The sequence below is a fragment of the Uloborus diversus genome, chromosome 3 (assembly GCF_026930045.1).
Source record: "Uloborus diversus isolate 005 chromosome 3, Udiv.v.3.1, whole genome shotgun sequence".
NCBI classification, from domain to species: domain Eukaryota; kingdom Metazoa; phylum Arthropoda; class Arachnida; order Araneae; family Uloboridae; genus Uloborus; species Uloborus diversus.
The window spans coordinates 63,403,964-63,665,271 of NC_072733.1; the positions used below are offsets into that span (position 1 = coordinate 63,403,964).

The following is a 261,308-nucleotide window of genomic DNA, read 5'->3' on the forward strand; positions in this document are numbered from 1 at the left end:
ACATGCTTTTATAGAAAAAAATACTTTTAAAATTTCAGAAGCAACCCCATTGGCACATTTACTCATGATCCATTCATGTTGTGGGCATTTGTTTTCAGACATTGTCCAACTTTGACGCTGGGTTCCAACATAAATATAATATGAACTTACCAAAAAGTCCGGAGAAAGGTGTTAAGAGGACAATTTTACACATCATCAACATCGATAAAATCTAAAACAGATTATCAATTAATATGTAAATAAGCAATAAGAAACTATCAAAAACTATTTTTTAGCACAAATAGTTTTTGATAGTTTCATTTTAATATGAAATTGTATAAAAAATAACTCATTTTTTCAAGAAAATTATGAGTTTTTAATAGAGATGTACAAAGTACTTGGTCAATTCGCCAAATACTCATACTTGGGCCAAATTTTGGTGAGGTACTCAGCTCAGTATAATACATAGATTTCTTTGCCTCCCCCCCCACGCTTCTGTATGTATTTTTAAAAATTTTAACATAGTGTTATTTTATTTTAAAGCGTGCACCCTCCCTTCGGGAGGATGCTATGTATGCTACTGACTCGGCCAATACCAAGTAGTTGTAAAAAATTAAATATTGTTCAATACACATTTTTCAATTAATAAAGAAGTACAAGTATTTGTAATGACAAAAAGAAAAAGATGTCTACATCCATAAGCTTACATTTTATGAATTGAAAAAGCATTCTTTGTAACGTCAAAACATGTGTCAGGAGTGCTCCTGAACATCTGTTTTTAACATTGCTTTATTGCTTAAAAACATTATTCATGTTTGGCGGATGATTAGAACTATAATTGATTCATATAATTCATATTAATTCCAACTTGATTAATCATATTTTTTATTTATTTATTTATTTTTAATTAAAAAAAACTTTTTTGTTAAGTTTTTGACATAAACATAATATTTTAAATAAAATTGAATTTTAGCTGGAACTTGTTTTGAAAACTATTACATGGAGGTCTATATAGCTATTCAATATGAGTTCAAAATTTATCACATGTATGTCATTCGTTCATTTAAAGCATAATTAGTACTTGGCGGAGTACTCTGTACTCTACCAAAACGGTATTTGGTACATCTTTATTTAATATTTCCTATGACTGTAAAACTTCAAAAATTAAAATGCTGCAAAATTTAATTCATACTAAGTGTTTCCTTCCATATATTATTGATCACCTTTTCTATTATTTACAAAATGAAGATATGTTTTCAGGAGCTTATTTTATAGACAAAATGAGCAGTTAAATCAACTTTTGAACACTTGATAGGATAATATGAACTTATATTTTTCTGGTTAATGTTTCATACTTAAATGAATTAGTTACAGTAAGGTTAATATATCAGTTGTAAGACTAAAATCGAGTATTCAGTGCGTCCATGGTTAAAAATCTATAATGATGCTAAAATTATATATATTCAGTTGATGTTGTGTCAACATTACATTACATGGCTTTTTCATAAATTTGAATATTAAAAAAAGCTAGCAAAGAACTTCAATGCAAAACGGAATAATCAACACATGCCCTAATGGGGCTGGATATTAAACCCATAAAAATGTTTCCTTAACATTCTGAAAAAATATCACTGACACAAATAGTAAATATTTTATAACAGTGGAATTGTTGGCTGAAATGGATCTTTTCTTAGTGTTTTAGCTACATTTTGATTTTTATTTAAAATGCTATATAACTTTATAATTAGTATTTCTATTCCAATTATCACTTCATTCGTTTACATAAACAATTATCGTTAATTTGAGCTTTCACCTACATATATGCATTATTCGTTTTACATGCAAATTTCTGAAACCAAGTTTTGAAACCAAAAATAATGCTAAATGAAATTTAATTCATTTGGACTGAATTCATTTCAGATTAATATCCTGTTTGATTTCCAACTGCAATTTTACTATGACAAGAAAAATCTTTAGTTGTTATTGAGGAAAAGATATTAAGTGTTGATGGCTTCCAGCTGCGAAAGCGCACCGAAACAAGAATTATATTAATTCTATCTTCCATGAAAAATTTAAAAAACAGAAAGTTTCTCTTGTTAAAGCCTTAATCACAAAACGGTAAAAAGACATTTGTATCAGCTATTCATTTTCAGCAAGTCTAGAAATATTATAGTTAAACACCCTCGCTTGAATTACCTTGCCTACCCTCGCTTGTTAAGGGGGGGGAGGCAACACCGGGGGGGGGCACATCCCAAGAAACCAAATAAATAAAAACAAAATAAATTATTAAAAACTGTGATCAAGTCTTTTAACAGTTCAATATATTTTTGCAATATTTTGGTACAAATGTGAGAAAAATTTAAAATCATCACATATTACTAAAGCACATAAGCAAGGAATGGGGTGGGGGGGGGGGGCGGACTCAATGTAAAAAATGTAAAGTTATGAGACACAGGGCCGTAGATAGGGTGGGGACCATCGGGACAAATCCTCCCCCGAAATTCTTGGATAAATATTTTTTTAGATTCTGAATTCCAACTATGCTGCCGTTTGAAAATTAGTCACTAAAACTTTCCTTTGCTTAAGTTTATTTTTCCCATTATGTTTTCGTCCTATAGGGTCTGGTGGGGGAAAGTGGTCAATGGGGTAAAGTGGTCATAATTCAAATAAATAGCTATAGTTTGGAAATTAATGTTCGAATAAATGTGAAAATTTTATTTTAGGGTAGTGCATTTATAAACTATATTTTGAATACAAAATTTTACAACTGGCAAAATTTTACTTGGTAAAAAAAAATATTTTGTGTAAATATGAAAATTCTTAAAATCTAAACACCTTTTTTAACTTCCTTGGGAAATTTTGTTTGTTAGAATTATGAACAGATTGACTGCACAGGAAGCTTCCTACATGTCTCAAGAACTCTTACTCATTAGCAGTTAGCTGAATCTATTTTGAATAATTTGTTAGAACAATTTAAGTAAGATGGGGTAAAGTGGTCATAATATTAGGCTTAACGAATATTGTTCTTCTAAAGTCACTAAATCTTTAAGTATAAGGCAGATATGTATTAAATATTAATTTCATTTAATATGTATTGTTTTTACAATAAACAGGGTTAAATATACGAGTATATGCGTATGTATACGCAAATACACGTGTAGGCACGTATATATACGTATTCACATAAATGCACCAATAAGCACGTATTTGGGTATCTGCAAGTTTTTTTTATCTATACAGATATACATTCGACTATACACGTATATTCCCGCTTAATATGCTCGTATATATACGAACAATTATATACTCAGGGAGACACGTATATACGCGTACGTACTCGAGTAGACACTTGCATATAAGCATATGATATACATGTATACAGGGTGAGTCTAAACTCTTGGTCAAATTATTAAAAGGTGTTAGACGGGAGGATAAGAAGCAAGAATCATAAGGAACATCCAGGATCAAACTCAAGGCTGACGCGCTACATGCACGCAAAGCCAGAAACTGATGGATGCAAAACATGTCACAAATTTATTACACAAAGACAATTTTACATAACATTTTAGGTTTTAAGAAAATTTTAAAGTTATTGATGAAATTTGTGGCAGCTGTAATACATGCATCGCAATCACTCTGTTGCAACTACGAGACTTTTGAAAAACTTTCATCAGTCGCTGCACCTTTGTTGCGATGCGTGTATTAGAACTACTACAGGCCGTAACTTTTAACAACTGCTCTAAATATGTCTTAAAAACTAAAATGTCGGGTGAAATCATCTTTGTCTAACAAATTTGTGACCTGTTTTGCTAAAGTCAATTTCTGACCTTTTGTGCATGTAGCGCGTCAGCGAGCATAAGTTCCTTATGATTCTTTGCTTCTTATCCTCCCCTTTCACACCACTTAGATATTGCAAAAAATCTTGGATTCATTCTGTAAGCATACATGTATATTGGAGGATATACTCGTGGATATACGTGGATACATGTACTGGTGTATACACGTAAATGCACGTATATACGTCTAACAGGTATAGAATCGTGTTTACACGTAAATATACGAATATACTCGTGCTTTCATATATATTTACGTGAATAGACACGTACAAACACGCACTGGATATATCCACGAATTAACTCGTGTATACTCGTATAAGTATGTATGTACACTTATATATGCGTATATGCGTCGACTGTACGCGTATATACTCAGGTATGCACGCATATACTCGAGATAAAAGCGCAAAATACGCATATGATGTTCTTTTCTACGCTTTACTCGCATATACACGTGATACGTATATACTCGTGTAGACACGTATACACTCCTATATGTAATCACGTATACATGCGTGAGTATGTACGTGTATACACTCGTGTATGCACGTATATACTTGAGTAGGCATGTGCATGCATCTGATGTATACAAGTATCTACTCATATATGAACATGTTTACTCATGTCTACAGGACACGTATAGTAGACTCGTGTATACCCGTATATACTCGTACATATACTTGTGACTATAAAAATAACCGAAATATACAAAAATTAGGGTATTTGTAACGGTTTTGCAGTTTTTTTAAACTATGACCACTTTACCCCATGCTATGACCACTTTCCCCCATCCCATGGGGTAAAGTGGTCATAAATACAAAGGGAAATGAAAGTGTCATAAAACTACTTAAATTCAATATTTTTTTCCTGAAATGCAATGTACCGTGTTCTTTAATAATGCAATGTAAAATAACAACAAAAAAAGTTGAAGTGTTTAAAGAATTTATTGCTTTTATTATCCACCTAAGTTGAAAACCTACGATTTTATGACCACTTTACCCCACCAGACCCTACATTTTATGTCCATACGTTTTTATCCTCACTTAACCATTTCCATCTATTCAAATACTCTCTTACTCAGCCTGAAAATAATTTTTAATTAGCCGCCTGTAAGGCGGCTGGAGCATCAAAGAAGTGGGAGATCAAAGCAGCTATTTTGTCTTTTTTTTTTAAATCAAAGCATTCGACCTAAATAAAAGATGTCTATATCTGATCTATTTATTTTTTGGATCATTTTTTAAATTTTTTTCCAAAGAAGTCTTTATTTTTTTAACAACTTGGTCCATCACAGAATGTTAATGACTCTTATTACGAATAAGACTTTTAAAAGAGGGGAAAAGGACATTTTTAAAACATCAATAAGAAACGTAACAAATTTACATGATCAAAACTCATTTTTAACCCAATAATATTTTTGATTAAATGCTTGATTTTAGTCGATTTTAATAAATTAACAAGTAAAGGATTTATGTTTTTTGATGCAAAAAATTTTACCTTCTAGTTGACGCATTTGTATCCTTTAAGTTTTTTTTTTTTGATTGCTTATTGCTTTCATTTGACTGTTTTTGGCGTGCTATCATTTTTCCCACCGGCGCGGCGCCACCCTCTGCCAGCACCACCCGTCGCGTCGGCCGGCCTCACGATGCTGCTCCTCTAGCGAAAACCGTCTCCAGGTTGCGTCCATATCCTACACACACACGCATACACACGCACCAACACACACACAAACACATACATACACACCTACACACAAACACATACACACATACACAAACACATACACACACGCATGCATACAGACACCTACACATACACACAAATACACACAACTGCCATTCATGCCTGCACACAGACAAACACATATGCTTACACACACATACACATACCCCGTCCCCACGCACACAAACACTCATACACACAACTACCCACACACTCATGACTGCACACAGACACAAACACACATGCCTACACACATACACATACCCCCCCCACACACACACACACATACAAACACACACTCGTGATTGCGAAAAACATAATTTGAATTCAAGATGACAGAATTCAAATAAATTTTTTTTTATTAATTTATTTTAATTTCTACGAATAACAACTATGTCTGTATAAACTTGCTTCTTGCAATTGATTAGATTTCAATTAACAAGTTGAAGAATCTAGTTTTAGTTAACTACTTGGGTTTTCAAGAAAACAATTTTAAGTATTCTCCCCCCCCCCCCCTCTTTCAAACTTTTAAATACTTGTTATCTACACTAATGAATTTAATACATAATTTTTTAAGGAAATGAATATAAAAAAATGTGTATCAATCATTAAAAAAAAGCATTCTTTTGAGGAATTTGAATCATTATTCTAAGCACTTTTTTTTTTTTTTGAAGTGTCAATTGTAGATTACTTTTTAATTGTGACTTTTTATTTTTTTGCCCGAAAGTTCTTCTAAGAGGCCCCTTGCAAGCATTTGTAATAGCGAACATGTAATAAACACTGTATGATGCATTATAGACCGTATGTGTTTACATCCGTATTTAAGTCTTATTTTGCTGAGTTGGGCAGTCATCAGATAGTGGCCTGGCAGTGAGAGATCTTATGCAAAAATATCATTTTTATCTGATGAATAATTCTGGTGTAATATAAATTATTAGACATTTATCAACTAAGTTGTTAATTAAAATAATTATTTGATAATATTTTTTTATTGAGCAATCAAAATTGCTAATTATTTTCATTTCACCGTCCGTGATGTTGTGGTTCATTTTTCAACCCCACCGTCCTCTGCAGACGTAACTGGCCCCCGGTAGATGCTTCTCCTGATTGGTGGCGTCCATGTCCTAGACACACACACGCTCATACACATACACACACGCAAACGTGCATACACACAGGTCTATACACACACACAAGCCTACACATATTATACACTCGTAACCGTCTAAGAGGAGGGACAGGCTTGGGGGGCCAGGAACCGTATCTAGAAACAAGCGAGTGGGATAGTAACCAATGAGTAGGGTCCTATCGCAACTCGTGATTGCGAAAAACATAATTTGAATTTAAAATTTCAGAATTCAAATTAATTTTATTTTAGTTTAATTTTTGCAAACAACATAATAAACATATTTTTTTAAAAGCTATTTTTCTCCTGCATTACATGTCTCGAACCACATTTGCCCCCGACCATGTCCCTCCCCGAAAACATATCCTGGCTACGGCCTTGAGACTTGTTTCCTTGCTGATATAACTTATTAGTAAAATGAGTTTCTAAAAATCAGGATAAAAACTCCACACAGCTACCCAGAAGCGTTTAAACACAAGTTAAAAACTGTTAAACAATAATAATAAGTAAATAAAACATTGAAATAAATGAATTCAAAATTTAAGTAGAAACATTGAAGCAGTTAAAAACATAAAACAATCACTCTTTGAGGGGCGGGCAGAGCAACTTAGTGGGCGTTTAGGGGCCCGACTGATTTTTAGCAGGGGGACCCAAAATTTATAGAGCTGGAGCTGTGAATTTAAAATGAAAATAAGAATCAAATTCTATGATAACAGAATATTTTCAATTTCATAACACAAGCAAAATATTTTACATCGATAGAGAAATTTAAAAGGTTCGTTCAAACTACTTATTTATTAATTATTTCAAGTAATATAAACGAAGATTTATTCTTTCATATAGTTAAAGTTTCATAGTCCAGGTTAAAAAGAACATCACTCGACTAGCATACGAATCTGTATTATCATTTTCAACAAAAGCAACTTTGTAATAAAACGAAATTACACTGCTTAATTGAAATTTTTCAACAAAAACCTTTCTCAAGGCTTAATGGAAAGTTTACAAAATGAACATTGTCTCGCTACTGTAAAATCAATTTACGTAAATACTATTAATATTGAAATATCGTTCTCTCAACCACAATTTGACTTCCAAACAAGTCCCAAGGTTTATTTCTAACCTTTTTCAGTAAACTCAAATAAAAGTACATTTGTTGGCTTTGCATAAGCCCTGTTATGTTCCTGCTCAATATAAATGGAAGCTTTGTTTTGTATACAAATTTAAATATGGCGGCGTTTACTCATCTGCGAAATTAACTTTTTTTCTTTCAAGCTATATTACGTACTGCTTTCCAGTAAAAAGGAACAATACATATTTTTGGAATCAAACTCTAAAATAAGTACTCACCCAATAACTAGATTATTCATATTGAAGGTACTTCTTGAGGTCACAGGACTTCCATTCACTTTTACACATGGCCGTTGTCAGGTCTTGGTTTTGGCGGGCAGTCGGCACGGCAAGTGTAGAATTTAGAATGGTAAAAATGTCAACTGCGCATGCGCGCGCCCATTTCACAGAAAGTTTTCGTTTCACCGGAAGAGGATAATTTTTCGTCGAAAAATTAAGGAAAATGTAGCGTAAAAAGACGGATTTTTTTGACAGTGTAGTAGTGGCCCATTCTGAAGCCCTGAATTCACAGCTGAATGCAGAGCAGTATACAGGGCTTTAGAGCTCATTCAACCTCATTGTCCTATTCATTTAAGTATCCCCTACATTGTTTCTTAAATAATTTTGATGCGTGTTCATTTTTCGTTTTTGAAAAGTTTATAATTTACACAGCAATCAGAGCTGTGAAGTCGAACCAATACTGGGGTATACTGCCATTGGCAGGTAAATGGCAGTATCTGCAGAAAGGAGTTTTCGAGATATTTGAGGAAATGTGTTTGGATTCAATACTAACAACAGAACAACGTTGTAATTAACCGGTTTTTTCTTTCGATTTTTTTTTTCTACGGAAACCAAATAAGCAGGCTTGTACGAAAAGCTAGCGTACAATAAATGATAAAAATGCAAAAAAAAATTCAGTTACTGCCCTTTATTTGCTCACGGCAGCATGGGAGTCGGAGGCTGCAAAATTCTAAGAGTCGGGGTCGCTCATTTTTTCTTCGAGTTCATAGTAGAGTGAGAGACAAATTGATTTTGGGTTAAAAGAATCGGAGTCTGAGCCTTTGAAAGGAGCCTTGAGGAGTCGGAGTCGTTCTTTTTTTTTTTTTTCGTCTCCGCGACCGTAACTATATTTAATAAACTTACATGCAACACATATGAAGTAACATAGTAAAGAACATGTTTCAGTGTGTGCGAGAGAGAGAAAGAGAGAGAAAACACTTAGAAAACATTTATTTACATCAATCCAAACGCACTTATTCTATCAAATACATTTTCGCAAGATTTATTAATAAAGTTACTTCATTTGCTTCGTGATTCATCGCTTATACATGCACAATCGATTTTCATTGATGTTTTCGCTTTAGCGACAATCGTAGTTTAAGGCATCAATTCAAAATGTTTGTTTACGTTTCTCAGAATAACTTATTTAGATTTTTATGGCTCATTTAGATAGTTCTTTAAATGGATGCATTGCTCAAAAGTGTTTTCCTTCTATCATTCATAATTCATTAGACTTTTTTATCTGATTTAATTGTGTTTACTCACATTAATTGAAAAACATGTCACTAAGTACAGATGTAAAACGAAACAGGTTTTCATATGGACGGGTTAGAATCATTAGTAGCATAAGTCACAAATTTTAAACTGGGTAATCATGGATTTGGGACCGAACTTAAATTTTTGAGAGAGAGAGAGAGAGGACATTCTCAGTTTGACAAATAGAACTCCAAATTTCGCCAAATGATGATAATTTTGCAAGAATAAGGATTAATAATTTTGCTAAATCGTCAAACAAAAATAGCCAAATAAGGTAATTTTCGGGTGGTCACAGAGACCCCCCGTCACCTTCCATCGGGACAACCGGGATTTGGGTTCCCCTTTAGTTCTACTAAGCCCAACTGTGGGGAAGGGATGCTGACAGAGACTGCATCATTAAACATTTTAAAAGGGTAAGGAGTATTTTCTCCCTCGGCGGGGGGGGGGGGGGAGAGGCTCTTGTTCTTCGGGAGCTCCTCGCTGTAGTTGGGAGGGTGCAACATTGGCTCTGGGGGAGGGGGAAACCCCTGCGTTAATTGCATAAATCAGGCAAAAAATACTAATATATATTGCCCATTAGAAGCACATGAATATTGTCCACTTACCGAAACTGCTGATGTCGTGAGAAGTAGCATAAGACAGTTTTCAAGACGCTGATTGGACCAGGAGCTAGATTTTCTGATTGAGAGAGCATCCCTCATTTTATAGCAGTATTTGTATGTATTTTTTTTTTTCGTAAACCCATCGTAAATTTTGGAATGACAATGGTGGAAGTCATTTAAAATTAGTTTAAAATTCGTTTCAACTAACTTTTCATTAAAAATAAAGCATAATTATATGCATAAAAAAGTATCTAATTTTAAATGCAAATCCTTCTTTTGAAATTAAAATTTATTTTTGCAGACATTTTTACAAAACCAATTGAAGATTTGTTTTTGCACCAAAACCTTCAATAACTTGAAAATATGTTAGGATGACTCATGCCACTATCATTCTATCCTTTACAATGTTTTTTATGTAATGCAAATAATCGCACACGACAAAAACTCGAGGCTGATTGAGATCAAGCCCACGCTGATCAAATCAATCTTGTTTATTTTAATGGAAGTAACTACTAAAACCCAGCAAATGAAAAGGTTTTTTACTTATTTACTTATTTATTTTTTAAGATTAAGGTTTGTTTAACAACGTAGTTTGATTTTGTTTTCTCTAATATGAAGGGTAAATTGATACAGAACCAAATCTAAGCGCTCGAATCCTCTCGAATTCCAAAGGCGGGGGAGGAGAGATTTAAGAAATAGAATTATCGCTTGAATAATGCAAATTATTACAGAAAACGATGCATTTAATTACATAAAGGGAGATCTTTAAAAGAAACGTTGAGTTGTAGTGAAAAAATCCACTCCCCCCCCACCTCCCCAGCCAGAGTAAAATACAAGAACAGATTTTCTCCCGTTAAAATAAAAACACTTGGACCGTGCAGTTCTTTTGTTGGAATATGAATTACAATATTTTAAGAAACATGGACAACACTTCTCTAACCGCCGTAAACTGTTTCTTATATCTTGTTCTTTTACTAATTTCTTCAGAACTGTTCTCATTTCGATAACTGAGAAGGGTTACAAATCACATTTAATGACAATACAAAAATGCATTTTCAGAATTTCACTTTTCAGCACCTTGTGTAGTTCTTTAAAATTATCAATTCAATTCGGAAATAGCAGTCTTGAGTCACTTACGACAACGAAACAAAAGAAGTATTCAGCTCAGAGCTTAATTGCAAGGAAGTTTACGGGAGCTTAGCTTCTGCACTTGCTCTTTTTTTTTTCTTTTTGGAGCAATCACGAATTACATAGTGTTCTCTCTCGGCCGTTTTAGGCGTCCGTTCGTCCGTCCTTTGATTTTATTTTTGCCACCGTTGGTGAACTTTTGGAGGGATACCACATCGGTGGTCCGCTCTTGATGCTGCTCCTCCGGCGAACATCATCTCCAGGTTCCGTCCATATCCTACACACACACACACACGTACACGCGCGCGCACTTGCACGTACACACACACACATACTCGTGATTGCGAAAAACATAACTTGAATTCAAGATGTCAAGAATTCATTTTTTTCAACTAATACCATGAATTCAGACTGTTTACGCATTAAAATGCTCTCTAAAAACTAAAGGGGGTTCACACTTCTTTTGTTTGAAATTGAGCCCAGATTCAACTTCAAAATTTAGGTATTAGAAGCAGCGGCGAATTTAGACAAGCATTTGGGACTGATGTATTATATGGGGGCACAGTAATTTACGCAAGCAAATCAAAAGAAAACACGTTTTAAGAAATGAACCGTACCTCTCTTTTAATCAAATCTCCCCCTTTAATTAAATGGAATTGCGCCGGCGCCGGCACACAGACGTAAAAAGTCCTTGGATCCAAGTTCTCCAAGACATGAGCGGGTACTTTCAAATTTGTTTTTTTTTTTTTTTTTTCTCATATTCCAGATGAATCGAGAAATTTAATTTCTCTTTGCATAAAAAAAGGACCACCATGAAGCAAAAAACTCCTTCGAGGACATTTGTATTGAATACTTGTTGCGCTGTGAGAGATTCCTTCGTTACCTCACCCTCACCCAGTCCATCTACGAATCTTTTCTTTATATCCGGAGTACGGGAGTTGGGGGCGTATTCTGCGTTGATGAACGGTCAACGGTTCTCACGAAATTTAATTTCTTAGGACCCAGTCATTAATGCTACCGGTAGAAATTAAATTACAGATGATAGTAAAAGTTGTTAAGGAAAAAGCCGACAAGAACTGTGCACCTGCGCAGGCTTTCCGCGCGGTCAAAAAGCAATCAGAATATTCAAAAAATGAACGGGTGGGGTGCGAGTTCCGACGAGAGCTTCGACTGTTTCCATGATTACTGTTATTACTCATTTCATTTCATTTCATTTTAGTTTTCCATGCCTAAGATGAAAGATTTTGGTTTCGAATACACGACCAACTCTTTATCTGTTCTCTCCTATACTTTCTATAAAAAGCAAAAATAAATAGTCAAACATGAGTAAAATAATTGATACATTGAAAATTAAAAAGTTTAAATTTATCAATCGTAACGTAGAATTTTGCGATTGGGAATGTGTATCTTTTGCTTCACCTACCTGCAGGGGCGTACACAGGGGGGGGGGGGGTGGAGGGACACTTGTCGTCCCGAGCTGGAGCCTGAAGGGGGCCCAATGTTTTTAAAACCAGGCGTGAGATATAGGAGTAAAAAATATGGAGGGGGGCGGAAAGTCATTTGTGACGGACCCCAAAACTTCTGTGCATCACACCCCTGCCTACCTGCCCCCTCCCCCCGTCATTCAAAGACTTACTAGAGTCAATAAATGGGCAGTAAAAATACATATCCATGATGATATGCATAGTGAATCTGAAAAAAAAAACAATGTGTTCACAACACTTGATCAATGTACACAGGTGTTGGTGACTCGGATAATTTTCATTCCGAAACTTGCATGTCATTATGCATTGATAAAAGGGTTCTTTGTAACTCCGAAACAAGTGAGTGAATTATTTTTGCAATTTTGTACTTAAATCAATTCGTTATAGGCTAATTCCATACGTGACATACTCTACTAGTGAGCTAAACCTGAATCTTAAGATGACCATTAAAATACTGACATGACAAAAAATTGTGATTTACCAGTTGTTTTACATTGATTGACTTTTGATTTATACATCCTATTCCTAGCCATTAAGTTTCATCCCCTTCATTGTATATTCTGTGTATATGGATAAAGCTCAAATGTGACTCACACAACACAAAAAGGAAGTGATAGATTGTATTAAGTACAAAAACGCCTGTTTTTTTTCTCTGCTGAGATTTTTTTTTAGGTGGTTGTGTGTAACTTGTAATGATATTACTTTAATTTTATATTGTTCCTAGATTAGTGAAATAAATAATTAGTTATTAGTTTGTAACATGACATTTTATATGTGACTCACACTACGTGACCAATGTGACTCCCTCTACAATTTCCCTTAATATTTTTACTGACAATAAAAATATGTACAAAATCTGTATAAAAAACTAATTGTTCTTATTTTTACATAAAGATTAAAGTTGAATCTGTTATGTCTATAATTCTTTTTACAAAAAATGAAGAGTAAGTTTTACTTTAACTTTGTGAATCACTTCTGTGGCAACAATTGCTTTATTTTTTTATGTGTACAAAATGACACATTATTCAGATAAAATACTGCATTTATAAACATGTAAATAAATTCTTTTTTCAATGTTTTGTTTGCAATGTGCAAATAATTATGCATTATTCTGCTCAAAAACTTATTCGTTAATGTGTCAGTTAATCAATATATACAGATGTGACTCGGATGATTTTTTCCCGAAGCTCACATAACTTCACTCATTGATAAAACTGTTCCTTGTAACTCCGAAACAAGTGTGAATTATTTTTTGCAATTATATTTCGTGCAAATTTTTTAACAATTACATTTAACTTTGTGAATTATTTTTGCAAAAAAAAATGTTTTCTTTGTATTTTGAATTAATCATATCAACCTTAAAAATATTATCTTTAAGGGGAAAAAATGTACGTGTATTTAAAAACAAGTACTAGTGGTTCTAAAAAAGAACGTCTCCACAATACATGCTTGTCACTGTGTGTCGGTCAAGAAACATGTAAAAAGAAAGAAAGAGACATACGGAGCTGTGTCACTGGGAAAGTATCGAATGAATGCAGACTTGAATGCGTCGCCCCCGGGCCGATTTTCGAAAATTTTCGAATATCGGGTAGAGAAAGGAAGTGTTCGGTTTTGGAGCTCGAAAACTCGATTAGCTTCATGCCGGTAGCGATCCACCTGTTCAATCTTCTCGGTTTTGTCTGTTCTTTGAAAAAGTAATTTTTGCTTCGTAAAAGCAAAGATTTTAGATGGAGTATGGATCAAAAGGTTCCAATTGATGGAGTTAGTCTCCCCAAAAAGATTGAATCTCCTGAATTTTTTTTTTTTTACCGGAATTGGAGTTTGTCTTTTGAGAGCGTATAAGTCAAACATAGGGGTACTTTTTCGATAATCTTGGTAGAAAGAATTTATTATTGTATTTACATAAGTTTTTCCTTAAACTATTATAGATAAGCTTTTGAGTGAGGTAACGTTTTCTCTGTTTGTAAATACATAAATTGAAATAATACATAGGGACGTTAAAAACTTTTACTACCTATTTTTTTAAAGAAGAAGGCCTATTTACAAAAAAAAGAAAGAAAAAAACGCCAAAATATTTGTACTCGAGTGTTAAAAAGTTTAAGTTGGCTGATAAAAATATACAACATAAATTTTACATGGTCATATGATCATATACCAAAACCAACCTAAGTTTTTATATCTTAGACGCCAGCAGATTAGTCTTCCGAATTTTTGGAAAATGCAGTTTAACATGCATTCTGAAAGATTTTTGTGGTGAAACAACTATTCGCTAAGTTCTTATTTAGTCACCTGGTGCCCGGTATTTGCCGTACCTCGATCATATAGTTTAGAATGGCAGCGCAACTTTTATGAAGATGAAAAAAAATAAATAAATAAATAAAAAAAAATGCAAATTTGCGTGAAGAATAAATACTAAAGATGCTATTTTCTCTCAAGCTGCTTTTTTATTAACGGCACAAGCGGCATTTTAATACTTCAAAAATTTCTTTAGTATATAGTACATACGTGCTTATAAAATATAAGCAATGTATAAATGTACACAAGTTTCACACTTCTAATGTTTATGGATTACAATACATTTTTAAAAGTTCTCAATGATAGATCATTTTTTGCACTTCTTTTTTTGTTTTGAAACATCGCCTATGACGATAAAATGAATATGTTCTCACCGGCTACTCGTCAAACATTTATCTATTTTCCAATCATTTTTTGTCCATATAGTATAGTTTTCAAAAAAAAAAAAAAAAATCCTGTTCTTTTTCTTCACGTGTTGTTGCAAAAAAAAAAAAAAAAAAAAACCTTCCTTCCGTGTTTATGTAATTCTCTGGGCATCCATTTCACTTTCAGGAACATAAAACTTTGCATATGACCACAGCCGTATAATTTTGACATTAATCAGACCTAAAAATATGTGTCTCCAAGGCGAAAAAATGAAAATGGACTGTCAACACTTTCACTTATGGAGAATAATTGGACTTTCACGCTTCCCTTGAAGTTGAAAAATACCCCGACCATATCCACAGTAGGCATCTTCTGTACCAAAAGCTCATTTGATTTCGTAGCAATCCTTTAGTCGCGGTCTGTAAGCTAAGCTCTATCCGAATCAATCTCCTTTAGCCTAGCGATTATTCTCCTAAGCACAAAGCTGGGTGGCGCACAAAGGCACTCGAACTCCTTTCATCTGAAAACCGCACATTCCCATTCGAGGAGGTCCACTTTTTTCTTTCTTTTTTTCAAGTCCTCCATCCTTTGTTGGCCTTGTTGGAAGTGGCGGTCTGAGCTCGATGGCCCGTCCCCGTGTCCTCTACGATGTCCCACGTCTTTGGGTGCTGTCGTCGCCCATCTTTGTCAACTGACCCTCTCTGGACGGCTGGAAGAGATTCGATAAGGTTACGCAGGTCCATAGTGTCCATAGGAAGCGGTTGACTCATGTGGGATTTGTGGATGTTGTTTGTCGGAAAAGCAGATTTTTCTCCGATAACCCCAAAACTAAGTTACCGTATCAGACAAATTACGATCTAGATAGCAATTTATCAGTGCTATGGAAGAATTGTAGTCAACACAACCCCGGAGATATATTCTTCCCTTTTAACATTGTCTCCTTCCCACAAAGAGAATTGAAATGAAAATAAATATTATCGTGTGTGATCGTATTACCCTGTGAGTTAAAAGCGTAACAATTTTCAATTTTTCAATATTTTTTTTCTTTATTTCTCTGTTTTAATTTCTAAAAAATAAGAATTCCGTTACAATTCACCCTAACTGTTACCAACATTTCACGTTTATTGTTATCAGGTTAATTTATGTTAAATGTCTAAGATTTAAAATAATAATAATAATAATTTATTTAAAAAAGGAAATAACTACAAAAATACTTCAGCTATTGAGTAACTCTGATATTTTAAAATTACAAATGCAGAAATGAAGTGTAATTGCACAACACAACTTGCACTACATTAAAAATAAAAGTTGAGAATTTTTGAGAACGCTCCAAAACAGGGGCGGCATTTCAGCATTTCGTTTGGGGAGTCGAGTTTCTTGAACATGAATTTCCTCAGTACGGTATAAAATACATATTGGTTAAAAAGAACTGATGATTAAATGGTTTTAATGTTAAGAATAATTAGGTTTGTAAAGAACAATTAAAGATTTGGTACCGAAGCTTTAAATTAATTTTGTTATAAGTTATCTCACAAAATATCTCTGTACTAGTTTTTATTTTTTAGTAAAGTTTTGATCTGCTATTTTTGGAGTCAGGAAGCACAAAAAATTTTGTAACTATAGTTAATACCCAATGACTTAATTTATTGCCAATACAGCTAAAGAGGAAGGTCTTGCTTTGCCTCATTGAGCTTCCAAGGCAATTCTCTCACCTCCTGAGGCACAAAAGTAAAAATTGGTTGACGTTCAGTTCTCCTACAACGTTCTAGTTGTATGCGGAGTTTTTTACATCGATGAAGAGGCTTCATTATTTTAGCCTTGAAATAGCTATATGCTGTATTTTTGTGTAAATTTACTGTATTTACGTTGGTTTTTCAATTTAATCACGAAAGTCATCTTTCAAATGACTGACCTGATTGAAACAGTCAAAAAACAATGGAAGCAACAAAGTTATGTCAAGAAGCACGTTTCCTTTAGATTCCTCTCTTTAAAATAACCAAGAAAGCTTGTTAAATGGGCTAGTATTTATTTTGTGTCATTAAAAAGTATAGTCACAATTCACAGTACAATTCCTCTTCCTTCATGCTATTACTTATAAGTGTAATATTTTCTTTTTCGCTTTCTATAACCGACCTACATAATATTGAACTTAAGACCAATAATAAATATATCTCATTAAATCCTGTCTCAATTTCTTGAGAAAATGAATTGATCAGTTTATTCAGAATATTGATTTAATATTTTGACTAAAATTTCATCTGGGATTTGTCACCTCTTCTACATTGGCATACAGTAAAAGCTGTTATTAGTTCTGTCACAAAGTTCTACACCTGGTTCAAGTATGCATTAGTGCGAAAATTGCTAAGAGTTTCAATTGTCAATCCAAGAACTAAGATTAGTGAATAAAAATTTTTATGATAGAGTGTAGCATTTATCAAAAAAACGCTCCACAGTATAAATAAAATAAACAAAAAATTCAAACAAAGGCATACATATTAAAATGACATCAAATTTTTATCAATGAAAAGGTTGCTTTCCAGTAATTCTTCCAGGGGGCTTTTATAACTCTTGAAGACCATCTTGTGTCACTCAGAGATGGTCAAGTAAAGAGCCTCAAGATGCATTTGTTGATGTTAAAGTATTTTTTGATGTGGGATGTTTTTCAAAAATAACATATCTTTACAAAAAGTTTCCATTAAAGCATATGATACACCGAGTTGCTAAAATGTGTTTCTAGTACATGGCATCAATGAACACTTACCAGCTAAACATTCAGTTATAATATGAGCATAAAAATTTATGTAAAATGACATGGAATTTACGCGTAAAAATTGCGCAGTCTCTACACTGTACGGGCAAGATGCACCATCATTACATAGATTACTCAATTTTGAAATATTTAGCCCATATGAAGAGATTACTTCTTTAGTTAAGGCAAACACTTATCCTACATCAGTTTTTTCTGTTCTGAAAATTCAGGCAAATGATTTTCTAAGTTATCTAAATTGAATTTTCCCATTTTTTACTATTCTTAGTGAAAAATTTGGGGGTGCAACCGCCCCCTCTCGCACCCCCTATTTGCCGCCCCTGCTCCAAAAGCGTCCGAAAGCGAATATCTATATTGCAAATGGCTTAAATACATTTTTCAAGCACATGAATGATTAATTAGTTAGTTAAAAATGAAATTATCCTTAACACTAGGGGAAAATTTTAATTTTAATTTTTGCTCCTTTCTTTTTTCGTTTCTTTTCTTTTTATGTCTTTTGCAAAAAAATTATAAATAATTTCTCAGATGTTTACTCCCTAAAATACTGTAGCACATTTTTTTTTTCATTTGAAGGAAACCTTTCTTTCATTTATAATGCGATTAAAAAAATAATAAAATAAAAATTGTAATACAGAGTTAGGAAATGCTTAATTTGAGGACGCAACATTTAAAGGTTTCTAAAATATAGTACTCGAAACTTCATCATGGTATAAAAAAGTCACGGAAGCTGTTTCAATTAAGCTAGTAATCAAATTTTCGTTCATTAAAAGCAAAGCTAAATAAGTTTTAAAGCTCAAGAGCTTAAAATTGCGCTTAATTGTTTTGGTTAATTTATCCATTAAAGCGAGTCGTTTTTTATTTTTCTTATTTAATTTAAATATTAAATGTCCTTAGTTGAACCCCAAGAGTCTTTATATGACATTGAATAATTAACTAACCAGGGTTGCGGAGTCGAGCGGAAAACGACCGACCCCGATTCTGACTCAGAATCCGACTCTTTTATCCAAAAATCAGTCCGAATTCGACTCCGCAAGCATTGGCAGAGTTGCAGTTTTTGAGGGAATATGACCGAATCCGACTCGGACTCTTGGAACTTAAAAAACTTTCGATCCTCAACTCCGACTCGTTTACTACGACTCCGCAACCCTGTAACAACTCGGTGGTTTTGGAGCAGAGAAAAAAGGAACTGGTGTCTCACTACTGTCCAGTCCACTTTAAAACTATTACTTCTTTACTTCGATCTTCGTCGGGGTTAACACTTTGCTCCTGAAACCGAACAAATTTCACATTTATCTGAAAAGCTTTTTTGTAAGTTTACCCTTGCCTAAATCATCCAAGTTATTAGATTGATGTTAAAATTCGCTTGGAATTTGTAAATAATTTAATCCAGTACTTTCAATAACGCCATGGCAAGTGATTTGTCTTTATAGCAGACTGAGCAAAATTTCGCAAAGATCGGAACTGAGCAAATTTCGCATTTATTTATAGTTAAAAATTGGACAGACATTTGTTTTTATAGCTGTCTGAACAAATTTTGCAAATGTCGAAACTGAGCAGATTTCGCATTTATCAGTCGTTTAAAGCTTATTTCGTCAGTTCAGTTTTGCCTAAATTATCTAGGATCGGCAAAATAATTAGCTTTGATTTTGTGATTAATATAATCCAATGCTTTCAATAACGTCATAGAAAGTGATTTGTATTTATTGCCCCCCTTGTTTCCGTTTCTGCTTTGTTCCCGAAACTGAGTAAATTTTCCATTTATCAATAGTTAAAAGTTTTTTGTAAGCTTACTTTTGCTAAACTTATCTCAGTTATTTTGATCGGTGTAGCAATTGATCGGCTTTGCTTTTGCTATTAATATAATCCTATACTTTCAATAGCGTCATGGAGAGTGATTTGCCTCTGAAAAAAATGTCTTATATCCGTTTCGGCTCTGTTCTATAGCATCAACTTCCACTGCAACGCAGACACAGGTGAACAAATTTATGTAACTTCCTCGTAGCCAAGGTGTTTTCGCATCTGATATGGGTGTCCAGAAACTATCAGACTGTATGATTGCGTCCTCACTTACAGCACGATGATGCCGAACATAAAACAGGAAAAAATCGCGCTGTCTCACGATCAAAGACCCGGTTCCGCTGAACTTAGTACTAAGTGATTTGTTTCATCTTTCTCTCTCGTTTCAAGCTCAGTTTTAGTTTTAAAAAACTGAGTTTTAGATGAAAATAACTTAATTTCTCAAACTGTGAGTCACCAAAAAGCCACACGGGAAGTTAAAATATTGTAATGAAAATTGCGTTCACTCAAGGGCGGATTTAGGGGACAGTCAAAGGGCCAGCTGTCTCTACCCCTCCTGTGAGAAGAATTTCACTATGATTATTATTAAATTTCAATTTTTTAGAGCCGAAAAGGTTATATGGGCCCAATGTTAACTTTGTTTTGCTTGGTTCTTATAAGGTATTTCTTTTCAAAGCGTCATAATTCAAAATAAAAGATTGACCGTGGGTTTGTTTACAGGGCTTTTACTGTTTTGAGTTTATTGTTCATTTTTAAAAGAACATTCTTCTCTAATAAGCTTGACGTTTTTTCAGAGCACGCTTCCACCTCAAACCACATATTTCATGTGTGTGTTGTGTGTGCTTTTTCTATCTCTTTTATAGCTGCAATTTCATATAGGCATAGCTTACGGTAACGTGACTAGCGTGTCTGTCTAAAGAAACATGATTTTGATGAAAATTTGAGGGAATAGAATAGGATACATAGAAAAATGTAAGGGGTAGGGGGGATGCTCCATAGCAAATGAGGGGGTGCGCCAGCACCCTTGGGTGGGGATAAGCACCCCTGCTTAACTAATATTCTTTATATAGGAGGTATAACGCTGGCCATTGAAACTTGACCCCACTTACAAAAATTTCTGGATCCGCCCCTGCACACTTGTGCTACGGTTTTGGAAATTGTTCTGTTTTAAGGATGAAAAATTGGAAAAAAGTTTCCCTGGTCTTAAGTGGCGAGTAAGAGCATATTAATTAGTCGCCTCTTTATGTTTCTAGTCTGCCCCTTTTCGGGGGAAAAATATATAAATAAATAAATAAATAAAAATAAATAAAGAAAGAAAAAAAATAATAAAAATAACTGAACAACAATTTGTATTTTAAACTGCTAATAAAAGATGAAAATTTCAGTTTGAATAAAATGCCGCTGAAATATTCAATGTAAAACAATAAATAAATAAATAGATAAACAAATAAAATAAATAAAAATAATAATATTGTAATGGCAAACAAATTAAATTGGAACGAGACCAATTATGTTGTTTTTAAAAGTGATTTTAGACTCTGATCACACGACAGTTTAACTAACGAAAATTCTCCCCTTCAATTTTAAAGGTAGCTTTCTTCAGCGGATTTCTGATTCAATTCTGATTCTCCAGTTATAGGGAGAAAGTTATGACACATTTATGAAAAGTCTACCTTATTCGCTACAAATGAGATAAAGGAAACCTGTGAGTGACGACGCACCTTACTAGTCAATTGTCCCGAAAATATTAATATATTGGATTACAAGATTCATCTTAAACGTTTAGGTTACCAATCAGAGACCATGGTCCAGTATCAGGTCGTCTGTTGCCCACTTGTGGATCGCTGCCCATGGGTGGGCAATCGCTTAGAACATCGCAATGGAAGTACTCTGGATTTAGTTTGTTCATTTTACAAGCTATACAAAACAAGTGAATACATTGGTAGTTTTGTTTCTCCTTTCGACTCCTTGTCAAATTCAATAATTTTCGATGGTTTAATCGATTTATTAGCAATGTCTTATTGAAAGGGCGGCAAATAGAGGAGCCGCCCCGGGCGGCAGAAACAGTAGCTACGCCACTGATTTCACGTCGAGTTTTTTTCTCTGATGTTTGTTTTTGTACACTTTTTTGTGTAGAGCAGTTAAAAGCTATAATCCTGAAATTAAGAAACAAATAGAAAGTTCTGAAAGTCGAATTTTAATGACGCAAATAGATCGACCTCAGCAATTCGTTCAGAAGAGAAACGCTCTACTACTCAAAATTATTTAGTTTTCCATAAAGTGCAAAAATACTTTCCTTCAAAAATTTAATATTAAAAAAGAATTCTTTGCTCAAATGAAAATGTAAATAAGATTCCACGTAATTTTCCCAGTATCGGATATTACAAAATTCTTGGGAAAAAGGCGAAATCGAAATCCCCAACTTCGGTACGCTTTTCAAACAGCCTGCGAAACGCCGCTTGTCAATAACTTAATTTCTTCATCCCGCATTGTCAGTTTCTACCCTGTTGTGCTACATTGCCGCTAGGTGGCGTTCAACCGCGAACACCCCTTCCCGCAATTCATCCCAGGCCACAGTTACAGACGAGCATTGCTAAGTAGTGGAAGTAGAAAAGTTGTGTTCCAGCTGTGTACTATGCGTGAAAAGTTTTGTGCCGTGTTGCGATCTGTGGTGCCGCCGCCGCGCGTTTTGTGCTTGTAGCGGTATTTTGCGAACTTGACATTTTGGTTTCGGACCAAACGTTGAATGATTTTAACTGCTGTTTTCTATGTGCTGTAAATTAGATCTTGCTTCAGAAAACTGTGGGACAGCGAGCGAATATTGCTCACTGCGGCCGTTTTACGGTAAGTTATGATTGTTAGTTAATTTTTTAGAAAATGTCAGTTGATCGTTCTTTTTAAAGAGTAGTGAAAACAGAAGCAACTAGTTTCGGGAAAACATTTATTTTAAACTAGTTCATTTAAATTGCTATTTGACTAAAAATTGTTTGTGTTATTTATTTATTTGCTATGTATATAGCGAAAGACCGAATATTTCTGGTGAATCAGCGGAAAGTGTTGACATTCTCTAATTTCGATCTTTAGCTGTAACAGATGCTGTATATATTGTTAAATGTAATCCTGCGAGAGTTTTTTTTCTGAATAAAACGGATTTTTACACTTCGATTTTCTTAAAACATTGCTAGTGATCTTACATGTAAATTTAGACTTAATTTTTAGTATTTTGTCTAGAATTTTCATTTAAGCTCTTACGCTTTTGGCTAAAATTACTCCACATGCAAGAAAGAAAAAATATATGTTCATCGAAATTTTATATTTTGTTCCATGGAAATCTAAAAGATCGTTTTCGAACTATGTTTTGACCCAATAATCCTTTTTAACTAAATGCTAAAAAGTTAAATCTATAGACATACGTGCTTACGTGTTTCAATCTTTTGTATTAATAATTTAATTTTGATTCACTGCTCTTTAAAAATTAATAAAAGCAATGGTAATTCATCTGTCCATTTTTAATCATGAAATATTTTGATTTTTGACAGAGGAGTTATATGTTTTTAAATCTTAAACTTAGTTGTTTATCCAATTGGATCCAGCAAAGCGCATTTGTCAAAATTGCTAAACAAATAGACATTTTTAATTTAATCAAAGTAATTACGTTAATTCTATTTTTCTGAATAAATATTTTATTTCGATTTCGCGCTTTTTTAAAGAAGTTACTGACGTTAGTGCGTCAGTATTGGTTGTTCTTTGTACTTCTGCGAGTTACCTAAATTTCTATTTGTTTTTCTTTAATTGAGGACTAATAACTTATTTTTATTTAAAATCCATGACATTTTTAGTTGTTCAATATTAATGTCACGTCTAATGTACTACCGTAAAAGATCGAATTGGAGTAGCAATAATGTTAAATTGGAAAATATTAGAAGCACATTTCTTCTCGCTGTATGTTCAAATTTAATTACAAGATAAAAAAAAAAATCTTTTATTATGTATGACGATGAGAAAAACAACTTGTTTTATGCATAAACTGAGCATGTAGTTTTTAGGCAGCTTGTCCCGTTGCTTCTATGCTACGAATACAAATAATACGAACTTTCGCACTGTCAGTTTTGTGTTCAGATTTAAATCACTCATTTGATATTATTGTCCGAAAAAGTACAATTTCGTGAGATATTGATCTTTCGGAATATTACCACATTCTGAGGAATCGGTCTAATTTAGTTAACGATCGTTAACCGATTCCGTATTTTTCTTTAGTTTCGCTTTCATTTTTTGTAATGTTCTCTAGTTTTTGTGAACTGTTATTACTTTTTAGTGATCTGCGTAAATGTTTTGTTCGTTTATCAACTAATTTCAATTGTTTTTTTTCTTCATTCGGTTCTGTTTCTGTCTTTTTCTGAATCTTACGATTGATTCGCTAAATAAATTTTAAGATTTACTGCTTTTTTGTAGTCAGCGGTTTCATTTACAATGAAGAAATTTATTGCTTTTAGATTTTTTTTTTTGGAACTGATGTGATATACCCCACCCTTGGCGACTTTTTCCTGTTGGCGCCAAGAAAGCGTCGCCAAGAAAACGATGTATGACGACATATGTCATACATCGTTCTTAGCGATGCTTTTTTTAGCGCCAACAGGAAAAAATCAGATAAAAAAACATGATCAAAGCACTTCAGAACACAATATATATAAAAAACAACATAAAAAGCACAACAAAAAACATCACGAATATATGCTTCAAAAATGTACAGGGCCGGGGTTTTTTGTAAACATATTAAAATACAATGAAATAAATTATTGTATTAATTACAAGTCGAAATTAATGCATTAATTTTTTTTTTCATCATTTCTCCGGGATACGAGCCCTTGGTCTCATAGTACTTTCGTAATGAGACCTCGGCTCGCCGGCCCTGCCTCGGTCTCATTACGAAAGTATTATGAGACCTCTGGCTCGCCAGGACCTCGCTCCGCTCGGTCCGTTATCCCTCCGACTGTTAATATACATTACAGTTGGAGTATGGTCACAGTTATGTATATTTTCATGGAGACACCCAAGGGTGGCTCCTTCCGTTCAGTGTACAATAATGACACAGTTTTAAGTGTGAAATATGCACCATTATTGTGCAGATTTATTAATAAAATTCAGCATTTTTAAGAGTACAACCGAAAGAACTTTCAATTGTTAACATAAAATTCAGTACCTAAAGGAGGCACGTTAATAGAATGTCTAAATAATTCGTGGCATCGATAAGAATTAACTTTTAGAACAAAATAACTGTACTATTTCTGTAAAATTAATTTACATACAGTAAAAATAAAGTTAAAAACTACAAGAACCCCTCAAGGATTTGTAAAAACAAAGAATTTCGGAAGTAAGAGGTTTTTTTTGAATTCTAAAATAAAGAACTTACCTTTTTATGTGGTATGAATATTCACACTCAGTCTAAAACAATACATCATATGACAATGGCACGTTACAGATACACACCACGTTGGAGTTAGCTTTTAATTAACCTTCAAGTTTGAAGAAACTGGCATTTTCTAATGTTTTTACTTCAAAACACAACTACTGAATCTAAACTAACACAAAATAAGCATTCCTGTAAGGTATATTGCACAAAACAACACGTATCTCTCCTGCGTAAAACCAAGTAAAGAACCCAAGTAAACAAGTTCGAACAAGTTTGCCTTCGCGTTGCCAACCACAGGTTAGTTTCACCAGGGATGCCATGCTTAAAACTTTATCGCCTCATTGGCGAGAAAAATATTTCAATTTTGTGCAAAAAATCGGCTGTCGCCAAATGGGGGGGGGGGGGGGGGCATATCACATCTGTACCTTTTTTTTTTTGAGGAATTTTTTTTCTAAACTTTTTTCTTCTTGATCGGAACTATAATAAATTTCTGCTCTAGGTCACAATTTTTTTTGGTTGGTTGTGTTAATCTCTTATTTTTACTACATCAGCTGTCTATCGCTCCACCTCGTTGCTTTTGTCGAATGTCTTCACATCCAAAAGCTGACCTGTTTTCTGCGTTGAAAAAAGGGTTCTTAGAATCCTCGAAACACGTATATGCAATCAGTAGCTAATTTGTGCATTTGAAAAGTTGTTTTCCTACAGTTACTCACTGACAGGGTCTTTTCTCTTACGAATGAGTTACGGACTGACGAAATTACAATTATTTGTACGCAACTTCTCCAATTAGAGTCAAATGCTCCTCTTGTGCTTTGAACAATATAATAAATTCATGTTTTCGTCTGTATTTTGTCTTTTCTTAACGTAAACATGAATTTATGCCTCCCCCCCTGAAATTTTCGGCGTGACATGCTTTAAACTATATGATTATCCATGTAAATCGCAAAGTTCACCAACTCTTATTTTCAAGTGATTATTCTTGTTCTACTCATTAATGAGAATAATTTTTAAAAAAGCAAGTGCTTTTTTGTTTAGTACACATTGTACTACTGCCAACACTTTATGGTCAATTTGTTAAAACAGAAAATATATCAAAACCTTTGAAATTTATTGAATTGTATCATTAGTCTGTTTTAAGAAAATATATCTAAAAGCTTAACCCATAACGCTGTAATTTATAATGCAAAAAAATGTTTTTCTAATTGATTCAGTTATGAAATTATGCCATATTTAATGGTATACTTTTAACCGATTTTAAGCATTTTGTTATGTTGAAAATAAAAATTAGGATCTAAATTGTTTTGAAAACTTGTTATCCTTCTGCTGTATAGCATGTTGTCAGAGCTCTCCTCTTACCATTTCGTCAGAAAAACTCAGGTTAAAAAAACGCGTGTTGTTTGTGCGCAACTTTCTTGACAGTTGAAAGATACGGTCAACTTCCGAAAACAGAGCATTTAATTCTTAAAACTATGTTATAATGCTGTCAGAACAATCACTCCCACATTAAAGCTTACTGAGAAAATGTAGTTCTTAATCATTTTTGAATGATTTTTAACTCAATTATTAGTCTAGGGCAAATTATATGGCTCACCATTGTATACATATTCTAAGTTATGTATTTACTGTAAAATCCCGTTATAACAAACTTCAAGGGACCGTAAATTTTGTTCGTTGGTTAACGGAAATTTCGTTGTATTGAAGCAATGTAATGGCAATTGAACTGACTGAACCTTTATTTCGTTGAAACAGATACTGTAAAATCCCTCTAAAATGCGGACTAAAAGGGCTGTCAGTCGCTAAAACTTATATACAGAAAAAATAAATAACATATTGATTATTTTGGCAATGTAATGTGTTTTAGCAAATTAAGACAATGTACCATCAAAATTAATTTTTAAGTGCAAAAGGAACTGGAAGAAATCCAACTGATTCTATAAAGATTATATGTTACGTCCCATTTCTTCAATCATGTGCTAATTGGAAGTCATTTCTTCTATAATTAAAAACACTGTGAGAGTTTATAAGCCTTTTTTCATCTAAATCATTTATCATCAAATTAGCTCTGGTCAATGTTTTTCTCTCACGTATGTCGAATCGAATTATTATTAATGCACAAAAAAAACTTCGACTAGACAATAAAGACTACGTTTTAAATTCGGGCTCTTGTGAGCAGTGAAAAAGTAAAAAAAAATATGTATAAACCAAAATCTTTAAAACAACACAATAACTCCATTTTCATTTGTTAATTAAAGCCATTTGATGTTAATATTCCCAAAATATACATGTTACTTATTTACGCTTTACTGCATGTAAAACTCAGCTGTTTGTGTTTAACGAGAAGAGAGTTAAAGAGAAATGGATTAAGTTTTAAATTAACATATAATTGGAGATACCAAGAAATTATTTCCATTTAGCTTCAAGCAAGTTTAGTTTTTGATATCGATATTTTTTTATAGGCAGCGGCTTAGTTTTCGACTTTTAAGTTCTAAAGAAACAAACATATTTTTCTTTGTTTTGCAAGACTTCTCCGATAAGTCAGTCGCATGACCTAGTCTCAAATAAAACGCAGAAAAATGTGTCACACTTTCTCCAAAATCATCTTATGAATTGTCACTCTTCTGTTGCTTCATATAAGGTTTTCCTATTCTTAAAGTATGTTGGCGAATTGTATCACGTGTATAGTTTTCTCATTTCGTTTCTATTTGGTCCCAATTTTAATGTTTTTTCCTTGACACATTCGATTGCTGATTGTTTGTTTTTATGCAACTTAAGTCGCCAAAAAAACATTTACAATCAAACTTTAGCTTCGTATTCGTATGCATTTAGCACTGGACGCAAATGTCCCGTCGTTTTACTTTAACGTATTTATAAAATAGTAAAAACATAAAGTAAAGTAAAAATAAAAACATTTACATTCAGAAAAGAAAAGAAACAATAACTAAAAATAATTTTCTCTCTTTTGCCCTAGTCTATAATATAATTTCATTCGGATGATTCAGTGATTGCATTGTTTTCGGTTTACTATATTATCAGGGGTGCCTCTTCTAAGTGCAAGGTTGTACCCCCTCCCACTGATTATCGCGAAGACACCCCCAAAAAAAGTAAAAAATACCCGTCCAAAACACCCCTCAGCCTAAAAATTTCAATGGCGCCGTAGACCCCCTCTCCCTAGGTGATCACCCCTGAAATTATTGTAACGAAAGGTATTACACTTTACCTACATGGTGATTAAACGGGGCATTTCAATTTGCTTTTAATGTTAAATAATTTTATTTCTCATTGTTCTAAACTGAAAGATTAAGAAAAAATAAATGTACAAAAGTCGTGAATTTTTGTGCTAGAATACTAAAAAAACTGTTATAATCTAAAAAACTGATTCAGATAGTTTCTTCATAAGTTCGAAATCTTAGTGAAATTACACCAATGTGTACTTGCTTCTAATGGAGTCCTATAGCTTGAATATGTATTATTTTCCCAACTAAACTAGAAGTCTTCAATTTTCAGGGATTATTGTTTGATGGACATTATATACGCTGGTGGAAATAGTGAATACTTGGAGTATTGTCTATTTAAAATAATTGTCTATTTAATAATTACTTAAATTTTTACTACTGTTCAATGAGATTATCAAAAACATTCTGAAAGATTTCCTGGTATACAAATTTCAAAATTGCTTTTTGTACGAAATTTTCTGTTGTTAGTACTTCGATTCACGAATATTTTTCCCAATTCCAAAGAGTGTTTGAAAATGAAATTACTGTAGATAAGTGTAATTTGGGATACGAACTTTTATCTGTGAATCATTGTCCTATAAAAACATTTTGTTTCATATTCTTTGCTGTATCTCAGAGTGAAAACCTTAGTACCTAAAGAACAACTTTTGCACCAAACATATGTTACACGAAACATGTTATAATGTGTTATGATGTTTCAAATATTAATCTACGCAAAAGGCCTATTCCGCGGAAAACTCATTTTGTCCCGCACGTGACGCCTCACATGTTTCATTAAAAATAATACATACTTTAAAATATTAATGTACATTTTTTTTTCTGCTTAACAAATTACAAACTTATGTGTGATTTCTTTGGCAAAAAATGTCGCCATTACCCTTTAAAATTATATCTTTTTAATGAAATGTGAACCATCATGTACGGGACAAAGGGTTGACTTTTTCGTAAAATAGCCCAAAACAACTTTTGGAAAGAAACCGACTTGGTATTGTTATACTAATGGATTTAAAATGGTTGTCATTATGTCCATTGGTTGAAAAATGAAAATGATGGCTCTGATATTGATTTAATTATCATTTTACTGTAAACCAAATTCACCATTTCAATTCGAATCTCTTCTGTATGCCTCACAGAAACTGATGCTTCACGAACTTCATACAGGCCCGGATCTATAAATTTTGGGCCCCCCTGCAACAAAATCTGTAGAGTCCCTCCCAGCAGTGTATATTTGCAAGGTTACTAGCAAAGCTCTTAGTGCTAGCTTTTTTCAATTACAGCAAAACCCCGATTTAGCGATTGTCAAGGGACTGGGAAAAGTTATCGTTAAATCAAGGATATCGTTAAATCAAGGATATCGTTAAATCAAAGATATCGTTAAATAAAGGGGCATAGACATTCAATGCAGGCATATCCGGACCAGTGAAATATATCGTTATATTGAGGAAACCGTTAAATTGGGTGTCGTTAAATCGAAATTATACTGTTTTTGTTTCAATTTCATGGGCCGTTAAGCCGCTTAAGGACGTAGCCCCCCCCCCCCCCCCTGCACTGCGGGGTCTGCAGGTACGCAGACCCCGTCCTAATCTTCAGACAATGAATCTTTAACATACTATCTACACATTTAATTGGATAAAAATCATAACTGCTTAGATATTTTAACTTTGGACTTTATGTTACATAAATTCTCTTCCCCGTAATCATAATTATCTAGATACCTTAAGACCTTCTGCTTGAATCATTTTCTGATTTCTCAGTTCTTAGGCATCACACATCAGCATCAAAAGTTGCAATTAAATCAATATTTGAGCCATCATATTTTTTCTTCTTCCAAGGTGGACAAATAACATCCGTTATATCCATTAATACCTACTCAAGTTTCTTCCCAAAAGTTATTTTAAGTAGATTAGTAGTTGAAACATCAGTTTTCAAAACTCCGGTGAACGCTTTAGTTCCTACGTTGAATAAAGAATCGATAATTTCTTTGCGGTTTAATTAAGATGTTGAAGATGCCACATGGATGTTCAATCTTTAATTGGATCCCCTGTGTTATTTTAGAATCATAATGCGATAAAGCTATTTCATAACAATGCCTCTTGCAGCTAGAATGAATTTTTCTTCCCATAAATTGAGTAAATTCTTTATTTTAATTATATTTGTTGCACGAAGTTGAATTTGAATATTTTCTTTTTGAAAACTGAAACATTTGGTGTTTTTTGTTGTAGTAAATTCATATTTAAGGATAACGATGTACGAAAAGAAAACAAAGCGATTGTCGTTTAACTTGAATACACACAGAAATATTTTTGATGAAGTTAGTAGGATGACTTCTTGTTAATAATCCATGAAAATTTTCATTAGTGATTTCTCGCTTTTGTCCTTGTTTGCGACCGAATTCTGACGATGTTTGAAAAGTGTCATAACCAGGCTTCAAGTTGATAAACGATGATTTTCATCGATTGAAATTTTGGCTAGTCGAAAAGTCGATGTCGTAACTCTATTGATATCAGTTTCTGGGTATCTATTTAGACCACAATAAAATCCCTAAAAAAAGATCGGGTGCAAGATCTTCCGTCCCAGGACGGATTTCCGTCTTGGACAAAATTTCCGAGACGGAGGTCGGGACGGAAAGAAATTCGATGACTTCCTTTCAGTTTTTACTTAAAAAAGAAAATTTCAGTGTTTGAAAAATATGCTTCATTTACTGAACCGTTCCATAACCACGAATTTACATCGACGTTCTCTCGGTTTTCCGCCATATGCTTGTTTTGTTTGCAACGTGGTTTTAGAGGAGTGGCTTTTAGACTCGCGATAATTGACTTTTTTTTTTAGATGTAGCTCTGTTATTTCCAACTCACTGCATTGCATACCTAGTCCAGGATCTGAAGGGGGTTGAGCATGCATGGAAAGGCTGACGCAATATTATTTCTGATTATTGTTACAGGCACGATGGTGAGTATGAAACCACATGTCGTCGCCCCCCTGGGTGGTCGACAACCCCGGGGGGGGGGGAAGCACTGGGGGAGCCGTTTTCTAAAACATTCATAACTCGCAAACTATTTGAGATAAAACATTGAAAAAAGTGGCAATCGACGCAACAAAACAAGGGCTTCATAAAAGCTAAATATGATTATGGACTTATCTTTGTTGGTTTCTGAGTAAAATTCCATTTTTCGCAAACAAGCAAAATTTTTAAATAAAATGCGCAAAACAAACTTTTTTTGACCGAAATAAATTTTAAATCAAAATTGTTTGATTTTTTTAAAAATAAAGTCCTAAATATCATTATTCAGTTTGTTAAAACTATTTAAGTACTGTTAACGCGTTGAAAAACAAAATGACAGTAGCAAGCTCGAACACTTTTCGTAGTATAGTTCAGGATCTGAAGGGGGGTTTTGAGCTTGCATGGAAGACCTGACGCAAAATTATTTCTGATTATTGTTACAGGCACTATAGTGATTATGAAAACACATGTCCCCCCCCTCGGCGGTCGACATCCCCGGGGGAGGGGGAAAGCAGTAGGGGAACCAGGGGCGCCGACTTGGAAAAATTATTGGGGGGGGGGGGGCGGATGTCACCGGGGTCTAGGGAGTATGTTAAAGCACGGACCCCCCCCCCCTCTCGAAAAAAATTCAGATTTTTGTGCTTTGAAAATGCCAACTTACATATTTTCTGGTGTGTATAATTTATACAAACAATGTGTGACATGGCGTTTTCAAAGTGAAAATAAAGTAAAGTAAGTCTAAAAATTGGTACACAAATTTTCTGCTTTAATTAGATCATGTCTCTTACCTTAAGTGAGGGATAATTTTACAGTTCCATTTTGTGGGGAGCCGTGCAGTGCCATAGCTAGGCTACGTCACTATACAAAGTAGTGTACTTGACTTGCATGGAAAGGCACTCCCAGTGACACCTATTTATAACAACTATTGGGGGGGGGGGGGCGGGTGCCATAACGGGGGCCTTGCCAGGGGAAATTTTCTAAATTTGAAATAAAAAATAGTGAGTTTTAAAGTTTTTTAAGCATTTTAGAATCATATGATCAACATTTTAGAACCCCAAAATCTCGACTCTCGGTAAATCAACATTCTGAGAAACTCGACAAGCTGACACATTTTTTGGCTTTGAAAAAAAAAAAAATCATGCATGGTATTTTCGTAAAGAGCTAATTTAATTTACAGTAATAATTATGCTTTTAGTCTATTACAGAGCAGATAATATATATAGCTCTGAAAAGATTGAAATGATATTTAAAGAAATCTAAACTATCATTAAAAGAATAAAGCATAAAAGATTGCTGTCGCACTTTGATTACTATAAGTAATATAACTATTTTAAGCTTGCTTTGAATAAGGCTCAGAGTTCATTAAATAAAAATAATGTCTCAAAATTAATGCTTTAATAGAGTTAAAAAAGTTAATACAGATTATTTTATTAACTCTAATAATTGAAGAAAACTATCACTCCTTCCATTTAACATACAAATCAAACCCTGATATATTTTTTCCAGATCAGCAACACTTAGATGAGAGCGCCGCCGGCAACAGACTTCACTCGAAGGTTCGCGCACTTGGACAAATTCTATGAGTGCTCTCAGCACCATAACACTATCATTATTTACAACACACGTTTTCAATGAACCTGCTTACTACCGCAATAGTTATTTGTTTTAATTCATTACTGAAGGTATTTTACAATGTAACTATCTTCAAACAAGGAAAGTAAAAAATACCAACATAATTTTGTGATTTTAGAAACCATAATATGACAAATGATGTTCTTAAATTATTGAGGGGCTCTGCCCCCCAAAACAAACTATTGAGGGGGCTTGGGCCCCCTCAAACCCTATGGAGTCGGCGCCACTGAGGGGAACGTCGTTTACTAAAACACTCATAACTCGCGAACCGTAGGAGCTAAAGCACTAAAAATGTGGCAAAAGATGTAACAGAACAAGGGCTTGAAAAACCTAAATATGTTTATGGTCCTATCTTTGTTGGTTTTTAATTAAAATTCCTTTTTTAGCAGCCATGCAAAAATTTTGAATAAAATACGAAAAGCTTTTTTTTTTCAAATATAAGTTTTTTTTTTAAATTATTTAACCGTTTAGGAAATCAATAAAATCTGAAACTTCATCATTCAGTTTGTTTAAAACTACTTAATTATTACCAACGTGAGCGTTAAAAAGCGAAACAGAAAATGCAAGCACTGCCTAAGTTAGCGCATTGAATAAAACGGCAGTATGCTAAGGAGAAAAAAATAGCGTTAATATCCTTATGACGAACTATTCATTCTTCAGTTTACAAACTTATTCTAGTTGCAAAGTATTCAACTATGGCTTTAATTTTGTTATATACTGCTTTAAATTTGAGAGGAACTAGGGAACCAGGCCCTGAGTAGTTTCAATTCAAATATAATTTTAATTTATTTCTATTAATTTATGTTTTCAAATTGCACAAAAGAATACTGCGGGTATTGTTTGGCGGATATTGTTTTTTATAATTTACTCAACAAAGAACAATGATACAAGAAATAATCTACTCGTATACTAAATAAATATAAAAAATGAGAAGCATGAGCTTTTATGAAAACGAATATAAATATAAAATTATACACTACAGTTCTAAAAAAACTAATTAAATACAATTAGTAAAATAATGCGTATTAAAAAATAATTGTAGAATATCAATATGCATACATAAAGCATTAATATATCAGAAATTCTGAAAGCTGGATCATACTCCTTTTTGTTGACTTGTAATTGTTCTATTGAATTGTTCTCTTCTGAGTATTTTGTAGTTTATGGGTTTTTGCTTTAGCCTTAAAAGCACAGTATTTACAGAAAGATGAATTATTAATAAAACAATTACAAGATTATTTACAGTTCTTGCCTGCGCAGGGTGGAATTAAACTCTGATAACACTAGCTGCATCATAAGGTGTCGGGCTTTATTGTTTTATTTTCATTCAAGTGAAACGCAAACTTGGTTACATCTAAAAGGCACTGCTAAGGTACAGGGGAATCGATTCAGTAGTACAGTTGAGTAATACTTCTTAGCACATGTTGGAAAGAATTGCAGGAGCATGGTAAAGAGCTGATATTATATTTATTTCTGATGGAAATGACAAGAAATTATTGTAATGTACTTTCCGAAACTTCTGGTTTTCAAGTTATGAAAACGACAGTGAGATGTACCGATCGTGTTTAAGGTCCAATCGTGTAGTTTGACTTGGGGAGAAAATTTTATTAATTTTTATTTGGAGACCTGCAAAATCTTTGCTGCATTTGAAAGTGTTTGGGACATCATGGACCAGAGTCATTTCATCGATAACTTGAACTTGTTCTTAAAATAGGGTGCTTCTTCCAGAGTTTTGCTGCAAGAAGTATCATTTTCAATTATATTCACGAAATCGGACCTCGCGCTTTGCTTCAGTGAACCATTCTGATGCTATTGAAGACATTGCCATTGCAGGACTTCTCTGGATAAGAGACTATTCACATTTTCTTTAACGTTCCACTGAAATTTTGATGCTTGCTTATGTGGCAATAGCCTCGCTCACTGTGTTTCATAACTCAGGTGTGAAATCTGCAAAAGGGTTATCCTGATGATCATTTATCCTTTCCGTAATTACTTCGTACTTGCAAACTTGCATGTTTTAATTTTTTTAAAAGTGCCATTGTGACCCATACTAAGCAGCTATAATGCGTTAAATGTTAAGTAATTAAGTAATTACTTAACTGGGACATTGTTTTGATAATATTACGAAATAAAACCGCCAAAACAAGAGAGCCACAAAATTTACTTTGGTTTATGTCGAGTCTTCAAGGTACATTCCGCAAACTTGTTTTTTTTTTTTTTCCTTTTGTGAATTACTTCAAATGCTTTTTGAGCTTGCTTTCATTTCACTTTTCAACGCTTTGATAATATTTAAGTAATTTTAAACAAACTGGATAATGATCTTTCAGATTTTATTGGTTCCTTAAAGAATTAAATAATTTTGATAATTTGAAAAAAAAAACTGCGTATTTTATTCAAATTTTTTGCTTGTTTGCGAAAAATAGAATTTTACTCAGAAATTAACAAAGATTTGATAATAGTTACATTAAGCTTTTATAAAGCCCTTGTTTTGTTACGTCGATTGCCACTTTTTTCAGTGTTTTATTTCAAATAGTTCGCGATTTATGAGTGTTTTAGCAAACGGCTCCCCCCACTGCTTTCCCCTCTCCCCTGGGGTTGTCGACCACCCAGGGGGTGAAGACACGTGGTTTCATAATCACTATAGTGCCTGTGACATTAATCAGAAATTATTTTGCGTAAGGTCTTCCATGCATGCTCAAAATACCCCTTCAGATCCTGAACTATAATGCAAATCGTGTTCGAGCTTGCTACTGTCATTTTGTTTTTCAACCCGTTAACAGTACTTAAATAGTTTTAACAAACTGAATAATGATATTTAGGACTTTATTTTTTAAAAAATCAAACAATTTTGATTTAAAATTTATTTTGGTTAAGAAAAGTTTGTTTTGCGCATTTTATTCAAAAATTTTGCTTGTTTGCGAAAAATGGAATTTTACTCAGAAACCAACAAAGATAGGTCCATAATCATATTTAGCTTTTATAAAGCCCTTGTTTTGTTGCGTCGATTGCCACTTTTTTCAATGTTTTATCTCAAATAGTTCGCTAGTTATGAGTGTTTTAGAAAACGGCTCCCCCACTGCTTTTCCCCCTCCCCCGGGGTTGTCGACCACCCAGGGGGGCGACGACATGTGGTTTCATAATCACCATCGTACCTGTAACAATAATCAGAAATAATATTGCGTCAGCCTTTCCATGCATGCTCAACCCCCTTCAGATCCCGGTCTAACCGCGCAGTTGCTCACTATTCTCCCTGATTTTTCGATATAATCGGCTCTAACTGATCATCCTTTCGTTTTTTTCATTTGCGGGTTTTTTTTTTTTTTTTTGCAAACTTTACACGCATAAATGAAAATAATGTACGCTCTTAAAATGTCTTAAGAGTTGAATCTGAATCACTGGTTGAGAGTGATTGCTGACAAGATGAAATGTTTTCACCACAGCAAAGGGCGTCCACATACCAGGTAAAACGGAAACTATCAGGGATTTTGAAGATTTTAATGAAAATGGGAATTTTTGAAATAATCGGGGGGGAAATTTCAAGCTGGTTGGAAACACCGATGGGCAACCGTTCCTGCATTTTTGACAAAGACTTGAGGAATCACTAAAGTCCAATATCATTGAATCAAGAATGGAATATGGGGAGGAGGGAGCAGAGAGAGAAAGGAAAGGGAAAAAAGAACGGGAGCACAAGTTTGCGAAAAAACGCTGCTCTTGCAAAGATTAGTCCGCAAATTAACCCACGATACTGAGGTCTTAAAACGTTTATATTTTAGACAATCTAAGATGGGGGAGGGGGGACTACTAAAGGACTCCAATATAAAATATCGAAAAACTGAATTTAAAGCCATTTTTGAAGCTAGGAGTGGTTCGATATTTCTCCTCTGCAAACTCTTAAAAATTTAAAAGTCAAAGTTTTAAGCCGTCTTTAATGATGTAAAAGTGACGAGGGAGAGGTTTTAAATAAAAATCGAAAACTGGAGTCTAAAAACACTAATTTAGGCAATCTTTGATGACTTTATGAGAGATGGTTTCGGTGTTCTAACATGAAAATGTTTTGTAGCTGATGTATTAAAAACTATTTGAGGCTATACTTAAATGACTTAAGTGAAAGGGCATTTGGAACCCTTTCCCGAAAAATGTTTGTAATTGAAGTCTTAAACCTTTAGGCTCTCTTTGGCAATGTTTAGAGGGCGGGGCTCTCTTTAGGCGAAATTCCGAAACTGGATTTTTAAAAGCTCAACATTAGACCGTCTTGGGGTTCGGGGTTCCCCTTTTCCAAAAAATATTCAAAGCTGAAGTATTCAGAACTCAGCTTTAGGTAATCTTTGGAAGACTTAAGAAGAGGAAATTCGAAGACTTTCTCTCAATAAGTTTTAAAATTTAAATTCTTAAATCTTCGGTGATGAAAAGAGGAAACCACAAATTTAAGTCAAATTTAGTGAACTTAGGGGAAGGAGTTCGGGAAGGGGAGTCTCTCTCCCCAAAAATTTCTCCGTGCTGAAGTATTGAAATAGTATTTTGGCTATTTTTGAGTGAGATAAGAGTTAGGGAATTCAGGGGTCTTTCTCGAAACATTTTAGAAATTGAAGTCTTAAAACTTTGGGTTGTCTTTGGCGATGTGTGGAGGGGAGTTGCTCTCTGAATAGAAAAATAAATCTTAAACAAAAAATTACACTGCGTTTAGTAAACTCAATGAGAGGGGAGAGGGTATTCCGCACCCCAGCCCGAAATATTTCCGTTTCTGAAATTTTAAGAGCTTTGTTTTGGGTTATCTTTGGATGACTTACGGGGGAAGGGTGTAGGAAGATTCTTTCAAAAAGTTTCCAAAATTAAAGTATTAAAATTTTTAGGCGGTCATAAGTCATGTTTATAGGTAAGAGGGGTATTATTCCTACAAAAAAATTTCGAAACTGAAGCCTTAAAAATTGAATTGACATTTGTGTGAACTCAGAGTTCTCTTCCAAAAATTTTTTGATGCTGAAATATTTAAAACGCCACTTTAGGCTATATTTGAGTGCCTTAAGAGGGATGTCATTCGGGGACCCTGCCTGGGGTTAGTATTCAGTTCCAGTATTTCTTTTTTTAATTAATGAATATTGTAAAGGGTACCTTCTTTAAAAAATATATCTACTTCACTCTGAAGCGATTTTTTATTGCTAACTAGCCGCCTTCGGCGACCAGCTGGTCCGCCTTTTTACGACATTCGCCATTTTGCGCCAGGGTTGCCGCCTTCGGCGGCTGCTTAGACATTTTAGCGACGGTATTAATGTTTTTCTTTATGTATCGATATTATCATTCGCCTTTTTACGCCAATATTGCCGCCTTCGGCGGCTGCTTAGATACATTTCGTGGCGCTATCAATCAATCTATATCTGTCTATATCATTGGTAGTTTGAATAAAATATTTTCTAGACCTATCTCCAGTTCCGTCGTTTGGAATACTTTTAAAGGAGGGGAGGGGAGACACAAACGGCGTACTCTTCATGCAAATTTTGTCGAAAAATAACAAAAAGCACTCCCACTTTTATGTGAAAGCATTGTTTTTTCAAAGTCATTGTGTGTGGGCGAGGGGGCATTGACACCCCGTTGAAGTTTTTTAAATGACGGGCATGTCTCTTTCTTGCTGTCCATCTCTATATCGACCTCTATATTTGTCTATCTAGCTATCTATACGATTTATGCATATCTACCTCTGACAGTAATTAACTATCTTTTTTTATTTATATAAGTATTAGTTCGAAAAAAAAGCATTTTTTGTCCACTCAATCTCTATCTCTGTATCTACCTAACATAACCGCCAATCCGTAACAAAAACACAGATCATGTAAAAAATCGCGGACTTTATTTATTTAATCAAAATAGCCCGCAAAAAAAAAAAAAAAAAACGGCTCTATGTTTCCCGTAGTGTGGCAAAAAGTAACGCTTGCAAAAAGATTTTTTAAAAAAAGGTGAAGAAAAGGAGATCAGTTGGATCACCTGATGAGGTAAATTCGGAACTCAGCCGGCAAGCGAACAGCTCGCGTTGCGTTCTGCATTAAAAAAATTGTAAAAAAAAAACTATTGCGTATTTTTAAAAACTTTTTTCTTCTGAAGGGGGCAGAGTGTTTTTATTATTACCAAATAAAATTTTAGAATTGAGGGATGGATTTCGAAAAAAACTAAACCCAGAAAAAAATGCAAATTAAAGGTTTTTTCAAAAATCTATAAAAAATACAAAACTTGCTCTGCCTTCAAAATTTTTTCATTTATCATATTTAAAATTAAATTTCCTACACTATAGTACAAAAAATATTCGTCTGGCGTGGTTTTTTCGGGGTCTGTGAGGTTAAAAGTGCTAAAAAGTGCTAAAAATCACATAAAACATTAAATAACTTTTTTTCTAATTAAAATATCAAAAATTGAAGCCCGAGGTGCATACTTCAGCAAAAACTGCACCTGTATACCAAATTTCATCTTTCTAGGCCTTACCGTTTTCCCAAGATGCGCGCCACACACACACACACAAACATCTTATTTTATTATATGTATAGATAGATTTCACCACCAGCTATCTTATAAAAGAATTTCTTTTTCAAATGAAGACTGAGGGGTAATGGTGCGAGTTCATTATCATTATTCGGCCATACCCTTCCCCCACCTTTCCTTCTTTTCTGGTTTGTTGGCGCTACATTGGGTAGACTTTCCGATCAGAACTGATTTATATTGCAAAAATGAAAATCCTATGTCCTAAGCGATTTTATTGCTACATTAAAAATATTTACGATCGGCAAAAACTTATGGTGGGGAGCTGCGAATGTTTGTACCCCTAATATTATCCAACATTGTCTAAAATTGCGTTTTTAGAACTTCAATTCGGAAATATTGCCGAAGGAAAGTTCCTGAACTCCATCCCTTCAAGTGCATTCAAAAAGCGTATAAACGTTATGAAAGATGGAGTACAATTTCGTTTTGAAAGCTTTAATTTCTGGGAGCGCCCTCCCCCCTCTCTAATATTTTTGAAGGTTGCCCAATATTGAGAGTTTGGGACTCTCAGTTTGAATAATTGATGTAAGAGTCCCTGAACCCCTCCTTTCCCTAAACTTTACCAAAATGGCCTGCCATAACGTTTTTTAGACTTCAATATGAAAAAATTTCTGGAGGAGAGCCCCCAAACTCCCCCCTTATTGCCGGATTTTAGGTTTTTTGGAATCATGATGTCAATACGCTTAAATAATACAATTTAAAGGCTTAAAATTTAAATCAAACACAGATTTCAAAACTGGCATTGTTAAAATCTACAACATTTATGCATATAAATTTCTCCGTAAGCCCGCATGCGGGGGGGGGGGGACTGAAAATATTTTCCGTCTTGACCACATCACCAAACTTGCACCCATATGCAATGTTTTAGATTATAGTCAAAGTCATAGTTTTTTTTTCCCTGTTGGTTTCTCCCACTTCAGCATGTGTTGAATTACTCTTGCTGAAAAACTAACAAATAATAATTGTTATTTATACCGATTATTTGTGATAAAATTTAGAAGCAAAAAAAAAAAAAAAAAAGATGTATTCAAGTCAATCTAAAATTTGAAAATAGTTGACACGTCTATACAATCATTACTTTTAAATTAAAATCCAATCTTCCAAAACAAGGATAAAAGTCTATACTTTTATCCTTGTTAAGCAAATTTTATACATCAAACGTGTTCTCGTCTAGTTTTATTTTGAAATAATTTGCTTGATTTTATTTTAAATATTAGTAAAATATTGTAATCTTGAAGTACGTTAGCATCAACATCAAAAATTCCCGCATTTTTAATTAAATATTCCTAATTAGCATTAAAATATAATCTTGTTTACCAGTTTTCGTGTAATCTGGTTGAGTCGCTGCTTCACAATTAAGGATAGGAAAATGTACCTCGTAATGTTAAAACGTTTTTGATTTCTTTGTTTGTAATATCTACATTTTTTTTCTAAACTTTATCAAATTGTAATTTGAGTAATTTAAAAGAATTTTATCGATTTCAACTGGCCCTTTACATGTTTTTCTAGTGTGCATTATGCCAAAATATTAATTTGCTGGGCATTAGGTTTTTCCCCTTTCTTTTCTTTTTTCTTTCTTTTTCTTTTCTTCCTTTTTTTTTTTTTTTTGCACGTTGGCACATTTAATATTTTTAATTCTCAAAGTTGAAATTTAAAAGAAGTACATATTTACGTTATGTTTAGCTTCGACTTTAGTAGTTGTGTTGTAGTTACATTAGTATTCTGTATGAATGTTTAGCAGTTTAAAGACATGTATCATTCGGTGCAGTTTTCCCAAGAAAATCACAACTTATTTGTGCACGAGCTTTTGCCCCGTAATTCAGTTCTTTTGTACTTAATCACTTTGTGCTTTTTCGTTTTCTAGTAAACATTTAGCGTATTTTATGAGCGTCTAAACCGTTGCTTATATCTTGCATATTATGACTTTTTTCCGCACACTTACTGAACAACAGTTCGTGGTGTAAAGTCCGCCAATCCGTCTTTCTAGTACGCCTTGCACTGGGAAAAGTGCGATTAATTGAAAAAGATATGGTAAAGAGTTCAAAATCTTGCACGCATAAAATCGCTTCATCACCGCTCATTTTTTTTTTTTTTTTTACTACAAGTATCCGTGATTTTTTTTATTTTTTTTTTTTAATTTCTTTTATGATTGTAACGCTATCTATGTTTAATTATTTAAATTTGTTTTAGGAGTAACTTTTTGTTAAAATAAAACGCACACACATACACACAAAAGCGAAATCCAGCTATTTTGAAAAGGCATAAAAAACACTCTAAGCTTAGATAAAACACTCTGTAATTCACTAGTCTCCTAAAACTATATATCAACAGCAGAAATGAAAGTTATTTTTTACGCAAAAATCCAGGGTTACCCCGATATCGTGACCTCCCAAAAATTTCCATATTCGGCAAATTTTGTCTGACGATTCGGCAAAATTATCATCATTCTGCAAAAATTGGGGTTCCACTTGGCAAATTCAGAATTTCCGCCATCCCAAAAATTTGGGCGCCCCTGCAAGAATCAAATGCAAAGTTTGTAACTGCAAATCACGCGTGCGAATGAAAATCATACTCTTGTCTCAGGGTTACTTTCTCCCCAGTATTAAGCTAAAATAACCATAAAGCAACAAGACGGGATCTCTTTGCAGAACTGCTTCAAAGAGGCCACTAACGCTTTGAAGCAATTGATTTTAGAATAAACACTCAACTTCACATATTTTTCTCTGGAAATATCTCACAGCTTTGATTTTTAAAATATTACCATCACTTATCATCCGAGTTTTACCGAAAATAAAACAACAACATTGGAAAAAGAGAGTACTGGTTTTTCCATCAAAATTTATTTTTCCGGAATCACTCTTTGAGATAAAACTGATAAGAAAGCAGTTCTCAACATCTTTCTCTCATCACTGTCTTCTGCAGTTCTTCCTGTCAGGGTCCCCTCCCTCTAATTTATTTCTGTCTCATAACGATTTACGCCAACCTGCTTTTGAGCAGATAAACTATATCGTTGTACCTACGCACAAATTTCGTCCGGAGGAAAAAGTGAAGAAATGTCTTTATATCGATTATTTTTAAGATCAAAACACTGATTGTGTTATTAGAACGCTTATCGTGTCTATCAAACGTATTCTGCTCTAGACCGTATATTATGATATTGACTCCTGTGTCTTAAATTAGTTATTAGCAATGGAATTTAAAACGTGTTATAGTTTAATTAGTTTCTTTTTCTAAAGTTATCTAAAAGGTCACTATTCGTATAAATGTTACAATTTCTTGATGTATTACTACTCTATATACATATATATCGTTTAATAATGTCATGAGAACATCTATTTACCAGGGCTGCAGAGTCGGAGGAAAAATTAACGACTCCGAATCCGAGAATTTCAGAGACCCCGACTCATTTATTTCAAAAGCAAGCTGACTCCTGGCTCCGACTCTGGAGGAAATTGAGTTGGAGTCCGCAAGCACTGGCAGAGTTGTGGATAATTTGGGACCGACTTTGACTGTTGAAAGTTTACACCTTCAACTCCGACTCCTTTACCCCAAAACCAGTCTGACTCCGACTCCGCAGCTCTGCTGTTTACAATCTCTTAAAAACAGTTTCGCAGCGATCGGCAGAAAGTTCAACCACGCTGACCCCTTTATTTTGACATGTATTGAGTTTTTAAAATTGCAATATGGCAGTTTATAATTTTTTGTAAGGATTGTCATGACGTATAGTACATATGTACATACTCAGTATACATGTATATACAGAGACCGTCGAAAGTTGTAAAATCTTAGGAGCCAGAGAAACATTTTAGGTTCCAGGCAAATGATTTCTCAGTGTTTATGTGAAAATTTTGTGCAACATTGCTTTTGAAAGAACTAATCGCCAAAGTATTTGTTTTAGTCGACCTGGCATCCAAAATTTCTCGACCCTATATTGTAGGAAAGTTAAGCTTGACATTTTAACTAAAAAATAAACATTTGTTTGGCGTTTTCTAGATAATAATATGAAGCTATGATAGTATGAAGCTCTTAAATGATCAAGCACTATCTTTAATAGTTTAAAATCATTGACATCTTCTGTTAATAAAAAAAGAAGCCTAGGGTTACGACACATAAGGTCTGCCGAACCTTATCCATCACAAGTTTTGAAAAATCGTAAGTTGTTAAAATATTACTGACAATTGTAAACGGCTTTCTCAAAGTAGAATGCACGACAATGTAATTTTAAACAATCAAAGAGCGAACTTCCTTCTTGGGCTCATTTTTTTACACGATTTTTAATGTACGTTTAATGAAAACAAAAAGGTTCTGTTAAGCGAAAAATTAATGATGACTCAGAAGTTTCCGGTTGGTAATGGCAGTCGGAGAACGTTGTCCCCCCCGTGGGATGTAGTTGCGACCAAATCTTTCGTTTTTGTCTCCGATTTACACCCTCGTGAGATATTAGAGATGTCATGAAGATAAGGCCACGAGGGTATTTCTGGGTCAGATTTTAATTGTAAGTCATTGGCAATTTTCATTAATTTCCTTGTCTGGCAAATAATAGGTCATCTCTTAATTGCGGGTTTAGAAAAGCATGCTTATGGTTTTGATGTTAGCGGCTCCTTGAAACTTATGTTAGCAGTGAAGCAGGGGGGCCCACCTTGGGGAGGGGGGTGGATCCTGGCCTGAAATCTTTAGGAGGGGATGTTTAGAAGAGTAGTTTTCTCTTTTTTTTGCGGAGGAGGGGGGGGGGGGCTCTTGCTCTGTGAGGGCTTCGTTTTATTAGAGGGGGGGGGAGGGAGGTGAGGTAGGTATCCCTGAGTAAAAATAGCATAACTTTTCAAATGGCAAAACGAAATTTTTTCTTAAATGTAATTTGCTATGTAATGATTTTAAATGAAACTATTTGCTACCATACACAAGAAACAAAAAGAGAAATAAGAAAATTTCAAAAGAAAGAAATTAAACAACTTCTTCATGTCAATATTTTTTTTAACAGAAAAAAAAAGAAAAGAATAATTTTTTTCCGAATTAATCACACTGAATTTTGCTACGCTTTTATTAGAAGAGTTCCTCTTCTTAAACATATAATTGCCAAACAGACATCAAATCTTACTCATAGAAATAAGAAATGTTACGAAAATGATGAATGAATGTTATGAAAACATGAATAGAAGTTTATCTTTTAACTAGGATAAACATTTTGACCAATATGAAACGCTAAAAAGTAGCAGAAATTGGCTGCTGTACATCTTTGTTGAAAATAAAAACATGAAAAGAAGTTTATCTTCTAACGAGGATAAACATTTTGACCAATATGAAACGCTAAGTAGCAGAAATTGGCTGCTGTGCTTCTTTGTTTCAACTGCAACTGACCTTTTCACCCTTTTCATCAATCTCCTGAAGGTTTTTCTCAATGCTGCCTAACAATTTATCTTTTCTAATTTTAAATGCAATACATAAATTGAGGAAAAGGAATTGGAAATTAATTTTTGATTGCTAAGAGGGGAAAAATTATGAAAGATACTCGGAACAAGGAAAATGTAAGGAAAAAAATGTAACAAGTTGAAGGTTAATTGAGTGAGCAATAATTAGGTTAAGAAATAAGCAATTACAAATACACTCTACTATAACAAAAAAAAAATCGACGCACCAAGAAGCAATCATTCGATTGCTTTGAAATTTTGTATGCATGAGTGTTTTAACCAGATATGCTAATGATTAAAATTTGGTGTCCAATTAATGAATAGTTTGAATGAATAGCGCATCGAAACTGCGCATCAGCAGATGTATATAAAGAACAGTTCTTCAACAGTTGTTAAAACTTTCGGTTTGATTGCGATTCAGATTACCTTTCAACAACTTAAAAATGCCTCCCCGCATGGTTCGTGCTCATTAAGAGCAACTGTCAGAGTTTAAAAGAGGTCGTATCATTGGACTAAAAGAGGCCGGTTGGTCAAATCGGAGAATCGCTCGTCATTTGAGTCGAAGCGACGCGGCGATTCGAAGATGCTGGCAAGGATGGGTTTAAAATGGCAGAGTTCAGCGTCCGGATGGTAGCGGTTGACATAGGTCAAAACAGATCGTGATGACAGAGTGATTGTCCGATCAGCTGTCACAGCGCTTTCTTCATCTCTATGAACCATCAGACATTCAACCCAAACACCAGTGTCCATCATGACCATTTACAGACGGTTGGGACAACGAAATCTACATTGGCGTCTACCGTTACGCCACCTGCCACTAACACCTACATACTGGCGAGCCAGATTACAGTGGTGCATAGCTCGATCAGGTTGGAATGGTGCCGACTGGGGACGTATAGTCTTTAGCGACGAATCCCGCTTCCAACTGTGTCATAACGATTATCGAAGAAGTGTTTGGAGACACCCCAGGGCAGAGGGGGATCCTGGTTTCTCTTTTGCCCGCCACACTGGCTCTCAACAAGGCATTATGGTCTGAGGTGCCATTTCCTTGGATAACTGGACCCTTTGGTCGTAACTAGAGGTACACTTACCACACAGTGGTACGTCAAACATCCTAAGACCTGTCTTGCTGCCGTTCTTTTTGCAGTAATGTCGGCTGGTTTTTTATCAGGACAATGCCAGATAACATACGGCACGTGTTGCTATGAACTGTCTGAAAGCTTGTTAAACTCTTCTGTGGCCTACCAGATCGCCAGATCTCTCTCCCATCGAGCATGTCTGGGATATGATGGGATGGCGATTGCATCTGGCAAGGAATGTTGATAGCCTCGTCCGACAATTGGTGCAAATTTGGCTGGAAATACCGCAGGACACTCTCCGGGAGCTTTATCGGTGTTTGCCACGCCGTGCTTCAGCTTGTATCTAGGCTAAAGGCAGGTCAATACCTTATTGAACTTGTTACTGTAACTCTGACAGAAAGTATTCGATTGTTCTGAGAATTTAAACGTTTACTGTTATGTGCATTGTCTTCCTATCCACCAATTTTCGTCTCAATCGGATCACTCTTTCTTGGTGCATCGATTTTTTTGTTATAGAGTGGAATTACTAACTTCGGAAACATTTAGAGCTTAAAAAAGAAATCTACGATTTCTTCTGTTTTGAAATCGAAAAAGTCCTACACATCATTTCTCACTTGTGAACTCAAAAAAAAAAAAAAAAAAGTTACGTTAATTATATACATATCTTAATTGAGCTCAATTGATCATTTATAGTTTCGTACTCATCCAATTTTGAGTCTTACTTGTAATTTGACATTTAAAGTATTTCTTCTCCCCTTTTTTTTATTCTCAGTACTTAATATCGGATATAATTGTTTGGTTTTATCTTCCTCTTATTATAGAACTAGCCGCCTTCGGCGACCAGCTGGTCCGCCTTTTTACGACATTCACCATTTTGCGCCAGGGTTGCCGCCTTCGGCGGCTGCTTAGACATTTTAGCGACGGTATTAATGTTTTTCTTTATGTATCGATATTATCATTCGCCTTTTTACGCCAATATTCAGTGGCGGATTGGTTCAAGAAATCGGCCCTGGCATAAAGGATGTCGCGGCCCCATAGCTCTTAAAATAATAATTTTTACCAAACAATTGGGAAACGATATCCCATAAATATGAAGAAATCATTCTTAAAAATTAAATACTTTTTCAAAAAAAAATCAACGGAACGGATCCTTTCTGTGTTTTAATGGTGAACAATTGATACAAGATAAGCTAAATCTTGGTTTGTAGGAATAAAGGAGGGGGGGGGGGTAAAATAAACTATTTAAATATTTTTAAATGATTGGAGCTTCATTGATTATTTCCGTAATAATAACTTCTAACATAACTTTTGTTAGAATAGAAAGGTTATAAGGGAGGCGGGTTGCCCCCTGAATTTTCTCAAACACATGCAGCAATACACAGAGAGGAAGAGAGTCGATTTATTTTCTTGCTTATGGGAGTCATTACATTAAATAATAGCAATATAAATCTAATTTTTTAAGTTTAACATTCGAACAGAAATAAGGGGTCCGGGGGTTTCTCCCCCGGAAATTTTTTTAAATTGTAGTCTTAAAAACGCAATTTTAGATGATCTCTGCTGATGTAGGGAGAGCGGAAGTTCAAAGGCAGTTCTCTGGCAATTTTTTAGAAGTGAAACTCTAAAATTGGATTTTTATATTATTCTTAATTATGTTAGGAAGATGGCGTCCAGGAAATTTTCAAAATCTTAGCTCTGAAAACGCGGTTTTAGAAGATTTTGAGCGATGTTAGTGAAAGGAGAGATTCGAGCAGCATCCACCAAGAATTTGCTTAAAATGAAGTCTTAAAAACTGGGTTCTAAGCTTTCTTTGATAAAAACTAGGGTATAGAAAGTTGTTCAAAAGTTAAGTTCCAAAAACGAAACTTTAAATGACCTCTTATGATTTTAGAAGGAGGAGTAATGGCTCTCCCTATTTTGTTTCTAAAATTGAACCATTAAAACCGAGATTTCTGACGTGTTTTACTGATGATGACGAGGGGAGGGGGGGGGGGGCGGGAGCTTTTTTTCAAATTTTTCGATGCTGTAGATTCGGAAACGGTGTTTTAAATATCTTTCGTAACGTTAATAAAAAGAGAAGATCGATGGTAAACTTTCGAAACTAAATCCTAGCAACGCAACTGTAGACGGTACTTTGGTTTTGTTATGCATATACATACATCTTAGAGACTCCCGTTACCTATCACAGTTCGAATTTGAATGTTACAAAACACAATAAGAAGTACAATACAATACATTAAAAATGCAGAATGATTATAATTATAAAGCTGCGTGATAAATGGCATAAAAACCAAAAATTGGCACTAAATGAAAATAACTCTGTGAAACCAAACATAGACAATGTGAATTACTATGTTCTCGGGGTAAGGGGGAGGGGGGAGGACTGAAAACAAAACAGTTTATTAAATTTTAGAAGCAGCAGTAATTTTTTATTACATGAGTTCATAATTTAAATTTAAGAACCCTAAACAAGATAACCCCCTTTGGATAAGAATGAAAAGAGGGTGTGTATTAATTTATTCTCATGAGGATGAAAGAAAGCTGTGCGAAGATTTTCGGAAGGAAAAAGAGAGGGGTTATATTCAATGTGAAAAGATGAGGTTAGTGGAAGATATAAAGGTCTGGGTGTGTACCTGGGAGTCCATGACACCATGACATGAACTTTTACTTGATACAGAATCTGAAAGTGAGAAACGAAGTACGTAGATAGGGAAATGATTATGGCCAGTTACAAAAATTGTTTGGTGTCTAGATCTAATTTGAGGTTTTAATTTAATTTTAGGGAATAGGTCAAAAACTCTTCTTCCATGATGTTGTTTTGAGGGAAAGGGAGATTCGGAGGTTCTCCTCTTTTTTTTTTTTTAGATTGTCTAAAATTGCCTTTCTTGAGCTTCAATCTTCGATGATGTTATGGGAAAATGTTCAAGAGATTTCCGAAGTTTTTTCGACCCTGATTTCTGACGCTGCTCAATGATAGGGAGGGGAAGTTTCAAGGTAGGTTGCACCGGAAACGTTCTCCTCGAAGTTTTTCGAAGCTGAAATCCCAATTACGCTGTTGTGGGCGATCTTTTATAACGTTAAACTAAGGACGTTTTTCCGAGAATTCCTAAAAAGCAAAGTTTTAAAAACGCACTTTAGGCTAGCTGTGGTGACTAAAAAAGGAAAATATAAGCTTTTGGATCCCTCTCCTCCCCCCCCCCTTTTGGCTACGTCCCAATCTTTATTTATATATTTATTTTAGTTACTGTTAAAAAAGAATCCCCATCCTACAGTTTTCTCTTTCAAACCATTTAGACTTAAATTTTCCATAGTAAAATTTTGAATTTGCTTGAAATGCAAGCCATCTGCGGCCGCAGGTAAAAAAGAACTTTTTTTGAACTGACCTGATGCTTTGGTGATCTTAAATAACCTTAATGATCTTAGGCCTTTTTTTCCACTCTACATTTTATTTTAATTTCATAATCTTCTTCACCTCTTGATAAAGTTTTGTTTCACATTCAAACACTTAGAACACTGGCGTGACTATTTATTTCAATATTTTCAATCTCTCTCGCTGTATTTTAATTTTTCTCCTAGATAAACCATTTTTCGGGGGCCTGTGTATTTTTCTCCACTTGAACTCTGATTTTCAGGATGATATTTTTTATTAAAAAAACAGGAAAGGTGAATGGTAGAAAGGGTAGGTTTGTCGGCGAGCCCTGAGATCCATGTTTTTATTATTTTTTTTTAATGTAATCACTTTCAAATTTAACTGTCTTAACTAAGGGTCTCTAACTGTGGATTTGAACCCTTCGAGGGATACTGAATTTTTTTTTTTAGTAAAAAGTGTTAGAAACGCACATTTCGGAGGTCTTTACTTGAATAGTCTTAATAATATAGTATTTTGGATGCTCTAAATTGTATTTTAAGATTGCATTTTATGTTAAAAATTTATTGAAAAATGTCACTTTCATTGCAGTTGTTATGAAATACAATTCATAACAATTGTTAATTGTCATTCATAAGTATAAAGTAAATGTGAATTGTCATTCGCAACTGAAACTGACAATTGGGCAAAAGTATTTTAACTTTTTAATACTGCCAAAGTTTTCCTGTTTTTTATTGCATTACTAAAATGAAATTTTCGGCCCCATTTCTGAAAAACTGAAGTGGTGTAGCATCCCCCTCGGCGTAGCGGTATTTACATTTTGTTGTTTATAGACAGGGCAACTGAGCGGCCCAAACATGAACGGCCCACCGGGCAAATGCCCGGTTGCCCGACGGCTGTATCCGCCACTGCCAATATTGCCGCCTTCGGCGGCTGCTTAAATAAATTTCGCGGCGCTATCAATCAATCTATATCTGTCTATATCATTGGTAGTTTGAATAAAATATTTTCTAGACCTATCTCCAGTTCCGTCGTTTGGAATACTTTTAAAAGAGGGGAGGGGAGACACAAACGGCGTACTCTTCATGCAAATTTTGTCGAAAAATAACAAAAAGCACTCCCACTTTTATGTGAAAGCATTGTTTTTTCAAAGTCATGGTGTGTGGGCGAGGGGGCATTGACACCCCGTTGAAGTTTTTTAAATGACGGGCATGTCTCTTTCTTGCTGTCCATCTCTATATCGACCTCTATATTTGTCTATCTATCTATCTATACGATTTATGCATATCTACCTCTGACAGTAATTAACTATCTTTTTTTATTTATATAAGTATTAGTTCGAAAAAAAAGCATTTTTTGTCCACTCAATCTCTATCTCTGTATCTACCTAACATAACCGCCAATCCGTAACAAAAACACAGATCATGCAAAAAATCGCGGACTTTATTTATTTAATCAAAATAGCCCGCAAAAAAAAAAAAAAAAAAAAAAAAAAAAAAGGCTCTATGTTTCTCGTAGTGTGGCAAAAAGTAACGCTTGCAAAAAAATTTTTTAAAAAAAGGTGAAGAAAAGGCAAACTATTTCAGTTGGATCACCTGATGAGGTAAATTCGGAACTCAGCCGGCAAGCGAACAGCTCGCGTTGCGTTCTGCATTAAAAAAATTGTAAAAAAAAAACTATTGCGTATTTTTAAAAACTTTTTTCGTCTGAAGGGGGCAGAGTGTTTTTATTATTACCAAATAAAATTTTAGAATTGAGGGTTCAATACTATTCGCAGGATGGGTTTCGAAAAAAACTAAACCCAGAAAAAAATGCAAATTAAAGGTTTTTTCAAAAATCTATAAAAAATACAAAACTTGCTCTGCCTTCAAAATTTTTTCATTTATCATATTTAAAATTAAATTTCCTACACTATAGTACAAAAAATATTCGTCTGGCGTGGTTTTTTCGGGGTCTGTGAAGTTAAAAGTGCTAAAAAGTGCTAAAAATCACATAAAACGTTAAATAACTTTTTTTCTAATTAAAATATCAAAAATCGAAGCCCGAGGTGTACATCTTCAGCAAAAACTGCACCTGTATACCAAATTTCATCTTTCTAGGCCTTACCGTTTTCCCAAGATGCGCGCCACACACACACACACACAAACATCTTATTTTATTATATGTATAGATACATTTCTGGTTAAATAGTAATATATTAGCCATAGAATTAAATGTCCGATACATTTAGAAGTAATTATTTTCAAGATTGTGTTCACTTTATTTTAGTTGTTCAGTTAGGAACAAGTTTTCTATGACCCATCGCGATGAAATTTTTCTCTAACTGCCTTTAGGAACGAAATCAAAAGTTATCTCTAATAGGATTTCATTAATAAATATTTCCATTGTTTCAGTATATAAGCTCATTGCAAGTTCACTAATGATTTAATTAAGAAGACATTAAATTTACACACCAAATTAAAGAAATAAAACGCATGCTTTATTATTTTATATGATAATATGACGACAAATAGGCTGTCGTGGGCTGGTAAGGGGCAGTAACTGCAAATTTTCCATTTTTCATGTGTTTTGCATTTTTTCATTTATTTCACGTTGTCTTTATTGCACATCTTGCTTATTTGTAAAATTTGAAATAGCAACGTCAAAAGGCACAAATTGCAGATTATTGCAGACACGTGTTCCGGCGTTACAAGGAACGCCAACTTTCTTGCTTATTTAGTTTCCGCAGAAAAAAAAAATAGCGTAAAAAAGTGACTAGTTCCAACTTTTCCCTATCTTTAGTTTCGAATCCAGAACACGATTCTTCAAACATCTTGAAAACTCATTTCTGCAGATACTGCTGTTTACCTGTCTCCAGCAGCAACATTTTCCGAAGTCCAGCATGACGTTGTAATAAGAAATAATATAAATGCAAACAATGTTGTAGGTGTTTGATTTTTGAAAAACTTCATATTAAAGTGAAAACTATTGCAAACTGTTGAGAAATCATAGACTAAAAGTAGATTAGATGGATTAAATTAAATGTCGGATACACATATTTACTTCAAATTACATTGCTAGAGTTATTTGAATCGCTCGCTTCTTTTTTAAAAGGAAGTAATTTTTTTTGGAGAAAAATATAAACTAAAATCTTTATAACTTTATACTCATGAAAGTATATTCATGAAAACTAATGATACGAATCACTTGTGTTGGAAGCAGTTACACTTTTATATAATAACGTACCGTTTAATGTTTTCATCTCTGAATGTTTTTAAAAATTATTATTACTAATTCATTTGCCTTGTTCAGTAAGTTACCGCTCTATAGCCAGAGCTAAGGCAGAAATACATGAAATACACCGCCAGCTCAGTCAATTCCAGCCGAGGACTGCAGTTTCGTGTTTATTAGCACTCATCAGCCCGGCATAGGAGTAATTGAGCTGGAGGTGGAAAACTTCTTAAGGAAGTCAAGAGTGCCAAACAAACTTAGTACCTGAATTAGCTACCTGTTTGTTTGGCCCTCTTGGCTTCCTTAAGAGGTTTTCCACCTCCAGCTCAGTTACTCCTATGCCGGGCTGATGAATGCTAATAAGCACGAAACTGCAGTCCTCGGCTGGAATTGACTGAGCTGGTGGTGTATTTCATGTCATTTTGTCTTGTATTTAGGCGGTGAAAAGGAAAGAAATGCAACTCACTTGAAAAAAAAATGTTCGGTTGAGTTCATGTCTAAATTCTTCGCATTTGAATCTGTTAGATATCATAGTGGTGTGTGACAGTTTTGACTCATTTAATTACTAATATTATATGATTTTTTGCAGTACTTTTAGTTAAACACTTAATTTCTCAAAGTGACATAAACTTGACTTACACCACTTTTTCTTTCACTACATCATATTTATAAACTACTTTACGCTGCATAATTGAATGCTAGTACTTCACGGTTAAATGTCTTTGTTGTTGATTGTGAAGCAATTGAAAATAAGTGAAAGTTTGGTTAATATAGAATTGAACAATCCTTTCTACTGATGTAAGGTTTTCCTCACTAATTGGCTGATGAATTATCATTATTTATGAAATTCCTGCCATTTCGCCGAAATCATTGGTTTCGAAACAGTTTTGCACTGTTAGGAGGACGTCTTTTATTCAAAAATAGTAGAAGAGCATATGATTGCTTCAATTTCTTTTATTTTTATTTTCGATTTTCCCTTTTTGAAATTCAAAGAGAAAGAAAGTAATTTTACTGGTTCAATAACTTCAGCGAAGATAAATAAATTCTACTAATAAATTGCAATAATATACATAATAATACATTGCATTAAAATTAAACTTTTTACTCTCGACAAAAACGAAGAAAAAATATATTTATCATTTGCAGTGCAGAAAATTCATTACCTTAGAAGTCCATGCAACTAAATCAGAAACTCAATAAAACAACAGCTTATTATTTAAATATAATATTTCTCCTGCGAAAGATAGAGAGTTTGCAATTCCCACTGTTTTACGCTGTAATATTAATATAATGAGAACGAAAATGAACTCAATTATGTATTGAAATACATTGTAATTATTTATATAGTTATATTAAAAGTAGCGTGTATAGTTAAATTACTCGCTCTGAAAAGAAAACCTTATTTACATTCTACTATGAAATATTAAAAATGAAGAAGCAGTAAACAAATTGAAATGTATGTGCAACATGTTTTAGGCCAAACAAAAGAGACAAGGAATATTTACACATGAAATTACTTAGAAAGGTTTCGTTTGAAATAAGATTTGGAACGCACATAACCAAGCTTCACGCTAGGTAGTTTTCTTTTTCTTTTTGTAAATATGAAAGCTGTTATTTCACTCTTGCTGCTGAGTGTTACATTTTCCTAGCCGAGGGAAGATAAAATCCAGATTTAAACATAACCGCCACTGGCTGTCGTCCAGAATGCTTCAGCAGTAATGAATGTTTTAGATAAAATGGCGGTGACGGAACTTTCCCCCAATTTTTGACTTCATATTTAGAAAATTGGTTCATTAGTTGATTGCACTGAAAGAAGTGCAATGTGCGTATTATGTAAGCAAAAATAATATCCTAACGATGGTGATATGTTAATTTTGGCGCTTCATTTTCACCTAATAATTTATCATCATTAGTCGTTCTTCATAATTATGTCTGAAACAAAAACGCGATTCCTAGTTTTTTCCATTAGGTGTTAGACAATTTTGTTCTTGTAAAAGTCGTAATGTGTTAACATGAGCTTTTTAAGCGTTGCAAGACTCGATGAGAATATGGATTTTCTTGTTTTCAAATGATATTATATGAGGCAGTGAGAAGCAAAGGGATGCAAGCGGAAGCCCTGGATGCAAGTGGCAAAATTAAAAATTTGGAGATAACCAGTACAAATGGTAGGTGAACCCTCCTCTATCTTGGGGCAAGATATAGTACTAGTAGCCTTGGTAGGTTCCAGTATACAGCTTGATTTAGAAAAAAAAAATCAATGATGCCTACCTAGGATCTGATCTTTAAACGCTTTTTACTCAAAACTTCAAAATGTCCACTTGCATCCCTTTGCTTCTTACTTCCTCATATCATGTCATAATTTCTGACTTGGGGCTGTTTAGGAGAAAAAAAGTAAAATAATTTGTAAATTGTCGTTTTTAAATCTTCTATCACACACTGTATTATAAAAATACAAGTGTCTCTCGTATAACACCGTTAATTCGTACCGTGTAGAATCGAAATTTAGCCGTTAGTATCAATAATACCGAAACAGAAAACAAGTTGTTCCTGATGATTTTTTGCGCATTTGCTTTGACATTCTCTGGGTTGTCATGCACATTGATACAGGATCTTAAGGGCAAAAGCTAAGTTAAATTATGAAGAAAGTGAAAGGTTTAACTCTAATAGAAAATAAAATATGAGGTTCAATTAATGTATTAAAATGATTTTGAAAAAACTGAAATTTTAATCATTTTTAGCACAATCATATTTAAAAATTAACCCCTTTTGAAGAGAACTGCAGTTGTACTGACTGCTTGTAAAATTTTTGGACTTCTGGCTCTGGCCCAGTACAGTATCTTAATTTTAATTACTTTCTTGCACTATTTCTATAACCAGATACCGACAAAAAGTGTAAAATCTTCGGAGCCAGTAAAAATAATTACGCACCAGACAACTTATTTCTCAGCTTATGGGAAAATGCAGTGCAATTTATTTTCTGAAATAACTAGTCGGCAAGGGATTCTTTTAGTCGCAAGAGTAACTTGGTGCCCAGAATTTGTCAGAAGTTGTCGATAACCAAATTTGCGCAGCGTTTAGGGACAAAACCTGACTAAATACCTATTGAAATACAGTACAGTTCCGCCTTGTATATAAGGAAGACGTGGCAACTCTAATGTTATCAGTCTTTCTTCCTCATATTTTAAAGTAGTACACATATAAGTTATAGTCAAAATTACTCTGTTTCATTGGATGCTGAGCTTTGTTCAATAAATTATTTGTGGTTGAGAATAAATGAAGGTTTCAATACTTTTCTTTGCTACTAACTTAAATTTTATTAATATTTTATCCTTTTGCTTCGAGCAGCTCAATTTCAAATCGATATCTTGAAGAAAATAGTATGGTTAAAATCTTCCTAGAAGTCCATTTTCGGTCTGTCTACTGCAGGATCTTTAATTTTTAAGAGCCTTCGTGTCTAAGGTTGATATTCAAGAAATAATATTGACAAAGCATCAACAGAGGCAAAATAGAGAGGTTGAAGAAGCTTCTGCCATCTAAAGAAGAGACTTGGGGAATTCAATCTTGCGGCTCCGAGCTTTAGGCAAACTTCCAATCATGATCACTTCAGATGAAATTCTTGTTAAAATATATAGGTCAATAGAATCTCGTTTTGGTTGTTGTGTACTCAAAGATTCGTCAGAACTTCAGGGCTATCACTACAGCCGCCCACGGCTCATATCTGCCGATCTTCATTGATGTTATTTCTCGATATTTAATTAAATGCGAAGCCTTTATTGCATGTTTTATGATCAGTGCTGCTGCTTTGGAATGTGTTAAGATGTCGATGAATAAAATTTTAAGAATTTTCAGTTAATTATGTACTTTTCTGGGAACGCATATTTAAAGGTAGATATTTTTGTTGTAAAAAATTGGAATCACCATAAAATAACTAAATAACAATGCGAAGGAGGTTTGATACAATAGAAGGTTTGTTTCTGACACAATGCACATGAGGCAAAATTAAAATTTGAAAATCTGCAGAGTTTTGTTGGATTCAGTTTGCACTGTTTGGGCTTTTGAAAACGAAATTAATGTTTCGAGTTCTATACTATTGTAATTATTAAAAATGTTTTAACTTATCTACCATTTTCTGTATAGATTTAGAAATGAGTAGTTTAATAGTAACAGTAAAAGTTTCGAAGTAACTGTAAAAGAAAACAAAATCATTTGAGACATAAATGAATGAAAACACTTGTAATGTTTTAATTATGTTTTAAATACATTTTACAAAAACGGATTTGTACGTAAATGAATCGGAGTCGGATGCTCCAAAATTCCCGCAGTTGGTTATTTTTCCTCCGAGTCCGAGTTTTTTACAATTATATATATACGTGAATTTTCAAATTTTTAGAAACTAGAGTTTCATGTTTGCAATATCCACTTGTAAAAAAAGAAAAAAATAACAATAAATGAAATAAATAAAAAGAAAGCGTTTATCCATACTTTCATCTCTTTGTGGATATAGCTAAGCAATATTTGTTCATTGTTAATCAATGCAGAATAAATAAATAAATAAATAAAATACGATTATAAATCTACTTTTTCTTTTAGCAAGAAGTAACGTGTGTTTTACATTGTATAGTTTTTTTAAGAACAATTAGAAAAGTTCATTTATATTGAAACAATTCTTTCAAATCATCTCAAGACACAAACCATTTCAAAAATCTTCCAGAAAAGAACCTTTACATTCGCCTTTGTTCTAACATCCACTTTTGCGATTAACATTGAAAAGACACAAATTTTTATGCACTTTTTCCATTGTCATCATCACACACATGCCCAAGTTGTAAGACCACCAACTGAGCAGCGTAGGAGCTATTGTCTATTAAAACGATTTGGGATCTCAGATCATATCTCTCAATGTATGCCTCATTAGTCAGCGCGTCAGATATGCATCCCATGACGTAACAAGTGATGCATCTTACAAGTTGAGAAGTTGCTCAAGTGCTTGAGAGCAGGATTTTTCAAATAATTGCTTCCCAGTTTCAAGCAGAAGTGAAAGTACTGGTAGTTCTTTTTCGGAATGAAAGTTGATGATTAGGTCTGGTGATGTATGGTGATTGGGAAAATTTAAATGGTGGAACAAAGTTTTAATGAAACTTATTATGGACCTGTCTTAAAGGGTAAAATTATGGCTGCGTTTTGTGGAGAATATTTAAAGGTATACATTAGAAAGTTAACTAATGTTAACATTTTTTATTGCAATGGTTTCAGGAGTTATGTATAGAGCTATGACTTAAAAAAATGATGTAAGAAATGTTAAGCATTTTTTTGAAGGTAAGATACAAGTTTTTAAATAGATTCAAAAAACGTGGTTTTCTTTTCTTCGGCTGATTTTTAACAACAATTTTCGTGCTAAAAAATGGTAGTAATAATAATTAATAGCCTTGAGAAAATAAATATATTATTTATTTGCTTTTCCAATGATTTATAAATTCGTGACACAGGTTTTGGGGGAGTAGAACTGAATTCTAAAGTTAGTAAGTTTTGAAATATTTTTAAAGGAAAAGGATAAACTTGTTAACATGTAGAAACTAGATATTATAAAAACTAGAGATTTTTTCCTTTCGAATTTTCTGAGGAACTTTTCTCTGAAATATCTTGAAATATCTTTTTTCTGACATCAAAGCAGCTGCGTGGTTGGACGCCTTTTCTAACACTTATTGTTTTGTTTATTTATCTATAAAGGAGTGTTAAAAATATTAGCTTGTTTGGATTTTGCTATGTTTTTGGATTTATTTATCCCCCCTCCCCCCAGTGACAAACATTTTAATGATTTTTTTGTGCTTATTTTTCTAATTATCATGGCAAAATTTTTACTATTTAGGAATAATATGATGTTTTTACAAATCCTCAAAGCCGACGAAGTTGATTTCAAAGAGTTAGCTTGACCCGGTGTAAAAATTAGGTTGTGATAAGTTTTTTTTTAATTTTCGTTTTTTGCTCAGTTTGAAGTTTTTTCGATTTTAAATTCGAAATTAAATTTTTATTTAGGGTCTCTGATTTTTGAATTCGTGTGACTTCGAGCAGAAACTTTCAAACACATCTTAAAGATAGGGCTAAGAAGTCGGAGGGAAAATAACCGACTCCTATTTCGTCTCTTGGAGTTTTACAGCATTCGACTGCGACCCCCTTTACGAAATCAGTCCAATTCCGACTCCGCAGCACTGGCAGAGTTAGGAACTCGGAGGGGAAAACGACCGACTCCTACCAGGGTTGGCAAAAACCCGGGTTTTTTAAAAAAAGCTCATGGACCCAGGGTTTTTTGGGTTTTTTTAAATAAAACCCAAAAAAACCCAACTAAAGCTGGGTTTTTTAAAAGAAATGTGGGTTTTTTTGTCTTTTTTTTAGGGAAAATGGGGTGCTTGTAGCATATTGTAGTGTAAGCACAAAAATTGTCTTGGGGTAAAAATACTGGAAAATTCAGCGTTTTCTGAAGAAAAGTAAAAAAGACCACGAAACCCAAGAATGGTGAAGTTTAAGATCTTTTAGTTTCCATGATTACCAACAGTTAGGGCAAAGTTACTTCTCGAGTGATAAAATCTATTGTTCGTTTTTAATTACTACATTTTTTTTTTTTTTTGCATTTTACTTTATTGTATTTCATTTTGTTATGCAAAACTAATGTAGAACGTCAAAGTAGTTTAAATCCTTTTTTACTGAATCTCAGCTTAATCAAGAAATTTCTTTAAATTTTATGTTGACTGTTTTTCTATTTCTGTGTACAGAGTAACAAATATTAAATTTTTTGTAAGATAATGAAAATACTGTACCTGTTCTGTTTTCTGTCCGACCGTTTAACACCTGTTGATTTCTAAAAAATATACCTTGTTTATTCGAGATTTGTGACGCGTTGGATTGCAGGAAATAATTCACATGAAAGCCTTTTGGCTAGAGTAGTTTCCTCTTTACAATCTACAAATATTGAGAAAATCAGACGAGACAGGACTCAGTCAAGATAATTTGAGTTATTTATTGACCAGTAAAAGAAAAAAGATAAATATATTTATATAAAATCTTTGAAGTATTTTTTTAATGCCGTCAAGAGTTAAGAAATACAATTAAAGTTCAAATTTCCTTTTTCATGTCCATTGTCTGTGGTGAAGAACAAATAAAAAAGAAGTTTAAATTGTGAAAGTATTTGAATTAATTATTGTTTTAAAAAACTTCTCAGAAAATTTTAAAAAACCCAAAAGTGGGTTAAATAATGGGTTTTTTTAAATGGGTTTTTTCCAAAAAACCCATTGGGTCCAACCCAGTTGGGTCCAATCTGGCCAACCCTGACTCCTACCCTTAGAATTTTTAAGCCTTTGATGTCCGACTCCGACTCCTTTTCCCAAAAATCAGTCCGACTCCTACTCCTTTTCCTTAAAATCAGTTGGACTCTTACTCTTTTACCCTAAAATCAGCCCGTCTCCTACTCAATTGCCCTAAAATCAGTCTGGCTCCTACTCCATTACCCTAAAATCAGTCCGACTCTACTCCTTTACCCTAAAATCAGTCCGACTCCTACTCCTTTGCCCTAAAATCTGTCCCACTCCGCAACCCTACTTAAAATTACAAAAGATGAAAATCTCCACAACATTAAAATTACTACCACTGTCTAAAAAAACCTTAATGCGTTACAACACATGATTATTAATCTTAATGAATAATATGTTGCTCCGACAGAGATCTTCAAATCCAAAGAAGTTGACATGAAAGTTAGCAACGCTGATAATCTAACAGCTGTCTGGCAATTATCGGGCCTCAGTTGTTCAGAAATTGATATTCACGATTTTACTTTCCATTTTAGCTAATTCGTATGCGAAGTCAGAAGTTGTAAAATCCACGATGACCGGCGAAAAGCCTGAAAAGGTAGTGCGTATTTATAGAGCTTGTTTATCTTCTCTCTCAAATTATGAGGAAGAAGAAAATACGCAGATGGCCCTCCAACTTTTGTGCCTAATGAGATGGGTGAAATTCTCATAAATTTAGGTCCCTACAGAGTTATGATTAGCTCTATCCGCCTTGCATTTTCTGAGCATGCATTAAAAATAAGATAACTTCTACTTTATCTTAGTCGGCTACTGTAAATTTATGTGCTTTTAACATTGATTACTGAAATGGTCACCCTTGCGTGAAGGATGCAAACAACCGCTGTTTTGAATTGCTGTAAATGATTTGAGTGAGATGGTGTTTTTTCCCCCTTCTTTTTTGTATTTTAAATCTTATTTGAACTCTGGGGGGTACAGATAATATATTTCCACTTATTAACGCGTACGGTTTGTTTCTCATTTTCCAGATAAAGCGAAAGTGTGGGCTGTTTATTGATGCTGTGATTTTTTTTTTTTTTTATAGTTAATGTTTTTATCACAATGATTGTAATTGCATTTTGATAATTTATATTCTGGAGATTAATGTTTTCGATACTTTTGGATGTAATACTTTGGATGTACTGTGTTTTTGGTTTCGGACCAAGTCGAAGTTGGCATGTTTGTTCATACTAATGTTATGCTTATTAGTCATTTTCATAAGTAACAAAAAGTCTGAAAGCATAATAATATCAATAAGGTAAAGGTCACAGAGCTCTGCACTGAGGAGCGTGAAAACCAAAAATTTTCTTTGAGTGTTAATTAGTGTTTTTAAAATATTTGTCTCATAGTCTAGAGACATATTTTTTAATGTATTGAAATTCTTTGCAACGTCTTAGAACTGATTGTCTTTCAACTCTTTTTATGAAATTATTTCAGAAATCAAAAGCAGTCAGTAGTTGTGTTAACGCGGGTATTCTTTAGCTCTCTTGCTTCTGAAATTAATAAGAGCTATTTTCATGGAAACTACGTCTTACTAGTCGAAATTTTCCAAATGTTGCATTCAGTTCATTTCCAGATAATTGAGCTTTTCCGATGATTTACAGTTAAAAATGTTTTATTTTGTCCTGATACTGATATTTATGAATTTAGGTGATTAATTAATGTTTGTCTTTATTTTTTCTTTATTTTATTCTGACTGGTAAATAAGCAGTTCTAGTTATATATGTATGAACTTGTGATAAGTAAACTCATTCACGTAGTCATTTCTATCCTTTCATTCTACCAACAAAGCTTCTCTTCTAATAATAAGTATTTCAATGTATTATTGTTGCCAAGTGTGCTTTAAAATTGATAAGCGTGAAACAGTTTCATGCTGTTTTTGTTAAACTACTGTTTAATAAGAAGAAAACACCCGAAAAAAGTTGCCGAGGGACGAATTCAGTGTCAACAGAAAAGTTCATGGAAAATTATTGTCTCTTTCCATAGAATGGGAGGCGTGTTAAGAACATGAAAGTGGTTAGCAAACTAAGAGAGATTGAACGCAGGAATAAAAGGTTTGGGCTACAAGGTTAAGGTTTCTTTCGGTTCTTCGATAGGAGAGAAAATTTTAAATTCGGAAGTGGAAATGTATTCATGTCTCTCAAAATCCGATCTACATCTATTTCTTCATATATAGTAGAACTCCAATTATCCGAATCCAGTGACCGAATCCATTCAAAAAATCAAAAATTTGGATACAGTAATAACTTTGACTCAACGATACTCGATTTTAAGATTTCCTCAATTTAATGATACATTTAACTGGTCCGCATTTGATTGCATTGAAGTTCTATGTTCCTCGATTTAAAGATGTTCTTGATTTAACGGTAACTTTTTCTAGTCCCTTGTCAATCGTTAAATCAAGGTTATACTGTAGTTGAGGGTTTTTTTTCTGAGAAAATGTTGTATTTTCATTAATTACTGTATGCATGCTAATAGGAGAAAAAACTTTTTTGAAAGAAAAAGAGCTTTTAACTAATCAAATGAAACTTGTTCAACACTTTTACTAACTTGTTTAGCATACTGTATAATCTCGATTTAACGATTGTCAAGGAACAGGAAAAAGTTTAAATCAAGGAAATCGTTAAATCGAGGAGCATCGACATTCAATGCAGTCAAATCCGGACCAGTGAAATGTATCCTTCAATTGAGGAAATCGTTAAATAGAAGTTATACTGTACTTATAAGTGCTGTACATAAGTACTCTCTTAAAAAATTCCAGCGATTTTAACTCAGACTGAGTAAACTTTCACTCCTTTCCAGTGTCGAAAACGCACTTTCCTTATAGGAGTGAATTTCATTCCTTTTGCGGAGCGGTTATTTTCACTCCTTTTGGATAAGCTAATTTCACTCCCTTTTGATAAGTGTTTTCCACTCTTTTTAAGACTAAATTAATATCCTAAATGAGTGGTTGCTTTCCGTTTTGGAAAGCCGCTATTTCACTCTTTTTTTAGAATAAAATAGGTAAAATCATTTCACTCTCCTTTGGTGAAATTGTTTTTTAAACGTGTTTTCATGTGCTTATGCTGTGTATTTGAATTTAAAACTTTTTAAAACTTATTTCATTTGAAAAAAAATTAGTTTTTTAATTTAAAAAATGAAAAAAAAAAATGTTTTTAGTGTTTCCGAAGAGGATGCACAAGAACTGTATGGTAAGTACGAAGAACTTTCTTTTTTATTAAAACTTTAACTGGTAATATTTCTTGAACTACTCGTATATCGTTACAAATCACCCACGTGCAATATTACGTAGATTTCCGAATCTAAAGATTGAAATAAAACTAAAAAACCCACACAGTTCCAAATAAATAGATTTAAAATTTTGAAATTCTATATTGATATTCTCGGTGTGCCTTTTAACATTAATAATGTTTTAAAAGTTACATCAGTTCAAATTAATTTAAAAAGTCACTCATAAATTGTGACAAGATACGTTTGAATTCAATTTTGTTTCTTCGAGGCCATTCATTAATTACGTAAGGACAATTTTGGCAATTTTTGACCTTCCCTTCCCCCTATGTAATGGTATGTAAGACTCCCCCCCCCCATCTTACGTAAGATTCTTTTTTTTCTTCACAATAATAAAATAACAAATATTACATCACTGGGATCGTTCTTAAATTAACTATCATTTTTTTTTTTTTTTAAATTTTTTCAAAAACATTTTTGAGTAAAGAAATGTTTACTGTAAGGAATCTAGACCGAATGTTTTTCGACAAATAATTTTTGTATATGATGCGAAAATAATTAAAAATAAGACATGCAAAACACAGTGCGATTCTTTTATTATATTTTACACGTTTCATTCTTTGAAACACAAGTAAAAAACAGCTCATCCTATAATATATACTTTTACCTTCCTGAAGCAAATGAAATATAATATTTGCCAAACCACTTGACCGCGGATTTCTAATATAAAATATCGGCTTGGAAAATATTACGTAAGAATGGATCCACCAACCATCCTCTCCAAGCAAGGGTATGTAGAGAATTCCCCCCCCCTCCCCCTCAGGACCCTGAATTAATGAATGGCACGTTACACATATGAATGAGTGTATTATAAAAAGTTTATGATACTCTTTAAAGTTTGTTATACACAAAAACAATGTTTGATTAATTTAAAATATACGCAGTGGTTGGAGCTCCGACCATCGGGAGCGGATTCGGTATCCGACCTATAGATTTGCGCTTGGTCGGGTCTGTAACACCTGCCTAAAATATATATACAGTACACACACACTAAAGATGGTAACGACTGTTTCAAATCTCATATTTTTGATTCGATGACCGAAATAAAATTGTTGATAACAGTTTCATTAATTTGGAAAAAAAGTTACAAAAAGTTCGCCGTAACATTGCACGTGGGTGATTTGTAACGATATAGCAGTTCAAGAAATATTAACAGTTACAAGTTTTAATAAAAAAGAAAATTCTTCGCACTTACTATTCAGTTTTTGTGCATTTCCTTCAGAATCCTCATTCGGCAACAAATAGTGTTTTAATTCATTAAATAAAGACATTTAGATAGCGACATCCACTTGGTATTCGCGACCAACGTTAGTTAAGCCTAACGTGGAGGTATAGAAGATTCTCTCTAAACAAAATCACGTGACAGAATCGAACCAATGAAAATGCTTTTGAGTCCTTCTTTTAAAGAATGTTTTTATTTTTCGCTCTTCAAAAGGAGTGTTTCCGAATTTCACGCCAATAAGGAAAAGTTTTAGTCTTGGTTTTTTTCGTAAAGCGTCTTTTTTCGATAAAGCTAGCACTCAGAAAGAATGAATGCACCCGCAATAGAGTTCACTCTTTTTAAGAGTTATTTTTTCGTTCTTTTGAATTAAGAGTGTACAGTATTTACGCACCGTACTTTAAACAAAAGTCATTGCATGTGGAATGTCTCGGTCAAAGTAAACTGCTTTGACTAGTTTCGCGGAGGAAACAGTGCGCAGACAGAAGCATTATTTTGCGAATCGCAGTACTATTCCCTTTTAGTTTTATTTTCTGAGATTCTGGAAGCAATTCGGATAGTTCGAGTACGAATAATTGGAGTTCTGCTGTGCCTCAAAATTATCAAAATTCTTAACTTGTCACTGTGACAACCTCTTTCCGTTAAGTTTATTTTATGAGATATCTTTTAGAATTTTAAGTAAGTAATGGTAAAGAAATGTGTTGTAACAGTTAAAAAATAATATGTTTTAATGCTTCAATTTTTTAAAATCATATTCAATAGTAAACTATGATCATTCCTGAACACAAATATGATTTTCATTATTAATGAACAGTTCATGTGGAACTTTTTTTAAGCTTACCGAGAATCAAACTTCATGTTTTGAAGTTATTCTCTAAGTATTAACGATTACGAAAGATATCAGGATAAGACGTAGTTTGATGAATTAGCAATGAATAGTGCTTAATTATATTTGATTAAACAGTAATTAGCTCATCTTAATTAAAAAATATGATACTCTCACACGTTATTTTTGTGTATCCATCTAGAATTAATGTCTTCCGAATTTTTCCCTATGTTGTTGCGTATAATAAATAAATAAATTATGCATGGCTCCCTTTTCAATTGGAAAGTTTATTATATGCTTGTTTTGGATTGATTGAACAGAACTTATCATTTCCACATAAAATCCAGTTTGCGGTCACACACGAACTTTCTCCGTTCCAGCAGCTAGCTTCTCGCTATTTTCTGACCTATCATGGCCTTAACGTTCAGATCAGTTCGAGCAATTAGAGCTTTTACTTTATCACTGCTATAAATCTCACAGAATGATGCGTTTTGGGATCGTTTTTACCCTTTGTGAGCAATGCAACTTGGATCAAAGCCGCTTTCTCAAACTTAGCGATTGTCGTTTCATTTTTTACCTACTTTTATTGGATTTGTAAAGACTTTTCGGGGGGCAGCTACTAGTTGCAGTTCTGCATTTCCGTAGGAATTATTTGGAAAGGGGGTAAAAAATTACTGTTCAAAAATCGTCTTTCTTTGCAAATTATATTGTCATCTTCGGACTCGAATAACATGAAAATAATTGGGAAAATTTTTGATGTTTTGAACTGATTGATATAAATATACATATATTTTGTTTAATATCTAAATTATGCTGCTTGGGTATTTGGAGCTTCGTGAAGTTCAAAACGATATTTAAATGTAAGTAAATTCGCAAAGCAATGTACATTTTAGCTAGCTATTTCAAGCAGAGCATGCTATTCAAAAGAGCAAGCTATTCAACCATAACTTAGTGCGAAATTTCTTTCATTTCGTAGCAAAAGTAAAATATCTCGCAAACAATGTATATGTTGCCTAACATATTCGAAATTGATAAAACTATTTGTCGTCCTCGTCCTTTTATCCAACCTTTTTGTGAAACTTTTAGAATAAAGAAAAATACCATTTAGCATATCATCTCCAGAATTGGTACTCAATTTAATTCGTAAGCAATTTATTTCGTAAAACTTACGACGCGTTGTTTAATTTTGCTTACTTTGATATCGAACTTGCCATGTGTTTTAAAACCAAAGACCGGTATCTTTTACACTTTATACCAGAAATATTGTAATTTAGTAATTTATTTATGAATGTTAATAAAAATAATGATTTTTCTGTCAATTTCCTTTGGAGCTTCTCTTGTACGTTACTAAATTTTGATTATCAAAACATTTCCCTCCATGTAATAATTTAAGGACTATTAAGTTGTCGCTATCAGCATCAATATCATAATGGTTGTAATTTTATATAATGAATATTAGCTAAGGAATATTATTCATAGTAAATTTAGAAAGATCCTATGTAGAATACTTGGTCCCATACCTGACTACCAGTATTAAAATCGTCTACATTACATACATGCCACTAACCGCTTACTTCCCCATAACTTTTACTCCTTTAAGGAAGATAGGTAAATATTTGGAATTAGTTTTCCGCGATCGATATGCCTCTAGTAACGAGCCAATGTGCGCAGTTTTGGGAATGATGAAAGTACCGGTGAAAAGAGTTTATGTAAACTTTCCGTGGAGTGTTCAGAAAACTTCAATCAACGGGCAGATTTCGTTATTGATGGCCAAGGAAGCTGCTCAAGAGTAGCAAAGTCTAGCCCTTTATCAAGATATCCGTATGAGTTTGGTTCAACTTAACTTTTTATTTTACGGAGAAAACCAGAAATTGATGCTCTTCATTTCGTGCTCTGTTTGAAAGAAGGTGATGGTTAAAGATACATTCACTCATTCAAACTCATGGCATACATTAGTTGAACCAAATAATTATAATTGAATGTAAATAATCAAAACGTTGTATGTTAGATTAAATAGCTAAAGAATTATCTATGTATGTTAAATCAGTCATAGCCATGGAGCTTGAATTATTATCTTTCTTTATAGGAGAAAAGTAGGAAAAGTGATCAGTTATGTTTAAATAATATTTTCCGATCGTAATACGAATCAAAAATGTAGTAATTGAAATATTGAAGAGGAGTATATATTTTCAGTTATTTTTACTTATCTAATGTTGTTCGTCGTAATTTAATGAATACGTAATGATTTTAAGTTGCACAAAATTAAGTTTCACGCACTTAACGCTTGTTGTGCTAAAAAACTATTAAGCGTTACAATTCTTATGTTCTTTACGAGTGCTTTTAAAACGAAAGGTATTTTGTATAATATTTATCCGTGATATGCATAGAGCCATCCATTTCTTTTTAAAATTTGCCAAGAAAAATGATTACGTTTCAATTTAAATGTGTTGTATAAAATGTTCTTTTATACCATTTTAGAAGCTTTATAACCTACACATTTTTAGTTAAAATTATAGAAAAAAAACCTATTTAAATTTTTATTATTTCGTAAAATATTTAAGGCAAAACCACTGTTCAATAAAATAATAAACATGTTTTGTAATGGAAAATTGAACTGAATTATGGAACGTCTTGTATAACAACATTGTAAGCACGCACGGAACTGTGGACGATCCAAGTCACATAAATATCAAAAAAAAAAGTTAGGTGTCCTTAACTTTTATTTTTTTTGGACTTTGTTTGATTCAGTTGAAAACAACTGCTGGTAAATTATAAAATAAGCAGTAGTATTACAAGCTATAAAGTATTGTCTGAGATTGCAAATAATTCCTTTTAAAAATATATAGTAAATGTTCTCCCATTTTATGTGTCAAAGTATGAAACACGACCATTACTGTCCGCATGTAATTAATTAACTTGACGACAGTGTCACATTTTATGCATACTTAAATTTTCCAAATTTATTGCATTGATCCGAATTGATACATTTGCGAAATTGCACAAAAACAAACGCTTTTTTTAAATGAATAAATGATTTTTCTCGATATCCATTCATGTTAATGAACTTCGTCTAGTTAAAACTATTAATAGGTATTTTTCCCTACTCAGAAATGCTATCTCTCTTAGACAGCCATGGTTTGACAGCATGGGTATATTCCTATGTGCTTTCTAATAACTTGTATTTGTAGGTAGTAATTTAGCCTTGTAGAACATTAGTGCTGTTATCTAAGATGTGTTATTATCCGTCGTTGGATGGTGTTTTCATGTTCATTAGATAAACGTTGAGGTGTAATGGTGCACAACCTCACCTACTTTAACACGAAGTGCGAAAACGCATAAATATTTCATGCCATTAGATGATACCTAAGGCAAAAAACATGCTGTACATCGTTGATAACACTGTGGACATCAGAAATGACTAGATATTTGCCCTGAAAAAAAGGTGCGAAAACTGGTTTGAAAGATCATCCACTTTGCTAAGTTGGTATTTTTACATGCAAAAATTGTTAGCGATGTATAGAAATATCAAGATTGATTTTAAGGTCGGGCTTGATCTAATTCAACTTAATTTACCCTCCCCTTATGGGGTTTTATATTGTATTTTGTGTTAGACTTGCATAATATGAGCAGCATGCATCAAACGTCTAAGCTTGGTTTTCTTTCTCTTTTTTTTTTATTGTTCATAAAGAAAGGATTGATTACTTGGATCTTGTAACTTAATACGAAAAGTTCAATGAAAGTAAGTTGAGGAATATATTATTCTAATTATATATATATAGAAGTAAAACTTTATTTTGTGTATATTTTTTGTTAAAATACATTTCTTCGGTGAAGTTACCACTTATTTACTGCACTACTCAAATCTCACTTGTTATTACATTGTTCAGATAAGATTAATGACATTAAAGTTACATAGTTACAGGATTATGACATTATCCTTCTAATGCAGTTGAATGAGGAGAGAGCATTTTTAAGTGTTACTTCACTGGTCTTTATTTACTTAGTTTGTGTTAGAAGATTTGCAAGAAGAAATGTTTTATTCCTTTTTTGTTTGGATTTAATCCCTCCGAATGGAAACTCTGTAAAAATTGGTAAAATGCATGTTTTCGGCTTAAAACGGTTTCTTTGCATGCCACATTTTCACTTGCCAGGAAAGTTACTTATGAGACTTGAAATTTACTGCGCATTCCATAAAACATTTTACAAAGCTGTGATATATTGTAAGTAGAAGTTTTTCTCTACTTATGAAAGTCGATGTTATCACCGACAAAAGTTATAATACCTCAGGAGCCAGGATTTTTTTTTTTTTTAAGTGCCAGACAAATTATTTCACACAGGAAAATTCACTGTAATATGAAATATGGCTTCTGGAAGTTTTTTGTTCTTGAATAACTTTAGTCGCCTCTTTTGTCACTCTGGTGACCTTGACCTTACACCCGGAATTATTGGACCCTGAATATCTGTTTACTTTTATGCTTAGACCGATTCTGTAACTTTTTGTGGGCCCTTTAGATTCAGAAACAGACAATAAAGCAAAATCTTGTATATAATATAACTCTTTTTGTTCTATTTCAACTTAAATTAAACAATAATACGTAACATTATTTCATTTATGTCATTTATTCCAGTTTTAAACAGATCTTGATAACGCGGTTAATTACCCAAATCGACAATACTCTTTTCAAGATGGGTAAATCTTTCTTCGAACCGAGGTGGTGGAGAAGAATAAGAAACTTGTTCAAGTGTGACTTGATGACTTATAATTAAAAGGTACAAGATGGATTCGATATTTATTCCAGTCGATTAAAATCGAAGCATTGTTAACGGTATTTTAATTAATATTTTCAGGCAAAAGTGCTCTCATATCTCAATCGATGCATTTCAACGCACAAAACTTATATCATTACTACTTTCCTAGTTAAACACAATACATATTCGCATAATTAGCCTTTGTTTATAAGTTCAAATTTCGAGTCCCATTCCCAGAATGGAAAGCGTTGATAGGAGGATCTTAGTGAGGTAAGTACGTCATGACAATATCATTAATGAGGACACTGGAAGGGAGCTGGCTATTGGAGTGTGACGATAGCTATGAGATCGGCAAGCAATGGTATGTAGAAGGAATTCTACAGGTGTTGATTTACTGATCAGTCAGACGAAGATAGGCTATAAATCCGGAGAGATGTTTCCATATATATGTATAATTGCGTAATAGTTGTCTGCAATTTCAGCAATATGCAGATAAGCCAGAATTGGTGAGAGTGTTTGCTTGTTTTAGTACTTTGCTTTGCAGTCAATATATTCTTCTCTAATGCATAAACATGCGGCTGATTATCTAAGATTTTAAATCAATTTCATTGAAATAATTAAAATACTTTGTATTTACATTAGTAATTTTCATAATCTTCCAAATAACAGATGTATTAAATTATCTTTATTTAACATCCGATTAAGCATTATTGGAAGTAAAGTCAGGCGGATCTGACTTTAAATGCAGGCGAAGATTTGATATTTTTAATTGCTTCCAAAAAAGCATTTAAACAAAACAAAAATTGGTATTGCTGCACCACGTGGTTATATCACTTGGGGAATGCCTTGGAAGGTAGTTTTTTAAACTTAACTCTCATTGGTAATTTCTATTAAAAATGTATGCCTATTTAATGAAATATTAACTTAGAATGCGTTTTAGTTCATAAAAAATAAATGAAAGTACCAACCTGAGTACTATGTATAAAGTAGTTCAAATGCTAAGACTTGAGTAATAAAAGACAAAATTCAAAAACATGTTTTCAAAAATTACAAGAAACCAAGAGTTCAGGCAATACACAATCAACTGCGACCATAGAGGTGCAATCGTTTAAATTTTTACCGAGAGACTTATTACATTTGGAACTTATGATTGCAACTTGACAATTAGCCATGCTTTCCTTAAATAACAATGAGGACACGTTATTACGGTGCATCACAACCATCTAGTGCATTTTTTTTCTTTGAAAATCGGCAGGCATCTTTGGTTAATAAAGTAAATATGCATCTTTAAAGGTATTTATTTTTCTTAATGAAATTAGCTGTCTTATAAAAGAAAAGGTTTACTGAATAGAATTCTTGTTTTTAAAGCATATTGAATAATAATGAAAAATAACATATTTTTAAATTTTTGTTAAATGCAGATTTGAAACCTAAAAGAAGTCTTACTACTGAACAAATTTTCCCTAAGTACTTTTGTTCCCGTGATAAGATCAGTTTCCTTTCGGAGGAAAAAATGGCTGTGATAACGTATTCTTTACCCCTGTTTCGGTAAAAAGTTGATAATAAATAAGGCTTCCCAACCGGTTTGCTACAGACGTCGGTAACGCTAGCTAATCATAGCAAGGCGTCATAGTGCAATTTTATGATGCAGAATGTTCGGAAATTGACAACGGGAAATATTAGATTTCCGTTAAATACGGAGAAGCCAGATTTATTTCTGAATTAGCATATGCCGGGAAATCCTGCAAGTGACGTCATTGAATGCGTCCGGTTTTTGCCGTCCTGCGGCGAACCGTAAAAATAAGCCAAGTGTGACCCACTATGAGGGAAAAAAATAGAAAGAACTTAAACTTGTTGCTTATCAAAGTTTTTTTTTTTTTCCTTAAAGGTATCGAATAAAGTTCTATCCAAGTCATCCCAGTCAAAGAATACCTAAAAGTTGTTCCAGCTTGAGGTAAGTAATTTTAGTTTGCTGTTTGTCTTAAATAATAAGTCAATTAGTACAGAGGATGGAGTAATTTTTCCAAGGTAATTTGTTGCTTTTTGTCATTTTTGGTAACTATTGTTGTACTTGAGACTTGAATCAAAGAATTCTTCTTGTTGTAAGAAAGACTTATAGACACAGCATTTGCTGACTGCTTCGTTATCTTTTTAGATTTCTGAAGCAATTTAGCAGCAACTCTCTCTTGTAGTTAATTCATCATCGTTTGCGAAAGAATTGTTTGCTTCTTCCAGTTACTTTCTTTAGCCAATATCGATCTGACCCCTAATGCTCTGATAAAATCCCTCTTGGTTTATAAAAAAGTCGAGAAATCATATTTTCTGGGGAAAAAATGATTTTAATATTGTTATGTTGGTTCTAGAAAAGTAAGAGAATTTTTAGGTTCTTGGAGCATTAAGTTAATTGAATAAATATCAAATAATAATTGCGGAGAATAAATTTATTAATATTATTATTTAGCACTTAATGAAGAGATTTTTATTGTAGGTTTAGCAGAATTATCACAGACAGATCAAAATAAAAAAAAATAAAAAAAGTTTACTGAGAACAAGGTTCTGGCCAGTGGAAATGTAGGTACTTTTAAGGACACTTCACAAAACTAATTTGTCAAAAAAGGCCCTTCGCAAAATTCTGATTAACCAAAAGGACCCTTTACAAAATCGCGATTGACCAAATCGAACATTTCATGGACTCATTTTTTAATAAATGAGTACGCAAATCAGAAATCTAATCTATATTGATGGATAACTTGGTTTACATTTTGAAATTTCACATAAAGATTTTATTTTTCACAATATTTTTTTTAATTCACTAAAATAGGACTCTGTGAATAATCCTGGACAGACCCCTGAAGAAGTTAGTAATAAACGCTGAAGCAAATGTGCTTAGAGATTTCATTCGTTAAGAAAAGTCAGCAGTTTAAAATGCTCTAAAAAATGAAAGGACAGAAAAACGTATTACAGAGCTTTTGATCATCTGGAATTTCAAAATTTCAAATTGCCCGTTAATGGTTTGAAAAAATAATTATGCTCTTTGCCTTTTTCAAGTAGGAAAAAAAAGAAAAGAAAAAAAAGGAACATACAAGCCTTTTGGTTATTTGAAATTGTGACGAATTTCTGTCAAAAATCACCATGTCTGCAAAAAATTTTTGAAGTGAATAAAAGTTTGTGTTATTATTATAAAAATTTCAAACAAAGCTTAAAACTTTTAAGTCAAACTTTATCTTCATTAAAGTTTTGCTGCTGTCACAAAGGACTCTGTTAATAAACAATAATAACATTAATATTTAGAGTACCAAAAAATTCTTAGATGTAGTTTTAACCATTGATTTCTTTTCTTTTTCTTTTTATTCTATCGAGAATAAATGCAATGAACACTCTGTGTATACAGGCGTCGAAACAAAACTAGCATGATTTAAGTATTATAATGTTACGTTTCTTATGTTAATACCAGAAAAAAAGGAATAAAAAGAACAATTTCACGAAAAGACGCGAGTTCAGTTTCTTGAAATTGATGAAACGGACTTAGACGACTATTGTCTTGGCGGCGCGTAATATTTAATATGACTGATTTTTCCTGTTTATTTTCCCCGTTCGTTTCAACCGTTATTTTTATTATCCACTTAGCTTGCTATCATAAACACTTCATACGAGGATAGACATTTTTCTCTAAAAATAGTTTCGTCTACTTCGGGTAATGTGCAAATGGATTGTTTTATCATGTGCAATAGAAATGATAAATAAGAAACTGGTTTGTATTCAATAGCCAAGGAAACAGTCATTGCATTGAGTGAAGAAACTATATTACGAGGAAAGCAAGATGATGTTGTTTCAGGTAAGTGATATTCATAAATACCTCAAACTACAACTTAAAAGCATGCTATTTTTTCAACTGTTCTATTCAGATTCATTAACCAAATTGATGGGTTAAAAAGATCACGTGTTGTCATTTAAGTAATATAGCTATAATAAACAATTTATCCATTTTAATAATTTGTAATATGAAACATTTTCAATTTCTAATTCTTAGAGACTTCGTATTGGTTATTAAATTAATTGCGGTCAATTTCAATCATCAATTTTATTCTTAAAGTGCATTAAAGACGTATACGATTGTCTTAAATTGTTTTTCCAAGTTATTTTGTTCATATTTCATCGATTAATTAAAATTATTTGACACCCCTCTTAGTGTGTGATCTTATTAAATGTTTAAAAGTTCTAGTAAGTTGCTATTTTGTGAAGGCGCTCTCAAAACGATGCATAAAAAAAAATCTAGATTAATATCCACCTTACAATTTATCGGCATGTATTACGACTTATCGACTTATAGGTTTCTTCCTAGCAAGAAATTTGAGGATGTTTCGAAAGATTATTTGCGAGCTTTCCGCTTTATGTGAGCTCTTCTTTTTTTTTTTGGGGGGGGGGAGGTTTCGTAGGGGGTCATAGCTATTTCCTACTCATGTGCTCAATTTAAACCGGCTTTAATGCTTAGAGTGTCGAATTACATTGCGTTCAAGTTATTGTACAAATTACGTCACGTTTTCTTAAATAAAAATCTACCTGTTGCTTAAGATCATCGGAATGGAAGTTCTGGTTTAGATTTTGCACAAATATTTGGTGGTAACTAAAAGACGAAAGAAAAATAATCCAAAAAAAAAAAAAACTTTACCCGTTTCAAAGCAAGAATCTTTTATTCTTGTTTTGACATCGTACGTACCATTCATAAATAAATAAAAGAAAAAGAATGATTCTTGTAAGTTAAAATAACAGCCAAGATAAAACTGAATCGTTTTTCAAAAAATATATAAATACTCGAGTGAGTGAAAAAACAAATCACTAAATGTTTTCTATTAATTGCAATTTAATGAATAGTTACGCTATAGAAAAAATTGCCATTCAATCTCATGTTAAATTCCTATTTTTTCAAGCACCCGTTGACTGAAAGAGTTTGAGATGTAGTCCACTAAATGCCGCTTTTTAAAATAAAGACCTCACTCTCTATTGTGTTGTCATATGTTACGAGTCATACTGCAGTGTCTGGCGTGTAAAATTGAGAAAAAGTCCGACACGTCACCTCAAATTTATCAAGCTTCCGAAAGAAATTTAGATTGCCCGTAGATTTATCTGCTCTCTCGACAAAAACCATGGCTAGCATTTCATCCAAGAGAGCTTAAAGATAACATAGGGAGCTTTATCTCGCTTGCCGTGGGACAATATGGGAAAAATGGAAGCGATACCCCGCAAAACACTTACGCTTTTACTTACTTGGCTCAGATAAAATATATATTTTGAACGCGAGCTTTCTCTTTTTCATGTTGGAGACGAATATTTTTGGTATGGAGAGTGGTTGTTTTATTCTAGTGTATTGGCTATCAAAGTGCAACAACAATGATTCATTTGTAATGAAAAGCAGCGTTCTAAAGGATCAATTTCGGGAAATAAAGTTTCATTTTTCAAATGAAATGCCCTCTTTTGAAGGCTTTTATTGAGGAATTTCGTTAAGGGCGGATCTTTTTACAGAATACTTTCCAACGAACTTGTAATTGAAAATTGGTATTTGTTATGTTACTTTTTCTGCTAATTTCTAAAAGTAGACAAATTTGTTAACGAAAGTTTTTTAAAAATTTCTACAATACATTATTTATTTTAAAGTTGTTGCAGAGAAATTTCGCCTATACAAAAGTACTGTAATTTTTAAAAATATTTCTTATAGGTGCTGTCCTCTCAGTAAAAAGTTTTTTTCCTTTCCTTTATTTTTTGTTAAACCCTTTTCTTTGTTCGATTTATTTATTAATTATTCTCAGCCGTCATCAGATTAGTAAATAAACATTCATTATCTTTATTGAAGACACAGCGTTGGTTTTTGAAAAACTTGAGGATAATTCTAGCATCAGCACTCAAAAATTTTAGTAGACTTTGAGAGTTGCCGTAATACTCACACCCTAGCTACATTTTAGCTTATTCAATTTACTGCTTAAAAATATTAACATAGATAGTCTCATAAGTATAAATTTCACCAAGATCTTTTGGAAATTAACGTGATTTTTTAAACTAAATCTTTGGTTTATGTTGGTAACATGTTTATCAGCAAGATAAGAAACTTTTCGTGAATAAAAAAAACATGCATTAAATTACTAAACCTAAAATTCACAATACCTAATAATTGAAAAACAAAGAATAATTCATGATTGTCTAAGTTTTTTTAATGCTTCAAAATTGTAAGAGCAAATATTTACACTACATAGTTACAAACGTTAATAGAAAATGAAGAATAAATAAAAATAAAGTTATGGAGACTTGAACATTCGCTTTCATTCAATGGAGAAATGGAGAAACGAAAACAACTGCCTCTAAGAATACGTTCTAAATAGATTATTATAATGTTTTATAAACTTTGCTTTCATTTATGTCAGAAATTTAAATAAGCCTTCCCCGAAATAAACTTTCATTGTTTGCTGAGATTTTTTTTTTATGTGTTACACAATTTGAAAGAATAGATGCATTTTTCCCTTAATAATTTAAACTATAAAAATGTAGACATAATATTCCCTCCCTATTTTTAACTTCTGTAAATGCATTAATAAATAAATTGCATCTTCAACTCCGGCTAACGATCTTATTAAATTTAAGGTTGAACTTATGATTACCATATCAAGTATTTTATTACATTATTAAATCATCTTTTGACGTTATTTTCCTTTACTGGGCTGTTATAACGAGTTTCATTGTTCGCAGAATTTTTAATGAAATTCCGTTTTCAAGTTTGCCTTAAGCAACGAATGAAATCTTTTGCTAGACTAGATCTCTCTTGTTTGCATTTGCTATAGAGCCTATAATGTGTGTTCTGAGCTGTGGCCTATAATGTCGCTTAAAGCTAACTGGCAATGAATTGCGCCTTTTCATTGGACCATGAAAATCTGCAGTAGTCTCTTAATCCTTTGATCAAGATTTCAGTGTGATGCAACCAATAAAAATTGCAGGATTTAGTTTTTCTTGCTTCTTGATTGAAAGAGGATTACGCCGCCAATCAAAGCTGCTTATATAATGGGTAAAATGATTCTATTGTTACTCCAATTTGTGTATTGCTCTTTAGCTTGGATACAAATTAAACATTTCCTTGCTGAGTGTTATATCAGCAACTTTGGTTATATCACGGTATAAGACGTTACGAAATAAATGGGGCATTTTGTGTTATTCTGAATGAATCAAAAAAAAAAAAAAAAAGAAGAAGAAGAATACAACTATGAGCAATTTAGAGAATTAAAAAGCATTCGTTTACTGAAATTCGCTACAGATTTTGCAATGATTTGCATTAATTTTGTTTTTATTTTTGTGTTGTCGGAAAAAAAATGAATTTCTGTAGCATTAGAATAATTTTGATGCAGCTGTTACGTGTCACCCAAAAATTTTCCATCATTTATGACTTAGCCTTTTCTTTAATCGTTATCGAAAATTTTAAATTAATAATGTGTTTTAAAATTTTCTGCTCGTTTTAAAATGCTACAAACATCTTTTTGCATCAAAATGATTAAATGACTTTAAATTTTTTGAAAATATTTTTATTTAGTGTCTAAAATAATTACAAAAATACTCTCGCAAACAAAAAAGTTTTAAATCTTTTATGCAGCCTTCTTTTAATTAAGTTTGTTTGATTTCATTTTGATTTGACTTGATGGTTTTTCACTTCAAGAATTTTATATGAAGGATCCGTTCTATCTAATCAAACGAAAGTTTCCGATTACGATAAAAATTAAACTTCCATAAGATACTTATCGGTTAAAAAGTACATTTTTTTTTTTTTTTTGGCTTCAAACATTAAGTAAGCCGAAATACCTTTTATATGTAAGTGTGTTCAAAAATTTGATACGACTTAAATTTTTTGAAGAAATTCAATTAAATAGCAGATACCACATTGCCACAGAAAAATAGTCTATTCATGGAAGGGACATTTCCTTAAGAAAAGCCTGGTTAAAATTCACGCACTTAAATCTCTTCTCCCCATGCATGCAAATATTTCGAAACAATCTGTCAGTTTCTACTTTTCTAGAACTATAGTGTTCTATCCCATTTAAATTCTGAACTTCCTCTCTGGTGAACACAATCTCAGGCAGCTATTGACGCATTTTAGTCCTCTTATCTCTTCGCGAAGACAGTTCGATAGGAGCAGCCTTACAGAGAGATGGAAATCTCACGGCTACGCAAACCAATCTGCCTATTTCCCTCTTATCCGGTATTTAACAGGAAAACAGAGAACACTTCCCAAAAGATAACTGGATGGAGCTTTGCTAGCTGCATTCTGCGCATACACAATGGTATAATGATGAATAAACAAGCATAAATTGTTTAAATATCTAGCACTGAAATGGTCTTAAAGTTTAAAATTTGAGTAACATAAAAAAAATTTAATGGACAAGAATGGGGCAGAGAAAACTTGCATGCGTGCAATGTGATTGTAAATGAACAACTTTCTGGAGATTTGCTGGTCATTATACTTAGTTATTTTTGCTCAAGCAGATATTATATTTAATTTTCGTTTTTGGTCAATTCAGCACTGGAGGGAAGCATTTTTTCAATTTAATTTTTCTCTACTTTTCAGATGGTTTTGACTAAATCAGTTGTGTAGATCAGGGGTTCTCAAACTATTCCGAATCGCAAGAAACTTTGAAGTACTAGAACTTTCTTACGACACCCCAGTCTATTTATTATATACACTTATATTGATACCATGGACACTTTGCGGCACCCTTCGTCTCTTCCTGCGGCACACAGTTTGAGAACCACTGGTGTTGAGTATTTTTCGACACCTTTATTAGACCGATTTTAGCGTCAAATTTCACCAGCTTGATACATTTCACTGCATTTACATGCCATAGTTTTGTTTCCTATCTTTGTTAGTTTCTCTAGATCTCTTGTAATTTACTGTAGACATCACTCTGCTGGTAAGAATCCAATTTTCTGTTCTTTTTTCTTTTTTTGGCGCCAGTAAAGCCTCCTAAGGTTTGATATCGCCACTCTATACTACGCAGTAAATGAAAAAAATGCAATAAATAAATAAATAAATAAAATAAAATAAATTAAAAATTCTTTACTTTCTTGCGGAAGAGTACTTCATCAAACGCGCTCCAACTTATTTTAGATTACGAATTGATTTCATTAATGATATTGAATTAAAAATTGGAATTTCTTGAACGAAATCATCATAGCTTTGTATTTACTCAATTCTAAAGCTTTTAATTTTCAATATCTGCTCAGATCTATATTATTAAAATCCTTGTGCCTATGTATGTCTCTGTCTGTTTGCATACCTCTGACTGTCTGTCCAGGGTTAAGGTACCATCAGATTCAGCATATCCAGGAGAGCCGTTTTTTTTTTTGGTCTGATCCCTCTAGAGCTTCAAGAGTAGCGGGTATATTATTTAAAATCTATTCTTTACCTGTCGTTCAGGACTTGTATTGAATAATTTCCTGTTTTGTGGCTAATTTAGCGAGATATCGCCAGATTTGTCACTAATGCAAATAACAGCTGAAGGAGATTGCCAACAGCCATTATTATAGTTTTCAGACTTAGGTATTGGATTTAACCATCCCTTGCTAATAAGCATTATCAATGCACGAACACTGCAATGTACAACAATGAATCAATTTAACATGGTGCGTCCATATCCGCAATTATCGTAACATTCCGGGAGTTCCAAAAAATAAATAAATAAATAAAATAAACTAGTCAGAAACCAGTAAAGAGTCGCACTATGAAAGCCAAACCGTTATAACCAAACCGCGTTTGCAAGATGCGCTAAATATTCACAACGCAAAGATTACTAATGATGGGATAGGCGTAATTAGGATCTATCCCAATTACGCTCGCGCGTACACACATGCACACTCACGGACATATCGTTTTTACACTTGGGAAGAAATCTTAATCTAAAATATTTAGCATATTCAGCTTGGACTTTTGTCCATGTAAGTAGATCACGTTTCCCTCAAGTCGCCAAGTAATGTGGTATGTAGGTGTAGATCGCGTGCTAGCAAGGAGTGTGATTGAAGCTTCATCGGTGGGGCCGTTTTGGGCAGGGCGTGGCCCTCCTAGAGGAGCTGCGCTCACTTCGTTCGTCCCCCCAGTCGATACCAGCACGCAGGGGCCACAAGATTCGTTCGATTTCCTACTACAGAAGGAAGTGGATGTCTTGTCCTTACAACGAAGATGAGGGAGCGACTCACCTCAATGAATTTCAAACAACGATTCACTGAACACGCTGCCGCCAAACTATTTCCTAAGAAATTGTTGTAGTTTTTTTTATTTATATATTTTTTTTAATTAATGAAAAAAAAAATAGGTTGTTTGAGAGATTTCGTAGAGGCGATTTTATTTTTTGGAAGAAAATATGATTTTGCAATTCCGGAAATATGGGCTCACATACCTGAAATAATGAACTTTTTCCAGCCATTTAAATATTCAGTGTCGTTCTAACTGATCATGCTTAACTTATCTTGATGAACAACATTTCTCGACTCCCTTGAGAGAAAGTCATTTTTCTTGCACGATTCTAATGAAAATTTTGCCCTGGTATATTTTTGCTGATAGATCTTGCAGCTTTCGTTACGAAATAAATGGGGTTTTGTGTTAACTATGTGCCTCTAAAACCACAGGTTCCCAACTCCCCCATCTGAATCTTTTATTGTATGTACCTATTAAACAATTTGAACCTTAGTATAAGAAGTAGGATATTTTTAAATCCCACACCCAGTTTGGTTTTAATTTTCTTGTCAGTATCCTATTACTATTTATGTAAAAGCAAAAATAATATGGAGATAAACCTTGAAATTTCACCATAAAAGCTCTTTTAATCATTTACTGTTTTAAAATATTTCTATTAGATTGAGTAGGTTACGATAGGTGATATTAATAATACGTATTCTTTTAACAATATACGCCATAAAATTAACGAGAAACTTGTTACAAAACGTGAAGGTCAAATGATGCATATGATCTCGTGGGATTAAGACGAGTAATTTCGTTAGAAATATATTTTTTTCACAGAAAGGGAATTTTATTTTCATTCATTAATTTTACTCATTTGAACAGCTCCAGTTTTGAAAGCTGGTATCCTCTTGTCGTAATATCTTCTGTGAGTCGAGGGGAGTGACACGGCACCTCGGGGCAGTATTTTATCTTGCATAATCACCGAAAAGCCATAGGGAGTTTCTTCCTGGACCCAAATCGTTTTTTAACATGCTCCTGATGGATTCTGTAAAAAGGTAGGGCTTGCTTGAAATGGAATTCGATCGAATGTGATCGATTTACTTTAATGAATTGCGAAGGTTGAGAGAGTAGGCGTAAGCGCTCAAAAAAAGCCGACCTTGCCATCGATCCCCCTTTTTTTCCCGAACTTCCTGCATGACATATGGCATTGTTGTTCCCCTATCCCTAGGAACCTGCGGGGGTGGGGATGCGCCCCAAGGGGTCACATCCAATAGGCCCATGAGTCATTTCTGACTTTTGCCACCCTCAGTGTTTTGATCTGGTACGCTTGAGGGAGCAGTAGGAGACCGCTGATAAGACAAATTTACGGAGGACATTCCTGGCGACCCGAACATTCTTCCTGATCACATGCCCTCCATCTCACTTGCTTATGGAAAAGAAGAGCCCTGAATTAAGTTCCTCACCCACAATGACATCCCCTGTATCCTAGGAGGATGCAAAAGCATTTGACAGGCACATATTTAGGCACTTTAAATGCAGACAGCGGACTTGGTACTTGGAATTCTGCAAATCGTACGGCTCCCGAGCTGTTGGGGGCTTTCTGATTATTGAGCTGAATTTGCTGTGAATTGAGCGAAATAGAACTTGGAAAGTAGGGGAACTAGCTTATATTATGAGAAACACCCTTACGTTCTATGCTCTTAAATTTTATCAGCGTAATTATCTTGCGTGCATAAATTAATTCAACACCCCTCTACCCCCCCCCCCCTCGATAAAGATGTTTTTGTAAACAACATCTTTAACGTTTCGCGATAGTTTAGTTTTGCGCGCGCATTTCAAAAACAACAAAACTAAATAAACGCAAAAATTAATTTAACTAGAGTTTTATTCTTTTACTTTTTTTAAAAATTACGTTCGTCAAATAGTTAAAAAGGATCAACTAAATTATTTTACTACACTGTATAAAAATTATAAAAATGTCTTGTGTCACGTAACTAGTTGTTATTTTAAAGCAGTTAAGCGGCAGTATCTGCAATATTCGGACTTATCATTTACAATCCGCTCATCAGTAAATGCAGGAACATGAAACGCTATAAATTTTCAGCTCACATAAATTTGAGATTCACACGCATCTCACAGGATTTAAAATTTCTATAACAGACTAAGATTACAATGATTTAGCATACTAATGCAGTAACACCAAGTGTTACGCTGCCAACAATATAATAAATGTCGTTACTTGGGGATACAAATCCTTTACCGTACTTTGAAATAAATAGTAAATGTCATTAAAATAACAGAAAAAGATAAATGACTTGCAGAGGCTTTGCAAGCTGCAATTAGAAGGAAATTTCAAACATATTTGGATGATATTTAATCATCTTCTGTTGACACCAGAGCTTTCAGTTTCTGTAATAATATCTCAGAATGTACTTCTTGGTTACGATTCATTAGTTATACAATGTAAAATATATTTTATTCACTAGAAGTCCAAGTTGTAAGCGTTTTAGACGATGAATGTTTCTTCAGATTTGATACCGAGGGTCAATTAACTCCTTTATTTCGCCTAAGACGACTTAAAAGCTTACGTTTAAATTATAACGGAAGACTTATATTTGCTTTATTCTACTACATTGGATGCGTGAGAGTTTTTAGTTCGTAACATTAATCACAGCGTTCCCGTTTTAAGCATCCACCCATACATCATCTTTTGTAATTATGCATGATAGGTGTTAGTGTGGATCATATTTTAGGCAAAGGTGATTGATTAGGCACAATGAAGCATCTTTAAAACACTTAACAATTGTTCAGAAACGTTATAGTGTGCTATTAATTATATTCCAATGCTTTAAATGCTATGGGCATCTTTGTTAGAGATTAACTGCATTTGTAAGCTATTACTTTAAATGAGAAGTGTTAAAACGTAACGTATTTTAATTGCACATACAGTATAACTTCGATTTAACGATAGCCTATTTAACAATTTCCTGTATTTAACGATAAATTTCACTAGTCCGTATTTGACTGCATTGAATGTCTATGCGATTTAACGATATCCTTGATTTACCGATAACTTTTTCCAGTCCCTTGACAAACGTTACATCGGGGTTATTCTGTATTACACTCATTTTGTTATGGGCTGTCCATATATCATGTAACACTTTTCGACAGCATTTTTAGCCCCCTTACCTTCTTAAACGTGTCACGCTTCACCTTATCCCACCCCGTTGTCACATGACACGTTATTTTCATAAACATTTTTTTTTAATGAAAAATGTAATATCACTAATTGTTACCAAAAACTCGCAATTTCCCACTCCCCTTCCCTTCTCAAAGCCTTACAGCATTATTAGACGGCCCTTAACATTTGAATTAACTTCGAGTTTAACTGCTATGTGTATTAATCGGTATTTCCTAGTTGGATGGGCATGCAGGTTTTTATGTAATATACGTATCGGGAAACGTAAAATAATTTAGAAATAGGAAGCAAACTTCAAATTTCAGAATGCTGAATTGAAATCTTCTTATCATTTTTGCGACAATTAACAGGAATCAAATCTCGTATTTTATTTTTGAAAAATTGACATATGTAAATTAGCTCTGAATTTTCAAGGCAATACGATTCCTAAAATTCGAACAACATTTGCTCGAAGTTTTCATATGAGTTAGGTTTGTCAATTTCCTTTCCTCATTTCCGTATTATTTAGACAACTTCTATATTTCTTCATTAACTTCAGTATGCTTAAAAAGTTGCAGTAAGCGATGAAATAATTGATGGTCTTACAACTTTAAACAAGTGTTACATACAAAGATATTTAATGCTTATCATTTTTTGTTGCTAAGTTTAAAGGCTTTTCATATTAATTAATTTCATTAAAAAACTGAAGAATACATTAATTTTGAGACCCATTCAGTTATTTTTGGAGAAAGTAATTTAATAGGAATTCATTTTGCTGGAAATTTTAGCCCCTGTACCCAACATTAATTTGCTTACTCAACTTATTTTTTCATATAACCTTATATAGCGAAAAAAAATTAAGTCTTGATTGCATCGCAAAAAACAACATTCTAAGCTAAAATGTAAATTGTAAAATTTTCCCCTTTTTATAATCTATCGTTACAAAAGCAACTAAATTTCTTGTTGAATCTTGAAGGAATACTTCATCCTCGAAAGTAAAAGAAAAAGGAGAGAAAACAATGTTAATAAAAAGTCCTTTCCCCCTAAATTTTGTTACTATAGCAACTGTTGTTTTTCTCCAAACAAAAGCTTCACATATTTCAGCGTAAAACAATCGCTTAAACAATAAAAACAATTTACTTTGAGGTGCTTCCGTTATTTTCTTAAGGAAATGGAAGGTTGAGGGGGATGGGGGGAAAAGTGACGAGGGAAAATTTTTTATTTTAATTTAAGAAGTTTATGTTTACGAGAGTGTTTAGACAAGTTTTTTTTTCTTTGAAAAGATTTTTTTACTGAAACCTTTGAAAAACATGTTTCCCAGTAGTAATATAAATGTAAGTTCTTCGTTATTTAAAATATCAGTTGTTAATATATTTTTCTACTTTCTAAAAGCCAGTGTATTTTAAGAAGCTTATTTTGGAAATTCAAATCATTCAGTTTATAAAGTCTTTAGGCATGAACCATACGCTTTAAGTTCTAATTTTCCTTTACTGGATAAGGAAAATAAATAAAATTTACAATATATAAACATAATTTTGTGAGTTCTGTGAATGTTTCATGTTATTCGCTGGTATACATTTCTTATTGATTAAAATAATTATGCAATTTATTTTATTTTTCCAAGGAGCCAATGAAAGGCTTAATTCTGACTTAGCACGAGGACTTCCGTTGTAGCATCCTCTTCTGAAAAAGGATGTTATTAATTCAATGCTATTTTCCGAAAAAATTTTGGTCTTTCGTTGCATACGTCCGTAATAAATATGTTTCTTTTTTCCCCTTCTCTCTCTCTCTTACTTCAAGAACATGAAATTGATAACTGTAGATATTAAGTTCTTTTTTTTAAATTACTTTTCTTTCTTTTAAGGGAATTTAAAATTGGAATAATTTTAGACCTGTGTTAGTAAGAAATAACGGCACAACTCTTCTAACCGTAATGCACTTGGAGTAAAATTGATGATTTAGCTGGAAAAGCTAAGTTAGTTTCCGTTTTTTTTTTTGAAAGTCCTTCTTAATGCTTTTTATTTGTACTAATCAAAATTTTGAAATAAGCGCATTTCAAAAAAGCCTAATGCAGAATTTTTGTTATTATTTGGCAGAACTTTCGACCAGTTTCACTGCTGCCCCCTGCCCAGAATGATTGAAAGTTCTAAGAAGACGGAATCAGACTCTTCTTCTAACAACTAGCTAGATTTTTGACCTTGAGAAGCAGTTCGGTATTTGCTTTTGTCAAAATGCAAGAGAATAACTTTTGGAAATAAATTGTAATTTGAATAGAAATAAATTTTTCATACTTATATCGTGTACTTTGATTTATATTTTTTCTAAATTATTGTATCTTATAAAAAAATGACTCAGTAAATGAATCCAAGTCATAGTTGATTATTTACGAAAAAAAGAAATATAATCATGATAATGAAAAATATTTACTACATTCATAACAAGCCAAAAATGCTTCTTAAGGGGCGAAAACCCCCTCATATATTTAGAAAATTCAGTTAAGAAGAAATAAATTTTAACCGAGAGATTTAAAAAAAAAAAATCAAAAATCCCGTTGCACATGCATCACAATTTCAATATTTCAATAAACTCATTGAAACTTTTCTTAATGTGTATTAAATAGTTTCTAAATATGTTTCCGGACTACGCGATCTTCAATAGTGTTTCACAATTGATCGGGGGATTAAAAAAAAATGTACAGATTCTGACTTCGGCATAGTACGCTACAGTTTATTTAGTTGTTGAAGTAGATTGAAGAGAGTAAGAGCACATTCCTTACCTCAGTTGGCTATCTTTTCCGTTTTATTTGCAGTGTTTTAGGTATTTACTGAAGTCAATCGTTTCCAAAGCATTTATTTCGATTATAGGGTTTCAAAGCTGGTATTTTATTACTTTAGAGTTTATCATCATTATTATTTTAATTTTTCTTCAGTACAATATTTTTCGCTAAAAACACAAACACCCTTTTCGATCTAAGTATCTAAAGCAACGTGAATATCCTATCATGGCTGTAAGACGATCTCATCACATCATGCACCTAGAAAAAACAAAACAAAAACAACCACGGAATCCTAGAAATCCTTGAAACACAGGCGACTAAAAAAATATTGACTGCTAGTTTTTTCTGAGAGGAATCTTTCAAAAGCCATGTTACACTGAATTTAGTATCAACTCTGAGAAGGCGTCAAAGGTTTTACAATTTTGCCGGTATCTGTTTATATAGAAATATATTCCTATATTCGTATAATTTCAATTTTAAAACATGTTACGCTTCCTGATAATGAAATTTATGCGATTTTCCGATCAGGATGATATATAGAAATTCAGTTTTATTATGATTGTATATTATTTTATTTTTAAGTTGCATATTTCAGTTTTCTAGTAATGAAATGAAAACTACCCCACCCCTCCCTTTTTTTTCTACTCAAATAAACGATTTTGATCTTGTGAGGATGAAGAATATTTGGAGAACAATTTTGTTTTGAATTAAAATTGACTTTCTCCTCTTGGAATGTACTTTAAAGTAAGAAAATGAATAAGAATGGCATTATTTTATGCATTGAAACTGACTTACATAAGAAAAATAAGCTACATCTTTTAATTTTAGATAGCAGTTTTATATACAAGAGAACAAATTACTGTTACTCGCGTATGTGAAGAAAATATTGAAATAATATAAATAAATATTGAATTCTCTCTACAGAAGCATTCAATATTGCTGTCAGCTTTTTTCAGCATCTTTTCTCCTTAAAACCTCTAACTGATGATTAGGAATGCAAAAGCGATTTTTATACCCGCCTGCACTTCTAAGTTGAAAACGTTCCTCGAGGCTATCCAGTAGCTACAAAAAAGGGATTATAAATTTTTTTTTCCAATTTACCTTATAAAATTTTTAACTGAAAAACATATTACGGAATTTGAGGCTTTTAAAATTATTATATAAATAGGAATTTCAAATGCATTAATTTTAAAGGAAGTCACTGATGTGATGATAAAAAAAATTCTGTTTATTTTTACACAGAAACACTCAACTAGGACAGATCTAAATTTCATTTAAAATTTTTGAAAACATCAAACATCATTAAAATATATTTTCAATATTTTAAGAATCATATATATATATATATATATATATATATATATATATATATATATATATATATATATATATATATATATATATATATATATAGCGCCATTCCATGGCATTTCACAATTTGTTCACCCAAATAATGCTGTAAATTACAATTTTGGAAAAATGCTCTGTCATGCGTTCGTTGCAAGCGCAAAAGTTTATTCAATATATCTTAAAATACATTAAAAAATCGATACCATTTTAAATTAGGAGATATTGGTGTGTTTTCCAGGATGAAAGAGTACAAAATGTTAGTCTTAGTAGCTTGAACTTATTTAAACATAAACGAGTGCAAATGAATAGTTTATCCATTGAAATAATACATTATGTAGTGAACCTGTGTAAGTTGATCTCTAACGGTGCTGGACTTTAATGGTCAACTTATAGAGGATGCGGAAAAAAAATGCTTTTTTCGTACTTGATCAAAGCTGTTAACTTACAAGGGTAGTCAACTTTCTAGTTTTTTTTTTTTTTTTTCCGTTATGCATACCTTTTACCACAAATATTTAAGAATGATTGTACGGCTCACTTCCATGCTTTCATTCCCCCCTCCCCCAATGGGACTGTGTAAGAAGCCACTTTTCTTTTACCAGACCTAGTGTGTTCGTCATGGGCATCAGTCTTTACTTTGAAACAATTAAGGCGCTGATGCATGACACAAGTAGTTTTTGACTCTCAGTTTCCACCAGATGGAGGCACCTGGGCTCTCTTGATACGAAACTGCACTAGGAACTTAATTTTGCCGAAGGGATCATTTTTCATCCAAGGGATCATTTACATGCCTCATAATCATACGACATGCGCGCGGATGATTTTATGTATCTCGAAAATCCACCGATTGGCCACCTCAGCGCTTTACCTTCACGCCACTATTCGGTACTGCTTTCAAATAATTATAATGATGAATAATGATGTCATAGACAAAAATTCGTCAAACCAACACACCTCCTTTGCAGGAACGAAGTAATACAAATCTCAACTTCAAACCAAAAGCGAAGAATATAAAAATACATAGGAGTATATAATTGATTATGATCAAAATTTTTATCTTGTGTCTTTGTACACATAATAGAGATACAGAACATTTCTTGTACTCAATTTTTGTTTACATTAAAAATGCCTAATTTCGAATTTCCTTTATATCTACACATAACATCTCAAAGAAAAATATTATTTATGGGAAGTAATTTTTCATCTGTTGACATGTTATTTTTTAAAAAATGTTTTAAAACACGTGATTTTCAACCGTTGTTAATTTTATTACCGTGAACAAAAATCTTACTTTTAAGTATTTGATGAAACTTACAAAACTCTTCAGTTTGTTTAAAGTTCTCCTTTTAATATTGTCAATGATTTTTTATTGTCTTAGGCATCATACTTAGTTTTACTAGTTTTCTTTATTCAAAGGGGAGAGAAAACATCTTATTTCACACTCCTAATCATTAATTTCTACTAAACAAATACTTTATTTATCATATCACTTTGGGATTTTTTCTTTTGATTCTTTCCTTGCTCCAAAAATCAAATAGCGATCTGAATAATATAATTATGCTTCGTAAAAAAATACATTGCGAGGTTTTAATTCAGATTCTCATAATCTAATTTCAAATTTCTTTTTGGTACTAACGCTTACTTATTGAAAATCGAATGCAAGTAGTGTTGAACTTAACAATTGTAATTATATTTCAGATTTAAAAATCTTGTGTTTGACGAAAGACCTTTTAATTTTCATCTTTGATTATATGAATTGTGCGTTTTGTCTTTTCGAGGGTGTTGTATATTTCTTAACAGAATGTAAATACAATCTTAATTCAATAATGAACATTCTATGTTAGTTATGAAAGCTCATGATATTTTTATTTTTTGTTATTTTTCCCAAATAATTCCTAAACTGGAAGTTTGATTTCTGACGAATAAATTAAATTATTAGGTTTGGTGAAGAAATGTAATAATTAAGATCAATTGTTTTCTTTAGGGTTCAATTTTTTATACAGCAGCTATTGTTATCTGTTAAACGTAAAATGAACGGATGATTTTCTAATAACTTTGCTATAGTAATGAAACATGCTTTTGAACTTGATGACACATTAAAAAAAAGTACCAATAATACTTTCGTCCTTTTTCGTACTTCCCTTTTCCAAAACTAAATGAATAATCCCTCGCATAAACGTAATCATAAGCGAGTTTGAATTTAGCCATTGTGTTTGGGTCAAATCAATAAAAAGTCAACTTTTAAAAGCATGCTCTGTGAAATAGGCTTGTACACTTTTGATACTCTTGATTAGTTCGATACTAACGTCTATCGGATGTGAGGCCATTTTGAATTTAATTTCATTGAATAGATATATCACAATCTGAACTAGGACAAAACGAAAATGACGTCACTCTCAGTATACCTTCCATCGAACAAGACCAGAATAAGGATAAATAACAATTATTACGTTTTACTGTTTAATAACATGTTTATCTCTCGTTTCTTAATTTTTGTTTTATGTTCTGATTTTTTTTTTTCAACTCGGAGAGGAGGGGGTACATAATTTTAATCATTTTGAATTTTAATGGAATAGGTTCAGTGAAAGTATCTTACGAAACTTCTTTTGCATAATTTATCGTCTGTAAGTACTTCTTACTTCTCCTGTATTTGGAAACGGATGATTTTGCCTTGAATCTACGGTTTTGGGAAGTTATTTTCTATAAACAAAAAACTTATTAACTCCTGGAGCTTGGAGAGAATGTAGTTCGTAATTTATAGTCAAGAAACTTGAATACGTAAACGTATAGTATGATTGACTATTTTCTTGGTAATCTGTATTTCAAAACACTAGATTATTCGGGGAAAAAAAGATGAATTAAAATTTGGTGCATTAGTAACTTAAAAGAAGTAGCATTTTTCTTTACTATTATTTTTTAAAGTAAATTTTCGTTTTCCAAATATGTAACTTGCGTAACTTTTAAGAATTCCAAACTAATTATAAATGTTAGCGAATACGCACGCATTTAGCATTAAATCTTTGCTATTTTACGAAATCCTGATTTTGTGAACTATTTTTCTACTTCCTAATCATAAAAATGTTTGCCGTGATAATGAACTTTCTAAAACTCGTTAGATATTGAGATCTTTATTTATTTATAATTAAAGAAAAAAAAATGTTTTACAAAACAAATTCTAAGTCAACTCCTTTGCTAGTCTGGCACTGATGTGATCTACACAATTTAGCTTTTAACAAATACTCACCCCTTTACGTTTCTCCATTTACCCGAAATGACACGAAGACCTGTGTGCGAATGTGGGCGATAGTACCCGAGAGAATACGAAGAGGGCTTCGTAGTGGCATAACGGTTGTCGGCCCACTTTCGGCCCCTTTCCCGAGGGGCGAGTTCGTTCTTCGTTGAGCCGAAATCCCAAGAGAAGGGACATCATATATAAGGGATCTTGCCTTCAATTGGATCCTGGGGTGTGTCGAGGTCTGTTTTTAGATTAGGAGGACAAATCCGTAAGAAGAAACGTAAAGTACTGGAAATGTTATAAGATATTTTATTTGCTTGATGTCTTGTGTTTTTCTGTTAAACTTTTTAGTTTTATCTAAAGACAATCAAGTTTACGGACTTGCATGCATGTGTGGTAGCCCAGCTTTCATTCTAATAAATAAGAAACCTTGAGAGTAGATGATTTTGGTTTAGGTAGTTGTTTTTTGAAATGGAGTTATGGAACTGTTATCGAACTGTAGAACTCTGTAGGACTTTAAAACTGAAATTAAATGCGTATTTCTTTTCCTCTAAATTGCGCAACGTTTGGCTCCATCTATTAATCATGTGTACTTAATAGTTATTTTTATTTCTGTGTAATTTAAGAAGGTGACCACTTTGGTCTTTTTCGTTTCTTGCAGATACAAGGTAAAATATATAAAGTAAACTTCATTTAGCACTAAAACAGAAACACAGATCAGTGCAGTATTCACACTAAATTGTTGCTGAAAAGGAGTGCAAAATATGTACATTGCAATAAATATTTATTTTTCCTAAAATATATAAATACTGAAACACGAACTTGTTTCGACGGAATCTTAAATGGCCGTTAGAAAATTTCAACTAATAGAAACATTTTTAATAATATTAAAGCTATCTTTAACACCCTCGTCCTTTCAGAGGTGAAATGTATTCACTAAGTTAGAGTTGAACCAGCCAGTTACCCCAAACCTGACATTTCAACACTGACCAACCTTACGACCAGGGGCGCCCCTAGCTAAAACTTTTTGGATAGGTGAACATTATCAGTTTGGCGAATAAAATTCCTATTTTACCAACTGATGAAATACGCTATTATACATACATTACATCTAATGAGAATGAACGATATGCAGCATTGAAAACAATTTTAAAACTTTTTTAAAAAGGAGAAAAAATGAAAACTGCATAGTTGTATTCAAATTTGCCAGATAAGGATATTTTTGGATGGTCCCAGTACCGTCCCATCGGGGTACCCCTGCTTACACGACCAGTTTTAAATAAATTGTGTGCCTGATATTCCAAATAGCTCTTGTGTTCGCAAACATATACCATATGACATATTAATCACTTCAAAACTTACGTCCAACATTGTTGCGCGACCGATAGAGAAACTTATTTTGAAAAAATAATGAAGTTTCGTATATTAATGAATAATTGAAAATAATGCTTTCAAGTTAAGTATTAATGACTAAGAGAGAAGAATCCATTCAAATGTTTAGATCACCATGCGAAATTTCTTAATGCAAAAGTAATTCATAGTAGCTTTCAACTACTAGTATACTGTTTTTAATAGCTTAATTAAGTGCATACAATTAACTCGCATCTTAACGATGCTTGATATTTAGTTACATAAAATTTTTCTGTAATATAACTGCTTTTATTTTTTTCTAAACAGCTTTCCAAGTAATTTCCGATAATTTAACACAAAGAATGCTTTAATATTCTTAAAAAAGCTCTTTTAAAATCTGAAATTCCTGTTACTTAAATAAATTACTTTAACTGGATTATGTCTTCAAATGTTTCAATTTACATAATTGTTTTATCCGAAGATATTGTTGGAATTAACAATGAAAATCTTACGAAGGCGGAAACTCCTTTTCCTTTTCTAAGTATTGTGGAGAATTAGTCAAGTACTAACAGCATGCCTAATTAACTTAGGAGTCTTGTTAAAGTGTTTATTAAATTTCCGGACCATTTCTTGTACAATCATTTTTGCATTATAATTGTTCAATTTATATTTCTATCAGTTCGTATAAATATTCATAATTGAAATTATAAAAGCTTTTAAAGATAATTTTATGTTCATTAGCCGTGTTGAACGATATTGATTGCATGAAAATGTTTGTCTTTATACTAATTATAATATTCTATTAGAACAACTTTCTGGGACACAAATTTAAGCTTAATTATCTTTAATGTTTTCAATGACATGTGTTAAGTATGACCCTTTTTTTTTCAAGAAAATGTTTTCAGGAAAATGTTTCCTGCTCTCAAAATGAGTGACGTTAGGAAATTTTTAGCATATATAAGCTTCTTCTCGATTTTTTTTAAGGATTGCTTTTAATTATTTTATTAGCAAGTTGACATTACATGTACATTAGTTATTAATATCTTATTAAAAATAACTCTAAGGAACAGAATACAATCGAGATTTTTAATTCGAACATGTACATTATTTTTTTACTAGCAATACATTTATGTTCCGAAATAATGATGGAATTACGAAAGTGGCTTTAAAAATCGCGAGGTCTTGCAGTGATAGATTCCTAACAATAGTTTTTTGTGCCCATGTTTGTGTTAGTAGTTTTCTTTAAAGTATATTAAAAAAAAATCTTATCCGAAAGTTGGTAAAAAATATGCGTTAAGGTTTAAAAATAAAAAAAGATGCTGTCAGCTATTTTTCCATGTTTCATTCTTTGAACAATTTTTTTATTCAGTTATTAACAGTCGCATAAATTTACTGAGAAATCCGTTGTAACTCTAATGAAATAGGTGTTTCGCTTCGTATTACCTTTAAGTAACCTAATTTTCGGCAAAGAATATGGTTTTGGCGGTAAAATTCAACAGATGTTCCGAAACTCAACAGCTCTAGTAGAAATAACGTTTTCGAGGTTCAATTTTTTTTTTTAAGTAGTAATGTTTATAGATTTTTCTAACCTTTTGTCTATCAAATGGAAAATTTTTTTAATCAAACAATTAAACAAAGTAGGTAAAAAATCAGAAGAAAAAATTTTGTGTTAAGAAATGAGTAACATTCAACGTCAATAACAATACAAATAAATGCATTAAAAATGAGTTAAAAACTCATCAAACAGCTGTTTCGAGGCTATGAAAAATAAGCCTCTTCATCAGTGTAATAAGAATGATTCACCAAGAATATAAGAATGGTTCACCCGGTGTAGAAAGAATGGTTCACCAAGTCCGAACCAATGGTCAAGTGATCGTACTGATATACACTTGTCGTATTTTACTCACCAAAACAAAGTATTTCGTATATTTAACATGTGGGCAAGATGACCACGTGTATCTAAACTTATGTAACAAATGTATGTAAACGTATGCTCTTAAAAATTATGACAATTCTTATTATTTTGTTATTATTAAACATCTTGAAACAAAATTTACACCAATACAAACTATGCACCTTTAATACAATGGGACTGATCACTTAAATATTCGTTTATTTAATGAAATAACCATTTTGTGTCTGTAACAAGAAACCTAAGCTTGCTTTCCATAAAGCAATCATGTTCATCAAGACAGGCATCTAGCAATTCCTAGATTATCTAATACCTCAATTTATAATGGATTTTGTGTAGAAACAAGAGCTATAAAACCTTAACAACGTCTTGCGTGCCATCTAAGGAATTAGCTTACATGACATTAAAAATGCATGGGTCTTTCTCTTTGTGGTCTATTCTTATCTCAAGTCTTTTTTTTTATATTATTATTATTCATTTCATTATGTTTTTTGGGAACTTTTATCCAAATTTCTGCTCTTTTACTATTACTTTGTAACTGTTCTCTTTTACTTGCAAAAGTTTGGTCTTGTTTGGTTCACTAAATATCATTCATCGTGAATTAGTAGCTTAATAATTCTGATTCAAAGAATAAAATTATATTTAGTTATGTCACGCTTCACTTGTTCGTGAGATATGGTAGTTATTCATGTTAGTTATAGGTTCTACAATTAAAATAAAGTGACTGTGCTACATGTAAGAATTGAATTAAAAACCTCTGTGCTTGAAAAGTAAAAGAAAATAAAATCTCGTAAAAAGGGAACTTTTGTGGGAAAACTGTATGCACGTGTTTGAAATTTCGTTAAAAAACAATGCATTAATTAATAAAATACCTTACCTTTACAAATGAATTCAGTCAATCTTAAATTATACAAGCTGCCCTTATATTTGGGTCTGCAGCAATTCATCTAACTGTTGAAATTATCGTAGGTAGTTGCAGAGTACTTAAAAAACATATTTTTTTGATTTTAGATAAGGAATTTGGGGATGTTTCTTAAAACTGCTTAGTTCGTTAAAACCTCCTTCCTCTTAACAACCTAATGTGGTCCATGTTCACTCGAAGATATTCCTTTTTCATAAAAAAGAGCTAATTACATGTGTAATTTTGGTTTAATACTAATAGGACTCTTTTTTTCTTTTAAAAAATTATGTGCGGGTTACATTTTCTGATAAAAATCTTGGAATTTCCTGGTTGTTGGCTACTTTTCCTGCTGAACATAGGAAACCGAGTCAGCAGACTGGGGGGTTCCACAGAAATAAGAAGCCATTCCCTTTCTGCAGACTTTATTCTTGGATTACTTAGACGAGGGGATTGCTCTTTAATGGGGAGTTAACTGTCTAATATACCTTTGGGTCAGAGTAATGTAGAGGGAGTAGCTGCTATGCGACCCAAGAGTTTGGAAAGTACCCAGGCTGTTAATGAAGACAAATGTATATGAAAGCAGAAAACGTTGTATCTGGACGAAGTCATTATTGATACCTGTATTATTCTAGCCTCACGTACTGCCTTAAGTAGTAGTTTCTCGTTGTGGGGATTTTTGTTGGCGGGCGTGTTGATGTCAAACTGCTAAATGGTCGGGAACAAGGTTGGGTCATATGACGTCACATTGTGCGAACATCAACATGATGAGTATGTAACGAAATGTTAAATAGAATATTCTTTGACATCGCATAGTATGGTAGCAAGGAACTTGATCAAAAGGTTCATGAATAATGTATAATTGGGGTAATAGATCTCTTTACGTTCCGGACATTTCTAACAGAACAAACATTTCGTATTTCACATGTAATGGTAGAATGCTAGAGTAGTGTTGTATATTAGTTCAAATCTTGTCGACGGGTAGTAGTAGTAGGACATTTTATGTTATGATGCAAACACCCTGCGGTTAGACAGTCCCAGACCGCCAAGAGCCAAGGTGGGATCCTTGTTAGTTTGGTCACCGGTTTCCCTCCCGCCATAAAACTGCTACAATTCATACTACTCTAGTCTGACATGGTTTCTCGTCGACCCTGGGAAGTCTCACTATTACATGTTAAATAGAGAAGATATCTAGTCCAGCACCGCAAGATGTCAAATATATTAAAGTCAAATAAATAATTATATTCCGTATCTAGATCTCTCGCATGCATTTGCACCTGGGAGAATGTATCAACTAAATACTTTATGAGCTTCTTAAACACTTAAACTTCATCTACACGCCAAATATTTAGTATACACTGTTAAAACTGCCGGTTGCATATGGCGCTTTTTAGGGAGAAATGTTGTAGCACCAGCGGCACCTCTTTTGAGTGCCATTTGGCTCCGTATAGTATCCCGATGGCACCCCTAAAGATGCCACTTGGTTCCGTATGGCAAACTATGCCACTTCGAAGAGTGTCATTAGACTCTCACAGGTACCTTTTAGAGTGCCATAGGATGCTAAATGTGGGCACTTCTGGTGCTACAATGTTTCATCCTAAAAGATGCCGTATGCAACATTACAGTTATTAAAGGTGCAGTTTGCCGTATGAGGCATTGCAGTGTACCAAAATCCACACTTAAGAAGAAATACGCATCTTCCTTTACTTTATCAAAATTTAATTGACATGTAAACTCGCTCCTTTTTTATCGTTGAACATACATAATATCTACATGTTTCAAACGCTAAAGAATAAAGTAATGCCTGTAGGGTACGTATGATTTGCCATTATTTGGAAAAGAAAACAGTACTTCTTTGTATGAAACGATGAGATTACTTTTCATCCGTTCCTCCAATAGCCGCAGGCGTGGTTGCTAAGGAAAATAAGCGACAGAGGTATGAAGCGTGAATGTTTTTATTTGTAGAACTAAAAGATCTCGAGTTATGAAGAAAACAATCATATACATTTGTTTCAGAGTTGAGCGTTCAACCTACTACTGCATGTATTATTCTCTCTCTTTTTTCGCGATCGTATCAGGAACTTGAAATATTTGAATTGAGGTAATTAAGCGAAGTTGTACTTTTTCCGAGCTCCTGAAACGAACACATTAAACGACGAAATCTTACAAAATAAATTTGCAGAGTGAAAATTAAATCAATTAATATTTTTGAGTTTTTTAAAACCCTTTTTTTTTTTGCTGTAATGTAAGAAAAGATTTTTCTCCCCAATTAATAAATTCTTACACCGCTTTAAAAGACAATTGTGCCACAGAAGTGTACTCACACATAAACTGATGTTTTGATTCGCAGAAATCCACTTGTGCAGCAAATTACTCCATGAGAAATATTTTTATCTTCAAATTCACTCTTTTGATTATTCCGGAAATAGATTTAGTTGATATTCATCTTTAATGTTGTTGTTTTGTTTGTCCATGAACAATGCAAGTAGAAAGGTAAAACAAAAAAATAAACACTGCATAAAATAAAATGAAAATGCAATAAAAATTCTCAAGGTAGATAAGGAAATGCGTCCATTGTTTCAATGGGTGGTAGAAGCAAAATAAAATGCCTTCTGAGGACAGGGTGAAGTAACCATAGCTTCCGAAATGGCGACACTTTTTCATAATTTTGAATTAAAAAATCCGTAATATAACTTTTGAAAAATTTTCTTTTTATTATTCATTAGTTAATGAAGTAAAAACTTTAATGATATGTATTTCGCTTTGATAACATTTTTTTTATTGCAAAAATATGAGCAATTTCACCCAAAAAAACAATGCGTGCTACTTTAACGCTGTGCGAAATTATTTATAAGCATTGCAAATGTTTATAAAACGAGTAATTATAATTTAATGCTATTTAACGCTGGTGAAAAGAACACGATTGGCAGTTAAGTATTTAAAAACAAATAGATTAGTAAAAAAAAAGTGATCAGATAAAGATGATTCACGAGTGGTTCGTCGACTTGCACACATTCCCTGAGTTTTGCTTCTTTTGAACGCAAATCAGTGCAGATGTGCACGTTCGAAATCACCCACTAATTTCCGTTTCCAAAAAAGAAGCGAATGAAGAAAAGATACTTTCTCAAAAGACCGATCTTGTTTGGGGAGGGACGGTTAACGCGAAAGAATTTTAAAGAGTTAACTAATTCGCGTCTCTAACGCCACTAAAAACGATAATAGATCGCTTTCTCATTGTAAAGAATCGACATATTTTAATGATTGATCGCGCTAGCTGATTTGATCGATATTTTCCGTTCAGATGAAGAATTAAATTTCTCGTTTAGGTAGGTTATAGATCAATGCGATAGCATTTGAATGGTTTTTTTTTTTTTTTTTTTTTGGCGTATAAAGCTTTAGCTACACAACTGGAAAGTGATTGCGATCTTTTTCTTTTCTTCACATTCAGCATACCAACATCGGTTTCTTTATTCATTCAAGGCTTTTATTTGTTTAATTCTTAATACTCTCTCTCTCTCTTTTTTTTTTACTTAGGCGTAACTATTTTACTTCAACACTGATAATTACATACTTGCTGAAAGGATACTGACGAAAAAAAGTTAGGGCTGTATAAAATTAATAATGATTACGAAAGAAAAATGTTAGTAATCTAATTTTTTGACGCAGTGCTTTGTTTTTCCGTATCATTCTCGGTTGAGCAGGCTTTAAAAAAAAAAAAAAACGCGTTTTCTCTTTACAATAATTGATATAGACTCTTTTTCGAACATAGCTGCATTAAAAAAAATGATTTACTCCATAGAAAATATATTTAACTTATGAATGAATATAAACTCAAATTATATAGTAAAATCTAATGAATATTTATTTGACGCTTGCTAAACAATGTAAATAAGAATGTCAGGAATTAGAAATATCTTCACTACTTTGAGAGTTTATATTACTATTATAATTGTTATTATTACCATTATTTCTATATTATTATTTTTTGTATTATTGATATTATTTTTTATTATTATTAATATTGATATTTATTATTGTTATTATTACTATTATATTATTATTTTATACAGAATAAATTCTTAGTTTAAAATATTAAGGAGTTTCTTTAGACGGTTGCTTTATCCGCAATAACGTTAATTACAAATAAATTTTACATTAATTGAGTGAAGGAAATAATTTCGATAAAATTTGGTGACATAAAATGGAGTTCCACATCACGAGAACATGGATATCTATATTTTAATTGACTTACGCGCGTACAGATTTAGTGTTATTTAGTGTTCATGTAATTTACTATAATAATGTAATTTTTTTGATCACTTGTGCAATTAAATGCTTGGAGATAGTTGATAATTACAATTCTTTAAAAATAATTTATATATCAAATCCTCTAAAGGGCACCCCACAATGTTCTACTTAACTGCATAAATAAACTGATAAAATATTTTAAAATATGATATTATTGGAAATTGTTGTATCTGACTATTCACAACATGTTCTTAAATTATAAATCTATTCAGACTAAAATTTGAATTTTTTTTGCATGAAGAAATTTGTTAAATAATGAGCAAAAACCAGAATAAAAAGTTGTGGGTGAATTTTTCGTTTCACACATCTCCCCGTTAACTTGCAAACTCAAATATTTTGCCATCTCTCAGAGGAATAGAAATTTTATATTAACAGACTATTTATTTAAATATGGTTAAATAGATGTCAATACAATAAATCTCGTTTTCTGTATTATAGTTTATATACTAACATGATCAAAATATTTTTTTTTTAAACTGAAATTAGCTTTTTTTTTTCCAGGATATTTACTCAAAGTGTGCAATCTTTCCTATCCTAATAAATGGATGCAAGGTTCGTATCCCAGAAACACTTGCAAGCTTAGTATTTATAGAGTTTAAATTCGTCATTTATAATTGTTATTATGAAGTAATAGTTGAAAAGACGTTTATAAAATAATGTCTTCATTTTTTCTTCACACTACAGTAAAGTGCTTGACCAAGTTTTTTTTTTTTCTTATCCTTCACTCATTAGGCTTCGCTAACTGATAAGCTAAAGCACAAAAAAAAAAAAAAAAAAAGGAAAAGAGAGAGAGAAGAAAAAGAAAGGAAGAAATATGTGGCTTTGATTTTGTCGTTTGCCGATTAGCGTACCGCCTGCAATCTCTATCTTGAATACATATGGCTTCTGCTATATAAAACGACCTTTGAGGTCTAGAATTCAAAAATCGCTGCTGTAATTTATTTTATAGATCACGGTCGTAATTGCCATCAGTTACAATACCTTGCAATCGCTTCGAACCTGTTTTCCATGTGACGGATGGTTGTAATGATGTTTTGCCCATTATCACAACTTGATCAGCCTTGGAGAAATCGCATTATACTTTGATATGTGTTACAATTTATGAACAGTTTGGATTCCCCCATCAAAGGCCTCTGATGTGACGATAAGGTTTTAAAAGAAACATCCAGTTTGTTTTTCTTTTGCCGAAGACTTTTTCATTCAGGTTTAAATGTTACTGTGCGAGGGAGCTTGAGTGGGCTGACGCAGACATATGTTTTTGAAGAAAAAAAAGAAAAAAGTTGAGATCGCAGATGCGTGAAGTTTTCAACTCCGCCTCTAAAAGAACAGCGACATTACCATTGGTCTCAGAATAATGAAATATTAGCATATGCTTACCAATCATCGAGTGGAACGGCTTGATGAGAAATTTGTCATTCGTAAAAAAAACAAAGATAAGAAAATGCCAAGATAGGTATCCGTTTCCTACTACCCATTCTGTCCTTAATATGTATTCTGTGAGTGTTTCTCTCAAAGAACTGTGTGGCTTGTGCCCTTTTGTCACATTTTTCTTTCATTGTGGATTAAATCTAGCAGTTTAGAAATTTCTACGCCCAACCTCTAACTAGATATCAACAATAATTTTGGTTGTAATTATTTCACGTTTTCATGGACATCTAATCCCGGATTTCCCTTTATGGATGGTTCCGTTGTTCGCTTTCTTAATCAACAATGAAGGACGTAAAGGAGATGCAGTGAATGGTATGTAATGATTAAAGTCTCTGTCAAAGAGTTTTGTTCTTTTGAGTATAAGAATTTATCTCGGGATTTCCCAGTAGCTGTTGTGGCGCATTAGACCCATCTGAAACATAGTTTCTCCGCACATCATGAGACACACATACTTTTAGAAATGTGAGAATTAATCATCGTTTTTCGCTTTTAATGGAAACTTGCATTTTGTTTATTTATTTATTGTTATTTGTTTGTTTTTGCAAAACGTTTCGAGCTCAACATTTTTTTAAATTTCCATATTTTATAAAATGAAAGCGACAAAATTAGTTAACTGGAATAATATCTCTTTTGCCTGAATTGGATGTGTCAAGCCTTTAATGTACTTTCTTGGAACTAGGAATTTAACGAACTTAAACCGGTCTTTTTACTTATTCCTTCCAACTCTGCTAGAAGGATGATTGTCAGAAAATATTGATGCTACAGTTTAGCAAAGAAAAAAAGTTTGAAAAAGGATGAAATATTACAGTCTACCCTGTGAATTCTCTTCCTAGCAAAGCTTATTTTTTGCTTTTGTTCATACCATTTGAGAGATCAAACACCGTTCATGTGGTCAGTGTGAGTGTAAGACAAAAGGGAAAAGAGAGAGTGAGGCCCCCCAATAGGGAGTTCGACGTCGACCACATTAGATGACAGCAACATCTCCGCAATTTAGGCTTATTTGAAGAAAGGGGTGAGACGTTTCCAGCAACTGCTAGTGACTGACCACAGGACTTTCGGACCCACATACAGTCAAACCTTGATATCTCGAACCTCCTTATCTCGAAATCCTTGATGTCTCGAAAAAATATTTTTCCCCTGCATTTTATATAAAAACCCCTATGTATTTTCCACAGTTATCTCGAAATTTATTTTTCGAAACCCTTGATATGTCGAAATTTTTGCACAGAAGCAAGTTTCAGCTGTCTTTTTTCTTTGGCAATTTTTGTAGTAAAATCAGTTCCAGGGACCAGTTTTCATCTCTCTTCTTGGAAACTTTGTGATTAGGGTATTGAAGCAAGATAATAGGGGAGTGTTGGTATGAAAGGGGTGCTGTGTTTTCCCCAGAGTTTAGAATCTTTGTGCATTTCTCTCGAACATGTTGTCCATTTTGAGGAAAGGGGGTTGATTTTTCGCCAGTCACTTTTCAAGTGAAAACAGAAAATGCGTTCCTCATTTTCATCTTTCTGCTTTTTTAACTCCTACAAAATGGCTGCTGAAAAGTTTTTGAATGTGGGGAGCTACTAGTTGAACGTAAGAATTTTTAAATTTTTAGGTAAAAAACTAAGTTGAAATTGTTGTTCATTTCAAAATCTCTTCCTTTGCACTTTCGACAATTATAAAATTTCAAGTCTAGTAAAATATTGAAGACTACTTTATTAATCGTAATTCAAAGTGGTCTCATAGTACATATATAAATGCATATAGCGTACATGTGTGTAATTGTGAGAGTTTTTAAATCAATTTTTTAAAAACCTTGATAACTCAAAAACTCGATATCTCGAAAAACTTTCCCGTCCCGAGAGTTTTGAGATATCGAGGTTGTACTATTTAACGATCATGTACTCAATACGGTAATCGAACCAGGATCCCTCCGATTCCCACGTCCTACCCAATAGAGCACCTTGGCCTAGTTATTAATTTTCGATCTGTTGATTGCGTTTGAGGATTTAAATTTATAACTTTATAACGCTCTTGTTTTTACTTCCAAAGAATCCAAGCAAATGCTTCAAATGTCTGCGTACAACAAATTTAGGAATTGAAATTTGTCGAAAAACACAAAATAGAACGTTTAATACCACCTATCTACTATCTATATAAGGATTTTTTAGTATTTAAATTGTTCGACAATTGTTTTATATCGTATTTTTGTTTTTGTTAAGAAAGAAACAAACAGTTTGTTAAAACTTATAATAAGCAAAACAGGTGAAATTCATCAAGAAAATAAAATATTTTTATAAAGTATTACAATAAAGACTTTTAAAACTTATTGCAGCTGTAACAGTCTCATATTTCACTTACAATAATTGTTAGTCCCCCCCCCCCACCCCTTTTCTACTTATACTAAGGGCAAAACCTTATCCTAATGAACTTCTGTCGTGTTGAAATGAACCAAAACTATTCTAATTGTCATTCTGAATGGAAAAGAGTAATTCTCTTTTATGTGCTTTTAAGCAAAATTTTGGGTAATCATTTCAATAGATTTCAGCAAACTATTTTATTATGCAAGCATATGATAAAATAAAACCATTTAATAAAGCTCAATTTTACTAAGGATGTAATCAGACATTCAAATCAACGTAACTAATGCATTTTTCCTTAAAAAATTTAATTACCATTAAATCGAAGCAGACTCAGAGTTTAAGTATTCCTTCAACAAAGAAATGCTCATTTCCAGTGAAGAAAGAATTATTACTATTGAAGAATGTATGACTATTACATAAATGGACTTGGAAAGGAATGTTATTAAAATGGACTATTTCAAAGTACTTTGAAACTGAGAAATAAGTACTAACTCGTGCTGGGAAAATAATTTATAGTTCGAAGTTAAAAACCGACAATGACTGATCAGTATTAAAAGAAAGAAAGTGATAATAAATGCGGACTCTTCAGTAGCAAAAAACAGAGATACGGAGTTGGAGTAGGGTTCGAAACTGGGCATGTGTCATTGGCACCTAACTTCTTTACTTTAGTTGCCAAAATGTTCTCCTGAGGCAAAACTTTAAAATGATTCAAGTATATTAAACAAAGTTTTCTACAAAATGTATAAATCTACACTGCATAATGTACTAAGATGGTAAAAAATGACTACTACACTTATCTTATAATTATCTTTTTTTTTTTAAATAAAAAGTTTGAACATACAGTCGTCAAAAGGGACGACTAAATTTGTAGTTGCAGAATAAAGTACTAGCGTTTCCTCCTTTCTGTTCAGCAAAACTAGCCTTAGCGTTCTTGCTTTTTATTATCGAAAACGTTTACAGTAAAATAGGAATTTACCGCAAAAAATTCTGGCAACATAAATGCCAGTACTTTTTACTGTAAAATTTCAGAACTAATTTTATAAGTGCATCTAGTTTTTGTTGCTTTTTGTTGCCTTCCTTCAATAAATGAAAATATTCCAATTTCTGAAAAGGTTGACACAACCTTTGTCCCCATATCTGGCATGAGCATCTTTTTGAACCATCCCTCACCGCCCGCTCATGAGCCTCTCGTAAATAACAAATAATAAATTAAACTCGAAAACGATTTTTGATTGGTTGTTACCCATGAAGCAACACCGAGCAACTTAATCCGCAGACTTAAATGCAAGTATATTTGTATTTATGGGAGCACCCAGATCGTGCTCTTGGTGGTGGGTCTGTGCATAAAGTCATTAAACGCGGGAGCAGGAATCATAAAAAGACTCATTATTATTCCACGTTGGACGTGTCAAGTATTTTAAGGACCCTGTCACGTGATCTCCGGTCTCTGTATTGGACTACTGGAAAAGAAAAGGTTCCGTGTTCGTTAGCGTAAACATTCCATTAGGATAAGGAGATATTGGAATATTACCGGGAACATGGAATGAGATATTAAAGAAGAAATACACAAATAGGGGGAAAGTGACGGGTCAATAACATGCGGCACCACTTCTTTCACTCCCTGTCATAGGAGTTCTCTCTACTTTCGTCTTCAACCGAGTGCTGTTTTCATCAACGCGAAAAGTACTTAGAAAGACATTTGTCTAAACGTGTTTTGAATATTCCACGCTTTTCTGCAGAAAAACTTCCAACATTTGCTATCGATCCCTAAAAGCATACCACCGCTATCTCGAGAAAGGAAGTTTTATATTAATTTGAAAGAAAGACCTGGTTTGGTAATGTAACTTTAAAGCACAGTAATAGGCATTTTAAGGCGATAAGGGGCTTTCAGATGAGTAAAAATTGGTCAAACAAATGTTTTTTCATTCATTATATTTCTAAAAACTACACCTTTAGCTGAACCGTTTAAAAAAAAAAAAAAATGAATCGGTGGAAAACTGGCGAAGTTATGACACTTTTTGTGGGAGCCACGCCCCCTTTTTTAACTAAAAAATGCATACAAAAATGCATATAAGAAATGCATATAAAATGCATGAGTAAAAAAAAAGCATATAATATTTAAATTTCTAATACTAATACCATTTCCAATGAACCATAAGACCTTATTTGTGGTGAATTAGTATTAAAAACTAAATTGTTTATTCAATAACGAAATTTGCAATATAAAACAGAAAATGCTGATTTCCTCAAAACCTAATTTTCGACATAATTACAAAACTCAAACTGCTCCTTGCAAACGAATTATTATTTAAATCTGCTGAAAATTTTATGCCAAGTATTTAAGTGGTTTGTTAACATTTTGTTGTGAAAGAGTTTTCTGTTTGATTAGTTTTGTGGAGTTTATTTGCTATATTTTATTGAAATATGAACATATTTTATCGAAAACGTCTTGTTTTTGGTTTTTTTTCTCATTACTTATCTTTATTACAAAATTTTGAAAAAGTAATTCCAACTCCTAATTTCGGTTGTTTTACGTATCATATTTAGCTAGTATTTTATAAATTTGATGAATTTTCGTTTGCAAGGAGTAATATAACCAAAGCGTTATAAAATCTAAATTTAAATTTAAAAATTTAAATAAATTTTAAAATAATTCAGTGAAATTTTATATTTGAGCTGGTATTAGCATCATGTAACTATGCTGAAAATTTCAAAGAAATTCATTGAAAATTACTTTAAAAAAAAATTGAAACCCCCGTATCGCCTTAACGTTGTCATTGTTGTATAAATGAGATGGTATCATGTACTTCTAATTTAAACGTAATTTAAAGCAATATTGATTTTTTTTTTAAAATAGAACACTATATTCGTGGTGAAATTCTTATTTGTTACTTCAGATTGCAAATTAGGTGAAAAAAATGGAAAAGGATAGCTTCAAAGTTTTCGTAGTTCAGTCCTCGCGATATTTCGATTTTTCTATTATAGAAACTGAAGGGTAAATGAAAAAAATAATAATAATTCAATATAAAAGTAAATCATTGACCCTTTATATCGACGAAAAAAGATGTTATGAATAACTCTGTCGAAAAAAAAGTGTGTGTATGTATTTATTTACAATTGCACTAAGATTCGTGTTAAAATTAGTATGATGTTTCCTTTTTTTTAAACAACGCAACTGGTACGATTTATTGAAACATAGACTATTTAAATAATAGTATATAATGAGCATTTTGACGTTAAAGAAACGCAACGAACTTAATTAAAAATTTGCCATTTAACTATAACTATGAAAATTTGTTTTTTAATTCTAATAAAAGAATCGTACCATTCGCATAAAAGAGTAAGTTTAGCTAAATATGTTTTCATTAACTTCTAATAATTTTACTATTCTTATACTTCTGTTTATTTTACTATTTCTAAATAGCTGAATAGATATCTATGTGTCTACATAATTCTTAATTATTTCTAACATATTGTCGTAAAAAAGTTAAAATTGTGCTTTCTCTGACTACATTTTTACTTTGAACAAATTTGGGAATTTATCTTAGCACAACGTTTCTGCTTTCAATTTCGAAAACAATGTGTAAATGCAGTTTTTTTAAAGATAAAAAAAGCGATTATTTCATTCACGATATAACGTAATTGTGTTGACATGTCTTAAGTAAAATTTAAGAAATAATTATTGTTAAAATAGTTTTTCAAAAGTGTAATTATAAAGTAAAATGCTTTATGTGAGCACGAACTTTCTTTTTTATTTGGAAACATTAGCTACTTGTCTTTGAAACATTAACGCGAATTAAATGCAAAATAATTTTTTGCGAAGAAGTTTTGTTATGCAACAGCAAATTAATTTTGGTAATAAAATAAATATTTTGTTTAAATGTAACTTGTCTAACAACGCTATATTTTGTTTTTAAAAATAAGAAACATTGTATATGTGTAAGTAACAAATTCAATGTTATGCGTTGTACTAGAGACTAAGAGCGAGAAAAAATAGCATAATGAAAAATGCGTTACATATTTTGTTTTCCTGAGCATTGCATCGTTCAAATTGTTTTTTTTTTTTTTTTTTTTACTATGGATAAGAAGAGTGGGAAAATAGCACTGGAATTTGTTTGTAGGGAGTAAAAATTTTATTTTGCGGTTTCTTCAAAAACTTAATACTTTGTCTTTTTCTTTCGAAATTGTGATGCGTAAAAGATAAAATATTTATGATGCAAATTAAACTCTATTCTGAGAAAAAATTTATTTTCTTCACATATTTTGAATAAAAAATTTTAATAAATTAAATTAATTGACTGCTGTTGTACTATTAACGTTTTTCAAAGCAAAACATGTCACAAGTTTACTTTACATTTTAGGAAAAGAAATACGATAAAATAGTGGGTTTTATTGTCTGTTAATAACACTCTTTTATTAGCTTCACTTGTATGTTTGTGAGTAACTCTCCTTTGGACTAAGAGCTAGTGGCTTATTACTGTTAGTACATTCCACCACTTTATAAGCGTTCGGTGCCGAGCGGTCTAAGGCGCGGGTCTTCGCTGACGTCCACCTCTGGGAATCATTGGGCGTGCGTTCTAATCCCCTATACTGTAACGGAGGATACAGAAACGGAGGATACAAATACTTATGTTTTGCTATGACCATTGTGTTGATTTAGGGTTAAAGCAACATGTTATTTAGAATTTACTTTTAAAAAAGTGATTCAGTTTTAACGATAAATTTTTTTTTGTACACAAACAATTATTTCCTTTTTAACTCAAGAACGGAGGATACACAAAGTTAAGGACCTATTTGACTTCAAAGAGAATAATGCTGAAATTCTTTCACACTAAGTTCTTTAGTTTCACTATGAAGACCCTAAGTTGAAAAGGGCTAACTTGTGATTCTAAACCTCTGTAATGAGCTGCCAGTACCTGCATCTGTAGGAAATTCTATTACTTAATTAAATCCTGAACGAAGGATACAAGAAATACTGTGACAGTGATTCAAAAGATTATGAATGCTATATATATTTTTTTATTTTACAACATAGTTCTTTTAACCTATTGAAAAAACATCAAATGATTTAAATTTCACTATTAAATCTGTTATATCTTTTTGTATTGAGTAAATAAATCCTGGGAAGAAATGTGTTGGGACATGTAACGGAAGCATTCAAGTATCCCTACGTTCAGTGAAAAAAACATTAAAAAATTTTTTAGAACATCATTAATTTGTCTTGATCATTTTCAAAATTTATTATACTTTTCTAAATCTCATAAAAAAGAGCTTAAAAATAAATATTTTTGAAACTAACCAGCCTGGACCTAAAAAAGCACGTTTTTTTTGTAGAATGAACCTTGTATGTTTGTGGGTCCAACTTTCCTTTGGACAAATTGCCAGTGGCTTATTAGAATTACTTACAACGTACAAATCAGAGCTGCGGAGTGTAACAATGTTTGCACATGAATTTACCAGAAAGCATTCAAAATGTCTGATGCAAATAATGCAATAGAATATTAAGACATTTCATTATAAAAATCGAACACACGCACAAAGATTTCATTTAAGAGTTACAAGTGTTAGCAATATTTAATATCTAAATCTCATTTGAAATAAAAAATAAAATAATAGTTTAAAAAACTAAAAAAACACACTTTAGTAGCAAAATGAACTAAAAAGTTAAAAATAATCTTTGGATGACAAGCATATAAAGCAATTGACCAAACACTTAATTTTACTATAATAGAAAAAAGCGTGAGAAGGGGGGGGGGCTTTTTATCAGTTGTCTTAAATTTCTTCCACTTGTTATCCTTGCAAAAACTAAATAGGCAGCTCCCCCCCCCACGCTTTTTTTATTACAGTAAAATTAAGTGTTTGGTCAATTACTTTATATACTTATTTTTAACTTTTTAGTTCATTTTGCTACTAAAGCGGTTTTTTTTAGTTTTTTAAACTGTAATTTTATTTTTATTATAACCCTATTGTTTTCTGTTACATCCATTTTGGAATTACAAAAAAAAAAAAAAAAGAGCTCACGCTGTTTCTCTGCATATATGCCTGATTAAAAGTGTTACTATTTAAAATGCAGTTGCTGAATGATTTTAATTGTGTTCACCACTTTAATGAAGCAAACTCTGATTCTGCTATAATAACCTTTCAATTCATCGCTCTTAGATTGAATAGCAGAAAAAGTCTTTAGCATATCACTATAATTTGCACAACAATCTTGGGTTGAGAAGCAAATTGCTACGCATACACCTGCTATTGTTCAAAAGAAGGTCGAGGTGCTGAAATCTTTCGCCATCTGGTTGAAAATTGAGATCCAAAAGTTAGTTTCAGTCACTTTTATGAAAGTCTTTTAAATTCTGTATTCTTGAAGCTATTTTCATCACGGACGGGCAGTTTAACACATACAATCATAGCTGTTCTATAAGATTAAAGGAAACGGCCCTTGAAGTAAAGATGTAGCACTTCTAGCTGAAAAATTATCTTTCGTGGTATTTGCTTTATTTCTTTCACGTCACGAGTGAATCGTATTTTTTTCTCTCCCCTTTTTTGCGGTAATACTTTGTTCACACGCAATTCACTACGGTTTTATTGTTTTTTCATTTTTTGTTATTTTTCTGTACGATTGCACGTTATGACGTAGAAAAATGTGTTAAAAAAAGGAAATCAATACAGATATTTTTCATTTAAACATGATTTTTATAAAACATACCAACACATTTTTTCAATAAGTATGCTTTTCTTATTCGCTTTAATACTTAAAACTTTTATTACTTTAATTTATTGTAAAATACACTTTATATATATATATATGGTTTCCTTTTCTTTCTTTTTTCGCTTTTTACTATGAGTACTATTAAAAATTGAAAAAAAAAATAATAACTTTCCATTAAAAGATATGTTTTAAAATTTTTTATGAAAACGTATTATCATAATGCATAAAAATTTAATACATAATAATATTGTTAGCCTTGATATTTTTTACAAGCATGCGTATAACGTGCGGGCAACTAAGATAAAACAAAAACTACTTGTATCATAAGTGAGTGTAGTAAAACTAAAATTTCTGATGACAACTTCATTCCCTCACCGCTAATAGCGCCCCCCCCCCCATGTACGTGATTTGTTTTCTTCTTATCTAGTAACAATTAAATTGTTTTTGATTTCTATTGTAAATACTAAAAACTCTAGTAATGAAACTACACCACATCACTATTTGTTTTACCAGAAGCGGTACAATTGATCGCTTTACGTCATTTTTTCTAAGATTCTAGCAGCCCATGCTTGAAATTTTGCTTTGTTTATAAAAATTAAATACATTTCAGTTTGTTTTTGTAATCTGATGCAGTTTGGGCTCCAAATGTTACGAATTTGTCATGAAGATTTTTTTTTTTTTTTGAGTGTAGCAAACTATTTACATTTTGCCTTCATATTTCCCCTCCTTTCAGTTTTACCAGTTTCCTATGCATTTACTTACATAATGCATTTATTATGTATGCGTGTGTGCGTCCAGGTAGTTTATTTACGGATTATTAGTGCCTTTAGTAAATCTTCCGTTTTATATCTTCTGTTCTGCATGTCCGTTACCGTGAGTGTTCTGTGCATTGCATATATATATATATATATATATATAATATTATATTATATATATATATATATATATATATATATATATATATATATATATATATATATATATATAATATTATATATATATATATATATATATATATATATAATATTATATATATATATATATATATATATATATATATATATATATATATATAATATTATATATATAATATTATATATATATATATATATATATATATATATATATATATATATATATAATATTATATATATAATATTATATTATATATACACAATATAAATAAATAAACAAAATAGAAATAAAAGAAAACTAATATAGGTCATTCAATCTGCCGTATGTTGCTAGCGGAAAATAACGCAAGGAATATTAGACTATTGAAAACTAAGTTCCAGCTTTACATACTGAAAGATCACAGATTGAGTCACATATAAACACTAATTTTTTACATATCCCCGATTATTTTTTTTACCAAAGCTAATGCATCCTTAAAATCCTAACTACTATCTTAATTCTATCACGTAGCCTTTTCGTCTTCGAATATAAGCATTTAAAGTGCTTACATCACCTGTGAACGTATCCAACCTACCTGTCAGTCCAACTTTAATGCAGGAAGTTTATGAAGTTTTTCTCTCTCTCGTTCTCATGCTCCCTACGAGGTTCTCTTACTAACCACTAGCCTTGATGGAACAGTGAACAACCCCCTGACGTCAAAGAAATGCAAGGAAAATACCAAACGCATTAGCTTTCAAGCGATTTCTATGCATCTAACAGACAAAACGTGTTACAGCAGCATGGGGTCGGATTAGGGTCAACTCACGTTCTTATTGTATGATAAGCAAGGATCGCAATGCTTCGATTCAGTGAAGAATGTTCTAATGCAGCCGATCTTTTTATGAAGAGTTATCTTTTTATTTGTAGTACACAACTCTCTGCAGCTACTTTAAAAAATATATTTAAAAAATGAAGGAAGCGTTTGAATTTTAGCTTTTAGCCCTCTGTACAGCGTTGTTGAAAGCTGGGCTTCAGAGTCGGAGTCGTATAGTCGTAGTCGGACTGATTTTTGGGTGAAAAAGTCAGAGTCGGGAGTCAAAGGTTTTAGAAATCTAAGAGTCGGGGTTGGTCATTTCCCCTCCGAGATCGAAATGCTACGACTGCAGAGTCAGAGTCGAACTGATTTTAGCGCAAAGGACTCGAAGACTATAAGATTCACGGAGTCTATCATTTTCCCTCCGACTCGCAGCTGTGGTTGTAGTACTAAAATCCCGTTACAACGAATACCAGTACAACGAAATATTCGTTTCAACGCAATAAATTTTGAGTCCGAGTTTGTCATTCCATCGCTTGAATTCCATTATAACGAAATTCCCAATACAGCGAACATAATTTGAGGTCCATTAATGTTCGTTGTAACGGGATTTCACTGAAGTAGCAAAAGAAAAAGTTCTTTGAAATGCGCACTTTTTTCAACTTCTACTAATATGTAGTATCCATTTTTTCTTCCGGAAGTATGGACGTCATTTGCACTCATTTCAACTTAAAAGTAAGAATAACCCAAATGCTGGTAATTTAGTAACATGACAATCTATTTTTAGAACAGTAACATACATTAATATCCTATTCCTGCTCGAGCAACATTCCATTCAAGATTTGCTCTAAAATTAAAATGAAAATGTCCCCATAAAATGAACAGGTACGAAAACCCAGGGAAAAAAAAACTACAATACAAAATCCTTTCAACAAAATTGGGGAGTAATTATCTATACAGTTTTATCTCGTACACTGTCGAAAGATTTCACTGTCTTGGTGACATTACGCCCTGAAAAAGAAGCATGGTGAAAGGTGTGTCGAACATACAATTCTCAGAATGACAGCATCAAAATTCATCACTAGTGCTTATGAGCGATGTGAGAGGAATCAAAATGATTATGTTACAAGGAGGGCATTTATTTAATGTGAAGCCGTTGTAGCCATTAAATATTTTTATGCGCTCTGGCCATTATTTCCACCGTTTCCCCAAGGAAATGTCTTTTTTCCCGTACCTAGATACTGTGTAATGATTTGTCTATTATATTTTTAATACAGATAAAGAATATAATTACAATATGTTCCCAAAACTGTGGAGTTATAATTTCAAATCGTAATGTGCTCGCAGTTAGGAAAAAAGTATGCCATTAAGCTTCCGAAATGCATTTTCTAATGTTTGTCAGCGGTGTTTCTCATTTATTTATTTTTTGCTTTAAATCCGCAAATACATATGTAACTAACTTCACCAGAAATTAATATCTTTACCTCTAATATTACTACATCACATCAGTGATTCAACTTGTGGATTTCACGTTCATTACTTAGTTTGTATTGAAACATCCGATCTTCCTTGAAGTTATTTTGTCACCAATTTACATATTACTTAATTGCACCTTTGAAAAAAATGCAACCAATTTTCTTCTTATAATTACTGTTATTATTATTTACTTATTTATTTATTTATTATTATTATTTTTTGTGAGCAAATCATTTTGTCTTTGCACACAATAGTGCGTTTAAATAGTACGAAATTTGCTATGTCGTCTAAAAAAGATTTTAAAGTTTTTTCGAAAATTGAACCAAAGAAAAGAATGAAGTGGTTCCTGTCATAATCTGGATGATGATTAAGATTATTTTCACTACTGAATCGTTCGAGAGACTCATACTATAATTTCCTGAAAATAACGGATAAAGTACCGGCAGCAAAGTTGCCGTAAATATTACGTTTCCGTTAAATTATTTTCCGTGACTTAACAGAAGTTCCATTTCTCATTTCTCCGTTTAGTTCTGTTCTTCCATTTATAAATTTTCCATGATTTAACGAAAATTCCATTTCTCTTCTTTCCGTTGATCTATTTTTCCGTTTTTAAATTTTTCGTTCATCTATGTTTCCGTTTTTAAATTTTCTGTATCTTTACAGAACTTTCGGTTCTTGATTTTTCGTTGCGCTATTTTTTCGTTTCTCATTTTTACATATTTTACTGAAATTTCATTCTCGTTTTTCTATCCTATGTTTAAAATAATATATATTATAAAAATAGTTAACCATTCAAAATCTATTATTTTTTTAATTTGTATTTATTACTTAAATATATTTTAAGTGAAATTTTTGCTTGATAACTTACCTTTCAAGCATCTATCTTGAAATTTGCACCTTCAGATGAATAAAAATAATCGAAAAGTACCAGCAAGGAAATTAGTGGATTTGAATATAACACCAATTTTTGATGCTGATACTACTCGATATTTCCTTCCACATCTCCTCGTACATATTCTGGCATGGCATGGAAAAGCATACATGAAAAATAGAATATTTTTTTTTTGCAGAATGAGTCAAATAAAATACCATTAAAAACCGGTTGACTTTATCTTGGAATAATATACCTGATTGGAGAGTATACCAATTTACTGTGTTTAAAAGAAGAATCATTGACTACACGTGAAGAATTTTTGGCTCCAGATGATGTATACCTCCCCCCCCCCCCCCCGGTGATTTCCGCATTTTTCTCTCATTGGAATAGCAACATAGATTTTTAGTGCATAAGCATTATACTTAGGCTAAACATATCAATCAGTTCGTTTTACCCGAAATGTTTTAACAAGAAACTTGCAATAATCTCAAATAAGTTGTTGGATGAGATCCTAAGGAAATAAATTAAATAATTTATATTTTTTATTATAAATGAAATCCCGAATGGAGTAATGAATGTTTCCAGATTTCTAAGTAGTCAAGAAAACTTATTCTTGTCAAAATTGTAATTGTATTTTCAAAGATTAACAATCTGCTATTCCTTTTCGCAAAAAATATAACAGCAAGACATACTTTTATTTAGAGATTCAAAATGTTTACTTTCAATCTGTCAAAAAAAAAAAAACTGAGTGACTTTTTTCTGTCTTGCTCGCACACCACGATGATCTCCGGTTGATACGAAATGTTGGCATTTAACGTTTTAATGACTTTCAAGAATACAACGCGTTAGAGCAAAAACAGTAACTTTATAATAGTTCTATAAATTCTAAATCAGCTACCATCGGAATTCTATCAAATGCATATTAACAAGAAAAATACATTTGTATATTAACATGTACAAAGATATTCTACAATACTTACATGTGACCAGCGGTGCTAAGTTTAAGTGTCTCCATTGCGTCTGTACACAAGAAATCCAATAGCCTTTATTTTAAATGGATAACACGAGATTCTAAAACTATTCTCACCGCTAGAACACACAATATGACTAACGAACAGAATTGTTCGAAGTATTGAGCAAAATAATACACCGCAATAATATTCTAATACTGACTCAGTAAAACTCACATCAAATCACCAGGGCGATCAAAACACAGCTGCCTGTCTGAAAATGGCGCAAACATTTTTCCAAACTTACAAAGTCCAAAGGCGTAAAAACAATTTCGACATACGAGTATATTACTTTCCAGACATGAAATAGCAAGCTATCTATTTTGTCTTCGACATCTGAGTTGTTATTCTAAATAAGCTTTTAATTAAAAAATGTAACAGTGCGATTTAATAAGCACTATCAAAAAGCGATGTTTATCATAACTTGAAGGCTAATCAGGATACTAACAAAGTACAGCACAGCGGCAACCCTAGAAATGGAAAAATTCTGTTTTCGTTACTTCCTTTCGTGATATTTCTGTTTTTGGAAGGAAAAAATACGTTTTGAAGCATTACGGAAATATTCTGTTAAAATCAGTCAGAAAACTACCTGAACTTTCAGGTTTTTTTTAACAGTGAGGGATTGTGTTTCATTAGATATAAAATATATTATTTCTTAATTTATTTAACAAAAATAATTCAAGTACTAGATCAAATGAATCTTTAATGTATTTTCCCCACTAACATCTACTTTTTAAGCTCAAGTTGGCCACTTTTGCTGAAACTTGGTATTTTACTCTTCTACTATTCATTGAAATCAAGGATTTTTCTCAGGAAATGAATTACAGCAGCACTAAAATTGAACTTTGTGACCTTCACGTAACTTCAAGACTGGTCAAGGGAAATAGAATTCAAATAAAGTAGTGGTTTTTTTAAACGTCAAAAAATGCACGTGGAAATAATCAGAGCGTATAGGACCCTGGTTCTGGTTTCCTTGATAGTCTATCTTTGTCATCTTGGTGATAATACTGGGTCAGTACATTTATAGTCAGGTATATCCTGCACATCGGTTAATTTCTTTCATTCTTTCTTGTTTTTTTTTTTTTTTTTTGAATGTAGTAGTTTTAATTTTTCTTGGCACTATAGTTATCTTTAATCTTTTTGCTAACAATGTTTTTTTGAGAAAACATTTCCTGATAGTACTATAATAATGATTTAAAAGGCTGAGAAAAGCTAAATTATTTTTACTCAGATCTATCCTATTGGGTGATTTCCAACTGCTTGCGGTATTAATATGTCACAAGTGGTAGTGAATATTCTACGAGAAAAGATGTTCCCGTGGTACTGAAGTAGTAAGTTACTTTTAATCTGATAATTCATATGGGCACTTAAAATTATGCTTGCTGAAACTATATGTTCCAGTAATACTGAAAGGGTTACTAAAGAATTGTATCTTAAATTCGCTTCCCACCACTTGTTAAAACCGACATAAAACTTTGCTACTTTTCTTTCTACTATTTCAGTTTTATTCATATCTTTCAATAAATAGGCTACTGACCACTCTTTTTTTTAGAACATGAGGTACTAAACTTATCTATTACATTTTAAAATCATAAACGACTTCTCGCTTTTCTGCTCGACTGCTTCAGATAACACGAAATCCTTTTGAAACAATAAGATTGTAAAAATCTGATTTATTGGTTTGAAAACTTGAGAAAACTTTGAAAACTTTTGTAACATCAATCTTGCTTTTAGTTATTGTTTCACGGTGGCTTAAGCTGCTGCCACTTGTAAGAAAAAGTGACAAGGCAATCTATAGTCCCGATGAAAAGAATATTATAGACTTGGTCAATAGGACTGAGTGAAGACCTTGAGGGTAACGATGAAAGCTGCACACTTGCTCGTTGATGCATGATTTAATTACCACAATACGTATAAAATAAATTGCTTGCTTAGACCTTCTTTGTCACGTTGCAGTTGAGGACCACATCAATTTGAATAGATTCTCATACAAGTGACAGTACATTTTCTATGCTGGGATGGAAAAAGATGCAGTGAGATACATGCAGGGAGAGGGGGTAGGGAGTGGATGTTTCAGCTTGAAATCTGTTATAAGCTGCGAGGGGGAAGTGAGAAATAATGTGAAGTAAGTGGGAAATGATGAACGACGACACAATGAGAAAAAAAAAAAAAAAAAAAACATTAATAATTGAAACGTATACCGCTGTAGGCAGGTAAAGGGCAGTAACTGCATTTTTTTTTTTTTTTTTTTGCGTCTGTGCATTTTTGTCATCTATTGTACGTTAGCTTTTTTGTAAAAGCTTGCTTACTTGGTTTCCGCTGAAAAACAATGCGCGGAGGGGAAAGAAAAAAAAACATATTTCCCTATTGTTGGTATTGAAACCAAAACGCCTTTTTCAAATGTCTCGAAAATTCTTTTCAGCAGATACTGTCGTTTACCTGTCCCGGGCAGTAGTGAAACTGGACTTATCTGAGTTTAAAGTGACGTTCCGTGACTTCACGTGACGTGGTCCCTTATGTGACCGTCAAGCTCATTTTTAACTTGAACAATTAATGAAAACGTATTCAATTCGGTTGAACGTTCTGCGATAACACTCTGCGCAGTTTTACTAATTCCATCTAATAACAAAGTAAGATTTGGAAAGAGCGTGCGTCTCTGTCCGTAACCGTATGTAACTTCCGGACTGGCAGTGTCTACCTGGTCAATACTGGTACCATTAGATGTTGGACATCCAGAAAAACTGTTCCACCCTGTCTCCCCCTTCTGAACCTTAAGAGGCCGGAGATCCGTGGGCAAAAATACAAAAATCATCAATTGTCACCCGCCGCAGGCGGCATTGAACCCACCGCAGGGGGCGAGCGGAAGATAGCCAGCGGAGCGTGCAGGAGACGGAGACGCCAAGTATAAAATTAACTCAGCCTGGTATAAGATCTCACTAGCTCTTTGTAACCAATTGTTCTTTTTCAGTGTTTAATAATCAAAAAAAAAAAAAAAAAAAAAAAAAAAAACGAAAAATCTATTTTGCGTTGCTTGAGTAACTCTCAATTAATTTGCTGATCATTTTATAAAATTGTGTAAAAGGGGAAAATTGGTTCATAAATTCTGCTAAATGTTAGAATTGTTAAAATGTCTCCTGCAAAAGTAAAATGCCCGAGAAAAATTAAAACTGCCACTATAAAAAAATTCTAAACATTTATTCTTCTTCTGGCAACTTCGAATCTCAAAACTTACTGAAATTGAAGGGTTCCCTATGCTTTACTTCTAGTAGAAAAACACCTACTAATGCACACTAATTAATTTTCCTTACTTTTTGAGACTGTCCGGAAGCAGATTTCGTTAAATATTAGAATTAAAACAGATTTTTTTTATTGAATCCTAATTGTAAACTTTAAGTCTCAAAATTCTACAACTTTGCAAAAGAAGAGATCTTCTTTTTATGTCTCAAAATGTTATTTATTACTCCTTTGTAACAAGAACACGGTGTTATTTGAAATTTTTATGTCTTCGTAATTGATTTATTGTGCATGCTTTTGCTCATGTAGTTATTTTACTCAAGTCTCTTTTTATTTAAAGGAATTGTTTTTGTGTGTTGAAAAAATAAACTTCGATTAATATAAAATGAAGAAATAATTAATAACCTGAAGCTTTATAATGCACATTAATTTCGAAAAACACGTTCCCAAAATACATCAGGCAGAAATTTCTTTTGAAATGTTCTATTTTCTCTTAATGAGTGAATTTTAACTGAAGATCTGTTTCTAAACGCAGGCGAAACGCTTTCTGCTTCACTAATTTCTTACATTTGTAGCTGTTATTTGATTCTGTCCTAACAATTTAAAAAAAAAAAAAAGAATAAATAAAGCGGCTTTGTTCTGTCTTTAAAGCGCACGTAAAATGTCATTATCAAGCATTCCACGCTCTTTGCTGCTTCAGGCTACTAACGAGAAATCATAATACCAGTAATTGCATCAATAAATAATCTACATTTTTCATTGTTATTTTGAAAAAAAAAAAAAAAATGCGAAATTTAGTCGAAAACGATTATTTTCTTGTGGGTCAGCTTCATAGGAATTATAAGACAACATTTATTTTTATTTTATTATGATTATTAAAATTCGATTATTTAATATTTTCTCTCGTTTTTTTTTTTTTTTTTTTTGAATAACCGCAGGTTTTTTACGTCATAAATACTGGAGATGTATCTCAATTTGTGAGAAACAACATTTTGCAAAACGCATCTATATTTGTTTATTACTTGAATGACTAAATTAAAAAGATGATGAATTTTAAGTTCTCGACAAATGATTGGTATTTTTTCAGAAATATTTTCACAGGTTAAAATAAACAATAATAAAATGAATGAGTAAATAAATAAATGAAAAATTAAAAAAAAAAAATAATAAGAAGACATAGCTTCAACAAACTATTTTAGCGTCTAGATTTTACTCGCATTATCATCACTGTATGATAGTTAGCATGGATTATAGATCTTAAGGAGCTGGCACTGCCTATAAAAATAGATAAATAATGATGACTTACCCGCAGAGCGTAGTTGGAAGGCTGGAAAGGTAATGAATAATGAATTGGGTACATTAATAATAGGAAACATGAATTGGTTTAATGGATTTTGTTTATTACTTGATGGAATTAAAGAATGAGTTGGAGCGTTTACATAAGCGTCCGAAGAGGCGGACGATCCTATCCAGTCTCCCCGTTATTCCGAGGAGACAGAAGTTTGTTTCTTTTTGTCAGGGGGAGGTGGTGCCTTCTTCTGAGGGTGGGACAGAACTGAACATCCTCCGCCCCCGAAAGTCAGGAGTCAATCATTCAGGCAGAACTGATACCTGAGATATAGATCGAGTTATATCTCCTTTAGAAGTTCTCATTGCCACCACTCGTATTCGATTGTTAGGACCAGGGAAGACGCTTTGGACTCGGCCTACTGTCCAATTGAGAGGCGAGGAATTCTTTTCTCGGACAAGTACAAGATCACCTGGCTGAATGTCCCGATGCGGAGTTTTCCACCTCGGACGAGGTTGTAAGGTATTCAGGTACTCCTTGCACCAACGATCCCAAAAATGCTTCCGGACGTTTTGAATAAGAGTCCATCGGGATGAAATGGAGATCGTCTTGTGCGATGCATCGGGAGAGGGCAAATCGGTGAGTGGTTGTCCAATCAGAAAATGACCAGGAGTTAGAGCTTCAAGGTCGGATGGGTCGGATGATAGAGGAATGATTGGTCTGGAATTAATTATTGCTTCAATTTGAGTAAGAAGAGTTGATAGTTCTTCGAAGTTTAAAAGAACTGACTTGCATGATTTGTAAAGATGTTGCTTCGTTAATTTGATCGATGCTTCCCAAAGTCCCCCGAAGTTTGGGGAATAGGGTGGAATAAAATGCCATTTGATGAATTTTTGGCTGCAAAATGTACTGACGGGTTCGGACTTGCAAAGATTGAATAAGGATTTTAAATATTTTGCAGAACCTTTAAAGTTGGTGCCGTTGTCGGAGTGAATGTCGGATGGAATTCCTCGTCTTGCAAAAAAAACGACGAAGGGAAGCAATTAGAGCGTCAGTAGTTAAGTCTGACACGAGTTCAATATGAACGGCCTTTGTTGCCATGCAAACTATTAGGCAGATGTAAGACTTGATCTTGATTTTGGAGCGCTTCAAGTTAGGTTTTGTGAGGATGGGGCCAGCAAAATCGATTCCGACTTGTTGAAATGCTCGAGAAGGTAATATTCTCGAAAGTGGCAAGTCTCCCATTATCTGCCGATTCGCCTTGGATTTGAATTTGAAACAAGTCAGGCATTTTCTTGTTTCTTCTCTCACTACGGATCTTCCGTCAGGTATCCAAAATTTCTGACGGAGTACTGCCAGAAGCAATTGTGGGCCTGCATGCAAGTATGTAAGATGGTAATTCCGAACTATAAGTTTTGTAATTACGTGGTTCTTTGGCAGCAGCATCGGATGTTTTTGGTCGTAGGAGAGAGTCTGACTCTTGGACAGTCGGCCACCAACTCGCAAGATACCTCCTTGATCTAAGAACGCATTTAAAGAATTTAGTTTACTTGAGCGTGGGATTACTTTGTTACATTTTAAAAAGCTTATTTCATTGTGGAAAACACTTCCTTGAACAGTTCGTATTACAGTAAGAGTAGCGTGATGTAGTTCATCAGCAGATAGGAAACCTAAATGCTTTGAATTTGGATGTTTCAGGTTGAAAATAAATCGTTGAATCCATGCTGTTACTCGTATGAGTTTAGTGTATGAGGAATAATGGAGTATAAAATCAGGAATTTGTTGAACTTCAGCATGTGCGGTTATAGAGTTTTCGGGATCACATGGTTCATGGGTTACAGGTTGTTCTTTGTTCTCTGGTGAGGATGATTCTTCAGATAGCCAAGAGGGACCTGACCACCAAAGTTCATGATTTTGTAATTTTCTCGGTAATATACCACGTGAGGCACAGTCCGCAGGATTGTCTTCACTACATACATGCTTCCATGTAACGTCATCAGTTAGGTTTTGAATTTTCGCAATTCTATTTTTGACGAAACTATCAAGTTTTGCACTAGGATTTTTCAACCAGCTTAGAACAATTTTAGAGTCGGTATATAAGAATCTTTTTGAAATTGAGATATTCAAAGCTGAACAAACCGCCCGATAAAGGTTGGACAGTAGGACGGCAGCGCAAAGTTCCAATCGTGGTATAGTCACTGGTTTCACAGGAGCAACTTTAGCTTTTGAAGTAATTAGGTTGGTCTTTATTTCTCCTGTTGGTCTAATTACTTTGGTATAGATCACTGCAGAATATGCCTTTCCAGAGGCATCACAGAATCCATGCATCTCAATAATTAAGTGTGAAGAGCTATAACAACTGATATATCTGGGAATCGTTATGTCATTTAAAATGTAACACTCTTCCCTGAATTTGTTCCAAACATTTAGCACATTGACTGGAATGGGATCGTCCCAAGAAAGTTTATCCTTCCAAAGTTGCTGGAGAAGAATTTTTAAAAGAATAGTGGAGGGAGATAAAAACTCTAAGGGGTCGAAAATATGTGCTATAGCCGAAAGTAGCTGACGTTTAGAAATAACCTCTAGATTTAAATTTACATTAATTTTAAAAGAATCAATTTTAGTTGTCCAAATGATTCCAAGAATTTTTAGAGAGTCATCGTGAATCATCACAGAATGAGAATTAGATTTTACATTATCGGGAAGATCATTAAGAATTTCAGGATAATTTGATGACCACTTTCTCAAAGTTAATCCACCACTCTGCATTAGGTTATTAATTTCAGAAATTATAGCCGAAGCTTCATTCTTAGAATTGGCTCCTGTCAATAAATCGTCAACATAGAAATCATTTAAAGTGATTTCAGAGGCTAATGGGTAATTCAGTTTTTCGTCATGCGCCAATTGTTTCAGTGTCCGAATTGCCAAAAAGCTGGCACTTGCGGTGCCATAGGAAACAGTTTTGAGTCTATAATCTTCTATAGGGTCATCAGGAGAAAATCTCCATAAAATGCGCTGATAATCTGAGTGTTCCTCTGACATATTGATTTGGCGCAACATTTTCTCAATGTCTGCAGAGAATGCGATTTTATGAGTTCGAAACTTAATTAAATGGCTAAATAAATCAGTTTGTAATTTAGGACCAATTAATAATTCATCATTTAACGAATTTCCAAGAGAAGATTTCGCAGAAGCGTCAAAAACAACGCGCAGTTTAGTTGAGATGCTGTTTTCTTTAAAAACCCCATGATGAGGTAAATAAAAACAATTTTCAAAAGTTAATGAGTCGGAAGGAATTTTCTCCATGTGATTTAATTCTAAATATTCCTTCATAAACGAAACGTATTGATTTTTAAACGATTCATTCTTATTCAACTTTTTCTCTAACCATTCAAAACGTTTTAAAGCCTGTGAGCGAGTGTCACCAAATGACGGATTAGATTTAAATGGTAGGTTTACTGAATATCTACCAGAAGAACTCCTAATTACTGTAGATTTATAAGTTTCTTCACAAATTTGATCTTCATTCGAAAGTAAATGATCATTTGGAATCGATTCAAGCTCACAAAATTTTTGAAATAATTCTCTCTCATCAAGCAATAAATTACAATTGGAAACATTGTCTTTCCTTTCAATTTGAGTGGAAACTCTACCTGTTAACAAAAACCCCAATTTTGAATTTATAGCTGAAGGCTCTCCCTTTGGTCCCATAATGACTCCATCTAGAATTAATTCCGCAAACAAGTCAGCCCCTATAAGAATTTCAACAGGCGCAGGTTTAAAAAACAACGGATCTGCCAAAGTAAGCCCTGAAATATGAGGCCAGTTAGCTACCGAAATTTCAAAATTAGGCAAATTTGACGTAACTTTATTTACTACTAATGCCTTAGTTGTAAAGATTTCTCCTGGAACATACGGAGTAAATGTTAACTCTGTTTCAAAAAGCGAAGTTTCCGCTTTCACGCCATTGATTCCGCTAATGCAATGCACCGATTTTGTCAAAGTCAGCCCTAGGCGATCACTGCACTCTCTAGAAATGAGAGAATTTTGACTACCTCCGTCCACCAAGACTCTGCAATCAACATAGGCTCCTGTTCTATTTTTAGCCTTCACAACGGTGGGGGATAAGAGTGTATATGTAGAAGAAGCTGTCCCCCCCCCCCCCAAGGCTAAACTCCCTTCTGGGTTTAGGGTACCCGCTAAAGCGGAGGTTGAAGGTCGTTCTGAATTTCCCTCTGCACTGGCGTGAGCAGTTGCGGAAGTGACTTGAAATGAATGCAAAACACTGTGGTGTTTTAATTTGCAGACCTTGCACCTAGCAGATAGAAAACAAGACTCCTTTGAGTGGTTTGGACGTAAACAATTTGAACATAGTTTATTTGATTTTACAAATTCCCATCTGGAATTTATCGGCAATTTTGTAAATTGAGGACACTGAAACAATTTATGCCCTTGCTTACAAAACACATTAAATTATTTCTTCCTTCGCAATAGCATTATTAATGACTGCTTTCTTGGCAGTGGGTTTATTCTCGCTCTTAGAATAATTATCAGTTTTTGAATTGTCTTTTAAGGCATGCAAACTTCTCGCTTGCCTTTCTAAGAATTTTACAAATAAGTCATAAGTTGGGAGAGTTTTATCATTTAGAGATAACTGCCAATTTTGGCGTAATGAATCATCGAGTTTTAATTCTAATATTTAAATCAAAATAATGTCGACGAATGAGTTGATTTCGAAACCAAGAGTTTTCAAATTTCTAATAGATTCATTGCATACATCTAATATTTCGTGCAATGATTTTGCAGTCACGACTTTGACTTTCTTTATATCAAAAACCTTTGAAATTAGACTGAATGCTAATTCACGTTTATTATCATATCTGTTTGTAAGTGTTTCCCAAGCTTGGGAGAAATTAGCATCAGAAATACTGAATCCCTTGATCAGCCTAGAAGCTTCACCTCTAACAGAAGCATGTAAATATTGCAATTTATGAATTTTGGATAACTCAAAATTATTAATAATAGATGTCGTAAATATTTCTTTAAACGACAACCATTCTTGAATGTTCCCATAAAATAATGGAAGATCGAATTTCGGTAAATTGATGTTTATTTGAGACTTGATTTCTTTAGGCTTCTCATGAGATTCATTGATTTTAGAAATTTGACGATTTATTGCTGAGCGAATAGTCAGAATTATATCTTTATGCTCTGCATAATCATCATAGAGTTCAGTGTCTGAGTCTACTTCAAAAAGAGCATTAAAACAATCATTTAACTCAATGTCAAGATTAAGAATTTCATCTTTAAGAACCTCTAATAGACATAAATCATCTAGCTCTTTTTTTATTTTAGTCTGAAATCTAGCAATTTCACGAATGATTAAATTAAATTTATTTTCCATTGGTTTTGCCTTGGGTGGCATTTTAGAAAATGAAAACTTTTGATACAGACTCAGAAAAATGAATTAAAAAGGCAGGCTCAGGGTATCGACGGACCAAAAAAAAATATGCATGATAGTTAGCATGGATTATATATAGATCTTAAGGTGCTGGCACTGCCTATAAAAATAGATAAATACTGATGACTTACCCGCAGAGCGTAGGTGGAATGCTGGAAAGGTAATGAATAATGAATGGGATACATTAATAATAGGAAACATGAATTGGTTTAATGGATTGGGTTTATTAACTGATAGAATTAAAGAATGAGTTGGAGCGTTTACATAAGCGTCCGAAGAGGCGGACGATCCTATCCAGTCTCCCCGTTATTCCGAGGAGACAGAAGTTTGTTTCTTTTTGTCAGGGGGAGGTGGTGCCCTCTTCCGAGGGTGGGACAGAACTGAACAATCACCAACGCGATCGGTAAACTCTCGAGGAATCTCGAAACAGATATGGTCTTAGTAATCGTTCGAAAATATGTGAAACTTGCCCTGCCAATGTTACGTAAATCGTCGAAAAGTTTGAATGCAATATTTGCATATGTAAAAATGACGTCATGTAATGAAGCAGATTCTTAACGACAAAACAAAACATAGACGGTGCTAGTATTAAGCAACCTTGGGGTGCCGTAGCGAGCTGTGTGGTATTTGCTTGTGCAGTGGAACCTGTGTAAGTTGAACACTTGTGATTCAGTACTTAAATGGTCAACTTACAGTTTTTGACATTTATTATATAGGACTAATTTTGTAATTGAAAAAAGCGATCAACTGAGACTAGAGTTCAATTTTGATAGTTTTTCTGTATAATGTAGTAAGCAATTTTAGTTTTACCGCCTTTAGAAAGATATATCTATTAACTTTGAGAATCCATGTAACAATAACAATAGAGAAAACGAAAGGAAAAAAAAAATATTGTATCACCTGTAAAAACAGCTAGAGTATCAAGATAAACGTGTGGCCAGTTTGCAAAAACGCCTTCGACTCATCCTGGGGGCGTAGGGATCAGCAGGTATTTCCCATGCTAGCTCAAAGCCCTGCCTTAAGAGCCTTCCCCTCCAAAGAATGTTGCCTTAGCTAGAAAAAACAACAATTTGGGAATCTCCGGCCAGAATAATAGCTGCGATTTAAACGTGTCGATCAGGATATCAGCTTTTCTTTCCACGCTTCATTTCTTCTGAATGGCGGATTTACTTCGCTTCATGGCAAAAATTAGGGGAGGTGGGAGCTCTTCCACTTTTTTTTTTTTTCTTGTAAAGTTAGCCAAGCACACACGCACACACACGCATCGAATGCTAGTCAAATCCCTTTTTAACGAAGTCTGTTACAGCGAAAATGTCGTTCTAGCTGAAAATGTTGTTACCCGCAAGTCAAATTATAGAAGACAGTGACGCAGCGAGGGGGGGGGGGGAGGGAGACCCCTCCTCCAGAACTATTGGTTTTAACATAAATGTACATTCTAATCAAGTAGTTTATGCTGATGAGAGAGCTGTTTTGATCCAAAAAACCCTTCAAAAAGTATTTTTGATCAAAAAATCCCCTTCAGAAGTTTTTTTGACACCCCCCCCCCTCCAGAAGATATTCTTGATTAAAAAAAAACTCTCCAGAATTTATTTTTCCTCCAAAAAAAATTCCCTCCAGAAGGTATTTTTTAATCCAAAAACCTCCTCCAGAAAGTATTTCTGGCTGCGCTAGTGATAGAGGAACAATGTCAACATTCGTAATATCCGTCTAACGAAACTTCGTTACAGCAAAAGGTCTCTTGGAGCTCGTTGAAACAGGATTAGACTTATTGATGTTTATTGAATAAATTGTGCAGGCAAGTAGAAAAAGAAACAACAGTGTTTAATTGCACAAAAATTGCAGGTTACTGCATATACGTATTTCGGGGTTACAAGGAACCCACTTTTCAATGCAAAATAAGTGATCTAATGGATAAAAACTTATTGATGCAGTAATTTGCAATTTTTGTGCAACTAAACGGTGTTATTTTTTATTTTACTTATTGATGGTTACTCTTTTATTATCAAAAAACTAAAAATATCTGCTTACAACAGAATTTCGTTTAATACGAAATTCTGTTGTAAGCAGATATTGATTTCAAGCACCAAAATCTACGTTTCGCTTAATTTTTTTAAAAATTTTGAATGATGTTTCTCGATCTAGAGAATTGAGATTTAAAGAGCGCGACGAGCACTTTTCTATTTAAAACCAAAATTAAATCACGTAAAAATCATTTATGCTTTTAACATCAAAATTGGACTATCGTTTTGTCAACCTTGCAGCAGAAGCAAGTGTGGGAATGTTTTATGTTCCCACACTTGTTTCACACACAAGGGAATATTATTCATTTTGTTATTCAATTATTTTTTTCTTAATTTGAAAATTCGAAACGAAGATAAAATGAGTTAATTATTTTTTATTACTATGATTTATGAATTGAGTCTAGTATTTGAAAATGCACCTTTTTCGTTTTTTTTTAAATATTTTATAAAATGTTTACTTTTAAATACAAAATTAAGAGCAGCCAAAATAAAAAAAAAGTGCATTAACACATTATTTATAAATTCTAAAATCTTTCCGATGAACCTCATATAAGCTTCTGTATTTTTGAATAAATACAAGACTTCTTTCAAATAATAATTCGTAATTGAGCTCCTGCCGATATTTGCACTTGGTTGTATTCCAGACATTCTTAGAGTTGTATGATCTTCCTTAATTTCCTTTTCAAAATCAAAGGAAATCATTTTTTCTCCTTTTGTTTTCATGAAAATAATCGCTACTTATTTCACGGTAACACGTATTTCGTAATCAACTTAGGAGTTTATTCTAACAATTTATAAAACTTACTGAAAGTTAGAAGCTACTTTTGTTTAATCCTTCCATAAATTTTAGCTTTATGCTATAAAATACTAAATTAAACGTTTGAAGTATTAATCTTTAATAAATGCTGTTTTGTAACCAGAATTTGAGTTTGGTTTGACTCATAGCAGTCTTTACACACTTATAAATTGGCTCATTAATATTTATAGTGACTGTGTTAAAACCAAGGACTCTGTGAGGTGGATCACCAACTCCCTGATTGCGCCTTCGACTAAACGAGTTTTATTAAAATCTTTGAAATAACAGTTTTAGTGCAATCATGGAATCAGAGCTATGAATGACGTGGAAACAATGAATTGAAGTGTTACTATACAGCGGTAAAATATACAAAATTAAACGATAGAACATATACTACCGCGATCTCTCTCACTTACTATTTTATTGCAGAAATAAATCATTTTTATACATCAATATGCAGTTTCATTATGCAGTGAATCACTTTTCCATTTTAAACTTCCTGCCAAGTTTCGTCATCAATAGTTCAAAGTTTAAACAAAATTTAGTGCAGTAATTATCCTGCAAAATTATGTATATTTCCTCTGCGAACATTACAAGACTTGATTAGGTAGCTTCCGAACATCGATCAAAAATCTATTGAACAATGACGAAAGATTTCATTAATGGACATTATGATTATCTTCCCGTTTTGCTAGTGACATATTCTTAATAAAGAATATGGATAGCTGAGCTCCATTGTTCCCCATGGGAAAAAACTATCCCGCTGCCTGCTTCCGCGACAAACCTAATAATTTCATAACACAATAAGCCCGGCAATTTATTCCGCGTCAACAGCACCCCGTTTCTGACAAACTCCTCCTCTGTGTTTTGGGGCGTACCGGGAGGGGGAGGTAAAAAAATCATTACTCCTAGCCCCCTGGACTCGTGCTGAGGTTTTTTTTTTTGCTGAAAAATCTTGCTGTCAATCGCAGTTTCCGTTTGCAGAGATCCGCTCGCCAGCCTTTGGCTCTCTTCTGAATTTTATCTGTGCTATGGAGTAACAAGGATTTTGATTAATTTATTAACGTTCATTAGTATTTGAGATTAGGCGCTTTAACTAATATTTTTAATTTTATCTCTCTCTTTTTTTTATCCATGTGCAACGAAAACACATACACTAATAAATAAATAAATAAAAATAGAAGAACGATTGTTTTTAAAGGTAAAAATACACATATTAAAATAATAACAAAAACGAAACGATGTTGCGCCATCCATTGGTTATCGATTAAATTCTATGCTACGGAGTAACAAATATTCTCACAATGTATTAAGGTTCAGTAGTATCTGATACAGAGCATTGAAGTATCATGTGTGTTTGTGTGTGTGGGTTTTTTACTTCTTTTTTTGCTTCGCTCGCAACGAAAACGTAAGAAAAGAAATAAATTGATATAAATAAGAAGAATGATTTCTTTAATAATAAAAATAAATACACAAAAAATAATGAAATGTTTATTTTTTAAATAAACAAACATTTACAAATTGTCAATTTAATGTTCAACTAAGGCACAAATGATTTAAAACAACATTTGAGAAGTAGTGAAACGTGTCGTTTTAAAACTGCAAGTATTTAAATTTTAGCTGAATCTTCGTTCAAAAGAATCCCGATTTTCTAAAAAATTTTTATTCTTACTGTTATTATACCATTGTCTTTTTTAAGTAAAAAAAATAATCTAAATCCTAATACTATAAAACCAGAATGTTCCCGATTTATTACCCTCTTATAATAAAACTGCTTAACACTCATCATAAAATAACATTTCAGTCTTGTCATTTTTTCAGCTATCGACATTCCCCCCTCCCCTTTTTCGATTAGATTCCGATCAGAAAGCTCTTTATAGTACTCATATTACCGACAAAGAAACACCGATTATTCTTTGATAACTACATTGCTCACTAGTTACTTTTTATGTCCATTGGTTATGAGCGATATATTAACACATTTTCTGGATTTCTTATCTATCAAAAGAATATTCCTTCTTCCTCAAGTTATTTGTCCTGATAGCTACTGCTGCTCTACTTTTCAGTACCATAGCTCACCATTGTCCCAAGAGACGGCTTACAAAGCACTCTTGTCAAAGCGATCGATGTTGTCTTGTCTGCCAAACTGTATTTTGTCATGAAAAAAGTTGCTTTGAAAGGAACAGAACACTGAAGTTTAGCTTAATAAAAGGCATAGTCCCTCCCATTTTATCACCTTTATACAAGGCAATTTATGGCAGAAAAAAACCAAACAGATCAGTCACAATACCACTTATTGACGGAGTTGCAATGCGGGTATTGTAATTTTAGTCATTGATGCATAAAAAATGCATTAGAAATTTCTTGTTATTTATTTTTCTTTATGTTTTATTTATGTCTTAGCAAATAAGACAGGAAAAGTAAAGGTGGGTTGTATTTTGATAAACATTTAAAAACATAGTCATACAATCATTGCTGTATTTGAAAAAAGTAGCAGAAAATATACTGTACATAAACTAAAAAACCCTCCTTGCCGTTTTTTATCTTTGCGTTTTTCGCATATGAGACAGTGAGAAGCAAAGGGATGTAAGTGGCAAAATTAAAATTTTGGTGATAACCAGTACAAATGGTAGGTGGACATCTCCTCTGTCTTGGGGCAAGAAATATTACTAGTAGCCCTAGTGCATGCAGCTGTACAACATGATTGGGCAGTGTGGCATGATCGCTAAGGCACCGGACTCGTGACCGGAGGGTCCCGGGTTCGGTCCTAGACAGTAGAAAATCCACCGCTTTCATTAATGGTGACTGGACCAGGGATTGCTCGGTTTCTGGTCTGTGTCAAAAAATCAGAGCTGTCTTCAGGGTCCCATCCAGCTGGTTAAACCACAAATAGTGATAGGTACTAGGGACCGAGTGAAAAGTGTACAACATGACTTTGATTTTTTTTTTTTTAAATGAAAACCTACCTAGGATCTGAACTTTAAACGCGATTTACTCGAAACTTTAAATAGTCCTCTTACATCCCTTTGCTTCCCACTGCCTCATGTAGATCATATCAAAAAACATTTTAAGCGAGACAAACACCAAAAACAGTATGCTTTAAGTATTTTTTAACATTTAATGAGAAATAGTTACTTTAAAGAAATAATTGAGTGAGCAATTCTGAAATGACAGAAAATACATTTGACGTATTATACAAAAATCATTAATTTCACTGGAGCGGTGGGAATATATTTAAGTGCGTGGATTGCGAACGGAAAAAAGTCTTTAAGCAAATGTATGACGCTATGAAATCAGATAACACCTAGGGCTGTTTAACGAGATGAGATGACTGTAGTCTGAAAATCAGTGGTTCGTCCAACTCCCCTCCCCCCCCCCATTTTTTTTCCTTATCTTACTCCTGAAAAAGAAATTCGTCTCCGATAACAATAAAAAAAAAATTCTTTCTATTTCGCACATGTATTTGCAACGTACTGCCACAATGAATTTAGATATGCATAAAGGCATCCATCATAGTACCTTATGAATAACCTCCTGCTAAAGATTAAATTGCAAATCACGTGAGATGATGCAAAAGAAAAAAAAAGTAAATAAAAACGCCCCGAATGCAGAATAGGGATTTCCCCTTTATCGTGGGAGAACAGAATACACCAACTTTGAAAGAACGAGAGAGTAAAAAAAAAAAAAAAACGAAATCTTTTCTTCAGCTTTTGCATTCGGAGTCTTAAGGTTCATTAATTTCCCCATCAAAAACTGTATCACTTAAAATAAATCATCAAAGAAGGTGTATTCAATTATCAAGATCCCTCTTTCTTTCTCACAAATTTTATAATGTTTTCTGTAGAAGCTATGTTCCAGAAAGCAAACAACTACAGCACAGTTATCCGTTATATGTTGCGCTGTTGATAAGTCTGCAATATTTGCTAGTATTTGTTCTTATTCATCAATTTTTCTGGTCCTATTCTTAAAAATTTGCAATTTAATTTTCTTGACGCTTTTTTTTTTTTTTTTTTGAAAGATAGAAGACAAAAAAATTATCTCTTTGAATCTTTATTCAATGAAGTTAACAAGCAGTTTTCAGTTGATATTACTGACGTTTTTTTATTTTTATTTTTATTCCTTTTGCTACATGCATGAGTTAATACTACCCTTCTAAATAAAAGGTTGAACTTGTTGAATCAAAGAATTTTTTTCATGAATTTTTTTTAAGTGAAAGGTTTTCTTGATTTTGAAATTGAACTCTATTGACAAACGGATAATAAACGGATCTGCTGAATCACAAAAAAACCCACTCCTGTAAAACATCATCAACTCATATTCACATTCTTGTCTACGAAGTTATAAAAATCGGATACTTTCTAGTATCTACGTTCATCATTTGTAACACAGTCAAAACTCATTAAACTGTCTATTGAAAACAAGCTAAAAAGTTTGGTACACTGTTCTAAATTTAATTTATGTTCAACATTTGCTTCGCTCTATTTCAAAGTTTTTGATTAAAATGATTAGAAACAATTCGCTTCCACTTCTCAAATGCTTTAAATTGCGAGACACTAAATTTCAGCAAAATCAGATTTTAATGGGTTAAAAAATATAGTTTTTTTTCCCTTTAAACAAAAGCTGTCATAGATCATTAATTTGATTTTAAATGTGCAAATCGATTCAATAAACGAATAGTTGAAAGTATTTGGAAGATTCTGAAGAAGGTGTTGCACCTTACTTGTCAAACGAGATCTTTATATTTTTTTTTACTTCCTCCAACAAATGGACGGGTTGGAATGATAGTGGCGTAAGTCAAAAAATTTCAAATTGAGCAAAATATAGATTCTGGTTTCTCTTTATTACCTCTATTTAGGGTACCAAATGCGCATGAAACTAGAAGCGTATAAAAAGTATGCACTAACCGAAGCACCTGTTCCGGTGAGAATGGCTGTGGAATGGCTTTCTTTCACTAAAACCATCGTAAATTAAATAATACATAGTAGGAGGGAAAGTCATTTTAAGTTACTTTAATACAAGTGACAAGTAACTTTTCATAAAGGTTGATTCATAATAAAGGAAAAAAATTACCTTTGTCTAAGTTCAAATTCTTCTCTTAAAATTAAAGTTTTCTTAATGCCTTTTTTTTCTGTTTTTTTTTTTTTTTTCTGCGTAACGTAATTCTTATAAACCACGCCACGGCAATGATCAAGTGTAAGAATGTTTAAGACAAGAAATAAGATAGCATCTAATTTGTTGAAACTAAAAGCTGCATTTTGAGTTCTTATTTAAATATTTTACCTTATTCCTCTGCAATCCGATGAAGCTTTGCAATTAACCTTAACAAAAAATGATCGAACTCACTTTTTTTTTCTCTTCTGAATTTCACTTAAATAATAATAAAATAAAAGTTTTATATAAGTAAGAATGTCTAAGACAAGAAAGAAGATATCATCTAATTGTAGAAACTAAAGCTCCGTTTAGAGTTCCTATTTAAATATTTCGTCTTATTCCTCTACAATCTGATGAAGCTTTGCAATTGAAACCTTAACAGCAAATGATCATTTTGAATTGACCTAAATAATTATAAAATAAACGTTTTCTATTAGTGAGAAGGTCTAAGAAAAGAAAGAAGATATCATCTAATTTGTAGAAACTAAAGCTCCGTTTTGAGTTTCTATTTAAATATTCTGTCTTGCCCCTCTACCAATCCGATGCAGCTTTGCAATCGAAAGGCACGTTTCCGATGTCCTAATTGCAGTTGCTGGCCAAACGCAATTTGCGTTATTGTTATTAAGAGTAGCACTTCATATACGAGATTAAATTTAATGAGACGAATGGACGTGGGGACAGTTGCGAAGAGCTTACATGGAGAAACTATTCCTCCTGGATCCGAACCTAAATTAATCTGAGAAACAAATTTGGCTGATCTGATAATTTGTCATCGTCGCTTAGCATCACTATGAAATTATATTTAATGTTATTTCCTTTCTACGTGCACTTTATTAAGAGGATTCAAGTTATTCTGAGGATTATTAATGCATTCTATCATCGCTGAAGACAATTATTTTATCCGATGTAGACTTATTTGTGACGCTTTAATTCATTTTAATCTCACGACAGTTTCGTTTACGTTATTTGTTGCTTCTGAATCTGAAATGAGCCGGAACATCTGAGAGAAAAATTGCGGTGTTACCATTCGAAAGATACGATAGATAATCGACCATGTGGGTATTTATTCATTGAATTTATTCGCTCCTTAGTTTTCTTTAGCATTACGATGGGGACGAAATGATTATTTCGATTCGATTGCATAGCGGTCAAAGTGATGTGGTAAATATGAAGTGCTTAAACGTAGATTATTATTAATATTCATGCTGAGTTTATTGGGGCACTCGAAATACTCTTCGCTTCCTAGTAATGAACGCTCAAATGATGCAGTTTAGTTTATTTTGTACTGCTTTGGTTTACTCTGTGAAAAACCTCCCTGACTCATTCATTGCTTTTGTTTTATTTTCAAATCTAAATGTGCTTTTGATTCGTATCAACTTTTGTCAGATCGTTATGAAGAGGAAATTTACGATTTTATGTTATGACAATTAATATCATATTAAAGTCATAAATGACCTATAATTGGTGCAAACCTAACCTGGCAGCGTTGTGAAGGCTACGCAGATCATAATCACAGCATTACGGCTGCCAGGTTAGGTTTGTCCTATAGCTTCCTCGAATAGTAAGAACTGCTGCTCATGTCCATTGAACTTCAGGTTATTTTCTTTGGAACTGCCAGTCCGATACTTTGTGTCTGTGTGTAATTGTATGCGTAAAAAAATCTACTTATACTTAAATTTACTATTTCGAGAATTCTATTTAAAAAAAAAAAAAAATTGTGAAGTTATTGTTAAAACATATGTAATTTCTTTTTGTGCGATTTAAACTCAGATACAGCTAGGATTTTTTTTCAAACTATTTGATGCTTCATGAAATACACCACCAGCTCAGTCAATTCCAGCCGAGGACTGTAGTTTCGAGCTTATTAGCACTCATCAGCCCGGCATAGGAGTGACTGAGCCGAAGGTGGAAAACCTCTTAAGGAAGCCAAGAGAGCCAGACAAACTGGTAGCTAATACAGAATTAGCTCTAACCAGACGAGTGACCGAAGCAATGGTTCGGTTCAACTCGAATATTGAAGGGAAGGCTCACTGAATATTTGATGCTTCATATATCGGGGAAAAAAAAAAAAAAAGATAGAGAGAAAGAGAAACTACGTTATTACAGTTACGATAGTGCATAGATCATGTTCTGAAATGCTTCTTGTTAGTTAATAAAATCTGTAATCAGTATGCAGCTAAAATTTTACGATTCAAGACATTATCACTTTTGGCAAAAATCCCTCAAATAGAATTGCAAGCAGTTGATACAGTGTTACATAATTGATCCCCCAAACAAAAACAACCAGTAATCTAATATTAAAAAAAAAAAAAAATACCGATTTGTGTCAACATGGAACACCTCTGTGAATTAATACTTCATGAACTTACTTTTCTAGTTTAGTCTCACTTCTCCCTTGCTTTTCCACGATATAAGTCCACCCATGCTACTCGAGCTAAGGTGTGGGGCGTAACAAAAGAAAGTATATATAGTGACCCGGCCTAAAATCTTGAACTTTGCCCTTGAAAGAGGGGGGAAAATAAGAGGCATAAGCAATAAGCAGCGCTTCATTAACCATAAATACTACCCCACACCCAAGAAAAAATGTATTAGCAAAAGCAGAATTACCAAAAAGAGATTACCGAAAATCACGTCTTTCGCAAGGCGAGATAAGTACCGTAAGGGAAAGGTTATTTGTATTAGTTGATCTATCAGAAGTCTAAACAGTCTTGATAGTTGTTTAGACGTGCTTTCAACATTCTGTTTATATGGATTAGATTTCAAATTCTTTCCACCTTTCTTTCCCCAACGAAGCGAGTTTCTACTAACGTGTTTGCTTTGCTCTAGAAACACACTTCCGAGGACAAAAGGATCAAATTTAGTACCAACCTTTTGCTAAATGCCGCAGTTAAATGACTATTGTATTTCGTGGCAGCGTCGGTAAGCAATCTAATTAGTTTTAAAAGGTAGCTAGAAGAAGGAAAAAAAAAAAATGCCAACAGTCGGTTAGTAGTTTCCCGCACTTTTAAAGTACTTCAAATATATTGTAGCTCTACACACCAACGCCCGATACACTTTTTTCTCTTTTATCTTGCTTTTCATTACTTAAACGTTAAATATATGTAAGAGAAAATAATGAATATTATTAAATTTACTACCAGCTTTCGAAAATTTAAGAGAAACGTTAAATAGATGGTTGACGAGTTAGGGAAATGTAGCATTATCGGGATAAATAGCTTATTTAAACATGTTGCAATTACATCCATATATTTTTTGCTATTGTAAAACATGAGGGTATCTATAATTATAATGAGCAAAGGTTTTGTATAGCAAGTTGACTGATTAACTGAACTACACTCGTGCGGCATAGTGAATCTCGCCGAATGTCTTAAAATAGTAATGGTTTAAACGGTCAGCTTTGATTGGCTTTGTACTTATTTAGTAATAGTCACTCTAAAATAGGACATGATCTAGCCAGCTAGTTCATACTGTCGAAATTGACTTTAACATTCTTCAAAAACTTTTTGATAAAGCATTTTCTTCCTTGCTGAAAAAAAAAAAAAAAAAAAAAGCAAACATCTAGTTTTTTTATATTACACAGTAACAGCATTTCCATCCTTTATTTTAATTTTGTCTTGATTTCAACGGTAATTAATTTATTAATGTTGGGGTATCTGTAATGATCGCTGATTTTCACATTTATTACCGTTCACTCAAAATGTAAGTGCTGTAGACAGGAATTTGATTAATGCTTATACGATGCTTAATACTATACAGTGTAGTCGAATCATTATTTTTTACTAACGTTCCTTTACGACATATCTTCAAAAAATTTCAGCGTAAAAATGGAATCACCATTAATTATTATAAATATAAGTCCAAATATGGTTTTCTTTCTTTATTTTTTTTTTTAACTCGATATGCTTCAATGAAATGTATAACGGATGCATATATTTAGATGATGTTTTACCGTCAAATTTTAGATAACATTGATCTTTCTGGCACCCTTTCGAAGAATTCATCACTTTTGATGCTTTTGTCGAACTCACAAACGGGAACAAAAACTTTAAATATTTAAATCCTGATCGATCGATTAATTTTTTGTCTTTGCTCGATGCTCAAAGTGCATTAGGGCCAGCGAAATGACGTATGTCATTATTTCAGTTTTTGAATAAACGACAGTAGAAACTCATTATCGACTTTGTGAAAACAACTCTGGGATTCATTTCGAAGCCTGGATAACAAAAGATAACGATTCAGTGAAGTATTATCGACTTATCCATTAACGATCGTCTCCCCACACGCTTGGATTCATTATTCCCTTCTTATGCACAAGGAACAGTAAATAGATAGTCATCTACAAGAAGAGGAGTAACTTATCGCGCTTTTTACATTTTCCAAGTCGAAATACTTAACCCGTAGTGCACATTATTTGAGCTCGAAAAATAATGGGAGCTCTTTGGTTTGAGTATAAATCTTACAGTGCGAGTAGTTTATTTCTTAAAAATCAGCATTTTTTGATAATGTATGAATTCGCTGCATGAAAAGCGAGACTTAAGTTCAGTTTAATCAATCATGGCAATCATTTTCTATATGGGCAGGTTTAAATGAAAATGGCGTAAGTCAAAATGTTTTACGATTTGAATTGATTCGTCTTAGGTACATCTATTAAGTGTACCCAATTGCTCAGGAAACTAAAAGCGCATGGAAATTGTCCGCTAACCGAAATTCCTTTTCAGGTGAGAATGGCAATGGTTTACCTGTAAGTCAGTTCCATTGCTACTGATTGAACCAAAAAAACGGTGTCAAAATTGAAAATTTGGAGATGATCAGTACAAATGGTAGGTGAACCTCTCCTCTGTTTCCAGTCAAGAGATGGTACCAGTAGCACTGGTAGGTGCTTCTATACAACAGGATTTAGAAAAACTTTTCAATGAAAGTTTACCTAAGAACGGAACAAAAACGTTTTACTCAAAATTTGAGAATGTCCACTTACATCCCTTTGCTTTTCAATTCCTTATATGTTGACAAATAGTTCTTGATATTAAAACTCACGCAGTCCTGATTTTTTTTTTTTTTTTTTTTTTTTTGTAGATGTTTTGTAGAGATTGATGCAGTATTTTCGCTTTGAACAAGGTCCCCCCCCCCCAATAAAATAATAACAACATAACATGCATGAGTTTCTTTTTTTATGAACGTTTCTACTAAAACTACAATATTATATATATATATATATATATATATATATATATATATATATATATATATATATATTATATATATATTTTATTCTTTAAAATGATGGAATATGATAAGAAAAATAATCGATTTTTCGGATGCATTCTATTTTATTGCTTTCTGAATTTTTTGTAACAATTATTTTAATCCCTGAAAGTTCTCTTTTATTTAACATGAAGAATATTTCTTTAGAATTCTAAACTTTATAATATTTCATGATGTTTTTTGTGTCAGCAGCTTTTACCATGAAAGCGGGTTTTCTATTCTCTGTTAAAGTCTTTAAAGTGTATTACATTTTCATACGAACTTTGACTCGGCGCCGTATTTTTACCGCGTTTATCTCGAAGGATAAAATTTCAACGAAATTTTTCTTGAAAGCAGCTTGGACTTATTGTTAGAATTTTTAACTTTAATGCAATTTCTTTCATGACCTTAGATGAAGCGTAGCCGTTTGTAATTGATATTTTAAAATGATTTTTCATTTTCAAAGTTATTTATTCAATAACTGGTGAAGTGTCTTAGTCCTCCAGAAGAATTGGACTATATTATTCGAACGTTTTTAATATAAGCATATATGGCTTTATACGCCACATTACAAATAAAATCATGTGAATTTATGTCCGGTACTGTTTCAGTTATATTTATAATAATAGGTAATACAAAAATCATTGGAAAGTTTCCGAGTTCAATTTGCTAAATTTTCTCTCTAATAATATTAAAATATGCAAGTTAATAAATCTGCTTCTTCTTCCGTTTCAAAATACAGAAATTTTCATGAAAAAAGAAGCTACCTTTGTCTAAATAATCATTACAACACTGACATAATAAGGCTCAACAGATGCAGTTACATCTAAAGTTAATGTTATCCCCCGATTCTTTATAGGTTTGGGCAGAGTAGTGTAACAATATATTTCAATTGTTTCCACTGAAACTATGCAAGAAATTGTCCTAAGAATAAACTTGGGTGGTCAAAGAAAAGCTCTATTTCGGAGACATGCTTCAGTGCCCCGTTCGGAACTTGAGTTAGCATTCACCACATGTGGTAAAAGCCTCCTCCTGGGCATTTTCGCGGGTGGCGTTAGGGCTGGTTTTGGCCTTTGTTTGTCAGATTAGAGCCTTTATGTTCATACTGGGACAAGCTTGTTTCGACTTCACCGCTTTGAAAGAGTTGTCCTTTCAAGAATGGTCAAGTCTTTTGCCATCTATTATTATCTATGCCATCCTATTATCCTATGCCCCTATCGCTATTTCTAAGTTAGGAAATTAAATAGTTTTTTTTTTCTTTTTCTGTGTGTTATCTTTACCAAGGGTTTTCAAAATACGGCCCGCGAACAGACTGGGAAGCTTACTAGTTGGGGGGAAAAATAAATAAATAAATATATATATATATATATATATATATATACAGGGGCGGCATTTCACCATTTCATTTGGGGGGTCGAGTTTCTTAAATATGTATAACCCCAAAGCGAAACCAAACACACATTAGCTAACAAGAAGTTGTCATAAAATCGGTTTAGTATGAATAAAATTAGTGTTTAGAAACAATTAAAATTTTGATTCATTGACTAAAAAGTTATCATACAAAACATCTCGCTACTAAAGTTTTTATACCTTTTGGAAAAAATATAATGCATGATTTTTGGAATTCGGAAGAGCAGGGAATCATGTTACTAATCTATCACTGCCCAATGTCGTGCTGTTTTGCCAGTTTAGTCAAATGGAAAAGGTTTTTTTTCCCCCTTTGTGCTTCGAAAATATTTCTCTAACCTCCTGAAACATAAAAAAAATCTTTCTCTTCTAGCTGAGCTGATTGTAATAGTTAAAAAATAATTGAAGTAACACAAAGTTATGTATGAAAACACTTTTTATATCTTGCTCTTCAAAATCACCCAGGCTACTTCAAAAACTGTAAGGGGCTTTAACTTTTCATCATTGAATAATCTAGTCATGTCGGCGCTCTCAGCTTCAATCAGATATCATCTGCCTCCAGCTCTGTTATTCACTATTCCAAACTTATGAGTTCATAACAAGGACGAATCTCTGGATGTGAAAACTATTCTGTCGGTATATTGCTTGTAATTTTTCTTGCCTCATGCTAAAAATTTTACTCACAGTTAAACATTTTATTTTTTGTTTTCAAAATCCAATCCAAATAACCATAATCCCAGCCAACCATAATGAAAAATAATTATCATCAAATCTTGTGTTATTTTCATTCGAAACTGAATCTATTACTTCATACAAAATATTCAAAATTCAATGTTTGACTTCACATCATCATGTGGATTTTTGTCTTTTTTTTTTTTTTTTTTTTGCGCCTCTTTAAAATTGGCTCGAAGGAAGAATTTTTTTGAAAAATTTCACGATTGATTGAACTATACATCTATAAAAAATCTATTTTCAGCTTTAATTGTAGATTGAACTGTGGTAGTATGGTGCACAGATCAATTGTAGATTGAACTGTAGTTTGGATAGTCGAGTAGCGGATTGAAGATATAGATTTTAATAGAGTAAAGCATTTTTCAAAAACTTTTTTCCGATGCAAACAAATTATATAAAAATTCAAACGAAGTCATACATGCTAAAGGGCATGAGCTTTTTCACCATTGAAAGAATCGTTTTGCAATAATTCTTCCAGTCAACAAATCACTGCTTTGAAGTTATAGAGAAATGTTTTATCGTTTTAACTCATGAAAATTATCTTGCGTCACTCCGCAATTGCATAATTATAGAGCCCCATAAAAGGTATTTGGTTGATATGTGTTTTTTATTCAATAATCACATACATTTTTAAGAAGTTTCTATGAAAGCATTACAATGTATTGAGCAGCTGAAACGTGTTTCTAGCAAAAGAAAGCGATGAACACTCATCGAATAAATATACACTTAAAAATGAGCGTAAAAGTGAATGCAAAATATCAAGGAATTTTCATGTGAAAACCATGCTGCCACACCATTTTTCACGAGCCTCTCATTTTGAGCATACCATCGTTACACTGGGCACACAAGTGTGAAATATTTAGCCTATATGAGGCAATGTCTTCTTTAGTTAAAATTAACCATGGTTCTCTATCAGTTTCTATGTTCTGAAAAAACCGAAAATACTTCATGAATTTCTAAGTCATCATCCAAATAACGAAAAACACTTTTTCTAGTCTGGGAATGTGTCGAGTTTCATCAAATAGTTGCTGAGAACCAGCGAGATTTCCTTTAATGAACATTGATTTCCGACTTACATAAAATGAATTCACCCATTTTCTATCATTCTGCTCAAAAAATTTGGGGGTGCGACCGCCCCCTCTTGACCCCCCTATTTGCCGCCCCTGTATATATATATATATATATATATATATATATATATATATATATATATATATATATATATATATATACCTTTTAAACATGTTTTAAGAAAAGTAAGTTCAACTACCTCAAAAACCCCATCTCGAAGCTTAGCTGAAAACAGGGGGGGGGGGGAGAAAAATAAAATCGTGGGTGTACGGGGGAGGGGAATAGCGCTAACTAGACCATCTAAACTGAATTGTTGATGGATTGATATGCATGAAATGTCATGCTCATGATGTCTTTCTTTAAATTCATGTTTCCGAAAATCATTTTTTTATGTTTATTTGCCGAATATTCCAATCATATTTTTTTTTCATTTATTTGATTTTGTTTTTTAATGACGTAAATTTGTATAATAAATCTTGCTTCTCATTTTGGTATCCCTTCCTAACAATAAAATCAAGGAGTTTAAGATCTGAAATCAATTCAGCAGTATAAAAAATAAATCTTTTATAATTTTCATTGCATTGATCATTTATTTTACATTCCTGGTTAATGCAATGACTTTTTATTTATTCATTTATTTACTTTTTTTAAAAAAATTTTTAAATAATGCAAAACTCTGCAGAACTATTATCTATCAAACAAAAACACAGTAACTGAATCCTATTAGAATTTTGAACGAATTTAGATGCCCACATTTTAATTTATAATTTAAATTTCAAAAGCGACGAAAAGAAGAATTTAATTAAAATCTCAGTGTACGAAAACTATTTTTTGCTATGTGTTTATATTAAAAGATCACTTTGTTATAAGTTCTGCTACGTACTGAGTCTTTAATTATCACAACTACAAATAATTAATTTTTTATGCAGTAATTAGTTAGTTTGTCCAAATCAAAAAAAAAAACTTTCTCATTTATAGCTCACTTCCCCATTAGTATATTATGATTTAAAAAAAAAAGAAAAAAGGCTGAAATTGAATAAGAGTTAATTAAAAATTACATCATGAGAGAACACAAAGATATAATAAAAATGAGTGAAAAAATGATAGCATTGTAACATTTTGCGACTTTTTCAAAGCAAAACTTTTTTGCGTTATCTTTTCCCCCCAAGCAGACACAAATGTAATAGTTTTATCGTCTAAAAAATAATTTTAGTGTATAACATTTTTAGAAACACATGTTAAAAATATATTCTTTTCTTAATAAAGCATTTTATCGGAACATATGAAATTCGACTATTAGTGATACGTGCATCCAGAGACATCGCTAAAAACGGTTTTAACGGCGCAAAAATTCTCCTTGCGATTTGAGTGAAAGATTATTTTGAAGGAGTGAAGATTTCGAAAACAAAACCAAGAATAAAAATAAATAAATAAAATTCACTTTCTAAAGATGAAATGAAAGATAGCAGGGATGTAAGAGATATGTACTATTTTTATTTTCAACATTTAAAATGTTTTTTTGAGCAATCACGATTGCTTATTGCTTTCATTTGACTGTTTTTGGTGTCCTATCATTTTATTTTTCCACCGCCACCCTCCGCTTTATCACCGTCCTCACAAAGCCGTTCCTATAGCGAAAGCTGTCTCCAGGTTGCTTCCATGTCCTACACACACGCGCATACATACACAACTACACACACACGCACACACACCACATGTACACACAAACACATACACACACGGATACATACAGACACCTACACATACACACACATACACACAACTACCCACACATTCATGCCTGCACACAGACACAAACACATATGGATATGCCTACACACACATACACATACCCCCCCCACACACACATTCATACACACAACTACCCACACACTTATACCAGCACACAGACACAAACACACATGCCTACACACATACACATATCCCCTACACACAAACACATATACCCCCACGCACAAACACACACTCATGATTGCGAAAAACATAATTTGAATTCAAGATACCAAAAATTCAAATTAATATAATGTTTTTTTTTTTTTCGAATTTTAAAAATATATGTGAATATTCAACTGTAATATATCTATTAAATAGGCTCAAATAAAAGTTTTGAGCGAAATCATTTCCCTTACAATTGATAAAATTATTTTTGGATTTCAAATAAACTTAATTAAGGCAGGTTCAAACAGAATTGCATATGTTTGTTTAGAAATATACTTTTATAATTTTCATTGCAAAGTGTTCAAGAAAACTACAACTATTTTTAAGTATTGTTTTTTGCCTATTAGAGTTCTGGTAATATGCATGATAATTATTATTGATTTCAAAATGGCTCAATAAATAGCAACTTATAACGTTACGAAAATATAAACTGACTAATAACGGCAACACATTTTCGTCCACACCAATTCCATCTTAACTGAACGTACTGCGTTTTCTACTCGACACGTTTAGTGAAATATTCTATGCTTCTTAACAGTTCCATTCTAGCAAAAGTTCTGAAAACGCAGCATTAGCAATTGAAATTTTTATATAAATCACGTCAAATTTACAGTCGTTTAAGTTATTCACTGTGCATAAACGAATGTGACAGCTTTCCATGCTTCAGCAGTTCATTGAAAAACGAAACACGTTTTTAAAAACGGGGGAAACAGAAAACAAAACACATTTGAATGAATTATAAGCATCCATTGTCGCGGGAGGAAGAGTCAATTCCCGGCAGAAAACCGGAGGAAAGAATATTTTTGCAGAAGCGTTGAAAATAAGATTTAATTACAGTTTAAAATCAATGTGTATGTATAAAAAAAATATCTATTTATATGTGTAATTAATGACAAAAGATTCCTAAAGCTAAAGAGGGAAGGGGGTAGGAAACGGAAGACATTTTCAATGAGCATTTCCCTGATTCTTTTTTTCTTTATCGTCTGCTAATTTAAAATCAATCTGGATGAACTTATTAAGAGCAAAATAAGATATTTGTTTTCTTTTGAATTCCATAGGTTCTTTTTATTTTCGTTCTTATTATTTCTGAAGCTATCTTGGTATTCTCTAGAACGGAATTTAATCTGAAGTGTCTTCGTTCAATCCTGGGATTTATTATACAGCTTACGAAGATTAATGCTTTATTGTTGTTCTTAATAACTGTCAAATGCGTATGCACTGCATTTAGAATGTTTTGTGACCACTTTTAACATCTTTTTAAATGTAATTTTGATTTAACATCATCATTCAGCGTTGGAAAGGTTCAAAATTAATATTTGGTTGAAAACTTATTCGTCAACTTCTTTTAACGAATATATTTTCTGTTCATTGTTTAGATGGATAATTTTTTTCTTTTTTTTTTTTTTCAATAAACCTTCGTGTGGTTGTGTAATTAAACAATTTTGTGCTTATTATTCATTTCATTAAAATGTTCGTAAAATGGCTCTTAAGGGATTAGTGTGAGAGATTTTAAAGAAATTATTTAACCAATGTGATTAACTTCTTTCGATGTCGTTTTCGGCCACTCACGTGAACGAAATCACTAATCGGATAGCAAATTTGTCACTTGACTTCGAGGTATACGAGAATCGGAATGAATGTCACAATCAGAAAGCAATTATTATTTACTTTTAACTATTAGCAGTTTATTAAATCATTATTTTTTAGAGTTAATTATCCACACAATGTAGAATGCACACATTGTAGAATTTCTTCATTGCAATTGATAATTTTAAATTGGCTCTGATGTCTCCGTCTAATTATCAGTGGCATACTTTCAGGTTTAGGGGCCCGTCGCATTGCAGTTTTGAGGCCCCCTCTGTTTATCACCAAACTGTATAATACATTTTTCATGTGCATTTTGAATCCCTTTTCTTGGCCCTACCCCTCGCTACTGTGACACTTGCGGCATGGTAAATCCGCCGCTGTTAATATTTTAATGCTTTAATTGCGAAAACGTGCTGTTTGATTGCCTGTTGTTGTACACGTGTCACCATTTAATGTTCAAATTGTTTTCCGCAAAGATGGATAATAATAATGGCATTTGATGAACAAATAAACCTTTGTTTACGCTAAAAAGTAACTTAACTGGGTAAAACAAGCTTTAAGCTTCTGTCCAGTGCCTTAACATTCATAGGCTCACATATTTTTGCTTTGAAAATAAGAATTCCTTATAACCCCAAAAAGCGTGTCTGCAATCATTTGCAACTTTGTGCTTTTTTACGTTGTTGTTGATTTATGTTTTTATCGTTTGATAGTTTATTCAAACCTCGAGTGCCTTTACATTCATAAGCTCATATATTTTAGCATTGAAAGTAAGGGTTCCTTATAACTTCAAAACACGTGTCTGCAATCAGTTGCAATTTTTTTGCTTTTTTTAGGTTGTTGATTTATTTTTATATCGTTTGATAGCTTATTCAAGCCAAGAGTACCTTTACATGCATTATTTTGCATTGAAAATAAGGGTTCCTTATAACCCCAAAACACGTGCCTGCAATCACTTGCAATTTTGTGCTTTTTTACATTGTTGATTTATTTTTCTATCGTTTGATAGTGTATTCAAGCCCCACTCACCCAAGCGTTTGATCTTGCTTCCCCAGAAGATTAGTTTTAGTTTTAAGAGTAGACTTTATTTTAGATAAGGTGGTTGTAGTTTATTCTTACGCAAGTGTCAGTTGACGTAACTCTTCTCCCACAATTCCTTAGTCACGACATATAATTCTTTAAATATGGCTCAGTTAATTCTTGTTTGTTAGATGTTGCACTTGGCTGACTTGGTTTTAACACATGATGGTGACTCATTATTTACCATGGACATGAATTAGGCGTAAAATGTCCTTTTGTTTCTTACTTATGCTAAGTCAAGGCTTTATGAATTTTTCAGGAGTCACTTTTGCAATTAATTTTTGTCTTTGTTCTATCAATTCTGCAGTCATGGCGTTTAATTGTTTGAACAGAGTAAAATATGTTCCAAGAATTGTTAACATCTAATTATTTATATTCTTTGAAATGCTGGTCTATATTTTTAGCGAACTTCTTTTCAGCGATCATACGATCAAACTATTTTTGTTATCCTTTTGCAAAAAAAAAAAAAAAAACTATGTTTCATCATTTAAGTACTAGCTATATTCGTGTTTTTTTTTGTGGTAAAGAAAAAACGTTGAATTCAACAAGCAGTCCCCTTGATTTATTTGAAAAATCTTGCCTGTTTCACCTTATTTGATACTAAATATAAGTGGAAAAAACAACTTTCTCAATTTCGAAAATTGATAATTTATACAGGAGTTAAAAAGTATGTAACATGCAGAATAATTTTCATGAACAAAAGCTCTGTTTTAGCAAGGCTTGCTTTAGATTAGATTGTTTTTAGAATTGTAAACATGACGAACTTTTCAAATTTCGGTTTTTAAAGAAAAGTGAATAATTTCTAGGGTTTTTCATTCTTCTCAGAAACAATTTCATAGGACTCTTCTTGTAAATTTTAGAGTTAATAAGATTTTGTAAAAAAATTATCCAAAGAAGATATCTTGAAAGTATACATTTCAGATGCAAACATCTATTTAAAGTACAATACTAATACCAACACATGATAAGAATATTATTGTATTTTGTAGTTCGTTTAAACAGAATAGCGAAAAAAGAAATTTTTTTTTCTCTCAACGATGAGGCATTACCCCTATTTTTAAACATAAGTTTGTCAAAAGATTTATTTCAAGCAAAATTTTCTTTGTATCAATTTTATTCTTTTATTTGTGTGACGTAAAATGTTCTCGGAATTGAACGATTTCGAAACTGGCACAAATAGTTGATCGTACTTGTTGACGTGCAGCAAGAAGACGGAAAAAATATTTATTTGGAAACTTTTTCAAAGTTTATTTTGTTCAGCTAACATTTCAAAATTTTGTCCAACTTGCATTAACTTATCAGATAAAATAATGTATATCGACTTCACAAGAAAAAAAAAAGTTTTTCAATTTTTTGAAAACCTTATTTTTACAATCCTTTCATCCTCGGCAAAAACCGAAACTTGAAACATAAATCGCACCCCGCAATCCTCCAAGCAGAAAACTCGGGGCACAGCCTTTTTATTACTATTATTGACGCAAAGAAGTTCGTAGGCGCCTTTGCTAAAAGCCATCTCTTTTATGAAATATAAAAAAAACACGACGATAAATAGAAATAATAGCGTGAATCTATTCTGTCAAAATCAGGGTTAAAACAAATCTTTCGTCTTGCCGATTATATCTGGAAAACCGGGCGTGTGATTTATAAACTAAAGCGTCTGCGAAACAGACGATACTCTATTCTACGCCAAATAATCGGTTTCGGATTATAAGGTGGCATTGCCGGCTTTCTTCCAATACTTGGAGAGGCTGGCTTGCACAAAAAGCGGATTCAATTGATATCTCTCCACTCCTGCCTCTTTAAATCAACCAGGAATTGAATTGAAGAGCGATAAAGAATTTCGACATTCTTGAATGCGTGATGAAATGGAGGATAAAAGCCCATCTCGATAGCTTTTTTTTTTCTCACGTTTGTGTGTTTAAATTTTTATTTCACTTTTTCTGTGTTATTATATTTAGGAGATTTCTATTGATTTTGATTTGAAGCGAGCTCGGAACAGTCTATTTTTCCCCCCATTCGAAGTCATTGTACTACTTTTTTTTATTATCTCAATCACAGAAATTTATTTTATTTTATTTTTTAAATTTTTCACATGTTTCAGGAAAACGTGAATGATTTATTGAATAAGATCCACCTAAATAACCTTTTGTAATATGAGCTGCATTGAAATCAATTTTTATAGAAATTTATGTAGAGTTAGTCCCCCTGTGATTTCGATTGTTTAAATATTGAAGTTTTATTTTGCTGCTATTTGTTTATCCAATAATGATGTTGTTTATCATTGGTTTCTTGATAACTTGAAGAAATATTTTACATAACAAATGGGAACATGCAGAAGTTTTTGTTTTACTTTTTTTTTTGTGAGGAGGGGGTATCAGTGAGCAATTTTTACTTGGCGGTAAGTCATGTAAATTGAACTTAGTATTTGTATCTCAAAAAATTTCTTTTTAATAGTGAAATTCAATACCCATAATTGCTATCACTTGGTAAAATATGTAGAAAAAAAAAGTCAGAATTTCAACTTCAAAGTTTTTTTTTTTTTGCAAGGATTGATTATTTATTAGTATTTTAAGGCAGAAATAGATACATAAATATCATTGAGATCAAATACATACACGTGTAAATAAAATAAGGTAAAAAAACAATTTGAAAAAAGAAAAAACATCCTATAGTGATAAATAAGTCTTTTTCATTCCAAAATCAAGCATCATCTATTGCATGTGGTAAGTTAACAACTGTTTTCCTACTTCCCAAGTAAACGTTTGCAAAATGTTCCGCAGTAGGAAAAATTGTTTAAAAAATGTTTATATTACGCGAATATTTGTAGCAAAATCATTTGCCCCCAAATTGACCGTAACTAACTTACAAGCTCAATCCTATTCATTAAACTTTTAGACAAAATCAAATGTAAATTAAGTGACACATACTGTAAAAGCTGATGCTATTCAAGCGTAATTAAGTAAAGCGGAACGAGCTGAAATACTCAGATCAGTCACCTATCAGAAAATTGTTACAAGCTTCTTGCAAATTTTTTCCTTACTTTTTTATGCAAAATATTTACAGCATCTAAACTTAAGAAGCAACAATGTTTAAGAAGTGGAGCTTAAGATTTTACTTTTCGTGTTGGTTAGGCTTAATGATGCGTTGAAGGCGAAGTTTTTTTTCTTCCTATTCTATGTTGGATTTACAAATTTCATAAACAAAAGCTCGACTACAATAGCGCTGAAAATTTAGGGCTATCCGTGTCGAATCAAGTTTGATAGATTACCTGCAAAAAAAGGTAATCCGGTTCTTCTTCATTGCCTGTGTTTTGGTTTTCTTTTTTTGATGCTTTATACCCTGTTCTTTGTCTCGGTAAACTGGGTTTCGATGAAAGGCTAGCATGATTTAACAACATAATGACTTGTTGCATCCCTTACGAATACCATTTTTTTAGGTTTAAAACTACTAAACGAAATGTGCCACCCACCAGTTTTATTTTTTAGATGCTTTCAAATAGGTTGTTGGTCATTTTTCAAACTGCTTGGAGGTGAAACAGGTGTCTGTAAATAATTGAGAAACTCTAAATAGTAATTAATATGTAATGTGTAATAAGTTCTGGGGCGCCCCTATGAGAGGTCACGGGAGGTCACTGTGGCCTCCCAAAAGTTTCCTTATTTGGCAATTTATGTCTGATGATTCAGCAAAATCATCATCATGCGGTAAAATTTGGGGTTCTATTCAGAGAAATTTGGAATTCTATGAGCAAAATGAAAGAATAATCGAGTATAAAACTAACATGGAAATGAAATTATAATTAAATAGGAAATTAAAATATTATTGCGGTACAGGAAGGGATTATTGGACGAAATGTCATCTTCTGCAGCATTATTGCACTATTACACTATTATTGTTCAAAAATGAACAAATAAAATAATTGACTGAAATCAGTCTTAGTTAACGTGATTTCTTCAATTGTGATGAACTTTTCAGTGACTTTGGTGGTTTTATTTTCAAGCTCCTTCAAACCGGTACATTACCGGTTTTTATTGCTTTACCTTCCAATATGTTGTTTACTCGCCGTACAAATTTTATCGGAAATTGCTCAAAATATTAATTTTATGTTGATTTGAAGCAAAGACAGTTATGAGATCTTTTTTAGTCTTCAGAACTTATTTTCGTACATAAGTAAGTACTCTACAATGTACAAAAACTCATGTAAAATTGAAAATTAGTATAGCAATTGAGTCGAGCTTCCGTGCAAATTAAGCTCTAACTGGAAGTAAGTAACATGTATTCCTTCGAAATCCATCTCAAGTACAACAATATATTTTCTTGTGTACATTTTATCATATTTTCCTTGAAATAATTTTTATTGTTTTATTTTAGGAGCAAGCTGTGCCGCTTGGAATAGAAACCCAGTTGCATTTTTTGCAGAATTATCAGGTAAGAATATTTCTAAATTACTTTTTACGAATTTTACTCTCGAGTGATATTAATTTATTTGATCTCTAGCCAATTTTTATGAGTAGAGCTTTTAGTCGTTAAATTTGTTTAATGGAGGATACAAAATATTGGAAATGAGTTAAAAAGTGTAAGCGTTTAACGAAGTTTCCATTTCGGTGTTTAAGATCTCCCTTTGGTACAAGCATTATTTAATGATTACTTTATGTTGATCAGCAGACGAGCGATATTAAATATTTTATGTAACGTTACTTTTTTTTTTTCTCTTTTCGTTTCTTTCCTTTCTCCTTTTTTTCATATGTGATCCATTTGATTATTGATTACTTTCCGGAAGTGTTCAATATTTTAACTCGTTAGACCTATATTGCACTTTTTTGTGAAAAGCTACATCTGAATACATTTTCTTTGAAGATGTAAATGGAAAATCCTTATGATAGGGAAGATTTTTTGTTGTGTGCGAATAAAACCATTGATAATCATTCTCAATTAAATAAAGTCATCCGTTCTTGCTGTAAGAACTTAATTGCAGATTCTAGTGTGTGTGTGTGTGTGTGTGTGTGTGTGTGTGTGTGTGTGTATCACATGAGTTCCAATTTTAATTAGCTGTGTTTGATTTTAGTATTTTACTGATAGGTGCTGCTTTTCAGGAAGATTTTGAAATATTTTTCAATGAAAGCCTCCCTTAGGTTTGAATTTAGTAGGCGTTTTGACACAACTTTAAAAAGTCAACTTACATTCATTTTCTTCTCAATACCTCAGTTTAAAAAAAAAAATCTCTTTTAGCATGCATTAAAAAGGTTTGATAATTCTATCCAAAAAATGTGTAACATCGCATTGCATGTGCCACTGCATTCTTATTGAATTTTTGTCCTGTGTACTAGAACAAAAGGCTGAATAGATTCCGTTGATCGTTGGAATCGTCCCTTAACATGTTTAAGCTAAAGTTGTTCTAGGTTTTTAGCTTTTTTTTTCTCCCAATTTGAATAATAATAGGAGATCAGTGGCTCCTTCTCTCTTCAAAGAGTGCCACACGGACACCAGGAAGCAAGCATGCATACGAAATTCCCATATTCCATTGTCATTTTTATCCCCGCAGTCGCATTTGTCATTTCGCATTCAAGAAAACATCTTCTTACTTTTTGCAAATGGTTTCTCGCATTTCTTTCTCTAACACGCGTTTAATCCGTCAAAAATAACTCTCGCGTAAAAACCGAACAGGCCAAACTTTTAGCACTGCCTCTTGCGTAGATTCACTCATGCCTAAAGCTTTTAAGGCGATATTCATCCAAAGACACAGTACCCGCGTGTTATGTAATGTTAGAAGGCGGCAAAGCAGCTGGGTGCTGAAGGAAAATGTCGTAAAACGCGAAGTGTCCGCGTCATTTGCGTCGAAAAATGCATGCAAAAAAATCTTGACGCCGGGGAATGCCGTTTCGTACTTTCTCGTGTCATTCCCGGGAGCCTGGGTCGATGCTTTCTTTATGTCATTTCTTTTCTCTTAACTTTGGTTTCTGCCATCCTCTTAAAAGCTTTTCGCGTTACTACGCATGTTTACTGACAAGTGGGAAAGAGTCGGCTGTTGAAGTTACCCTTCACATGTTTACTCGTAAATAACTTGTTTAATTGATGATGAAGACAGCAAGCGAAACAACGCCACATCATTCAACACGCTTGAAAACTTAGCTGAAAACCGAGAAGGAAGGTTCACAGAGTGAATATTTACCGATAAGAGCATATCAATTACAAATATGAACTCCACACTAAAACAAATAAATCAAGAGTAAATTGTAAAACCTTAGGAAAGCCAGGAAAAATATTAAGCTCCAGACATATTCTTTCTCAGAGTTTATTAGAAGATTTAGTGTAAAAAAAAATATCGTGTCTGAAAGATTCTTGTTCTAAAAGTAGTCACCACAGAATTTTTTATGCATCCATTTTTGGGAGGGCGGAAATTCTCAATTTGCCAAATAGAACTCCAAATTTCGCCGAATGATGATAGTTTTGCCGAATCGTCAGACAAAATTTGCCGAATAAGGAAACTTTTGGAAAGTCACAGTGACATCCTATTACTTGTCATTAGGGCGCCCATGTGGACAATGTATATGGTGTCTCAAAAATGCAAGGACTAACTTAAGTGAGAGGTAGATAATGTCTTAAGAAATGATAATTGCATAGAAATCCATAACTAAACCCGTCAGAGGAAAGTAGTGCAAAATCTGAAATGACTTAAAGGGAACCATCTATTTGATATAATTAGTGTAAATAGCCTACTGGATAAATACAGCTCCATATGCTACATCAGTTACTCAAAGTTATCCCTTTTAAACTTTTATAATTAAAAAAAAAACAATGTTCGGTCCGTCAACCAGTACTCGGTTTATGTAATAACGCATCATATTTGCAGGTAGAAACTTCGCGTATCTGTTGCAACGTTACGAACGCTATTCATTTAGTTCGCCATTTTTACTAATTATTGAGAAACATATATTGGGCACTAATTATACCCAATACATGTTTCTCATGACTAGGGTGCTAGGATGAGAACTTACCCAAGTCCAACAAATCGTATTAACAAGTCTCCCTTCATAAAAAAATAAATGTAACATCAAAAACTGGCAGAGCATAGGATAATCCCAGAACTGAATGATTTAAACCAGCAAAAATTTATATTGAAGTTAAAGGATATTATCTTGACATAAACTGTCAAAGTTTAGCTGACAACCGAGTTGAAAAACGTCAGTGATATCAGAGCATCCTAAAATTCAGATCTGCTGGAAAAAGAGGTAAAAAAATTTTTGGTAATATTTCGGAAGGCTTAAGGAATTCTGTTTATTCAAAGTCACGTGTGCGTTCAGAAAGAAAGATTTCTTCTTTTGACTTTTTGAAAGAGTAAACCGAGTACGCGTGAATAGATATATTCGAATTTATTGCAGATAGTTCTTACTTTAGGAAGCAGTCGCAACAATTCTTAAATATTTATGTTACATATCTGACATTTTTACAGAAAGAAATTAGTGTTGTTTCAGTAAATATTTCTATAGTAAAAAAAATGTTTCATCAGTAATAGAAACGTTTTCAATGAAACGATACTTTATGGATAATATATGATACACCAAGGCAATAAAATGTCAATGGGGATTAGTTTTAACATTTTGTGCAATTCCAGGATTTTCCTTCTATTTATTTATTTATTTATTTATTTATTTTGAAGAAATTAATTCGGATAAATGACTTAACTTTTTATATATACGTGTATGTTTTTCAAACGAAATGAAAAGTAGTAGTAGTTGTAGTTGTGGTCGAGGAAGAATTAAGTTTTATATAAAATAATACAAACGTGAATTGAGACAGTGAGAAACAAAGGGATGTAAGTGCCAAAATAAAAGATTTGGAGATAAGAAGGTACGAATGGTAGGAATAAGAAGCACGAATGGTAGGAGAACCTCTCCTTTGTTTTAGGGCAAGAGATGGTACTAGTAGCCCTGATAGATTCAGTTATACAGTATGATTTAGAGAAAAAACCAAGGAAAGCCTACCTAGGATCCAAACTTTTAACGCGTTTTACTCGAAACTTTAAACAGTCCAATTACATCCCTTTGCTTTTTATTGCCTCAATTGTTGAGTGATTTTTAAATTATTATTTTCAAATTATTAATAAAACAAATATATTAGTTGAAGTAAAAAATACCAAAAACTATTCGTAAAGCCAACATTTTCAATTCAAAAATATTTCACCAAAATTTATGGAGTGGGCTCATTTGATAATCGTCCGTGTCAGAAGTTATGGGGGCAAACCTTTTAAGTAGCTCTTACTGCTGTGAGAATAAAATCCCGTGTCAGTTCTATTGTTTGGAACTGATTTGATAGACAGTTTGGGGTCACTTCACAGTCATATCTTAGTGGGTGGTTTAAAGATTTGTGCACCTTCTTTTCTAAGTAAAGTGAGGTCAGCTCTAGAAAGAGAAATGGGAATATTACAATATTCTTGTGAAAAGGGACACCAAAAATGCGAAGAAACATGATGCTTTTCTTACCGGATGTTTTTTTCATATGTGCTTTTTGTTTTGCGCAGGGCCGATCCTAAGGTGTCGGCCGCCCGTGTGCAAAGACCTATTGTGCCGCCCCTCAAGAGTAATTTGCATATTTTGACTAATCTTTAACGTCTATATAAATCTTTCTTTAAATTTCTATGGCAAGTTCGAATTTAAAAAAAAGGGGGGGGGGGCAGAAGAATGACCTTATAAAAAGGGAGAAATTTTTTATAGTAAGAAACTCCTTAGGTACAAGTTATATTTTTGAAGAAAGTAATAGATACCAAAATTTACTAGTCGTAAAAACGCATTTTATAGTCTTTCTTCGGTGACATCAGGGAAGGAACGGAGGAAGGGGAAGCGTGGGGGGAGATGTCAAGGGTTAAGGGGAGGAGGATTGCTCCAAGAAAATTATCGAAATTGGCGTATGAAAAATATTTTTAGTTAATCTTTAGTTGTGTTTGGTTGCAAGGACAAAAGAGTCAAGTATATTCAAGGTGCATGGAGAAATTTTTGAAATTGACGTCAAATATCGCAATTTTAGGAACTTTTTCGAGACTTTAGGTGAAAGTAATGTCGCAGTTCTTTCCTAAAATTCTTTCAAAATTGAAATCAATTTGAAGCTATTTTTTAAGACCGTAGCTTTAGGAAGGATCGGCGTTCTTCCCGAAAAATCTCCGAAACTGAAATTTTAAACCCGCAATTTTGGGTTACCTTTGTTGACGTTGCAAGAGGGAGGGAGATTTAATCGTCTCCCATCGAAAGATTTCGAAATATAAGTTTAAAACGCAAATTTAGGCCGTCTTTGGTGACGATAGAGGTCTCGCGGCTATCCTTCGGTAATTTCTCAGCACTATTTTTTCAAAAACCCGTTTTTGACTAGATTTGAAAACAATAGGGGAAATGTGAAAATATTCCGAACCAAAATATTTTTCGGAACTGAAATCCATTATCGGCTATTTTGGGGAAGGAAGGATGGAACTGATGTGATATACCCCACCCTTGTCGACTTTTTCCTGTTGGCGCCAAGAAAGCGTCGCCAAGAAAACGATGTATGACGACATATGACATACATCGTTCTTAGCGATGCTTTTTTAGCGCCAACAGGAAAAAATCAGATAAAAAAACATGATCAAAGCACTTCAGAACACAATATATATAAAAACAACATAAAAGCACAACAAAAAACATCACGAATATATGCTTCAAAAATGTACAGGGCCGGGATTTTTTGTAAACATATTAAAATACAATGAAATAAATTATTGTATTAATTACAAGTCGAAATTAATGCATTAATTTTTTTTTTCATCATTTCTCCGGGATACGAGCCCTCGGTCTCATAAGCCTCGGTCTCATTACGAAAGTACTATGAGAACTCTGGCTCGCCAGGACCTCGCTCCGCTCGGTCCGTTATCCCTCCGACTGTTAATATACATTACAGTCGGAGTATGGTCACAGTTATGTATATTTTCATGGAGACACCCAAGGGTGGCTCCTTCCGTTCAGTGTACAATAATGACACAGTTTTAAGTGTGAAATATGCACCATTATTGTGCAGATTTATTAATAAAATTCAGCATTTTTAAGAGTACAACCGAAAGAACTTTCAATTGTTAACATAAAATTCAGTACCTAAAGGAGGCACGTTAATAGAATGTCTAAATAATTCGTGGCATCGATAAGAATTAACTTTTAGAACAAAATAACCGTACTATTTCTGTAAAATTAATTTACATACAGTAAAAATAAAGTTAAAAACTACAAGAACCCCTCAAGGATTTGTAAAAACAAAGAATTTTGGAAGTGAGAGGTTTTTTTTTGAATTCTAAAATAAAGAACTTACCTTTTTATGTGGTATAAATATTCACACTCAGTCTAAAACAATACATCATATGACAATGGCACGTTACAGATACACACCACGTTGGAGTTAACTTTTAATTAACCTTCAAGTGTGGAGAAACTGGCATTTTCTAATGTTTTTACTTCAAAACACAACTACTGAATTTAAACTAACACAAAATAAGCATTCCTGTAAGGTATATTGCACGAAACAACACCACGTATCTCTCCTGCGTGAAACCCAAACAACCCAAGTAAACAAGTTTGAACAGATCTGTAAGATTGCCTTCGGGTTGCTAAACACAGGTTAGTTTGGCCAGGGATGCCATGCATAAAAAATTATCGCCTCATTGGCGAGAAAAATATTTTAATTTTGTGCAAAAAAATCGAATGTCGCCAAATGGGGGGGGGGGGGGGTGTATCACATCTGTACCGGAAGGATTTTGGAGCTCTTAATCGGATATTTCTAAAATCGCCATTTTATATTATCTTTGGTGACGTTAACAAAACTGGGAAGTTTCTACAGATCTTTCGGATATTTTTCAACATTAATACATGAAAAATATAACTATATAGACTTTTGTCCACCTCACCTCGACGATTGATGGATATGCCCTAGCGCCGTAAAAAGTTACATAAGCCTGGCAGTTCTCCTCCGGAATTCTTTAGAAATATGTCCCAAAATCGTTATTTTAAGCATTGTTTGATAACGATGGGACTAAGAGCGGGCGGGGGTTCAGTGTGCCCTCACGAACTGTGTTTTTGAAACTGAAGTCAATTTGAGGCTAGTTTAGGCAGGAAGCTGTGGCTCCACGGAACCGTCTAAAAACGAAATTTTCAGGTATAGTGATTGCGTTGGAGAAAAGGTGGATCCGGGGTCTTTCCCAAAAAGTTCTTGAAAATGATGTTTAAAAAACGCAATTTTAGTTTGTTTTTCAATACGTTAAGTGAGAGGGGGTGGAATTAGGGGCTTCTCTAAAGACGATAATTGAGACTGTCTTTGGTAGTAATGTTTGCAAATTTATTTCGGGGTCCTCCACTGCAAAAATTTCGAAAAATGCCGAAGCAATTTTATATGACGTTTGATGATAGGAAGGGCTGTCGTCTGAAAACACGTTTTGGATTTTGGAGCCAACATTTTTAGGCTATGTTTGGATTAAGTTAAACTGGAAGAGGTTAATCAGAGACTTAATTGGGTCCTTAAGATCGATGGTTCAACCAGCGAAATTTTCCAAAAGTAAAGTCCTAGAAACGCAATTTTAAGCCTTCTTTAGTTTCGTCAAGGAGGTCATGGCATCCTTTTGGATCTTCGTTTTGGAGCTACATTTAAATTTGCTTCCCGGGGCAAGGGCCCTGTCCTCCTACCTGATCTGAAACCGGGCAGTTCATTCAAGATTTTAATCAGAAAAATTGTCGTAAAGGGGGAAAAGTACAACATTTTAGTTCGTCATTCATATATGTTACTCTCAAGGGAGTCGCAATTTTCCACTTTCTCTCCACGCATATAGTTTGTTGTTTGAAATGCTTGCGAGAGTATCTAATCAATAATGCTTTTTTTTTAATAAATAAAATATGTCTTCATTGTTTAGGTCTATAAAATCTTGGGGGGTAAACATTAGTGGCCGCCCTCGGTGCTCCTTTTAGACGGCACCATTTCATGCTTTAGAAGGGGGCCTTTCCCCTCCCCCGTATCCATGCCTGATTACCGGTTCTGTCACAAACTTTGCAACCAAATGAAGCATGTGTGTTAAGAGTAGATAATAATAGACTAACACAATGTTCCCTAACATTCTATTTTTCTTAAACTATGTATGCTATGCTGTCGGGAAATTGACACATACTTTGACAATTGAACATTTAAAAATCAGCATATTTATTCTGCTTATTATAAGTTATCTTGTGAGAAATTCTTGGAGAATTTTGCTTAATTATACGAATTATATGATGCGGCCTGCGGCCGCCCCTTGCTTTGGCCGCCCTTGTGCGGCGCACACTGCACACCTACTAGGATCGGCTCTGGTTTTGCGGGAAAGAAAATACAAAATAAATAAGAAATGAGTAATAGTGAGTAACAACAAGCATTTACATATTACATCGACTACTAATATTTCGCATGTATAAAGAAGCCTACGTATTTATAAGATTTAAAGAAAAAGGAAATTAAATAATAAAAACTACTTAACTCAGTCTGACGTATCGTCACTTTTTCTGAAGTTTCATCAAAAAAAACGTATGATGTTTCCACCGAAAATTTGGAATGTTTCATTTTCAATCCATTCTTCTTTGTCAAATTTTGATGTAAATTTTTTCTATTTTCAGTTCTGAGGGGAATAGTTATCATGCTTCAAAAATTAAGAAATAAATTAATACATACATAGAAAAATAAATGCATAAATAAATAAATTGGAATGATAAAATAACACGCAATGTTTTATAAATGTTTAGTTTCAGCTAATGGATAATCCATGAAGTATTTATAATGGTACTGCAAACAGTTTCTTTCTACATAGTTAAATAACTTTAAAACGGTCAGCTTTCTGTTTGAATGTATTAAGTTCGCTTAATTCGCCCAATCGAAATCAAAATATTCTACTATCATTCGTAGCGTAAAAAAGTTGCGAAAACAATAAAAATTGAAATAGGTGCTAGTGATTTATAAGAAAAAATTCCCGATGTAATTGTAAAATAATAATAAAACTATTTTCTACCTTTATTTAATTATTTTGTTACGTTTTTAATGTTGTTTTTGTGGTTTTGACTTTGTCCGTATCGGAACAAAAAAAAAAAAAAAAAAAGAGTTCTACAGTTAAATCTTGATAATTCGACCGCACTGATAATTTTCGCTCCTCAATACATTTTCAAACAAGAAATTGTTGCCTTTGAAATGAAAAATTAATGCTCACGCACTTAAAAAATCAGTATCCATCCATTCCCATACATGGCTCTTAAATGTAATTTTATCAATGGTTTCAAGAGCGTTGGAAATCAAGTGGGAATAAATTTAAATTTCAGAAATACCTGTATTTGCGTACTTTCTTTCTACACTATATGATTTTTATTGAAGCCCATAAGAGCAAGACAATTTAACGATGTGCTATCTTTGCAGTTTTATGCATAAGATATATGCATTACTTTGATATTTTACTCTTTTCATGACCATAGCCATAAAACACAGACACGACCTAGCGAAAAGGGCAGTATCAAATTTTGATCAAAGATCCCAAAGTCTTTTTCAAGAAATTCTGCCTAAATGAACTCCTTTATTAAACTTCTTCATGAAGAGGAAAGCAGCCAACAAAATAAAACTTTGTATTGCAAGCCTCTTAAAAATTTTGCGCTGGGAGCAAATCCCGTTCCATTAAAGTGTTCTGCACACGCAATTCGCACATTTAAGTAAGATTCAAGAATGTCGTGTCGAGGCCCTTTCGGTCGAGTCAAATTTTTTCTTGCGCCTTTATAATTCGTAATGCAACGCAACGTTCCTACGCGAGCTGGGAACTTGTAAAAAGTAATCTAAAAGCTCAGAACAACCAGGGATTTGCTCTGCATTGCTGCTGCAAAAACAAAAGCTGAGCTGGTTTTTGTATTTTGATTGCGTTATCTGGCTCCTTCGCATACTTTTCTGTGCCAGAAATAGGTTTTAAGATCGTAAAAGGGCTATCAGATCTCCCCCCTGTGCTAAACAGGATTTCCATTTAGATATAAGGACTCCTGGATTCTGCTAGTTTGTCTACAGATAACGCAACTCCCCCCCCGCCCAGAATCTAGTGTTTTATTGCTTGATTTGCTAAGTGCGAATGAACATTTCTGCCAATTTCCGAGTAGCTTTCTGAGTCTTTTTATCGTGACATGAGTGTTTTTGCTCCTAAATTAGTTCATACACTGCGATGTTTCTTCAGAAACATTAAAAGATGATAACACGATGGAGGGGTTCTTAGCACTGATCATAAATGCTGTAAATGTTGTTGACGATCTTCATAAATATTTTGATGCTAACAATGTGGAAGGAAATGTCGCTACTTAATCAATAAATATCCGTAGATCTTCACAAGCTATTTTTACATGCGCTTATAGTTTGACTTTCCCTCTCATTTGTGTTTCGTGATATACGTGATACATCAATTCTTTTTCTTTGCTTATTGTTACTATTTTTATTTTATGATTTTCTTTTTTGTAACGTTTTATTTTGACTATGTGGTAAATTTTTTTTAAAAGTTTATTCTCTGCTTTGAAAAATTAATTTGTTAGTTAATTGTAAAAAAAATAAATAAATAAAGAGCTTATTATATTAAACTGCATATTTATTGAAAGGACAAACAAAATATTTTATGTATCAGCATTTTTAAAGCATTAATATTATCGCTAAAACGCTTCAAAGAAAGTTACAGACCTATGTCTCACAACAACATATCTTTAAAAAAAAAAAAAAAAAAATCTTTTAGCAATTTTATCGTACAGCATTCATTTTGTTGGAGGGTTCAACAAAATTTTTGAAAATATATTTATAACTATTAAACTACTAATTTTTTTCAACAACAAATCTTTTTAGATCATTCGCATCGTTACCGGGAGTAAAAAAAAAAACAAATAATAATAATAATAATAGCAAACATATTTTAACTGTTTTGCCTACTTCAAGAACCGTAAATCCTGTCATATCCTTCATAGTACAGTAAAAATAGGGGTCGGACCCAAACATCAAAAAAAAAAAAAAAAAGTTCAAACCTGTTGCAAATTGTTTATTAACCTCCCAATAAGAACAGGTAAAAATCCCAACCCATTGTGCGTCGGGTTTCGGAATAGGGGGCATATAAAAATTGCTGTTTTGGGTATTTTTTCGGAATTCTTAGAGTTTATTTCAAGTGGGAATATTATGTTATACTAAATTTAAAAGCATTAAATTAAAAGTGTTTACCCCCCCAAGAGGGATGACACAACCCACCAACGCTACATAGCCACTCTATCCCCGTAAAACGAAGCAGTACCTTCCCCCTCCATACATTTCAAGTGGAAATATTATTTTATGCAAAGTTAAAGTTAGAAATCAAATGTGTCAATCCTCCAAGTGCGGTGGCGCACTTCCCCCTAAAGCTACAGCACCCCCCCCAATAAAATAATGCCCCCTCCTTTCCATTTCAAGTAGAAGTATTATTTTATGAAAATTTTAAATGCGCTAAATCAGGACTGTTCACCCCACAAGAACAGTAACTCACCTCTCAAAACGAAACAATATACTCAAAGATCCCCCCCCCTCCTCTGATGCACATTTGATTAAATGGTCAGAGAAATTACGGTGAACTGTTTCCCCCCCCCCTTTTACTATGTTGCTTTTTTGCAGTATTTAAAATCAAAATTTTTGGTTTGCGTTATAAAATGCATGACTCAAATACGTCATCAGATTGAGATAAACTTTCCGTCAGAACCGGAGTTTTCAAATGATTTCTCCTAAGCTTGTAACAAAAAGTCTTCGTCATCAAGATCTTTTTTGGAATCTAGATCCTCGTCAAAATCGTTATTGTTGCAGCTATGTCTAACACAGTTGGTGCATATAGTTGCGCACTTCAGTCCACTCTCAGATTTTTCAAACATTCACTATATCCAATGAACCCCTTAGAGCAAGCACAAGATATGAGGCGCAAAAAGTCTTCTAGAGCAGAAGGCTTGGTTGTTGTAAAAGGACGCAGATGATGTTTCTGTGGTACTTTCTCCTTCTTTGTACCCATCAAAAAGGACACTAGCTTTCCCATGCTTACAAGTGACATCGATTCTGCATTGCTGGCATATTTCCTTGAAACTTGCAGATGATTACCGAAAAAAAAGTCATGTGATCGAGAAGTTATCTTCCATCTATAACGTATACGACACCAGCTGCTTGTTTTGTGATGGTGGATGGATCTTTTGCTTCAGATAATAACACTTTAACAATACAGGATTTCTTTCCTTCTGAAATCAGATTCATCGAATAGTGATGGAGGATCAGCTCATGACTCGTACGAGAAGTTTTTAGCAATTTCTTATTCCATCTTTACTGTTCATACCATTGGGTGTAAAAGATGGTTCGGGCTTACACATCTTAACAGATAGTAACTACTCTCGTAACAGACGCTAGAGACATAACTGCATACCTCCTTTACAAAGAAACGCCACTAAATTTTTTGCCTTCCATATCCTTTTATGTTACTACCACAACGTTGAATGCCAAATCACAACTCACCTTATTATAAACGACCGACCAGTATCAACGAGCAATATCACTGCCAACTTGAGTCAATACCTGTAGAGAGGGAAAGAGCAGTATTTAGCATTCTAGTCATTGCTCTTATCAAGACTTCTTCTATCGTTGAATCACTACAGGTTCTGGACCACCTAAATTTGTCACTGCGTTGGATCGTTGAGTAGCTGATGTAACACCTTTATCAAAAAATTTTTTTATCGCATAATGTACTCAAAAGTTTCAGATAGTGTTACAAGTATATGTGCGCATATTTAGCATAATTCACATAACCGGCTGCGTAAAAGAGGGGCGGCTAGGTGTTTGCAAACGAGAACACCTACCGACTTAGAGGGGGCAGAATTGCAGCATTGCCCGTCTCACTATTGGTAATTTCGGTTTATCTCCCCTTTTCGGTGATGGCAAAAGATTATAGAAAAGTTGAAGTAAATTAATTAAGAAGAAGGAGGAAAACTTCAGTCAATTTGAACTTTTTTTATGCTGCTCAAGGATTTTGTTTTAGATATCACTCCAGCTCTCTAAACAGTTTAATAACTCCAGTCACAACTAAATTGGTTACTGAGCTCGCTTATATCTTTTAGAATTATCCTTCTAACATTACTATATCATTGTGTGCCATTTTGTAATTTGGAAATCAGTGAAATTTTTTCGTGAACTGACTGCAATCGTTGATTTTAGATTTCAAATTCAGCCCCCCCCCCCCCCCCCCCAAAGCGATGGCGTACCCCTCAAGTGTGACGGAGTACCTATCCAGAGTAAAAGTCCTCAAAAAAGAAATACCCCTTGAAAAAACTGCCTTAAAAAATCCAATGACGCAATCTGTGCCATGGACCCCCCCCCCCCCCCCGCCTGTAAAACCTGGTTAATTAGCATTTTTTTCTATGATAGTTTATTATTTTACTATTATAGAGTGCGGTTTCTGCGACTTTTGAGTATATTTTTTTAAGTATTAGAATTCTTTTTTTATTTCAAAAGAAGATTATTTCGCCCCCCCCCCTTTCCCCCAAAACCCGACGCGTTAAGTGCTGGGACTTTTTACCCCTTCTTGCTGGAAGGGTAAGAAGTAATTTGCTACAGGTTTCAACTTTTTTTTTTGGGGATGTTTGGGTTTGGCCAATTTTTGACCTAATTTTACTGTATTATCATATTTTTTGAGGCGGTGTGCTAGCGAAAAACGTCGACAAGTTTTTCCACCTCATATTTAAAGATCTTAGAAAACGAACATCATTCTAATAACTTATGTGTTTCATTGATAGCATCGGCATCTATTTTGCGATCAATTCAAGCATTTTTAGCACTCTCCAGCCAGTAAGCAGAACGTGAAGGTTGTTGAAACTAAAATTGAGGAAGTTCTAGTAACGAGTACTCTGCATATGAAAGCGCTCTGACCTCCGCTCATTCATCGGATTCAGTCATCCGCGGTCAAGCAAAGTGTGAACTTTGTGCAATGCCAAGCAGATTTCAATTCAATCGTGACTCAAGCCTAACACATTAACAGATAAAAAATCTTGCCCCGAAATCCATTTTAGAGCTATAGAAAGCAAGGTGGCAACTTCTATGGTTTGTAATGTGCCTGGCTACAATACCACGAGTGCTACATTGTATTCCTCTTCTATCATTTTATCTGGATTTCGCTAAGTCCGTTCATTCATCAAAATAGTTCACCAGGTAATCATTCAAAACGGTCATTAGCTAATGCGTTCAGATTCTTTCCCCTAAGTGTTAGGGAGTTTCAAACTTTTGGTGAATAATGATCCGAATTGAATAATTATAGTAGTGAAACTCATTTTTATAAAATAGATACGTCCACAAAAATGCAATCTTCTCATGCCAAAAATAGCATAGTTATTATCATCACGAATTCGCCTTATAGTTTATCATAATTTATACTCGAATAAAGTTAAAGTTAGAGGAATGATTTAAAAGCACATAAAGGATTTTGAGGTTCGGGCTCATTCACTTTGTATGTAATGGGGCGTGAGGAATATATTGCCTTCAAAAATTGCACATAGAATTGCTTACAATAGAAATTGCTCTATGAAATACTTCAATTGCGATTAAGATTATGATCATGCCGGCGTAAGTCCCTCATATCTCCAGTACAATCTTTCACATGAATTTATGAGATAACCATTGCTTTTTCTTCTTCTTCTTTCTTTCTTTTTTCTTCTTTTTTAGTGCAGCGATGAAACATACTTAAACACATTTTGTTAAATTTTTTAAAGGAATAGTTTTGGGAATTTCGCCATTCTTTGTAAAATTTTACTAAATTTTAAGGGCGTGGGGGCTAATTGTAGTTTTTTTTTTTTTTTTTTTTTTAATCATTTCCTATTTGCAGAGTTAAAAATTAAAAAAAAATAAATCAGAAAAATTCAGGTGCTTCATCTAATGCAGTAAGAACGATGTAACTTAAGGTTAAAAGCTATAAGGTTGGGTGTTGTGGAGAAAAGTAAGAACGATGTGATCATTTACTTAACCCCAATAAAGAATCACTCCCACTACTGTTTTAAAAAATATATAGTATAACCTCGATCTAACGATTGTCAAGGGACTGGAAAAAGTTGTCATTAAATTGAAGAAATCGTTAAACCGGATTTCGTTAAATTGAAGTTTTAATGTAATTTTGAATGTGACGTGGTAATAATGCCATCTTTTCCTCTTGTCAGTCTGACGTAACTGAATTTAGTCATCCCATCACATTAAACACCAAAATTGTAATGTTTTCCTATACAGTGTTACAAACATTACTGCATGTATTGTGCAACATCTTTATATCGATTCCTTTATTCCTGACAACAAAAAGAATAGTTAAGTATATTCGCGAAAGCTTTTAGAGATGAGCACTGTCCTTTTAACATTTGTTTCTTTGATTTTGCTGTATAAATTTAATGCACTTATTCATAATTTTATGTCTCATTTTACATCAGCAGAATTTTCCTTAAATTATAATTTTCCTAAAATGACTAGCAAAATTTATTATTGTGTGGAATTGCTAATCAAACAATAATACTGTAAATTGTGTAATAAAAGTGTTAAAACATTAAAAATATATTTATCACAATCAAATGGCTCCATTATGCTGGAAAAACGTGATAAAGGTATAGAAATTTCTACGCTAAAATGGGAGGTCTTTTTTTTTTTCTTCGCAACACTGCAATTAAAATTTCAAGCCTGGCTAGCTGATGATTGCAAAGCAGATAAAATTTTCAAGAACCAGTTTTAATTTCCTATATTTGCATGTAATTTCTGGCATTTGAAAACAAATATAAGGATCGTATAAGTTCCATTAAATTAGAACAATTACTTTGCTGATAATTTTTATGCTTTATTTGCTTAAGAGTAAAGTATTGTAAGTGTTCACTGCGTTAAATCTGCAATTAAACTTCAAAGCCGTCAGAGAGTGTGTTATATTGACAAATAAAAGCAGTTATTTATGTTCATCAACCTTTTTGACGAACTTTGCTCCTTTTCATTTACCGAGTTAAGTGAATGAATGTAATGTCAGGACCTTATGGTATTTTTTCCACAAGTCAAGTGCTTCACATCAGATTGAGTTCCTAAGTCCAGCAAAAATGATGCAATCGCATGTTTTTATCGACCTTTTTTTAAAACAAGTCATAATTATGTTCTTTAAGCGTTGTTCATCCTCTTTTCTTTTTTTTTTTTAATTTTACTTTTTCAACTCACTGATTTATTTGTTTATTTTGTCGAGTGTGAGAGGTAAACAGGTTTCGAACTGTGTTTATTGTGTGGCTTTTAACTCAGCCGCCGAAAAGAAGCAAATATTGTCAAGGACAAGCCCTAAATTATCAGCGCTACACTATAATACTAAACATAATTTGAAATATTCTAGATATCTTTGAACAAGACTGAAGTTTGATAATACTTAATTTGTGCACATGATTTCACTACATTTTTAGGGTACTTTTTTTTGGAGGCAAATACATGTTCTTGAATAAACCATTATCATTAATCTTGACAAGGGCCGACTGAATAACGGGTCGTTTGCACCAGGCGCCGCAAGAGATTTAGATGTCAATATTACCGACTCATATTAATCCTTAAACAAATCCATCTCCATGATATACTAATAATTAACTTTAGGAACTATAGGAACTTTACCCCAAGTGATATCGTATCGCTAATTACTTGTATTTAATACAATAGTAGTGAGCGTAATTAACATTATATTCCTTCCAGTTAGAATTGCCAGACTCCCACGTTTCTCCCGGACAGTCCGGGTTTCCATCCCCTTTCCGGAATGGTGTTGGATTTGAAAAAAATTCCAGATTTGAAGACGATAATCCAAAATAAGCTGTTTTATAAAGAACTGGGAAATTTTATTCTGCACGTTCTTGCTTACGTTAAGGTTGCCTGTTTGAAAGATATGAAAATTGTCAATCAGTGCGATAGCTGCTCCACCTTCTGGATATTTTTGGTACTTAGATTATTCAATGAAATCCATGTAAGTTGACCGCTTACGGTGCAGTGCTCAGCTTTGACTAGTGGTTAACTTACAAGAGTGGAGAACTTTACAAGTTTTAGCACACTCCCTGGACATCCAGGTTTGATCGATGTCTCAAAAACTACTGCTGAGGTATTGTTTCAGAGATAGCTATGATTATCTCCATGACAAATAAAATTGTTTCCATATGTTTCGATGACAAATATAGGTATAATTATTAAATTAGTCGATTATTCTCAACGGCTCATTATTTGTTTTTTAATATGACAGCGCCTTTAATTTCTCGATCCTTTTGCAATTATATCACATATTATTCGGCTTCAGTACACTGATAATTTTTCTCAAAATAAAAGCAACTAATTTCACATGCATAGCCACGCCGTTTAACGAAAGAAAACCCCACGGAAATATGTTTTCCATCATTTTGATGGATATCTGCCACGGATATCGTGAAATTATATATCTCAATGTAAGCAACACAAAATCCCAACTCTTAGAAATGCTTTTTTAATTCTTTCGCAGACTCTCCTCCTGGCATTGATTGACGTATCGCGTTTCATCTGTGAACCTTACCTCTACATAAGAAGCGATGCGAAGTGAGAGACCAACCTTCCCGTCTAATTTTTCATGCAAATGTCCTTCAGAGTGACCTAACCACTGATGCACGTTCCATTATGAAGCTATCGAATGTCCCGTATCACTTGTGAAAAAAAAAAAAAAAAAAGAAATCGGTTAAAAAACGACATGATGCCATTAGCCCTAGATGAATCGTACCTTTACGTAAAAGGTTATCATTGCAACATTTTCCCCTCCATTAAGAAACCGCTTCCAAACGCTCAGCATTTTTTTTTTTTTTTTAAATAAATGACCATCCCAGCTGCGGAACATATTCCAACAACCGAATTGGTCTTTACTCGCTTAATAGCTCAGAGCGCATTTTTAGGAGCTGTTCTCTTCACTGATAAAGTAATTACTCGCAACAGTTTACAACGGAGCGACCTCAACTTTCCCGATGGGCTGTTAAAAATATACATAAAAAACTAGAAAAAAGCAGCGAAAAAAGAATGCTTATTATCTTCTCCACTAAAGTACTTTTAATTTATTTGTTGCAATTTTTTTTTTAAGATTCTGATTTCCAAAAATTTTACGTAAACAATTTGTTTTCCCTATTCTCCCTCTCTCCGCCCTCTCTTCCATTTTTACTGAATTGTTTTAATAGCTTCTAGCTTCTTACGATATTCCTTAAGAGTCTTAAGATTCCCCCTCCCTTGGGCAGAAAAAAATTCTTCCCTCTCTTTCACGTAGGTTGTTCAGGGTGGAGCATGTTTTTTTTTTTTTTTTTTTTTTTTTTTTTTTTTTTTTTTTTTTTTTTTTTACTACTGCAAACAGTATGAATGACCTAATCTTGAATAATCTGAAACGCGATATAAAATCATTGATGGCAGACATTATTTTCCTTTCTTTTTAAAGGAGACATTTTTTTTAAATCAAACTAATTACGTCGATTGTATTACTCAATTATGATGAATATGAAAAAAGCTATTGAAAATGTGTCCACAAAGTTATAAATCATCAAGGAATATAGAAATACCGGCCCTTTCGCAATTTTCATCAATTACGGGCGTTACGAAATTTTTATTAATTTGAAGTTGCTCTTTCATGCATCTACGGTGTTTTCTTGTAGATGTACTACTAAGCACCGCGAAGTCTGAATTAATTGGGATGTAGCTAGAGATATCATGAATATATTGCAACTATTTTTATCAAACCTTAAACTCAAAAGCAGGCGTCCATTATAATTGAGATGCATATATTATATAGTTAGTGAGTATTCGATAAGTAATAGTAAAAAGAATTACAAACTGTCTGCTGCTGATTGAAAGTATAGTTAAAATAAGTCGTGATGCCTTGTTAGTTGCCTATGTTCTTGTATTCTCTTTGTGAGAACTTCTTTTACGAATCTCACAATACATATTCATAACTTCTGGAACAGGTAATTGGACATATTTCGGAATTGTGATTCGAATTCGACTTGAGAAAAACATCAAACCGAAATATTTTGATTCAATTAGTGTTTATAAGAAAGGTTTGGAGCGAAGTTTTGTGTTCACTATACAATTTGAGTTTGCAGGTTTTATTTTATGAATGTTGGAAATAACACAAAATATTCAATATTATAACTAGACAAGTGTAGGAACATCTTCCTAAAAAGCAGCTATTTTATTCTTGACATTACAATGTTGCGAGTGTCCGAATTTTTAATTTTTACCATAAATGCCTCCATTATATAGTTTTTCACTCTATTTTTTGAATGATGAGTTATTGCATGAGTTTTAATTCTTGATGTTATAAAGATATTTTAGTTCGAAGATTTAGCTGTAACTCAAATCACATATTTTACATTTGAGAGAGGGAAAAACCAAACAATGTAGCAAAAATTTTTTCAGGTCTTAAATGTACCGCGTGAATAGTTCAAACCGTAGGTAGGTTTTCATTGAAGGTTTCTAAAAAATCATGCTGCATAGGAGTGCCTACCAGGGCTAATAATACCATCCCTTGCCTCTAAACAGGTGAGAGTTTGTTCTACCACCATTTGTACACTTTTGCACCTTTTTGTTTTTAAGGTGCTCCATTTCACGATAAATATTATTTCATTTACTGTTATTTTTCAACTTAATTGTTTCACAGTTTCCGTTAAAATACTCTCAACATGGATTTCAGAAGATTGCTGGTGTCAGGTTTTCCAATTTTTGGTAGCCGAATGTATGCGTAAGAAAGAAGGGGATGTTAGCGTAGTTGAAGATTAATTCTTATTATTCTCAATGCATGTCGTAACTGAGAATTTATTCTTGTTTTTCTCAATGTATGCCCCAGCTGAGGAATTTTACTTGTTAATCTTACTGCCATTGATCGTGACTCATTTCTACAGCAACGTCTTGTTACTTTCCTGTGAATAAGAGTGCATTCATACTAGTAAGTTTCTATCAACATAAAACTCTATAAATAATAATTTGGTATATTGGCGCCATATCTACAAGTTAAATTTTAATAATGCGAGAAATTGAGCAACAACTCCAGAAGACAGAAATTTAGGATAACATGAATGTGGCATTCAAAGTATGAACGATACTTTTCTAGTACCCACAAAAACAGAACAATCGTTTTTCAATTGAATTATTTATATTTTTGAATGTAATAATCGTTGAATCTCACGTTCCCTGGGTGCTTATTCCAAGCTCGAAATTCACCTTGCGAGATTAGTTCTGATCGCCTCACTAGATGGCGCTATAGGGAAAAAAGCGGTCTCGAAAGTAAATTCTCGCAAGTAGCGATTCCAATCGCCAAAAGAAGGGGAAAAGTGACTTTTCGGGCGCTTATTTGCGGAGCGAAATCTCGACTGCCCTAAAGTAGGTGAGATTGTGCGATTTTTGTGATACAATTTGGGAGTTTGTCTTTCTGAAAGGTATTGGCTCCAGGAAAACGAATTTGGATGTTGCCAAACTTGGAGATGGTGCAGGGGGCAAGGGGGGGATTAAAACTGCACTGAGGGGGGGGGGCAAGTGGTTTTCGTTAAATTTTTGTGATACAAAAATGGGAGTTAGTTTTTCTGAAAGGTATTGGCAAGCAGAAAACAAATTACAATGTTACGAACCTTGAACATAGTGAAGGAGAGGGAGGGGGGTTAAAACTGCGCTGGGGGAGGGGGGGGGGGCAAGTGGTTTTCCGTTAAAATTTTGTGACACAAAAATGGGAGTTAGTTTTTCAGAAAGGTATTGGCAAGCAGAAAACAAATTAGAATGTTACGAACCTTGAACATAGTGAAGAGGAGGGAGGAGGGTTAAAACTGCGCTGGGGGGCAAGTGGTTTTCCGTTAAATTTTTGTGACACAAAAACGGGAGTTAGTTTTTCAGAAAGGTATTGGCAAGCAGAAAACAAATTAGAATGTTAGGAACCTTGAACATAGTGAAAGGGGGGGGAGGGGAAAAGTGGTTGTCCGTGGAATTTTTGTGATAAAATTACGGCAGTAGTTGGTTTTTCTGATAGGTATTGGCACGAGGAAAACGAATTAGGATGTGGCCAACCCTAAAAATGGTGCAGGGGGCGGGGGGGGGGGGTTATAACTGAAAACATAAAATAGGTATATATATGCAACATTTTTCGCTTTGCAATAAGTTTTCAAAGCTTAAAATGCTTAATTTAACTAATAACAACATTATAATGCACAAACATCCGAATTAAATTGCAGACACGTGTTAAGAACTTCTTTTTCAATGTAAAATGTTAGTTTGTGAATGAAAATGCATTCGGCTACGGTTGATAACTTCCATTGATTCCACTTTCTTGTAACCAAACCCATCATTTAGGAATTAAGGTAAGGGTGGGGGGGGGGGGAATCGGGGGCACTCCAAATTTTCAAGATATAATGCATTTGAAATAATTAAGGGGCTAGGAATTTCCTACTCCCTCTTATTTTTTTGACCGTTCGACGGCCTGCACAAATGCGTCTAGGGCAAATTTTATGTAAAAAGCGTTTATAAATTTTATTTTTCTTTTGTACATTATCCCACTTAAAATTTAGTTTTTCACAAAAGTACTAGTTGTTTCTGAAAATTGTATGAATTTCAAATTTACACAGAATATACAATCCCTTTTTTTTTTTGCGTTTTAGCGGGGGGGGGGGGGGGGGTGACATCACAAATTACCGCCCCGGGTGTCACCCATGCTAGGTACGCCACTGACGTAGGTAATTTTTTTTTTCCTTTTTTTTTTCTTTTTGTCTTCTTTTGCTATAAAATCCTCCTCCCCCCTTTTTTCCTAAATTCTTTATTTATTACCTACTGTCAATATTCAATTTCAATTGAATTCAATTTGTAAGATAATTTATTTTCCTTTATTGAAATTTGATATTGATTAACTAATTACAAAACAGTAGAAAGGCTGGTAATTTCTGGGGAGTTGTTTCTAAAATTTGATTTTCCATTTCGCCAACATCAAAATTAGCAATATTATATAAATACTGTATTCGATTATACTGTAAGCATTTGTAAATTGGCTGCTATATAATATGATGCATTTCAAGGAAAAGAGAATGCTTCAAAATGCTCCTTTTTTCTTTTCTTCTTCAATTTAGGATCTTTCCTTTGGGTTGAACTTTAAAGTTCTTTATCAGCTGAAGAGAAATAATGATTGAAAAATTTATTCCTTTTACGAATATTTTTCAATATACATTTACAGAAGCAGAGTATTTATTTATTTTAAACTGCTCTTGTAACCAAGATTGCTGTTTTGACTTTTTAATCTTGAAAATAAAGATGGAATTGTGTAATAATAGGTACAAGTTGCTTGTTTTGAAAAAAAAAAAAAAAAAAAATCTAGAAAAGTACTGTTTTGAGGATATCTTAAGATTGGGTCTTGGAAAACAGTACCTAGAAAAAATGGATTTTGAAAACCGGAATATTGAAGAAGTAAAACTTTTTATTTAGCATATGCTTATTTAATTATAATTTTAAAGGAGAAGAGAAAAAAAAATCTGGAACATGTCTTTGAAACTGAGATTGTTGTTATAATTGCAACTGGAGCGGGGGGAGAGTTGGTTTTCACATTACTAATCCTAATATGAAAGATTATATATTCTGTTATGTCTGCTCCCATCCCCAAAAGCTCAATTAGCACAACAAACCTTTTACATTTTGTAGGGGTGACCCTCCCCCCGAATATCCGGAAGACTCCCCCTCCAAAAGCAAGAGCCCCCCAAATAAAAAAATACCCCTCAAGCCCCTTTAAAAATTTCAATGGCGCAATCAGCGCCATTGAAATTTTTACCCCCTCCCCACATTTTAGTGTTTTTTTTATTCAATTTGAATTAGCAGATTTTTTCATCAAGACTTTTGGATGCCTCTAAACCTTTCGCACTCTGCACTTCATTAGACACGGCAACAACATAATATTCAATCCACGATTACGAACTATTTATATTTTTTCATCTGCATTTATGACGGTTAAGATTTTTTTTAGTATCATTATTTTTTTTAAGTTATTATTATTATTTCGATTATAGTTTCTTGGGAAAAATATATTTCATATAAGACATTCTTACTAATATAGATGGTGTTATATAGTAAATCAACAAAATTTACGGATAATTTTTATCAAATTTATGTATTGGCTGTTTTAACCTCTTCGATTTTTGTTTTAGACACTGTAATATTGAAATATGCAAAAAATACGACTTACTTTTTGCCATTCGACTAAGCTTTTTGCACCGGAGCATTCTGCCATTTTTCCTTTATGTACTATTTTTTAAAATTCTCGGAGAATTAATTTTTAAGAACATCAGGATTTGCTTCAAGAAAATCTAAAATTATTTCGGCGTGATTCTTTGTAACGTAAAACGTATTCTTTGAAGAATAGCCATTAGCGTGCCAGTCGTCAAAGTTCGCGCTTTTCCGTCCAAGAATTAAACAAAACAAAACTAGCTGCACTGAAAGGACATTGGTTGGAAGAAGTCACGTGTACCTCCTGGCCGACCAAACTAATCGAAAAAATTGGCGCCTCTTCGAAAGACAGCTGCGAGCTGTTCAGAATTCAACGTTGCGAGATTTTTTCGATAACATCGATCACGTGACGGGAAATCTCGAAGTCGAAACGTAAGTAGTTTAGAATGACCACCCTGGAGTTTTACGCCATAACATTTAATGTTATGAGGTGTTGCAGGGACTCTAGACCTACAGTTGATCTATCGCTTTAAAATCAACCCTATACGTTTTGTATTAAAGATAAATTGAGTTTAGTGGCAGAAAAAGCTGCGTGGAAGAATACGCTTGATTTTTTTTACTGACGATTCAATCTTTCAGCTTATTGACGTCAAAAGGGGCTTAGAAAACTCACAATGGTTTTGGTATAACAGCCATGTTAATTATTGTTCAAAAGTTCTTTGCTATTTTCTCAGGCCTATTTGCTAAGCGTTTAATATTAAAATGACACAATAAAATTACTTTCTGAAAGTAATATGGTATACATACAATTACATTGCGTAGGTACGGAAAATTAATGTGTTGTAATGAATTTATGGGTTTAAAAACAGTTCGTACTGACAGCTGATAGAATTTTCAACCGACATAGCCATTTGGGAAAAGACAGCATTGAAAAATATACAGAAGATGGTCGGCATCTATCGCAAACAATCTCCGACATTTTTTCTTCTGCAGATAGATTTAAGGCTTTAGAAGTTTGAACCACCATTTCCGTATGGTACTTAAATTTTATAAACCCCATTGTTCAACCATTTTGGTATTGTTGTTGCTGAAAACCAGCTTCCTAAATTTTACCCTTTTTTTTCAACATATAGTGTAATGAATTTATGAGCTCAAAAAATCAGATTCCTTACTAACAGTAGACGGAATTTTCTACCGACAAATCCATGTGGAAGAAGACAGTTGGCATTGGTCGGTAACGATTCCCATCGATCTCCAGAATCGTGCAGCCAATAGTGGGGTTTAAGAGATGAGTGCAGAAAAGTCAAGAGAATGGGAGGATGGGGATTGAGATTTCTTGTAGATAGTTTTTGAAAGGGGAAGTCCGTAATGGGATGCCGAATTTCGTTGTCTCGGAAAAGAATGCGGGGAAAGGAATTGGATTTGACTTCCTGGCTGTTGGAATCCAGGATTCTCCGGAAGTTTGGTTCTGTCTCAAACAAAGCTGACTTGAGTCTTGAATTTCTGCTGTTAAAAGGCGATTGCTGCATGTGAGGTATGTTTCTGCGGTATGGCACCGAACAATTTTGTCAACATCTTAAAGCTTGTGCCGAACTACATACTTGATACATTATAGAGTTGAAATTTGATTTTCCTTTGTCCTGATTAAATTATTTTGGTGTAAATGTATTCTTAAATAGGAGCGCGTATTCAGTTTAGGCCAACGTAGTATAAAACCATATTTGACTTTCATATGCAGATAAATACAGAAAATCGCTCATATTATATCTTTGCACTTTTGAGTACTCGTTTGGTTTGAAGTGCTCGTGGCAAAATTAATTCCTAGTGTAGTTTCGCATTGAATAGAGCCCAGGTGTCTCCATCTGGTAGGAAAACTGGGTGTCAAATTTCTTGTGGTAATGGCATCCGACCACAATTGTGCTACATGAAAGAATGGATGCAATATCGGGGATCGAACGAAAGGAAGATATATCAATGCACTCTCAGAACTACATCCTTACATCTTACGAAATTTTCATCGTATTTGACAAAATGGCTTCTTGAAAAACCCCCATACGTGAAGAATATATGCATTAACGGGGGATAGAACGAAAGAAAGAGTTATCAATGCACTCAGAAATACATCCTTACATCTTGCTAAATTTTCATCGTATTTGACAAAATGGCCTCTTGAAAAATGCTTCGATTACACATTTCGTCAAATTGACGAAAATTTCGTGAGATTTGAGAATAAGTTTCGCAGCGAAGAAAGAATTGTCCTAAATAGCAAAATTTGTCTAACGACTGAGGAATCCTCTAATCTAATGTGAGCGATCCATTTCTGAGAGTGTGGTAATAAACACCACATCCTTCTTGTTTCTAATATCGATCAAATGCATGTTTATCTCAGTTCCAATCATTTCTTGGTCAAGGAATTTTTATTTCGCCAAACAATAGTCTGACTGACCTAAACTATTTGTTTCACTTTACTCGATTTCGTTGGACAAATCAAACACGTCCAGAAACATTCGAAGAAACTAAAAACAAATTAACATTCTTCTGAAGCAAAGCGTGACTTTCCAAGACCTAAATATACATTTATTTATGACACATGCAAATTCAAATACCGAGCATCATCTTTTTTTTTTAATACTAAAAATTCACGAACCGAATTTTGTACATTGAAGAAGAAAACAAGGTGCTTTGTAGTATAATATATTCCATGAAGTAAGGTTGTCATTTCTATTTCGTTCATTAAAACCGACAAAAGTATGCCAAGCATATTCCCGTTTTGTGTTCCAATAATCGTAAACGTGCTTAGAGATCTAATCGCAGTGCTCCGGTTCTTTCTTGACTAAACTGTAGTGGGTGGCATATGTCGTCCAGTTTTATTTACTTTATTTCCAAAGGGGAGTGCCGCCATCTTTTAATGGTCTTGGGCAGTGAAAAAGTTGATGCACCGAATTAGTTAATTATCTATAATAAGACAGTAAATCATCATTTATACGTCTTACAAAGGACTGGCATGAAACGACGTATAAATGAAAACAACATATACACAAAATATTGACAAATGTCTACAAGTTAAACCCTACTAATGCAAATTTCTGCAAACATAGCAGCTGTAAGTTTCTAATAAATATTTTCGTGTAACTAATATAAATAGGTCTGCAGTAGTTCTATAATCTATACAAAGGCACCAATTGAATTTTTTAGAAATCAGTTTTATGTGAAAAAATTCATACTTTTTTTTTTTGTATATCTTAATGAGAAATTTCTCGAACTTTAGAGAGGTTTAAACGACGTAAACCGATGTTTCGCAACTTATTAACGATGCATTTTTGCATTGAAATGAGTTGGAATGAATCGTGATATTATGAAAACGACGTATGATTCGACGACGTAGCATTTTTCCATTAATATTAATTAAGTTAGTAAGCAGTTAAGAAGCTATTTCGTCAAATACGATGAAAATTTCGAAAGATTTAAGGATGTAACGACGCAAAAACGAAAGACGTATAAACGATGTTTTACTATATATGCGTATAGCTTTAGCTTCAGCAGAACTTGATGTTTCGACATTTCAAGATAAGATGGGTTAAAATGAAAAATAGCATGCGTGAAACAGAAATGTTCACTCACTACTTGTTATGTGAACAGGCCTTGCTCACTACATAGGCACTGTTGTGCCTATTTTTTTATTTAATACAATTTAAAAACTCCTCGTGTTCCACACAGTATGCCACGAGGCTTACAAGAGTAAGTATAAAAAACATAAAAAGTTGAAACTTTAAAAGTTTAGACTGTTAACAAAATCAGACAAGATGACAAAAGTCTCGGATCTTTTAACAAGATCCGAGAAAACAGGCGGCCAGCATAAGGAAAAATTTGCCAAACCTTTTCTGAAGACAGTCCTAGGGCCATCTTGTAAACTGCAGTGCAGAAGAACATGTTCAGCGCTCTGCTCGCCAACTCCACAGTCACAAAGCAAATTTGGCGAAATGCCAAATCTAAACAAGTAACTTTTAAAATTTTCATGGCCAGTGAGAAATTGAGACAGTTTAAAATTTGTAGAAAAATAGCTGCACTGCTGACGATGAAAAACAGTAGGGAAGAACTTCCTTGTCCACCGTGCATTTGAGGAGGCAAGATACTCCGTGTTCCAGTCTGCGATAGTTTTCTCCCTTGCCAAAAACTTCAGTGAGACCCAGGAATATCCATGATTAAGTCAATACCGCGCCTTGTCGCTTGCTTAGCAAGTTGGTCTGCCCTTTCGTTGCCGAAATTTCCGCTATGACCTCGAATATAGGTGAAATGAACATCAGCATTTTCAAGCGCACTAAGAATAGAATGAACTTCCACCACAAGTTTTTCGGTGCTAGCTGGATTGCATAATAAGAAAAGGTAGGACAATGAATCAGTTAGCCTTGAAATAGCTCCTTGCGACAGTTTGGGCTTTGTTAACGTTGGGTTTTTTTATATTAATTATATTATGGTACGAAATATATTTTGGTGCACTGTTCATTTAAATTTGTTAATTGTATATACTGAGAAATAATCTATAGCAGAACTATGTTTCCACATTTCAAGATGGCTAGAGATTGTTCACAGAATGTCGGTTTTGTAATAAATTAAGTGGAAAGAGCACGAAGAATATACATTAAAAATATTAGATGCACTACTTTCCTAAACTGGGAGAGGACGAAAGAAATATACCTTTTGCGCACATTTTAATTAAAAAATATTTAAGGGGATCAAAAGGCATTTAAAGTTCAGGAGAAAAAAAGGTTTATGTGCATCAGATTAAGAAAGAAAGCCACTGCAAATAGAGCATTTAGTAAATTTAGCACCCTGAAAAAAAAAAAAAAACCCATTGAGATGTTTACACTAATTTTGTAACTGTTGCACGACGGTCAATAGGAAAAAATGAAGATTTTAATTGGTGTGTACAGTATGAGAGGCCATGGCTGTCAAATATTATTTTTAAAAAATTGTTGCTTTACAGCTAAAATTGGAGCCCAAGAAGAATTGATCGCAGGTTAGGGTAATTCATTTCATATTATTTAAGAGCAGCCCATTAGTACACTTTTTATCTAAAAACGTGCATACTGAGCATCTGAATTAATTCGAAGTAAACATATATATGAACCAGTTACATGCATAAAATATGCAAGTGAGAAAAGTTTAGTTTGTTAGCGCTGCAAATGTCTTTAACTATGCAAAAAAATACCGTTATTTTTAGTATAAATAGCATAAGCACATCTCAACCTGATCAAAAAATAAATAACCAAACAAATAAAAATAATTGAATTAAATTAAATAATTTAAAACACACGTGCATCAAATAATGGTGTAATTCAATAAAATCCCTTAAATACCAATACAACGAAATATCAGTTTCAACGAAATGAGTTCTCTGTCCTGATTTAACTTCCATTCCATTGCTTGAATTCCATTACAACGAAATTCCCTTTACAACGAACAAAGCGACTCTTTGAGGTTCGTTGTAACGGGTTGTCACTGTATAAAAATCATAAGTATCAAGTTTGTTTTAATTAATTTATTTTTTTTCAGAAATCGTCAAGACGTTACTGAAATAACGTCTAAAAACCTATACGTTTAAAAACGTTAAAAAACCCATTCGAAGTACTGTTCACCATTATTTTTTAATAAAAAATGTTAAAAATACTGTTAATTTATAAGCATAATTGATTAATACTAGCCCGGAGTAATACGCGTCGGAAATTAGTAACCATCATATTATTTAAGAAAACTCCTTTTAGCTTCAAACTCATTCACGCATATAATCAAAACACCACACACGTAACTAATAAAGTTATTTATGACTCATATCATTCCATCAGCGGAAACCATGATTCCATATTTGTGGCTATTGTGGTAAGATATGCCTGTTAAGACCTGGAGGAACTATCAAGACTTGCATACGCTTTCTAGAGTTTGATGTCTTCATCATCCAATCGATTGCGGTAACAACCATTACCTGGTCATCCTTGAGAGCATGGCGACACCCAAACTGAATCGGATGCATTGCATATTCATGATGGCTTAACCAACATCATAATTCGATTACACGCTGCAGCGCAAGCGGCGCCCGGCCATTAGTCTAAAGGGAGATGGGCTGTGGTCAAATTAAGCGAAGTTGATTTTCCTCCAATTTGTTACAATGCAAGGAAGAGTTGTGGGGGTATTTCTTTATTTATTTATTGTTAAATTTTTATTGTGTGTGTCGACGTCAATCGTTAACTTAGTTAGAGTTGTTTTTTGTATCACTTGTTTTCCTCTGAGGCCTTAGAAATTCTTGCAGCCGACGACGAGTAAATTGATACGTTTACCAAGAAAAAAGATGTTGCTTGTTCGTATTAAATCATAAAGATATGCTAATGAATTGTAATGCTACTCCCGCATTTTTACTTGAGTATTTTACTAATATGGCAGTGAGAAGCAAAAAGATGTAAGAGGACTTTTTTAAGTTTCGACAAAAACGCATTTGAAGTTCAGATCCTAGGTAGACTTTCATTGAATTCTTTTTCTAAATCATACTATACAGCAGAGCCTATCAGGGCTACTTGTTTTATCCCTTGCACCAACGCAAAGGAGATGTTCTGCAGCCATTTGTACAGACTATCTGAAAGTTTTTAATTTTGGTGCTTACGCCTCTTAGCTTCTCACTGCCCCAAATGTTTTATCGTTTGCGCGTGTAAATTTACATTACTTAGAGTTATATAAATATAGCACGCTTACATAGCATATGGGATGAGGTGAAGCAAATAAAGCCATTAAATTAACTGATGTTACATTACTTTAAAATTAAATCATTCAAGAATATAATTTTCATAATTCAGCACTCTCCGCTTTTAAGGTAAGACAAAAGTAACAAGCATTAGCGTTTCTTTTTTCTTCTTTTTTAATTATATTTCCCTTCATTAGAATTAGTTACGAAGTTTAGCATTTATCACTTATTTCAAATGGTATTAATGATTTCAGTTTGAAAGAGCTCTAGCTTCTGTTTGAGTACTAGGTTATCTGTAATAAAAGAGCAATTTTCAAGCTATTTACGTCGGACCTTATCCCACATCTAATCAACGATTGATATCTTCATGAATCTATTACCACAATATTAAAACATGATTTTTATTCATATTTCTTTCTTTTTCTTTTCTTTTATTTTCTTTACTTATTGAAACGTTAATAACTTTGATTACATTGGTGATGGAATTTGTCTGTTCATTTGTTAACTCTTCACTTCTATTTGCATATTAGGTTAGTTGTAATAAAATGTTATTTTTTTAGCTATTTATGTAGCACTTTATCCTGCATGTAATCAACGGTTGATACATTCATATGCATCTATTATCATAATATTAAAAAAATGCTATATTTTTCGTATTTCTTTCTTTATTCTTCTTTCTTCCTTTTTCGTTTTTTTCCCCTTCCTTTTCTTTCTTTTTTTTCTTTCTTTTTTGCTTTTGAAACGTTAATAACATTGATACCATTGATGATAGAATTTGTCCGTACATTTTTTAATTCCTTGCTTTCCTTTAATGACTTTGTTAATGTCGGAACTATTATATTTAGTCCAGCTAGAAATTACTATCACTACAAACAAACTGGGAGAAGTTGCTTGGTATGTTTTAAAACCGCTAATAAGTCAGCATGTTATGAACGTTAAATTGAGATTCGGTGCATTGATAGTCTTTTGACTCATACTAAAAGAATTTTTATCTTGGCGCGTTACATATTAAACCTTTTCTCTTCATCGAGATTTTTTTTTTTTGTTTTTTTGTTTCCTTCACGCCGCTAACTGAGCACCACAAACTTGGCAGAGCCCGTCTTGAATCTGCGAAAACCACAGACAGATAGTGTGACAGCTTTCTTGCTTCGTTTTATGCTCATCACAAATCCGACAAACCAGTCCATTGACAGAGGTTGGGTGGCCTTGGCTAACACCCAAAACAGCCGAGAACCCTAGAGAGAGCATAGCAAAACAATCAAGGAAGACGCATCCCTCCTTGCAAGGTGCAAAAATGAAAAATCCGCACCGCAAAAATCCATCGACTCAAGGGGAAAAAAATCGCATTTGTCACCTTTGCTCCGTTACTGGGCGTAATCATTTGCTAGAAAAGTCTCCGCTATTTTTTCTTAGGATGAGAAAAAAAAAATATGGAATGAAAGAAGGTATTAAAAATTTAGGAAAATACAAGGAGCATTTGTTCCTCCACGTTTCAGTAACAAAGTATTATTATCCCACCCTCCCCTTCTTATTGCTTAAGAGTCGTTTGGCAAACGAGTTTGCATTTCAGTGTAGGTAAACAATCACTAGAGACTTTAATATTTTTGATGAAGAATTAACGTTGCTGTTGGCGAGAAGTACATTGTACATATAACGTCAGACTTAACAGATATTTTAGAAATTTAATTCATCTATTGTTTTTGTTTAAGAAAATCTAGATGTATTTGCATGAATAATAATTAACAAAACGATGAGAATCCGTAAAGATACTGAAAAAATTTGAATTTTCTTGTTGATGATATGTGCATGAACAAAGTTTGAAAAACTACTCCTAGGATAGGAGCTACAAATGCAGATTTCCATGATTCATCAGGTTTAGTCGTAAAACATAGTTATACTAGATGTATTTTCATGTCACAAACGTTAATATTTTATTCGTTAGATAGTTGCTAAGGCTAGATGATTCGCATTTTTGTGCAACTCATTTTTTATGCCTAGAAGCTGGGTTTGGTGGCTGTTTAAGTGAAGTTGGCAACGGTTTGTATCTACACGGCAGCAAATCTTATTACATCTATGTATAATAGAACTACATAGAGTAGGCACACATTATAACTCGCAAGAGCAAGGCCGAATTTAGCTCCATGCCACCCACCCCTGGGCAGATGTGAAATCTGCTGCCCCCTCCGTCTTAAAAGAAACAAAATTTTCCTGACTCAAAAACACGAAAAAAAAAGTTCCCGAAATTTAAACTCAGTGTTCTCTCCAAAAATTCCTTATTCAGTAAATTTTGCTAACAATTCGGCTAATTTGGAGATAATATTGCAACATAGAAATTAATTTTTCATTAAAAAAAAATTAAAACTGATTTTTCAATGATGCCTAACGTTCCTTCTCATTAGATTTTATGTTTGTATGTATGATATGCGTGTAAGCTCGTGCTTTTTTATTCGCTAAAATTAGAATTTTGATCCTGCCAAAATATTTTTGTTCGATGCGTCTCTGTTTATATTATTTACATTGGGGGGATCATGGCTCAAGTAATGCTCTTGGGCAAGTTATTAAACGATTCACTTAAGACCAATGTAAATACTATTTACAATTTATATATTTATTTACAATTATCAATCAATAGAGCATGGCTTCATAAAACATGTTCTCTTTCATTCTTTGAAGTTTTAAAACATTTCCTTTTAATGGCAACGCAGACGAATTACTGAAAAATGATATAGTTATGAGTTAGATCTCTAAGGGAAAATATAATGATAGAAAATGGGGAGATGTTGACTGAGATTAGGACCGAGATTTGTCTCGAATGCTAAGCATGTTAGTACGTTTCACGTAAGACAGCATTTTTATTTTTAGAATAAATTAACTAACTTCTTTGTTGTTTCATTATTTGTCATCTTTTGCTCAAGAAGACATTTTGGTTTTAGAAAAAAAAAAAGAAAAAACAGGCCAAAAAAAAAAAAAAAAAAAAAAACCGACTACTTTCTGAATTATTTTTGTTACTTTTTAAAAAAAGAACTCTTTTGAACAAAACCGTGTTTAGAAATCGAAACTCTAGCTTAGTTATTCAACATCGATATAGCTGAATCTTTGATAAGCACTGAACTTTAATATCTTGTACGTTTACCATTTTATCAGTTGTCTTTATTTATAACAACATCTTTATCGTGTTATTTTTTTTTTTTTTTCATCTACAAATCAACGATTTGAATCATTTATTCTGTTATTACGTTCACTCACTTGCACTCTTATCATTCTTCAATGTTCTATGATATTTCATTAGTAATTGTAGCTGAAAAATATTTCGGAGTCCAATTTTGTCGCTGTTGAAAACTGTCCATTTGAAAACAATACAATCACGTTTAAAAAATTTTTTGAATACTCTTTTTCGTTCTTCGATTTTTAATTTAGCATGCTGCCTTTATTTAAAATTGTTTAGCCTTTTTCGCTCTCTCTTGTCACTCATTTTCATTTGACTCCGAGACAATATTAATAGAAAACAATTTTTGAATATAAATAATGTAAAAAAGAAAATGAACTCCAATCACTCAAGATACCAGTACTGAATAAACTTTAGTATAGCACTAAAAATCTTAGTCAAACTCCAATCTTGTTGCGACTTTTGACCAAACGCAGCGACACTTTCTGAAACCGACTAATGCTTTTTGTCTTCACTTACTGTTTTATGCTGATCTATTACCATGATTTGAAAACATTTGATTTTCATAAGATGGGTGAAAGTAATCATTATTAAAGTACAAGAAAAATTTGTCTCTGTGGAAAACGAAAGAGTGCTAATATTTTACTTTCAAGAACAACAAATTAATTTAAAAAACGCGTGTTTAAAGCAAAATTTGCTGTATCTGAAAATTTTGCCGCCTTAGGCAGCTGCCTACTCTGCCTATTGGGAAATTGGGATCTGCGCAAGAGTCTATATTTATTTTGAACTTTAACTGAATTCTTAGAGTAAATGCATTGCCTTATTAATAAGAAGACTAATAAAATTGAATTTTGCTATTTACTTCAAAACACTTTGACAAAAAAAATAGTTCAGGATATGTTGGGTAAAAAGTGGTAAAAATCACATAACACATTAAATCGGTTTTTCTCATTAATTTATCATAAATCAGGCGACGGTTCACACCCATCGGCAAAAACTACACCATATATTAAACTTCATGTTTCTATGCCTTAACTGTTTCCTGGGACAAGTGCCACAAACGAGTAAACTAACAAAAACACTAATAGTATCTTATTATACGTATAGATGCCAGTAGGAAATGTGATCATCTCTCTTAATTTATAGTTAGCTCTTTTTTTTTACATTAATCCAAATATTGAAAAATAAATGCTGATGCTGCTAACATAACATTTATGGAGTTTGATAGATTAATTCGTTCACTTAAGTTTAAAAAATGTTTCATAGAGAAAAGGAGGAGTTCGATTTTATTAAAGTAATGAAGTAAATTAGAATTAAAAGTAAATTAAAAGTAATGAATTAAAGTAAGTAATGAAAATATTTTCGTACTGACAGCTGACACGTTTTTAAACAAATCAATAAATGCAATAGCCGTGATACTTCAAGCTTAGTAAAAATTATTTGTAGACAAAGTATTTTAAGACAATGGATCAATCTAAGTACGAGGGAAATTTTTCGAATTGAATTTCAAGTATCGCTTCACAGAACTGCTCTGGTCTTAACTTCTTCTAGCAAAAATCATCTACAGTCCGAATTCATTTTCTATTTATTCGCTATGATCACCGAACATGGCATAGTGCAAGTTTCAAAAGAGAAAAAAAAAGTCCCCGTTCGCTTGTTCGGAAAATGGATTAACTTGCTTTTTTCGAAGTAGTCGTCGAGTCTTTGAGATTCGAAAAATTAAACTGACGAGTCTAAATCCCCTAAAAACAGAAACGAGAAAATAAGTCCGTCGATTGTGAGGATGGATCCCAAATCTAGAGAGCTTTTAGAATTTTTCTGACTGAATTCAAGCAAAAGGATTAAGTAGTAGTAGGCACAGATTTTCTTTAGTAGAAGTTTTCTGGTTAGCTAAGAGATTTGCGGTGTATAGAAGAAGCCCGGGCAACGTGAATACCTTAAGCTTTCCTTGATTATTGTCGTTTAGTAATAACTGGGGAATTTGAAACAAATATTTATAATCACTCTTCATTTAATGAACTAACGTAATGCACTAACGGTTGTCCTTAGTATTAATTAAACTTTTTGATATCAGGCCAGTTTTCAACAATGGCATGAATATCCACTTTGCCCGACATCCGGGGTAAAGTGGATTCAGTACTAGGGCAAAGCGAACAACAACATTATTTGTCATAAAATTAAACATTAAAAATTAAATAACTATCGAAAGTTAAAGGAACAAATTCAAAAAACATTTTTTGCTACAATGCTAATTATTGTAGTTGTTACAAACAAAGAAATTGAACTTAAAAATGAAATAAACTTTGAAAATTAAAGGAATGTATTAAAAACATTTTTTTTTGCTGCTCTGCTAATTATTGTAATTATTACAAATAAAGAAATTGAACTTAAAAATAAAATAAACGTGGAAAATTAAAGGAACACATTGAAAAACTTTTTTGCTACACTACTGATAATTGCAGACAAAAAAAATTAAACTAAGAAAAATCAACATCCAAAATTGTAGGAGCATATTAAAAAAAAAAAAAAAAACTAGTCATTGCAGTTATTTCAAACAAAATTCATCACCATTTTCGAATGCTGAACACTCTTCTTGACACCACTGAGTACAAATACAACATTGTATACAGTTTTCCGTTGGCGGATCATCTTTTTCAATGTACATTTCAACACAGAAAATGCACCTTACACATCTTCAAATTTCTTTCCTTCTATCTTTATATTATTCTATTTTGCACTTTTATGTAATGTGGCAGAGATATCTGATTTACAGTCTTTTTGGTAGTATTCATTTTAACAGTCTTTTGAGAAGCTTTAGTCGGAAAATCATCCAGTGACTTCATGACAAAATCATCTAGTGACTTCTTGCTTTTTCAAATTTTTGTATCTGATCTTCCTTTACTGGAGTACTTGTCAGGAGTGTAGATCTTGTTGTTATTGGTTTAGCAGGCTGAGGAATAGCTCGTAAAACTGAAAGACTACAGTAGTTCTTAGAATAACCAGGTTTGGATGAAGCGGCGGAAACATCATTGCCTTGGATCCCGGGGGAGTCCCCCCCCCCCAAGAGAGGTGTCAGATCCCATGGGAGTATAAGGACTGTCTTCAATGGTATCATTGTCTTGAGATCACAAAATTGAAGGACTTCCAGGTTCGGATGAAGTGACTTGTCATGACCGAGCGGAGTGAATATGGTATCCACTTTTCTCAATCCGCTTTGCCCTTCAGGTACATTTTGGAGGTTATCTCAAATTACTAAAAAACCAGAGCGTCTGAACTCGTCGTCTACGGATAGTTGAAAGCTACATAATCATGCATCAAATCCTACTCATAACAAAGAGCCTGTCACAAATAGTATTAAAGTTATAAACAAAACACTTACCTCTGCAAATTAATATTATTTTCTCAAAAACATTCTTTGTTGGCTCATTGGCCAACAAAGTGCACACGGAGCGGCAACAGATGACATTTGCTATGACAACGCAGCTGCCGGCCAACGAACAATTTGGGAGTTATAGGCAATATTCGCTTTGGCCGGGGTATCCACTTTACCATGGTTTCCCCTACTCGTTTAACCCTTTAAATGACTTATTCGCTTGCTTGAGGATTTTATTGTCGGTTTCCGTCTTATTCAGAAAATAAAAAAAGCATTTATTTATTTAAAAAAAACAAAAGAGATTTCTTTGACATACAAAATGGAGAGGGTGATGTATAATTAATAGAACAATATACTATAAAAAAGAAAATCAACAATTTTTGATCGCACGAAATTAGTAGATTACTGTATACACGTGTTTCGGGGTTTCAGGAAGCCCCTTTTTCAATGCAAAATAGTGAGCTTTTGGAAAAGGGGTTACTTGAAACCCCGAAGCACGTGTATGCCGTAATCTGCTAATTTTGTGCAATTAAACATTGGTTTCAGTTCAAAGAATACTTATGTTGGTCCTTTTTATCTTTCTATAAGGAAATATTTAAACATATAACGAGTCATCACTGATAGTACAGAAATATTTTAAGATTGGATCCACATTAAGAGGCATCAAAATTATTTTTGTGCTTTCTACTCCAGATAAAAGTTTTACAAAATATTTTTTTCAAAAGATGCTCCAGTTTTTTTTTTAAGTATGTTTTTTTTTCTAACTTCGTTCTCGGCGTGTTCGTCTTTATTTAAGATTTTAAAAATGGAGCCCGAAAAGAAATGTAATTTATTTTATCCGTGCACCAAACTAGTATCTGCAAAATTTCCCCGCCAAGAAAACCATTTTGACATCATGAGAGATAAATCTCCGCAGTGTGTTCTCTCTCTAGCTTTTTCCCCCTCTCTTTTTCTAAAAGATTTTTAATACAAGTTTCAAAGAAACAGAAAAACGTTAAACAATATTACTTTGATTTGTCGGTAACTAAGGGTTAGTGTAACTTTCATTCAAAATAACACTTTAGTAATGTTTACAATTTTTACTCTTAAGTGCATTAATGTAGAATGGCACCGAGCTCTTAATTTTCATAATTTGAGAGTAAAAAGTTCACTAACAAACATTACATCACTTGTACAGAATTGTACTCTTATTTATAAATATAAAACTAATCGTGTGTTATTTTTACATTATGCATCAAACATATCGCTTAGAAATAATTGACAGCTGTAGTTTCAAATTTGGAAACGTTTTTATACATGTCTATTTAAATCCCCTTCATCAACTTCGGAGTTTTTTTCTGAAATCAAATAATTTTCACATTATTAATAAAACTTTTCAGACCCTTCTTGATTTAATTATACAATTATGAATGTCTTTCTAAGAAGTGGGGTGGCGGGACTTGAGCTGAAATATCTAACTCCTTTCAAAATCTAATATTGAAATAGTTGTAACCGGCTAGATACGCAGCTCCCTTTTTTTTCTGTATCGTTCAATTTTTTACGCCAGGAACGTCAACATCGGCGGCTGCTTAAATAAATTTGGTGGAGGTAAAAATTATTGTAATCAGCATATCTCATCAAAAACAACCCTGTTGTAAAAATTTCCCCGCCAAGAAAACCTTTAACTTTTCTGCACAAAAAAGAAACCTGCATCCTAAACACAAAAACCCTCAGCCATAAAAAGTTATGATATCTAGTTTGCCCGCCAAGTATCTGCCAAACTATCATCCTCCCTCTTCTCCTTTTTCATCACAGCTACTTCCATTAGAACCTCCTCCCACCTTCAACTCCTCAGAAATATGGATAGATCTTTTAAATTGTTTATCTTGTTTGACGGGAAGCTTTTTGCTCACCAAGCAACCACTTCACTTTGAAAAGGAGGTTCTAATGGAAGTAGCTGTGATGAAAAAGGAGAAGAGGAAGGATGATAGTTCAGTAGATACTTGGCGGGCAAACTAGATATCATAACTTTTTATGGCTGAGGGTTTTTGGGTTTAGGATGCAGGTTTTCTTTTTTGTGCAGAAAAGTTAAAGGTTTTCTTGGCGGGGAAATTTTTACAACAGGGTTGTTTTTGATGAGATATCACATCTTTTTGCATTGATATTCAAAACCACTACTTTGTCTGTATATTACTTTGTCTGTATTTTTAGAATTGAGAACATCAAGTCAAAAAATTTTCAATTGAAACAACGCTGTTTTGTGTTTTTAAGGAGCAATAATGGCTAGCCTAATTTTACGTCAAGTTATTTTCTGACTATTACGATTGTATGTTCATTTTGCGAGAATTGGGCGGTTTAAATTTTATTACAATTCTAATATCCTCTCTCTGTTGCAAAGAAAATTTCTTGGATAATAAATAAAATACTATATATTAAATTATATTGCTTTCGAGTATTTTGCAAATTCGCAATAAATTCTATTACAGTTTCTTTATTTGACAGATTATTCAACATTTTCATGAAGGTTTCTTTAAATGTTTTACAGCTTGAGGGCTATTTTAATCTAGCTTTTCACTTTTGTTTAGTTACATTTTTTCTTAAATCGTGGATTATTTTACGTTTTATGGGATAATTTTAATTGTTTGGTGATTTATCTTTTTTTTTTGATAGAAGTCTTCGTCTTGTTTAATACCTAGTTTTGTTAAGAAGTTCATTTAAAAAACGAAATAACGCATGTTATCACCAAGCAAAAAAAAAAAAAAAAAAACCCTAAGCCATTAAATATTTTAAATTTCAATGTGTCAGAAGATCTATACAACTTTACTCGATGTCAAATCGCGGATATCCCAAATTTGCCATAGCGAATGCGCATGTTGCGCGCAGACTAAGCTCATTAAAAGTCTTGCTTAAATTAATTGCAAAAAATTTTTCAGTTAACAAATTACTGCAAAGCACGGATATCCACACACGTATTTCATATATTTTCAATTCATTATGTATTGTTTGTGAAAAATCCATTATTTTAGAAAATAAGCAAACCAATAAAAAAGTGCTATTTTTCGCTTTCAATTAAAAAGTTATATGTGCCGTATTCATATGCGTACAGTTTCATATAATTTGTCACGTAAAATATTGTAATGGTTTAATCCCAGTTTCGCGCCGACATTTAAAATTTCTTCCCTCCATAAATATATCAAAACTGAAAAACAGGAAGAAAAGAAATTTTGTATCGGTGAAACGGGGGGGGGGGGGGACAGCATTCTAATCTCATTCATTAATTTGTTTCTCTGCTTAAGTATAAACAAACAACATAAAATCTGAAGACAGAAAGCCCAAATCTGAAAACAGAAAGCCCAATGAGCTAAGTCTGCGCGCATGCGCAGTCGCTGTGGCAAATTCCTGATATCCGCGATTTAACGTCTAGTTGCAACTGTTGGATATGTTTTAGTCTTGATTGAATTTCATTTCCAAAGACAACTTCGGAATAACTGTTAGATCTGTTCTAACCTTGCAATTGCAGTCCGAGGTAAACAAACCCTATAAGCCGAGAGTAAGAACATGAGAATTTAGGGAAAATTTGATTTTCAAACTTTAATTACTCCGGCCCATGATGTCCCTGGGGGTTGAATTTTTGTATATGTACTCAATGGCCCCCCAAAAATATGTAAACAAAAAATCATTACCGTAGCCACCCGGGGGGCTGTGATAGAACCCCGGGAAGGTACAATTTGGGGGATAAAAACGAGGGGGGAAGGGGAGGGGATCAAATGGCACAAAAGGCACATCAGTAGGGCACGAGGAATGTGTGTGCGAAATTTCAGCTTGATTCCTTTTTTCGTTTGGGCTGTAGCCCTGTCAAAGAAAGCGAAAACTATTTGGAACAGCGATTTTATAACTTTAATACCTCCTCCCCCTGATGGTCTAGGGGATTGTATTTTGGTTTACGGCGTCAGGGGCCACTAGAGATTGACGGTACACCCCAAAACTCGCCCCAACCCCTTAGGGAATAAGTGTGAAACTCGGGAGGATTCGAAAGGAACAAAGGGGAAAGGGGAGATAAGAATTACAATAGATGCCTTCTCCTCCAACTCGAGGGAAAAGTTTAGCGAGAGGGAAAATTTTCGGGGATATTTTTTCGTGTATGAGACCGCCATCTTGCACTACAAAATGCTAATATTGTCTCTCTAAAAGTCCCCCTGTGAAGATATATTGAGTTATACAACTTGTTTCTCATTAATTGTTTTTTTGTTCAAAATATTTTAAGATTTTTGACGATATCATATTCTGTACTGTAAATGGAAGAAAATTTTATTTTAAAACTTTATTATTATAGGCAAAGGCGTTTCCCAAATATTTTTGAATCTCTCCGAGAAATATCTTAATATCTTTTATACAGTACATTTATTTTCAAACCGAAACATTTTAAATATGATTTAATGTGGGATGGCTATTTAGAATATGAATATTATGGATGTGCTGAGTAAAAAAATAATTTTAGTCGTAAAAATAATAAAATCGGAAAGTTTTTTAGTACTATGAAAAGTTAATTTAATTCATGCGCTTGTTAATTACATACATTCCTAAAGTTAATTATTCTTATCTGAACTTGATAACTGCAAACTACATCTCCACAATGTTCAACCTATCTTATTACTTAATAAATAAACCGAGAAAAAAAAAAAAAAACAGCTCCTATAAAGAACAAATTTAGTAATTCAGAAATAGCATGAAAATAATGAATTAAAACTAACTTCTCGTATTATTCACATAAAGTTCTTTATTTTCATGAAGTACACATTAGGGCCATTTCACGGAAAGCGGTCACTTTGTCTCACAAGTAACGCCTCATATATTAGATTAAAAATAATAAATTTAAATCGGCATTGAACAATATCTTGTTACTTAAACACACATGTATGTGCGATTTATTTAAGTAAAAAATTTCGTTATTCCTTTTTAAAATTATTAAACTTCTTAATGCTTCTTAACCCCCATGTCCCCCCCCCCACAAAAAATGGCTACTTTTTCGTGGACTTAAATTGCATACTTAATTTTTTCACTGGTTCAAATTATTATTTTTCAGCAAATGAGATATGCTTCATTAACATTGGAACTTTAGCTTTCAAAACCTACAACTTGTATTGTCATTGCAAAACTATTAGGGTTATCTTCAAAAAGTATCTTTTCTGTCACACGCCTTTTAGCAAAAACTTTAAAAAACAATTCATTTAATAAAGTTCGTTTTTTTTTTCTTAATTTTTTTTTAACCTCAATCAAAAGTATATATCTATTTAAACATGCCAGCAATGTTTTGATAGTAATTCCTATTTTAACATATTTTTGGTTCACAGCATGTGAATTCTCACCTCTGTGGCATGTCAAACACCTGGTGTCACTGTTACTTTTGCTTAATAACTGGTTCTTTATTTATTATTTCTTTCACAAGTGTCTCGAATGCTAACCTTTTAAGTATATTTATTTTTTTAACATTGTGTTTTAGTTCGTTTTAGAAGCATAAGGAATTACGTCAAACAATAAATTCTCACCTCCGTCACAAAATGCCATTTCTCATTAACAAATGGCAGTAATGACATCACATTTTATTTTCCCTTATGCGATGGAGCCCCCTTGTTTACGTTCAGCCATATAGAAGTTGTGAGATTTTACTTGAAAATCAAGATAGATTTGGTTTTAAAAACCGAGTGTGGTTATTGGGAATTCTCACTTCCGTGAACTTGAATTTCAGAACGTAAATTAATGTAAAAAAAAAAGAAGTTCACATGTTTTCATATGCTTAACATGAGCAGATTGTAGCAACTAAGAAAAAATTTATTTCCCTGAAAAATTTATCAATTAGGCTTATATTAATGGAAAATTCTTCACCACCGTGACAGACCTAATCAATGTCATTATTTTTGAGGTGAGAATAAATGATGAAGGCGAGGAAATACCTCAATTTTAGACAATCTACCAAAATTATAAATTACCATTGCATTCTCAAATTTACTAATTTAGAAATACATTAATACTATACAAATTTAACACCAATTTGAACTATAGTGCCTAGAAAGAGTAGTGTGCCGATCGACGGGGAAAAAGTGAGGTCAGATCTGAGGAAAACCCAGATGGCGCTGCGCTCGAATAGTACGTTATGCTCCTCAATCAGACTCGTTTTAAATCAGCGATTGCATGCTCATTTCGCAGTTTAAAAGCCCCGTTTTTCGGATTGAACTTATTTCTGCGCAAAAGACAAATTCTGTAATAAGTGCTATTTGTTACATGGGTGTTCATTTATTTTTTGAAGAAAATAAAATTACCTTATGCTAATTTATCTTCAATGAAAATAGTAGACTATAAGGGGCCATTCATAAAATACGTAAGGGTCCTGAGGGGGAGGTGGGTTGGAAAAGCCTTACGTACCTTTGGGGGTTGGAGGTCAAACTCATTCTTACGTAATATTTTCCAAGTCGGTATTTCACATTAGAAATTGCGCGGTCAACAAGTGATTTGGTAGAGATTATGTTCCATTTGCGTATGGAAGGTAAGAAACGTGTTAGGATAAGATGTTTTTTTATTTGTTTAACAAAGAATGAATAGTTTAAAATATAATAAAAGAGTCGCATGTTTTATTTTTAATTAATATTCCATCAAAAAAAAAAATGTCGAAAAACATTCAGTTTAGATTCTAAATTTTCAGTAACTATTTCTTTACGCAAAAAGTTATGTTTAATAATGTCAATTTCATAACGATTCCAGTGATGTAACGATTCCAAGATTTGTTATTTTATCATTTTGAAAAACGAAATGGAATCTTACGTAAAAATAGGGGGGGGGGGGGGGGTGAAAAAATCTTACGTACCCTTGCATGGAGGGGGGGGGATCAAAAATTGCCAAAATCATCCTTACGTAATTAATGAATGGCCCCTAAGTATTCCAATAACTGCGCGTCTCTTATTTCTCTACTAATATTAAAACTGAAAGTTTCTCTGTCTGGATCTATGTGACGCGGACAGCGCCTAGACCGTTCGGCCGATTTTCATGAAATTTGATACAAAATTAGTTTGTAGCATGGGGGTGTGCACCTCGAAGCGATTTTAAATTCGATTTTGTTCTTTTTTTATTTCAATTTTAAGAACAGTTTCAGGAGCAAAATTATCATAAGATGGACGAGTAAATTACGAAATTATCATGACGTGGAACCGTAACATGGGAAGAGCGAATGAACATAGCCAATTGGTGAGAAATTCATCATCCATTATTTGTAAATATGCAAGCTAATCAAATGATTTTTTTAATTTTCTCCTCCGGGCAAAGTCCTGCGGATACCGCTAGTTTCAAAATAAAACTGCTTCGAAATTCCTAAGCTAATTAAAATTATCAGGTCTTCTCAGTCTGAGTCGAAGAGTCGGAGTCGCTTGAAAACCTACCGACTCCGACCTGTTTTTTTTTTAAATTTTCAAGGACTTTCCTTACATTAAAAAAAATAATAGGGTCACTTGCTCCGATCACATATAACATACTAATTTGCAAATAACTTTAGAACTTGTCTTCAAACGGTTTTGCTGTCGATAATTATCGAAATAGAAGTGTTTTTGAATCTGACGTTATCATTGTCAAAAAAAAGTAGTTATGTATTTTTATCTTTTATCTCATATGTAAAATAGCGAAAGAAATGTATCCTTAAAAACTAAAAACAAATGAGGAACCTCCGCGTCCCTCTCCTTTGTCTAACATTGCTTATGATATCTTTAAACTTCTTTTAAAAGGAAGCGCAGCTTCTGAATCTCCCTACACTGTTAAAACTACAGGTTGCATTCGGCACCTTTCAGGGGTGAAACGCTTGTTCACCAGCGGCACCTAATACGGAGCCGAAATTGCACCTCTAACTAGGGTGAAAAACAGGCACCTTTTAAAAAATAGGCAGCCGGGGTGAAAAAAATGAACCTTCGGAGAGAGAAATGGCACCCTTACTGTAGATCCCCCCCCCCTCCCCCGTATTGTGTGCGTTTTTGAATACAGTTGTGTATTTTTCTTTTTTTAAGAGTTTTGTTTTGATTCATGATAGTCTACGTTTTGCACACTTTTCACATGGCATGAATTCAGTACTGGAAATGATTAAAACTTGTAATTACAGCATTTGACCATATTTCAGAGTTTTCAACATAGTTAAGAAGTGCTCATTGCTTTAATTCATCTGACCGTTCTCTACATCAGTGTTTCTCAACCTCTTTTGACCCACGGGTCGGTAAAAACAAATGAAAAACATTGCGGACCTGTGAAATTTTTATCCTTTTCTTAAAAATAAATTAAATAAATAATAATAATTATAATAACTCTCGGGGCGGTAAAAAACTTGTGAAAAAATTCTGCGTACTGATGAGTTTTTTTTTTACAAAGTAATATTAAATATGAATAAAACAATAAATATCTACAGACTTTATTTGGTATCAAAGAGTTGTCACAAATATATTTAAAGTTAAAGACGAGTAATTATTTGAATAATCATAGTTAAGTTAATGATCATTTGTGAGAAATAACCGCACCGAAAGTAAAGTGTAGATGTACTTATGAATTATTTACATGAACAGCCAAAAATATTCTGGGATATTAAAGTTACGGAAAAACAAAATCGTTTCTCAAACGTTCAAAATTTCAATCAAAATAACAATAAAATAAAATGCGCATAAAATTTTTCGATAGTTAAAAATTTAAAGAAATTCCTAACACTATCGAATAACCGCTAACAGGAAATGATTCAAACACTTGAACGAAAAAGCAAAAGAAAAAGATAGACGGAGAGAGATTTCTTTTTTATTTTTTGCGCTCGCTATACAAAGCACAAGAATCATTTTTATTTAGGTTCTCACTTGTTGATTATTGAAAATATCATTGCGGTTACTATTTCGGTGATTAAATGTTGCTTATCGAGTACTCAAGAAAATAATGATAGATACATTTAGTAGCGTTTTGAATGATGGAATTTTCACGGCAGTAACGGTAACCTGAAAATAAACAACTAACGGTACTACGGTATCGTAACGGACTAATGGTAACTGAAAAGCATTAAACGTACTTTTAACTATGTTTAAAAGCCCTAAAAGCTACAAAGTGATCAAAAGCTGTACTTACTTGTTATTTTAAAGAATTATCCGACAAAAGTTGAGATTTAATCCAATAGTGTACTTCATTCAATGTGAAAGACGTAGAAGCCACGCGTAGTGCAACCTATCATTCGTCCGCCATATTGAAGTGGTTGAATGGTGAATGTATGCCGGAAGCGCATGCGCCAGCAAGTCATTTAGCGATTGCTTGCTGTTTTGGCACCCCTGTCTACGACTGTCTGCTACTTTCGCACCTCTGCTTTACTTCCTGGCCAGTATGGCACCCTTGGTCACCATGTTTTCACCTTAGGAGGAATATATTCACTCGTCTGGAACCTCTGGTTATAACAGTGTACCCTTAATCAGGAAACAACACGACAGTGTTAAAATTAAAAAATCTAAATAAGTAGCGATCAAAAGAACATTGTGATACATGTTTTTGGACGCAAAAAATATTTTCCCGTTGTATATATATGAGATTTTAAAGACTATGTGAATTTTAAGAAAAGTGAGTCTTGTTATTCCAAATTTAGCGAGTTTCGATGGGGACAGACATCTTTCTCACGCTCTGTAGATATGGATGTCCTGCCACATACAGACGAGGAAATCGTCTGTGAGAAATTCGTACCTTCAATCCCTCGCCAAGTGTTTAAATTTGCCACTTTTCTTAAAATTTCGAGAGACTTAAATACCTTTTATCTCGATAACGGGGGACGATAACAAAAATAATTTTTAATTTCGTACAAGATTTTAAAAGGCTGAAAATAAAATTTTTTTTAATATAACTTACGTGCTCGTTGATTCCGTTTGTCCGAAAGTCGAATGGTCGGTCGCTAACAGTTACCAGGCGTAGCGTTGCTGGAGATTTCCAACCTATTCTCCAGACCTATAAACTGTAGAGGTGGTGCTACTATATACCGTGCCCAAGTTGGACTCTTTCTCATTTAGGGGCCTCATTGACTAAGAAGTCGCTCCTTTCTGCTTTAAACACATGCTGGCTACATGAATGGGGCTTGAGTCTCCCAAGTGGCATTAAAAACAACAACAAACTGCGACCTAAGCCATCTCGATTGATAATACATTTGCCTTAAAATATAAGCATCAAATTTTCAGTCAATTGTGTAAAATTTTGTTTTGAAAACATCCTTGTCTTTGTGTCTACTTCAATAATGATCTTTTTATCGTCAATATTATTTTCCACATAATTTTCATTATATACAAAAACTACAATATTTGGAGATTTTTTAAATTTCATACAAACCCAATATTCGTTAGGCAAATTAATATGAACAATTTCATTTATAATAGTTTTATACGTGGTTACTTCAGTTTCATCTGCGGAGAGATCAAGTTTTATTTTTTTCAAACAGGGAACATTTTTCTTAACTGCATAATTCCTGATGGACCTTTTCTTTGGTAATTTTTTAGTAAAGTATGTTGGCAGACTTGGGAAAATTGTCGGAATTGCCTTATCTGTCAAAAAAGTTTTTCCCCGAGGAATCAACCTGTCCTCACCATTTATAATATGCTTAAAATGCGTTTCAATAAAATGTTTTTCGAAATGCAGAGCACAAATTGAGCAATATTTATGAAAAACTTTATCTATCCTGGGAATTAACGAGTTCCACTTTAGTTTTTCTTCATCTGCTGGAACTTTAAAAAGCGTAACTTTTTCCTTGCATGTTTTGTACCCACTTTTGCACCCTGGTACGAAACAAGATGAAGCTTTATTTCTTCCAATGTTCAACTTTGATGCCTCCATTAAAAGCCTTAAATGCTGTTTCATGAAATATTCACGAAATAAAGGTAAAAAAGAGAAACGCGGAACTAAATTTTAACAAAATCCCGCCTCTACTAATACAAACACCGCGAAATTGAATGTACACCTCGACCGCACTGCCATCTAGCGGTTTTCATACAATTTGTCTTCAAGAATTGTGGGGAAAAAAGCGCTGGTCGGCACACTACTCTTTCTAGGCACTATAATTTGAACTAAAAGGATGACTGAAGTTTAAGCCGTACTTTAATTAAGAGCTTAATATTACATTCGCACTAATCATTAAAATAACTAATTGTTTGTACATTTAACAAAATTACTCCTTTGATATTAAATTAGCCTCTATTTTCAAACACAAGTTTCTTTCATTTTTTTTTTTAATTTCCGTGAACAAGGTTTTTTTTTTTTAATTTGTTAAATTATTTATTTATGAGTAAAATAATTGGAATTTAGCCGAGGCATTGCTTACAGTTATTTCTAGTAGGTAACACTTTCATGTAAGACTAGAAAAAAAAAAAAAACAGAAAATACAAAATATTTTGACCCAAAAGTTACGCATTCTGGAGAGTGACCCGTTAAGTAATTCATACAGCCTATTGAATGAGGTTGACCTTGGATGTGCCACACGTGACGCATAAAAATAAATCAAATTTAAGAAAAGAAATTCCTTTTTAAAAAAAAGTACACACAGCGTACGGTAATGTCCACAGCCCTGCATTTTAATTACAATACAGAAAATAATGCCTTTTAAGTTCAGAGCATTTTTTTTTTTTTTTTACAGTGGAATTATTTTCATTTCAGCTGACTTTGTTTTTTCTCTGTACTTCATTGTTAAAATATGAAAAACAAGACAGAGAAGAAAAAAAATTCTATTCCTTTTTCCTCAATGTTTGTGCTATTTTCTGCGCCGTGATGAAATGAAACTTTTCTGAACCAAGTTTTTGGACTTCATAGAACAAAACGATATTTTTGTAAAATTGTGTACTAATTCAATATTTTAACTGACAAATATTTCCGTAATAGAGAAGTAACAATAAGAAACTATTAATTTTTAAATAATTTTTCATGCACTAGGTTGACAAATTCAAGTTTATGTGTTTTGACGGAATGACTGTGGTGGAGGGACTTTTAAAGTCCATTCATTACTATAAAAATTAACATATTTTTAATTAAGTTAAAAATTGTTGCCTTTAACTTATATGACACTACTGTTGTTGTTTACGTGTCCATAGTTAATAACCATGGAAATATTGAGGGACATTGCCTCGAGATTTTGGACTTTTTTATTTATTCACACATAAGACAACATGAGCGAAAGATTTTCAGCGTTAAGAAAGGCAATACACCACTCAGAACATCCGAGGTTATCGAAACCACGTTTACCGGCATTTGAAGCGAAGTTTCTACCACAAAGCCACGAAGGCCCCCAACGCATAATGAATGAGGCATAATGAGTGATATAGTTCACAAAATCATTCCAATAAATTAATGAAAAAAAAAATATTTCTTAAAAAATGTCATTTTTGTGGAATTGCCCTTCACTGAAATTAGAAGCACAGTGAAAATTCGTTTTTACATAAATAAAATACACTTTATCATAAAACCTGTGATTCTTTTTGGTAGGAATGTGTGTGTAGTTTCAGCTGATTCAACTGGAGTGAGTATTTTGATGACAAGATTTTTTTTCTTCGGTAATAATTTGCCTTCGTTGTAACTGTAACAGTAGATGTTTCAATAAAATACCTTTTTATCAGGAGCGGCACGGATTTTCATTCTGTTCTTTTAAGTACTGAGTATTTCAACTAAATTGATTATTCTTTGAGTTGGGAGATTTTTTTCACTTGATTCTGATTCAGCAATCAGGATTGCTCTTAGTGGTCACATTGCCCAATGTCTTACGTTTGACAAAACCTACTCTCCTTGCAAACGGTAGATAGCGAGTAACGTGATCATGATCATGTTTTCGCATAAACAAATACAGTGTTTATTTTTATTGATTACTTTTTGTTCTGCTTATATACATTTTGAGACGACAAATCTAAGCTTAGTGATATTTCTATTTCTTTGCTTCTTTTATTGGCAGTATCTTTTGGATTGGAGAGTTAAAAGTTATTATGATATTTTTTTTAACTTTAAACGATTTTCTACGAAGATTTTAAATGATTCTAAGCGTATTTAAATTCGATGCTATTTTCTTTAAAAGAGAGAATTTTGATGGGACAGGTGTAATCTTTATCAGGATTTTTTTTTTAATTACTTTACGGACTATGTTTGGAACTTATACAAAATTATGTGTGCACATTTTAACTAATGAAACAGAATCTTTCTTTTTATTTCGGAGTAGAAAGGGAACTTTACACTTGCTCTAAGAGGTTTTATTAAATTTTATAGCACGAGCAGAGCCCTGCGGGTATACTGCTAGTCATTAATAAACTGGCTAGTGAAACGAAGAAGACCGGGAAAAAAAAAACTGTTCGGTACATGACCATTTTTTTTTCTTTTGAATATTTGCGTGGGAGGGGGCGGGCAATATCCCCTTCACCATTTAGTTGAGCTATAATATAATTATAAAATGAATATAAAAAAGCAGTATAGGATTAATTTATAAAATGACTATAAAAAAGCAATGCCGGTGCTAGATATGGGCAAACAGCGACTGCACAAGTCCCCATGGCGTTTTAAAAAAAAAAAAAAAAAAAAAAAGAAGTCTTTCCACTGAGGAGAAGTTAAACATTATTTTGTGTTGGCATAAAGTGATGGAATGGAGAAGGGTCTCCAAATTATTGTGGGCCTTGGGTCTCACTTTCACTTAGTCGGCTCATTTAATATAAAAATATGTTTTCTTTCATCGGCAAAAACACTTTTAGACACTCATACACACGGAAGGAAAAATTTTAAACTAACATTTTGGAAGCCTGGAAAACAATTAAATTAGTTTTTGTTGAAAGAGCGTAAGTCAACGTACAAAATTACGTCTTTTTTCCAAAAGTAATTCAATTTTAGGCGCTAACTCCCCCTACCCCCCCCCCCCCACTCCCAGAAATCGTTAAGCATAATAAAAACTCTGAACGGGTACATGGTTATGACTTCCAATTATACTTTCAAATTGTCCTTTACTTAAAACCACCCTTGCTCTGCAGTTTATAATACTGGCGCATTTCCAGTACGTTCTATTCGTCGATTTGTTGTGAATCCTGTATAAATATTCGTTGTGTAATATTAGTTTCCTCTGATTAAATCGATGAATTTAATGCTGTTCATTTTCGGACTGAACAACGATTTTGGAAAAAAAGGAAAAAGTCCGAGTAAAAATACGCACGTGCTCGGAACCGGGAAAAATAATCCGCATAGAATTTCCCTACACCGATTGTCCCCCTAAACCAAACTCCCTACAACCAGTTTGAATTGACGTACCCCAATCCCCCACTGGGAGATTCCCATGCATCATCTCCATCCCCTTGGGGATTGGGGCGAAAGATGATAAACACGGAGATTGACTATACCAAAAATAAACTCCGGGGGTCTTCATGGGGCTGAGATACAGAGGGGTGAAAAACCCAAAAAACCCCAATTCGTTCTGTCGCGTAATCTTGTTCTTGGTCGCTTTATTTTCTTTCGTCTTTGGCGGTGGATTTGCTTCTGTTGGCTGCTGACGTTTGGTTTCCTTGGCGGGGCGGGACGCTCCCGCGTCCCGTGATATGTACGTCTCTATGTTGATCTCTGTCACTCTATATTCATCTATCTATGTTTACTTACGTAATTTATGTAGAAGTTTACGTGAAATTATGTAGGTAAACATAATTTCAGTGAGAGGTTAAGAAATTAATGCAGTATAAAGTAATGCATTAAGAGTTTGAATCACCTACATTTTATCCATGTATATATTATGATAGGCATATTTTTAATATAAATACTTTTCAAATTATGCACCGAAATTTTTAATATCCAAGATCTACCATCTTTCATTTTAAGCCTTGACTTAATATGAACTCAAATCAATTGGTATGATGATCTCTTATTTTCAGGATAGCTTCTTATTGTATCTCAGATATTAATCTTGAGATACAATAAGAACCCATCTGATTTCTTTAACCTCCCCATTATAGGAAGTTTCCTGTCCCTTATTGCGCTGTCAAAAACCCTGACTTTTCAACCTTAAAAAAATCTATGCATCTCTCTTCTTTGACACACTAGAAGAATAATTAAGAAAAAAATATAAATGAAAAAAAAAAAAAACTTTCTACTTTCCGTTGGGTCAATTCCTTTAAATGACGGGTTTAGTAATTAGTCGTCAGCAGTCAGAGGCAGATGTCGCCAAACGCTTTAGAAATAAAAAATCATTTCGAGGTACGGGACCGACGAAAAGAAATTATATTTTAAATGCAGGTACGAGATATTATTAATTTTTTGAAAACAAAATCTACACCAAAAATAAAAATTAAGTTTTCTTTCCGGGGCAAGGATCTTTCCTTTTTCTGAATAATAATTCCTTAATCGATTTTCTTCTAGAATTCTGTTTAATGGAGTAAATGCAGAGCTGGTGTTGAGTGGGGGATAGAAAATCAATGATATTTGCCGAGACGTTTTTGAGTAAACTTTTGGTGAATTAAGATATATATTTCTTTTTAAAAGAGTGATATTTTGTGACTTAATAAATGATATCGTATGAAAAGAAGCTATATTTTAAGGATTTTTTTTCCATTTTTAAAAAATTTAAATATAGGCCGAAATATAGAAGGACTTGCTGCAGAAATAAATAAATAAAAAAGAGATAGCTTCAATTTCAACGTTTCCAAAAAATCTGCATTGAAGCTAGAAACTTTTTTTTTGAGCAATCACATTGCTTATTGTTCTCATTTGACTGTTTTGATTTCCTATATGATTTATTTTCCCCCCGCCTCCCTCTGCAGCACCACCGTCGACCGGACTTCTCCCGATGCTGCTCCTATAGCGAAAACCGTCTCCAGGTTGCATTTCTATCCTACTCGTACGCGCACGCATACACACACCTACACACTCACAACACATACCTACACACACACGCAACACATACCTACACACACACTTATGCCTGCATACAGACACACACCTACACACAAACATACTCATGCCTATTTGTGCTTTTTTGACGTTGTTTATGTTTACTTTACTGTTCAGCACAAAGGTAATGAGTATTTATCATACTCATGCCTGCACACTGACACAAACACACACGCCTATATACACATACACACTCGTGATTGCAAAAAACATAATTTGAATTCAAAATGTCAAAATTCAAATTAATTTTTAAATTTATTTTTTTCAAATGTTTTAATAACTCGGATTGCATGCCTTTCAGTACGTTTATATAAGAAAAGTCATGACAATTAATTTAAAAATAAATAAATATATAATAGAATGTGATTTGGTGTTTTAAGCTTTAAGCTGGGGCTGTTAAAAATTAAATTTTGGAGCTACCTACTTTTTGCAGCAAGCCCTTCAATTAACATTTAATGGTAAACTAAAATGAACTTTCTTACTCGTATATTTTAAATTAAGTAATTGTTCTTCAGTTACTGTAGCGATTTGGTCAATCTTTAAACAGTAAAAGTATATAAAAATAATTTTTTGAGAGGGTTTAGATAAATTTCTATCCTGAAAATTTTGCACGAAATAAATTTTACTCTACTAAGAAAATGTACCTAAATCTTTTAAAATGTAAGATTCAACATGTTAAGGCAATGAAACTAAGATCTTAAAAAGATTTAGTATTAGTCTGATTCAAGTTTTCTTGACACAAACGAGCCGTGAAGCAAATCATAAGAACTAAAGAAATAATAATGCTGTGTCTGGTTTCATAAATTCAGCATATTAATCTTACATTTTTAGTTAAATTCTTCACAAAATGGATATGTAGAAGGGGTTTCCTTTTTTTTTCGAACGGCAGTACTGTTTTTTTTTCCTCTATATACATTAATGTTTGTAACGCATAAACAGCACATTAAAAGAAAAATGTATATCCATGCAGGCTGCAAAATGTCTTTTATAATAATATCGTATTTATGGGAGTGAGGGTTATACAGTACCTGTTTATCATCGTATTATTGCTTAAAAATGAGAAAAAGTTAATTAATGCTTGCATCATTGTAAGTGCCTAGTTATTAGAATGTTCAGTTCTTATGTTCCATGATTTGAATGCATTTAAGATAACCATATGCTATAAATTAACTAGATAGGGTTGTTTAGTTATTAGAACACATGCTTTAATAGGGACGACATTCTTCAAAGAAATAACATACTTAATTATTACACAAAACTTTTTTTGGGGGATGGGGGGAGATAATCCATCGACACTTTACTTTTATATATGGCTTAAAAGTAAATAAAAAGGGGGTGGAATTAGTTCTGTCCGAATGAACTCCATTTCTCCGAAATAGATAATTGTAGTGAATGACGACGTTGTAATTATTGCTTCAGGATGACATAATCAATCCCTTTTTCGAAGAAAAGATTTTTAACCGGACTTTGACAGCCGCCGATCAAAGCCAACACAGACAAAAGCCTCCTGAAAGACGGAAGAAAAAATGAACCCGCTCTCTAAAAGAAAAATGTATATCCATGCAGGCTGCAAAATGTCTTTTATAATAATATCGTATTTATGGGAGTGAGGGTTATACAGTACCTGTTTATCATCGTATTATTGCTTAAAAATGAGAAAAAGTTAATTAATGCTTGCATCATTGTAAGTGCCTAGTTATTAGAATGTTCAGTTCTTATGTTCCATGATTTGAATGCAGTTAAGATAACCATATGCTATAAATTAACTAGATAGGGTTGTTTAGTTATTAGAACACATGCTTTAATAGGGACGACATTCTTCAAAGAAATAACATACTTAATTATTACACAAAACTTTTTTTGGGGGATGGGGGGAGATAATCCATCGACACTTTACTTTTATATATGGCTTAAAAGTAAATAAAAAGGGGGTGGAATTAGTTCTGTCCGAATGAACTCCATTTCTCCGAAATAGATAATTGTAGTGAATGACGACGTTGTAATTATTGCTTCAGGATGACATAATCAATCCCTTTTTCGAAGAAAAGATTTTTAACCGGACTTTGACAGCCGCCGATCAAAGCCAACACAGACAAAAGCCTCCTGAAAGACGGAAGAAAAAATGAACCCGCTCTCTAACAATCAAACTTTCCTTCTATATTGACAAGGCGGAGGAGGTTAGGTGCAAAGAAGAGCAGTCAAAAAATTGAACTGCGGTTCCAAAGAGTGGAACTAGCGTCAGATGATGGTCAATTAACGGCACGTCCCCTTTTCCCCCTTGCTCCATTACATCCTAAATGATCGTTAATCTTTTTTTTTTCTGCTTTTACCCCGATAAAAAGTAAAAAGGAAGAGATGATAGGTAGTTGGTTGGCTTTTTTTTTTTTTTTTGGCCACTCCATTCGTCTGTAGATCGTCCGATCGCCTGTAACAGCACATCACTTAACAGCAGGATGCTATTTATTTACCTATACCGAAGCAAGTGCTGGCCTTAGGGCTTTGTATTTTGCTCGAGAATCCGCAATCTGACCAGCGAGAATGGATTTTCAGATTTGTTGAGCAAGAAAAAATTAAACTAAAAGATTTTTTTTAAAAAAAAGAGACTCTCGGCAATAAAAGCAGATGGAATTGAATAAATTTAATGCTATGATCTTAGACATTACAGAAGCAGCAAAGTAGCAATAAACTAAAAATGAAAGGCAGTCGGCATTCCCATTTTGGTGCATCGGCTGCTACGAATTGTAGTATTTTCGCATTATGTCTTCCTTGAAATGATACTTATTCACTCATTCATATTCATGAAAGCATCCTTTTATTTTTACTTATCGGATTTGATTAATATATAGAGGAACTGTCTGGAGAAATGCTGTAACGAAGGAAAATCTTCAGATACATTCAAAAATTTTTTTGCAAAATTTCAGTAGATTTCTTTCTTTTCTTTTCCTTTCTTACTTTTTTTCTTTCTCTCTCTCTCTCTCTCTTTTTTTAAGTTGTTGCGAGTTTGGGGTGGCACACTTTCATTAAACTTGGTATGGTGTTTTGCATACATGCTGTTGCTTAAGAAATTCTTCTTTCTTAATGAAAATTTTCGCAGAATAACATTAAATAAAAAAAACAACAAATTAATAAAATGTACGATTATTACTTATTTAGTTGTTGTTGTTGCTGCGCTTATTCTATGTTGTTAGCCCAAATTCCGTGTAAAGAAGCTAAGCAGCTCAATTATCAAGCATGGGGTTTTGTCGCTTCAGGCTTGTTCATAAATCTCATCAATGTTCGTTTGGCTGAAATATCTAACTTACTGCGATATCTAAATATTTTTGGGACTTTACTATGCATTTAATGATTAAAAAACGTAATTTCCTATATATATTTACGTGAATTTCATTTCACAGAAGTTCGTTATGTTAATTATCATTATGTATTACTATTTTTCGATATTCGAGATTTAAATAACATTTAAGTTTGTATTTTATTTATTTTCCAACGACGCATGAAAATTAATTTGAAATAATGAAAGAGTTTATGATGTGCAAGGGCATAAGAAGTTTTTTGTTTCAATTCTATCTAGTCACAAAAAATTGGTGTTGATATATAAAGGAGAATATATTAATTAAAAACATAGTATTGATTTATTACGTTCAAGTTGTTGTTTTTCTATCTTTCCTTCTTTCTTTTTTTTTTAAAATGAAGCATATACTTGTTATGCTGATAACTGCGGAATAAAGTTATGCATTACTTTGTTTTATTAACTTTTAAATGCCCAAGTAGCTCCTATGATAAAATATAAATTCCAGTTTCCTCTTGCACATTTTCTATTGACTTCTTAAACTGAGTGATATGTTGTGTTCCGATTTTCAATTAAAATATTTAGCATCATGCACTGAAAAAAGTTATCTAAAGAATATTTTTGTATGCTTGTGTGAAAAACGTCCTACGTATTACCATATCTGGATCTAACAATTCGACTTTTGCTCTATCTTTGTAGGTTTTCTGAAAGTGATCCGGAAGAAAAAGCCTCCGGAGAAAAAGATATCGGAAGAAGAAAGAAGTTTCCATTCTAAAAAAATTAAAGAAAGGAAAGTCGTGAAGAGGACATGCAACGAAGCTGCCCAGCGAGCTGATTTCATTTGTCCCGGGAGTCGAACGAAAATCGGATTTCTCCTCACTGTAGAAGTCTTTCATCGAGAAATTGAGCTGCTGAAGTGGAAACTTAAGATTGGATCTGACGAGATGTCACACTGGAATCTAGTCGAGCTAAAAAAGTTCCCCTTTTGGTTGGATTAAAGGACTCAAATAACTGTCGATGATGAGATGATTGCTCTTATCGACTCCAGATAACAATTCGTCTCATTGTACGGAACTGAATTAAGACTTCAACTGACACCAATTAGGTTCTGTTTAAACATTGGCTATCAGAATGAATGTTATTCGAAAAAGACCCACAATGACCATACTTATGTGCTTTATGATTTTAAATTGTGTAGCCGCATCGGCTTTACAATATTCTGCCCCGGATGATTGTGATTGGACCCAAATCAGTTCCAATGACGTATCACTGTCATGCAATCTCCAAACAATCGTTGCTTCTGGAGTACTGGCTACCAATTTCAGCCTCATACAAAGTGATCATACTGTTGCTATGAGTGTTACCTGCGAATCTTTATTTTTTGAAAGTTCTCTTGCCCCAGCCTCTTTCTCCCATCTTCGTAATCTAAAGGCACTTCAATTTAAGCAGTGTAAAATCAAAGAAGTTCCAAGAGATGCGTTTTCTGGGTTAACCGAGTTAAAAAATCTTAGTATTCGCACTATGAATGATGAATGGGGAGAATTTTCTTTGTCCATTCACCCCGAAAGCTTCAATGAATTACACCAATTAGAAACTCTTGATCTAGGACATAATAAACTTCAGAAGTTTACTGACAGAACATTTTGTCACCTCAGTTCATTGAAAACTCTCAATTTGACCCAAAATGAATTGACCTCAGTGATCTCCCATGTAGATGGCGTTAGCAAAGTATATGAGTTTTGTGTCAATGACTTATCCGAATTAGATTTGTCTCACAATAAAATCATGCAAGTTGAAGCAAATGACTTGAAATATTTTAAGAGCTTACGTCTTTTGAGGCTTGCGCACAACTATATTGCCTCATTAGACTGTAACATACTGAAAGATTTTTCAAAATTACAGGTTATTGATATGTCTTACAATCACCTAAGCACATTACCAGCAATGTTGTTCGAAGATTCACCTGATATTAGAGAAATGAACCTTCAAAATAATTCAATCAACCACCTCCCTCAAGGTCTCTTAAATGGACTGCAGCAGCTTGTTATTCTCAATTTTAGCTTTAACAAAATTTCAAGTGATTCAATAAGACCAGAAACATTTGTAGATCTTATTCGTTTAGTCATACTTGATTTAAGTCATAACGAACTTAACAACATAAACAATACTTTATTTCAGTCTCAGTATTCACTTCAAATGTTGTTTTTATCTCATAACAATATAGATACTATTGCAGACAATTCCTTTTCGTCCCTGTATAATTTGCATACTTTAGATCTGAGTCATAATCGCATGAAGTATTTGGATATATTTACACTGAATGGCCTTTACGTTATCAGTAATTTAAAATTGTCTTACAATAGCATTTACGGTATTAATCCAGATGCATTTAAAAATTGCAGCAGTGTACAAGATTTGACACTGAAAGGAAACAACCTGAGTTTTATCCCAACTGCTTTGACATCTTTACAATTTTTGAAAACCTTAGATTTGAGTAATAATAGCATCCAAGGCTTATATAACGCATCATTTCGTGAACTCAAACAACTACGCCATCTTTCGCTTTCAATGAATATAATAGGAAACTTAACCAGAGGAACATTTAAACACATGGTTGGTCTAAAAGAACTAGATTTATCGAAGAATAAGATTCAGAACCTAGAGCATGGAATATTTGATGACATTGAAAGTGTCAGCAAAATTGACCTAAGTGATAATCAACTTTTGGATATTAACGGTCTTTTCATGAATCTCAAGGGTCTAGTCTCATTAAACGTATCACGAAACATGATTTTCTGGTTTGATTACGCTGTTGTACCGGCTGAGCTGGAAGAACTAGATCTGCATAGTAACGGAATTGAAACATTAGGAAATTATTACGAATTAGAAGCAACACTTCAACTTCGCTCATTGGATGTTTCGCACAATCTTATAATGGGAATTAATGCAGCTTCGTTCCCTAATGGCATCCAGTTTTTGAAGATTAACGACAACCGCATTAGCAATGTTTATCCTTTTACCTTTACTGCTAAAGGTAACATCAGCTTCGTGAATATGTCTAATAATTTTATTGAGACTCTTGACATTAATACATTTCGATTGAACCCAAATGCGTTGAAAAAACCTTTCCCAAAATTTGCTATATCTGGAAATCCTTTCTTTTGTGACTGCAACATGGAATGGCTGCAGCATATGAATAAGCCAGATGCAACTCTACAGTATCCGCACATTGTAGATTTAGAAAAAGTGATGTGCCAGTTATCTTTTACCCGCCATGCCGCATTCCTGCCCCTTTCAAAATCAAAATCATCAGATTTTCTTTGCAAGTACCGTAGTCATTGTTTTGCCCTGTGTCACTGCTGTGAATTTGATGCTTGCGATTGTGAAATGGTTTGCCCAGATAATTGCACTTGCTACGCAGATCAGACTTGGAATACAAACATTGTGGATTGCAGTTCACAAAACTTTTCCTCTATGCCATCTGTTATTCCTATGGATGTCACCGATTTGTATCTTGATGGTAACAATATTTATCAACTCACTAGTCACACATTTATTGGGCGCAAGAACATGCGAATTATATTTTTAAATAACAGTAACATCCATGTTATCAACAACAGAACTTTCAACGGTTTATTGACACTTCGTATCTTACATTTGGAAAACAATCAGCTAGTATCGCTTAATGGATATGAATTTGAGACATTAATTCATTTGGAAGAGTTATATCTTTCAAGTAATAAAATTAGATTTGTTGCAAATACTACGTTTCAAAATTTAAAATCTCTCACACATCTGCATTTAGATCACAATCTTATCATGGACTACCAAGTTTGGAATCTTAAGTTAAACACTCGTCTTACTAGCCTTCAGTTAGGACATAATCCTTGGAACTGCAATTGTCAGTATTTGGAATCTTACTACGAATGGCTTCAAAGTTCTTCTTCGCTGATAAAGGACATTGCATCCGTTCAATGCCGCTATAACCAATCTGCAGGGCCTTATCTTGTAGAATTCAACGTGGCTTCGTGCTCTAATTACACAGCTATTACCTACTTTCAAGCCGTGTTCCAAGCAGACTATATGCCCATCATCATTATTGTACCTATTGTGATTCTAATTTTGCTTTTGCTTACGATTCTCATATGTGTGTACCGGAAAGAAATAAAAGTGTGGCTGTATACTAAGTATGGCATCCGCCTTTTTGAGAGAAACACTTTTCCACCTGAAACGGAAAAACTTTTTGATGCTTTTATTTCCTACAGTAAAAAGGATGAAAATTTTATTTCACAGTTTTTAGCTCCTGAACTCGAATATGGTACTCCATCTTACCGCCTGTGTTTAAGATATCGTGATTTGCCAATGTCTGGATATGTTGCTGAGGCTATTACTGAAGCCATTGAATGTAGTCACCGAACAATTATTGTTCTCTCCGAGCAATTCCTTAAGAGCGAATGGTGCCGCTTCGAATTGAAAAGTGCCCACCGTGAATCGCAGTGCAATCGAAAGCACAAGTTGGTTGTGGTGATCATGGATAAACTGTCAATAAAAGACGTTGATCCTGATGCAAGAATGTGCTTCCGCAGTGCCCCTGTCATTCGTTGGGGCGATAAAAGGTTCTGGGAGAAGTTGAAATACGCCATGCCAAATGGACAGGGTCAGCAGAAACCAGATCCTAAAATCAAATTTTCTCAAAGACTGCCGAATTCAAATAGCATCAAGCTTGTGTAGTGGTTTTTGTAAAGAAAATCCTGTGTTAACGAGTTTTCCTTTTGCATCATTAAGTTGCTCAGGATTTTCTTATATTTACGTAATTTTTTGTTCCTATCATGTATTCAGTCTTATGAAGGTGTTAGGCATTCCTGTTTATTATTATTTCATATTCAGTCGTTTACAATACATGTTTTTGTCATACGAAATTTCGGGTAGTGATGAGTTTTACTTCAGCTATCCCGTGCCCAGTGAGAATACTGAAGAAGAGTACATTTTTCTGTCCAGAAAAATTGCTATGTCTTCACTACGAGTATTCGAGTTTCCAGAGCTTTTTACCAACTGTACAATTATATAAACAAGACTTTTCAGCATAAGTTTTTCCTTTGAACTATGATTGTGGTCATCGATATTTGACCACAACTAATTCGCCATTGTATGCTTCTTGTGCCACTTAACTGTTGTCCAACATGAAGCATTGGTACATTTTGTGTTAAACATGTGAGGCGTTTTTATTCGTACTTTCCAAAGCATTTCTTGTATTGTGTATTTTGCTTTAATTGCAATTTGTTCCTCATCCAGACGACTGAGCAGTGCTCTTGACGATTGTACATAATGGAGAATGTGTGCACATAACGCAGCTGTCTATGTTTATTTTTCCCGTCAATTTCATGCTTCCAGACAGTACATGGTCTCTAACGTCCTTTTTTTACCAACTATTTTTCATTAAAATGTGAGAGACATTCAATGGCTGCCTGCTATCCACGCAAACTGATTCCTGAATTATGTAAACCACTTTGAGGAACGGACTAGGGTTTGCTTTAGAATTAAACTTTCTTACATGAATTTATGTTGCTTAGTCCTATACTGTGCCTGGACTGAACAATGAAGCGTGTTTTGGATATATATATATTTATTCGAAGATATTGGAAAGGAATAGCATCAGAATTATCTTCCACTTGATCCAGTGGATGCGAGTGTAGATATGTTCAAACTGTGTTATTTGCTGGAAATGTTCGAAAATTTATCGCAAATGGTTCAAACTTGCAGCACGAAAGTTCGGCCAAATTTTTAATGCGTGTACGACTGAAAGCAAATTGTTGTTAGAAGCTATCCTCATTTATATATTTTTTTAAACATTTTTTCCATTTGAAACTTCAATTATCTTTATCTTTGACTCCTTTTTTATTTAATCCTTTTCATAGATACTGATATAATGGTTAATTAGAACTAATATTGAAAGCTGTTAGACAGTTTTCATCAGTGACATGAATGTTTTTTTAATTAATGAAGTTGGAAAGTGTTATTTCATATTATTTTGTTCACTATTTTTTACTGTCGAAATTCACTCAAAATGTAAAACACCAGGCAATAATCAAATTAAACACTTAAAATGAAAGTAAAATATAAGTATTACTGAATCTAAAGCAAAATTTACTGCAAATACAGATTATACATTACTTGAGCGACATCATTTCTGCTAAACTCTTAATTTTAATCACATTTTAGCTCTATTGTATTATTATGAAAAAGTTTTTTTCGTCTTCATATTTTACTGAACTGTATTGATCTTCTCTTTCATGAATTATATTCGAGAGCTCATTATTAATTTTATCAGTATTTTTTATTTTCTTTGTATCAGATTCTGAGACGTGTTTCACGCGAAGTATTAATGGCAAATCAATGGATTTTTAACTCATGCAATGACCCAGAAAGGCGAGGAAACATTTAAGCACCATTATTTCGTAATTATAAATCTCTGAAAAGCTTTTAGCACACGCTTTTTAAATGTCCGTCTTTATTATTTGTCACCACTTTAACTGAATTGTTTGTTCGCATCAGTTAAAAAGCTTTCAAGAAAATACTTGAGTTTTTTGCTTCATCTTTTAATGAAGCTGTATATGATCGATTAAAACCTTAGTGTTTTTAATTGTGCATGAAATGTTGCTGTATTTATCGAAATTGGGCTCCTGTAACAATCCTTTTTTAAGTTCGTGGATCATTTAGTACACATATTTTTTTTTACTTTTAACTATATTCACAATTTTAATTCTATTACTTCAAAATATTTTAAATACATTTTTGGCAGGTCCAAAATTGGATCGTAAATTTCTTAGAAATTTTCGAGTGACTTAATTATTTAAAAATTTTGACTTGATAAAATTCATTCCAGTTCCGTTTTTATTTAATATTTATAATCATTATTATATTTAAAATGCATCATTTAAAGAATTGGTAATGCTTGCTTTTTATGTTTTACCGATTAGTGTATTATGTGAAAAAGTTTTGAGTTTATGCAAACAATATTTTTGTAGTCGTGCACTTCTTAAAGTTCTCTTGCAAAGTGCAGAAGGCCAAGCTTTACACGCTATGCCTCGTAGCTGTGATTAACAGGAATCCTGCCCAACTGATTGTAGAAGTGGTGCTAGCTTCGGATTTTCTTCGTACATTCACACGTCATTTTGGAGCATTGCGATATCTGTGATAATATTCGAATACTTTTTCTTATACTGTCTGTTGTAATAAAGTAGATGGTAACAAAATTGTGTCATTGTTTTCTTGGGTTTTTCACTGACTGTTAACCAATGTACAGATCAACGAAAAAAATGAAGAAATACATATGAGGCAGTGAGAAGCAAAAGGATATAAGTGGAAGAATTAAAAATTTGTAGATGACCAGTACAAATGGTAGGTGAACCTCTCCTCTGTTTTGGGGCAAGAGATAGTACTAGTAGCTTTAGTAGGTTTTGTTATACATCATGATTTAGAAAAAAAAATTCAATGAAAGCCTACCTAGGACCTTATCTTTAAACACGTTTTACTCAAAACTTAAAAAAATCTACTTACATCCCTTTGCTTCTCACTGCCTCATGTAAGAAAAAATATATACATCATAGGTAGTTGCTGATGGGAAATTCATCAAACTGAAGTTGAAGTAAATTAGGTGCAGATTAGATTGCACAGTGCATCAAAGCACATTAAATCTTCCCGCAAAGATCACTTTTCAGCAAACCAACCTCTCCAATCGAAAAATATCTTCCTACACGTAATGCTCCTAAGCGATCATAATTTAATCGAAACGAAGTAGTTCCTTAAAAAAGCTTTCCTTTAATTCTCTTAATATAATTTACACAATCAACAAGATTGTGCAACTTTAAACATCCTTTACATTTAGTTTCCTTCTTCTACAAAGCACTATCAATCTCAACACCTTTTTTGATATTTCAAATTCAGTTTAATAAATTATATACAAATGTGACTAAAATTTGGATTTAAATTGATTTTATTCATTTTTCAAATGTTCTCTTTGGTTCCTCTCATAATTATTCAGTTCCTTGTTAGAATTGGTAGAATTGCTAATCTCTCTAAAGAAGTTTTCTGGATTTAAAAACGGTAATTCATTGTTAATAAAAGCAAATAATTTTAAAAAGCCGCAAAAATATATTGAAAGTTTCTTATCTTAAAGGAAAAACTTCACAACAACATTATAATGCCATAGAACGATCCGTTCGCTGCGTGTCGATGAGAAAAAGAACAAGTAAAACTTACCAAATCAAGTCGAATTTTCTTCAAGTTATTTACGCCTTATTTATAATATTTCGTCGCCTCAGAGCAACAGTAAGACATCTAATCCCAGAAATAACACTAAGATATCTTACTGTTGCTCTGAGGCGACGGTTTATTCTCTGAGCACATCAATCAATCCCATTCCCCCCCCCCCCCCCAAAAAAAAAAAAAGAACAGCAACTTAACCAAGATGATGAACCTGAAAAATTAATTTTCGCACAATGTCCTGTAGGGTGGTACGAAAAAAACAACTTTTATATTCGAGTCGCTATAGCAAGAAACAAATTGCTTTAAAAAAAAAGGATGATACCTTCCTAAATCCTATCTCCCTTCTCCCTAATACTGGCCTAAAAATTCCAAAATTGGAGACTTTCCCCAATTCTAAGTGATTTTTTAAAATTTTTGTTTCAACTTTTTTTTTTACTATAGGACACAAAAGTTGCAACGAACACTACTATGTCAGAAAAGTAATTGATATCTTGGCGTACAGATCACATTGCCCTTCCTTAAATCTATAAAAATTAACGAATGAACCAGAAGTTTCAGAATTCATTCTAACCCTTGCAGACGAAATTCCGAGCCGAGGGCAGTTAAAAGGCAGTAACTACAAATTTTTTATTTTTATTTATTTATTTTTTGCATTTTTGTCATCTATTGTACATTAGCTTTTATTGTACAAGTTTGCTCCTTTAGTTTCCCCAGAAAAAAAAGTGCGAAAAACTTCTTTCCCTATTGTTAGTATTGGATCCAAGACGCGTTTCTTCAAATATCTCGAAAACCAATTTGCAGATACTGCTGTTTACCAGCGCACTGTAGAAATACCGTCGAATCGTTGAGTCAACGTGGATATTGATAATGAGTATAAGTCTACGCGGAAAATATGGCTTCCGGAGCAGATTTAAATCGAGTTAAACTCGCATACAATATTATTGTATGAGAATTTTCATAAGAAAAAATGCCACTATAACACCAGTTTAACTAGTTAATGATCAGAACAATGAGTTTTATTTATTAAAGTGAAATTAAGGCATTTTACTGGACATATTTTATGACTTTAATGACTTCATTTACATATTGTTGGACCCGCCTTTAAAATATAAAAAATATGATTCATCAAAAACTGAACTGGTACTTCACTCACAATATTAGCCTCCAATTAAACCACCCTAAGTAATTATTCTTCTTATGTAGTAGTGTCTTTTGCAACGTTTTTAACGAATAGCTCTAAAAAAACGAAAGATTAAAAATATTTAAGGGCACTGCGCAATCCAAAGATATGCGATTTCAATAACTGTTTTGGCAATTAAGTATTCAAAAATGACCTGCTCTATGACGACTCCGAAACATAAATTTCGTTCTCTTCGCACGCATTTATTACAGAGGGTAAAACTGAAGAATCCACTAAGTTTCTTACAGAGGAAGTTAGTCCACAGTTCTTATTTTATACCAACATCATTGTGGATAATTTAAAGCTAACGCATATGTGTTTTAAGAAATGTGAAAGAACGTAGTAATATTTCTACTCTAAAGCATAAAAAAACATTGGAGCAAACTTTTAAAAAAACATAATGAAACAATTGTATCTTTCTTTCTTTCTTTTTTTTTTTTTTTGAATATTCATGCTCGTTGCGAGATTGGAATATGTTTTGTTTAATAAGTCTTCAATCGCAAATTTTTCCTTCCTATAGCTCAATTCGTTTTCAAAAAAATCTTGAATAAATTCTACATTTTTTTCCGATTTTCAAGCTCATTACTCGACAGGGAGATATTATCTGATATTATTGTTTTTCTTTGTTTCCACAAAAGTTTTTTTTTTTTCTCACTACCCTACTTCACAGTCAGGGGGAGGGGGGACCTCTTTTGTGTTCCGTAATGTTAAAAAGTGTTTTCGGTTTCTTGCGTATAATATCTAAACTGCCTTACGTACGACGAATATGTTTCTTTTATACATCAGTATGAATCACTCGCATAATAAAAGTATTTGACTATCTCGAAAATATAAATCTAGTTTTATAACGAATGATTGAAACCATATTCTTAGGGTCGCCGAGAGCCCTTGCAGGGTTCATATTTTTTATTGCCTAGCTCTCCTCATATAACCTAAAATCCTTTACAATATACATACACTATTACAATTCCGAGTCGAGCCCCTCCACATTATAGACCCCTAATGTTCGGTTAGGCTAACATACCCTATCGGCGGGCCAGTATATAATAGAAATTAGTAAATTATTAATCCAGAAATGCAGGTTTGGAATACTCTTCTAAACTTTAGCTGTAAGCTAGTCGGAGAAGAGGTAGAAATCATAACGTACAGAAGAGAGAAAACGTATAACTGTAAAATATAAAGTTTCATATTATGTTTAAGTTTTTTGGCGCCGAAATTCATATCCCCGTTATAAAAACCAGCTGAATACCAAAAAAACTTTAAAAAATCGTTTTTAGCTGGAATTTGATACTTAATCAGAAATTAGTTCGAGGTATGATAGAAATCCACAAATGATGTCGCGGTTTGAGTTCCTGAAATTGTAACAACAAGGAAGGAGGGGGTAACAAGAAGTGTGAAATCTTTTTATTTTTTTCAAAATTGTTTATGACAAAATGCGTGAAATGTGACAAGAGGAGGGGGTAAGTTGAAGTGTGACACGTTGTGAGACAGGATGTCAAATTTAATGAAAGAAGGGACATCATTTATGAACAGCTCCATAGCTTAAAATCCGGCTGCTTGTTCTATCAACTTGAAAATAAGGAAACATGTCCATACAAAGACTGCTCACTGTATGCCAACTTAAAAAAAAATAAATAAATAAAAACAGAATTTATGTGTTGAAATCCATGTTCAGGGGTCATTATTCAGGTACCCAAGTCTTATAAAAAGCAGATGTGATTAAGTTCCTGGATCATGAAATCAATAACTGGAATAAGGTAAATGAAAGTTGAAAAACTTTTTGCAATGCCAGATTTACAAGTGTTTTTAAATCTTGCATATTTCTTAGACTCTAATTGAGATTAACAAAATAATAATGATTCGGAAGATCTGAAGCCTATATACATATATTATACTATATGGTCAGTCTAAAACCTTGTGAAAATTTAGTAGATGCGATAAACTACACAAAAACAAGCAATAATTGACACACTATGAATGAGCGCAACGAATGCAATAAAGCGGTTTTTTTTTTTTTGAGCAATCACATTGCTTATTGTTCTCACTTGATTGTCCTTGGCGTTACGCTGATTTTATCTTCCTCCCGCCTCCCTCTGCAGCACCACCGTCGACCGGCTCCTCCCGATGCTGCTCCTCTAGCGAAAACCGTCTCCAGGTTACGTCCATATCCTACACACACGCGCATGCAAACATACATCTACACACACACACATGCAAACATACACATACCCACATATACAGATATACACATACCCACATATACACACATACACATACCCACATATAAACATACACCCATACCCACACGCCTACATATACACACATACACACTCATGCCTATACACAGACACAAACACACACGCCTACATCTACACACTCGTGATTACGAAAAACATAATTTGAATTCAAAATGTCAAAATTCAAATAATTTTTTTTTCACTCATAAGTTGCATTTGGAAGAAGTGGCTAGTTTCGAAACATACTACTTTATATTCAAAAATCTCCCCTTGGCTACCCTGGCCCCTGGGAATGTTTTCTGCCAGCTCATAGACCACTAGGAGAGTTTTTCACAGGACAAGAAAAAATGTTTAACACAGTTTTCATTGGTTACAATTTTTCATTTTGAAAATTGTAATTTACTGTTACTATTTCACCATAAATCGTTAGTTTTATTTTGCCCCACATTATCTTCTGGGGAAGCAAGAAAAATAAATAAATAAGTACTTTAGGCTAAATTGGCGTCACCATGCCAATTATGGGTTAAAACTATCTTGAAACTGACTTCGAAAGAAAGAAATACGAAACAAAAGCATTGTATTAAGAAATGTAAATATTGTCTTTGACCCCAATGACTTGCGAACCACTGGTCCGAAAAGGGGGTTTTATTCTTTAAATTGTTATGAAGAAATTATGAAAGTAATTTACAAAAGAAAATAAACAATGCATTGGTCAAGTTTTGTCGACCCAAGGGAAGCACGTAGCCCAACCAGCACGGTTGCCAAAATATTTTGACAACACGAGAATTTCAAAACATAAAACTAAGATTCTATTGTCCTTAAACTTTGCTTCATTCACGGTAATCATGTTTACAGAATCTTAAAACAAACGTTAAATGTTTTCGGTTTCTTAAGAAAGCTCTGGTAGTTAAAAAGGCTTAAGTTCAATTAATGAAACTTTTCAGGATTCAATAAAAAATGTTTATATTTCATTTATAAGTGAATTAATTTCTACCAGGATTTTTTTGACTCAGGATCATTGTTTCTTTTTTAATTATGTTTCATTTCGCTACTGAAATTAAGGTAAACACACCAGTAATGGCCAGTGCTTTAAATTGCTTCAGTAGTGCCCACTTCAAGGTTTATATTTGAAGGATGTATACTCGATGCAAATTTTATCGGAAAACAACAAAACCCTCATATTTAAAGAACTTAATTTTTCAAAGTCGGGAGAGGGGGAGCTGCGGCCCCCTGACATTCCTAAATGACGGTCCTGTCTCTACCGTGGTAACTCTAGAATAAAGGAATTTCTTGTTTTTATTTCATTACGATAAAAAAATCTAAAATCATATGACATCCACAGTCTGTCTTACTATTCCTTGATTCGCATTCAGAACAGAAACGGCGTTTTATACTAAACTAAAATTCTGGACCCTAATTGAAAAGCTTTTTTGTCAATTTCTTTCGACACTAGTCGATTTCTCTACATAAAAAATGGTAAAACCACAGCTAACTCTATTTTGTAAAACAATGTGACTTACGCGCTTTCTGAAATAATCGATTCAGTTGTTGACCTTTGATATGTAGGGAACCTTTATTTCTGCAAAGCATCTCTGATTTGTGGAAGTGTTCTTGTGAGAGTAGCAGGGCAACATTATTTTGCTAAAAACATTAAAAGATATTTTTGGAGGAAATGGCTTTATGTTGAAACGCTCTTGTATCCTGAAAATATTATTATTATTTTGGAAATAATTTGAAGCATGAGACAACTTTACACATACAGTGGCTCCCAAAAGTTGTTCGTACACCTTGAAATTTTGTAGTAAAACCAAAATAACGCAAAACTGAATTCGAATATGAAGTCCAATTTTTTTTCACACCATTCCTATGCCATTCTGAATAAAACCCAGTAGTTTTTTTTTTTTTTTTCAAAATATTGCCGGATTTTATTTTTGAAATTTGTCAAAAAACGAAAAGAAAGAGAAAAAATACGCCACAAAAGTCATCGATCACTGAAATATTTTCGAATAAATTCATGATTAAAGTTATCACATGTCGTTTTTTTATTATTTTTGCATTGTGTTGACCCTTAAAGATCATTTTGCTTTAATTTTTTGTGTATTTATTCATTATTATTGTGATTATTACTTTAAAATGGCTGGTATTCGAAAAGAACCACAAACACCATTCGAAAGTTGAATTTTTTCCCCACTGTTGCGGTAAATTGGTTTGAAATGTCTCTAAATTAGTTAATTTATTTCATTCTATAGTAAATTGCTTGATAAAATGCTTTGAAGAAAGGAATCGGATCGAAAACAAGGTAAGAAAAGGTCAACTGGCAAAGTTAACAATGCGTGATCGGAAGTTTACAGTTAAAAAAGTTATGAAAAATACACATTTGAGTGCTGAAAAAGTTTCTGCAGAACTGAATGAAACATTTTACGTTTAATTTTCACATAAAATTGTTCGCCAAGTTCTCTGATTAGCTGGATTAAATGGGACCTCTTCCCGCAGAAATTTTCTTGTTCGTGCGAAAAACAGTAAGCTTACGCTTTCCGCCGTAATATCAATGATAAATAAGCTCAAAACGTTTTGGAACAACGTCTTACTTATAGATGAAAATAAATTCAACACTTTGGTTAAATTGTTGTATAATTGTAAATAATTGTAAAGGGAAGAAAAAATGAGGAATTTCATTTTAGGAACTTAGTTGGATCAGTTAATCAGGACGGTGAAGGTGTTCTAGTGTGAGGGTGCATTACAGCATCAGGACTTGGAAATTTGGAATTTTTTGATGAAATAATGAATCATTCTGTTTATTTAAATATTTTAAAAAGCAATTTTAAACTATTAGCCCAAAATTTGGTAATCGGAAACAACTTAGTTTTTTTATCAAGATAACGACAAGAAGCACGCGTTTGCGTTTGGTGCCTCAAAAATTGTTCTTACGCTTAGAAATATCTCCTCAATCGCCAGATTTAAACTTAATGGAACATATCTGGAGATATCTGGTAGCTGGATTACGAAAATACACCATTGAAACGAAAAGCGAATTAGAAACAGTAAGACTCGAAGTGCGGCTGAACACTTACTCAGAAATTGCACAAAAAAAGGAAGAAAAAACAACGAAATCTATTCCCATACGTTTAAAAGCTGTTGTTGAAAATGCATGTTATTCTACTAAATAATAACTTTGTAAAAAGTTAGAATATTTTCTAATTTTTTGACATTTTTTAAAAGTGTACGAAGACTTTTGTGAGATAAAATTTCCGGCTATTTTTGGTTTTTGATTTTTTTAAAATTATGTTTTAATGTTTTATTAAAAATTTTCATGCAGTTTTGTTAAGAATAGATCATAGATCTTATAATAAAATACCTATTCCGAAATATTAATTCTAACCAATGGATAACGGCCTATTTCATTGAAAGTCGTAGGTGTACGAACAACTTTTGGGAGCCACTGTATATATAAAAAATACAGCTATTAAATTTACTTAAAAAAATAATGAACTGTCTTGAAATGAATTTTTTAAAAAAAGAAACAAAATCTTTAGCAGTCTTCATTGTTATTTATTTTCAAAAGGAAAAAGATATTTATTCAATGCGTTATTTTTGAAATAAAAAAAATGAAATGATGAGATCATATTTCTCTATTCGCGCGCAGTTTAGTAGTTAAATAATTTAAAACAAAAATGTATGCTATTGAAGGGATTCAGTCTTACATAAATTTAAGTGTAAGTTAATATACATCATATGTCTTAAACTTTGATTCATATTCTTGCATTTTTGTGTGCAATCTACAAGTCAATGAAGCTTTTAATTACTTTAAAACAAAAATATATGCAAATGAGGGGATTCATTTTCACATAAATCTTGAGTTATCTCTCTACAGTTAAATGCAGTTCTTTTAGTAGCTCTGAGCAAACATTGCAATACGTTCGGTGAAGGCAATATTTTTCAATTTCCTTATTTTTATAACTATTTCTATGAATATATCCGATGCAAAACTCAAAAATTGCTTGAAACAAACTGCAATACTTTTTCAAAGTAATTGCAGTAACATTCTTCGTTTCAATGAAATTTCAATATAAAAAGGAGCAATACAAACATTATCTATATCACACCGTGTAATTTGTCGCCAGAAGCAAATTAAAGAACATTAAAAAGAGATGACTCAGATAGGCAACGTACCAAAGAGAGTAGCTTTAAACAGAAGTATTATGAGCTAAATCAAATATGAGCTGTGATATGTAAACGAAAATTTGAAAGTGTAAAAGGAGTTGAAACATTAAAGCAAATATTAATGACAAGCAGTTTCACGTGTCGATTTTTTTTTTTTCGACAAAGACTGCTCCAGTAATATTAACAAATGCGGCAAATAAATTAAGAGCCTTTCAGCTTCGTTTGGAAAATTTAACGATGTTAACACAAACGCTCATTTTTACACTTGTTGTTTCTTTTATTTAAAAAAAACTTACAAAAATCTTAAGACACAGTTAATTTTTATATCCAAGGAATTGAACACAATTTGCTGTGAGACATGAAATGCTCGATTTCGTAAAAATTAAAGTCTCGCAGATGTGGAATTTGCGAAATTATATTTTTAATTATGTAGACAAATATAGAAGAATTCAATTGAGCCTTAGCTTCAATGCAATGACATTTTAAATGTTCTCCCTCGCTGCAGTGTAAATATTTTGCCAATTAGAATGATAACTACTTGTAAGAATGTTTAAAAGGCGCGAATTGTTAAGTTTAAGTTTCATTCAACGTTTAACATCATAATTAAAAATGCTTCTGATTTTATAATAGTTGGATAGGAACGGTAGATAAAATAACAACAGTGGTTTTATTCGATTCAAATAGTTAACTCAAAAGTATTTTTAAATACTTTTCTTTCTTAAATATATTGGATCATTTTTTGATTATATTTCAATTGAATCTTACATAATTCAAAACCATCATCAGCAGATTTTTTTATGTAATTTAAAATCACAAGTTTGTATAAATACAGTCAAACTTACTTATAACGAGCCTTGATTGAATGAGAACATGTGTTTAGCGAGGAAATTTGAAATGTTTGGTTAGTTCAACGATAAGTCTATGGGAGCATAAATCGCTTAAAGCGAGCAATATTTTTGTGATTCATGAAATTTTTATATATATGTCTTCCAGCTCAACTTATATTTTCACAGAAAAAATTACTTTGACACTCTGAAGTCAACCGAAAGTTAGTCATGAGTCATAAATCCTGAAAAAATATGATGACCTTCACTTTTTTTTTAATTTGTGGAATAAGGAAGTATTTAAAAATTACATTTTTGTTGACGTCAACATGTTATCACTTTCGAGGCATGCTTCCGAGGATATTACAGATCAAATTCAAGCAAATACAGATGGGGAAAAAAAATAATGAAAGCCACGACGATAATGACAAATGAGGAGTAATTTATCAAAAGGGAACATATCCACATTTTAGAAAAAATAATTTTATGACATTTTCTAAATCTTTCAGATGACAATTATCAAATCACTTATTCTCAAGAAGTCCAAACGTGGAAAATTCTATTTTATTTATGGGTAAAGTGTGACTTTGGATCAAAAGGTAACAAATCCGTCCTTTGCACGTTTTATTTTGAACAAAAAAGGACAAATCCTGAAAAAATCTGTAGTACGAAGACTTTAAGATCCAAATAAACAAATTTCCAAAAACCTCAAATTTTAATTCACTAATTTTAGGTTTATGTACTTTGATAAGAGACTATGAGAAGGTGAAATATTAGGGTTTTGGAGAAATTAATTCTTAACATTCAGGTTTTCGTTCAAAAAGGCACATATCCAAAATTAAGATGGCGATATCTCCTTGTTTTTTTTTTTTTAAACAAACATTTCTTATTCTGGGCCATGATTTGCTGTGCTTTCATGCTCAGTTCTGTACCCAGAGAAGTTCATAAAACTATTTTGCTCTTACCCTATAATTCGTTTTCTCACCTCCTGAACATTTTTAGAAAATGGATATGTTCCCTTTTGATAAATTAGTCCTCAAATGGGAAGAAATAGTCAATGGCTTTCGATGTGCAGAAAAACTAAAATATATATATTTTTTTTTTAAGTCAGAGGCGCAAATGTCGATTTTTTCGGTTGCACAAGAAAGATACAATCAGACAGTAAGGAAGTTCAAAGCAAATTAAACAGAAATAATAATAATAGTAATAAGCAAGATGAATGCATTTTTGTGAATTTTTAAAACTCCTTTTTTACGAACACTCGGTTATAACGAGCATATATCGCGGTCCCTTCGTGCTCGCTATAAGCGAGTTCGACCGTTGGTTCGACTGTACGTTAGTGATGCAAGTTGCAGTATAGGTCTTTATTGCTTGAGGAGTAGAACTGCTTTTGTCCATCCCAACTTCCCAAAGCATTCTGTCAAAATTTGCTATCATGAGATGCCATAACGTTGTATCAGAATAAAAGACATGCATCTGCTATGGAGCAGCGTGTTTCAATATTTTTTGACCTGCTAACTAGTAAAAATGTGAAAAAAATTCACAGACCAGTGACTTTTTTTATATGGCGCAAATTATTTTTACTACTATTTAAGAACTCTTATGAAAGATTATTGGACGATTTTTATTCTGATTTACTTAAAATATTTTAAATGTAAAGATATGTTCGTATTTCACTTTTATAGAGTAAAAGCTAAGAATACGGGTTACCTTTTGCTTTTGTCACCTACAACTAACAAGATTGGAGCGTAAAATGAAATTCACAATTCCGGGATTAAGACCGTTTTGAGTTTATATGTTTAAATTAACCGTTTTATCTTTAAATTTTAATTTTCAAAAAAATCTGGAAAAGATTTATTTACTCAGCATGTTTCCTATTATGGGGTAGCGCAAGAAAAACATTATAAAATAATCGTTTGTATTTCATACATCATTTATTTGCACTTCAAACCGAATGACAGTTTTTCGAGTACCAGCGCAATTCATATGAGTGGATTTGAGGTATTTTTGAACCCGAGCCCTCTGTTCCTCTCCTGACAACACAACCAGGGCACACATAACACCATTTTAGCTTAACTTTCACTTCTCCATTCTTCCTTATGAAGAAAAAGAAACTTGCCTTAGCCTATATCGCGTATTTTGCACGCATAGCCCCTACCCCATACTGCGAGCTTCTCCAACCTGATTTTCATTCTCAATCATTTGCACCACTTATGCTGGAAATTTAACGAATGCTAAAAATGTACCTACTAATACTTAATAAATATTTTAGTTTTTAACGGATAAGAGCGGTGCTGTTTCCGGTCATAACCCAAAGCATTAACTGTTATACTGCCGTGGGCAGGTAAGCGGCAGTATCTACAGAAATGAGGTTTCGAGATATTTGAAGAAACACATTTTGGATTCCATATTAACAATGGGGAAATGTTGGAATTACATGTTTTTTTTTCGCGCTTTTTTTCAGCGGAAACCAAATAAGCAAGCTTGTACAATGAAGCTTAATTACAATAGATGACAAAAATGCAAAAAAGTGAAAAATTAAAAATTTGCAGTTGCTGCCCATTACCTGCCCATGACAGTCTAGTCAACTACAGTAAACTTCCGATTATCAGCGTAATAGGGTGGCGCGGTAACCGCGGATAAGTGATTCCGTGAATAATCCGCAAAATAGGTTCAAAAAACGATACTAGTGAATGCAATAGCTTAAAAAAATCAATGACACACGCATAAGTATGAACTATAACTAATACGATGAAAATATACATATGTAAAAATGTATGTAGCATCTAAATAAAAGGATATCTCATTATTAAAAACGGATTATACACGTGAGCAAATCCTGCAAATCGATTTTCTTAAACTAGATCACGATAGCTTTCACCAAAGACGTGTAAGGGATGAGAATTTTTTTCGAATAAGGCTAATCTGGTCACATGTTTACGTGCCTATGTAGTGTGTATCTAAAGCAATAAGTTGTGTAGATCTAAAAATCAGTAAATAGGAAGTATCTAAGCAATAAGTAATGTAGATCTAAAAAATCAGGTTTCGTTGACATTGGAAAATTTGATGTCACTGGAAGGGAGGGGAAAGGAAGAAATAGAAATGTCTAAAAATAGATTTTGTACTTATTAACTCTAAATGTATGCATTTTTCCAGTGGCGCACACAAGGGAGGGGTCCAGGGGGTCCGGACCCCTCCCATAGCTTTTGCTTTTTTTTCCGAATAATTCTGATTCTATGTATTTTCTACGTAAAATATTTCCAAATAAAGATAGCAATAATTTCAGTTCTAATAAGTGAAAAAAGAAACTTCTATTGTTAAAACAGTTTTGTTTAAATGTGCACTTATCCTATTACAGTGAAACCTGTGTAAGTTGACCACTTGCGGTGCACTACTTTAGTGGTCAACTTATTAGGTGGTCAACTTACAAAGGTTGATTTATATGATAAGGGCTAATTCCGTGCCTGAAAAAAGCGGTCAACTTAAGACAGGTGGTCAACTTACAAGGGTGGTCAACTTCAAAGTTTTTACTGTATAAAGAATTGAACAATTGAGAGATCTTTCTCGATTTTGAGAAGGCTAAAAACACACTTAAGAAGTAGTGTATTATGAACGTTTAATGTGTTCTTGCACTGAGATGCGTTCAAGCATTGTCACCATCACACACAGAGGAAATTACAAGTAAAATCGAAAAACGAACTAGAAAACTAGCTTTTATTCTACGATATTTTGTAAGCCTACAGAGGCAGACTGTAAGTGAATACAGTGAAATAATCATATTTTTAGTTTTGTAATTACTTATTAAAATGAGAATTTTCTTGGTCTTCAGACTTGGTGCTTCTTTACTTGAATTTGCTTCGCTGTTTTCATTTTAAAATAACGAGAAAAGTAAATACATAAACTGTTTTGCTTTCTGGTAGTTAAATTAAGTATGTTTTATTAATATTTTTTTATTAATTAGTTCTAATTATTTATTTAATAATTTTGTTTACTGTCTTTTGTTCTCGAGAATCCATAAAAAATCAAGTGAATATGTTTGACGGTTTTTTGGGGTATTTTATGAAAATGGAAATTTTATCTCTGGACCCTCCCCTTGAAAAATTCCCGTGTGCGCCACTGCATTTGTCTATATTTAGTTGATCAGCGGCGGATTTTTTTTTTTTTGTTTGAAAGTGAATATCCGCGGATAGTCAGGAGTTGACAGCACTTCCGATAGTCTCTGTAGATACCGGATACAAGCAAAAAAAAAAAAAAATAAATAAATAAAAAAAAAAATCGCTGCCTCATATTAGGAGGTATCGCCAAATTGAGTGACTTTACCGTTTTCCCTTCATCTGAGAGAAAAAGTTAAAGTTTTGAATAGTAACAAAAAAAAAAAAAAAAAAAAATACGCAAAAAGCAGAAATACGCTATTTACATTTTTTGAGTGCAGATTTTTTTTTTTTTTTTTTTAACTCGGACAGGTGAGAATCTCCGAGGGCAGTTCAAGATTTTCCATCGATGGGCACTGCTCCGCCGGAACAGCCGTTGATTAAAATGTATCACTGTACATTTTAGGAATTCACTCCTACGTGGAAAAAAATCGCATAAAAAAAAACTTTAGTAGGAATTTTTATTTTTGCCCGCTCATTTTTGTACGATGGTCCCTCACCGTCATGAATTTAGTGAACCTGATGCCGATTTTCATTTATGAAATCTGTCGGTTTGGGTCGAAAATCAAAATATACAATGTGTTCCCAAACTTCAAACCTCCAAAATAACATTCAATGAATTCTTGTTTCCTTATCGCCCATTTACTTATTGACTTGTTATTAATCTCCTAATCTACATATACTTGCGATACATGAAAATTCTTAAGAATATAATTTAAATATATTTATAATGAAGATAAAAATAGTTTTTACACATAATTTCCCTGGAGAGCCATATAACGTCGCGCCCTTTATAATTGTGGCATATATAGTTGTGTATAAGTATAGCCCATTCGTGATACATGAAAGTTTTTAAGCAATTTTTTGACAGAAAATTCTACTAAAGGAAAAAAATATTGTTTAACACATAACTTTACTGAAGAGGTATATATAGTTGTGCCCTCTATAGTTGTGGAATATATAGTTGTGCTCTCTATAGTTGTGGAATATATAGTTGTGTATAGTGTAGCATTTGTGATGCTCGGAAATTCTTAAGCAAATTTTTTTACATATAATTTTACTAAAGGAAAACATATTGTTTACACATAATTCAACTGAAGAGGCATATATAGTTGTGCCCTATATAATAGTTGTGCACTAACTTGTGCAGTAATTAGTGTGCTATAAAGCATAGTCTTTATAGCACACTAGTTACAAATGAAAATTCTTAAGCACATTTTTTACATATAATTCTACTGAATGCAAAATTATTTTTTGCAGATAATTCTACTGAAGAGGAAAATATTTTGACACATAATTCTGCTGAGGATGAAAATATTTTTCACACTTCCTTCTACTGGAGAGGAAAACATTTTGACAAATAGTTGCACTAAAGACAAACGTATTTTTTAGACATAGTTCTACTGAAAAGGAAGAAACCCTTCCACAAATGCAACAAACCAAAGTTTCTTTTTATATGAATAGAAATAATAATACTATAACCTACAACAGGTCAGCATTATAAATTCCAACTTTTATCGCTCGAAAAAGCTGAGAAAAATGCGTCACCAAAAAACTTCGATAACGAAGCGTCGTACTTTCGCTAACTTTTTATTTAAAAAATAAAAATAAAAACTTTCAAAAGAATCGAGGCTGAGTAATATGCAAATTAATCATCCTCATGACGTCTTAACCGCATATGATGGATTACATCACGCGATACCGTATAATACGAAACTGATTTTCTTTTTTTTTATTCCCTTTACTTCTAACAGAAGTTATGCTCTAAAATTATAGCTTGTTTTTGTCGACATTTGCATATTTTTGCAAATTTCCCTTCCCAAAGTATTTTTACTGCTTATTTGTGTATTCTTTTATAAAGTTGTAGCAAAATTTGGAACTATTATTGAGTGCCTACTTTGGGAGTGAAAAATGAGTTTGGATTATCGTTGGAAACTTAATTTAACATATTATGCGTAGCGTAGGTAGTAGATGAAAAATGCGTAGCATCGGAAACTTAGCAGTAGCTAAAAGAAAAAAAAAAAAAAAAAAACTCTCTACTTTACTACAAATACGAAATTCATTCGCATACTATACATTTTATATCAATTAATTAAAAGAAACGTACTAATATTTACGAAACATGCACGAAGGAGTGAATTGCAGTTGGGTATGGATACTTCATTAAACGCAAATTCATCTGATTATAGATTTAATATCTGTTAATCTTTTCGGCCCGACGCATATTTTATTACTTTATTGGAGTTTTCAAGTTAACAAATAGTTTCTCTCAATATATAGAGGATGTAAGAAAGTCCTTGACACATTTTAAAAGTTCAAATGAAAGCAACAAATTGTCGTATGAACCTGCTGTTTGTGCCACGCTGCTCCTCGTGTTCACGGTTTTTTGTTTTTTGTTTTTTGTTCATGTGGGTCAAATTGTGTGGCATTGCAAGCATTGAAGATCTGGCTATGCGATTATCCAAGTACATTTTCAGTCCTCTGAAGGTCTTCTTCACAAACGAAGCTAATGGAATCACTCAATAAGAACTTGTCAAATTGTGTGGTATTGCAAGTATTGAAGATCTGAATATGCAATTGTCCGAGTACATTTTTAGTCCTCTAAATATCCTCTCCTCAAATGAATTAAATAGAATCACTCAATAAGAACCTGTCGAATTGTGTGGCATTGCGAGCATTGAAGATCTGAATATGCGATTATCCAAGTACATTTTTAGTCCTCTGAAGATTTTCTCCTCAAATGAAGCAAATAGAAGAATCATTCAATAAAAACTAACCAAATAATTTGTAATGTGGTAAAATGCGTTTTCTATGTATTAAAAAGACTGCAAAGTGAAGTCTGGCTTGTAATTGCAAGAACATTTTCAGTTTCGCATTTCTACTTCCTAAGCAGATGAGGTGCGTAGAATTGCCTGATTGGGTGGTAATTCTGCCCATTGCAAGTTTTTAGTTTTTATCTTCTAAATTAATTCGTTTGTTTTAAAGAACATAATTTGTCAGATACTTTGGGTAGTTAGATACTTTGTGGATGTGTTATGTTTCACATGTTGAAAAAATCAGACAGGTCGTGGTTATATTTAAGGCATTGCAGCTCTGTAAAGATGAGTACGCAGACTTCGCCCCCTTTCCTCTTCTAAAAATGCTCAAGTACAGAACATTTCTTAAAAAAAATACTCTTCAATTAATTTTTCTTATTATATTCTGTTTAACTTTAGGTCTGATACGTAAAAAGTCGGAAAAACTAACTTAAAAAAAGAAAATAAAAATCAAGATCTATAAAAGATATGAAATAATGCATTTTATTCAGTCTATCACAACCATTTTCATCCTTAAATTTTTTTTCTCTGGGTGGTAATGGCATCGATTGTAATGACATTTTAAAGTATTTTGACTGGCAAAACATGAAAATATGGCTACCTTCGTTAAAATTTTACGTGTTTTGAACACAGGATCATTTAATATAGGCACTAAAGGAACACAACTGCACAACAATCATTATGCTTCGCAATTTTAGACTACTACGGAATTAATTCAACAAACTGTTCTGAAAAGTATTTTTACAGAATTTTTCAGGGAGTAAATAAAGTTTTAAAACAATTAGCTGGATTTGACTATTATTACTTGTAAGTTACTTTAAATGCTCAGAACTAGTAGGTTTGTGTTTCTCTAATTTGCTACATAATATGTAAGCACTGCTTGAAAGGTTAATTGCCCTTAATGAGTGTCATTAAACGCTTCAATAAACTTCTCATTTTCGTAATGTCGCTTTAGCAAATTCCATGTGAAACATTCATCAACATTTTCACAAGCTTCTCGAAGCAAAAAAAAAACGAAAAAACGTGTTTGTGTGTTCATGCGTAATTGCTTTTGTTAAATCTGTTTATCAACACTTTTTGCAAACAAAATAACTTTCTACCAAAGAGTAATAAATTGTGTTTTTTAATGCATTTTATTGAACAATACATTAGTATGTAGATTCACTTAACTGTTCAGTAGTAATTTGTGAACAGTCGTTGAAAAAAAAAAAAAAACTAAATAAACAAAAATTTAGTTTTATTGTTTTTATCAGCAAATCTTCGCTGCTTAGTACTAGTATAGTCAGCTATCACGTCATGGGTTCAGGTTTGTATCCAGTTTAGAGTATAAAAGTTATTGACCGGTATAGCACTTCTTCTAATTATGTCAACCTGGTTCAGAGTCCAATTTACCATAAGGTTTCCTCAGCGATCCTTAAGAGCAGTTTATGCTTGACCTATTTAAACATATATAATTATAGAAGCTAATCAGTTGTTTAGTTGCTAAGTACAGAGTATCTCTTAGGGAAAAAATTCCCTTAAGGAGCTCTGCACCGAAAATATGGTACAAAACAAGCTTACTGTTGTGTTAAACAGAGAGTACGTAGTTTTAAAAATCCTCTCTTCTTATCCCGCTAAGTTAAAAGTCTTGCATTAGAAGAAAAAGAAAAGAATGAGAAAGAATTTTTTTAAAACATGTTACCTCCAAGATTTAAGTCAAGGAAATATTGACAATGGAAAAAAAAAAACGATATTCCAAACAAAAGGAAAAGAAAGGAAGAGAACAAGCTCTAATTGGATACGAATGGGGAAGCCTCGGAAATTAGTTACACATTGTTTTTTGATAATGTTTAATAAATAAATTTCAAAGAACGTTATTAAGTACAATCAACGGTTTATTTTCGTCAATGAAATCACTTTCACGCAAGTAGTGTAAGATAATTGAATTTCCCGGCAATGCTAAATTTATAAAGTTAAGCACATTTTCAATCAATATTGATGATTTTACACAGACTCAATATCGCGTACGTGTAATGAAATTAAGAAATGCATATTTAACTAAAAAATTTACCAAATTAGAATATTATCTAGAGGCAGAATTTTTGTTATTGAGGAAGGTAAAAGGTAGCCTTCATTACTACGCAATGAGCGTACAATAAGCAAGGTTTGAACTGCAGGGTATTTATGAAGTTTTGCATTGATGAGGGAAATTTATCTGAAAAAAGAAACGCATAAGATTTATACGTAATTATTCATTTATTTTGATTCTTATCTCATATATTTTGATCCTCACCTCATAATGTTTTTGCCTCAGAGTTAATACAATTCTGCGTGCACATCTTTCATAGTTCTGTGAAGAACTCGACTATTCAGTTTCGCACCAGGCAGTAACGCCACTTGAATTCGAATTCTGGTGACGAGGGGTTTGATCATATATCTCTTTAAAATCACATAACATCTGTATTAGCTAGGATTGGCAATATATCGCTCTGTTGATGGAAAAGTGACACATTTAAAAATTGCATTTCGTCGGTAAGAGCAAATTAAAAGTTTTGTAATGGAACAGCGTGTTAATCAGAACAGCGAATATGAATAAAATACTTTTTTTTCCTACTATACTTTCAATAATAATGTATTCTTTAAAAAAATAATGAAAAGGCTTTAGAGGGGGGGGGGGGGCTTTTCATTATCCTAACTCTAAAATGTCAACTTTTTAATTATGTCACTTTTCTATCAACGGAGCGATATGTTCAAATCCTTTATGGAGATTTACCCTTAAAATCCTCTCGCCGCTTTCCTGGCGCCAATTATTAGCATATTAGTCGTTACCAAAAATATCGCATCCATTACTGCTTCCTTGAATGTGTCAATATTTGGGACCAGTGGTGCAAACACTTGGTCTTTGACAAACCCCTCAGGTAAAAGAATGCACTGAGTTGTTTCTCAGTTTTAGCGCTTCTACATCACATTGATATTACTATAACTAGGATTAAAGTGAAAAACCAACGTAAATAAAGCACAAATTCTGAAGAAAATACACATAGCTATTTCAAAGCTACAATAGCTTCTTTATCAGTGCAAAAAGCTTAATAAAACAACCCGAAAGTCACGAGATAACTTTATTTACGTTTTTTTTTTCACTTTAATCATATTGTAGCACAAAGCTTATTTGATCATTTTCCACTTACTGTAACTACGATTTAAAACATAAATGAAAAAAATAAATAAAAACTTGAAGAAATAAGGATCAATATTTAATATATATATATATATATATATATATATATATATATATATATATATATATATATATATATATATATATATATATATATATATATATATATATATATATATATATATATATATATAAATTTATTATGCATGAATCTGAAATAGTTAATTTCATTTATCAGTGCAAAATTTTATAAACGCTTTATAAACGCCCTGTGTATCACATACGCAGTAAATTATGTATTTAGGTTTATTGTTTTATATTTATATATCTGTGTTCTAGACATAAAACGCTTGTTATGGCACAAAGATATCATTTTTAGCTTACGTTCAGTTAAATATATTTTTTTAAACATAAAAGTTAAGCTTCCAAAGGAAACAGCATAAGGTCCCTTGCTTTTACAACGACATGCTTAATACATTTTTTGGTCCACATAATTCGGTCGCGGTTTGAAGTAGAACTCATTGAAGTAAATTTAAGCAGACTGTTAAAAGTAGTATTTTCCACAAAGGTTGCGAAATTGTGTCAGAATTTAGTAACCTTCACTGAGAATAACTCATACACGCTTCAAGGGAATATCCTAAGTAGTAATTCCAGAACCATTATTACACGGGTCCACCTGGTCTTACCTTATTGCAAATAGCGCCTCTACTAAAAGTTCAAGTAACAGAGCTGATTAATAGCCGCAATATGTTAGAAGTAGACGCAACAATATTAAAGCAAGTGCTTCATATTCAGTACGGTTATAATGAAATGTCTCGAAATGATTAAAAGTATATCTGCTTGGAAAGAAATCAGTTTTAGCGATTACCAGAACCGCGGAGCCACTCCCAAGACGTTAGTCAATTGGTGCAAAAGCCGTAAAACCCTCTGAATGTCCCTCTTTGAGAAAGGTATTGGAACAATGGATAATTGCATAGGTTGTGGTTTTATGGAATATAAAGCGAATCAGTAACAGCTGAATAGCGTACAGGCTGCTAGAGAAATATATGTGGAAAAAATATCCGTAGTTGAAATTTTATATGTTTTACATTGTTGCTAAGATTCTTGCCACAAGTTGGGCTTATTAATATTAAAATTGAGGCATATTTTAATTCGTAAAAATGTTATAGGAGTAAATTTAGGTGTTTGGAGTAGAAAGATCACCTGGTCCTGCAAGTAAATGTGTGAAAAGTTACATGTATAATATGCTAAAAAAAATTTTTTGATTAATTCAGTACGAAAGTCATATTACTGGCTTGTAAATAACACGCTTTGTGCGAGACGATTCAGTGTTAAATAATGAAAGAACACATAGAATTGTTATGTTGCAATTAAGCTGAATCCACTTTAATGTATAGCTTTCATTCTTCTGATGATGATTTCTGTGCACATTTTTGAGGATTTTATTTTTGGAAATACTTTTTTTTTTAGCTTAACAGGTGAATTATTTTCAGTATATTATTACCATATTTTTGCCTGACCCATTTTCAGAAGTTTTTTTTTTTTTTAATTTCAGAGTAACATAGAAATAAAGCAATAAATTTCAAATTATAAGCACATATTTAAGGAGTTTAATAATTCGTGTATTGTTTCTACATTCGGGGAAAGGGAGTAATAAGAGGCAATGGTAGTAAAGGATTTTTTTTATTTTTATTTAAGGGCTTTTTTGACTGAGTATATTTAGAGCTCCATAACATTCTCCTGTATTCTTGCTTTGCCCTTGTTTAACTAATTTCCAGACTGGATGCATTTAATTATTCTTTCTGAACCTTTTCCTGAAATCTAATAAAGAAATATCCAGGTCCGTAATTGCATCCCCCCCCCATTTGTTAAGATTTCAAAATTATTTGGTCTTTCTAAATAAAGATAGGTCATATCTTTCACATTACAACGAATAAATATTGTTGATGTTTAAAATAGTTCTACAGAAGTTATAAATAAAAAGAAAAACTTTTATTCCGTCCATGTCTTTTGCCCCTGTTTCAATTACAATTTCGTAAAAATGGACTATGGTCGTGAGAAATAAAAGACAATGCCTCATTTTTAGGTTATGAGAATAATGAAAACGACCATGTTATTCAAAAGTTATCATTTGAGCAACACCAAAGGAAAAAACATGGTTTAAAATTTTGTTTCTCAATTTTCGAGTGTTACGTTATTAGATTTGGTACTAAAATTTTTACCATAAGCAGTTTCATGGAGAAAGCATAAAAGTTTGTTATATTACCTTTTATATCAATATTTTTTTACTAATACAACTATACAACTTATCAAACTTCTACATGAAATTTACAAAACATATATTTGCAAATTAAAAATCTGAATAAATTCTTACCTGCTTCATCGATTAAATCAAAATTTATGTAAGGTTAGATGTTGCTGCCATGGTGCCATGTATCTAAATTTGCAACAGCTAAGAGTCAATTAAATATATAGGGCAAAAAATTAATGTGCCCCGGGGTGTACCGTATCCGTTGACCGTATCCCAAGAGGAGCCACACTGCCTAATAAATACAGAACGTATTTCTGCATGATGCTAGAACTAATGCAAAGAAATACGCAAACAAAATCCATAACTTATTCACAGTGTATATTTCTAAAATCATTTACAGAGTCCAATTTGTGTTAAACTAAAAGTTTTTAAATTTAAGCCTTTTATACTGATAGAATTTTAGTAATAGCCAAATTTTAAAATTTTCTTAAAGGAAGTATGTTTCTAAACTTTTACTTCTATGGAATACAGAAAGCAATTACCAAAATCTTTAAAAACCAAATACTTCTGCAAGAAACACACACAACTGTGTATACAAATAATGTGTAGTTAATAATGTGATCATAAAACTATTCATTAGAATACTAATAGTAGATTACTTGGCCAGTTTGGTTGGTATTATGTGTAGAAAAAAATAATAAGAAAGAAAATACCCAAACTATTTTCAAGCCAATCTTCTACTTTTCTTTTAAAAAAATGCTTTAGTGTTGCAGCGGTATTTATTTATGTTCCGATACATTTCTAAAATCGCTAAGCATTTCTACCGTCATATGAGACAACATTTCGTTGTAAATACGAGCTATTTTCAACACACATTTAACTTTACTGTATTTTGAGATTTTGAAAGCGGCACAATTAAAATTTTTAAACTCCATACGGTACATTTAATTTGACTGTTATATTCAGTTTCACCGAAATATATATATATTTATATATATATATATATATATTTGCTATCCATTTGACGTTTTGATTTCATAACTAACAATTTTTATTCAACTTTACTATACTTTAAGGCTTGAAAAAGTCAGAGAAAGCAGCAGAGTCTTTTTGACTCCTTGTGTGTAGTTAACTGAATAGATTCATAACTTTTCATTTAATTAAAGCTTTTTCTATCAATCCGACTCATATTAATAACTAATTAGATAATACTAATTTACCTTCACTTTAATACATTTGCAATTGTATTTATATAATATTTGAAAAGATACAATAAGAAAATAATTCATTTTCAGGTTTTTTTTGCTAGAAGTTTTAAGTGGCTAGTTCTTTAACTGGTCCTTGAGATGGGGTGTCGCTTGCCGCACATCCCAGAAGCATCAAACTTTCGCATTCATATGTTTTGTAATATTTACACATGAGGCAGTGAGAAGCTAAGGGATGTAAGTGCCAAAATTAAATTTTTAGAGATAGCCAGTACAAATAATAGGGGAACTTCCTCTCTATTTTGAATCAAGAGATAGTACTGGTAGCCCTGGTAGGTGCTGAAATGCAGAATTATTTAGAAAAAAGTTTCAATGAAAGCCTACCTACGATCTAAACGCGTTTTACTCAAAACTTGAAAAAGTCAACTTACACCCCTTTGCTTCTCACTGCCTCATATATAACTTTAAATGTACACTTCTATGTAATTGTCATTTACGGTACTGTTTCAGTTGAATTTGTGAAAGAAAACGTACAAAAATAATTGGAAGTATTCCTACTTTAATTTGACAAATTTTGTGTGGTGCACAAGAAATGTAAAGTCGGGGCTACATACACCTTACCATTTACGTTACAAAAAATCAGTTCATCAGTTTAGAAATAGAACTAGTATCCCTACTAGGTGCTGAAATGCAGCATTTTTTCAATGAAAGCCTAACTAGGATCTAAACTTTAAAAACGTTTTACTCAAAACTTTGAAAATCCACTTGCATCCCTTTGCTTCTCACTGCCTCATACATGACTTTAAATGTACATTTCTATGTATCTGTCATTTACGATACTGTTTCAGTTGTATTTGTATAAGCAAAACATACAAAAACAATTAGAAGTATTCCTACTTTAATTTGATAAACTTTGTGGGGTACACAAGAAATATAATTGCGGGACTACCTACATACACCTTACCATTTACGTTACAAAAAATCAGTTCATCAGTTTAGAAATAGTACTAGTAGCCCTAGTAGGTGCTGAAAATGCAGCATTTTTTTAATGAAAGCCTAGCTACGATCTAAACTTTAAAAACGTATTGCTCAAAACTTTGAAAATCTACTTGCATCCCTTTGCTTCTCACTGCCTCATACATGACTTTAAATGGACACTTCTATGTATCTGTCATTTACGATACTGTTTCAGTTGCATTTGTATAAGCAAAACATACAAAAATAATTAGAAGTATTCCTACTTTAATTTGATAAATTTTGTGGGATACACAAGAAATATAATTGCGGGGCTACCTACATACACCTTACCATTTACGTTACAAAAAATCAGCTCATCAGTTTAGGGCTAAGAAAGAAATACAGATGAGCTTCTTCGTTTGTCAAAAGCATAATAGTTTCTTCTGTAATCACATCATTTACTCAAGTAGCAGTTTATTTCTAGGCCAATTTAACGGAATGAGTGATTATTGCTAAAGCAATCCATTTTCATTTGAAGTAAATGGCTAAAGTAATAGAAAAGCACTTTATAAGAACTTACCCTTAAATCCCACTGCATCAAGTCCGTTCTTCCCAATAGATACCAAATATGAAGCAAGTTGTTGATAAACAACGAAAGCGGGACAAAAATAGCTCTTGGGACTTGAAGACTATCAGCAAAACGTAAGAAACACATTTCGAGGGAAACGATTGCATGATAGAGCGAACTAACGCAGTTCGTCTTGAAGATGGTATGGTATGGGTATTTATACGAGGGCAAAAAAATATTGCTCTGCTCTAAGTTTACTATCTACTCAGGGGTAGTCTCATGAGAGTTTCTGTAGTCTTGTTTACTTGGCGATCTGGGTTAATTACTCCAACGCCAAATCCAAATCGTCATTTATTCGGAGTATAAGTGAGATGGTTTCATTTCCGATGTTAATCGACGGTACTTCATGCTTTTCATATTTGTAGAAGAAATCTCGAAAATAGAACTATTTGTTTCTGTCCGTGTGATTATTTTTCGATAATCAGAAATCCCTCACTTTAAGGGTAATTGATCGACGCAATATTTATATTCATTAATGGCACTGATTTACTCAGTTTACACGTAATAGCATTCCGTTGATTTTCAAAAGAAAAAAAAAAGATAGTAATAGAGTAGCCTTTTTTTTTTTTTGCAAAAACAATAAAAATTTAAGTTTAGGAAATTCGCATGATTTTTTTTTAGAATTAAAAAAATGCTTTGTCATTCATTGTCAATTTTCTTTATAATAATCATTACCATTTAAATTAATGGAGAATTAGCTTAGGCAAGAATGAATTAATAAAAATTTTACTATATGATGACTGAAAGTAGTGGCAAGGTGATGGAGCTTAAGTTCGTCAAAAGAGTTTTTTCGCTGTTTTATAGTTAAATTAAACTCATGATCTTACTTGCTTGTATACTTGTTATTGTAGGACTAATTGATAAAAAAACTGTAAGTAATGAATAGTCCCAAAGTATGATGAAAAACTAAAACATAACTTTTATATATAAACTTTTCTCGACTTAATGTGAACACATTTAGACAAAACACGGAGGGGGGGCATTAGGGCGAAGGAGGGGAGGAATGACGTTCCGCTACTGCTTTTCTGTAAACATATTTCCCTTTCGCATTAGCTTTCGCCTTAGTTTTCATTTTAACGTCAAGCTTTCATTATTAAATATATATATATATATATATATATATATATATATATATATATATATATATATATATATATATATATATATATATATATATATATATATATATATATATATATATATATATATATATATATATATAATATATATATATATATATATATATATATATATTTACCACTTGTCCAGCAAATTATTTTCGTAAAGTTGTTACATCTTCCATTAACAGTCGCTTGCTAAGATGCCGCCTGCTACAAAAGGTAAAATATGAAAAAATCCGGGTTTTTTTTCCTTTTTTTCTTTTTATTAAGTTGAAAAAAGCGAGACTGCATACGTTCAAGTTATATGTTGTAGAGAATATTTTTTTGCATTTTTACATTTCTTGTTAGACATCAAGTCCTGCTTGTTAGATTATTTATCAAATCTTCCAATTAAAAATCAAATAGCGAAGTTCAAATCAAACTATTCCTAAATGCATGAACAAAAATTAATTTCTTTTTGTACTAAATTCCGGTAAAATAGCGTACACAATGGAATAGAATTATGAAACTGGTCAAAGCTGTACTAGTATTCTTAGAATTAAAGGTGTTTTATGCTACATTTTAGTAGTACATATTGATGAATATTTGTAATCTATGTTCGAATATTCCTCAAATCTTTAGCAAAAACTTTTCTAAACCAACTCATGATACATAAAAATTCACCTAATGTTTCTTTCAAGGATTAAAACACCCCATTTTATGCCAATATCGGTAGAATGCAGTGTAGCCAAAGCGTTCCTCTTCAAATCCTTCCCCACCGAGCAAGCAAGCGAAGCAAACGACTTCAGGACTTGTGTAGCTCAAAGTCGATTCCAGAACATCAAGTTCTATTCCGGTGAAGTCTTTTATAACCGTCGGGAGGAAATTTAGGCGCGACTCAATCTCCGATCCTGATATCAGGAGATCAATGAGGGTTCGCGCACCATTGCCTCCCGTCATTCTGAATAAAAAGTCCTTCCTGTGCAGAAAAAGGGAAACGCTGTCTTGACGAGTCAACGTCATTCGCAAAAAGGCAGGGAGGGTTTAGTGCAGTAGAAATAGGCCAAAAAACACTTTGGGGGTCAAACAAATGCAACAGAAATTATTCTTGTGGTAAATGGTAGGTAACACACTCCTAATGAACATACTAAAAATAAACACCCGTATTGGTGGAACAAATGTGTTTTTTGGCCACCATCTTGAAAATTCATAAAAATTAAAAAAAAAAAAAATAAATAAATAAAATCATGCGTGATATCAAATTGAAGGACATTTAACACTGAAAAGGAATAGAATATGGGATACTTAAAGTGAAGTGAAGATGCTAAAAACGTACATCTATATTGTAATCAAAAATGCGGTTTTTTTGGCCGCCATCTTGAAAAAAAAAAGATTTTTTTTTATATATAAATCGGGTGTGGTATCAAATAAAAGGAAATTTCATGCTGAAAAAGAATATAAAATGGGATATTTAAAGTAAAGTGGGCAGAATGAAAATTTACATCCGCACTGAGAAGCGAGAAATGCGTTTTTTTGGTTTCCATCTTGAAAAATCATGGAAAATTTTCAAAAATAAAAAACATTATGTGTGGTATCAAATGAAAGGAGATTTCTTGCTCAAAGAGAAAATGATTTTGTTCTAGATTGAAAAGAAGGGAAACAATGAAATAGGAGCCGAAACAACATTTACCGTGTTGAAAACATTATTTATTAGTCAAAGCGGTATAAGAACTGTGGATAATTTTGCGCCCGAGGACATTTTTCAAAAAGGTTGAATAAATATATTTAAAAAAAATATGTAGGAAGAAAAACAAAATCATGAATTTAAAGGAGTTTTATAAAATAAAATATTTACATTATCAAAATAAAATTTCATCTTTATCTTCATCCAAATTCAAAATGTTACCTGTGTTTGTGCAGTTATTTCCACAACAGTTTTTACAAATTACCGAGTATGGAAGTCCATATCGACGGCATATACATTTTGCAGTGTTACATGGTTCTTCTAGTGTGTTTTGGCAAGTAAGAGTTGATCTAGCGCTAGGCTCAAGTCTGGATATTGGCTGAAATTCTCCATCTACCAACCGCCATCCCGAAAGTGTGGGATCACGAGTTTGTAATTCAAGTTTTTTTTCAAATAAAGCCCTGCAAATGTACTCAATATAGATGATATTTCGATACATTTTGCGTTGGGGGCAAACAAGCTATGTCAAATTCTTTTTTAGCTGAAGTCTTTTTCCTAAGGTATTGCTTATAGCGAAGCGCGCTTAAGTGGCCTGTGTCAATGTTACCTACATATAGTGACACAATAATCTTACAACGGATTTCAACCAAATATTCCAAAGTAACATCTTTCGATGATCCGAAATGACATGATCAACAGTCTCAAGAGTCAAATCTTAAGAACAAGGAATACTCATGATAATAGATATTATTATTCAGTTGTATTAATAGTTGGTTAATTTGGATGCCGATGTTGGATTAAGTTTTAATAAATACAATAGTTGAAACATTATTACTGTACATTCCTTATGGCATTTTCAGAAAACATAACGAGGCTTTCCCACCAATAGATTTCTGAATGGCTTGAATGTCACGAACTTTTTTAGATTGTGTGATAAACTGTATTAAAATATTCATCTGGTGAGTCCCTAAAGAGAGAGGAAAAGGGGATCCTCGGGGTTGATGTATTAAAATATTCTTAGAAGAATGATATGGTAAAAGGATTAAAATGTCTGCATCATCCGCAGCTACCGTCACATGTATTTCCTGGGCAATTTTTACAGCTTCTTTCACTATCGCCGTGTCTGCGTCACCTTCTGCTTGAATCACAGAATGATCTCTCCTTTGAAAACAACTCGCCAGTATGTTGACAAAACGTTGTTTGTTTACAGAATTGGAAATAAAATGGTTTTTTTCGGAATAACTATAGGTGAATTTTCATCAAATGCTTTTATATTTGGTTTCTTACACCCATTGAATACTGTGGTCTCTTTTCCAAATCCTTTGCTTTCATATACTTCGTGTTGACTATTTCCAAATATTTTAGACGTGGATCAGGGTAACTGATGAACCAATGCGGCACAATCAAGAAAGTAGGATGTACTCTCATGCAGATCGTATTTAACGATTTTGCCAATGAAGATTTATGTGTTTTTCTCATTTGCTGAGTACTATGGTCAAATAGTGTAGTTGGCAGAGTAGATAATGCATAGTTTAAAAATTCACAGACATCTTGAGCATTACTGTCTATGGAGATATATGCTAGCATCCTCTGTGTTAAAAGACGGAAATTTACGTAGTGAGTCTCACCAGCATTGATAATCCTTTTTCAGTACTCGCGTTACTGCTTATATAACTGCCATAAAACCTTTGCCGGTGAGTTTATCTTGGATATTTTTTCTAATGACATTAGAATTTTCTGCAGTAACTTTCTTTTTGCTATCCATCATTCCGTTAAAAATGTTCCATAAACCACTTGAAAGAATAGCAAATAGATTGTGGTCTTTGAAGAATTGCATTATCACTTGCGGTGCTAACACAAGTTCATGTAAGCATAAGTGTTATACCATTTTCTACCTATTTTCTCTTAAAAAATATTTCTCTTCAAAAATCTGATTAATATCCTTTTTCAGTGTGAAATTTACTTTTATTTGACGCCACCCATGATTTTTTTTTTCTTTCTAATTTTGGAAATGTTTCATGATTTTTCAAGATGACTGCCAAAAAAAAAAAAAAAAACACTTTTTCGCGGTAGCACGGGTGTATATTTTTACGATGTTCACTTCACTTTAAAAACCTTATGCTACATTCCTTTTCAGCTTGAAATTTCCTTTCATTTGAGATCACACATGACTTTTTTTATTTTTAAATTTTTTTCACTACTTTTCAAGATGACGGCTAAAAAATACCATTTTTCACGATAAAACGGGTTAATAGTTTTGGTGTGTTCACTTCTCTTTTCATACCTCATTTTTTGTTCCTTTTTAGCTGAGAATTTCCTATCATTTGATCCCACAAATGATTTTTTATAATTATAAAAATTTTTCTGTGATTTTTCAAAATGGCGGCCAAAAAACATATTTGTCCCAACAGTATGGATGTATATTTTTAGTATGTTCATTAGGAGCATGTTACCTACCATTTCCCTCAAGAATAACTTCTATTGCACTTTGTTTGATCCCAAACACTATTTCTACTGGACTAGTTAGGAGGGATAGCACTTTCGAATTGAATAAACGAAAACATTTCAAGTAGAAATATTGTTTATAAAATGGTAATATTGAAAGTGTATTGAATATGTGTTTCTTATTAATTGCTGCATACATATGTTTTTTACCATACCAGACCACACCAGAAAGTTAAAAACTGCGACTCTATTTTTAAAATGCAAAAACAAAAAAAAAAAAAAAAAAAAAAAGAAAGAAAGAAAAAGAGAAACTCTTCAGCTCATAACGCTAAACCAGCAGTTGTCAACAGGTGCACCGTAGTCTAGGTTTGGACTGCGATCAGTCAAAAATTGGACCGCCAATACTAGTTTGAAAGTATGTACAGTTAAATCCTGTTGCAACGAACTTCGACGGATCGCAAACGTTGTTCATTGAAACGGGAATTCAGTTCTATTGGCATTCAAACAATGTAGTTAAAAAAGAGACTCACTGAAACGAATATTTCGTTCTATTGGAACATGCTGTGATGAGATTGTTTTGTATACCTTACACAAATATTTCTGTATAATTTATTTCAAAACAAATTCTTCTGTAGATTACAACAATTTTCAGCGACACCGTCATGATTTTTTAATATTACGTTTCTAGCTATTAAATAAGAGACTGATTTTAGTCCTTTACTTGGCTATTATGTTAAATTCTACATTCGTTGTGGAAATTTTTGAAGAACAAATACCACTCAAAATTAACGGATGCTTACCTTAAAGAATACTTGCATAAGTTACTCACTGCGTAAACCTTGCCTGAAAAATCTTTACACCGCAAATATTATTTCTGTCGTTGATTTTCCATTACAAATATGAAATATGCCTATCAAATGTATTTAACATTATTTTTTGAATGAAAATTAAAATATAACTTTTGTAAGGCATATTATTCTTTTTTCTCTGATCTTCGATAAAACTTTTTCAGAAGTATCTAGACCCCAATTAAAATTACTTGCCGACTCTTGCGCTAAACATTAGTAATCAAAAGAAAACGCATGTTTCATTACACTAAAGAAGTTAATTTTATCACATTCGTAGTATTTAGTTGAAATTGAAAGACTACGAATGTACAAATTTTAACTTTTTCCATGCGTTTAATCCAAAAGGTATACTAAAGCGCTTTCGAACTCTTGTAGAGCGCTCTCTATTGCATGAAGGAGTTATTTCCATTGAGAAGGAATTAAAGATGATGAGCGTGAAGCCTTTAACTCTGGAAGCAAGGATCCCAAGTCCCGTGATATATTTGAAAGTAAAATACTGGAAGAAATTATGTTTATTCGACTCGTTTCGCTAAAAATGTGTCTTTCATTCGTCGAAGTTGAACCATGTGACTTGAGATCTTTCCATCAACATTTCCTAAGCCAATGATTGGACTTGCTCCCTTCAATTACTAATTCCTGCTTTAAGGTTATTTCCGACCTTGCAATGCTATGTAATTCTGAATCATCAATGTGTCCCTTTCATCTTCTAAAATGTGGAGAAATAATTCTGAGCAGGGCTGCGGAGTCGAAAGAAAAATCGTCGTATCCGACTCCAGGATTTTGAACCGTCCGACTCCGACTTTTTTATTTATTTATATTTTTTTCAAATCACCCCACCCCCTTATGGGAGGGGGAGGGGAACCCTAAACAGAGATTAAATATAAATTCCTTTTTATGAATTTTTCGCTTTGTATTTTATTGTGAACCTAAGATGCATACAACGTTAGAAATTCAATTTGAAAATCAAATTATCCAATAGATTTCTAAAGTGAGATTACTTTAAAATCCTATTTTTAAAAAAAAATGAAAAAGATTAATTTGCTTTCCTTTAATGTTTAACAAATAGATGTTGATCAAATTCTGTGCTTTCAATTTTTGAAAGCACAGAGAAGAGTGAGAAAAAGAGTTTTGAGAGAAAAAAGAAAACTTTTTTCTAAGTAAAAAAAAAAAAAACTTTTCTTGAGAGGGGGCGGTCCCCCCTCCCCCGCCCCCATCTGGTGGGTGACACCTTAACTTAATTTCAGCGTTTACAAAAATTGAAATACTTTAATTCAAAAAAAAAAAAAAATCTCCAATAATAAATCTTAAATTTCATCTAAAAAATTTCAACAAAAATATTGCACTATATAGTGGAGAGAGGTCGGGTACATGTACGTTTGGAGTAAATTTTACACAAAACGGTGGCGGTATACAGCTTTTTACGAGTAGTTTTTACTATACCTACATTTCTTGGCTCAATTTTAATTTTAATTTTATTGGCAGCTTCAGAATTAATCAGAAGAGGAAGATTTTAGGATTAACTACAATTATTGAGTGTTGTAACACTACAATTATTGAGTGTAAGTACAGTTCCGTGACTTATAGTGGCTTCTTCTGACTTATTAATCAATTGTAATTGTAAATTGGATTGTAGAAACGATACTAAATTTTTTGCTCGATCAGAAGCAAAATTAACATTAAAATCTCCGGTTAAAATTAAAGGAATTGTATAATAATCTTCATTACCTAAAGCAGAATCTTCTTGTGTATAATTTAAAAGCTGTTTAAGAATAAATTGAATAATGCTTGAAATACTTTTGTTTGGAGATATATATATATATATTGGCAATAATAATTTGTTGCTTTGCTTCATTGAGACATTCCACTATACACATTTCACCAATATCGTTTTGTGTGACCGTATTAAAGCTTGTAGCATTATTAACATGCAATCCTATATTTGGAGTGACACTATTTATGCAAGTAAGATCATTCTGATAAACTGATACGCCTCCCGTTCTAATATTTCGACGCTTTAATTTTTTTATTAAAAAACTTTTGAAAAACAAATAGAATCGACTTCAAAATTGCTCTATATGAAAAATAATTTTATTATTAATTTTCATATTCACCATTCAGACTACTTTTAAACATAAGTTTTGATGTCGGGGCAAAAACAATAGATTAAATAACGCGTCGTTTCTAAATGTTTCATTACAAAAAACACTCAACACTCAAACTTACGAAACATTTTAGATTTTACTCTGTGATGAACAAATTGAATGTTCATTTATAATTTTTGTTTTCTCAGCCGTCCCCAAGCCCTGCGTTGCGAAGTCTGCGGGGATGAAGTTTGTTTAAAATATGTACACCTTATCACAGTTCAAAACCCTAAATAAAGCAAGATATTTTCAGTACAACTAATCGCAAAAATGTTTTTGTTTTGAAAATAAATTTAAAGATTAAATGATGTTTTGAATATATATTGTTTACAATGTTATTGGTATTATATTGTATTATTAAACTCCCCTTTCGTTAGGAAAATGCGTTATGTTGCGACGATCATTAATCTTCTGTTAGTTTCATTACTTTTTCTACTATCACTTAACGCTTAAAGCTGTCCGAAAGAGTAAAGAAACAAAATTTCCCCGACCATGCGCGCTTCTGTGGTATGCGCGAACGAAAGGAATGCCAGACGAGAGCTGCGCCGTTACGCGCGTTATGTCACAAATCGGTTTACCTTCCCATAAGAAGTTATCACTTCAAAATAATTTATTTTATCGCATCCTTTGAATTTTCGCTTTTGTACCAACACTTATTTAAATTTACCAAGCACCCTCAGAGGTTTCCCGACTTGTTCAAGCGATACATACATTTCTTTTACTATTTTATAACTGAGGTCGAGGTAAGAAAATATTATTTTAATTTGAAAGTGATTAGAAAATGTTCGTCAACAAAGCTGTTTGCTGACAGTTGCTATCAGTTAAATAAAATTAGAAAATAAGCAAACTAGTAGACGGCGTAGGTAGCTGTTACAGAAAGTTCGATAAGCAGCCAAGCCACAAAGCGATAAACAGTCAAGGTTGTCACAATGAGTTATTTTCTTATTAGTAGGCTTTTATACATGTAATCAAATTAATTGGTAGTCAATTGGTTTTTTTAAAATGCAAGGAGAGTCAGTGAAAATTAAAGAAAAAAGAAACCCGGAGTCGAAGTCGGAGTCGGCATGTTTTCGAACGACTCCGACTCTGACTCCTTTACCCCAAAATCAGTTCGACTCCGTCTCTTCAACTCCGACTTCTACTCCGACTCCACAGCCTTGGTTCTGAGACACCCAGTATATTTTATTAAGTTATGACCACGGAGACCGTGCATGTGCGTATGGGAATTGAAAATATTTGAACTGCATCCTTTATAATTTTCTAAAACAATAGTGGAAAAAAAAATGTCTCAAAAAATAAATAAATAAATAAATAAATAAATAAACTAACAGATCAGTACATTCGCATCATTTGACGTAAAAGCAACCTTTCACACTTACCATGACGCTGAATAAATAGCGCATTTGTAAAGAATCGCTTTATTCAACGCCTCTCCTTTAACCTCTAGCAAACCGAAACAACGGAGAAGGTCAGAAGCCGTTACGGATAAGCGGTGAAACAAATTCTGAAGACACACACAGATAAGTGTACATCATAAATTTTTGCCCGGTGTGACAAACACCCGGCTTTTTGAAGGTGAATAAAAGAAACAGTGTTCTACTGCAGCCCAAGACTGTTGTTTACGGATTTGCCCCTTAGAAAAGCCGCTCCTTGGAAGTCCGCTTATCAAGCTAATGCTAAAAAAAATTCGCTCGGTTGGCCGCTTGTAAAACATGCGAGGGCTTCCAGTGCGATAATTTCTAACTGAAGGAAAAACAATGTAAGATAACGTGGAAACATTTCCGTAAAAAGTTATGGATCAAAGAACTTCATGTATTTTTATCATATTTTATGACTTTGTTCAAACCATAAAAACGTTGCGTGTAACTTGTATCGTTTTGTTTATTGTTTGTATAGATTTTAAGGAGTGGTGGATTGTTTCAGGGGAAAATCTTTTGGTCTTCCGGAGTATGCAAATTTTCTAAGAGCTGATGTATTGAATTTCTAAATAAAATGGTGAGAATAGGATGATTTTTAAAAGGTTTGGTTGATATGAGATGTCAATGATATTATACTTTATTTTGCTAAATTTTGACAGCGGTTAATAAGTGTAACCAATATTACTAAGAAATGTGAAAAATAAACACTTTATCGTTAGAAATATTAGTTTTTCGTGATGTATGCTCAAGTATTTCTAATAATGTGACTAAATGTTACAGGAAATAAATTCACAGGAAAATCCTTTGGTCTTACGGTGATTGCGCATCTTTATGAGCGAATTTCCAAATAAAATTGTGAGAATCTGTTGACTTTTAAAAGGCGTGATTAGTATAAGATATTACGATATTATGTTCCGTTCTGTTAGAATTTGACAACACATATGTATTTGTTTGAAATAAATAAATATATACAGGGTGGTTATAAAAAACCTTGAGGTGTTCAGAGACCTCTAGTGAGTGAAGTAGTGGACGAAACATTGCCAAATTTCATGGGCATACACAGTAGACCATGGGATTTCGATTTTTGAAATTAAAAAAAAAAAAATAGTACAAAAATCGACACCAGGAGAAATTTTGGCGTTGAAAAGGTGTATTACTGTAACTATTGAAGGATTAAATGCTAACTGATAAAATATGCATCAATTTTATTCACAAAATATGATTTTTACCAACAAGTGAGGTCCAATATGACCAACATCGAGGTTTTTCAGGTACTGAATACAATGCACAATATTTTTCACACCTCTGGGGAGGGAGGGGGGGGGGATTTTGTCTGCCTGTAACATTTTTCTAGTTTTGAAAGTTGAGATATCGGGAACATGTCGCAGATACAAACCACCGTTACGAAATACCCATGGTTAAAAACCACAAGGTGAAAGATAGGGCGAGCACGGTCTCCATACCGTAGGAAATGCATGACTAATAAAACTGCTATCAAAGAAATGTTGCCGCCATACACTCAATACCTAAAGCCCAACATAGGGTGGTGCACCATCTTATATGAATATTATTCAGAAAGAAATCCTTGCTGCTGCGCCAAAATTCTTCCTGACAACTTTCGGTAAAATTCTTCTCTTGTTACAAATTGCAATTTCTCGTTGGATTTATTGAACCTCATTTGTAAGCAGCAGTTATTTGTAGCAAAAAACTTGATGTGTGCTGCATTTTTTGGCATTTAATTCTTCAGTATTCACAAGTAATGCACCTTTGCAACGCCAAAATTCCTCCTGGTGGTGAATTTTCGTACTATTTTTTTTAAATTGTAGAAATCAAAATCCCATGGTCTGCTATGTACGCCCATGAAATACGGCAATGTTTCGTCCAATACTTCAATTGCTAGAGGGCTCTAAACACCTCACGTTATTTTATAACCACCCTGTAAATAAAGCAGCTTCAAATTACTTAAAATATCCGCCCCCCACTTATGTTTTATTAATTTTTAAACTTTTAATAATATGCTTTATTACAGCTGAAAAAGTAAGAGGTCTGAAGAAAAGATGGATGATACCTTGACTACATACATTCTAATGAAAATTGTCAAGGAAAAAAAAAACTGCTGTTTCTCTGCATTTTTTAATTTACTAAACTATTTTAATGAGGAATCTTAAGCTTTCGCAAGTCACTACCCATCTTCCCCCACCCTTGATAACAAAGTACTATATAAAATGTTTACAATTATATGAAATATGTCGATGAAGATTCTTCCAGTAACATATATTGCAAAAACCAGGAAAAATTTCCGCTAAATGTCAGTAACCTTTCTGGAATGATCCTTGAAACTTTCTGAAGAATTAGGAAATCTCGTCGGTTACGAGTCATGTCTCGTGATCCTTCAAGAAAAAATTGGTACGTTTGATGTAAGTGATTAGAACCTTCCTGATTTACCAAAAAAGCACCAGAAGCATTGATGCAACCATTGCGAAAACTAAGAAAGAATTGCAAGCAAGAACCAATCATCACCGTCGCCTGCAATTCTTGCTCTTCAAAGCTGCAGCTATTCAGTGACTTATTCGCTCTCATTGGGAGCTTAGTCAATCTGAACGGGCAATGATCGAATAAAATCTGATACACTTAACAAACACGCTCAGTCAATCTCTATAAACTAGTAGCGAAAAATATTTTTTGGTAGCAATTCAGGAAACCTTTTTGCAAATATACTTGTTTTTACGGGGAAAAAGATGAAACCCTGGGAAATCCAGAAACGTTCCATGGAAATAATCACCAACGATTTTTTTTTTTTTTACAGTGTGTTGCTGATCTAAATGTAATCTCCACTTTTCCTCCTGATCTTTGTGCAAAGCCTTGGAGTTTATTTGTTATTTATATCATCTGTTGAATGGCAACGAACACCAAGTATTTTTCTGCATTGCAAGTCACGTGCAGAGAGCCGTGGTAGCCCGATCGGTAGAGTGTCGGATTCGGGGCCGGAGGGTCCTGAGTTCGAACCTCGATGGTCGAAGATCCACCGTCGTCATTAAAGGGGACTGGGCGACGTTAAATATGCTCGTGGTCTCAATGTCTTCCAAGTGAAACGATACCTCTGGGGGTGCTAGCACCAGGTAGCTATTAGCTCCTGGTCTAGTTCTAAATTCTCATTAACTGTTCGATCCGGTGATGGTGCTGCCATCTATCGGTATAAAAAAATAATGGAGGCAAGGCACTTAGCATGTAGTCCTCGACATAAATACAGTTGTAGTCAGTTGTGACTCGGAATCGAAATTGAAATCGAATTCATGTGCACTCGTATTCAACCATTCATAAGAAATGATGGGCCGTGGTAGCCCGATCGATAGAGTGTCAGATTCGGGGCCGGAGGGTCCTGAGTTCGAACCTCGATGGTCGAAGATCCACCGACGTCATTAAAGGGGACTGGGCGACGTTAAATATGCTCGTGGTTTCAATGTCCTCCAAGTGAAACGATACCTCTGGGGGTGCTAGTACCAGGTAGCTATTAGCTCCTGGTCTAGTTCTAAATTCTCATTAACTGTTCGATCCGGTGATGGTGCTGCCATCTATCGGTATAAAAAAAATAATGGAGGCAAGGCACTTAGTATGCAGTCCTCGACATAAATACAGTTGTAGTCAGTTGTGACTCGGAATCGAAATCGAAATGTTGTTGTGTCATTTTATGTTACCAGAGCTAACAGTCTTCTGACTTTGAATAAAAATTATATGCTTACTTAAAATTATAGTCTACCCTGGTTCCTTACGGGCCATCGCCAAAATATGATCCTTCACAGCCGTAGCCATGCTCGTTTTTTAAAATGGAATTAACAACGCTCAATCGCAAACGAATCGTTATAAAAGCCATTGCCGGTAAAATTGTTGACTTTATTCAAAGCTTTGTGCCAACAGAAGACAAAAACCATTGGACAAAAATCAGGACTTGGTTATTCTTGGAACTAAATTGGAAGCTGTGTATTCTGCAAAAGCCGTCGCTACAGATTTAATCGATGGATATTGCGACGTTCCTTGATTCCGTGGATCTCTAAGATAACCTGACTGTGGCGGAAGTCATAGCTGAAGAATTAGAGGTAAAATATAAAAATTTAATTTCTAAATTGAATAATGATGCAACGAAAAATGGAAATATTAAAGCTAATATGAAAATTCCTGACCTTCCTTTACCAACATTTAATGGTAAATATGAAGATTATTAGACATTTAAAACTCAATTCACTGCTTTTATTGGTGAAAATAGTTCTTTAAACGGTACTCAAAAACTGTGTTATTTGAGAGCATCATTAAAAGCCGATGATAAGCTTATTGAAAGTTCCCAAGACACTTACGATTCGCTATTTAAAGCAATGGATAGTCGTTATAAGAGCAAACCTGCTATCGTTGATTGCAGATATAACAAGCTTAATTAATTTTGAAATAGTTCATGAGAACTTTTACCAATTAAGATTGCTTCTTGACAATGTTAAAATACATCTAAGCTCACTTCAAAATTTGGGTTTTGAAAGAAATAATTTATCTGATGCATTTCTATTAAATGTATTGAGTCAGAAATTAGATCGTGAATCCAAGAAAATATTTTAAATGTCAGACAAATCTACGAAAATTCCTACTCTTGATAAATTTCTAGAATTCTTAGAGTAACGAGCTTGAATTTTAGATGGGATAAAAAAATGTTCTTCAACTAATACACAATCATTTCCTAGCAAGCAAAATACGAATTTTTGTAGAAAATTCAGATCGCTTGTAACTAAGGGGGGAATATAATATCTGCGAGTGCGTACAAATTTTACTGCTACCCTAAATTTAAGCATGAGTCTTTATCTGAGCGTAGTGAATTTGTGAATACTCATAATAGACCAAGATCCCACTAAGCTTGATTTACATTCATCGGGATTTCAAAAATTATTATCATAGATGAAGAGTAAAAGTTGTAAATAAAACGCGAAAGTAAGAATTTCTACTTCTTTCACGTGAACTAATAAGGGTTGCCAGGGATTGAAATGTGCCTAAAAATGAGTATTTTTGCATGTCTAAATTATTAAAATGATGTCGATTGCATTTAAAATTAATATCTCTGCTAGTTAAAGGCCTACAAGACCAAGCGAAAGGGCTTTCGGAGAATATTCCAAACATTTCGGCACTCATCTCACCTCTGGACTACTAGCTGCTGGTACGTTGATAGTGTGACATAGATAGCTACATACATACGTTTGTATACTCCCAGATTTCAACAAATACGATGGATATACACCTTTCAATGCAATTTAAATACTATTCTTATGTAGTGTTTCATTTTATTTCAAACTGAAGTCGAAATATAACCGTACAAATTGTACTTAGCTAAAAGGCTAATGAGGTGTGATTAAACCAAAATTTTGGCACAAATAGTGAATAATATATAGACCAATATTAAGTTTTTTAAATATAATGAAGCAATTTTTTGTCCCCTAAATCAGTTTTTAAAACTCCTGAACGCATACAATTTACTCACAATTTTTTAACTTGTTAGAAAAAATTTTACGCTATATTTTACTTTAATTTTCATATGTTAAATTAATAGCGTGATTAAGTAACTGAAAAAAAGTATCCTTCAATAATTTTATGTAGTTGACACAGTAGACGAAATTTTGTAACCAATTCGTAACAAATATTAGTGATTTGAGGTTTTTTTTACAATAATTAGTTCATTAATTAAGATCAGCAATTCAAATATCATCTGCTCCTTTTTTCCCCCTTTTTCTCAATTTTGTTCTGCATCATTAAATATTTTTGTGTTTATTTTATGGAATTAAATTTAATTAACACTCTGAATGCTTCATTCTCGTGGTACAAGTTTTAATTAAGGCAGTATGATGTAAGGCTAATTATTGTCATTTCTTATTATCATGGCCTACAGTAATAATAACTCAATTATTTTATGCAGTTCTGGAAGATATACCCTTTTTAACCGACTTCAAAAAAGGGGGTTATGATTTCGTATTGCGGCTTTTTATGTGTGTTTTCGAATTATTCCAACACTACTGGACCGACTAAAAAAAAAAAAAATGTTTGGAAGGGTATACTTCCAGATGGTCCCATTGTAATTTGGTCTGGATCTGATAAGGGGTCTCGGAGAAACTTTAAATTTCATACGTCATGGTCACGTGGTGTTGCTGTCATCGGCGTATTTTCACACCTAAGCTTTTGGCTTTCTCTTGAACGATATTTAATTCTCGCGGCACATGGATGATTAATTTTCTCAACGCTGCACCCCATGGTAATTTTTTTTATAGGTGTTACTAATGTAATTATTACTGCGTAGCAAAACAGTAAATTAAATATATTTTGCTTCTTTAATAGTTGAATCAATTACCATAATATTTTATTTACTAATAAATAACTTTATTTAGGCACTAAAATATAAAGTTATTTTTATTTAATATTCCAATTTTTAAATATATTATGTGTTCAATTGATTGGGAATTGAATACAGAACATAGCCCCCCCCTCACGATTTAATTTATGTTCTTTAATAATATACATTATAACTGTGTATGATTTCTGAAGTTTGACCAATATTCTGGATTTACTATTTCACGATGCCGCCATTTCAATTTGAAATTAGGGTTATATTAATCAGCAGGCTTCAAAAAAAGGAGGAGATTCTGAACTCTTCGGATTTGTTTTTTCTTTGTACAATGTTCCATAAATACTCGAAGACACCTGTACCCAGGGGCGTGCACAGGGAGGGAGGAGGGACACCTGTTGGCCCGGTCCCGAGCTTGGAGGGGGCCCAATATTTTTGTAACTAACGGTGAAATATAGGGGCAAACAATATGGAGAGGGGCCCTGAAAAGTCATTTGTGATGGGCTCCAAAATTTCTGCGCACGCCCCTGCCTGTACCGATAAGGAAAAGTCTTTTTTTTGTTTGAAACAGCATAGTTCCTCTGCGGTCTAATGTTAATCAAGTTCAGGTTTGATGAAATTGAGGGAACTCTTCAAATATCATAGTCACATTTAAATCGATTTGTACTTTATTAAATTTGTATATCGTCTCACTTAGTGAACCGGTTTTTATGATTTTTTTTTGTTTAGTGGTGGTTTTGTTTAGGGGCGGTCTAACTTAGGTTCCAAATCTTCTGTTTACCCTATTTGTTCTTCAGGGAAAAGTTAAGGGTAAAACAGTAAATTTCATGCAATTTCCCTCACAAACGATTAAATATAAAACCCATTGATAAACAAAGGCCATAAAACAAAAGTTTACACTTTCTTTACCTATAGTTAAAGAAAGGGCTAAAAATATGTATTATTAAGAGTAATGATAATGAAAATTTTAAATTAAGGATTCTCTGAAGCAAACATAATTCTAGTGGAATTTTTAATCTTCATCTATAGTGGGGTCATGTGAAGAAACATGCGACTTTTATCACGAGTTACATGACACTAATTGCGAAACATAAATTACAATTTGCAATATTACAATTCTAAAATTTACAATTTAAAAAATTTAAACTTAAAGCGATTTCGTTTTGTTTTAATTTTTTTAGTGACTCGTGCATTTGCTTTCGGAAAGCAAACTTTGATAAAGTTGAACAAATGATGAAGACAATTTTTTTGTACATTAGTTACGCATTTGATAAAGCCTTTCTTCACAGTCGTCGGAAGTCTCCGAGACGCTCGCCGTGTTATTTAAACCACTAAAAAGCAAAAAATAAATTACTTTTAAATAAAAAAAAGCCTTCAAAAAATAGCCAGGAACTAAAAAGCAAAAAATAACTGATTACACTTACATTCTATTTCCTACCCAAACATAGAAATGATATTTATTTTACAATTCCAGTACAAAAATCAACTAAACTGAACACCGAACTATGAAACCAACACTGATTTAAATTACTATACGATGAATTGTTTTAAATACCTAACTAATTATACACGATCTCTTAATTTTTAATAACCTTTTGAAGTCGGGGCCTCCTATAAACAACTACATACTGTAACTGACAACCCACCGAATCCTGAATTAAACACTAATTTAACTATACGCAAAATTAGTCTTTAAAACTAAACCTACCCGGTTACGTTAGGTAGTAGTTTATAGGAGGCCCCGACTTCAAAAGGTTATTAAAAATTAAGAGATCGTATATAATTAGATAGGTATTTAAAATAATTCATCGTATAGTAATTTAAATCAGTGTTTATTTTATAATTGGGTGTTTAGTTTAGTTGATTTTTGTACTGGAATTGTAAAATAAATTTTGTTTCTATGTTTGGATAGGAAATAGAATGTAAGTGTAATCAGTTTTTTCTTGCATTTTAGTTCCTGGGTATTTTTTGAAGGTGATTTTTTTTATTTAAAAGTAATTATAGCAGAAATCTGTATTTTGTTTAAAATTAGTGTACGTACACACTCAAGATTTTCTTTTTCCTTGATTCTCTCTTTTTCGATGAGAAAAAATTCGGAGGAATGAAACATGTGAAAACCGTTAAGGTTATAATAGTGATCAGTTCTATAAAATAAAAAACTTTTAAAATATGATATGGAAAACGTCCGTGAAAGAAAATATATGTACTTTAGAAAAAAATATATGTACTAAAATATAATGAATAAAAATAAAGGTATGTAGTTAAATAAAAATATGTACTTAAATATAATGAATAAAAATATGTAATAAAATTAAAATATGTACTAAATTCTAAAAAAAATACGTGTATTAAAATATATGTACTTAGTTAGATTGTTCGACATTTTGAGCTTGAAAATGTAAAAAAAAAAAAAAAAACTGTGTGTAGTATTTTTTGAATTCTAGGAAACTTTTTTCTCTTCTTTCCAGTATAATTGCTTTCCGCTTCATTTTCCTCTAACTTTTTTATTAAAAATAAAAAGTGTGATGATTGGCTTGAGTAAATTTTTAAGGCTTATTTTGGGTTTTTAATACATGAAATACGCTTGTAAGAAGCGCTCAAAAATGTCTCCGATTATCACCCCTTTAAATATTTATGAAACACAAGAAAACAATTTCATTGTAATCTTTTAACATGCAAACTATTAATGTAACCAAGTTTTCAGAGTGATTAGGTTGTAATGACTTTTCTTTTTAATCAGACTCAGGTGAAAACTGATTAAGACTCTAATACTTAACGCCTACAGCAGATAGTTTCTGGAATTCAATGAATTGCTTGGGAATACTTTTCCTTCCTTATTTACTTTTTTATTGCTCTCTCCCATTCCAGGCTCTTATCGACTTAAAATTTCTTTTTTCTTGCCTCTTTTATTTCCCTTTTCTTAGTACAGCATCTGCTAGCCAGTTTAACTGAAAAAGGGGTTACTGCCCATGATAAAAAGATTAATGTCCGACAGCTGGTTGAATGCAATTAAAACGGCCATGAAAACCAAGGATATGTCAGAAGATTCCTTGATTTATTATTGCTCAATTTTGTTCAGAAACACTCTTTGCTTTAAGCCGATTATATCCTTTATGGATAGCACGAAAAAATTATATATTGGGAAAGATATGAGAGAGTCTGCATTTTTTTCTGAACATTTCGCAGACGTTTTGTTGTATACATTTATGTATAAGGCTTTCAATCGAGTTTTGACAGAGTTAAAAGGTTAATCTTGACCATCAAAACGAAAAGGTATTTATAAAGTGATTTTGAGCCGCAGTCCACTCGTACCTCGTGGCCGTTTTTCAACTGCTCAACGTCACTTTCAGCAATCAAGTACAGCGGCAGCGAAAAATATCTACCAGAGGGATTATACCTGATACATGAAACAGCAAAGTTTCGGTTACATCACTGCAATCACAGTCAGAATGTGATGGAATTGTGACGTCTCGCACGAATCGAGTAGGGGAGACCGGGGTTAGTTGTTACAATTTTTTTCAATATTTTTTAACGCTAAACTATTTGAATTATTTACACGCGTGAAACTTTAAAATGCATCTAGATTGTTTAACATTCATAACATATTTTAAAAAAAAATGATTAGAAGTCACTACTCCAAAATATTTCAAGTTTTTTGAATAGATGTAGATTGTAACAACTTACCCCACCACGGGGCATGTTGTTACAGCATATGGGGTTAGTTGTTACATGAGATATATTTTATTAATGAAATGAATTTTACATATTTTCTGGTTTATTCTGTTAAATTTTAAAAATTCTTAACCACATTAAAAATAAAAAACTTTATGACTTTACAGATTTACTTCATTAATGACTTATTCTAATAAACTATCATCATCATTATCATTGTTCGCGAATTACAATTTTTACAAGCATATACTTTATCAAACATAGCACATAGGTCATGTGCCTATTTGTGACAATTACGACATTGAAGCCGTTTAGTTGGTTTTTTGGATTCTGAGTACGATTTAGAGCACTCTCTGCAGAACCAGTCTTCATCATCTTCATCCGAAGGACGCACTGTTTAAACGCACCTTTTTGCATTTTTTTTTTTTTTTTTTTTGCCTTTGTCTGTTGATTTCTTCTTTGTTAGACACAATTTCCTTTTCACAGATTTTTGTTTCCTAGCTTCGGCTTGCAAAACATTTTTTACTGGTGTATTTGTTAAAGTGGCGCTGACCGATGGTTTCCGCTTGCGAACCGTCTTCACTTCTGCACGTTGGAGAAAGATCTGCACTCGAAAAATACATGATTTATTATTATTATCATTGTTGTAATTATTATTATTTATTCAACCATACATATTAACAATAAATTAAATCATAGAATGAAGGATATCAGAATTATTATTACTATCGTCATCCAACTACAGTATTTTATATGAATTAAATAATGCAATAAAACAGATCAGAAATACTACTTACCATAACTAGCATTTTTCATCTTACTGCAGAATCTCTCTAGTGTCATGAAATTCATCGGCTGCCTTTCGTAATGAACTGCTTGCAATTACTTCTTTAGCCACATCCAGGTATGTTTCTTTAAGTGTTTTGTCCCTGTCTGTTTTGTTTTTATAGCCCCCGCCATATCACATTTATAAAGAAAACATAATATTAAATTAAAACTTGCATGGGGCAAGTTGTTTCTTGTAACAACTAACCCCAACAAATTTGTAACAGCTTACCCCATACGACGCCATTTTAGTTATTGGCACATATTACTGGTATTATATCTTTATACAAAACATTTAAATATGTTAGCACTTACCTAAAAATGTAGAATTTCACGTGATATAGAAATAAATTCGTTATCTGCAACGGCTTCGTCACAAATAGAAAAATAACAGCTGGAAGAAAAATTACTTCCAGACTCAAAAAACCATTTTCCTTGAGCACTATCCATGCTACTGACTGCAAGCCCTCCAATTATTGTCAGGGAATGCAGATGGGTGAGTGCTATCATCTACTGCAAGGAAAGTCAGTTTCTCCTGGTGGTTAATTTTAAATTCGAATGTAACAACTGACCCCGTGTAACAACAAACCCCGGTGTCCCTTATATTTTTAAAGTGTGGTTGAAGTAGTGATTACAAAATGTGCATTTCTTTTATTCTTAGAACAAAACTACTTGTCCACTGCAATCTCTTAATTGTAATGACACTCATGATTTATTTATTGAACTAAATTAGTTGCACATTTCTCACATGTATTGAGCGTGTTTACTAGCTAAGCTGAAACGAGTTTAATTCAAAAAAGAAAAAAAAAAAAGATTATTTTCAAGTAATTCATTCTTACTTGCGAAGCGTTAAATCTAAGAGACTTACGTAATTCACGTTTTTTTTTTTTTTTTAATTGTATTTTATTTGGTAATGGGTCAAAACTTCGCTGCCGAAACTTCGCCGGACAAAATTTCGCGCGGTCAAAACTTCGTGCGTACAAAACTTTGCACAAACAAAACTTCGTGCGTATATTACTTTTCGCATCTGAAATAAAACTTCTAAAAATAAAATTATTATAGTTTTAATGTGAAAAAAAAAAATAAATTACATAAATGGCAGAAGCTCGTTATAACGCCAAAACGACCACACATTCTAAAGGACATTCCATTGTAACGACTAGTGGTAATAGTCCCAACTTTATCCCTATACACTCTATGTTAAAATTTATTTAAGATTACTTTTTGCTAAAAAACCTCAAATTTCTAAAATTCATTTCTCTTGTGGCAGTTCTTAACTTAAAATTTTATTTTTTTATTTTTTTTTTCATGAATCCATACATCATAGAACATCTCCGCATAATTAGGATTTAAAATTTTGAAAAAAAAAAATTTCGATCATCCAATTTCTCGCTTGAATGGAGAGGCGAGCGAATTATGAGTAACACCGCGGAAAGCAAGTTGGGAGGGGGTTGGGTCGCCTCTGAATTTTAATCACAAATTTTGAGAAACTAGTTTTAAAATAAGTTTAGGAATAAATGATGAACATTTTTTAAATGAAATACAAAATATTTAATCATCAAAAATTTTTCAGTTAGTTAGCTATAGAAGATTAAATTTTTATTATAAAACCAATTAATCGTTTTTGGAAAAGTGATCAATTAATCTTAATTTGATCTTCAAATTTATATTATTTTATTATTTCATTAACTTACTATGCTTTAATTTATTTAGGATTTACTCAATTAACTTGAAATCAAGTAATTCATTATGAAAAATTAGTTTTTTATACAGTGTGTGTCTGATGCGTTCCTAGAAATCCCCCATTGAACAATACCCCCCCCCCAAAAAAAAAAAAATTGCTTGTTTTCTAAGTTAGTATGATATGTTTATGGAAGTTCATTGTGATGAATGTGAGAAGTTCTACCTACGCGCGCGCGAAGTTCTGGATAGGTGAAGTATTAGATACACGAAGTTGCAAATCGGCAAGTTTTAGACACGCGAAGTTTTGTCCACGTGAAGTTTTGATTACGTGAAGCAATGGATCAGCAAAGTTTTGGCCGACGAAGTTTTGGCCGCGAAGTTTTGACCACAAACCATTTTATTTTATTTCGGTCTATTTTATTGACCTTATTTTTATTTATTTATTTTTTTGAAAAGTAGGCTAGAAAGCTTTTTGCTAGATTCCTATATTAAAACTGGTGCATTCCATGCTCTCTACCTTTTTTATAATGCACAACCCTCTGCTACTGTGCGACATTTCTGCTTATATATTTTCTCTTTAATCCAGAAATTTTGAACTTTGGATCTTAACTTTAACATATTTGCTTATAAGTAACCATTATGTATCTTAATCTAACATACTAAATTTCCTTACAAAATTCTTTGTTTTTAAAAAACTAATTTGTTCTCGTTGGGTGGAGCGAAGAAAGTAACATCATTAACAAAGTAGTATTTTTTTAATGCAATAGTTTAGAGTTTTATGCTTTGTATAAAGACAAATACGAGTTATTTTTATTCAAATATAGAAAAATAAAAATGCCAACGATTAGAGTTGCTGGAGATATTAGCTAATATATACAAAACAAATGCACAACCATAACAATGAATTGAGCAAAGCTAAGTTTTATCTTGGTGATGAAATCTACAAATTGAAACAAGTTAACAAATGAAGTTCTCATGTGTCTTCATTAGTATTTCAACTGTGTAGTAAGATCGCTTTCACCACCAATATCTCTTTTATCAACAAGTTTGAGGATAATTTGTGTATGTTTCACGAGACGCGCAATATTTTCATTAAATTATCATCTTCAAAAACTCATAAAACTAAAATATACCACACAAATCAAAAACATCAAAAATTTCAAAAGCAGTTGACCCAGCTATCTTCAAATTCAGCCTTGTAATTCATAAGCTTGCTTCTATTATATACCGATTCCTCTTCGCATTTTGTCAGTAGGCTACTAGAAGTCAAACAGGTCTACTAAGAGCAAGACTAAGGAAATGCAAGATTCTACTGAATAAAAAAGAGGTAAAAAAATTGTCACAACGTTATCTTTCGTCACCGGCGATAAAAGTAATAAACTGAACTTATAAAAGAAAGGTTACACGTAAACGAAATTTTTCCAGTAAATCCCTAAATGATGATTTCATATTATTTGAGTTTTTTTTTTCTTTATTCCGCCAAAAATAACAGATTAAAGAATGGAGTCACTATTTTACTTCTTTATCGTACATTTACTAGAAGAAAAATGCGGACACCTTATATAGAAAATTGTCCTACAACCGGACCTGTTGAGAAATTCATTATTTAGAAACAGAACTTGACTTAGTGCGACGTCTCTTGGTTAATAGACTAAGCAATCATTCTTTGGAGTGTTTGTCAACGAAAGCAAGCTAATTTTGTGAAACGCGTTGAAAAACACTTCACAGATTCACAGCATTAAAAGCACTTGTCAAACAATTTTACCCCTTTACAAGCGACCTCAAAACATTAGGAAATGTGAGGATTTAGGATATA

General features: G+C 33.0%; 2 protein-coding genes across 2 annotated transcripts; both read left to right on the top strand.

Moving 5' to 3' along the window:
• The first annotated feature begins 22,330 nt into the window (after window positions 1-22,330).
• Window positions 22,331-206,475, top strand: LOC129218770 (uncharacterized). The gene is made up of 4 exons (XM_054853094.1): window positions 22,331-22,586; window positions 99,724-99,774; window positions 150,160-150,216; window positions 206,177-206,475. The coding sequence occupies exons 1-4, from the start codon at window positions 22,511-22,513 to the stop codon at window positions 206,473-206,475; spliced, it is 483 nt and encodes a 160-aa protein (XP_054709069.1). The 5' UTR covers window positions 22,331-22,510.
• Window positions 206,476-206,610: 135 nt separating this feature from the next.
• On the top strand, window positions 206,611-210,947 carry LOC129219183 (toll-like receptor Tollo). The gene has a single exon (XM_054853502.1). It carries the CDS (start codon window positions 206,636-206,638, stop codon window positions 210,206-210,208), a length of 3,573 nt encoding a protein of 1,190 aa, XP_054709477.1. The 5' UTR covers window positions 206,611-206,635; the 3' UTR covers window positions 210,209-210,947.
• Window positions 210,948-261,308: the final 50,361 nt, after the last annotated feature.

Bases quoted from the DNA above. Each gene is read 5' to 3' on its own strand.
- LOC129219183 (XM_054853502.1), top strand. From the start codon at position 206,636: ATGACCATACTTATGTGCTTTATGATTTTAAATTGTGTAGCCGCATCG.
- LOC129218770 (XM_054853094.1), top strand. From the start codon at position 22,511: ATGTGCTGTAAATTAGATCTTGCTTCAGAAAACTGTGGGACAGCGAGC. The intron at 22,587-99,723 runs GTAAGTTATGAT...TTTTTTTTCCAG, and splicing joins CTCACTGCGGCCGTTTTACG to GATATTTACTCAAAGTGTGC. The intron at 150,217-206,176 runs GTAAGAATATTT...CTATCTTTGTAG, and splicing joins ATTTTTTGCAGAATTATCAG to GTTTTCTGAAAGTGATCCGG.